The 288358-nt window shown below is 42.2% G+C and overlaps 12 protein-coding genes across 14 annotated transcripts in view; 6 read left to right on the forward strand and 6 right to left on the reverse strand.

The window, feature by feature from the left end:
* Positions 1-10322: 10322 nt before the first annotated feature.
* Positions 10323-13110, reverse strand: LOC106656067 (cytochrome b-c1 complex subunit Rieske, mitochondrial). 2 transcript variants are annotated; one of them, XM_014376711.1, is made up of 4 exons: positions 12809-13110; positions 11296-11451; positions 11036-11213; positions 10323-10916 (listed from the first exon to the last, which is right to left on the reverse strand). In XM_014376711.1, the coding sequence occupies exons 1-4, from the start codon at positions 13008-13010 to the stop codon at positions 10631-10633; spliced, it is 822 nt and encodes a 273-aa protein (XP_014232197.1). In that variant the 5' UTR covers positions 13011-13110; the 3' UTR covers positions 10323-10630. The 2 variants fall into 2 exon arrangements, with proteins under 2 accessions (XP_014232197.1, XP_014232198.1); XM_014376712.2 differs by lacking the exon at positions 12809-13110 and adding an exon at positions 11678-11866.
* Positions 13023-15721, reverse strand: LOC106656066. 2 transcript variants are annotated; one of them, XM_023460188.1, is made up of 7 exons: positions 15654-15721; positions 15149-15274; positions 14839-15077; positions 14403-14774; positions 13951-14347; positions 13719-13884; positions 13023-13290 (listed from the first exon to the last, which is right to left on the reverse strand). In XM_023460188.1, exons 1-7 carry the CDS (start codon positions 15657-15659, stop codon positions 13037-13039), a joined length of 1560 nt encoding a protein of 519 aa, XP_023315956.1. In that variant the 5' UTR covers positions 15660-15721; the 3' UTR covers positions 13023-13036. The 2 variants fall into 2 exon arrangements, with proteins under 2 accessions (XP_023315956.1, XP_014232196.1); XM_014376710.1 differs by lacking the exon at positions 15654-15721 and adding an exon at positions 15350-15502.
* A 2889-nt stretch (positions 15722-18610) lies between these two features.
* On the forward strand, positions 18611-35484 carry LOC106656283 (profilin). Its single transcript, XM_014377153.2, has 3 exons — positions 18611-18970; positions 26049-26318; positions 31382-35484. Exons 1-2 carry the CDS (start codon positions 18860-18862, stop codon positions 26316-26318), a joined length of 381 nt encoding a protein of 126 aa, XP_014232639.1. The 5' UTR covers positions 18611-18859; the 3' UTR covers positions 31382-35484.
* Positions 35485-35910: 426 nt separating this feature from the next.
* On the reverse strand, positions 35911-192844 carry LOC106656257. Its single transcript, XM_014377095.2, has 14 exons — positions 191698-192844; positions 167349-167410; positions 131204-131269; positions 72194-72471; positions 67559-67739; positions 65035-65203; positions 62915-63468; positions 61918-62840; positions 60640-61847; positions 60240-60563; positions 58212-58561; positions 57818-58131; positions 45982-46044; positions 35911-39513 (listed from the first exon to the last, which is right to left on the reverse strand). Exons 3-14 carry the CDS (start codon positions 131248-131250, stop codon positions 39425-39427), a joined length of 4500 nt encoding a protein of 1499 aa, XP_014232581.1. The 5' UTR covers positions 131251-131269; positions 167349-167410; positions 191698-192844; the 3' UTR covers positions 35911-39424.
* On the forward strand, positions 41891-43650 carry LOC106656258 (DNA-(apurinic or apyrimidinic site) lyase-like). The gene is made up of 7 exons (XM_014377096.2): positions 41891-42066; positions 42144-42566; positions 42636-42762; positions 42826-42969; positions 43028-43171; positions 43238-43418; positions 43497-43650. Exons 1-7 carry the CDS (start codon positions 42034-42036, stop codon positions 43615-43617), a joined length of 1173 nt encoding a protein of 390 aa, XP_014232582.1. The 5' UTR covers positions 41891-42033; the 3' UTR covers positions 43618-43650.
* Positions 192845-209498: 16654 nt separating the features above from the next.
* On the reverse strand, positions 209499-211124 carry LOC106656131 (speckle-type POZ protein B-like). Its single transcript, XM_014376816.2, has 2 exons — positions 211044-211124; positions 209499-210976 (listed from the first exon to the last, which is right to left on the reverse strand). The coding sequence occupies exon 2, from the start codon at positions 210953-210955 to the stop codon at positions 209921-209923; it is 1035 nt and encodes a 344-aa protein (XP_014232302.1). The 5' UTR covers positions 210956-210976; positions 211044-211124; the 3' UTR covers positions 209499-209920.
* A 25629-nt stretch (positions 211125-236753) lies between these two features.
* Positions 236754-238191, forward strand: LOC106655935 (chymotrypsin-2-like). The gene is made up of 6 exons (XM_014376544.2): positions 236754-236838; positions 236971-237133; positions 237230-237353; positions 237437-237592; positions 237695-237853; positions 237939-238191. The coding sequence occupies exons 1-6, from the start codon at positions 236784-236786 to the stop codon at positions 238164-238166; spliced, it is 885 nt and encodes a 294-aa protein (XP_014232030.2). The 5' UTR covers positions 236754-236783; the 3' UTR covers positions 238167-238191.
* Positions 238192-245360: 7169 nt separating this feature from the next.
* On the forward strand, positions 245361-246625 carry LOC106655936. The gene is made up of 4 exons (XM_014376545.2): positions 245361-245567; positions 245662-245740; positions 245817-245920; positions 246309-246625. Exons 1-4 carry the CDS (start codon positions 245508-245510, stop codon positions 246423-246425), a joined length of 360 nt encoding a protein of 119 aa, XP_014232031.2. The 5' UTR covers positions 245361-245507; the 3' UTR covers positions 246426-246625.
* An 8074-nt stretch (positions 246626-254699) lies between these two features.
* Positions 254700-255528, reverse strand: LOC111693932 (GDNF-inducible zinc finger protein 1-like). The gene is made up of 3 exons (XM_023460157.1): positions 255473-255528; positions 255303-255405; positions 254700-255221 (listed from the first exon to the last, which is right to left on the reverse strand). Exons 1-3 carry the CDS (start codon positions 255514-255516, stop codon positions 254700-254702), a joined length of 669 nt encoding a protein of 222 aa, XP_023315925.1. The 5' UTR covers positions 255517-255528.
* Positions 255529-260617: 5089 nt separating this feature from the next.
* On the reverse strand, positions 260618-264312 carry LOC106656347. Its single transcript, XM_014377293.1, has 3 exons — positions 264064-264312; positions 262436-262756; positions 260618-262347 (listed from the first exon to the last, which is right to left on the reverse strand). Exons 1-3 carry the CDS (start codon positions 264150-264152, stop codon positions 261678-261680), a joined length of 1080 nt encoding a protein of 359 aa, XP_014232779.1. The 5' UTR covers positions 264153-264312; the 3' UTR covers positions 260618-261677.
* Positions 264313-284559: 20247 nt separating this feature from the next.
* Positions 284560-286190, forward strand: LOC106655937. Its single transcript, XM_014376546.2, has one exon. It carries the CDS (start codon positions 284694-284696, stop codon positions 286188-286190), a length of 1497 nt encoding a protein of 498 aa, XP_014232032.1. The 5' UTR covers positions 284560-284693.
* A 410-nt stretch (positions 286191-286600) lies between these two features.
* The window catches only part of LOC106655939 (sodium/hydrogen exchanger 9B2-like), a 3111-nt gene continuing 1353 nt past the window's right edge, over positions 286601-288358 (forward strand). Inside the window, exons 1-5 of the mRNA XM_014376547.1 lie at positions 286601-286683; positions 286753-287109; positions 287201-287431; positions 287994-288169; positions 288254-288358. The exon at positions 288254-288358 is cut by the window's right edge and continues 14 nt beyond it. Coding sequence (XP_014232033.1) covers positions 286601-286683; positions 286753-287109; positions 287201-287431; positions 287994-288169; positions 288254-288358 — 952 coding nt within the window. The remainder of the gene's footprint in view (positions 286684-286752; positions 287110-287200; positions 287432-287993; positions 288170-288253) is intronic.

A 288358-nucleotide genomic window follows, 5' to 3' on the forward strand; every position in this document is an offset into this window, starting at 1 on the left:
CCGGCAGCCGCCGCGTCATCCCTCTCTGCTGCCGCTGCTTACCACCACCCTCACTTTCGCTAAAAAGTACTTTCTCTTTCCGCCCGCTCTCTCTCGTACATACACACACATACATACACATGGGATAGAGGGACTGACGCGCTTGTACATGCGCTGCTCGTAGCGCTGGCGCTTCTATGCATATACGTATATACAAATGTGGGAGTATATCTATGTGTGTGTGTGTACACCGGCTCGGCGGTGAGTCGTGTGGGGTGCGCTCAGGAGTTTTGCACGCCGCTGCTACCGTCGTTGATGCTCTTATACTGCGCTGCTGCTGCTGCTGTCACTGCTACCGATGTCCACCCCTCGATAGCCGCGCGCACTGTACTCTATCTCTCTCTGTACACACACACATCGACGCAACCCCGCGCATGTATGTGAAACTGCGCACTGTGTTACGTATACGTGTATAAAGAGAGAGAAAGAAAGCTTTTCGCGCAAGGTTGCCAGGGACGGCTGGGCCGAGCTTTTTTCCCTTTTTTTTTTTATACTTTTACTCCTTCTTTTTTTCTTTTGCCTTCTCTTTCTGCGTGTATCACTCGATGTGTTCGCTGCGTGTATAAATACGTTTGCGTGTGTGCAGACTCGTGTGCCTAGGCCTTCAGCCCGAACATTCACTTATATATAGCACGGTACTGATGGACACTCATTGTTTTTTTTTTGTCGATCAACGATGACTGCGACATCTCTCTCTCTCTATATATACGTGAATACAGTATACCCTTTTTCTTTTGTTGCTTCTCGTCCTCCCGCAGTACACTGCTTTAAAAATTTCTGATTTACCATACTCGAGATTTCTACTTGAGAGTGCATTACTATAATGTTTTTTTTTTATGATTTCAAAGTAAAAAAATAAAGCGGCTCCGACTGACGCTGCGTATACCATCCGTTAATGATTCTCGCATCGCGCGTAGTTGTATAAAAATAATCCTTCGAAACGACAAAAAAAGCTCCCGTAAATATATGAAGTAGACGCATGGATGCATGCGCGTATATTACGTACCCAAAGCGAGAGGAAAATTTGTACGCATACATGGCCAAGTGCGCACACATAGGCATCTCTATCGTCGCATATATAAAATATAGAGCGAAGAAAAATTCAACGTCAACACGAGCTTTCCGCAGCAGCGCAATTCTACATGTATGTATATATAGGAGGACGTCGACGACGCGCGACGAAAACTGAGCAAGTTAAATAATGATTATACATTATATACGTATACGAGCTCGAGCGAGCGAAAGACTGCTGCTGCTGCCGGGAAAATATGAAGGTTTCAGCGCGCGGAAAAAAGTCAGCCAGTCTCTCTCTCTCTCTGTCTCGCTCGTCGGGATGAGAAAGAGAGTAAAGGATGAGCGCAAAACTGGCAGACTACCACTGTGTATGTGTGGGTGTGCGTGCGCAAACGAGAAAGTATTAGTAGTGGTAGTAGGCGACTGATGAGGACGGGGCATTATAAAAGCTTCGAGTTCCGGACGGCGGAGTGCGATGAATGCGCGGATACCGTACGTACACCACGATACATGTATGTGTGAGTAACCGTATATACATACATTGCACCGAGTGCACGGACTTGGCAGAGAGAGAAAGAGAGCCTAGCTCCAAGCTGGGCTGTATAACAGTGGCGCTATCTCGCATACATACATATACGTTGCGTTCGCAGCTCCTCTCGTCCACTCTCGGCTACACGTATAGAGCTTCCAATGCATTTGTTCGAGTGGCTTATTATTCTCTCTCTTTCTATCCCGTCCCGTATATACTGTGTACCTCCCTGGCCACCCCCTCCACACACACACGCGCAGACTCGCTTCTTTTTATCTATCTCGGCAGAGGCTTAAAAATTGTTTTCCTGAAATTTCGTACTCTAGCTATGTGTGTGCGTGAATAAATGGCTACGTGCCCCAACTTTTACATACATCTAAATACGAACGGTACGCGTATATACATGTATATATAGCTCGCGCGACGCAACGAGAAAAGAATACAAGTAGTATATGAGCAAGCCTTTCAATTTTTTTCCTTCCTTTTTCTCGCTCTCCATATATATTTGTATATTTTTATTCGCGACACAGAGAGAGCTGACTTATTCTAATAGTCAAGCTTTTAAACTCACGAGCTGCAATTCCATAATTGTCGTTCCTCGATCGCGTATGTGGCTGGAGTAGCACAGCACGTCGTATACGCTATATAACTCGAGTCGACTGGAAATTTCTTCCTCTTCTCTTTTATTTTTTTTTATTGTTTTGTTTTTTTCTTGTCGTTCGCTTGTTTTTTTATCAAGGATTCGTACTCGCGACTACTTATACTTTTGTCTCGAGGCTCATTGTGCTTCGCGCGCGAGCGCGCGTGTATTGCAGATGAGTCGCGAAAGACTCGATTCGAGACAATGTCGGATGTTCCACGTGTTTTGTGTAATTGTGCGCTGTACATTTGAGTGCAGTTATTATTTGCCTTGCACATTGCGAAAGTACGTATACCTCTCGGAAATGTATCCTTACGAAAATGCAAACATTTCGGAAGCCCCAACACTTTCATCTCTTTTATCTGCATTTTGAATTTTTCAATTTACGAAGTATCGGTTGAAATTTTCTAGAAAATAATTTTAAATGACCTAAAAGTCGGGATTCATCTGTTTCAAAAAATTCTGATAAATATTCAATCGCTTTAAATACGATATTACCAATTTGCGCCTCTACCGCTAGATGGCGAGTACCTTCAAATCTGCAAAACCGCAAGTGGCAAAGTTAAAATATCTGTATAAGTCAATCTGTATAGATGTTTTTCATAGCAAAAATTCTTCAATGTTCAGTCAGTCAGTCGAATAGAGTGCGCCCGGCAATTTGCATCGAAACTGCCCTATACCTAGATGCGTAGCGTATATATTATATATAAATAAAAAGCGACCCGCGTTGCGCAAAGAGTAGACCAGAGGTCTGCTGCTGCTGCTGCTACTACGAGGGCCAATTTCATCGATACATCTGAAAACTGAGTGCGTGTACGTGTGTGTGCGTACGAAAAGCCTACACGTACACACAGATATTAGGTATAAGCGCACGGCTGCTGCGGCGGTGGGTGGTGGTGGTGGTGGATGGTGGCGGGCAGGAATGCGAGCAAGGGGAGGCCGACGCAACAACCTTGCAAGCCTGCCGTATATGCCTGCCCGAGGAAAATTTCGTAGAGGTCGCCGTCGCACACGGTATACCTATGTACAGTACCTATCGTATAGCCAACGCGCAGCGCAGCAAAGAGAGAGACAGAAGGATCGAGTTGGAGCTGCTGCTGCTCTCAGGCTCTATAGTATATACGCGAATGAGAGGGAAAGCAAGAGAAGAGAGAGAGACGAGGGACGACGGCGCAGCGCAGCTCGAGTTCGTATTATAGTCTCTCTCTCTATGTGCAGCACCACGCGCGCAGGGAAAAGCTCGCTCGGAGAGTTTGCCGCTGCTTCTGGCGCTTGCGAGGGAAGGAACGACGTATACAACGGCGAGGGGTGGGACTCGTTTCTCTCTCTCTCTCTCCTCGAGTGGGAGTGGATGTAAATATATCTCCGTCTGCGTGTGCAGCAGCAGTAGAAGCAGCAGCGCACGGGGACTCGTATATATGTGTAAGGACTGTAACTTCAACGCAGATTATACACTCCTCCTGAGCCTCGAAAACTTGAAGATTTCGCGTCGTCGTTATATACCTATATGTATATATGCTTGCGCTTACTCTCCTAATCATTAACCTCCTTCTGCTGCTGCTCCTTACGTGTTGTTGCTGTGTGTGTGCCCTTAGTAGTAGTACCTCGTGACTTGCGCAAAAAGCAGCGCAACCTTCGCTTTTCGACGCGAATCGCGCGCGGCACTGGTAGTGGTGACTGCTGGCGGCGCGTCGGCAAAAGCTGCAAGAGGCAGCTATCTCTGTATATTATGCGCCAAGCTCCGTGAGCTTTTACTCTTACTTTCTTGGAGGCGATAGCGCGCGCGCGCACACACACACACACACACATACCTTCGTGCGTATATCGTGTTTTCTTATCGCAACCGTTCGCTGTACGTGGAGGTGAAGGTAAGATGCAACGTGTATACAAGTACTGAGAGCTTTCGTACGCGCAAATTTTGAATTTTAAAAAGCTTTTTCTCTCCATCTTCTTTTTTTAGTAAGTCGTAGGTTTCGAAAAAAGCTCATTAATTTTCGTATACCCTTTTATTTTTTCGCGCGCATTCTTGCGCAAAATTCAAAACTGGAGATTATTTATAGCTGTATGCAAAAAGGCATGAGAGAGATACTTTTATACCGCGAGCAAACAGTACGAAAATGACGCTTTTCTCGTGCGTGTGCGCTGGGGAAAACTAATATCGAGGAGCCACGCACGTATCATATACGTTATACGTATGCGCGAGCTCGAGCCTCGCAAACCAGAGAGAGAGAACGAGGAAAAAAGGATAATATTTGCTGGCTCGTACGAAAATCAAACACACATAGCAGGCGTGGAGTAGCGAGAAAAGTGAAACACACAGCGAGAGCCAAAGCTGCGCTGGGCGGCGAGCGCTCACAGAGAGAGAGACCCTTCGGCAAGAGGCCGTAGAGAATTTTACACGCACATACATTATGTATATCTATATCGAGCTGCGAGCGCAAAGGAAAAGGGTCTCGGGAAAAACGCTTGCGTCCAAAAAATCAGTAGCGGCGACCCCCAAAGCAGCAGTACACAGCGGAGCGAACGCCGCGCGTCCGAAACTTTCGTTCGCGTGTATATACGTATACACCCTCTTTTGCGCGCGCGACTCCGACGTATACAGAGTTCGGCCTCACTTTGACTCTCTCTCTCTCTCTCTGCGCGTTGCAGGCTTTGCGGGGGAAAAAAAACCCGCAGCACGAATCCGCTGCGATCCGTGCGCCTACGTGTATATGATATATGTAATGGAACAACAGTAGTGGACGAGTGCGGGTGCCCCTAGACCAGGAAGACTCGCACGTTATAAGATACACGAGCGCGATGAATGCAGTTTATGAAAACCTATTTCTATATACGTACATTTTCACGATATTTATTCACTGACAGAATAAAATAAAGTCTGTACATTATCCAGCTCGCTCGTGAGACTGTACAGTTAATTTTTCGCCGATGTACACACGATGTGCATCGCAAAATGCACGCGGCGATGAAAAAAATAATTTATCGCAGCGTTGCGACGAGCAATTTGCACGCTGCGCGTAAAAAGCCGATTGGCGTTTCGCGCGAGGGGCTCGACTACATAAGGGCGCATTATCGTGGATGCAGCCGCAGTAACAAAAAAATCCGATAGCGCGTCGAGAGTAAAAGCTTGAAAAAGGGAGCTGCTACGAACATCCTCGATATAGATAGCGCATCGTAGTACACGCACGCACATAGAGCCGCGTGCACGCGCCTGCTCAAATGGCAGCATCGTACCTACATATATACATAGATACGTAGAGCTGTGGCAAAATAATAATAGCCCACTGTACTCGTGTGTGCGTGTGTAGGATACATAGACGAACGAAGCGCACCGAACACGACGGTATACACGCGAGAGGGGTAGAAGCAATACGTACAAGTAGTGGTAGTAGATGCGAGCCGAGATGCAACGCGCCGCATATCTATTGATTCTCCGGTCTACGTTGCCAGGGCTCTTGGCATGCCTCGGCGAACTCCGCTCTCCGCTGCTGTTGCTGTTGTAGCTGCTGCTGCTGCGTTGCGCTGCGCTCCATTGCCGAAAAGCGTGTCTACGCACCTTGCCTATGTGTATTATAGTACGCTCAAGCTAGTATAGAGAGTCTCCTGCATACAAACGCACACACGTATTTGTGTGTATACGGGTTTGCAGGCTTAGAACTTCATTTGTGCATGCGTAGATGTGTGTGTGTGTACGTCATGCGAAGGCGAAAGAGAGAGAAAGAGAGAGAGAGAGCCGATACACACACATACATATGGTAGGCCGGCGCACACATATATATTTGGCAGTGCTGCGGAGAGCTCGAGCTAGGCGCATTCACGTGCACAAGGGGATGTGAAAAAGCCTCTAGCCTGCATGCTGCGCACCGCTAGCAGCAGCATCAGCAGCATCAGCACACTGTATGTATATATGCTGCTGCAGGAGCAAAAGAGAGAATGAGAGCGCCGACGAAGGAGGGAGATTTTTAGATGTGTATATAGCAATAGCAGCAGCAGCGCGTCGCATCTATGCATATTACACACACGCGTGTATAGCATATAGGAGCCTGGGAAGCCGAAAGGAAAAACTGGATTCTGCAGCTCTCTCGAGTGTAGCCGAATTCTCTCCCCCTCTTTCTCCTCTTTTTCTCTTCTCCGCGTAGAATGGCACATACCTACCTACGTATATATGTGCATTATACGTATGTGCGATTTTGCTGCTGTATGTATACGTGTGTATGTGTGCAAGTCTCGAGGATTCGCCGTCTTAGTCGTCTATATGCGACACTATATGTGTATAATGCGTGTGTTAGGCTACATTCGTGAGCCGGCATGTGTGCATAACTGCATCTGTGTTATATGCGCCCTAGACGAATCTATATATCATTATTATTATTATTACATATGTGCGAATCTATTCGGCAACAGCATTTGTGCCGCTGCACACCCCAACTTAACCGAACTGCAGCCTGCAACCGTGTAGTAGTACACGAATCCTACGCACACATTTTATTTTAATTAATTTTTTCTTCTCTCTCTATGCACGACTCGCTCCGTTGTATTTTAAATGAATTTTTTTTTCTACTCTTGCACCCCCTCGAGCGATGCACCCCATTTCGGCACTACAGCGTATACTACAGCCTGCAGTATAGTTGCATTATAACTTTTGTGCCCGTCCTCCACACTCCCCCTCTCTGGAGCCCTTTGACTTTGACTTTTTCCGGCGTTGTAATGTATGTATACGGTTTCGATGCGCCGAGTTGAGTTAGGATATACGTATATATATATAATAGGAAGAAAGAAGAAGAAGAAGAGAGGCCGAAGGTTAAAACGTTTCGGACAAGTGAGAGAGAGAGAGGGGCCGTCCGTATAGTAAACTCGCGAAAAAAAAATATATACATCGTATCAAAGAGCCAAGTTGCGCCAAGTTGTGTTTGCTGCTGCTGCTCGTGCACAGCATTACGTATTATATTCTAGTTGATTGTCACTGGTCAGTACACAGACGCACTCGCACTCACGCAGCAGTAGTAGCGCAGCACCATATGACCCACGATCCGCACACGTCCTTCTCTATTATTGGACTCCGAATCGCAAATTAACTTTAATTCACTTGACGACTCTCGATGTCTATACGTACGTGTACGTTCGTACGTGTGTGTGTATAGGATAAAACTGAACCCACATCCACATGTATGTACGATATTATGCACTCGGGCTCGGCGGCGTGCACTCGCACTCGGCACATCTATGCACTGATCACCGATTTGTAAAAAATAAAGAGAGAAAATGACCGGAAGAATCGACCGAACGATCGATGCTCCGTTGTCAGTGGCTCGTATGCAAAACGCAATGTTATTATCGAATTATGTCAGCGCTTTCGAGTGAATAATTTACCAAAAATGCTGCAATAACATCGTGGACACACGAGCACGATTGTATTCACAATTTTCACAATATCTCATTTCGTTGATCATTGATTAATTTCTAAAGGGTCGTATATGCATGCAGAGAGGAGGAAAAAAATAGAGGAGCTACATGAGGGGGGTGGGTGGTGTCACGTAAGGCACACGTAAATAACGACTCACCTTCTTCCCTCGTCGTCTGGAATTCCGCGAGGCCCCTCGGCTCGATGCAAATCATAACAAAAATTTATCTGCCAGAACTTGGTAATTTTTTCCTTCCTTCTCCGAATTTTGTCGTGATAAAACGGCCAAAACGTTCATTAGGGGGATCCGTTTCTTTTTTTTTTGTTTTGTTTTTAATCGTAAATGTCCGTCATTTACGTGAAAAATCTAATTTTGTCAGCTCCATAGTCTCACGATTCATTAACCAAAAAACTTTTCTTCCTTTTTTCATGTACAGAGTGATGAGAGGGGTATAAAGTTGAGTTATATAACTTGAAAAAAAACTTGTTGCTTATTTTATTTCATTTCATTCCGTTTGTTGTATCACTATTGCCTCGATCGTTAAAACTTAAAATCTTGTTGCGAGTTGTTTATTATTTTCTTGTTGATTAATTGCTGTTGCTGTTGTTATTACTTATTTATTGTTGTTAAAGCGCGTTTGAATTCTTGATGGTTTGGGTTAATAACGAAAAACGAAAGTATCGTCGAGGCTTTTCGATTCGATGATGGTGTCCTTCTTTTCCCTTTGGATTGTAGAAAATTTAGATTTATTCCTTGTTTTGACAGTGCGACGATTTTGCTCTCCTCCTTTTTTTTCCAGTTTCCAAATCACAACGATTGCGACGTATCATACGATATACACAAATACATAATTTCTTTTCTTTTCTTGTCACACAACAAAGCCGAAAGTTTGCGTTTTTCCGAAAAAAACGAGAAAAAATTTCTCTCTTCCTGCGTCTTCTTATTCGGACGCGGGAGTAGTGTCGTGGGCTGGAAGAGGAGAGGGATTATGATTTTTTTTTCCGTTTCTTGGACACTGGGTGGTAGCGGGCGGTGGTAGGTGGATGGGGGAGGTTTTTCGAATTTTCCAAAAATTTAGCCACCTCGTCGCACCCCCGGTTGATTATACATGTGTATCATGTGTTTGTAGTGTAATGTGTGTGTGTGTGAGTGTGTGTGAGTCGTAACTTTTTTGTCGAAAAAACTCGCGTTTCTTTTTTTATTAATTTTGTTTTTTTTTTTGCTTAAATTTTGATGATGTGGTGTGTTTTAATGTTTTTTGCAACGCGCGCGCGCTGCCGGCAGCGATGAAGACCGACAACTGACGCACGGCGCGCAAATAAAATCCCTCTTAGGGCTCTCTCTCTCTCTCTTCTCTACATAGGATATAGTATGTGTATGGTGGTAAATGCGCCTGTAGCCGCCGCCGCTGATGCTCTCTCTCTCTCTCTCTTTCAACCCCCCTCTTTCTATGCGCCGCTGCTGCGCCCTTGTCTTTACGCACTCTCACGCACATATATATACACATGCAGCCGCGGCGGAGAGCATTTTTGGACGCAGGACTATACTATTGCTGTGTGTGTGTGTATAGCAACACACACGTATACACCAAAATTTCGCTCTCTCTCTCTCCTACTGCATTCTCCTCTCTCCTCGCGCGCTCCAATGCGTGTACGTACGTGTGTGCAGGAGCGCCGTCTTGCGGTGCTTGCAGCCATTTCTATTCATCGGCGCACTACTACTACTACGGCTCGCAGTCCCTTTTTCATCATATTGTATATTTTCCTTATATATATGTGTGTGTGTGTGTGTGGCAGTCCTACGCAGTTCCGAGGCAATTCGATCTGCCGATATGCTGCCGCTCGCCTAGGCCAAACCTACCCTTTTTGTAATGCGCGCGCGCGCGCGCCTGCATGGGAGCCCTTTTACGCCCGATGCGCTGCAGTGGCTTGACCCCCTCTCACGTCGTCCTCGTCGTAGTCGTCACTGCACACACATACACACGACGCGTCAAATGCATATTTTCCCTCCCTTCTCTCGCCGGCGCACACACAACCCATACACATGTACTCGCTCAAAGCTTCTAGGTCTAGGTCTATTCTCTTTCTCTCCTGCAACTGTGCGCTGTGTATAGAGAATCTATTGTTCGCTGGCTGCACGGCGCTCTTATATATTCTACTATGTGATACGTACAAGGAGTTGATTCACCCCTCGACTCTGTGTGTCGCGCGCGTTTCGTTATGACGCTTTATATGCGCCTATTATAATGCACTTCTTCGCTTCATTGTGTACGGTGTACGAAAAAATGTATTATACGCGACGCACGCGCGCACTTTTTGTTACACACGTGAAATGTCTTTTTCGACTCGATTGAACCTCGCTCTTTTCGAGAAAAAAAAACTCTTTTCTCAGAGCGTATTCGCTGACTCTTTTTGAAAAGTCACACTCGTCACTAGGAATACAAACGAGAAATATTCAAAAATATTTCTGTAAATTTTCAAATATTTTTGATAATACATTACAGATATATTTTATATAATATTTCTATACATTTTTTGAAACGATATTGAACATTCTGAGCGTTGAAATTCTTTCGTGAGCGATACAATTCGAGTTTTGCGTTTAATTTCAAAGATAATCGTGTAAAACAATGACAATGATCTACGAACACATATTTAAGTTATTTGTAAATTTATTTAATACAATTAACAAAATAAAATAAAGTGACAATAATCTTTTTTTTTTATTCTTTTTGAAAATCTTCAAATATTTATTCTATAGACTGTACAGCGTTATATGTAACTTTATGTTGACAGTCGATAACATTCGCTTTTCGATCGACGAGAATGCGTTGTTGTACATGATTCTTTACTAACTGTTAAAATTTGTTGTTGTTGTTTTTTTTTTCATTTTTCGTAATCGTAAATGTTTCAAACAAAAACTTGTCTTCACAAAAAAGATTTTTGTAAAAAAAATGTATATTGCCAATCATAAATTTTTCTAAGACTCGAGAAGCAAGTAAAACGTTTAGCCTACTACGACCAAGTCATCTTGGAACTCGTACTGGGGTACCTCCAAGTTGAGAGGAGCCGGTCCTTTCCTGATTCTGCCACTGGCGTCGTAATGGGAACCGTGGCACGGGCAATAGTAACCGCCGAACTCGCCGGCATTAGCGATTGGTACGCAGCCCAAATGTGTGCAGACACCGATAACGATCAACCATTCTGGGTTCTTTACTCTGACAGAGTCAGCTTCTGGGTCTCTGAGAGATCCAACGTCAACTGCGGCTTCTCTCTCGATTTCGGTAGCCGTTCTATAATATTTAAAAATTACAATCATCAGCCATGAAAGAAGTTTATGGTAAATAAATCTAATAGAACTTAGAAGCATTATTTTAGGATATTTCAAAATACATAAATTCCTGATAAATACCTGTGACGAATGAAAAGTGGCTTTCCTCTCCATTTGAAAACTGCGCTCTTTCCCTCTGGGATAGAATCAAGCTTAACTTCAATTTTAGCCATAGCCAATACATCAGCGGATGCAGACATCGTTGAAAGTAAGTCAGTTACGAAAGCCTTTGCGGTGTATAGACCAACAACACTAGTACCTAAATTAATATTCAAAGTATTTATTAGCTACGATTCAACAATTCTGTTAATGTGCCAATGTTAAAAAATTTATAATAATACCTAATGCAGTTATATATGATACTGACTGACGGCCAGGTGCTGATTCCTTGCTTTTGGCATATGGACTTTTGACAGATGGCCTGCGGTAATCATCAAAATCTGGGATGCGAATGTCTGTATGTGCTAGCCTGATTTGCTGCGACACTTTGGAGTTCACTGTCAAAAAAAAATGTATCTTAGTTATAGAAATATACATAAAAAAAGGTTTTAGTGAATTAAATTTCAAAATTCATATTAAAAATATCACATAAAAATTCAGTAGCACCAAAACAATTATTCAAAAAAAAAAAAAAAAACTATTTTTAGTCTCCAAATTTTTATTAATTAAAAATTTCATCCTATTGGATTAATTTAATGTTTTGATTATGAAATATTAGTTAACCTCCAGACGTCAAATATTTTGATATCCTAAAGCCAAACATGATGACTTCTTAAACTGACAACTAATGAAAATAAATATATCACTAATTAAAAAATGTTTTTTAAAACTTTCGTCTCGGTGCGAACAACACAAATTAACAATTTTACGCAATATTTCAATGCGTAACAAAAATTTCACGTCTGCACGTAATCATCTGTTCTGCGCAAGGTTGGTATTCTGAACATTACCAGCGCCATCGGACGATTATTGAGCGACAAGCACAGAGTCGAAAAGGAAGATTTCTTGTTTTTGTCAAGTCCAAAAATTAATAAAAATGTTTGAAACATGTTAAATGTGGTTTATTATTCAAAAATTAAAGCTCTAACATTTTAAACAAATAAGACGAATGTGGATTTTTGTTATTAACTTGCAACAACTAGCCATAAAAGTGTTCAATGATAATAACATATTTATCCAAGAGTAGAAAAATTGAAAAATAATGGTAAGAAATGTTTACTTCAAAATAGGAATTGTCTCTATTAAATTCAAATTCATTACATTAAAATGTAAAGAAGAGAAGATATTTCACCATCAATTAGAATAAAGCTCATGGTGCAAAATGACAAAATTTGCAAAGTGTCAATGTACGACTCTAACTAAATTTTTTTCCAATTTTATACATAAGCTAAGCTGAAAGTCAATAAACATAAACTTGCTTTTCTGTAATTATAATGAAAATGTCTCAACTGAAACCCATAGTAAAAGTACAATAATAAAAGAAGTAGAAATATGTTTATCGTTGACGTCAAAACTAGAAACCAATAAAATCTTGTCATGTGATCTTGAATTTATTGACATAATAGATTCTTAATGTGATTTTCATTAACAAATGAAATGACTGTCTAACTTTAAATCAAGTTTCTGTTCAATTCAATTTTCAAAACAATATTTGAAAATCTACAATGAAAACGTCATCTTCAAGCAGACTTAGAGACATCTATACCAGCTAGCATCTCAAAGCACTACATTGTGGTTGTGATAGACTGTTCTCAGAGACCGTTACATAATTAAAACCTCGAAAATATAAACATTGGAACACATGTGGAAATGGGAAAATGCGCGGGCATGCCGCGTCTCGAGCCACGGACTCACCTCCGATTGTCGAACTTATGGCCACGGGACCATTGAGCAAATCCTTGGCCAGACTGCATCCCAGAGTACGCCTCACTGGGCTGGCGACGATGATCTTCTTGCGATGGAGCTTGCCACCTTGATGATTGACCTCCTTGGCGCCGACATTGATCACGTTGAGGGTGGCCTTGAAGAAAGGCGACGACTTGGCGACGACGTTCATCCTGACTAATTAATTGGCTATTATTGTTAACGCCGTCGACAGGGTGACCTGACTCTGCGTGGACACTGCACACCAGACGACAGACTGCGCAAAGACGGACGACGACACGCCAGCAGGCCTGACAATCGCTTCTGCTGACATCGCGCGAAAAGTCCTAGAGACTCGTTCGGCCGGTCATGCGCGCTTCGCGTTTCGATTGATCTAGTGTGAAGTGTCGCTATTCTAGGGTAATTTGCATATGTTGAGTTGCTAGATGCATGTAGAGCGCCGAATTGAAATTCTGAAATTGATACATGACGGAGGAATTTAATTTGTTGAGCTAAGGCATTTTTATTTCTCTTATAATGTGCTTCAATAAAGAAATGATTACATTCAAAAAATAAAGAATAGGCTAAACTATTAACAAATGAAGTATGTCTAATGTCTAAAAAATGTAAATAACAAGTTATCATCGCTGAATAAATTTTGTCAGTTCTTATTTATATAAAATATATATCACAAAGGTAATCGTACATGTAACAACAATTTTTTATGCTTATATAATCACAATTACATTTACACAAATTAAAGATATAAAATCAAAATAAATCTTACTTATTCATTGACAAGAAATCACACATCTTATATTTTATATGGGAAAATATTGACATTGTCCAAGAGTAAGACTCGCAATACTCAGAAGTGTTAGGAATAAACATAGGTATCTACCTGTTATAGGAACTCTGAAAAGTCTGGCACATATTTTCAGTGATGAAGTATACATAAGTAAAGTATCCAAGTCTTCTCTTGGTGTGCTTTGATGAACAAATGGTCGCACTCGAACTTCATGTCCAGTATTTTGAATCATAGAACATGCTGTTGTCAAACGAGCTGCCTAAAATTATTATGTATTTATTGAATGCAAATTAATACTTATTATTTTTATCATCAAGTTTCATACTTGTATAAATGGTACTACAGATATCCATGCCCATAGAATCACATTTATTATGTTAATACATGTGATTGGATTCATTTTGGCATTTTCACTGTCATACTTCAAAAGCCAAGCTGTACCAGTTAATGTCCATGATATATTTACAACTGTATAAATACAAACAGGGGGTCCAAATTCATCATTGAAATACTTGAGCAATTTTTTAAATTCGCTCACTTCTTTCATCCATTCCAGTCCAGGCATAGTATGTTGAATTAACTTAAGTCTTAGAAAGTGTAAATGTGATATTAAAAGTTGACCTTGTAAGCAATAACTAGTTATGATAGTACCTTGCACCATATCATGCCATAAAGTACATAAAATTAAACAAACTTTGAGAATAGTTTCTAAATCCTGTGAACTGAATCATAATTCATGTACTTAATGATAACTATTATAGTACTATTCACTCTTACCTATTTTTCAACCACTGGAATGTTACTATTTCATTCGCTGTCATCAAGCTGATTGTTATTGAAGCACATATTATCCATATTACTCCAAGAATAATAAAAAGCCATAAAATTCTGACCAAATGTTTTTGGCCTCCTCTGTGAGCTGGATGTGAAGATAATAAAAATGCTCTTTCCATTAGATTTTGAAGTTGCTCATTTTCTTTTACGCGGAATAAATAAATTGCATAAATGTAAGCAATTAAATGTAAAGCATTTGGAAGGAAGTAAGCAAATATTGCATTTCCATGACAAGTTCTCTCATAGGTCCGAGGTTTATTTGGAATCGATATTTCACTCAAAACTGTTGAAATATAACAAAATCCTCTGTCTCTTCTGAAAATTAATATGCTTTAAGATGTAATTTCATTCAATAATTCAAAATACATAAAATATTTACCTGTAACAAGCCATATATTGTAGCACATATCCCATGCACATAAACAAAACAACTTGACAAGTATGAAAATTGGCCAAAATACTATATAAAGAACAGCGTTCCAATTGTTCACTGTTTGGTCGCAATCCCATAACTGCTAAAAGTCCCAAATAAGGTTTCAAAATTTTGTTTTTACAATAGTGCAGTACTGCAGAAGTACTCAAATTTTCATAATCTGGCATTTCTGAAATTTCTCCTATCTATAAAACAAAATTGAGCAAATTGTACAAAAAATCAAAGTATTAAATTATGTAGTTTTAAATTTATTCACTTCTGTACTGCGTAGATGAAAATCAGAAAGATATGATGGCGTAGAAGAATTATTTGCTTCATCTTGGCTAGGATGGGATGATGAGCATTCTTTGTTTGGTATAGTCCCATTTTCATTGGCAGTATCCTAAAACAAAATAATTTTATATATATCAATCACTCAATTAATTAAAAAAATTTAAATCACTAAAATTTGATTTACAATGAGATGCCAATAATCCTCTGGAATACCTGTATTTGAATCAACCACTTTGTCAAAAGAATCATAATAATTTTGTGTCATTTTTATAACTTTTCAATATGATTTTAAGTTACGTATTAATAATTATTGAGACTGACTGAGAGATAAGTTACTTTTATAGCATGAGTGATGATCATCTAATGATGACCATCTAATGCATGGTCAATTAACATAGCAAAATCTCAGATAAGAAATGATGCAAAAAAAAGTAAGTATGTTATGCTGATTATGAAGTTTGAAGGAAAGTGTAGATATTTCAACTTACTCTCATTCTAATGTAAATCTTATAATTTGACCTTTGCTGAGTTTCGTAAACGAATTTGAGAAACACTGTTTATTCATATTCTCGGTGTTATTGTATGCATTTCAAAAATTGAATGTGGTTTCTGTTGTTTCGAGAATGCAATTGTTCATGTATATCATTGACTGTCTGTTGCATGCTGCATTATCAATAATGCTCTGACTGATGACATTTCACCTTTCAACAGATTATCTCTGCTGGTCCGTAAATAATATTATTTGTAGAAAATTTCACGAAATCCAATCAATTTATTTAAATTTACCAAAGCAAACGAAATTTTCAATTTTAAAAGTAACGTGTAAATAGAAATTATAGTCCTATGATAGGGAATGCTACATTTAGATCGCAATGTAGCGGAGATTTTTCGCAAACTAAAACTTATGCTATCGTATAAATTTATAACTTCATTTAATATAAGTAGCCGACGCGTTGAAGATAGTAAAATAATTAATTGTTCGTTGTAAAATTTTTACTTGAATTTCCATTTCAGTGAGTTATCAATAGTAAAAAAAAATGTTTTTACGGTCTGTTTTTAGTGCAGATTTATCGAGTCAAATGTTCATGATATCAATGATCGGCTTGCTCTTTGCTGTCAACTACATTGAAAAAGAGGTTCCTCTTAAAAAAATTAATCAATCCTATTACTACGCGTAATAGTTGAAAAATGTCATTATGTATATTTTGAGTAAGGATTTCTATTCTTTGCCTAGCGTAGGCCCTGTCCGAGTTGAAAAATCGCAAATATTAAAAATGTGACGATTCAAAACGATTTTATAAACAATTACATTTTTGATCTTGAAAAGGAACAAATGTACCGAAAAAATGCAAGGTGCTTGAGACGTCTCAATGTGAAAATACTCGAAGCGGGTACTCAATCGAGTCAAGTATTCGAATTTTCGAGTATCAAAATTCTGCTGAGTAGTTGAGTTTCATCAAGTCAACTTCAATTACACGTTGAATTTGCTTTGTTTTGATTATCGTTCGTTCAAGTTTTGGTGTAAAAAAGTAATATTTGCAGATTCGTTAGTTCCACTTCAGACGTAAGAATAACAAGAGCAACTTTAACATCCTAAAAAGTTTAAATAATTGCGTATTAGGAAATGTATCCACTTAACGATCAGCCAGACTGGCTCGAGGATAATTATCCACCTCATTCAGTCAGATTTTATGTCGAAAGCGCAGTTCAGGTGGAACCTGCAATCGACGATAGAGACAACGCTATTTTATGTCAACGGATTAGCCTACTAATCGCAATGCACGGCAATATAGTATCGAGCTCGGGATGGCTCGATTTTGGTTCATGTCTTGGTTGGGAGACCAGCTCACCAAGGTTCCTTTTCAAAATTATGGCTTTAATTTCTACAGAATTGCCCTTGGCGTGGATCAATCCAGTTTGGTTAACGATCAAAACACTTCAATTGAACTTAACGTCAATTAAATTACATCAAAGCCCAAGAATATGTATGAAGGATTGAAATTGGAATTTTTTCAAGAATTTTTATTGTAGAAAACGTTTTACCACAATTTTAAGATTAAGAAAATTCATTATGCAAATTGCGTAAAATAAATGAAAACAGAGCTTTGATGAATACATTGTTAAGAATTATTTCAAATTATATTTTATCCTATTTTACCAAGAACAAGGGTCACATTCTTTGAATTAATATTCAATGAAGTAATGAATCATTCGTTTTATCGTAAATAAATTCAGCCCAAATTTAGAAAAGTAATTGCTGTAAATTTTAAAATACACGTTTCTAAATGTCCACTCTATTTATCTAAAGTAGTGTCACTTAAACGTGCAGTCAGTCGATCGTTAATTATATCCTTGCGACGTTTTCTCAACGAATACATTGGCAAAAGGTATAAAATACGCGCGCATAGTCGCAGTTGCAATTTACCGAATGGTTGGTACAAAAACTTCTAAATTGCCGACAGCCAAATGAGGACATCCAACAAATATAAATTCGTGATTCTTAGATTACTGGTTTTATTTCAATATTTTTTTATTAATCTAACTTCAAATGGCAAAACATTGTTAAATAATTTTAATTCTTTGGTCAACCTCTTCTATTTCGATGTATCTGTCGGTGTGGTCAAGAAACGAGGAAAAGACCCTGCAGATGTCGCGTCATGCTCGATTTCTATGGACAAAAGTAAGGTATCATCATTTTAAACTGGGAAAATTTCTGGACTAAATCAGGATAAATATTATACAATATCTTCCTATGACAATAAAACAGTCTTTCCGCTACTTTGAAGTAAAATTTTCTGGGCCTGAAAAAATGCGTTACAACAGTACAAGTACACAAGCGGCATCATCATCATCATCATCATGAGGCAGCAGCAGCGCGGGGGCCGCCGCGAGCGCAGCGCAGATGCAGCGCAGAGTCGAAGCGCGCGAGGGGCAATCGCTGCGAGAGAGATACACATACGGCACGGAAAAAGGAGTGGAGGGGAGGGGGGTGGCTCTCCGGTACCGCGCAGCACAGCAGTGTCGTCGAGTGTTCTCCTCTTCTGCTTCTCTCTGTCTTTTTCTCTCTTACATATACCTATATATATCGGCTAGTGCTGCTGGTCGTGGAAGCGAGCTTGAATCGCCCGAGTGTCGAGGCCAGCTCTCGAAAAAACGTCAGGCTCATATCCCCGAGTGCAGAAGCATCAGCAGCGGTTTTTAAAAGATAATAAAGAAACAGAGCAGCGACACCAGAGCACACCGAGCTCTCCTCTCTTTCTCTCCTGTCCGACGGTCGAGGAGTTTTTCTCTCTGTCTTGCTCACTCGATATCATAACAGTCGAAGAAAAGAAGCCGAGTGGGACAACCGCGCGCAGCAGCCGTCCGTTCCGTCGTCGTCGTCGTCTCGAGTCTCGCGCAGCGCCGCCGAGCGCACCGCACCGCCGGAGCCGCCGCCGTCTCTCTCCCTCCCTCTCTCTGCAGTATTATAGCCATACGGTGCTGTCTCTCGCAGTTGTTGTTTGTCTCTTGGGCGAGACACATCGAGAGAGTGCTGTGCCGTGCTTATTAACAAATATATTATTATAACACGAGGCCTTAACGACTCAAGTCCTCGAGTTAATAACCAAGTAAAAGATTTATTAAATTGTAAATTTAATAAATAGTTCTTTGAGTGTCGAACAAATTAGTAAAAAAAAAAAATAACAGTGCAAACATGAGCTGGCAAGATTACGTCGACAAGCAGCTGCTCGCCTCGCGTTGTGTTACCAAAGCGGCTATCGCCGGTCACGACGGCAACCTCTGGGCCAAGTCCGAAGGTTTCGATGTAAGTATTTTCCTCCCCGTCTAAATTGTACTCGTTACACTCGAGTCTTCTTCGTACTTTCTCAACGCTCACACAGACATACACACGAACGTTATATACTCGAATCTTGCGAACGTGCACACACGCGCAATTACCTACCTCACCTGGCGCTGCCCGAGCGGACATGGTCGTCGCCTCGACGACGACGACAACTCGATTCTCTCTTTTCGGCGTGTCATCTCGATCGACCGAACGAACCTTTTCAGTTTTTTTGCATTCGCGATTCGTACGCGGCTTACACTTTCTCGTTACACTGTATATCGGAGCATAAGCATACACACGCTCACACGCACACACGTACCGCGGGAGAGAGTCGCTGCTGCTGCTGCTCTTGGACGAGCCAACACAACTGCACACAAGGGGGGAAGGGCTGCGCTTTCTGTATAAGTGTACCTTGTCTGCGTGTGTGTGTGTGTAAGTGTACTCACACACGTAGACAGGCCAAAAGAACGAGAGAGATAGAGGCAACGAAACGTGTATCACGGGTGAACAAAAGAAAGAAAGGAGCTGTTATACACTGCCTCGAGAAGGTGCGCGGATGGATTTTTGCTCCGGCGAGTGTACAATACTTGATATGCATTCCGGAGTTCTCTGTCTCTTTCTCATCTCGACGCATCCGTATTACAAGTACACGCGTTTAAACTTGTGTGCAGCATAAAATCGTGTTTCGGAAGCGACGTTATGCCGAATCAGAGGTGGCCTGCAGTATAGTGACAACGACGACGACTGCGAAACGATGATGTTGCTTCTCTCTTTCTCGTCCGGGGGGCAAGGACGAGGAGACCGCATAACCTCACTTTCGCGCGCGCATTCTTTTTTTACGCCGACTCGTCGTCGTCGTCGTCGAAAGCCGAGCCTGTTTCTCACACACACATATACACACAGAGCAGCATATACTTACGCACACAGACATACGAGCAGCGCGGAATATATATACATGTACACCCGTGCCACGTCGCGCTAATCGCGCAGCGGCAGCGACGAAACGACGTCGTACACACATATCTATATATTTTTAGGCGCTCGTCGATTCGCGCAAAAGATTCGCAAAAGATCTTGGAGAGACTCGTTTTTGGTCGTGCTCTGCAGTTCGACCGTAATAATATGCCGCCGCGTACATAGAGTAGCGGGTACTACGTGCACAACGAGCCCTGCACCACGGTTATCGATCCGTCAACGGGGCGGCGAGAGAGAGAGAGAGAGAGAGCGCGGGGCACGTCTCGTAGCCGGCGTCTGCCCCGTCTTTCTCTCCATCTTTCTCTCTCGCTCTCTATATCGTGCTTATGTGTGCGCGTTATATACATGTGCGTGCGTACTGCTCCATTCTGTACATAGCATTCGCAATCTCCGCTCGAAACGCGCGAGGCGTCGTCGTCGTCGTCTTGCGTTTAGACCGAGGCGATGTCCTTTTACGACCTGCCGTTTCCGAGAGAGCTCTCTGCATGTACCTATATTGACTATGTATATAATACGGCCGTTGCACGGCACAACGTCGGCTGCTGCTGCCCTGTTTTTTCAGGGTGTGGCGCCCCAATCTCGGCTCTCGTGCTTCTCTCTTGCTCGCCAACACTCGCACGCACACGGACGCATTTGCGCATACACCGATTCGATTCATACACTATTCATGCATGATATATCGAGAGTGTGTATAAGCCCTTGACTCGTCGTCCCTCCGATTTGACTCTTGTCGCGACTTTCAGCTCGACGACCATACCATCGCGCGAGCGAAAGAAAGTTGATGAATACGTACGATGAAAACGTTCGTCATGCACGCGCATAGCTTTTGGCCGAGTAACAGCAGCAAAAGCATCAGCCGAGAAAGACGTGTGCATACATATACAGCGTATATAATACGTGGCGTGCGAAGAAACAGCCGAAAATAGTATCCGTACGGCCCTGCCGCCGCTACTGCTGCTGCTGCTGGTTTTTGACGCTGTTGCTGCGCAATGTTATAGTGTGCTATTATATATCTGCCGCTGCTTGTCTCTTTCTCGCACGCGCGCGCGGGCGTATACCGTTTCATATTCATATATACATATTAACGCGGAAAGTAGAGAAGACAGAATGAAGAAAGAAATAGAAAAACAATGATGGACCGTGTGTCTTGTCGGAGACAAAAAATAAAACAGACGGATATATCGTGTACGCGAAATTCGCTTTATACAAATACTCTATACCAGTCGGCAAATAAATATGTGTTTCTGTGAAGCTTTTTATCATTCTCGACTTTGGCAGAGAAAGTTTCGTCATGCTCATGTGCTCGGATCGATGCCTATATGCCTGTGTGTGTGTATAACGAAACGTTGTCTGCTGCTGCTGTCTGTCTGACTGTCTATCTGTGCGTGTGTTGTATTATATATAGGAATAGCACCGCAGCGGCGAAATCCCAGTGCTGTATCAACGCGTGAAATATTATTTATCTCGAGCATATCTTCTGCTGGTTGCAAATTGCACCGTATATGCAGCTCTCGGCACTCTCGTTCTCTTTTCTCTATATCTCCACCTCTCGTAATTTTACGTGCAATTTACCGAGGCCTAGCGCGCGCACGTTGTTGGGAATTTATCCGGCCGAAAGAGCAGCAGCAGCAGCAGCAGCTACTGCTACATTATTATAACACGTATAAATAATACGTATATTATGATATGGAGCTCTCGCGATGGTATATAAGAAAGTAAAAGTTCGTATGTATCTGCGGCTAATGACTAATGAGTACGTGTGTGCTATATCTTTCTTCACTCGTGTATTATCTACTATGTAACAATACAGATATATAGAGGAGCTGCTCAGGCGCGTTTCTTTTGCTTTTATACTCTGCTGCTGCTGGCATATTGCACCTGACCCGCTGACACATGCTCTCCTCTCTCGGACGCGCAATTCACACGTTTACGTACCTTGTGTATATACGCGAACGCAATATGTAAGCAGAGTCGTAAAGCTAAGAGTAATTTGACTGTTAAGAAAAAGAACGAAAGAAGTATATGTAGTGTGAGAAGGAGAGAAGGAGTTTCGGAGTCGGCCAGCTGCCGTTGCTGCTGTTAGTTGTACGCACGTATATAGTTGTATGTATATTGAAACGCGCTGTTGGTACTGCTGCTGCTGCACGGGGGTTGCATTTCGAATTATTACGCGTAGTATACATCGTGTATGCAAGTTTGAACACGCATAGGCGCATATTATACGCATAAACACTACTACACGCGCGAGGGGGGAGAACTACTGCTGCTGCTGCTGCTGCTGCTGCTGCTGCTGCTGTGACGAGGACGGACATACGGAGTTTGCACGACTGTGTTTTTCGTCTCTCTTTCGCCTACCGAGGCAGCAGCAGCAGTAGCAGTCACAGTAAGAGCGCATGGCTGCCAAAATGGCGGCTTCGGCTAGCAGCCAGCAACAGCCGGCCGGTATACACACACACACATGCAGTGCAACCCTATGAAGCCGCAGCCGCAGCAGCAGCAGACACGTTCGCGCGCGTGCAGTTCCGTATTATACACACCGAGATATACGTACAGTATGTATCAGAAAAAAAGAGAAACACACTGCACCCCGTGTATAATATCGACACGCACGTGTCCGCTCGAATTATGGACTTGTCACGTAGCACACAAAGTATATGAAATATCGACTGCTCGCGTCGGAATCGACACAGTTAATTCGCAAAAAAATTGAATTTTGATCATTAAACAACAAAAAAAAAACATAACGTTACGATTTGTTTCACTCTCGTATACGTTCACGTTGATACACATAATAATCGCGAAAGTAAAGTGCGCTAAACGCAAATCCGATTGCGTTATGAATCTTATTAGCGTAGCGCGAGGAGGAGATGATGGCCGGCCAGCAACAGCAGCTAGCAGCAGTACCGGCAACGAGATGAAATCGCATTGCCTGTTTTTTAATCGCTCCGCGCCCGAGAGAGAGAGAGAGAGAGAGAGAGATAAACGAGTACGAAGAGAGTCGGAGTAATATAGGAGATCTGTGTCTGTGTATGTTTGTGTGCATCTCGTCATCCGCGTATAAACCAACTCGAGTATACGTACTTTCAAACTCGGTTATATACGTTTTAAGTGTGTATATAATAATTGCTGCAACGCGCCGGGAGAGAAAATAACAATAATAATAATCATGATGATAATCATCATCATCCAGTGATTCGAATAATTGCCAACTGAGAAAGTTCGCGCCGGAGCGAGATGCCGAAAGGCAAAGAGAATATGTTTACAGTATAGTTTGTTAGCGCGCGCGCGCGAGCGCAATTAGTAAACGCGAGCAACAACAACAGCAGCAGTAGCAGCAACAAATGAAATAAGTGCTATCGAGAAAGCGCGAGCATCGATTTGCTTTTCTGCCGTACCGCACACACACGCACACGCTCTCGATACACAAATGTATTATTCTTTTTTGTCGCGCGCACACTTTTGGTACATTACATCCGTACTCGTTCGCGTCTCTTTACGCTGTCAAATGTTCAGCGCTGTTCTCTCGTCGACGGACGCCACTGCTGTCGGAGCTGCTTCTGCTGCTGCTGCATTCGTAGCGATTTTGTTGTTGTTCGGTACTCGCTCGAGCGAGCAAGTGTACTCGTTTCGATACGCGCAAGAGTAGTAGCCCCCGCAACAAAAGCAGCAGCAGCAACTCGGGCAATCGGAGCTTAAAAAGTTTACGACGCGTAACGACATTCGTGTTTTCAAAATATAACCGATATACACACATACACTCCTCTCTCTTTACTGCAAGTTTGACTCGCGGTACACACGCGGCATTAATATTATTTATGAAATACGCATCGTGCACGCGCTCGACTTGTTTGTATCAACAAAATAATCTCTCGCGCGACGAGACTCGCTGTCCGTCCGAGCACGAGGCTATGCAACGGACATAATGTGTATTTATTAATGAGAAAAAATATACACTCGTTGTCCGCGCATGGCCGAGAAATAAACAACTTTTCAATTATAACGCGCGCGAGATGAACGAGAAAGAAAACTTAAGAGACGCTTAGTAGCAGCGTGAATAAGGCTCGAGTCAACTTCTAATTTTGAGAAATTCCCAAGATTACTGCAATTTTAAAAATAGAAATAGTCTATAATGTTGTAGCGCGCGTGCGTGCCCGAGCGAGCGAGCGAGCTGAGCGCGTTGTCGGCAAATGCCAAGGCTTCCGCGTTTTATGCGTAAATAATGTGTGCGACAAGACTCCCGTCCGCAGCAGCAACAACTGCGGCAGATAATATGTCGTAATCGGCCGCGAGTGACGATAACACACAAGACTGCGATAATATATCCCGTCTCGATGACCATTTAATAACGTCGATGGCAAATAATGTAGACGCGGGAGGGATCGCCGCGCCCTTTCCTCGCTAAAGAGAGATCGTTCATAAATTATCGTCTCGGTCCGGGCGTCCGTCTTGAAAAAAAAAAAAAAAATGTCGACGTTCGTACGATTCGTCCCGTATATAGCCGAGAGCGCCTTAAACCCCGACTAATTATTACGCCAGTGCTAATTTATTAATTGTAAGTGAGTCGAAGCGCGCAAGTAGGAAGAGGTGCAGGCGGCGATGTGCAGCAGCAAAGGCGTCGATATCTCTCGACGCTTCGTAAACACGTGCGTTAGGCAAGGCGTCGTCGTGTATGTCTGTGTGCAATAACACACTCACACATCGGCACAGAGGAGTGGAAGGTCACTTATTTAATAAGCGAGATCTAAATGCCTCGATATTATATTATTCGAGCGTAGCCACGGTCAATTTGCTGCCGCGTGTATTATCGTCGGGGATTCTAATCGAATTTCATTCGCGTATCGCGTCGACGACGATGTTCACAATTTTTGTGTTATATACGTGACCCAAGTGTCTTCATTTATTTTTTTTTTGTTTTTTTTTCGTTCTAAATCGCAACGCCTCGATAAAATGAACCGAGCATTCCGCTGCTTCATACTGTTCTCCGTCTCGCTCAGACGTAATCTCGAACGAATCGTCGTCGCGTGGAAAGCTCTCGCAGTTTTAAAAATATCGGCAGTTTATAAATATGACGTATAATTTGCCGAATTTTGCATCATATTGCGTGTCGAAAAAAAAAGACGTGCACGATACGTAAAAGCACGTTCGTAAGCCGTTAGATTCGGTCGTAACACGGGTGGGTGCGTATATTCACATAGGACGATCGATTCGACTTACCCGCACCCGCGCGTTATTATGCCAAGGCCACGATATCGTGTGTGCACGCACACCCCGATCAGATCCATCTATGCATAATATCGTGCTGTATTGACCGTGGAGCTTGCGATTTATAATGCCTCTCAAATTGCTCGTCGTCGCCGTCTTCGTCTCCGCCGCTGACCTTTATACACACACACACACATAGTTCGGTTTTTTCCCTCCCGCAGATTCTTCTCTTCTCTATACTCGCACCTCTTTATAGTCGAAAAGATCAGCGCCGCCGAGTCATCGTTTTTTTTTTTTCATCTTCTTACCTTGACACGGCCAATATAATGTAGCAAAAATATGTATCACGCCATTGGGAGACTTTATTGGCGATCGTATCGACAGCTTACAATAAAGCATAATACACGTACGTACGTGCGATCATTTGAAATTCTTGAAATGCTGGGTAATCTCGAGACAAAACGTAACGCACGCACGATCGGCGCTGGTGGGATCGCTCAACAACACCTTATCGCGAGGCAGGCAGAAATTATTATTACGTGTATTTATAGAAAATGTGTTTATTCGTACAATTTTCCTCCCCCCTTTCGCTGCTGCTGCTGCTACGTCTGGCCGAAAAGTGACCTGATCTCGATGTATTATCGAATCGCGCGAAGCCTCCAATTAGTAGATAATTAAAAAAGAAAGAAAGAAATAAAGAAAGAAATGATGAAAAAAAACTCGTATTACGGTTACTCGAGCTTGAAAGAGCCGCTCTCTCGAACAAACACACACACACACACACACACTTCACATTGACACACTATATAATAATCTCTTCTAAATACTTTCGTAGAAGCAATGGAACGTCTTTAATGACCCTTTTTTTTCTCTTCCGCAGGTGAGCAAAGAGGAGCTGGCCAAGCTCGTCCAGGGCTTCGAGGACCAGGGCGTGCTAACGTCCTCGGGCGTCACCCTGGCGGGCAGCAGGTATATCTACCTGTCCGGCACAGACCGCGTCATAAGGGCGAAGCTGGGCAAGGTCGGCGTGCACTGCATGAAGACGTCACAGGCCGTGGTGGTGTCGCTCTACGAGGATCCCATCCAGCCACAGCAGGCGGCCTCCGTCGTCGAAAAATTGGGCGACTACCTCCTGTCCTGCGGCTATTAGGTCAGTGTTGTTCTTGTATAGAGCAAAGAAACGGGGGAGAGAGCGCACAACAACAACAACACCAACACCACGACCATCTCCTTTAAACATGTCCCGCTCCTCCGCTTCTCGTCGTCGTTTTCGTCGCCCGTCGTCGTGTGATCGTCGCCTGTCTACGTCGTCTACTACGTCGTCGTCGTCCGTCGCCCGTCGTCCTTATCGTCCGTTGCTCTCTTGCGTATGGCACGCACGCAGCGGCAACATCGGCAGCAAATAAATACTCTCCGGTCATCCTCTTTCATCGAACCAAAGCCTATACGAGAGAGAGAGAGAAAGAGTAAACCGCTACGGTCTATAAAAAAAAAGTCGCGAGCCAGTATTTCTCGTTTTTCTCTTTCTCCGCAAAAGACTTTGCGGACAAGAGAAAAGAGAGGTGTATTAAAGGCCTCCGAGATGTGTGCCGCGCGCAAAGAGACTGGAGTGAAGAAGACACAATACACCTTGTGTACACCTCTCTCTCTCTCTCTCTCTCGTCAACACGCCTCAAAAAGTTTCTTTCTTATATTGAATTTTATATACACATCATGAGCGAGAGAACGAATGTCGCGATACATCGTGTGCGATTTTGGGCTTTGGTTCCTCTCTCTCGCGGCGGATATTTTTTGCTGTCGTTTTGTTGATTGGTTGTTTGCTTCGTTGGGCGTGCTATATTATGAATAATATATCATTATTATGTCGACGGCGAAATGAGAGATGACTTGCTCGATTTTACGAATGAATAAAAAAAAAAAAAAAAAAGGAACAACGAGCGCGCGACACTTTTTAGGTTTACAGATACATAAGTTTTTTAACATTTTAAACATATTATATTGTAAATATACACGAACGTCTTTGTTGACTTGGATAATCATTTTTTTTGTTTGAGCCTAAGATTGAGCAATTTTTGTAAAACATTCACCACCCGAAACAACATTGATCCAATGATTAATTTATTAAAGAATCAATAAATGTTCTGATTGACACATACACACACGAATCATAGCTCAAATTGCGAATCTGAATTTCAATTGTAATAAAAAAAAAAGAAGAAGAAAACATGAATCTAAAATAAAAAATTTTTACTCAATTCAAAATCTCTTGTGTTTATGACGTGTTATTTTTTTTTTTTTTTCATTCACTTGTGCAAAACATTAATCAACCAATGAGAAATAATATGGATGTCGAGCGAAGAGTAAAGAAAAACCATAATATCCACTCTACTCTCTTTGCTTTTGCGGTGTACAGTACTGCTGCCTGCCTGACGTCTCTTGACGTTTGTCATTTAGCGCTTGGCAATGCGAAAAATGGGCTTGAAAAAAAAGCGTGTCGCGCGAGGTGCTGCATACACACTCGTAACATATATAATATACAGTGTATATAAAAGGCAAGCTCAGCAAATCTGCTCATTATTATACACCATATATACACGCGCACAAATCATCGTTTCACGTGTGCTGCTGCTCATGCTCGATCGGGAAAGAAAGAGAGAACGAACGGGGTCTCTCGCGTCGTCGAGGCTCGTTGCGCGTTGCTACTTGAATACGAGATGCATATATATGAAGTCTCCTCTCGACGAGGACTGCTCACCTTCGCGCGTACTCTTCATTTTTCATTTTTCTTTTTTTTTTTTTACTTTACTTTCAACGCGAGCGATGATGCACACGATTCCGCAGGCGCTAATATAGGCACTCGACGAGTACATAACATGCATAGAGCTTATATTATATATATACTGAAAATATGTGTAATATGCCTCACATATGATGAAGTTATTAACCGCACGTAATACGTACTTGGGCGAAAAATCGATAAGTCGCGCGCCGAGCCGAGCTCGCACACATTATCGGTTCATTGCTCATCGGTCGACGAGCTTATATAGCTGACGGAAGGTCGCGTACTCGTCACTTGTTTTTTTTTCTTTTTTCATTTTTGTTTTTTTTTTTTTCATTTGATAAAAAAAATAGCAGACATTTTTGGACGAGTAATCAGCATTTTTTTTCGCTCTTTCGTGCTTGGCCAACTCGATGTGAATTTCGGTCGATACTTGACTGAATCTCTAAAATTTCGTTACGATTGTTGGTCGAATCAATTAATGGCAAGTCGCTAGGTTTAATAGTTTGTACGAGCTTTTGGAGCACGTACGAGATGCATTTACAGATTGCATAAGCTCGAAAGGTTATAACAAAATCGCGTTTTATTCTGTTCAAATCCAAAAATAAAAAAAAGCGACACTTTTACACACGATCGTTTGAACCGTATATGAGAAACGAGTGAGGAATGTCGAAACGTCGCCGCGATCGACTCGAAAGCTCCGCTGTATAATGGCTTACTTACGACGCGCACACTCACCACTCATTAATGCGTTTATAATTTTCGATAAGACACAATTAGTAGGACAATCGATCTTGGCATACTTACGTTTGTTTTTAGTACAACGAAAAATTGATACACGAAAAATGAATCGAAGAAAGTATATCGACGATCCGTGACTCGATCCGAGCTTCGATCCGAAAAGTAAAAAAAAAATGCTCCACTGCGCACGGTTATTATTGTTATTATTATTGCTATTGGTAAAAGTGTAGCAGCGCGTGGAAATATTATATGCCCGCACATCTGCGCGCGGACAAGTACTCGTCCGAGATAACGGAGTTTGCTTTTCTTCTCCGCGTGTGTACAGTTGCGTGTGCGCGTGCACAGCGATCGGACTCGGGAGTGCTCTCGCGGCGGTTTAGCGACACCACCGCAAGGCAAAAAAGCTCTCGTCGCAGTTAAAAAAAAAACCAAGAGAAAAGGAACTTTTCTACTCGCTCGTATAGTCGTGCTCGTCGTCGTCCGATTTCAGCAGACAAGGCGACGCATACCCCGAATCTAATATTAGCTCGCGTGAAAAACGTGTGCATTTCGACCAAAAAGAAATAAAAGAGAGAGAGAAGAAAAGAAGCGGGATTCCGCAGCGATCTTGAATTGAGAGTGAGTGCGAGCGAGTGCTCGGCCGCTTCCGATTCAAGGTTTCGTAACCGATATTTCGCGTCGTTGCTTTTTCGGAACGCTTACCCTTTTAGAAATGTAGGTCGTCTTCGCAGCAGCGGTACAGTAACATTCCAGCAGCTACTACTCTCGAGTCTCGAACGATATACATCGGTCGCTATAAATGACCCCGTGCACGCGTCTTTGTATACGCACGATATATATTACAAGAGAGTTGATGCAGTATAGATACGCGAGCAAGATCGGTCACGGGCCGAAGGATGCTATGTACAAGCCTATAGATGTGTATGAAATGCGCGCGAAGCTTCCCTGCGATTAGTGAAAGTGTATCTCGCTTACAACTTACATACTATACACTCTCTCTTTCTTTTTCTTCTTAGGCTCCGATGGACGCGTATTAATATTATACGCCTATTTCGTATCGACGCAGCGCGTGAAATTGCATCTATATACGTACCCACCGCCGCAGAACACACACACGCGTACGTACACATACTTACCGGAGGGCAAATGATCTGTCGCGCGTAACATTATGTGTCTATATAAAATACATATATAACGCCAAGTTTTGCAGGAAGCTCGTTTTCTCTCTCTCTCTCTTTTCTCGCTTGGTCTATATACTTCGCCATATAGATGCGAACACATATTACGTGTATAATGCCTACTATGCGCTTGCACGTGTGCGTGTGTGAGTGAGCTATAAGCAATATCACTGGCATGAGGCGCGATGAGTCACGGGCATAATATACACCACACACTCATGATACGCGTATAATAGAGTTCTATATCGTAGAGTATATTAGCAGTAGCAGCGGTTTAGGTTGTTTACGTCGACGTTATTATTTTTTTTTACTTCGACTTTATTATAATACAACTTTTATGATCACGATAATGATTTGGGCGAAAGCTTCTTTAGTGACCATTATGTAGGATATTTTGCTGTGTCCGGAGTAACGTCATTAGCGACCGAGATTTTTACGAATTTGTCCGTGTATACCGAACTTTGTGGCCTATCGCTTCTTGTCTTTCTCTCGAAAATAGATCGCTCCACTCGTCGTTTGGTACACATTTGTTTAAAAATAATTTTCATTCGCTTAAAATTCAATGCATCGATCGCGTCGAAGTATATTTTCATACGTGCGTGTTTGCGCCATGAGCGTATGTATAAATATTTATAAAAGTATTTATTATATACGCGAGCTTCGTACAAAATTCACGAACCACTTGGACGCCGGCGTGAATTTCAAGCAGTGTTTCGATAATTCACGCTTATTATATGTCGCTCGAGATCGGCCAAGGAATGACTAGAATAAAAAAAAAACCAAAGCGTTTCGTTAGAGCGAACATTTCACTCGCGATGAATATTATGGGATCTCCGAGAGATACCGCGCGCTCTCGAGTAAAGAGTAAAGCGCCAAAGACAGCTTTGTAATCGCGAAGAGAGAAAAAATTTTTCGTAAAATGATCGTGCGCGTCTTTTTAAATAATATTTTTTTTCACTCCAGTCCAATTCGCGTTAATATACAATTATGTAGCAAAGGCGTCCACTTGGCCTCGCGCGAGCTTATACTGCGGATTATTTCGAGGCTCTTCGTAGACCGTCGTTTTTTAAAATCTCATCTCGCTTCTTCGTTTTTTTAAAAAATGTCGCGCAATCGCGGACTGATTCCATCATTTTCGCATGCCAAACTAAAAAGATCGAGATTTGTGTGTGTGTGCGCGTGCGTCGTATACATAATATAATATTTTTTTCAGAAATCCGTGTCGTGACATTAAAATATTACGATTTTTATCGTTCCTCCGACACTTTCTCAATTATTTACTTGCTCGTTGTCTCGGCTCGCTCTGGTACAATGTATAATTGGAATCGTTTACTTCATATCTCTCAGCTGAAAATTACAAAATTACAGACAAAGTCGCGCTACGCCTTTTTCGCGCGTAATTTTCCAATCACTGCTCCTATGCCTCATCCTTTCGATAACCACACCAAGATTGTGCGTGAACACTTTTTAATTTATGAATAATCTAACGAAAAATTTTTTGTTTCTCTGTTGCAGTGATCTTTTTTGGGGACCCATCATACAAATATTTTTAATTATTAATTAAAAAGAAAGAAACAGACAAAAAAAGCTAAACAATCGATGCAGTCAAAGATGATTTCATAAATGATCGAAGTTACAAAAAAAACAAACAAATGAAGTTGATGATTTAAACGAATAGTTAAAGAAAAACGAACGATGTTTTTTTATATATTATGTAAAAGGAGAAGATTTTGAAGGAAACAGCAAGAGGGATTAATGTGCGCCGGCGCCACGCACGGCAGCGGCGCAGGCCCGCTGCTCACTATTTAATACAAAAAAACACAAATACACATCAATTACGCACATTAAAATTAAAAAAAAAAATACTCATATACACACACTTAACACATGTCTTGTCTCTACAAGAAATCCTCAGTCATACAACGCAAACACGTACATATCTTAACACACTTACACTCTTACATGCTTATCCTGCGAAGAAGAAGTTCTTGCGTTCTTGCGATCCTGTGAAAAAAAACAACAACATCATTGAAACCTGCTTGTTTTCAAAGAAAAGCTCGATCATCCCTTCCGATGAGCTTTTGAAGCGATGTCAGTGAGACGAAAAAAAGGCGGACTGTTACACGGTCAAAAAGTGTCGGGCCAATTGACACTGCAGTGATAACCTTGGCCGTGCTCGACAACCGAGGGAGACGGAATCACCGAACGGAGGGACGACTTTTTTGGAGGAACAACGTCACACTCGAGAAATAAAAAAAAACAATAGTGATAAAAACAAAATAATAATAATAAACAAGAAAAACTGAACAAAAATTCAATTGAACTATTTCTAATATTGGCATAATAAGATGAAAACATACAAAAAAAAGAAAAAATAATGTAACACACAAAATACATTAAGGTTTACATTTTACGAAAAAAAAAACTTATTGTCGAGATGTAATTTTGTACTATCTCCCGCTCCACCACGCCAATCCTCTACATCCATTGTGGAAATTGTCTCGCATTTTCCCTCGCCAGCTGAATCTGCTCTCCAATTCTATTTAATTACTTCAGCAACTTTGTTTCTCTCTACATTTTTTTTCGTCGTCGACCTATTAAAGTTGTTTGCTTTGATTTTGTTTTGTACACTGAAACTTTTCTCTTTTCGTTTATTTATTCGCTTCTCCCCACGCAATTTTTCAACGAATGCACGTATATGAATGCCTCTATCCTCCTCTCGTTCTTGATTTTATTTGCAGCATACACAGTAAAGACGCACCGCCTACTTTTTTGTTGCCACCACTCTCTACCCTTATCACAATAGGTGTAGGCAACCTAATATAGATAGGGATTATTAGAAATTAAACGGATGAAAACTATTTCTTATTCTATAGATGGAGTATTAAACGTGCTAAAAAAAACAAACTTTTCTACAAATTGAAATAAACTAGTGATCAAATTTTCTACTTTGTATGTGTAATTGTTAGTTTACAGACTTTTTATAACAGGATTTTGATACATTTCTATGCGTGTTTAATGTAAAAAAAAAGAACTGACTGGTCGAGTTTAACACATTTTATCCGAAGTACTTCAATCATATTAATTGCAATCAAAACGAACTTTTTGAAACTTTTACAAGACGAAATAATAATTAACTTTATAAAGCAGCATTGAAAAGAGTACACAGATCGTGAAGGTGTGATAAGGATCGAAATAAAAATCGAAAGGTCAGTTTTTGTCGAGAGCGTATAATAAATACATGACACGCAGGTGAACAACATGAGATATGTTGAAATTGAAAGGCAGAGAAGAAATGTTGAAAATAAAAATGACCTGTACGCACAAGGATGAGTCACACTATACGTAGAATTAATTGATCTCGAAAGGAAGTTTTTTTTTTAAAGAGACGATCGACGAAGGACTCGAGTTGGCTCTCGATCCTATTTAATACATGGCTGCCGTAGCCGCTCGCACAAATGCGTGATAATTAGCTATGTACTATCTTATTATTGCTATATATATGAATATATTTGAATACTAAAACAGATAAAAAAAATAAATAAAATAATAATTGTGAGGAAAGACGAAAGTAAACTGAAAAAAAGGAAGAATCTCCTCATAGCACGAGGACGATTTAGACTGTATTAAAAAAAAAGAGAGAAGAAGAAGAATAGAATCGTGATAATACATAAATTATTATAACGAAGATTGGAGTGCGTGTCATATTGCTGAAATTTTTATTAGAAAAATGTGAAGAGCCGAGGCGAGTTTAAATAATGTTTTAATAAAATGAATAAATAAGTAACAATGTTGAAAACTATCGTACGCATATTGTAAGAAAATTCATTATTTCCACTCATACACATACACACACGCAAACACGTAAGTACATCCACGCGAAGAAACAAAGCTTCATCACACACGACCACAACAATAAAAGCCCCGCACAACAATCGGTCATTGAATCATAATTTTACATACGGATTACTCATTGCCGCGGCGCACGCGAGGTTTAGCGCGTGTGTGGTGCGCTGCTGCTCATGAAAATAAATGCATTATTGTAAGTCTCTTAGTATGTATTGTACTCGAGGAAAACACGAATGACTCGCGCGCGCACGATACTGCTCACGCGGGCGATTTTTCGTCTCGACGCCACTCTATAAATATTCAGCTTAACTAACCCTTTTTTTTGTTGATTGGAAAAACAATATTTCCCGAGCAAACAAGAGCATGAACGTACACAGCGAGCTCGAGATCGCGGAGCTTTTTTGAGTATTTTTTTGGTTTGTTTTCGCGCGCGGTCGAATTTCCATACTTCGTTAATTAATCACCGGCGCCCAAGTTTTTCGGGCGGAAAGTTTCCTCGAGGCTGACTCTCGGAGGGGCTAATTATCATTGAGTTGTCGGGGTGACGGGGGAAAAAACGACAAATAAAAAAGAAACGAACGATACATTCGTGTGTTTCGGAACAACTGACCCGAAGTTTCACAAAGTTCCTCGTCTGGAATTGAAAAACAAAAAAAATGTGACGAAGCCGCAGCGATTTACGCATATATATGCCAGTGAAAAAGCTCGAACGAGTTAATTTTCAGCATAATAATAATGATAATGACGCGAAAAGCACTCGTCACTCATGCGCATTCATCTTACCGTAAACAAGCCCCGGGGCACACTCGAATAATACACGTACACACTCAAATACACATGGTCACACCAACAAAAGTAAACTATGTGCGTGATAAGGATTACCTATAAATTAACTCTACTGTAATTAATACTGCTACCATTGCCGTAATTCGTAATAACTGTTTGCTTGTCGAGATATTTTTCGTGCGCCAGAGCACGACGAGAGCACGTCGAAATATTTCTCTGGGCTCAACGGAACAAATTAATAACGAAAATTATCAAAGTTGAATTAATTAATTTCACATTGAGAATCATTACTATTGTTTTCAACAATTTTTCAAGTATTACAAAGAATAGAGATTCGAAAAGTGGATATCAAAAATAACGTCTACTTTTTATTACGTACATTACGTCACTTGTAAAAACGAGGAGCTTTGAAACTACCTTCGTTTCCTCTTTTCGGAATTTTGTTTTCCTATGGCAAATAGCCCAAAAAATTGTTACTTCCGCTGTTGCCACTTGTTTCCGCAGAGCTAAATTGTGAACGATACACACGACTATAACTATAATCTATAGCCGAACTTGTGTGCATTGAGTTTCTCTCTCTCGCGCGTGACTCTTCATTACGTAGGAGCTACTTTTTGTGATACGTTATCATTTACGATGTACGATTTTTAATTTTAATGAAAAAAAAAGGATAAAATTTTTGAAAAAGGAGCATCTCTTTTTTGCATGTCGTTGTGTTCTCCACTTTGAAATGCGTCGACAGGATAATTTCATCGCACCGGAGAAGATCATTTGTATTGGATAACTCGATTAAAGTTTAAATGCACGTGACTCTCCGCAAGTTGGCGGTGAGATGTCTATCTGCCGATGCATTTCGAACGGTTCTTTACTCAAATAATTAATGTTAAATAAAGAGAATTAAATGTGTAAAAAGACTTTGTAAAGATTTAAATTTCTTCCAGTAATAAGAAAAAAAATGAAAAAAATAAACTCTTTCGACAGAATTTCTCTTCGATCTTTCTCACTTTTTCTTACCTTTCTCATCTTTCTCTTTGTATGCTAATTGTGTGCATGAGCTCTTCGTATACCAGCAGATAATTAAAATAATCAGCCAACTCGTAGTTAATGTAGAGATCATATAAATCATATGCGAGCTTGGCGAAGGGAAGCTCGTTGAAATGGCACAAAACACCGTATAATGGAAAATCTTCGCTGCTCGGCGAAGTTCATTTTCATCGGGGGTCTTTCTGGGTCACTTGGCATTGCTGAGTCGACGCTGGCTAAAATACCTTGGAACGTTGAATCAACGCAAAAAGCGCAAGCGGAAAAGGACTTGGTAATGAAAAAGCAAAATTCGTGCATTTTAGTTTCTATGATTAATTTATTTGATAATTTAAAAATTATATTAAATATAATAATCTTATTACCGGTGATCTTTTATCTTTTTTGTCATTGTAATAATTAATATATTATCAGCTAGAATCTCGTTAATTGTGTTTTTCTCCATTCATAATTGTCATTCGTAATAATAATAATAATGATAATAATAATATAAATAATATGTAATAATATAATTGTTTTGTTATTATTACCGTTATCGTTATCTTAATCGCAGTGGTTTAAATCAAATATTACATTATTAGCAACATTACAACATGTTAATGATTTTCTATATGAACTTGCGACTGTATCTAATAATATTGTGTCATTAACATTGTTGGTTTTCATTTACGTTGTTATTATTATTATTTAATTAATTTATTTTTTTCTTGTAATTAATTTGTTATTTCAATTTATTCATCGCGCTCTCACTGTCATTATCATTATCATCATCACCCCCATCGGTACATTTGATGTACTCATTCTTTCTCTTCTCTTTCTCGCCGTCGTGTTTCAGCCCTTCTGTTCACGCTTTCTCACTTATTATAACGCTTATTCGCTCTCATTTGTGCACTTCCCCATTCTTCGCTCGTACACACATACGCGCGCGGACTTTTGCTTTATGGTGTGTGCATGATGATACACACGCGTATTATAGAAGGTTTTATTTCTCTCGCTCACTCACTCACTCTCACACACAAGCACGCATACACACAGCATCTCTCGTACTCGATCTCTTTCGCTCATTGACACACGTATTTTTATTTTTCTCTGTCTCACTATATATTTGCTTAAATTAAATTGTATGTGTGTGTGAGTGTGTGGGTGGGTGTTTGCGTGTATACATATCGTAGTACAGAAATACTTTTTGATCCACTCGGATGCGTTACGCTGATCATTTTGACGTATTAAAAGTCTTTTTCTCATACGATTACTCTCATAAATGTATAATGCTTGTCCCAACGAAGACATCAAGCATTTTCTTTTAATTTTTTTTTTAACATCTTCACTTAATTTTTTTCTCTTATATTATCTTATACGAAAAACAAAGTAAAAGTACATAAAGAAACAAAGGCTCAACAAAAACCATTTCTCTGACGTTGAATTTAAAAATGATGATGTTATTATCATCAATGACCTTAATAAACTAAAAAAAGTATCTAAGAAAATTCATTTTTCATCACATTGCATTCATTTTACATGATCCGTGTAAACGTTAACACATATAATTTATAATGTTTTCCGCGGCCAGACACTATCCAACATCACGGCAACAAAGTTTCTTATTTATCATTATCTGTTTACTTCCTTTTTTTTATTAAAATTTTTCGCTTTCTTTATCTAAAAAAACAAGAGCAGCTGTTATTTTTTACCAAAAGTACAAAAACAATTCATACTACATTTTATAAACAATGAAGTAGGTCTACAGTCTCATGGAAAACTTATTTTATGAAAAAGTTTGTTTTAGGATTATACAATACAAAATTCGTATGCTCATATTATTTTATTGCGCGAAATATTATCGTTTGCTTGAATAATTACGTTAAAAAGATTCGTACAAATGTTGTTAATGCTTATTTTGAAAAAAAAAATAGTGTATAATTTTTAAGAAAGAATTAGGTATTTTTTGTACTGATTACGCGTTTGGTGACACCGATGTTAAAAATAAAAGTCCCTCAAATTGGGTTATGCTTTTTTTTTGTTAAATATTAAAAAAGTTTCGATGGACACTAATACCATCATCAAAGTTGTAACTCAGTACAAAATTTTTGTACAGCATATAGATATTGCAAAAAGTTTTTTTCCATATCTCTTGTTTTTGTTTGTTTTTTCTCTTTACTTTATTTCATAAAAACAAATGTCGCTTCGATTGCGATGGGGCTGGACATTCGGGCCGATTGTACATTCTCCTCTCAAGTTTCTCTCTCAAGTCTATACACACGTTTACTTACTTATTATGATATATACGTTAAATATTAAAAATTATCTGATATTATAGAGATATAGACAAATTGGCGTTCAGCCCGGAAACGGTAAGGTTTCGCGTGGAACGCACTTAGAAAAAATTCTTAAATCACTTTTTGACATTTCTGGTTAATAAGGAACAGATAGTCGTAAAAAATTCATTACCACGTGAAAATTTTTTCATTATAATTTAATTGTAAACGAAAAATAAATAAATTCATTTCTCTACGTACGATGCACGTACGTAGGATGTCTTTTTTCTGCGTAGAGTAATTTTACCAAAATTCACATTTGAAATAAAAACTAACTCGTGACTCAATAATACATATACAGATCTAATAATTTGAAACCGAATTCAATGTCAAAAATCATTACGTTATAAATTGATTTCTCTATAGTCGACGAAACAAAAATATTCTCACTTTATACATTTAAATATATAATTATCATGGATAAAAAAGTGAAATATAAATTAATTGGCACCAGCCCTATATTTCACAAATCCTTCTTAACCCCCAAGACGACGGTCAATGTTATAATATTCTCAACATCGGAGAGCCCATCAATCTCCACGTGGTTTTCTCATATTAGCTTTTGTAAAAACTTTGTTTACAAAATTGAAAAAACGCTCAAGTAATCATCCACTTCTTTTCGCTAAACACGTCAGGGTAGACAATCCATCGGCGAATGCCCAGCTTTAATAATTTGGGAGAAAATCTCAAGTCAACTCTTTTTTTCCTCTCCCAGCCCCCCAAAAATGATCTAATCTCGTTCTCCTAATTTATATTTTTGGACTCGATTATAAATTGCTACTCATCTGTCTGCTTCCTCATATACTTTATTTTTCCCCCGAAAGCAAAAAAATGAAGAGAAGCCGCATTTCGCAACAACCGTTTCAATTGAAATCAGAACCGATATTACATATATCCCAGGACGCAGCTTCGCTCGAATGTGCTTTTGAGTTGAAAGTGTATTGCAATTGGCCAAGCTTTTGGAAGCAATAATCCTCTCAGCTCTTTTGCGCGCAGTTTTCTAGGAATGAATTCAAAGTAACCAAAAACGTCGGTTGATTTTATTCTCGTAAGCGCTGCGCTTTGAAAAAGAAATTCACGTTTCAGCTGTCCGGGGATATTACCTATGTATATAGCAAAAAGAAAAGCCACAAGTGTCAGTGCAGTCTCGCTTTATAGTGTGTTCAAGAGTTCAATCATGTGAGTGTGTGCATGGCTACGTTACGCGTAGTACTCTTGCGTACGCGTTTTTCTTTACTTCATTTTTTTTTCAAATTTTTTTTTCTTGTCGGTGTACAAAAAATCGAGTTTTGAAAAATCAAGGAGAATACGTTGAAAGAGCTTCCCTCGTAATAATCCACGTTAGTACACGAGGCGCTGTTGTTTCTCGTCGAAGCTCTTATTCCTGTAGATAGAGGGTTTTTTTTTATTAAATTCACTGGACGATGCAGCAGCAGGGATGGCTCGACAGCACGAGCTGCTGTTGGTCCTGCTGCTGATTGCTGTTGCCGCCACCACTCAGACGACGCTGGCTCGAGCGCTGCTGCTGCTGGCTTCGCTGGCGATTGGCTACCCTGGCGCACCTGGGCTATTGGTTTTCCAGGGAGTAGTGGCGCGATCTCTTCCAGAAGTTCTTGAAGAAGCCCTTCTTCTTGGGCGCATCGTTCGTCTCGACGCCTGAAACAACAAAAAAAGCAGACAAATTGCATCAATTTCCATGTTTTGTAATATATCGTATGCAGGCAGGTATATATACGAGCTTGGATCTTAGCGAGTCTTGCGGTACACAATAGAACGTAAAAATGTACATCGGGAGCTTCGTGCGCGTAGCGAACATGTGCTGCAGGAGAGACGGGCGCGTGTTAAAACGTCGCCTGAATTCAAAAACAGTCTCGTCTTCCGGCCGAACGACGACGAGAGCCCCGACACACACTCGACTCACGAGTCCCCGATAGGAAGTTTCCACGATAATGCCGCGCGAAAAAAGAAGCGCACGAGACGCTTACAGAAAAAATATAAAGTATAAATTCAGAAATAAACTCTTTAATTCGAATTGTTGGATCCACTCGGATCTTACAATTTTACGGCGATATTTATACAAGAAAAATCTCGAGCGAAAAAGTCGAAAAATGTGCGCGTGTGTGTGTAGGGAATTGCTGCCGTTAATCTCGTGGGCCTATATGTACAAAATTAACAGAGACAACACGATGTCGGGGAAAGCTTGTAATAATATTATACGAAAGGGCGAGCTGGTATCAAAGTGAAAAAGACATGGAAAATGTAAATATACTCGATGGTCGCAGCTGTTTCTCTAAGCAAGCGCGCAAGGACCCGACGACGACACGCTGTTATACATATAGTAAATACGATACATTAGCTCACGTACACACAGACACAGTGTATCGTATACAACGCTTATACATCCATGCCGTATATAGTGTGGCATTGTATACGAGAGAGGAGTCCAAAGGCCAATGAACGGATGTTTCATTCTATCTATCTCCCTCTCGGCAAAGGAGGAAGACACCGAGAGAGCAGCAGCTCGCGGTGGTGGAGGAGAAGGGGCTTATAGAAAGCTAATGTACGTGTGCACGTGCGTGTGCACGTATATATATATCATGTGCGGTGTAGCCACCGGTAACTCATGTACATGTATGCGTTTTTTGCGTTCGCAGCAGCAGCAGCACCTACACAGAGAGACGTATAAACGCATGCGATGTATCCAGGCAGGCAGTCTGTGCAGCGCACTGCATCGCACGCACCATGACACGAGCCAAGGCGCGATCAATATATACCAATATAGTAGGGACTTTCCGCGCAACGGCGCCCAGCAGCAGCAGCTCTGCCCGTGCACGATGCGAAAGCTTGGCGCATCGCGCGAGCGCGCGCCCACCTCGCCCCGACCCGAACACCATACCGTACCGTGGTGCTCTCATACCTATATTCGTTTGACTTTATCGGGTGTGTCCGATGTATTATAATAATACGACATATCCTTTTCGTTTGAAAAGTTAGCGCGAGGTTAAGTGTCGCGTATCCATATATATGTGAACGTAGTACTCCGTTTAAAGCCGTGCAAAAATCATTATATTATTCTGATCCGTGGCGTGATTTTGACGAGAGGCGATAAAACGTAAATTACGCGGGACAGTTACCGGCTGACTTTTGGATCAATAATCACGATCGTTTCTCGGAAGAAACGTTTTTTTAACGTAAAATTAGCAGATTCATTTTCCTACATGGATCGACTTCTCTGATCAATTTTTGTAATTATTTTTGTATTATCATCTGTGGATGCTTTTCAGGCTCGGGTTTGGGCGTTGGAGAATCTGTAAATGACCGTACATTTTCAGTGACCTCGATTTTTGGGGTAATTGACATTTCACTCAATTTCGACGTCAAATCCATTGTTGATCAATAGACGTTGACTGTCGATTTATTGATGAATTGAAGATGCTCGAGCAATAAGTATGAATTGTTTTATTCCAATCTACAGGCAACGTTTTTAATAAAGAGACCACGTCGTCAGTGAATATCAATATATGATGATAACAATTAATACACTCGGATAAGATACCAGATAGGATTAGAGAGTAGAGACTCTTCAAAATATTTCTACTTTTGGGATCTATCCAAGACAACTGGCGGCGAGATCCGAAACTTGTATTACGGAAGATTCACAATTATCTCTACTTGACCGACAAATAATCTCTTTTTTCTTAAAATGTAAGGAAACGCCTTAAAGGGAGTTTTTCTCTGAAGTTATTTAATTATAAATTTGGATCAGATTCAAAATTTTTGGTATGATTTGGGATATATTTTAGGATCAAAAGCCGTAGTTGAAGATTCCAAAACGATAACATACTCCGAAAATTCATGTGAACTTGTGTTTTATATTGGTTTCGAGTCTGAGCATAAACAATAATGGCTCAAGTATAGTATGAAAGATTTCTGAAAAAATTATTGAAATTTTAAATACAATTCAGAAAGATCGTTATATTGGTGCGTGCGCAAGCCTCTAGCAATACTAGCAATTTTAGGGGGGTACTTTTGCCGCGAACTGGCCGACACTCATTAGCACAACGTAGCAGAAGTGTAACGGTTTCTCCTTTTGCTAAGAATCTCGGAAATTTAATTATTACTTTTCACCCGAACTTTTTAAGAAAATCGTATCATCGAAAAGAGCTTTTAGAAAACATGCCACCAAAAAGAAGAGGACGTCCTCCCAAGGTTGTATTTACATCGTATTTCGCTGATATAGAAGCAATTTACACGACTTTTCAATTGATTTATTTGTGTTTCTTTAGGCAAAGCCAGCAGAAACAAATGAAGGAAAAGAGACACCTAAGAAAAAGCGAGTAAAAGAACCAAGTGACAAAGTGGAAGTTGACGAACCCGTTAGAAAAAGGACAAGAATTCCTAAATCAAAGAACCAAAGTTATGATGAAACTGAAGATTATTCAAACAGTGAAATTGAACAAAAGGAAAAGGCTGGGAAAAAAAAGGGAGCTAAGAAAGATACGAAAGCTAAGAAAGATACGAAAGTCAAGCCCAAAATCTCAGACGAAAATACTGAGCCAATTCATGAAAAGTATTTAAGAATAACAAATAAAACAGAAACTAATCTTAATGAGATTGATTTCGACTGTCATAAAGAAAATGCTGATGGTGAGAAGGCAGATTTGAAAATTTGTTCATGGAATGTTGCTGGCATTCGAGCGTTGGTAAAGGTAAGTTTTTCACTCGTTTAAAATATTTAAAAATTTTTTCATTATAATAAAAAAAAATGATCATTTCAGAAAAAAGGGATGGAATACTTATTGAAAGAAGATGCAGACATAATTGCTTTGCAAGAAACAACTTGCGGAGCGTCAGAAATGCCGCAAGAAGTTAATCTCGATGGCTACTATAGTTATTATACTGACAGTAAGCATGAAGAACTGTAGTTTTTTTCTTAAATATTATATAAAAAATTTAATTTTTTTTAAGGTGTCAAAAATGATTATTGCGGGGTGGCTTTATTATCTAAAGTTCAACCTATTGGAGTTACGGTTGGTTTACAGGATGAAGAATTGGACACCGAAGCAAGAGTAATGACTGCTGAATTTGATACATTTTATTTAGTCAATGTTTGTAAGTTCTTTTCTTAACTTTCATAATATAAATATACAAAGAATATTTTTTATTGTAGATGTACCAACTGCTGGTCAAAATTTAGTAACACTACCAAAACGTTTAAAGTTTAATCAAGCTTTTAAATGGTATGTTCAAGGACTTGACAAAAAGAAACCTGTCATCATTTGTGGAGATATGAACGTTGCCCATCTTGAGATTGGTACGAAAATTTATTATCATTATTTTTAAAATGATTAATTTATTAATTGCAATTGAAAAATTACAGATTTAAAAGATTCTAAAAATAACAGAAGAAACGCAGGTTATACTACAGAAGAACGTAAAGATATGACTGAACTTTTAGAATCTGGATTTGTTGACAGTTTTAGATTTTTGTATCCTGATAAAACTGATGCTTACACATACTGGCATTATTTTTATAATTCTAGAGGAAAAAATATTGGATGGTAAATATTCGACCACGTTCTTTATTTTATTTTGTAAAATTACTCGTATCAATTCATACTATTGATATTTGCTTTTAGGAGACTGGATTACTTCTTGGTTTCAGAAAGAATAAAAAATAAAATATGCGATATAGTCAATAGAGACAAAGTTTATGGTAGTGACCATTGTCCTGTTATTTTTTATGGTAAATTGTCATAAGAGAATAAAACAAATTAAATAAATTAAATAAATTTTGTAAATTAAGTAAATTAAATAAATTATGTAAATTAAATAAATTAAATGAGATTTTTTTTTTTAAATGTGAAATTCAATAGAAAATTACTCTTTTTATTATGGTTTATCTTACACCATGTTTATAATTAAACATCTAACTAATTAACAGTTCCTAAAAATAGTTATGACAATTAGGTCTAATCTTCACCAGCTAGTATAGCATCTTTCAATCGTTTGATAAATTTAACTCTTATAGTTCAGTGGCACTATTATTTTTTAACCGATCTCACAGAAACCAAGCGGCAATCTCCATTTGTACCATTTCGCTAGCACCCCTCAATACTCCTAGTAGGAGGTTATAATATTTCAAGTTCAAGCAATGATCTGGAAATTCCACAAATTCACATACTGAACTCATCACCAGCCACAACCCAATTGGTTATGCTTGGAGTGATTCCTAAAAATATTTTGAATCCACTTTGGATTTTTTCTGCAGTGTCCTTAAAATTATAGCCCAGATCCGGTACGTGCCAAAAAATTTTTTATCAATAGAAATGTCCCGGAAAAAGCGAAAAAAAATGAATTATATAATTCCGAATATTGTATCGCGCGACGTCGCGGGGAAAATCGATCCTAAAAATATATATCTAGTGACGGCTAACGATACACCCAATGCTGCTAACAATCTGTATCTATAGCAGTTCGAATGCTCGAGCTGTATTTTTCCCCTCACTAGCGAAAACAGCAGCAACGAAGAAGAGAGCGAGATAAAGAGTAATGTGTGCGAGAAAGAAAGAGAGAGAACGAGGACGATGATAAGACTCTCGTGTTATAGGAGGTTTTCTAAATGAGCTGGTCGACTACCACGAGGCTCGCACGCACACAAAAATAACCACGCATAATATTAATAGGACCGGCGTCTTTCTAAGAGCCGCTGCTGCTGCTCTATGCCTCGTAGGCTACTACTATATAAGCATATGGGGAGGGCCACGCATACATGTATCCACACACCGCGCGGAGACATACACACATACGCACAAGATATTTTGGACCTTTCCGTGGCAGTTTGCTCTCTCACACGCATACGTATAGATGTACACATTCTTCTGTGTTGTCCGCGCCGCGTACATATACATATAACGCGAGTTCTCTTACACTTTATATTATACTAAATTCAGCCTCGCGAAGAGCCGAGGAGAAGAGTCAGAAAAACCTCATAATACGGCCTACATACTTTGGCGCGCGAGCAACAGCGCAGCAAACGAGCCTTTCGAAGGGCCGCCGCCGCCGCCGCGACCACACTCGTGCACTGCGGTGCAGTTATGTGCCGATGCATATCGTCGCGTCGATACGCGTATATAGACAACAGAAGAGACCTATATATATATACACCGCCCGATGCGCTCAACAAGTCGTTTTTCCAATATCTTATAGGTGTGTGCACACACACACACACACACACACACACGTGCGTGCACGAGTGCGAGCTACGTTAATGAAAGACACCTGATATACATATAGCGAGAACCACGTGCGGACTCGATATCATCGACCTTTGCTATATAGCCTAGTGTGTCTCGTCGTGAGTGCTCCATGCCTCGTGTTTTTCGCTATTTATGACGTTACGCACTCGAGATGCGAGAGGGAGTTTCCGAACATAACGATGCGTTTCGAAACGTCATTCTCATATTTGCCGCGAAAATATCTCCCCCGCGTGGGCCCGCACCAAGAATTCGTTAATGACATTGTTTACGCTACCCACATGTGCGTTATGAACATTATGAGCTTCATTCAAAACTATACACGCGTGATATATAGTGCAAGTAATATCGTTAGATATGTATATGCCTACGAGGAAACGATGCGCCACGCCGCAGACACAAGGTTCGAATTATTTTCGTTTTCGGGGTTATTCGGCAAATGTATAAATAATATATATCGCACGTGTTGCTGCTGTCGCGCCGCTTGTTTTTGCATTTTTCGTTTCCGAGCTGCTGCTGTGCTTGGCAACTTCGGATGCGTATTATGAATATATTTATGTAAGTTTAATTATAAAGTGCTCATGGAAGCAGCGGCGTATCGATAAAGAGGTTATTAAAATAACGAATCGACCTCGTTCCCGAATGGACATGCGATTTCGAGCGGAAATGCGCGATTTTGGAGTTATAAAAGTCGCGAAAAAATGAGAAGTGTTATTCCCGAAAATTGCCCAGATTATTCTAATCGATCTCGAACGGAGGAGAGTTGATTTTTTTCTGCTTCGAACTGGAAAATGTTTCGGATCCTAAACGACAACGAGCCAGAGGCGCCGGTAATATTCTAAATATAAAAATTAAAATTTATACTCACTGGCATAAGGTCCGGATGGCGAGAGACTATCTTTGCCGTTCTTGCCTTCTTTGCTTCCTCCTCCTGAAACAAAGTAACGTAATAGTTTTGCATCAGTAATCGTTTTTCTATGCCGTTAATCGCACTTTTGAATTATGCAGTATAAGTAAATTAATTTAATGGTGATTAATTAAAAATTTTGTAAAATACAATAAAAACATTACACACGTTCACGCAATGAGAGTAAAAAGATATATAGACATCGATCTAACTGTAATGATCTATTGACAAAACAGTATACTCAATATTCGCATAAACATCGATTGCTTTGATTTAATAACAAAATGTATACATCCAAGGCTGACACTGAACATCTCGTCAAATAATAAAAAGGCACGCACGCTGCCCGCGCCAAAAAGTTAAATTATACACGGCGATATTCAACGCCCATGAGAATAATTAATTTTCGCGTTTTGCATTTTGCTCAGCCAGACAGTGTTCGTAGCAGCAGCAGCAGCAGCCACCGCACGCTCGTTGTTGCCTTGCATTAGCACGAACACCGCCGCGCAGGATGCATGCCAAAGCGCCCGATGATAGTGAAGTATCGCGTGATCAGTTTCCTGGAAAGAACTTCGCGATGTGCCGAGTTCGTACTCGTGATATTTCAACTTTTGCGAGTTGAATTTTTACTCTCTGCGACGACGACGGCGCAACGTATATTATAAAATTCGAATCGAACTTTCGGCGTTGAAAATTTCAACGATAAAGAATATTATTTACGAGCTTTCGCGTCGAATTTTAACGCTCGAATTTTTATGAATGTGGTCGGAGCTCTAAAAGGTGGTGAAAAAGGTGATTCCATAAATTGGCTATTTCATCTAAGCTCTAGTATATAGCAAAAGCAGAGGGAAACAGAGAGAGAGACATATAAATGATCTAAAATAAGTCTAGCGTGCGACACTAAAAATTTGTGAGATCATAATTTTTAACGCATACACACATCGTCGATTATTAATATCTTCTAGTTTGAAGAAAATAATTATTGTAATTTATTCGGGCTCGACTCGACATTGAATCTAAACGCTGCCCGAGCGACGATCTTAATTCGAGCTTCTGGCCGCAATATAATAAGATGAGATTTTAATCGTCGACTAATTTAATAACTAATGAGCACTTTTTCCATCATAATTACTGGTATTTTTCTCTCTCAGCTGATTGGAACAACCATTATCGATTGTTACACAAGACGAATTATTTCCCGATGATAATTGAGCGATGATCTTGGCCGATATATAATTTAACGTGTTTTTTTTGCGAGACGAACTAGGTATTACCAAACACGAGTACATTGGTAATAATTCATGATTCACGAAATCGATCATCGTCTCGGAGTACTCGAACGATCGATTTAAAAAAAAACTAGAATTCAACAAAGTATATACGACGTACAAAATATATACAAGTGTATAGGCTAGGCATTAACGGAGGTCATCTAAGCAGGTACGCATCAGGACGATCCAAAGACAACGACGACGACGACGAATGACATGTGCGTCTACGATGAAAAAATTTCCTGCCAACTCGTGTGCGCTATATAATACGCCGATGCACTGCGCGATGGCGTTTTTTGATATCGCAAATGCCTTCGAGACTTAATAGGCATTAAAACGAGCGAGAAGAAAAAGAAGACTCGTCTTGGCGTGTGCTGTTGAACTCGCACACGACTGTACTTAATTCACGGAACACAACGTACACAACGTGTGCAGCGTGTGGCGCGAAGGGGAAAAAAAACTTCGGGTGAGATAACGGTACGGATCTCTCTCTCTCTCTTTCTCTCGTCCCTGCGCCGATTCAATCCTTTCTGCTTATACACTATATACGTACGATGTATTATATACGTGGTATATAAGAAGTGCGCGACGATTCAACGGTGCATTACACTGCAGAATGTATGTGCGCATGAGTCTCAAGTTTATAATCCGCGCTTATGCTACGAAGAATCTGTTTCGATGGGTTGAAAGTGAAAAAAGCTCGCCCGATCCAAAAGGTGACCCATAGGCTTTTGATGAACAGAGCACGAGATATCGCGTTTTTTCCAGAATATATAATTGCAGATGATATAGTATCCGACGACAACGACTTTATATCGCGATGCTCGCGGACCGATTAGATTTCGAGGACTGTTATATAAGTCAATTGTTAAGCGAGCACTGATCGCGGAGAGGGCCCTGGACGATAAAAGCCATATGTACGGTATCACGATGCATGCGATCCGCACGTGTATGTGTGTGTGTGCATTGGCCTATCGAATCTCGAGAGCCCATTGTATACTCGAATCTGGATCGATTATATCGCGCGCGACTTTGAGTTATTTAACACGTGTGAGCGCGCGATCGTCGATCTTTATCCAAGATATCCCGATTTTAATGCACCCACAGATTGTACGCTGCTCGTGTACTGCTTTCTATATGTCAATTACATTTTGTTTCATTATCTCTCGTATTTTATGCATATTATACACGAGAAAAGAAAGGTATATATAGACGGAGAAGCTGACATTTCTATAGGATATTTTTATCGCAAGCCATTATTTACACGTCGAATTGTAAACCACATAAAAAGTCAAACGATTTAAAATGTTTTCTCCTCTTTATTTTTTTATTATAATTGTAATCTATTTAAACGTCGGGCACGGTTCGGTGCGCGTGCTTCGCTCGCTCGCTCGCTTGCGCGCGCGTCGAGTGTGTCACAAAACAAGGTTCCAAACGATCCATCAGAGTCAGAAGCAGAAAAACCCATCACAAGAGCGAGAGAAGAAGAGACTAGGAGAGAGAGAGAGAGAGAGAAATTGATCAAGCAACTGGGATGCTGCTGCTGCTGATGCTACTTGCTCTGTATTATAGTATACCTCCCAGACGTCTAGACTCCTGCAAGGTATTGAATCAATATCATGGCTGCAGATACATACACACACAGAGCGGCAAGTTGCGTGAAAGAGCGCACACGACACTGCGAGACTGGCTATATGCTCCTATATAATAATACATCACTCGGAAAAGCACCCGACGACGACGATAGTCGCGCGCCCATCGTGCATTATAGCTTCGTCTTATAATGGTAACTGTTGCTCTCGCGAAGCTTTGAACTTTATATATTATACGTTAAATTACGATCGGCTCGTACAAATTGATTTTTCGAAATACATCGTGTTCTCCTTTGTAGCCAAGAGCTATTGCAACGAAGTCGTCTTCGCGCTTGTCATTCGCACTGGGCAGCTGTGAAGCAGCAGCAGCTAGTATACCATGATGACCGTTCGATATTGCTATACACAGATCGTCGTTGCGGAATAGACCTGGCAATTTTATGGTAATATACGGTATATTAATTAAAACGAAACCAATAGCAGCTGAATCTCGCGCGTTGCAATTGCGAATCGATGTACATCATACGTTTTTCGGCGATCGGTATCGGGCCGACGTTTTTCCCCAGCGACGACGACGACGAACTTGCGCGCAGATATTATATTATACGTAAGCGATAGACCGCGGAAATAACTCGAACTCGATGAGCTCGATTCTCGAGTATCATTTTTTATTATGAGATCGGCGTGACGGATTACCTACTTTGCGTTTTATCAATTCGTTCGCGTAACCGAAATACTCGGCTGAGGTGTGCGAAGTTAACGCGAACTACAAAAAAAAATACACGCGAGCGTTGCATTTGTTTAATTAATCCTTGAGCTTTGCATACGCAAAAAAAGCCAGGCGCGTGCAAGCGCGGACATTGTATTATTTCGGATCCATGTACGAGGCAGCGACGAATTATTACGAGGAAACGAATGTGGGCGTGTACTTGTGCTATATGGCCAACGCGCCGAGACTCGAGGTATATAATAATAATAAATCTGCCGCTCGCGCGACATATCACTCGCGCGAGCTGATAACGTTAATGTAGTTGCATTCGAAGATATAGACTCCTCTAATTAACGAGCGCCGATCTGTATTTAATGAAAATTAAATAGCACTTCGTTTCCTAAATTATACCTGGTAATATTTACATTTATATAAACACGCTTCTTATTCGTGTGCTCGCGTGACAGGGGCTCTTTGTTTGTGTATAGAAAAATATACAATACGACGACATTATTATTAGCCCGTGTTGCTGTTTGGATTTGGAAACGCGACGAGAAATTAATTCACGGCATATATTGATCAAACTCGAGCTACGACAATGAGTTCGTTAAGCGCAAAATGCGTTAGCTTTTTTCGTTCCTCAACGCGAAAACGATTATCTGATTCTTCGAGTATATCCAGCCCTCATAATGGCCATTGTTTTTCCAATAATTTTTTTATTATTTTGAATTACGAAAACTTAGAGCAGCGCATCTGCAACAGCAGCAAAAGCAGCAGCTTCGAGTTTTATAGCGATGAGTCAGAGCTCCATGCACGCACACACACGCGTCTTCGCACTCTGCGACGCATTCGTGCGTTGCCGAAAAACGAAAGCATAGAAAATTATATTATTTACGGTTCAAGTGAGCGCCACACGTGCGTGCGCGATTCGCACCGTAGCATCTATTGTACATTGTAAAGAAACTATAATAATAATAGTTATTTCCAACGTGAGAGAGGTACAATTTTAATTAAAATTGTTGCAGTAGCGCGTTTTTGAGGCAAGATGTTTTCTAAGTAAGTAGAAATACCATCAACGAGTATCCGTAATTTTCTTCTGATTTTTTTTTCATAATCTTCATCCGCAGCATCGTGTTTACTGCAGAAAATAATTTCTTGATGTAAGGTTTTTGAAAAGTTGAAGCTCGCAAAAAGAATTTGCAAATTATGCTCGAGGATATGAAATATGTCCGCAACATCAGTAGCCTCGTAACGCGAAATACGCGAAGAAAACAAAAAAAGAAGCAATTGAAAAGCTTTGAGCGAGGTGAGCTTTGTCCGCGGGCTACATAAACAGTCGTCCGGTTGAAGCTCGCCATTATTGACTATATAGTGGGCAGACGTATAAGTATAAAACAAAGCAGCGCTGCCGATCAATGAGGATATTCGCCGGAATGGTTGTGCTTTGGAGTTTAAGCTTTTGCGACTGACGTTGAAAATTCGACGTCTGAAGAAGATCGTTCACTCATATATACCCAGTGGAAGAGCTCAAAAACAATGGATATCCCAACTAAACGAGAGAGCGAGCTAGGCATGAAAGAGAGAGATTTGAGATACACGAGAGTTGGTAATCCTTGTCCCTGGGTTTTCAAGCTCTCTCTTTCGCTTTCCGCACGCGCGGCGGTGGCGACGATGGTGGTGGATGTTGCACTTGTGTCAAATGCTTGTCGCGCGCAGCACACACACTTCGTATAAAGAGATCCTTAACGCTGGCGCGCGCACAGGAAAAGCTCGTTGTAATTAGTGAAAGAAAAGGGCGACGATGATGGGAGCGCGATTAAAAAGCTTCACGCTCGAATGACTCGACTCGAATATCGAGCTAATGTGGTCGATTAATTGAATTTTCATCGACGAAGCTTTGAATCACTTTGCTAATCCCTTGCTTGACTCGAGTATATTGTATAGGATCGATAATTTCCGAGGAGAAACGAGATTCGGATTACGTTTTCTTATATACAGGCGTGAAAAAAAAGCTCACGATCGTATGAAAGATGTCGCAAGCTCGTGACCAGAACTCGATCCAGAAACACGGTTACGAGCTTTATTGTCCGCGTTTCGGAAAATCCATAAAGGCTAAAGAGATGTGTGATATAAATAACCGCAAAGGTTATTTACAAATACGATTGAGTTATTACCTTACTTAATGTCACACGCAGACTAAAAAAAATAATCGAATATGATTTGGTTTCGAGTTTCCAACCGAAACGTACGCGTGCACGAATTAACTCTCGAGAGCTTTTTGCAGCCGCGCTGCACCACACACCCGTTTTGGTCGAAATGTATTGTATACATAGCCCAGAGGGCAGTATTGTAGTGGCACAGCAAACGCCTACGTATAGGTATATACCAATGCACGAAGCTTGCGAACACAATACACGGGGGTTGGTTGCGCTCGTGCACCCCGTCGGTTCTGGTACATATAGGTGTCGGCTATAATATTAAGCCGCAGCATACGTGCGTGGATTGCGCAACGAAACGTCGAGCATATCTTTTAAGTAAAAAATATCGGAAAGCTATATCTGTGCCATTTGTCAGCTCATTTTCAGCCGTTTCTCGACCCATATACATCGTGCTTTACAAAATTAACTGCAAGAACGTTGCAATTTATTCTTCCGAAACAGAGCGAGAAACAAACGAGAAGAAACGGTGTGCAGCGGCAAGGGCGTGGGACTTTACGATACACGCATGCGGACTCAAGAAAAATCTGTCGGAATAGATACCAACACACACGCGCGCACGAAGTTTATACATACAAAATGTATACCACACGTCAAGAGACGGCAACGGCGGAAGTACAACAGTCGCGCGCAGCGAAGAACGAAGTTGCACGAGCGCAGCTACACAAAAAAAAAAACAACCTGCAGATAGTGCGCTGCACCCTCCGGCTGTTACATATGCATAATATACACAAGACCGAAAACGTTATACGTAAGCCAGAAAATTTTCCAAGCCACGTACGTGAGCACGCGGTTTTATTATCCCGGCCGCACGTCGAGCGCTGGATTCGAGCTGCAACAGCAGCAGCTTCGCTACTGTAATGGTGCATAATACATAAACTCCCGCGAAGGGTACTTTTCAATTTTATGTGTTTATAATAATAAAGACGCGCGGGCGCTAAGCTTCTTCTACTCGTGCATCCGTGAGAACACGCGGTACGTCTTGTGGTACTACCCGTGTGTGTGGGTGAGTTATTTTCTTCACGCTCGCGCACGTACGTACTTCGTGTGGGTTACTCCGCGCGAGATATTTTATTTTAATACGTACGAAGTAGCGTATCCCGAGGAAATCGATCGCATTTATAAATTCGGGAGCAGCTACAGGGTACAATGAACTCTACACGGGCCCGCGCTCGAGCTTTTTGTCGCGATCGCTGCGGACGAAATTGAAAACGAAGTTTCGAAGAAACGCTGTAGCGCTAGCGCCTGCACTTAGCGAGCCAGCGGTTTATAACATTGATACGGCCAGCAAAGTATCTCTTCTAACGCGATGAAATTAGCTTCGGGCAACGCGATAATGCACAGTCGAGTTAAACTCGTGCTTGTATCGGCGCTGCTTTGTACGCATGGCTCTAGTTGACTTATTATGTACCTCGAGAGCAGAGAACATAAGCCGAAGAGCTCGATCAAAGCCGCTGGTACAATGTATATGTACTGCAATTTTCAGTATACGCTCTTCAATATATATGTCAACGCGAGCGACTTTGTGCCGCTGGCTCGTTTACGGACGTACGATCAAAAGCACAAACTTCGCGCGGAGAGTAACGTTTACACATGTACGTCTGTCTATGTCTATTATGTGTGTGGTGTATTATTATACATTTCTTAAATTTCAAGGCCTCTTCAATGACTTCGGAATTTGCGATTTTGTTTGTTTCACTTATGACAGCGGCGAATAACAAAATTTTATTTATAGATTATATGTGCGCGTTTAAAACAAAGAACTTGACGGTGCGGCGCTGTGCAGTCGCGGCTTCGGTACATCCCACACGCCGTATTTAAGTGTAACGTATATATGTCGCAAGCTCGCGAACACCAATAATTCGCTGCTGCTCTCTTTTCGTCGATTGCGATGTATGATATTTTCGATTCGTTATTTTTTAATTTCATTATATTTAGGTGCAGCTCTCTCGAATGAGCTGTCCATTAGCAACGCGAGCCCGTAAAATTTTCATTTTTATTCGAGCGAACAAAAGAAAATTATCACAAAAATGTACGACAGCTGCGTTTCTCGAATTCACTCGTGAAATTTTGTACCAAACGTGTTTTTTTTTCTCGTTCAATAATCCCCGGGATAATGTACAGGCTCTCAGTCGATATGTATACGCACGTCCCCGAGTGCACTGCATCCAGTTTATGGAGATTCAATGGCCAGTGACTCGTGATAATATTATTTTTTTGCGTCAGAGAATCAAACATTTCCATAGGCACGAATAAACTTGTCAACGCGCATCTGACAACAGCAGCAGCAGCGACATCGATTTTGCAGAGATGATCGCTTCTGTTTTACTCGGTATATTCGTCGAGCGTACATCAGCGGCGGAAATTAGCTCTCTCTCTCTCTCTCTCTCTCTCTCCATTTTTAAATAATTCGTTAGAGGAAAAAAAAGGAAAAGTTCGTATTGATTTGGCTCCCTTTGTAATCTATGCTCTATACCACAGACGATACGCGCACCGAATTGTGATTTTTATCAGTTAGGATGAGCAACCGATAGATATGTATTTCGATGTACATTTCTGCGTACGTTTATCTATATACGAGCGTACGCGATATCAGCTTCAAGACGAGTAGCTGATAAATATAGCGGGTTAATTTGTGATTCAGAAGCTTCATAGTTCAGGGAATGCCGGCTGAGTAAAGCAGTAGCAGTATAGCAGTAGCAACTCTAGGCGGAAAAAGAAACACCCGGCCACCGAAATCCCGTGAGTCAATACACAGAGTGGAGAAACGGAGAGCGTTTTCAGGATGTTATTAAGTACTTCGAGTCAGAAGTATATACGGAAGAGAGAAGTTCGAGCTGGCTGAAAATGATAGATAGATAGGAGGCACACGTATCGAAGTCGTGTGCAGCTTAGAGCGACTCGAGCTACATACATAGACAACGAACGACGTCTTAGAGAGAAAGAAAGAGAGACGCGCTAATCGATAGCCGGAAATAGAGAAAGAGAGAGAGAGACGCCTCGGCAGGAATTTCTGAATAATAAAGCGCCTTGCGAATGCATAACTGCACACTGCACCGCGCGTAGGAGTCGTGTGTCGCGCGCGTCGCATTACGTGTGTGTTCGTCCATGTGTGTGCGAGTGTGTGCTGTACATGCGGCATTATCCGCCGGTATAAACTCTGCGACGACCGGTATACACTGCCTCTTTCTCTCTCTCTCTCTCATTTGAAGCTCTACTAGCTGCGCCGGAACATCCAATAATATGTGTATTATATATATACCTGCTCTGCCGTGGTATCTATTATCTTTCGACGAGGAAGAGGATACGTATATTGTATATCGCATGTATAGTGCTCTCTTTCTCTCTTTATTCAGCACCAGACGCGAATGGATCGATTAATATATATAGGGCCGAGCAACGAGAAAAAAAATTCGTATTACTACTCGCTGCAATTGATCGAGAATTCAAAGATTCAATTTGACGCTTCCAAGCTTGAGAACTTTTTTTATACGAGCGCGCGAGGCGACATTATGTGCTTCATCGGCTTACAATATAATAATAATTATAATAAACGAATCGAGCAGCTGTACGACGCACGCGTGTACATAAGTTAACTGCAGCGACTATGACTCGAACTGCTGCTGCCGCTGCTTTCGAATCTCGCGATAAAAGTATAAATAAGCTATAAATTGACTAAGTGTAGTGAGTCACCGACACACGCATCGATTATAATATGCTATATACCTGCGCTGCCGCTGCCGATTCGTATATCATACATCGCGTCATCGAAAATCATCTCTCGCAAACGCGATTACGATTGTCCATCGCGGAAAATCAATTTTATTCGGCAGCAGCGATATTATTTTTTCTAGTAAAATCTAGGAAGATGGAAAATTACAACTGCCCCATATGCGAGAGGTGTACAGCTGTGAGTGCGTGTATATAAGGGACTCACGTCGCGGCGGTGTGACTCATGCGAGCAGAGCTAGCCCATCGATTTCGTATAAAAGCACACACGCACACATACATGCGCACAAGCACACACAACTTTCGGACTGGCAGTAACACGCGCGAACCCGACTTCCCCTGCTGTTGGCCGAAAGCCGGTGAAGTCATATGTAATGTACGCGTTTCGCGATTACTTAATCGCCTCTATCTCTCTCTCTTTCCATCTCGACTCAGCATGCGGTGGCGAACGAGGAAGAGTCTGGAGCAGCCGCAGCAGAGAATAACCTATTGCCCGAGCGCCCGTTAAATAGTGCGAATTTTACACGTGTTTGCACGAGGCTTTCTGGGACTTTCTATAATAATATAATAATACGCGCACGGTCCAAAAAACCGATGACTCAGTACAGTTGGGATCTCGAGGAAAGAAAAAAAAACGAACGTACAGCGCTCTGCTCGTGAGTTTGTGTGCGTTCGCGTAGATACATGTATACGAAAAACGACACACTCTCTCTCTCTCTCTCTCTCTCTCTTTCTCGAGCCGAAACGGAGTTCTCGCGAATGCGGAGAATCGAAAAGCGCTGCACGCGCGGAGGACGCCACCGACTGCCACGCCGTGTGCAGCAGTGTGTGTGTGTCTGCGTGTGTTTAGCACACTGAGTTGCTCTGCCCGCAGCAGCAGCCGCCGACACCGCAAAAGAGAGGAAAGATACAAGTGTTGGCAAATGTTAATAATACTAGACGGCATAGTTGATCATATTCTCTCTGATTCATTTGCTCCGAAGCGCCCTTACGGCTTACTCTATGCGACATTGTATGTACAGAGCCGTCAAGGCCTGTAGCTGGCGATGTTATAACATACTTTTCAAGTAACGTTCTTGGACTTCTCTCCGCGATGCTTTCCGCTCTTTCAAGGTCGTCGTCGTCGTCGTCGCGGAGAACTCTATATATCTATATAGAGTTCTACCGATCCGATCTACTTCGTTCGGGCTTCTTCTAGCTATTTCTTTTTTTGTTTTCTCTATACGAGCGCACACATGCAAAAATGTTTGTGTGTATGATCTTGGTCGGTTCTTCCGGCGAGTTGAATGGTTTTACGCACAGATAGCGCCACGATGCCGAGCCGATCGTTGCAAGCGCAAAAAGTGCTGCCACCACGCAGCGCAGAGACGATCGAGCTCTAACTTATCTTGCGAGGATATTCGCGCTTGCGGCGTACCCGATGAGCTTTCGTCCGAATCAAGACAAGATAAAATAGTTAACATTTTTTGTCGATTGAATTTCGATTGTTTATTATTTAAATATTTTTATACAGAGAAAATAATGACACATGCGGTGCTTCTAAGGGTGAAACAGCACACTAGCTCATGAATGATCTATATGAATGAATTTTGATTCGGAATGACGATGATTTACCTAGGAGACATAGAGGAAAAAATGTGTGTACGTACCCGAGTCGATCGTCGTTACTTAATGTTATGAATTTTGTCTGACTTTAATAAGATAATAAAAAATGATGTGATGATGATTCTATGTGTGTGAAGCACATGGAGAGCTTTTCTAGTTTTTAAAGTGATGAATGAAAATTTGTATAAAAAGTACATAATGTCAAAATGCATGCCGATAACATAGCTACCTAGAGGTAGTTATTTATCCCACAACGAGGTTTCCCAGATGTTCGATTTTCAAAACACAAGTCTTTTGATTAATGGTTTTCATTGAATTATCTATAATGAGTATATTACAATGGAGAAACACGAATCGTTTTGGATTATGAAAACTCGACTGATGATTTTGAATTGAATTATTTACATTCTACAGGCTAATTAGGTACAAAAAGTTCATGAAACATTACGATAGGACTTTATACATTTTTGATGTTGTACATTAGGCTTTTTGTGAAAAGTGCGAAGTCAGGAGTGTATGATTCATTTGTGAATCCGAGAGACAAAGTCTCGTTAGACATCGAGTTTTGCGTTTTTAATTTTCAATGGAATATGAATCAAAGGATAACTGTCGATTTCTTCAGGAGTACGCGAAGCTCATTTTGTTCGTATCCGCACCCTATACCCCGACACTTACCTTTCTTGATGAGCAAGCTAGTGACCCTCCTGAGAGCTTCGCGAGTCGTCGAGGTCGACGTGTTGTGCTTACTTTGGCCGAAGTACTTGTTGGGCGTGATGTTGGTCGGCAGGGTGAGCGGCTTGCGCGGCTCCGTGCCCGCCGACATGCGCGAGTCGTACGTCGCGTTGAGCCGCTCCAGGTGCTCGATCGAGGCGGGCCGCGGCTGATTCGATTTGCGCGTCGGGTACCAACCGCGTCCCGGTCCGCCGGCGAGTCGCAGCAGCTCCGTGCCGATGATGGCCTGCTCCAGGCCTGGATTGTTGCGTCGATAACTGATATGAAAAATAAAATATCAAAGTCAGTAATTGTCTAAAATGTTTAAATGAAGATTTCAGATGATCGAGGAGCGTACCCAGTGCCGGTTCCAGTAGTGGGCGCGTACCATCCGGGCGCCGCTCTGCGCGGCTGCGTCGTCGGCGCGCCTATATTGTTGGCGTGCTGCGGCGTCCGGGGAATGTCACTACCGCGCGCGAACACCGGCGTCTCGGGCAACGAACAGCTGGTCTGCATACCGCCCCCGCCTCCATTCGCCGAGCTCGTAGTGCCGACCACACTGCCGGACTGGACGACGCTGCCGCTGCCGCTGCCCCCGGGTGTGCAGGCCTCCGTCGAGGGCGACAGGCGTTTGGTGAACGGCCTGTGACGACGCGAAGACGGCCCGGGTAGATCTGTGGGGAGTGTCCTTCGTTCCACCGGCACCTGCTGTTTTGTGGAATGAAAAAGAGAATAAAATCAATCGTTCGTGGCGAATCTATCGATGGGTGTCTTTTAAATAATGCTTTATCCCGAGATTTTAATCCAAACGTTACAAATGAAGATCTACAAAGGTCAATTTACTTAATCTAAGAGTCAACGATATTTTATGAAACGCCGAGAAATAAGAAGAAGAGAAAGAAAAATAACGGTGAAGAAGAGAGAGAGAGAAAGAGAGAGATAAGCCCTCGCGCGTATCTTGAGAAATGGGTCTGCGGTCGAAAACCCAAGGGTGGCTATATTTTATATGAGCCGCCGCAAGTCGCGCGCACAAAACGTTAAGCAAGGCGAAAAATACAAATTTTTTTTCTCGCACGTAGCCTCATTCATCACGAGATCATTATAATATATATTATTGTTGGCATGAAGTTTGTTGTGCCATAACTACTGCGCAACAATCGCAAATGATGAAATTTTTATTTTTTCGGAAATTTTATTCACGACTTTCATATTATTTTGTTTCAACGGGGATTCGAATAAAAAAAATGTGAAGTATGTTTTTAAAATTTTGCACTTCTTGGCGCAATACAAAAAGCTGAATGTGTAAGAAACGGAAATAAATTGAAGTTATGCGCTGGTTGAGAAACGTTCTCGTCATAATTTTTTTTCCTTTCAATAAAAATAAGCATAAAAGAACTACACACTCGAAATCGTAATTTCAACTTTGTACCTCTTCCTCCCCCCTGCTTTTTATATTTCTCTTTTTTATTGTGCATAAGTTCGTGCGAATGCAAACTTCGTCATACCGTGGCGCATATTTTTTAAGATGAACAAGATTCCATTCTTTTCTTTAGAAGAATTCGATAAGAGTAAAAATGAATAATGGAATTCTTTTATCAAAAAACTTATGAAGTATTACGATATTTTCGAATTTTCTGGTAAATACCCGCTTACGTTTTTACGATCAGCAAGATATCTCAACCTCGAGCGAACCCGAGTCCGCGCGCGCTAATACGTGCGCGAGGAGGAGCATAAAAAGTCACCGCGCGCACTTCTCAATTTTACTACGAAAAATTCAGCCGGTGCCACCACCAAGATTTGATACTTTTTTCTTTATTCATCATTGTTTCAAACAGAAGCTCGAAAAGTTTCAAAAAATGTTGTCCCTCTGACAGAAGAGGGTTACCATCTTTCTCTTTACTCTCTCTTTCCCGTTTCTTTTCTCGTTCGTAACAGTTTGCAATGATGCCCTCTTTCTCTACTTTCGAACAAAACTACAGACGCGTCTTCGAGAGCTTTTCTCTCACACTTCGTCGTTGTCTGCTTTGGTTCTTTTCTCGTTTTTTTCCTGTTTCTACTCTGTTCTTGATTAAAGCTTCTCGGTAAACGTTTGCACGACAACAATAAAATACCAACGTTTTTTTCTCTCAGTCAAGTTACCGTGATTACATGGAATAAATTACGCTCTGGCGATCTCTACATGTATGCTTGAAACAAAAGCCACAATTGCTTCGGTTACTTTTTTGGTTGTCTGCGACAACCGAACTACATGTTTCTGACACGAAGAAGTTACATCCAGTATAAATAACGCTGAGTGCATTTGTACGTTAAAGAATGACAGAAAATTTCGAATGCCAAGCTCACATTAGCCTCAAATTACAAATCGGGCAATGGTTGTTATACCAACCTCTCGTCGAGCATTGGCAATGCTCGCGGCTGTTCGACGGCCGCGCGCGTAACCGGCGTCCATGGACCTCGTGTTGAGCGAGGTCGTGTGATGCTCCTTGGACGAGTCGAGGCTAATGCCTCGATGCGGCGGTACGCGCGGTCTGTACTCCATCGTGCGATTCGCGTGTGGCGGCACCTTCGGCACTTTCGGCGTCGTGTCCCGGGTCGCGGACGACGACGTGCCGTTGCAGCCACCGGAACCACCGACGTCCGAGCTCTCCTCGTCGGCCTCCTCGACGGGCGACGGCGGAAGAGGCGGGAATTCCAGCACTTCGACGCTCACCTACGAAAGATAATTAGGAGTTAGACTGCGAAGTGAAATTTGAGAAACAGTAAAGTACGAAAAAGCAAAGCTTTACCTGAAAATCGGGCTTCTTAGAATCCTCGAGTATCGCGTCGATTACATTTTCAATTTGTTTCGTGTCGTTCTTGTGCAGATCGAGCTCTCGGGTTCTACCATTGAGGCGTCTCCGCTCGACCGAGGCTCTTTCGATGCTGGCCGATTTTCCGGCACCACCAGCACTCACAGCATCGGTAACGTCGATCGCGTGAGGAGGCGGCGGTGGCGGTTGTTGGAGCTGTCTTCTGCGACTCGAGTCGTAATCGGCTCGTCTTCTCTCGCAGCTACTGATGCCATTGGCGCTGACACCCTCGCCGTCGAAGCTGTTGCGCTTCGAGCCATTGGAGCGCCAGTGACGTCTACTGCCGGAATTGGTCGCCGCGGCGGCCGCGACTGCAGCCACGGCCTCGGACTCGGCGCTGTCCAGCTCCTTCAAGGCCTCGTTCATCAGGTCGATCTGGCGCCGGTTCTCGCTTATAGCCTCCTTGGCGCTCTTCTCGTCGAGCTGCTTCGGCTCGTAGAGCGAGTGCCGCGCATTAGTCGTTTGCGGCAAATCGTCCAGCGCCTTCGGCGGCTCGAGGTTCATGATCGTGATGCCGTTGCACTCGCTCGGCCGCTCGGCGAAGCTCGTTATTTTCACCTGATCCGCCGCTCCTCCTCTGTCGCTCGCCACTTCTTCCAGCGTCTTCTTCTCGACTTTGGCTTCTATCGCTGCCACGACTGCGGCAGCTGCTTCTTCCATGGGCGCCGACGGCTCCACGTGTATGACCGATCTGCGCTTGTCGTCCGCCGGATCGTCCAGCACCATGTGCAACAGGTCCGGCTGCGAGGACGTCTGATTGGCGAACTCGCTCGGCGGCGAGCACGTGACGTCGAAGTGATTCGACGACTCCTTCAGCAAGCTCTTGAGATTGTCGAAGGTATTGGAGTAGCGCCTGACCTCCGCGATGCCGTGAGTGCCGTTCTGTCGCTCGTCGTCGTAGTCGTCGTCGTCGATGCTCTTGCTCGGCGACTTGTTGCTGCTGGGCGGCGGGAGCTGCTTGCGCTCCCGCTTGCGACCCTTGCGGATCACGTAAGTACCGTGCTTGCTCAAGTCCTGAGGGCGTATCTGGTCGAGGTCGTTGCACGACGAGTCCGAGTACGGCGAGATCAGGTCGTCGTCCGTCGTCGAGACTCGCGGGTCCTGCCAATCGTCGAAGTCCCGCAGCTTCGATGCCGAGCCCACGCCTGAAATGAACGAATCGTTAGTTACGAAATTCGACACTGATAAATGGAAGAATTCAAATGGATATCTTACTCGACACGTCGCTGCTCTTTCTTCTGCGTCTACCGACGACTTTGGTACTGCCAGGAATGTAGACCGGCTCGTCGTCCAGCGTCAATTCCCAAGCGATGCTGTGTCTCTTGCTCACGGCCGGTGGCGGCGGCAGCAGCTCCTCCAGCGAGTCGTCGGAGAAGTGCTCCTCCTCGGACTGCGTTCTGAAGTCGGTGGAGTTGCGCGTCGAGAACTCGGAGCAGCGCGTGGAGAAGACCTCGGAGCAGCGGCCCTCGGAGTACCTGTCGGAGGCCGCGAGGCCCGAGAAGCAGCGCTCGCTCGACTCCGACCTACCCAGGCTGAACGGCACAAAGTCGAGATTGCGCATGGAGAAGGGCTCGGAGGTCGGCACGCTCACTCGATCGTTGGAGCTGGCCACGCTGGCCCGGGCCAGCGAGAAGTCCGAGTGGAATCGCTCGTTGGACATGCTGTTGGCCCGGGAGAAGTCGCTCGAGTCGCAGTTGGCGCGCATGCTGAAGCGCTCGACGCTCGCCGAGGTGGAGCGCGGCATCGACGAGCGACTCTCGGACTCGCTGTTGGCGCGCGAGTAGCAGGAGCGACCGACGACGCCGATACTGCCACCGCCGACGCCGCGGCCGCTGACACCGCCGTCGGACGAGTCCGAGTTGTTGCGGCAGCGACTGCGAGCCGAGTGGTGCGCCGAGGCCGTCGACGAGGCCGAGCGATGCGTCGACGACGCGTGATGATGGTGCTGCTGCTGGTGATTGTGATTGTGATGATGTGGTTGCTGTTGCGACTGATGCTGCGGTTGATGATGGTGATAGCGCTGCTGGTAGTGGTGCTCCGAGCGCGAGCTCGAACCGTTGTTCGTGCAGCCGTTATTGCTGCCGGCGTCGCTGACGCGAGATTCCAAATGATTGTTCATCAGTAGATGGTCCTCCACGCTGCAGGGAAAAAATAGAACGTTATAGTTACGTTTACAAAAAAACGCTAATTGGATTTGTAAAAATATGATTACCTATTCGATTTGATGATCTCGTTCTGTCGGGGAGGCCTCCGAGAGATGTGATGATGATGGTGATGGTGATGATGTAGGTGATGATTGTTGTGAACCGACGACGCTCGCTCCTTTTCGGGGCTAGGTCGATTCGACTCGTCCTCGTCCTCCACATCGTCGTCGTCATCGTCGTCCTCTCTCTCGTCCTCGGCCTCCTCGTCGTCGTCGTTGTTCTCCTCGTCCTCCTCGTCCAGTCCGTCCTCGGACGACTGTCGCAGATCCTCGAGGCCGTCCTCGGACGAGTCTCTGCGACGCTTATTGCTACTACTGTCCGTCGTACTGTTCTGATGCTCTTGAGGCGTCGACAAGGACGAGTTATTCTGCTGCTGCTGCCTGGCCGGCGCCCAATTGAAGCTCAGCTTGCCGTCGAGGGGCAGACTGGCGAACTTGCTCGGCGGACTCGGCGGCTCGGCCAGGTGGAACGGCTCGGCGTTGCCACCGTTGTTGGGCCCGTTGGGACCCGTGTAACCCACGCCGTTCTCCCATCCGTACGGCCTCTGATGCCTCGTTTTCGGCTGCAATGAAAGAGAAAAATTTGTCATAACGCACGTTATACTTTACGGGTGAGGTGTATTGGAATTTTTTCTATATTCTTCAAAACGAGACAAATCTCCCTTTATTTTTTTTCATTACGGAAATCATTCGAGCGAAGATACATCGAAGTACTTCTTTAAAAGATTTCTCGAAGACTGCGTGCGGCAATATATACGTCGAGCTGCATTCGCAGCGTATATAAGAAAAACCTTTCTCTATTCAAACCTATTGTGTGTGTGTGTGCGTCGCGACGCGGCCCATGGTGAACAATATGCGAGACACAAGGCGTGCGTAAAGAGTATATAAGAGGAAAAAAAAAGAACCGAGAGGACAAGAGCTAGAGGAAAAGAGATCACTTTGTTGGTCCTAAACGTGTACTACCTCCCTTCTTTTTTTTTTCATCCAGACGAGGAAAAGCTTTCAAGAAAAAACGTCGTATATGCACGACCGCATCGATATAAGGAACCGATGTACGACGGTCTATAGGTATGCATATGCGGGTGGGTGAGCTTGCGGCTTTCCATAATGCGCGTGGCGTATCACGGACATTTGTTTCGTGTGTACAGGTATACGCATGCGACGCGTGTACACGGCTCAACGCGGCCGCCCAATAATAAAGTCTCGTATTCGATGACGGCAGGAAAATGTGTGTTTGCGTGTGCAGCTCGCGCCAGGCTAAAAGCAACCGCACACGAGCGAGACACGCATAATAAATTAAGGCGCGCGCACACCCGTCGAGCTTGCATATACGGAATTTACGCATTATGCGGTGTATGTGTGTAGTCGGTGTGTACGTGGGATACGCTAAGGGTTATACATATTGACATATTTCGTGCCTTATTTATCATTATTTCGACGTCGAGTTTGCTGAAAAAATTATAAATCTCGCTTCGAACCGTAAGTTATTCGAAAGTAACGAACGTTGATTAAAAAATGAATGCAAAAGCTCCATGTTTGGCTTTCAATTAACTACGTAGCCTTGATAAAGCGCTCGATTAGCAATAATAATTATGACAATATAATAATGTTCATTTTTAATCGAGCGTAAGGAGTCAATTATTCGCTCGATGTGATTTAATTAATAGCACATTTTTTTCGTTCGTTTCATTACCGTGTAATTATATAAAAGCTACATCGCACGACTTTAAATTTTGAGTACGAATGAAAACATGCATCTCTTGGAGTAGTATATAATTACTTTCATGGATTCGGAATGCCTAATTAATAAAATCACTTGAAATAAATTGTTCCTGAAAATTCTATGTTATCAAATTACAAAATTCATCGAACGCCGTGGAAAGTTATAATTTCTCAATAATTTTAATTTCACCGAGAAAAGGAAATCTTCCTGATACATATTGTATCACCCCCTTGGTATTTCCCTAGAGATTGATTTCCTTACAAAAAATAAAAAATTTTCCCAAGAAGATTCTCCCTGAAACTTGAAATCATCAATCACGAGGGAAAACTGTTTAAATGCGTCGAGAGAGATCGCGCCCGGGAGTCTCGGATTGATAATTTCGGGACGAGGAGCCGCTGCAACTTACAAGGGTGGTTTGCGTGGTGACAGCTTGTCCCGAGCGTTTTGGATCGTCTAAGCCGTGAGCTATCCATTGCTTCTGGCTACCAGCTCCGCCGTTCTGACGTTGCTGCTGCTGCTGCTGTCTCTGTTGCTGCTTCTGATCGCTTCTCTTCGTCGAGTTTCCCGGAGAAACCCTGTAAACAAGTTTCAGAAATGTTAGAAGTGCGCCGCTGTTGTACGCGAGAGTTAATAATAATATATATATACGCGCGCGTGAAACGCGTGCTTGCTTTTCCGACTTTGACTTATCGTTGCACGTATACGTGTATAGTAGGTACGTATAAGCAGTGAAGGACTGAGAAACCAACAAATTTATTCATTTTCTAATTTAGTTTTGCCTTAACAACGCGTGTAACAACACACGAAGGATTAAATATCATGTTTTACATTTATAGCTTTTTGGTACTTTATTGATTCGACTTCCGTACAAAGTCTGATAAAATCGAAGTAACTACTTACGGAGCAAATGTTTAACTTGGTAATATATAGATGTTTCCGATTTATAGTTTCTGTCGATTCAAAATATATAGCACGCTATAATATAATTATATGAAAGCAACTCTTAAAAACACCCTTAAAATGCGAGACTGAAATTGAGGTTTAAAAGTTTGTCACTTGACGCGTTAAATCGACGTTGATAATTGTTCTAATTACGTTTATTCTAGTTGATAGTTTAAAATGTACCAAAAATAGAGAGCGTTTGGGATAATTTTGGTAATGTCAAACCTGGATATTTACGGGAAAACCCCAGTTTTTGACCTATGGAACACAAAAATAGAACGGCAGATTGCCTATCAAGTTCATTACACGCGTCGAGTGAAAAATTTCAACCGCGATTTGGGCCTCGTATTTCAATAATTTTTTCTTAGAATTGTTCATGTACATGCATCTCGTGCACAAGTCTCTCTGGCGTCCGTACGTAGCGAGCTTCTGCGAGCTCTTCATCGTAGCCGGTATACGTCTACGTCGTCATGTCCGCCCGGGAGAAGCCGATTTATGAATTTCCCAGCGGAGCTACGCACAGCATCCGCTTCCGACCGACTGAATGCGATTGGATTGGTAATTATGATGCGGACAAAGGATGCAAGGGATTGGGCGATCGCTACATGTATACCATCGCGTAAGCATCCGAAGTCAAAGCCTGGCCGACGTCGCCACCGCGATGACTCGCAGACGACGGGCATTTTTTTTTTTTCATAAAAATGTGCTCGCAATTTGTCGTCCGAATGCCATTACTAGATTTCTTACGTATACAGCAAGCTAGGCAGCATCGGATAGCGGCAGAAGAAATGATTTATATCGGTGCGGGATTTTCTTCTTCTTCTCTTTTTTTGTTATTAAAATGAGTATAGCGAGCCGAATACTTCGTAACGTCACGGAAGACGCATCGAATCGTACAGGCGGTTGAAAAAGGTTCACGTAAATTTTTTCTTGGCAGCCGCGAATATACGTTCAATTACGGGAGGCGAGAAAGCGAATGATTTAATAGATATTTTTTCTTGTGGCGCAATACGTGGCTTCAACCGCCCACTCGCAAACTGTTTAAAAATCATTTTTCATACGGCATTATCTTGAAAATTTATAATTAAAATTCGGTGGCGATAAAAAAATTCTAAGCATTCGAGCGAAAGAACAATCAAAAGCTCCGTTCAAGAGAGTACGCGTTATACACAACGATCGTATACGCAACGCTCTATAAATACACGCCCGCCGTGAATCAATCTTAAAAGCCTTATCGGCACCCGTCCAGACGATTGATTTACTTTCCGAGACAGCGGCGAGGGCGAGCCTCGACGACGCCCCGGTAGTAGCTAGTCTGGAGTATACCGCGAGGTAAAGCGAGGGATCCTCTTCTTCTTCTTCTTCTTTCGCTCCTTTGCGCTTTGTGCTTCAGTTTGAATCAAAGTGCGCACGCATAATGCAGAGCTGACGCGTGCCGAGCTTTCGTTCCTATATTTTATACTATGTAACAAGTTTACGCGTGCGTGTGTGTGCGTATACAATAGAGGCAGACGATTCACGCATCTATATAGCGCACAGAAAGAGGCAAACTTTGATTGTTCGCAATCAAGCAATCTATACGTATATACAGGCACACGCACCACACCATACCGATTGTCCGGAGGCCTCGCGCAGAGAGAATTGGTTACGCTCTTACTTCGAGAGCTTTTGGCTTTTTGCGCAAATTACTTTAGAGCAGCTCGCGTATATACCTGCTTAGACCTGGCTTTCTACTGCTCTGCCTCGCAAGATAAGAGCATTTCCATAAAATGAACTCGCGATGCGCGAAACTTTTAATTCGATTCGCGCACTGCGAGCGCGCCGCCCTCGGTATTAATTGAAAGTATTCTTATTGTCATTATTGGGGTTGGCGAGGGCTAGGCGCAGTGAGTAGAGGAAAAATCGTACGATCGCGTACAAAGTTGACTATTACGATGAAACTTTATTTTATTTCAAGGCCCACAACTAAGAGCCATCGTCATACTTACATCGGTAAGAGAGTGGAGATTATTCGTTCAGCTTCTTCTGGTGGTGGAGGAAATTCCTGCGCGGGAGTGCCGTTCTGATCCTGAGATTCGGGGCAATCCGGTACCGGACGTAATGCTACCAACGCCATTTTCGCTTTTCTACCATTCATGCTCATGTATCCGTCGTCCTCAGATTGATGCCCTGAAATTGCGAATTCACATATATAGTACAAAAAAAGCTCGCCTATACACATTCGTATATAGTTTTAAAAACAAGGATTATAAAGCGAGGGAGAAGAAGGATTAAGAGGATTAAGTGCAGATATATACCCCGACGGCGAAAAAAAAAGTTTTCCGCGCTTCGCGGTCGCGCGACGTCGTCTCTTTTCTTTGTTGAAATTTAATAAAGTTATTATATAACGAAACAAAATAAAAGCCGAGAGCGAAATTCCGTTAAACAAAGCACGAAAAACAAGGGGGGAAACGAAAAAAGTTCGAGGAATATAAGCGCGGAATGTAAAATAGCAAAAATTCATAATAAATGAGGACTTAACTCGCGTTTAAGTCAGTGACACTGACGTGGTAAAAAATAACGGCGCTATATACACCGATCTGTGTATGGGGGTTTTGTAGAAAGCAACAAAAAAAACTGCACCCAAGATCGCTCAACGCAAAGTGGTATTCCGAGCTCGCGCGATAAGAAAAACCAGCGCTCGTCGGTTGGATATCTCTGTCTCTCTTTTTCTTGCTTCCTTTTTCGCGAGCAATTCGAGGAGCGTTGGCGCACGTACATCGAGAAAAGTCCAAAAAAGAGATTTTTAAGCAACGTTTCTTTTTGTCATCTCTCTCTCTCTCTCTCGGTCTCACTCGGTGCAGCTGCGTGCGCGCGTGGCTGCTACTGCTTTTCTGTATCTATATAGAACCGGCGAGTATAACCGGTGACGACAACGAACGCCGGGCGCCGGCTGTATAATCTTTTATTCATTCGAGAGAGTAGCTGCTGCTGGGAGCGCCACGCACGCTTAAAATATATATCTCTATAATATGGAAAAGCTCCGCGCGTCGTCGTCGTCGTCGTCTTCTCGGTATTCAAAATCTTCCCTTTTTTTTCAAAGATATTCGTCGGGAAAATTCAAGCGTGTCCAAAAGTAAAAAAAAAAGTGGAATCGATTCATCGACGCCGATCAGCGAGGGGCTAGCTGCCAAATCGATGTTCGCGCTACTTCTGCACGCGCGCGTGGCTTTGAATTTATAGCGGAGAGACTCGAATTCGTCGCGCGATGCACGCCCGCGACGTTATATCGCTCCTTTTTCCGGGAATGTGTACCTGCAATCTGCAAAAACGTGCATGGCACTCGAAGAAGCTATGCGCGCCAGTATAGTGTCTTTATTGCTGTTGCTTCAGCTTCCATTGTCCTTCGTTTTTACTGAGGGTGTACGAGAGCCCGATTTTTTGAGTTTGAGTCAGGGAAATTCGAGTGAACTCGAATATTTTCGCATAATCGCGCTTTGTCCGAATGTTTCAACTTTTTCAAATGCAAAATGGGATATCATTTATAAGTAAATATTTATAAATTTTATTTTCGTATGTGTCACAGAAATAAAACGGTAATAAAGGCGGTGCCAATGTCAATATTATTAAAAAAGTATGTGGTGAATGGAAGTTGAGTCCTGAAGAGGTCGACAAAGAGGTCGGTGAAACGTCAGCGAGGTAATGGAAGTGTGTAATTGTTCACTTCTGTTCACCACACACTTTTTTAACGAAATTGACATTGGCACCGCCTTTTCGTAAGTGTTACTTTATTCTCGATTAGGTGCCATGGTAATAAAGATAAAATTTAAGATATTTTCCTACAAAAATATTTTTATTTATCAATAGAAAAATTCAAATTCATTTTACGATTTTTATCTGTTCGAATGAAATGGAAAACCTACAATATTAAAGGTGACGCCGAAGCCCGGATTTTGACCAACAGAGCATTAAAAAATTTTTATTTGCATAACTTTTTTTCCAAGTCGAATTTTTAAAATCGGCTTTGTAGAGTCTTCAGTATTGATGCTGTGAACAACTCTACCACATTTTATCCTATTTCAATCAATAATTTCTTCGGAAAACGGGATCGAAATTTTTTATTTAGGTTTTCAAGTTTAAAAATTTCGATCCCGTTTTCAAGAAAAACTATTGAATGAAATGGGATGAAATTTGGCATAGTTTATCCCAGCATCAATACAGAGGGCTTCGCAGAGCCGTTTTTCGAAAATCGGTCTAATAAAAAAGTTATTTAAATTTTCATTTCCAAAGTTCGGTCGGTAAAAAACGAGGCTTCGGCCTCACCTTACAACACAAGATCCAAGCGCAATTCTGTGTTTCCCTTCTTGTCCCTCATACAAAGTTTACGGGACAAGTTGGGATACACCCAACTGAATTTGGCCAATGTAAGGTCTTTTTGATTGGTTGTTGCTGCCGATTCGAGGAGTTTTTTAATGACACGACACAAGATCCAAGCGCACTCTTGCGTTACCCAACTTTTCCCTCTTCCACATTTTTCAGAACGAGACGGGTAACGCTTAATTGAATTTAACCAATTGAAGGTCGTTTTGACTGGTTCTTCTTCTTTTTCTAGTACTTTTATTAGACCTGGAGTCTAGTATTTATTGGATTCACGAACTGTCACAGTGCAAGCTTGTTTTATTTGTTTTATAATTTTGTTCCTGTATTTGTGATGCGTTAACGCACCTCAACTGACCCTACACTTTATAGTGTAATTCCGAACCACTTCAGACCCGAGTTCCAATTCCGCAAGATGAAAAATCACTGAAATGATTGCCCCTGGCCGGATTTGAACCCGAGCCCTTCGGCACCTCGTTGTATTTAGCAGGCAAGAGCCTTACCCACTCAGCCAACGATGATCTCTGTTTTGACTGGTTATTGCTACCTATTTGAGGGGTGATTGAACAACAAAACACAGATCCAAGCGCAATCTTGTGTTACCCAACCTGTCCTGTTTTTTAATTTTTCAGGACAAGTTGGGTAACACAAAACTGAATTCGGCCAATGCAAGGTCTTTTTGACTGGCTGTTGCTGCTGATCAAGGGTTATTTTAATGACACAACATAAGATCCAAGCGCAATCTTGTGTTACCCAACCTGTCCCTCTTTCAAATTTTACAGGGACAAGTTGGGTAACACAAAACTGCATTTGGCCAATGTAAAGTTCCTTTTGACTAGTTAATGCTGCCGGATCGAAGGATGTACAAAAGTATTCAATGCGTAGAGTTTTTCAGTTCTTGATTTTCTTAAAACGTTCGAGCGAGTCGTTGAGCGATGATCGATCAATGCGAATAGGCTACTGATCGAAAAAATTTTTCTCACTCTTTTATATTCTACGTGAACTATTGTAGGTACGATAAGAAAGCCAAATTTTATCGCTATTTAGAGAAAGTGCGGTGAATCATTAGCACGTTAGAATTTTAATTCATTTGCTACAGCCTAAACTAACTCAAGGAGTTCCAATAAGCAATTCATTTTATTATTTTCAACGAACCGTATAATATTATGAAGTGAGAGAAGCATGTGGCCACGAGTGAGTACAAGCAAAGACCCCGATAAACACGTGTTCTCTCTTTGATAACGTTTCAGAGAGGGGAACGATTTTGAAAACGAAAATTAAACACTGTCACGCGAAAGTAGGCTTCAGTAATCTTAATTCATCGATTTAGTCATTCTCATACTGATTATGAAAACTGATAGTGAACATGGTTTCGAAAATTTGGGTCTCTAATCATATAGTAACAGCACTTTGGTAAAATTTGTTCTTTCGAAACAGGCTTGTACACAAAAGGCCTCTATACATAGCTGCGTGCATGAAAGCATACATCATTGCTCGAGTTTGTGTAGAGAGCAGCTCGGAGGCAGCTCGAATTTCCGAACAGGTAAAGACTAAGTGGACCAGCAGCTCCTTCCCGTATTCATATGTATACATTTGTTATTTTAAGCCTAATTTTCAATTTGTCTAAGATTGCGGAAAAAATAGCTCTATCATCAATACAAGGATCAATTAAATTCGGAATCAGAAGCTATGCACCTATATATAATCAGAAATTGTTTGCCACTTGTGGATTTACGATGCTCCATCTGTTGGTGGAATCAGAAATCTCAAAATCAAATATGATACCGTTCATTGCAATAAGTAATATTGCAATAATTATTCTTTTTTTTCTACAAAAATATAACTGTTTTGGAACCTAATAATCAAGTACATAGCCGTAAGAAGAGAAATTTCAACTAAATTTCACAAGAACCGGATATAATTTTTTGAAAAACTCGTGTTGTAAAGTACACTTCAAGTACACATTAATATGCGTTAACATACATGATTCTCTAAATTTTTAATCGAACTATTAACCCCTTTTCGATTTCCACTTTTAAACTAATTATTGAGTTTCGTAAATCATTTTAACTCCTTAACACCCGATGACGATGGAGGCAAGCAAAGAGTAACAGAGATACAAGACCCTATCATAGACGAGCAGTTCTTGCCCCTCGCTCGGTTTTTCACGGGTTAACTATACGGATATCCACGCGTCCCAAAAAGATTCAACAAATGATTCTTCCTATCAAGCGAGGATATGTTATATCATTGCGCGTAATGTATACCTAAGGACGGGCTCTCATCATCCGGCGTGAGGCCAATGCTCGGCTCGGTGCTGCTGCTGTTGCTGTTGCTGTCGGCTGCTGACGTCGTCGTCTGGGCCGTCGACGTGCAGGTGGCTGCCGTGACTCCGACGCCGCCGCTGCTGATGACGACAACTGAGCTGCCGCCGACGCCTCCGCCTCCGCCCTCGATACCTCCTCCGCTCTCGATCGACTCGTGCTCGTCGTATTCGGAGAGCACCTTGTCCAACAGCTCGATCGATCGCTGTACATCGTCACCTCTGGGAACATAAATCATAAAATGCCATTACCTATAGCGATTCGTCTTTTTTTTCTTTTCTTTTCTGTTTTTCTTTGTATCGAAGTATTCGACGTATTATTCAAACTCGCAACATTCATTCATCATCATACCGGGGGAGGGTTTTATTGCGCTCGTGGATAATAAAAAGCAGCGTGAATAACACTTTTATCGTTCGCAATTAGAGAAAAAAGAAAAAAAAAAAGAGTCAGCGCTCGAGTCGGCAAAACGCGTAGGTATATGCAATGCTACCATCGCAAGATGAAAGATCCTCGTAAAGTTTTTAAGATCGCACCAAGCGCGCGCAAGACACAAGTTAATTGAAGGCGGACGGGCGCAATTGCGACGAAACTACTTTGTCATATCGTATAGGCGCGCTGCACTGCGTCTAGGTATATATATGGGGCAGAGCTGTACGTGCTGCGCGGCTCGCAGCTTCCGAGTATAGCAACGACGAAAAAAGTGCCACTACTGCAGTGACGATTGACCTGCCCGCGTCGTCGGCTCGTTAAAAGAAACTCGAGCCCAGAGAGTATCAAGCGTCGGAGAGCTATGCGCTCGAAATTGCGCAAGCCGTAGAAAATTGCTTTATACGCTTCTGTGCTCGACGATGTACAGAGGCCTCTTATACTCGGACGGGATGCAGTACTATGCGGTACAGTGTAGCGCTTCACGCACGCACCTTGCGATGTAGATAGGATCCTTGACTCCTTGACTTTTTTTTCGCTTTTGAAGTTATATATTCCGAAATCAAGCGCACAATTTTCTGTGTCGTGAAGAACTGCGTCAAATTACTGTACCTAGCACGCAGCGAGTTTTTGGCAATTATATAAGTGACTTGATTACCCGAGTCAAACAAAAAGGCCGAGTGTGTTAGATGCAAGCAGGGATTGATCAGGAATGTTTTAGAAATGAATCAGAACGTCGAAAAAACTTGAGGTAGTAATGGAACAAAGATGCAGAAAATGATATTCATTTTTAGTTAAACCCAAGTAACCTATCAATCTACCCCCACTATAAAGCAGTCGGGTCTGATAAATGTCATACAGTTTCTTATACCCACGTAGGCTCGTTTCCAGCTTTCTCAGTGCATATTTGCGGCACATACGCATAATACACGAGTCGCGGAGCGAATCGAAAACAGTCGAGCGGAATAATTGAGACAGCTCCCTGTGGCATCAGGAGCTTCGCTGTACACCCCTATGTATACGTGTATACACTGCACACACGAGCTTCGATTCCGCATCATACACATAGAAGGCGGTGCTGCTATAAAATCTAGAGTAACGGCGGTAGCTGCAGGCGCCGCAGCATCTTCAGAAAATCGTGTACGCGCGCAGCTTGCAGCACACTACGCTTGATGAAGTCGTAATTGCTCAGCTCGCGCCGCGCACAGATGCAAAACACGGCTCGTACTGATGTACAGGAGAGCTTCAGCCGAGCGAACGTACGTATCCGTGTGCTCGTATTTATATACGCCGACAACACATCATCGTTAATTTGTATATGTAGCAATTGCCGCCAGCTGGATCTGCGCGACGAATGTGTGCGTGCCAAGCCTCTCGCTGCCGGCTTTTCTCCAAGAATTTATTATGCACGTTATAATGATATGTGTATGTAACGAGGAGAAAAAAAAGTCGCGCACTGAAAAAGAGCGAGCGAGAGACAGGAGAGGATACGTGCTTTTTTCGAGCTTAATGGCTCGCGACGACGGGCCTGCGCCGAGCGCTGTGCTGTGCTGCAGCGCCAACGACCTACTTTTGTTACGCGCGCTTCTCGCGACATCGCGCATGTATGGATACATGTATCGTACATGTACGCGTTTGTGCGACCATAATACACGCACAGACACATTTTACGCCACGTACACTGGATTTTGCGCTTACAGCAGCAGCAACGATGATGCTGCTCTCGCCTTACACAAAGCGACGACGAGTTGGCCTATATACGTTGTATTACGCACATCGTGTGTGCTCGCGTTGCAGTACCACGTATACGCAGGGTTGACCCGGGATCTCGCTCGTGCGCACATGTGTGAGCGCGTGGGAGCTTTGACACACGCGCGCACATGCAGGCTCGTTGCACATGCCACACTATACGTCGCGGGATTTTTGCCGGGTGAGAGAGAGAGAGAGAGAAAATACATCCTTGCGCGCGGGCGCTTCGTGTAATTGAGCGTGGGAACTTTTTTCCACGCGAAAGTTTGATTGATGAAAGCTCCCTTTGTGCAAGCTGCAGCCAGTATATGTGTATGTAACGAGCGAGATCGCGCGTGCATTTGCCAACGCGCGCGCCAATATGAAGTGCCACCGCTCTGTCTGTGTATATAAGCGAGCCAGTTTTTTTTTTACTCTACTTTTATATAAATCGAGCTACTTTTTTATCAACCTCTTCTCCAGCTTTTGCGTTTGTTGTGCGCTTGTTTGTACATTGAAGTTTTGTGTACAAAAAAAAAACATAATAATAATAAAAGTACGGAGTCATTGAACAATTCTCTCGAGCTTTTTTCTGCCTTTCTTTTGTTCAAAAAAATTAATCTCTAATTTAAGCGCTAATTAACGAATTCGCACGTGCACACGTATATACATACATACAAACGCTCTGGTTAGAAGCTGCTCAACAAACCGAGTTCGAGTTGCAATTGCGATTTGGCAAAAATCTCGGCCTTTATTTTTTTTAACAAGCGCCGCAGTATACACGAGGTTTAATTAGCGAGGCGAATAATGTTCCACCGAGCGACTGCACCTCGCGTACCCCGCGCGCGCACATATAGATCCTCCAGCTCCCTCGAGTGTGCTGCTCAAGAGGGTCGATAATCTCGTTTTATGGGTACAACGCAGAATAAATAAACAAGCGAGAGAGAGAGGGATTTACCTTTTTTTTATGCGAAAAAAGTTAACAATGTTTTCTTAACGCAGAATACGCGGAATATCGAAGAAAACTTGATTAACATCTGTCTTCGATCAAAAGCTCGGCGACGATTACTTTTATCACCTCACGCTCGTGATCGCGGCGCCGCGCGAACTTAAATAGGCAGTTATTTGTACATCGCACCTCGAAGGAAGTTTTATCGACCGACATAAAAAACCTTGCAATTAACATTCTGCACTTCCACGACTTCTGCTGCTGCACGTACATAAGGTAGAATTGCACGAACCGATGAGCCTCAACAATTGCTCGTCGTTGGCTACTGTTATATTCGTGACCTGTGTCGGTATGTACTTTTGTATTCAGCCCGTCTTGACGCGCGCGCGCATTCCAAAAGTTATTTTTAGTTATATAACACGAGCGCGCGCGCGCGTGAATGAAAACTTCCGAAACACGAAAACCTCTTGGTACGCGGCGAGAATCGCGGATTTATTTTCACGCTCGAGCTTCATTATATGTAGGCGCGCTGCATCCAGCAATTTTTGTTTGCTAAAAGCGCACAGAGACGGATTCGCGCATATATTTTGGACGCGCGAAAAAATAAACTTCCATCCGCGCAACGATTTGATTCAATTTTTTTCTTTATACTATGTTCGTAAGTTTTTTTCAAAGATTGTCAATGAAAGCTCTGTGTAAGCCAAGTTTGAATCTACTCGTATTTTTTTCTTTCCTTTTTTTGGATTTCCAGCTCACTCAACCGCTGCCAACTTCGAAATTGAAGTCAAAAACGAAGCAGCACGAAGCGCGCGTTCCCTTTGAGGCCGAGCCGCAGTAGCAGTAAGCTAGCATATTGCAGCTGTGTGTGTGAGTGTGTGCACGCGACTTTTCCGCGTTTCAGGGCGTCGTAATCAAGCACTTTTCGACAAAAGGCAGCTGGCAGCAGCTGCAGCCGAGAAACCGAAGGAAAACAAGATCACTTTGAAGATTTTACTCTCGGGCGCCTTTGACGGTGTAATACTTGTAAAAATTTGTCACCACATCACAGAGAGAGAGAGAGAGAGAGAGAGAGAGTGAGAAAGAGCCAAATAATAAAGGTGCAAATGGATACGGCGACGGTATATATCCACCCGCAGAGCAGGAGCAGAAGATATTATCGTCAAAAGCTCGAGTGCAACCAGGTGCGCTCTCTTGCTTAATTCGATCTACTTTGGGACACCTACAGATATACATTAGGCTGGGAGAGAGAATCGTATATAAGGTCTTGCGGTGTTATAGCGGCGTGAGCGCCAAGCCAGGCATTTAATTAGGTCATCGAATGTATCCGCAACGCTGAAAAGGGGATGGAGTATCGCAATATACCATAAGGCCGATACCCGAGAGAAAGCTTTAGACGTGCAGATGACTCGGCTACTGCTCGATGATTATATGGGCGACAAAGCGCTCATCGTCGTTATCGTCGTGCATATATTATGATCAGAGAAAATATACGGGTTTGTACAAGATGAAAGACGATGTGCGCATACGCGCAATTTGTCCTCGTTCGCTTGTGAAGTACAACAGATTCGAAGAGGAGATATTATAACGCAATATAGTAGCTGTCACTGTCGCGCATGGACACATCCAGAGAGAGAAAAAATAAATGAGAGAAAGAAGAAAAGTTACCTCGATGTAACTGAAAACGCGCTCGAGCCCAAAAGAGCCTGCTGGAGAAAGCACTTTGTTATAAGAGGCCAGCTCTTTGCCGAAGCTTAGAAAGCTTCGCGTTTTACACAACGGACGCGCGCAATTTATTTCCGCAGTCGCGCGCGCAGGGGACAGGTCAAACGTAACTGGGACGCTGTAAAACTTTTCCAGCTGCAACTGTGTAATACGGCAGTGCGAATCACTGCTCCTATACCCAGCTCGAAACGAAATGAATTTAAAATCTTGCCGCAGTGCTGCTGCTGGGCGCTTTTCTAACTAATAGCTCGTCTGAATTAGCTCTGTAGCATAACTACTACGTCTACTCTGCGAGCTAATAAAAGTGAATTTCCATCGCCATACGGGTTTTGTCTCCGTTAAATTGCTCTTTTATATTCTTCCCCCGCGTGAGCCTCGTAAAAGTAATGCATTTCGCCCGTAGTAGTAGACGATCAACGAGGAGGACGACGACGATGACTTCATTTATGTGGCGCGAGACGCTCGAGCACATGTGTGTAAGATACGTTTCAGAGTCTCGGGGCACAGAAGTAGATGCACCGATCCCTCTGCGCGCATGCATTGTACTTGCATCGAGTTCAATGAATTATTTGTATATAAAGCTGCGCCGGTAATTAGCGCATACGCCCAGCAGAGAGAGCGGCAGCTTCGTTGGATGATTCATTAGCGATTCTTTTATAAGGAGACTGCATGAAGGAGGGAGAGAGAGAGAGAGAGGAAAAGTAAACGTCTGGAGGGGCCACCGTTTGAAGAAGAAAAAAAATTATGCGCTTACAGCCATGCGCGCAGTATACGCATTAGCTGTAACAGTAAGCTCGTGAAGTTGCATCGATTATAAATTCTTTGGGGATTATCATAAAAGCGTATCCTATATTCGTTTTTGTATGTAATTCGTGCTTTGAACAGCTACCAGCTAGCTGTACTCTGTCAATTTTATTTTTTTTACTCTTATATTTTTGCACTGGACTTGGTATTACTGATTCCTCTCACATTGCTTTTGATTTGTTCAACTTTTGCGGGGGGGAGAAACTGTGTCGCTAGTTTAGTTCTAGTCTCGTGTAGGTAACTAAGAAAATGATGATCCATTAAGTTGGGGTTTGTAATAAGTGGTAATCATCATTATCATTATTATTATTACTTTTTTTTGTTATACCAGAGTGTTGGGTTCATGTTTCACACTGAACGGAATAATCATAATTAAAGGCATCTGGTGTTACAAGTAGTTGAAATTTAGCTACAAATTTGCCGATAATGTAATACGTATACATGACATAGTATACATCATTAACCAAAACAAAAGAAACAATTGAGTAACGAATAATTCTGACGTAAAAGTAAGCCTTGTGTACATTTTCTACATTATCGGCTAATTTATAGCTATATTTCTACAATTTATAATGCCAGATAGCGATGCGAAAACCTGTACCAAAATTAGGCGAGTGTTTGCTATATACCACGCCCGAGTATGCCTTCAATTCAGTGTATTGGGTATCAATTCTTACACTTGTAGCGTGTAATTTTCATCCAATACACTTAAATAACAAAACAAAAAAATTGTACCATTCGCCGCTATGTTAATCAGTGACAAGTTGATGGATCATGATCATTATTTAAAATTTTCTATGAAGGGCTATGATTAATTTTTTTTCTTAGATATTTTTTTGCTGAATATCGAGCTTTTAAAAATCATCGATGAACGCATTAATACATAGTTACTTCAACTTTTTTCTTTTGATGTTGTTGCAAACTCATTATATGAGATGAGATTTGAATCGAGGATAAAAAGCTCAGAGGAGCGAGTGTATATGCGGCAAACCAGCGGAAATAAAATCCTAAAATAAATCGAGCATAATGTTCATGGGTAATACCGGCAAGTTTCAAATTTACCCCAAGCCTAACGTTAAAATACGCTTTTTCTCTTTCTTACTCTCTTTCTTTTACTCGAAGGTACTTATATATATACGGTGTACTATTGACTTTCAGTTGTAGCATACAGCAGCAGTAGTCTCCATCGTGAAAATAGCCATTGAAGCCCGCTTATTTTACACGGGGCGCAGCTGAAAAGTCCGTAGCAGAGTATATAGTAAACGCTAACTCGAATCCTCCGAAGAGCTCGAGGGTCAAAGTTTGCTCTCTCTTTCGCTGGTACAGAAAACACCGATAGCAAGAGATTGAGGGGCTTGCAGAGCGGGCGAAAGTTAGAGACCACATCCAAAGAACAGAGCTCGACAGAGAGAGAGAAGAGTAAAAATTGAGAGGAAAGTTTAGAGTTGACGCTCGCGCGCATACAACAGTACCCGTCGAGCAAAACTTGGCAGTTTCTACTACCAGATAGCAGCAGCAACTTATACACGCGGAGCTTTGCAAATGCGAATCGCTTGCGTCTGCAGGCCGCACCGCGTGTGGTGTCAAGAGAGAGAGCGAAACTTTGAGTTTTCTCGCAAGAACGCGGCGGCGCGGCTAAGTGCAGTTGCTCGGTGCGCACTCCGCAGAGGATCTTCATATAATACGCGCGCACGCATACATATATAGAACACAGCATCGCAGCAGCTTAAAGCTTGCGCGTGTCGTTTCGCGAAATATATAAGACGCGCGGGTACTTTCACGAAATGCTTTTGATCGTTATTCCATGGGACTTGCCTTTTAATTTATTTTTATGAATTGCTTTTGCTGCTGCTGCTGCATCAATGGGACGATTTCGAGAGCTTTATAAATATTCTCTCGAGCGACGAAGTGCAGGTAGTTTATATTATACGAATATAGCTTCAATAAAAAGAGCAAGAGAAAAAAGACGTATACAGTCACGAAGAAAAACATCGCTTGAAAAGTATCTTTTTTTCCTTTATCTGCAGCGATGGCGCGATTTTCTTCCGGACAGCAGGAATTCCATTAACACTGGTACATAGCTCAAACATACGCTCGTCCATCCCATACGTTCTTGGAGTGAAAATTCGCTTTATGTCATTCCGTGGGCGGACGAGCGAGATGGACAATTTGCCGGACTTTTCACGTAGCTACACGAGATCAAAGGGTAGTAGAGAGAAAATCCCGCTCCCTGGCACGCGCGTGCGGATGATACGTCGCGTCGCGCGCAGTGCGTCCGCGTCCACGAGAGAAAGAATAAACGGCCGTGCACGCAGAGAGAAAGAAGAAAATTAAAAAATCCATTTTAATTTTAGGCTTGTGTGTTGTTCGAGGAGAGAGCCTTTTTGGAAACGCGCGCGAGTACTTAACAAAACTGTAAGAGCGAGCTGATCTCTTTCTCTTTTCTCTCTCTTTTCTCTCTTTGTGCTCTATATAAACGAGTTAACATCAAAAGCTCATATGTAAACCTGCACGAAGGTTTCCGTTTACACACACACACGCGCACGAACTGCACTCGCACGACCGCTCGAGCTGGATTTTATTGCTGCCAAGCATGCGATTTTATTTCTCGTACTGATATAACGCGTTTTATCTTGCAGCGGGGCAGCTACACGGATAGGAAGATCGACTTAATCGGTCTTCCCCCTTTATTTTTCATCGATAAAGAAACTTCAATGAAATTGTAATAATAGCGAAAAAAATTGTTATCGCTTCTGCGTCGTGTATAGAGAATCGCGAACAGCGCGCGGCATCGATCGAGGATCTTGCGTTTATCGAGTCAGTGCACACGGGGCCTCGAGAGTGCAGCCGAAGAGTCGTCGGCGGCAAGGCTGCGCGCGGTTCGGAGCTTGTATTACCATGTACACAAAATACACGGCAGTATAGATGTTCGCTCGCGCGCTAGGCTACTGCCACACTACGGAGAAGCACTTCATAGGTCGTCGCGCTATCGATTGTTTTGCAGCGTGACCCTGTTACATTGTAGCACCGAGCTCCGCTGCAGGCAGGCAGGGAACAAGGACCTACATACATATACGTCGTGGTACGTGAGCTTCCTGTCTGCGTCTACATTCAATGTCCTATTCTAGCTGTTTGCAGATTTCGCGACACCGAACACTTTGCTCTGAATGCACAACTTACGCGAGCGCAGGCCGCCACTACTGCTGACACACATGCTTGAGTGCACGTTACAATTTCGATCGCTGCCTAAATTAGTTAGGTCACGTACGTTTTTCGATGAATCTGATGTAAAGCGATTGAACTATTATCAATAGAGTTTAATAAGGTGGAGAAAAGATCACGGCAGTAAGCGTAACGCACAAAAATATTATACCTAACTACGCCACTGTTGCTTTCCATCACTTATTTGATCAAGTGTATTCACTGTAAGTTTTCACGATATGCAATGAGAAAATATTTTAGGTTATACGCCTCGAGTACTGAAAATATTATTTGTAAACACTTGCGTACTGCAGGAATTTATTTCTTCGTCAACAACGAACTCAATATCAGTTAATCTACATAAGCGAGGTGATCTCACGACTGCGATAGCTCTTTGGCCATACTTCCCCCTCTACCATCGAATAGTCATACGGAGTAATTTACTGCGATTTATTTAGGCATTCGCATTTCATTATATCTAACCCGAAATCCTCTCTTACAATCCCAATTATTCTGCCATACAATTTGCTTGCATAAATATGTGATGTTTCTAAAATCCCACATGGTCAGTATGAATAAAAAACACAGTTATTGGGGACAGTCTCTCGACTTATCTAGCCAAATTTATTAAAATAATCAGTATGTTAATAATGTGAAAACAATGCAAAGTTTTATATAATAATTGTGTCGTTTAATCATAATAATTTTCCAGTTCAGTCCAGCTTTTTTACCGGGTACTGATCAATTTTTCAGAAAATATATATTGGCCGTTGTTGTTTTTTTTTTCATTCTTGAATTCGGCTCGATGATGAAAGATCGAACGTGTTTATAATTGATAATACAAACTGTACGGGGGTGCACGTATCTCGGCGTGGGATAACGATCCAAAATGCAATACATCGCGCGGAATGCAATATGTCCGAGATAAATTGCATTTCTTCCCGTGTACACATCGGGAAAGATCGGCCAGTTCAAATTAAAAATTCTGACCTCAATTGGAAATCAATGCAATCTTTATAACGCATCTATATCGAGCGCATGTGTGCTCGTTCGGACACACTCTAGCGATTGCTTCTGTGTATGTGTTTATTTGCTTATGAATTAAAAATTCGAGTCGAAAGTGCTGCAAGCGCCACTATTACAGGCTCTCCGCACTCGGTAAATGTGAAAAGGCCATATATACACGTGTGGTTTCCATTACGATGTTATAACAAACATACACACACACATACACGCGAGCAATATTTTTTTTCGTCCGGTCCGGCACGCAGGTACGTAGGGTACACACTTTCAATATCTATCCGGTCGTAAAAAAGCTCCGCAGCTCTCGCGAGGCAAATATGTCAACATTTTTACGAAGCACCGACAAAAAAAAGCAGCAGCGAGTCGAGTCGAGTCGAGTCGAGTCGGAGAGAAGGAAAAAAGCCAGCAGAGACACGTCAAAACTAAGTGCGCAGCAGGCACGTAACGAGAATTTACGATATATAGATTTTCCAATAAACTTTTTTCCCGTCGCCGATACGTATACAGCGCATAGGTGTATAGGTGTGTTGAGTGTGTGCATGTGCGCCCAGGCGGTGCACAGCAACGTCGGACATTGCGCGAGCTTTTCTATACAGCGGCAACGTTTCGCACGCTCTTTTTTTGTATTGTGCACATTCACGCACACACATACACTGGTGTACATGCGACGACGATATTTCGTCTCGCGCGACACACGTTTGCTACTACTGCTGCTGCTGCTGTTGCTTTGGCACAACACTAACCGAATCCTCGCTAGTGAAGGTAAATTCTCAGGAGAGCATTATCTCGAGAGGCTTTTCGAGGTTCGGTGGCAGTATAGCGGTGGTGGCGGCGACAATGCAGGAGAGTTGGGTTATTCCCTCGCCTCGTCGCAGCAGCAGCAGCATCTCCCTGCAACTGGATATTATGTCTGTGTGTGTGTGCGTGCGCTTTCCTGCAGGAAAAATACCACTAGCTATTGCCATTCTTCCAATTTATATACGTATGTGTGTATATGTACAGAGCGACACTCAGGCAACACAACGACGCTAGGGTGGAGGTGCAGAAAAAAAAGAAGCCAAAAGACTCGATGATTTAACAGACGTCGCGTGCATAAAACATGTCGTCTCGACGTCTCGAGACGGTATAAAATCGTTTAGCCATCTCACGTGGTCCTCATCTGGCGCGAAGAATAGAGAGAGAGTGAGATCTCCAAGCTGCCAGAGAGCGAATACTCGATCGTGATTCGCCTCGAAATATATCATTACCCCCCGTCGAGTGGGCCGCGAGGGGGTCGAATCGATGGATAATTTTTTTCTTCTTCTTTTCCGATATGGTTATATTCAAATTGAGTCAAGTTTCAACCGCCCCCTCCTCCTGCTTCCCGAACTTTCTCAAGCTCGTCGTCTTTAGATAGGCGATTGATTACAAGCTTTCTTGGACGATCATCGGCATCAAATCTTATATGCGGCGCGTCCTCGTAAGAAAAACACCCATTATGATCGTATAAGAAAAAGCTTCTCCTCGAAAGTTTCGTAATATCGATTAAGCGACCCGTTCAATAAAGCTTCGGCTTAGACACGCGGATAGACTCCGGCAAAAAAAAAGGAGAGAGGAGGAAGCAATAGCGCTGCACCAGACGCCCGCTCCAAGTGGCGCATAATAAATTAGCCAGACAGGTGCGATACGTATATAGCGCTCTGCTTCGCGGGTGTTTCGCATTAAAATTCCAGTACTGCTGTAAAATCGAGCCGCCGCCGCCGCCGCCGTATGCAAGAGCCAGCCAGCGAAATAGAGAGAAGGCAAAAAGTAATGAGATGCAAGAGGGAGGTATTCGAATTTTCCATTTGACACATCGTTTATGGAGGTGCAGCTGCAGCACGCACACACAGCTGTGCCGAGAGAAGTTAAAGCGCATACGGCGAGCCGAGCAAAAAAGAAATTCGCGTCTGCGCATGGGTGCAGTATCGAATGATTTTATGTACGCATATACCACACACCGGTAGCCTCATACCCATATAACAGCAGCGGCGGCGGCTTAAAACCCATACCTATAGCCTATATGTATATAAGGGCTCTTTCGACGCGACGCTAGTAATGACCCTCAGCAGCTTTCGCGCGCCGTATTGGCCCGATTCTCATTACGAGCACGTATGGGTATGCGCTTTGGGTACTACTAGCTGCAGACTGCCAATCTGTAGCAAAAAAGCTCCCCGCGCCATCGAGAGAAGGACGGAGAGCGAGAGAGACGATAACAATGCAGCAGCAGACCCCGTGCCCTGCACTGCAGCGCCGCGACTTCATCGATATGCATCCTTGCGAATTCAATCAATTTTCGCGCCATACATATATTCGGGTACGGTAGATAGTTTTGTAATTGCAATTCGATCGCTATGGCCTTGTGCTTTTTTTTAGCAGCTACGCGTCGCGCCCTCTTTTTATTTACTTTTTTTGTAGTAACTGCAGCAGCAGCAGCAGCGAGACCGGTTGGATGTGTGCGTGATTTGTAAAAGCGTAAAATGAAGTTAAAAAAGTATCACGTCAACGCGAACGACATAAAAAAAAGGTAACGTATGAAAGTCTTCAAATAAATGGACCAAATATATATATAATATAATACAGGAGCGATCCGTACACTGCAGCCGCACTCGATGTAACGCAAACGCATTTGGAGCTTCCATTGAAAGAAATAGCCCAAGGGTCGAGCGCGCGACACAAATAAACCGAATCAATTGGTCCCGGGCGCGCGCGTTTCTATGTCTCGAATCGCATCCACCGTGTGTGATTGCTTTTCTCTCTATTTCTCCTTGTCCCACAAATACCTACCACGTATGAACTTGCCGGGTCAAAAGCTTTTTATTTATATACGAGTATGTTATACTACATTTCTAGTAGTCACGAGCTGTAAAAGAGCAGATTCACAATTCTGTCGCTGCGTACGTGTACTTTCGTGTGTTACACAACGACGATCGAGTTACATTCATCGTGCAGCGCGGCGTGGGCGAATAAGGCCGAGCTTGCAGTACTGCTCGTTGAGAAATATATTTGATTATGTATAAAAAAACTAGCTTTTTCTCTCTGAAGTAACGAAGTGTAGCAGACTACTCCGCGCTCTCGACGCGTATATATGATGTAAACCCACGGAATGTATATTTCGCAGCTTTTTTCCCCGCAGAGCTGTTGCATACGTACACAGCAGTGTGTGTGAGTGTATTTCTACATTTCTACACTACAAAAATATAAATATAAAAATATATTCGCGTGCGTGTGTATTCGTGTATATGTAGGCGCGCTCGAGTGGAAAGAACATTTTTTTCCTCGATGAATCCGACACGTGCGCAGAATTTGGATGAAAGCTTCGATTCGTGCGTGTACGCGCATTGATTACCAGACTTTTGTAGCGCAGTTTTCCCCCTTTTTTTTTATATTGTTGTAAATTCGCGAGCTCGAGCAGGAAAATAATACGGATGATGAAAACGAGTGTTTCGTACGTCGTGTAAAAAGAAAAAGGAGTCTCAAAGTTGCTCGAGAAAAGTAAAGGGTAATACGCAGGCGAATAGCCCTTACCGCGTTCTCTCTCTAAGAATTTTACGCTTGTATACAATCTGAAACTCAATTCACTGTTTATTTCAACCTCTCTCCCCCATACGTGAGAAACCCTTTGAAAGTATTCATAGAAGAAAAAAAACGCCTTATCGACAATGGTCGTCCAGTAATGAACGTGCATTCTCTCCGAGAGAAAAAAATAAAAAGAAGCATACGACTGCGTGAGAACCAGAAAATGAGCTGCTGAGTTGAAAAGCTCGGCACTGCAGCGTGCTATGTATAAAATAATAAGTCACGGCGCAGCAGTAGTAGAGAGTAGCGAGCATGTGTGTAGCGGCGTAATCAGTCGCATCGCAAGTCACGTCGCTATTTAAGCTCCAAGCCAAGTTGATCTCGGCAAGCTTTTGAGAGCCTTTATGTATACGTAAGCTGCGTGCGAATACGTGTCTGTGTGTTTGTGCAACGGCAAAATAGTTCCATCGAGGGAAAGGTCCGGCACATTACCATAGATTTTGACAAAAGTACAAACTTTTAGCATAAAATCTGCTACTTTTTTTCTCCCTCTCTCTCGTTGCATACGAAACTTTTACACTTTTTATTCCATCAACGTAAATTTTTAAAAATTGTCCCACATTTTCTCGAAGTTCGGTGTGTGGCAGTGCAGCGTCGGCTCCGAAACATACATTCGAAGCGCTGCGTGGCATACAAGTATGAACTTCCATAACGGGGGGTTGGTGCGCTTCTTTTGTATTTTAGTTTTCTGCAAAACCGATCCGCTTTTGTTTCTTTCTTTTCAGAGAAACGACGCGAGCGCGAACCTGTGCGCCTCGTTGGACCAAACTCGAAAAGACTTTTTTTGCACTTTTTGACTCGGTATCATATAATGGCAGTTTCGAGCTGCCGCGAAACATCTCACGTAAGTAAATTGACACTCTAATTGGGGCGGGCTATTCTTTCAGAGAGTCAACTTTTGTATCAACTGTCCTGTACAAAACTGTAGAAAAAAAGTCTTACGTGACCGTGGGACAAAAAAAAACACTTGACAACGTAACGACTTGTGCTGCAGTCGAACACGATTGTTATTAGCGATGTAGCCAACGAGAAACACAGTTTTTTTCTTGATAAATATCTTGTAATTGGAAATCCTAAAGATAATATTGATGAAAGCATCCTATTGCGGAGCTTGTCGACGTCTCGTTCTGAACTAACTAAATCCAAACTTTGCGCGCGTTGGTCACAAATTTCGTCGGACTTCGACAACTTCGTTGGTTTGGAGGTTGTGAAACCGCAAGAGACATCGAGAGAGAGAGAGAGAGAGAGAGAGAGCCCGCGTCAAGAAAGTTGGAGTGCGAAAACCATCGACACTCGAGTGCGGAAAGCTCTACCAGCTGAAATATCTTTAATTGAGAGAAAAATTTATGAACGCGTTGCTGGTTCCGTTTTAAATTCGGTCGTCATGGTAACCTACTTCAGATTTCTCTTTGCAGTAACTATGCTTCAAATTTTCACCATTTGTCATTTCCTTTTGAAGTATTTCCGATATAATGCTGTTATTATTCTTTCATCAAACGTATCTTTATGAATCAATTAACTGCAGAAGAACGAAACCAAATGCCATTACAATAGGATGCTATCATGAAACTAATTTTCCTTTACAACTTTTTTAATTTTATTCTCGTCAATCCGTCGAGTAGCGTAACTCACGTCTCGATCGAAATTTTCATTTGCCATCATAAAAACGTTACCCCTTTTATAATATGCAGCTCGCGCGCAACGCCCACGAGGAAATAAAGAGGCTCATATTTTAGATAATGGGCGAGTTCCACCTGAGATTGGATGCAGGAAGAAGCGAGAGAAAAAAATTTTCGATTTTCCCATGGAGCGAGCGTCGGTAGCAGCGTCGGTGGCCCCGATCATTGGAGCGGGTCAGGCAAAAAAAAAATCGAATACGCGATGGTTGGCTGGAGCTAGGCTTCGGCGTGTGCAGGATACTCAAAAGAGACTTGCAGCAGCCAAAGGTAACTTCGTGAATTACCGTCGTTCCATTCGATTTCTCTCTCTTCTACTCTTTTTTTTCATTCGATTTTTCCTATCTTTTTTGTAGCCTTAAAAGCTCTAGGCTTTACTGTTTTCAGTCGAGCTGGTATCCATCCGCTGCTGCTGGGTACGTGTGTCTGTGTATGGCGAGAAAGTACACGTATATAACTGCACACAAACACAGCCATACAAAAGCCCAGAGAGAGAGAGAGAGGAAGCTCCACTGCATTATTGAAAAATGTTCTCTATCCGCGCCGTTAAGAGATGAATTTATCAGCCGGTGGTGCGCCGAGCCGGAGATACTATACTACTACGTCTAGGGAGCTTCTCTGCGCGCGCGCGCGCCTGCGATTATTCCACGAGATGCTCTTGGGGGAAGGAATGTATACCGCCGATGACCGAGATAATTGAAAGAATTCAATATAATAAAGTAGTGGAGTAATCTATACGCTATAAGGGCTCCTGTCAGGGGATAACCTACTTCGAGAAAACTGTTCGCTAGCTTCCATCAGTTTATCTCAACCATCGACTAATTTATTCCATCACTGTTTTTTTTTCAGGCACCCTCGAACTTTTTTAATTAACAATTGTTTCGAGAATAACTTTCGCTCGAAATAAAAATATATCCAGCCAATTTGTTGCCGAGGATGCAATTATACAGCTGGCGCGTTAAGTTCGAAGTTCGATTTTTAACGCGGACTCGTTTTGTTTTCAACTGCGTAAGCATCTGATCCCATTGACAAAAGCAGTGACACATATACGATATGATAAAAGTGCATTAAGATTACATAATGTAACTCTACCGAGTGTACGTCATTGTGACGATCCATCGTGGAAACTCGGTCGCGCAGGAATTCGGGTTAAAGCGGACTTTTTTAGGCAACGCAGCGAGTTCAGCGATCCACGCGCGTACACATGGTCTTCTTTTGACTCAAAGGCGCGCGCTCCCGCCCCCCGCGTAGGGGTGCACACTAAGTCGACTACTTTTTTGATACACTTTGAACGATGTGCGCGCAGCAGCAACGACTCTTTATTCTCGCGATGAGCTTTGGTCTTTTTTTCTTCTCATATACGACGACGATTCTTTGCCGCGCGCGCACTCGTGAATTTTTCCGCACGCATGCGGATCTCGCCCGCCCACCCGCGACCCGAGCGTGACTCGAGCTTGCTCAGCAAAGCTCCAACCTCGGTATAAATGTTAAGAGATCAAAAGCGTGGTATTATATCGCCGAAAATTACAAAGGAATAAGAGGTTAGCTATTGTCAAAAAAAGATATTCTTCTCGTTTATTATTTTCTTAATTTTCATATTAATGATCTAATTGCGAAAAAATCATTATTTCAAATATTTAAAATTTTTTTAAAGTTACCATAGTTAAATTTGTTTTTGTCGATTATTCTGTTAGAATTATGTCATAAATAATAAGCGAGTTTTAATTTATCTGAAAATGATTATTGATTTTTTTTTTAATAAATTTAAAGTAATTTTTCTCCACTCTAAAACTATAATGTTTTTATTCTCTACCACTAGATGGCGAGTGTCTTTGTTTGAGTAAATCTATAAATGGTAAAGTAAAAATAATTGGATAAATTAGCTCATTATTTCAATACTACTTTAACAGAGTCTTCGTATTTATATAGTAATAATCGTAATTATATAGTAATAATTCGATTCTGAACTTGACGTGATAGGTAAATGTATGACCGATAAGTGAGTTCTCCTTACTTCATGTCTTTACTCGTACAGTTTTAATAGCCGAACGCGCGATGTTAGTATAATTGATTGCAAGCTGCGCGTTTCTAGCGCACTATAACTCGGCGTTTACGCTGATGTTCTTCCAAATTTATGCATAATTAACGATTTTACGCTGTCGTATTTAGTGCAAGGTACACTTTTCCGCTGAATTAAAAATGCACCCATTTGACTCGGTGCGGCTAGCAAATTTACATTACTCCTCCTTTCAGATCGTTTTTGCAATATATACCATAAATATAAATTTTAAAAGGTGCAATTAGCTCGACGTCTAAGAGAAAATTATGTAAATTTAAGAGACGCATTTACCAAAATCGTCCTCGTCATTATGTGGAATAACTGATTTCATAGGCACTTAAAATTAATCGGCCCAACTAGAGTTGTAGCAGTTTCTCGTTCACATATAAAAGTTGATATTATTCATAGCACCATCACATCCAAAACGTCTCTGCGACTTCGTTACAAACCCATATAATAACGAGCACAGCACTTGAGTTGCCATCGTAGCGTATTTTACAAAACAAACTCCGTGATCTATATGTTGCCTCGCGCCGCGGCACATCGATATAACATCATAATACACACGCACAGCGGCGCACACAGGAGGAGGTGAATATCGAATTTGTAAAATCAGGTCAGCGGTTATTTCCTTTTGTGCTTGCGCTGCAGCTGCGCGACAAATCTCTCTCGCTGCGCCGTGTATACGATACCGAAGCTGTTGTTGCGTGTCTCTGTGTGCGCGCCTGCTCTTTGTTGGGAGTTCGTCTCTTTGTCCTTGCGCATCTACGACTATCTCGCTCTCTCTCTCTTCATCTCCTCGCGCATCAGCTCTTATCGCGCACGGACGAGCGCGCCCCATTGTGTGCGCCCCGCGCGTTATAGCTATACGCATCCCACCCTACTCGAGCTTTCTTAATCAGCTACTATCTTTCTCTCCTTCTCTCTCTCACTTGCGCTCCCGGTGCACGCTTCGCTTGATATACGGCAGGGAGGCTCCATATTCTATTTAGGCGATGCCGCCGACTCGAGTCCATTCACGACTTACATACATCAGTAGCAGAAGCAAGAAGAGCGAGTATCGTCTTTCCAATTCTTACTTGTGCTGTCGACGCGCACGACTATACCGAGTTTTCGCGCTCGAAATGAGCAGAGAGAGAGAGAAAGAGAGGCGCGCGAGCTTTCACGGATTTTCGCGCTCGCGAGATCTATATTTCCATCTCTTTGTAGTAGGTGAAACACAAATTGAGTAGCGGATGATAAATGTCTTTTAAACCTTTCGTAATAGCAAACTCGGCAAAAGTCTGGAGTTTTCAATGTTTGTCGGTATCTAGCCCGTCTACCTATTAGTGTTTATAGGCGTTAATGTAACAATCGACGACCTCGTTTAGACGCGCGGCAGACAGAAGGTTTTATGCATCATATCGTTTGCTTTGATGTGAATTACAAGCGATTAACGCAATGTTAAAGCCGTGAAAATCAAAGTGAACGAGCGGCAGTAGTTCGCAAAATAACACTTAGCCAGAAAAGATCGCGCGGCGCGTCTTTGCTGCCATGTTATGCACGTATGCAGCGTAGATACATAAAGACATTAAATTGAATCAGCCGTTATTTCCAAAGGCAAAATCTTTTGAACAAGCACGAAAACACGAGCACCCTCGACACGGGGAAGCAGACGTGTGCGGCACAGCTACGCCGGGAGTAAATGAGAATTGGCATCGTTTCGACGAGCTAGTGTACACGCACAGTCGAGGGCTAAAACACCATTATATAGATAGCTGCAAAAATTATGCCTGAATCTTTTCCGAGCTCGCCTGTTTTTATTGCCACATCTATTTTTATTGGATCGTTACGCTGCACATCTTTTTCTTCTGCCTCTTTTTTCAATGAATCCGATCTCGCTCCGAAGACGTTTGCTAGGCTCTCCGACTTATACGTTTATACAGCAAGTATAAAGCAATCAAAGCCTCGATAACCATCAAATTCATAGTGCAGAGACGACGGTATACATATAATTAAGAAGATAAATGCAACGCGTCCGTATATCTTTCGTTCGCATTGAAAAATTGAGCTCGAAAACACAGGGTCGCGAGCGCATTTCAAGCTTCATTGGATGGAAAATTTTTGCCTCTCGCGCGCGAAACGCGACGGCGACAGATGCGAAAAGAGGGCGGGGATGGGTGGACGGAACAAAACACCATCCACCAAGTAAAGGATCCCGTATTTACGAACAAAGAGAGAATATTGCAAATGCAAAATGGGAGAAAAGTTCGCTTAGTTTCTACTATCTTTTATCGCAGTTGCGAGCATCAAGAGAAGGAACTTCCGTGAAAGGCTATTAGAATCGGATCACGTCTTGAGATGCTATACTGTGTAGTTTGGCAGAAAAAAAATTACGCCACGATGTCGACTGCAATTGTTTCTCCTTTTTATTGTTGCTTTTATAGATATAAATTTTATTAATTATCCGTTCAAGTACGTATTATCTTCGCTGTGTTCAACGATAATTACTTTTTCTTCTTCTTCTTTTGTTTTATATCCAGAAACGGCTGTCATCTTTTTTGAATTTCTTGACAGTGAAGGAAATAGAATTGCTTTCTTATCCAAATGGGAATAAAAAGAAAGAGAAATAAAACGTTTGTGAAAATGTCATCGTCGCAAAATGCAACGATAAATTTATCAACGTGGATTATTATTTTTTTTTTCAACGACTTCAAAATAATGAAGTAAAAAAATTATAACCAATAGAATTATTATGCGAAAAAATGTGGGTCAAAAAGTTTTAGTTAAACAATAGACCGGCATCGCATCATAGTCGCAGCGGTAAAAATAATACGAAATTAAGGTTTATTGTTGGCGCTCTCTCTCTCTCTTTTGGAACCGTCACGAGCTCTTTCGGTTAAAAAAGCTTTTTTATTCTCTCGAGCAAGCCTGCAAAACTATTGTCTCGCTTTTTTTCGTCCCCTCGTCGAAAATGAGATTTTCTCTAATGAATTTATTTAAGCGAGCCTTATACTTTCGAGTACTAAAAAAAAGACGAGAAAAAACTTGCTACAGGACAAAGAGATTAAAGCGTCAGTGGGAAAATCGAATAAAGATCTAAATGCATCCACTTCAAATAACGAGTAGTCCAAGGCTTGTGTATCTCCACAAATTTTGAACGCAACAAACGAGACATCTGAATGAGACAAATATGCGATACCGCCGTACTCTTGCAAACGCACACGTACGTATATGCGTCGCGTGCGCGGCGAAACGAAAGCAACAATCGTGCACGTTATAGTCGCTTTCCTGCACTGCAAAAGAAGGAGGAAGAGCGACAGTAATCCGACGAGCTGTCTATCTTTTCTCTCATTGTTTCTCCTCTCGCTTTTATTTTTCTCCGTGTATATGTGTATGTATAGGCTCGATACTCGAGCTCGTAATTCTTTGGATACTGTGCTGTGTGTGCTCACGTGTGTGCGCGTGTTGGCTGTAGAGTCGAACGCGGGGAGACGTGACTGACACAGGCGTTCAATCACTGGCTCGTCTGGCCACACAACTTTCTATTCTACTGATCCGCATCGCTGTGTATAGCTGTTGCACAGAGCAAAATTTAATGAAGCATTAAAACAATCAGGAGGTTCAAATTGAATTATTTTTTTATTATTTCAATCACATAAATAAATTTTCAGGCTTTTTGGTAAAGCTCAACTACTGATATTTTTAATTTTTTTCACGCGAAACTTCCAATGGGATTATTCAAAAAAAATTACTGTGAAATTTTTCTTACGTAAGTATTTTCAAGTCATGTGAACAGTGATCTACTCAAAATGGTATAATAAAACTTTAAAATGTAATATAAAATCCTTCGCTTTATGCGTAACTGGAAATTTCAAATGTAGATGGCGTGTTTCAATCCATTAACAAATATCTCAAGTTTATACGTTATGCCAATCAAAATTGGCCTTTAGGTCGATAATTTTCATCTCTCAAATAGAACTTCAGTCTTTTTAAATATCAAGCAATTGTTTGAACGTCTTTTTAACCCCGCGCTTTGGTCGCAAGGTCTTCTGTTCTGAATCGCTACTTGTTCTCTTACCTGTCACGTTCTTTCTGAATAAATATTTTTAAAAAATGTCAGAAAAAAGTTCGATCGTTCCATCGCAAAGATCTAAATAATATATGACGCTCAAAATTATGTTTAAAATATATAAGCAAGGCCCCATATACACATTTCTTTACGTTTTAACGATATCTGTGGCTATTCCGATGCTCGTGCTGTATGGCTATTTCGTGGTTATATTCATACAAAGATGGATTTACCGTGCCCAAACAATGGCGCAAACTGAAACGTTGATAGGTTACGGTTATATATGTACGGCGCTTCTGAGCCACGGGACTTTCGCCATCGTATTTTTCGGATATATAGCTTACATAGAACGTTTCGATGCAATTCGCATTGAGTGCTGAAAACGCAATATGTACGCGGGTCTGTAAAGAGATATTTTTTTATTAAGCTCGGCTATTCAACGTAGTTTGGGGTTTTACCGATTTCGAACGGTTCACGCGTGGTTACAGCTTATTCAAAACGTTTGCTGAAATATGTTGCACAAGGCTCTGGCTGCATGAAAATTATTGAAAGTATAACGATATTAGATGTTTTTTCAAAGCTCTTAAGAGCTTTGCCGATGAAAAATATTCTTCATGAAAAGAGCGGTCGAGTAAAAAGTAATTGGATGCTCTCCAAAAGCTTTAAAAATATACAAAATATAATAATCTGAAAATTCTAATCTCGCGTAAAAAATGTAGCATACGCATGAAGCTTTACACATCGTAATAATTCTTCAGGGAGCGCGGAGGTATATTGGATTTTTTCATTTCAGTTTTTATTGCAATGTGTTACTCACGAGAGAAACGAGTTGTAATTTACAAAGCTCGTTTGATCATATGATAAAACGTAGTTCACTTTTAATGTTTCTCATTGAGTTTTTCGAGCGTCAAAATAAAATTTTTCAAAAAGATAAGATCGTTTTGAGCCTCAGTCCTCTAAAAAGACAAAAATTTTATCAAAATGATTCATACGAAACTTGATTGAAACCGAGATCTCCAAAGTGCTCTCTTAGTCTGATAACACTCGTATAAAAGGATTATCAGAGTTTCCAAGTTATATATTCATTTGAGGCTGATTTTCGGCGGCGGTATCAGCGCATATAATCGACTGTATAATCTGCCGCGTGCAAATACGGAAGAGGCCTGGCGCTCTGGTATTCATGGACGATATCTCAGCGAAACTTTTGGACTTGAAAAGCGCTAACCCATGCGCATATATGTATTATACACACATAAAAGTTGATGCATTATCGTTCAGATAAGATTAGCATTATAATCCAGCAGCGGAAAGACTCCGGCACTTTGTGTGTATATATTTAGTCCAGTGCTTTTTACCTTATATATTATATATTATATACCGCGCAGCCGAGTTTCGCAGTTGGTTTCGCTTTTACTCTTACGCGCGTAGTAAAATATTCACCTTTTAAAGTAGATTTATACCACACGGAAGTGCTTTTTAGGACAACACGCGCGGCTACGTGCACATACGCGTGTTATACGGCAAATGCATACGGCACTCACGCATACACACACACGCGGAGAGGTTCATGGACACGTAAAAATATGAGCGCTACCTTCCCTTTATTTACCACGAACGCGTATACTACCGCTGCTACTACTACTACTACTACTACTACTACACGGACGCGTGGCAGACAAATAGCTTGAAAACCGCACGAAACTGCCGCAGATCGTGGCACTTATATAACTTTTTTCGCGCGCGGCGGGGCCATTTTTCCAGAGATGAGAAATATAAGAAAAAGCGAGAGCAAAACGAATTCGGGGGGCGTCTACTCCTGCCTCGTTGTTGCGAATTGGAATTAACAAGCATGTAACCGCGAAAGTTAAAAAGTAAATTCTCCTACTACACTTTTCTATTTACAGAAAACGGATTCTTTTTTTTGCTTCCTCAGAGAAAACTTAGCTAAGCTAGAATTTTGATCTGGTTCAAATCCATAAAAGCAATACATAAACAGATACATTTTTGACTTGACTGTAAACAATACGATCATCTGAACATATTTCTAACCAAACAAATTAGTACCAGTGTTGTCTTTAATGACGATACGAGACATAATACTAGAAAGCAAATTTTACTTATTATAATATTCGTGTCATCGAATAGAAGGATCCATTGTTCAACTTAGGCACCAAAATGAATAAAAATGAGAAAAAATTCGAGAAAGATTTCTTGAATAATATTCGTCAGGAGACGTTTACGATAAAATCAAGCCTGATAGAACACGAAAAGACAAAGCACGGAGGTCGCAAAGATTTCGTTTGCAACAAGTGCCAAGAGAAATTTGAGTTTCGAAGTCATTTGAGTAGGCACCAATTAACAGTACACAAAGACCGCAAAGATTTTGCATGCGACCAATGTGAGCAAACATTTGGACACGAATCGAATTTGTTATCCCACCAAAAGACAGTCCACGACGGTCGCAAAGACTTTGCTTGCGACAAGTCCGAAAAGAAATTTTCAAAACAATCAAATTTGCTAATACACAAAAAGACAATCCACGAAGGTCACAGAGATTACGCATGCAACAGGTGTCAAAAGAAATTTGGTTTAAAATCCAATTTGATTAGGCACCAGATTACGGTCCATGAAGGTCGCAAAGATTACGCATGCGACAAATGTGAAAATCAGTTTGGGCTTAAACAGCATCTGCTTTCCCACCAAAGGTTAATCCATGAAGGTTGCAAAGATTACGCATGCGACAAGTGCGAGAAGAAATTTGGACAAAAAAATCGTTTACTCTCCCACCAACAGACAGTCCATGAAGGTCGCAAAGATTTCTTATGTGACAGCTGTGGTAAGAAATTTGGGTATAAACAGCATTTGGTCCAACACCAAACAGTCCACGAAGGTCACAAAGACTTTGCTTGCGACAAGTGTAAGAGGGCATTTAGAACAAAATTCAGCTTACTTAGACACGAAAAGACAATCCACACAGATTGCAAAGATTACTTATGTGATAATTGCGGGAAGAAATTTGTACAAAAATCGAATTTGCTTTTGCACCAAAAGGCAGTACACGAAGGTTACAAAAATTACGCTTGCGAAAAGTGCGAAAAGGTATTTGGACAAAAAGGGAACTTGCTGAGGCACCAAAATGCAGTCCATGGTGGTATTAAAATTACTTATATGACATGTGCGGAGGAAAATTTGAATACAAATTGAGTTTAATTTTGCATAAAAAGACAATACGTGATGGTCACAAAGTTGACCTACGTCATGCAATGATACACGCGACAAGGGTGAGAAGAAATTTAGGATTGAAAACAATTTGATCAGATGCAAAGATTACTTTCTGTAGATCGTCAAAATTCGCAAAAATTGCATTTTTGTGCCACCCCAACCTAAAGTAACATTTTACTCCCGCTGCGCAAAACCAAAATGTTACTTTAGGCTGGGGGATTCACAAAAAATTGTATTTGCACCTATGTAGCGAAAAATGAAAGTCTCAGAGCACGTGATTATCAACCTCGGCTTCGCCTCGGATGATAAATTACACGTGCTCTGAGACTTTCCAGTTTTTCACTCCCTAGGTGCAAAATATACTATTTCTTTCTTAAACTATGTAAATTATGATACTGCATGAAGTTTTTCTCTAAAATTCAAATAAACAGGGGGCCAATATGATTGTCATACATAAATATTGTGCTACCGACAAACACTACATCTTTATTTATTTTTTTCGTCAATAATTTTTAATATTAAAGCAAAATATTAAAGCAATAATAAAATCACGAGAGTATAATAGTTAAGTACAGCGTATTATGTAGCATATATAATTGAGTGAAACTTCAATACTGAACGTTTGCCAAAAATCTTACATGACAAAACAAAACCGAGTCCTTGGGATCTCGGTACAACTATACACGCGAACATGTACTCATCATTTTCATCCTTTTTATTTTTCTTCGTCTGTCCAACCGGCTTATGCGCGCGCGCGTAGTCGTCTTCGTGCTTTTCTATAAAGTCGAATTGAGTTTTTTTCCCCCCGACATTCGACTGTACACTTTTTTCTGCTAAATCAGCGAAAATCTTCAATCCCATCTTAAAACTGAAAGAAAAAGGAAAGGAGCGAAGAGAAAATCCGAGTTGCATTTAGTCCATATACGCGAAAAGCAACGTCTGGTCTTGGCGATACGATTTTGCGCGCGTGTACTCTGCGCACCGGTCGTTGAATGACCGCGCGGGATTCAAGAAGGTCATTTTTACGCCATCTAAAAGCCAGAGGAAAATTTTTTTCCCGCTACGCTTTGAAGTTGGAAACAAACTATAAATATCGTTCGAACGGTTCATATCGACAGCTTGAATCTGGAGTTTATTATAAACTGCACTTTATCCGAGGTCTACATGAAAAAGATTTCGAATAACCTTTGCGAGAATTTAATAAACAGGAAACAGACTGGTTTGTTGAGGCGCGCTTGGATTAAAAGTTACCAGGGTGGGGAGAGAGGCGAAATGTTAATTTAATTCGCGCGCATCAGCGCAAATATAGCTGCGCATTACAGCGAATAAGCGCGAAACAAACAAGGGCCAAAGCGCGTAATTTTAATTACAACTCTCCTAGCTGAGAAAGTGAGAGAGAGAGAGAGAGCAAAATCCGACTCGCGCGCCCGATCAAAAGTTCTAATACCTCGGTGTTCCTAGAAGTCTGCACCCGTTGAAAATTAATTTCTGCGCAGTCTTGCGCGCGCGTAAAACCGAGGCTTGAGCACCTTGTACTCTATAGCCTCTGCCTCGCGGAGCATTTGTTAATTAAACGAGTTTTATAGTACGTAGATTATGAGATAGGCGAGAGAAGGCAGAGAGGATCGGTTAAAGACTTTCGTCCTGCTGCAGCTGCAGCTAGCTGCATTATCAAGATATATACTTTTGTGTGGATCCATCGCAGTAATACGACGAGCGGGCACGATATATTTTGCGTGAATTTGCAGTAAAAGGATAAGAAAAGAGCGTACGAGATTAAAAGCCGCAGCTGATACGAGCCGGTGAATTTGCTCCGCCGCCTCGAGGCTCGTCTCTCTGCGCCAAATCAATTGTAAACACGAGCACTGCATGCTCTAATGTATGTACTACGTACATGAGAGTCGATCTTTGCGCGTGGATGAATTTTGCCTTGCCCTTACAGCAGTACGCTGACACGCGTTCGCCGAAAGAGAGAGAGAGAGATTTGGCTCTGAGCTAAATACACATACCCACGTAGCGGGCCAAGTGACGCGTGTGTATCGTGTCGAGCGATTAGTCCGCACCGCATGCACTATAGGCACAGTACGTAGATATTCAGTTCTCTCTTTCGTAATCGATGATGCGTTAAAGCCACGATAGGCGGCGCAAGTCACGTGACGCGCGCGCCGGAGCTTCTTCTTTAACTTGGCCATGCATTCATGCGTGGGTGGCTGTGGGTTGGAACGTACACCGGTCGCCGAACCCTAAAAGCCGTTGTCTTCTTCTTCGTACTCCACGAAAATTGACGCGTGTCCCGGACTATCTCAGTCGATCGCTTCTTTTTTTCCCTGTGGTCATGCAATAATCTTGACGCTGATAAGCGCGCGTAGCTCGTAGTAGTTGGAGCCGCGTGCACGCGTGTGCGAAAAGTTAAGACGCGGTGTGTAATCGAGCGCACGCACGCTGCGCTTTATTTTGATTGAGATAAGTATCGTACGCGCATATAGGGGCGCCGCCAACACCAAAAACGCCACCGCACACGCGTCTTACGAGCGAGAGATTTCCACCGCTTCGAGAGACTTTTCCGAGTAAATAAACGCGCGATCACCAAGGGTTCGTGCGTAGATGGCAAACGAAGGGTACGATCCAAGTCTCGAACGTTTATACGAATTAAAGATAATCTCTCTCTCTTTCGGTCGCACGTGTCGGAACGAATGAAAAGAAAAGAATTTCGAGTCAAGTCCAAACGCCAACGCCACCGAGTCAATGCACGCAATAAGTACAACATAATGTACACGAGCAGCACCGAGACGCGAGTTAGTTGGCAACAAACCGCCACTAATCCTTCGCGATCGTTAAAATTAACGAAGTAAATCGCCATGTAAATCCGGCTCGGGGCAATTCGTCCTTGCGGCTAGACGACCTACGGCTCTGTTGCGCGCGCGCCCTATGATATAACATTGTTGTTCGCGTGCACATCCTATACACGTTTGGAATAGGCCAAAAGTTATCAGCCCGAGATATATTCGCATCGATACGGGAGCAAAACTCCATCAAACTCGGCGTATATTTAAGCTCTCTCTCTCTCGCCCATGTACGATGATATTTACAGCACACGCAGCTATGCTACGTGCATATATGGGGCGCGCGATGACGCAGTGGTCCCGAGAGAAAGTGTTAGAGGATGAGGAGGAGGAGCAGTAGCTACAGAGAGGAACAGCTCTAGAGCGCGCAGACGAGCTTTCGCACACATATACATATACACACATCCGCGAATGGGGTGTGGCACATCGCACCCGGAAGATCCGGCGGCGACAACGCTCTGCTGCTGCTACTGCTGCTGCTACTGCCTCACGTGGCTCCGCAGCTATATTACTATGTTATACCATATATATTCTGCGTATACGCCGCTGCACGCGCCTTCGGCTGGCAAAATTACATTACTCGTTGATATTGGCTTTAACTTGCTGATTACATTCCGCTAGCCAGGACGAAGATATGCTATGTAGGTACATGTATATTATAACGTGGGACATTTACCATTGAGCGCCTCGAGGGCGGGCATAAGGAAGCTATTGATTTGTCATGTTTCAGCGAAAAGCTCGACGCGATCGCGCGAGGAATGTGAAAATTGAGCTAAAATTATTTTTCATGCGTTACACGTACCATAATATTAATGATAATAATCGCGATATTACGGAGAAATATTATTTGCGAAAGGAAAATGAATATTTACGATTAAATCTATCATTCCGCTTTAATTTGTTAATCAAACCTTTATACGCGCATATATTTTCTTCTCTTTTATTACACGTCGATTGATCCGCGCGCGCGAGAAACAGCTCGAACATTAACCTCGGCGCGCGCGTTTATATATTCCATCGTAAAAGCTCCTGGGCTAGGTGGGATTTATTACACGCCTCACTAGCTATTTATAACTTCGTGAATAGGTATGTATGGAAATACATAGGTATATTGCACCACCAGCGGCGGCGGCGGCGAACGTAAAAATAAATCCACCAAAAGCTCCAAGGATGCACATCCAATTTCGCCGCGCGGGATCATGCGCGAGTATAAGCAATTTGAAAAATTTCCGAACTCTTGCAAGCCCTTGTGATTCGGAAATGTAAACGATTAATTATGCGCCGTGCAAGTATTTGCTTGTTTTCGTATTATATACACAGCGTGGAAATGCACGAAATGCAATATCGTCTTGTGTTCTGTATCAAAATATTCCGGTAATCCGAGTAAACGTAAAATTGAATACGTTGAATTTATCAATTTGATGCTTTGTATAAATCTTTTAATTAAAATATAAAACAAAAAAAAATCGTAAAACGCAGTAAAAAGGGAAAAGCGCTGACGCGCGTCAGCGTGCGTATATAGAGCGACAGCGTCGACGCAGCGGCAGGCGCATGTAATCCATCGCGGCGCCGGCACAGTAGCTGAAATTGAACTAAGGTATAAAAAAGTATCGGCTCGCTCTTTCTCTTTACGAGACCACCTCGACAAAAATGAAGTCTGGCGCACAAAAAAAAAAAGAGAAAAAATACGCGGCGAAAAGGTTCACTAGCGGTAGCAGCAGCGAGTTACTGCATAAATTTATATACGGGATAGACTTTTATTAAAGCTCCGCAAGAAATATCGCAGCTTCTTTTTATCATACTCTTTGCACGCAGCTGTACTGATTGATCGTTCGTGCGTACGAGAAAAAGAACGCATAGATATTTTTCTGCGTACCTTAATGGATTAATTTGGGCATTATAATTGGGCAAGAGTTGAGAAAAGAGCGGGCGATATCTGAAATTATTCCCGTGGAGAGGAGGAGGAAGACGAAGAAGAAATCGAGCGTCGAGCTGATTCGCCTTTTTACTTTATTATACGTGATATATAGCCGACGTCTCCTCTTTCTTTCTTCGCCAACTTCTCCAACGGATTAGAGGATACTCCGCAGATGAGACGAAGGTGATTGATCATAATTACAAAGGTTATATTTTAATCCTTGAGAGAGCGAGAGAGGGGCTTCGCGAAATGAGATTCGTAAAGATCTTGCGAGGATCATAAACCCGTGCAATTATGATCAATCAAATTACTCTCGAGCCTTTACTTGTGCTGAATGCGCTTTTACTGCATCATACAAACTTTGAAAGATTCTAATTATAACGAGAGCATTATGTTTTTCAAAACGAGTATCGAGTGTATTTTGGTCTTGGAAAATAAAATCTCATAGAAGAGGGATTAGAGAAAAAAAAGCTCAAAAAGAGCAGCTTGAGTTACGGCTAGTAGGTCAAAAAATATGAGGAAAAAAAATCGAGCCTGGAAAGAAGCTCTTCGACTTTGCTTTGTACAGTATGTTGGTTCGCCATCGGCAGGATCATCGTTCGCGCGCTCAAACACGCTCGAGAAGTACACGTACGTATATACACACACACATTCAAAGAGAAAGGAAAATCTCTTTTCCAGCCTCGAAGCATAGGTATAAGAAAAAAATATAATAATATAAAAAAGGCGCACACGACGGCTCTTTGGCGGAAGCTCGAGCTACAGCTCGAGGCTTGGCAGCTTTTCTCGCAAGAAAAGCTCTTGGGCGAATAATAAATTCGTTATATGCAAGCTGCAGCAGCGAAGCCGCGTGCAGAGCACAGCAGTTCCGATGCTTCGAGAAAGAGAGAGAGAGAGAGTCAAGGAACAGAGAACAGCTTCCGGCGGTGTAAGCTCTTCCTATAATAGATAGATATATATAGAGCGAGAGAGAAATCGAACGTGACGTAGTAGTCGTCATTGCAGCTCGAGTGCAGTAACGGCGCTTTCCCAATAAGGCAAAATATCGACGCATCTCTGGCCTCAATTTTCCAATATATGCAAGTATACACGTATGTGTGTGTGTATGTATGCACGCATATAAGCACCCCGAGGGATACGTAAAATCGAAGGAATATGCAGCGCAGAAGCAGCAGACTCATCTCTCGAGCTATACCGTATACACACATAGGAAGAGATGGTAAAATTTATCGCGCGAGGAAATTGAAGAGCTCACACGCGGAGCTTTCAAGCTGCAGCAGCAGCGGCAGTTGCAAAAGCTGCGATTTCACATATTGCCTGCTTTCCTTCTCTCTCTCTCTCTCCCTTCGAGTGGAATAACTTCGACTTCGAGATGAGAGTGTTTTGTGTGACAGTAATCGAAGATATTCCGCCTGATGATGGTTCCCAGTCGATGCACCGCGTACCCGATGCATTTCTGTTATAAACTTTATTATTATGTTTTTTTTTCGCCAAAGTTGCGGAAGACGAAGGCCCCTTATTCCTTAATTCTATTTACGAGTTGCTTGATAGTGCCCTTTTACGACTTGGATGCATTAGTCAGATGGCTTACTCGCGCGCGTGCGTGAATATATTTATCTGCCAAAAAGTTCTTAAGGGAAAAAGCTGTTTTTTTTTCTTTTTTAGTAATAATGAAAAGTTGATAATGAAGATTGGCAATCTTTGTCGAGCTGATGAAATTATTTTAACCTTGTCTTGTTGCTTAGTTTTAAGGAATTTTTTGTGGAACAAATAAGAATCATTTCCGGTTCTTACTTTTTGACAATTGCAATAATTATACGACTCACTCATACATGACGGGTTGAAATTCTCTTTGATCAACTTACCTAGAACAAACAAAAATACAATCATAAGTTTGATATTCATAAAAAATCTAAAATTTGTTTAAAATTTACGGGAAAAATTGTTATGATATATTTCAAATGTCGCTTTTTGTCGTATAATGTCCAATTCTATAATACTTGAAACAAATATGCTTCATTTCGCTAAAGTAGTCATCTTATATCATCGTATAAATTTAGATTAATTACTCTACTACTCGATTTAGCCATAAGTGCCGTTATTATTGCACTCAAGATCAAGAAGATCGCGTATCCAGAAGTTCAATGCTAATCGAGCGCCTTGATGTGCGTCGCACGTATACGCAGGTCCCATTGTTCGCTCGGGGGCTGATCGCTTATGTGCGTACCAGAGCTCCATATGGGTATGCTACACCTCAGATGCACTCCTGCACTAATAGTCAAACGCTGTTTTCCCCGACCCTCTCAATATTCACGAGTCTGCGAGGCCGATGAAATTTCGAGAGAGATGATCGAAGAGGTCAGAATTACCAATTCTGAGAGATGAAGCTTGCAAGAATATATATGCCCCGCAATGATTTTACATATAGCTAGCAATGATCATTAATATTTACGAGTTATAATGAAGAATCAATCTTCAAAATTCGAACGAGCATCTGTGATAATGAACGTTTATTCATAATACATATGAGGCATTTTTAGAGAATTTTTTGTTTTCTAAATCATCAATCAAGTATCAGGAAACTCCCTAAATGCACTTTGATAAAATATGTGACGTATATTTTCCATAAAATCTCTTATGCCAACATAAAAAATATGCGTAATTTAGCCATACGATTTCACAGAAAACGAGCCATATATATTGCCTTGGCACAGGTCATCGGAGAGGGCGGCAAATATAGCCGAGCCGAGTGCAATTAATTAACCCGAAATGGGTTAAATAAGGCATAACAATATGCGCGCGAGGTTAAATAATTCGCGACTGTGCACTCACGGAAACGTACAGTATTAATACGCGCGGGCAGGGCATTGAAAGCGTGATCTCGCAAAATCGCGGTGAATAAACAAAGCAGCGCTCAAAGTCTGGATCGAGGGCAAAATACAATCCTGATTTTCTAGGATAAATACGCACGCTCAAACTCGCCGATTTATACCACAAGTGAATCTGATGTGAAATAGCAATGAGCATAAATCATACTTTACATAAAATTAACAGAAGTAATGAAATTAAAACAGGCGTACGTTACACGCGTAGAGTATAATTTTTCAAGAGATTTTTTAAACTGAGCAGTTATATCCTTGACGGTAAATTAACTCCATTTACATCAAATTATGGAGGGAGAGAGAGACAATTCGTCATTTACACATTGCCAGACCTAATGTGCTAAATGGAGAAGAGTAAATATTCGGGTTCGCGGTTGACATTGACGGTGTCACCGTGTGTCCAAGACGAGATATGTGGTAGAACACCTCCTCATCAGAGCTGTCGCGAGGGAGCGAGCCGTGCTCTAGGAGCGGTGTTTTTTCTGCATCAACTGCACGATTTGTGTAAACTTTTGGCAGCTGTTCAAAAAAATTCGAGAAGTAGTCTTCATGAGTTATTTCGAGTTTTAAAGATTCTTTTCGAATGTCCATTATCACAATATACTATAAGCATTAGTAATAATTCAAAACAATCATTTTCATGTGCAGTTATAATATTAATGAAAATTGTTCTTTTCGCATAAATGACGATTCAAAGGCAATGGAAATCATAATTAAACAAATTTAAGAAGGAAAACAAGTTCAAAGCATGCAAATCGCCTTTTATATGCAAGTATCTCTCCTTTCCCACTTGTGGGAGCAAAGCCCAGAGTCGATGCCACGTAGCGGTGTTGAACTCAAGCATTTGTAATGCAACAAGTTATATCATAATCTAAGGTTTTTGATTCCATCAACACATTGAGTATGATCAATTCACGAAAGTGACAGAAAAAATGTCCAATTGGTATATGAACCATTTATTGGAATATAGCAGAGTCACAAGAAAAAAACGTGGCTTAATGGAGGTTCAGCCGGCGAGGCAGGTCCATTTTTTCCGGCGAAGAAATTAATGCGAAGCGGGCACCGAAACGTTACCGAATTATGAGCGCACGCAAGAGTGCAGCGGAAGCAGTAACAGCGGTGCTAAGTGAAAAGGATTGCTCCTCGCGCGCGACTATTTGGGCGAAAACGCCCCGCGCGCGCTGCACTTTGCATATTATATATTCCACTGCGACTACTTATACACGAGCCGCGGGTATCATCATCGTATATAAATGTAACGCGCGTGCGAGTATTTGTTCGCACCGAGTTGGCTGCAGCTCCACATATTATACAGTATAAGCGGCTCGAGTCGTCGAGTTCGTCGACCCTAATTGTATATACGTATGTCCGCGTGGCGATTGGTTAAAAGGGCGTATGATGGATGGACGTCCGTGTGTACAGATATACAGTAATACCATGTATAGGCGAGCTTCAATATCTTTCTCGCTCTTTAGCGCGCACACGAGTGCATTATGTATAATACATACGTCCTCACAGCAGGGATATGAATGCCTATACTGCGTTTATAACGCGTGCATGTATATAGGAACACGGGCGCGCCGTTATTGCGTGTAGTATGAGTAGTGGTAGTAGTAGTAGTACTAGTATCAGCGATATAGGTGCGATCGGACACTGGCGTACATCGACCTTGACGCCCGGGTCAAATGCATGCGCGAGTGTGTACGCGACGCCGATGATCGTGCAGCAGCGCACGAGATGATGCAGAACCAAAACGCACATTATGTTTATAAATAAACACGTGTGTGTGTGTGCACTAGACTGCACAAATCGACTTTTAGCAGTACTTCGGCATCAGCTGTGTATAACGCTATTATCGACTAAACAACTAGCAGTGCTGTGCGCGGATTCGATTTGCCATGCCACGCATCTATTCGCAGTCGTAGTTTATGCGATTATTTTGTACATATCGCGACTCTCTCTATATATGTATCGAAACCCGTTACATTCTGTAACGACTCGCGTGTTATTCTAATCAATCACGCCTTTTCAGTGTACATATGTATCGATCATGTGCTCGTATGTGCGTGCCGTGCATGTGTACATCAGCTCTATCGTTGGATACATACGTATATGAATGCGCGTGCACATGCGAAAACATTCGTTTAGCTGACGCGTGTATAGCAGTACTGTGTGCAATCAACGAGGCAGACGCGCGCTCGAACGAGGCCAAGGAGTAGAAAAATATTAGTACACAGAGTTTTACTAATGGACGATCTAGACCGAGGCTCGAGTTCGGACATATATACGTACACGCGTCTGCGTGATCGTTAATGCGATATATCTAATATTACATGCAGAATAAAAGTATTCATTTTCCGATTTGAGTAACTCGTAAAAAAAGTCAAGCGAGAAGAACGTTATGCGCTCGCACAAAAGGCAGAAATTGATTCGTCGAGATAACGCGTATGTAACATTCAGAGACTGCGAGCCGTAATCTAAGGCAACAGCATCTCCTGCAACTGCAGAGATAATAACGCGCGCCGTACGTACGATATATGTAGCAATGTGCATCGCCGAGCTCGTCGCAAATAATGTATATCCCATCTATAGCGCTATAATATGAAGCGATATCGCTTGCGTACGGCGTGAGCGCACTCCTACGCGCGTGTATATACTTTGAAATATCACACGTACACACATAAACGCGCGAGCAACGAGGCACGTGAGCGTAGCTGCAGCGGCGGCGGCGGCGCCACATCGAATCGGTGTGTAATAACCATTGGCCCTCGCCCTCCGCTGCTGCATATGCTGCCATCGTCGTCGTCGTCGTCATCATCATCATCCACGCATCAACGCTCGGAGCAGCAGCTCTCGTGTATAGCAGTGTATAGATATGCGCGCACGTACGCCACTGCACTCGGAGAAATTTGCGAGCCATTTCGACCTTGAAATGAGATTGAGCTCTGCCTGTCTGCCTGCCTCGACTGCATGTATATCGTCTGTCTATGTGTATTATAAGCGAGCGGGAGGAGCGTTAAGCGAGGAAATTGCACCACAGGGCGCGCGCGGAGAACGACGGACCTGAAAGCTTTTCTATACATATCTGTACACGCCGGAGCGTAATGAGATACGTACCCTAGCTTCGATATGTAATATACAAAAGCGTATGAAGATTTAGATACGTTTCTGTTTGGAGCGCGTTGCGTGCTCCTCGACATGTACATTTCAAGTGAACATTTCATGTATTTTCAATTTTTTTTCAGGTTCTTAGAAGTTCGTGAGTTACCGCTAGGTGGCGTGTAGACAAATTCTTGAAAACACACAGGAAAAAAAGGAAAGTTTTCGTATTAAGTAAAGCCGATTTTTGTACATACAACAGCAAGAGCATCTAAAAGGGTGACTGTATCGGCGCTCGACCCTCGATGTACGTTGTACGAGAGATACGGAGCGATAATACGCAGCCCCGATGACCTTCGCACGTATTATAATATACGTACTATACGTCTACCGATTACGAGGCGTGCGTGCCGCTTTGTGGACGGCGGCGCGGACTTGTAATAATGAAAATTTCAATCTCGAGTGGGAAAAGAGAATATTGATATTATATGCGCGATCTGCATTTTCTTTCGAGTTCTCTTTGTGCACCTCGATCGCACGCCAATTTTCATCGCGCTCGAGCCTTTCGGAACGGAAGCTCTTGCGATACTTTGAAGAGAGCTTATTCATATCGAGTACTTCGACGAATAATTATCAATGTTTTGTTTCGTTTGAGGGCTTATATTAAAATAAGCAGCTACGAAGCAGCGTTTCTTAGCTCGCCAAATTTTAAATGTGTACAACATTGACGCGTAAAATCTATAGTTCGAGGATTCACTTGCATTCACTTGAACAACTTTTAATTTACTTTAAATTTATCAGAAATTCAATTCAACGATTTTTCGTAATGGGATCGTGCCGAAACTATCGCTAAGTACATCAAATTTTGATTTCGCACAAATAATTCATATAATACAGTCGAAATCGCCGCAGTCAATTACGAAGAACAATTTAAATGCGCTATAATACCCCAGTTATTAAGCCTATAAATACGGAAAACGTCGCTGCTAAAATAGTGAAATGCACTGACTCCCGAACCCATAGCTGTCACAGAGAGACTTGTGGGTAAAGAGAGAGAAAGGCCCGTCGCGAGCGCGGCGCAACTCTCTATACGCTCGCTTATTATCTACGACGTGTTCCGGCAAGTAGTGCCAAATCGTACCCACACATACACTCGCTTACGTGTACTATACGGCGCGAAAGTAAACGAGCCCCGACAACTTTAATCCTGCACTCTCGAGCTCGCGCATACGTGTACAGTGTACACACATACGACTAAGATGTATAATACCGTAGGACCTAGTAGTAGAGTCGATCTTTAAGCTCGCGCGCTCCGATGCTCACCTTGTGGCTTTTTGCGCTGCAGTGTGGGAAGGGTACGACGACGACGAGGACGACGAAGACTCTGGGCGATAAACTCGTTTAGCGCGCGCTGACGCAACATTAAGCGTCGGTATATATACCTACTACAACTACTACTACTGCTGCGGAGAGCCGTCTGTATAGATACAACAACCGCGAAAGGCCGGATAAAACAAGAGGACGTGAGAAGAAAAGCCGGTGCACTTCCATCTCTCGCTTACTCTATCCAGCTGTCCGTCTGTCTCTATCGCTCTCGGCTGCAGCACCGACCGAAAGTTTATTTTTTATTTTACTTTTTTTTATTTTTTTTAATTGCTGCCGTTATACACTCGTGGGATATAAATGGCGAGGACCACCGCTCGCATCAAATGTCATAAAGAGAGTTCCTGCCCAGAAGTTAAAGCTTCTCGATAAAGCCTTTTTCCTGTTCGTCGCACTTATATACTATACTAAACGAGTGCGCAAACGCAAAACTTTTGCTCTTGGGTTTAAATTTACGCAGCCGATAGATGTGCGCGTGATTCTCCCGTGAGTCATTTAACGCGTTTTAATACCAGTAGAACGTCGTGTAATACGTACGCGCGTAATATATATATATCTACGATAATCCACCGTCGAACTACGTTCGTTTCGACGTGTGTGTTTTAAAGCTCTCCGACACACGCTGCCGACCAATCTTGTATATAGCCGCACGGCCCGCACACACACAAGGCTGACGTTATTTTTCACGCACGCGAGCCTAGTAATACAAACTTGCGCGACGCGACGATCGTAAAAATCAACTGCTCCGCGTTCGTTAAATTTTCATTTGCTGCTCGATTGGCGCTCGGCGCGGCGAGCAGCAGCAGCAGCACAAGTAAATCGCGTATATAAATTAAGATTTTACAGCGAGAATCGAGCTCGTTTGATAAAACGAATTAAAAAAGCTCCGCGGCAGCGGCGGAGAGCTTAATACATCTCCGCGCCGGCGGAAATGACCAATCAATTAATGCGCCGAGGCTCGAAATTGCTCCGCGCGCATACGTGCAGCGGTAAATACATTCGACGCGCGTCGATATAATATATATGGAGTATATGAGCAACGCAGCAACAACATAAACGTTGCTGTATACGGGGCTCGAGGGTGACGGCGCGCAACATCACCGAGATCACGCTGCAAAGTGCAAACTCTGTACATATACACGTATATATACCATACGGGAAGGGCAAATATCATGTGCTGCTGCTGCTGCCGTTGCCGCTGCGCGCGCGTATTGACCCGGCTGGATCGGCTGGCTGGTTGCTGCTGCTGCTGCCTCTCGGCTAGGGTCGCGGTGGTGGCGGCGGCGAGCAAACGCGGAATGTACCATCGCCGGTGCGCTGCACGCTGCAAAAGGGCGAGTCGATTCTCTGCTCTCTTGTATGTATGTAGCTCGGTTAAGCGCGCATATAACAATATATATTTTGGCTCTTACGGCGCATGGGGCGCGTAGTACGCCCGAGTTGATGTCTCGAGCTTAATCTATATGTAAGCGTGTATACGTGAGGCGCACATTCGGCCATCGTGATCCTCTCTCTGCCCGCCGACTTTATGCCGTAACTTATGTGAGTGCAACTTTGCCCCGTCGTCTTAACGTCGTGAGCCTGTATACACGTGTATACGCACACACATACACATTATATAGCTCAAGCTTGGAAGTTGCGCGCGCGATACACGTCGAGCTGCAGCTGCACCGTTAACTCTTATACGAGAGCTGCTGCGGAGCTGCCAAACTACGGAGCTTTTGGTCATACCCTAGAATTTCCCGCGACTCCGCTTGTATTATACATCTCGCTCGTATTACTGTACAGCGTATACCTTGGCTTTATCGCTCGGAGGAATTTTGCTTCGCCCAGCGGAAGCAGCAGATCGTGCGGACGCGAACTGTAAACTTTGCTGCAATTGTGCATCTCTTCTAATTGTTGGCTTTGACTTGTCTGGAAGAAGCGGGGCTGCAAAACTCTACTCCGCTAGCCGTATTTTATCGTCGAGAGTAATATTTCTTAATTAGACTTTTCGGGGGTTTAAATGCAAAATAAAACACGGAGTGGTAGGTAGTACGCGCGCGCGGCTGCAGTTTTTTTCTTCTTTCTCCTCTACCCAGGAACCATCGAATCAGTTTTGAGGGAGAGAAAAACACGCGCGTTTGGAGAGTGAAGCAATTTTCGAGCGCGATAATCCAGCAAACGGAAACTAAAAGTTCAGGGCGAATGCGCTCGCTACTAGTTTTCTCTCTTTCTCTCTACTCCGGCTTCGGCCGTTCGCGAGGCGAAAAATCGATAACGATTCCGCGTGCTCCACTACTACCGCTGGCAAACTCGCCCTTTCGTTGTACGCTATTTCTTCGGAACTGCGAGTTTATGTACTGCTTTCTACATATATAGAATTACATATCGATTGTGCTTTTTTTGTATTTTCGACACGCGGCGAAATGTTTTGTATAAAATCGAAAATGGGAACATTTCAAAAGCCTAGTGTTGCCGCTGCGGGCCAAAATGAAATATGCGACGAGATGATTGCAAGCGAGTGTAGAGTTTATGCGAACTTGAACCAAGGTCAATCAAACCGTAGACGCACTTTCGTAATAATCACAACTTCTTTATTATTTAAATAATTAACAAAGGGCAATTCTCTGGTAAGCTTACAGACTCAAAAAAAGCTCCGTGCTGGAGTGAGAAAAGAGATGGTGAGGGCCAGATGCGATGCTTTTAAAAGCTAACGGCTAACTGGGCAACTTCAACAGCTACGACCGACTCACGACTAGACAATATTTGGCGCTCTTTCGCTCTCCATCCCTTCTCTCCATCCAGCAACCCTGTCTTGAAGCTACACAACCGAACATACCGCCCGCGTTGACGCTACACAGTGTCAAAAAAAATAAGTAAAAAACACTTAACAATTAAACACAATAATAGCTCGCGGGTACGTTAAATATTAATCAAATAACAACAGATTTACATAAATTAATCACTATCAGTAGTACAACTAACATAAAAAATTCAACTAATAAACGAAAATAAAAACATTAAAAGAACACAAAGCCAAATCAATTTCTTCTTCGCTTTTGTTCGACGTAATACTCCTCAGCATCTGAGTCTGTTGGAAGCCTCGTTAACTTTACGACTGGGCGAGTGAACGTAGATTGAGCCGTTCGAATGGTAGCGACACGCACCAATCCATCTGCACCAGGGTGAGTCTTCACAACGCGACCGAGAGGCCACTCGGAGGGTGGAGAGAGGTCATCTCTTATCAGCACCATATCTCCTTCTTGTAAATTGGGCCTTGGATCGAGCCACTTGTAGCGCTGTTGAAATTGATTCAGTACCTCTCTGCGCCAACGAGTCCAAAACATGTCACGCATGCTGCGCAGCAGTCTCCAGCGACTCGTGAGATGCCGGCGCTTCTCCTCAGGGTCATATGGTTCAGGGTAACCCAGAAGCGAAGTTCCCGTCAAGAAGTGCGCAGGCGTGAGAGCTGCAAGCTCATCGGGGTCACTTGACATCGGGCAGAGAGGCCGAGAATTTAGACACGCCTCGATACGCGCCGCCAAAGTCGAAAGCTCCTCGAACGTCAAGCGAGAACTTCCGATCACTCTTCGCAGATGATGCTTAAAGCTGCGGACTGCAGCTTCCCACAGTCCTCCGAAATGCGGCGCTCGAGGCGGTATAAATGTCCACCGCACGCCTCTCCTTGCTAAAGTCTTCTCGATTCTGACGCGAAAGGCCGAACTCTGCCTGAACAGCGACGCAAGCTCCTTGGATGCACTCTTGAACGTTGTTGCATTGTCCGAATACATCACCGACGGCGGACCACGACGAGAGACAAAACGATCGTACGCTGCGAGAAAGGCCGAAGTAGTCAGGTCAGATACAATCTCCACGTGAACAGCACGGACCACCATGCACACGAAAATGGCGATGTAGCCCTTGGTTGCTCTTGCTCCTTTTCCCTTGGAAAACAAAACCGGCAATGGTCCCGCGTAATCCACGCCAGTGATAGAGAAGGGTCGTCCAGGCTTGACTCTATCAGCGGGAAGCGGAGCCATTTGCTGACTAATGGCCGCCGCTTTATATCTTGTACACCTGACGCAACGCTGGCAAATACCTCTGATCACGCGCACGCCGCGAGTGATCCACACCGTGCGTGAGAGGTGCGAACGCATCAGTTGAGGCCCACCGTGCAACAAATCCTCGTGAGTCGCCTCGATCATCCTACGCACAAGTGGGCAGCTTCCCGGCAATATAATTGGATGTCTCTCGTCGAATGGCAGCTGGGCATTGTGAAGTCGACCGCCGACACGCAGGATGTCATTGCTGTCGATAAACGGTGTCAGTCTCACAAGTAAACTCCGCTTGTGCAGAGCTTTTCCAGCCTTCAAAGCTCGTATCTCGTCCGCAAAATGATGAGCCTGAATCAACTTAAAACATAAAAGTCGAGCTTTCATCCACTCGCTACTGCTATCCTCTCGCGGTTGCACAGAGCGAGTGCGCCACCTGCGACACAGCGAGATAATTCTTATAATTTTGTTAAAACTTGAGAACTTGCTAAAATCTGGTAAGCATTCCGTCACTGCATCAGTCGCCACTCGCACGTCGATCTCCGCAGCCGACACAGACGCTGCAATTTCATTTGCTGTTGTTAGCCTCGTCCATGACGCCTCCTCTTCAATAAGCCACCCGGGTCCGGACCACCAGAGGGAAAACTCCGACAGCTCCAGGGGTGTAAGGCCTCTTGTAGCGCAGTCTGCCGAATTATCCATAGTGCGGACGTGATTCCAATGGGCATCTGGAAGCTTCGACTGGACCTCGCTTACCCGATTGGCGACGAAAGTCGGCCAACGCGATGGATGACAGGCGATCCAGTCCAACACTACTTTTGAATCCGACCAACAATAAACTTTTGCAGGTGCAAATCTCAAATCGTCGATCAAGTGCCTCGCGAGTCGAACCAGCAGAACCGCAGCACAAAGCTCCAGTCTGGGTACTGTCTGGACTTNCCGGACACTGAAGTTCCTTCAATGAACGAACTGCTTCCTCCGAGTGGTCGATGAGATCGCTGAGCTCCTGCGCATTTCGCGCTTTTACCATAGGTAGCTGGATCAGATGTTCCAGTGTGTTGGTAAGCCGGATACGCTTATTATCGTATCGACGCATCAATTTGTCCCACGCGACATCGAAGTTGGCCTCTGTGATTTCCATTCCTCGTAAGCGCAATGCAGCTGGGCCTTGGACTGCGTTCAAAAGGTGCTGCAGTTTGGCCACTTTTGGGATTGATTCCTTGTCTCGGACTAGTGAGGAGAACCGTTGCTTAAAGCTCTCCCACTCCTCTTGCTTGCCAGAGAATTTCGGGAGAGCGAGGCTAGGCAGTGCCGAAAACTGTTCGATTCTGAGCTCAGATCGATTCGTCGGGGCCGCTTCCGTGACTTGTGAAATCGGAGCAGGAGGGGGCGGACGTCTGAGGGCGAGCAGGTCTCTGATGCGTGACTTCGCGCGGATGTACTCCAGCTCGACGAAGCCATAGCCGTCTTCAGGGAAATATTGCTGTTCTGCCAATTCCTTTTCATAACATACCAGCTGATCATGATTGTTAGTGAACTTCTGCCAATAAGACTCCAAGAGCTCCAATCTTGCCACAAAATGCGACTCCGTTTGGTTTTCTACTCCTACTTTATCCGTTGAATTCGTATAAAAATTCGCTATGTTTCCCGCCAATTTTAACTGCTTCGTCAGTAGAGCTTCCATGGCTTATTTACTTTTGGTTTGAAACGGCGACGGTTGGTGACAGACTATACTGTGAGGTGGGTTGGTTCGCGCCGAGCCTTCTCATGTAAATAAACACTGGCGAGTCGATTGTTGCGATGATTTTATGTTTGCTTGATAACTATCTTTTTTTTTTTCTCTTATTCTTTTCCGTGATCTGATAACTTGCGCTCTGCTACCAAAATGTTGCCGCTGCGGGCCAAAATGAAATATGCGACGAGATGATTGCAAGCGAGTGTAGAGTTTATGCGAACTTGAACCAAGGTCAATCAAACCGTAGACGCACTTTCGTAATAATCACAACTTCTTTATTATTTAAATAATTAACAAAGGGCAATTCTCTGGTAAGCTTACAGACTCAAAAAAAGCTCCGTGCTGGAGTGAGAAAAGAGATGGTGAGGGCCAGATGCGATGCTTTTAAAAGCTAACGGCTAACTGGGCAACTTCAACAGCTACGACCGACTCACGACTAGACAATATTTGGCGCTCTTTCGCTCTCCATCCCTTCTCTCCATCCAGCAACCCTGTCTTGAAGCTACACAACCGAACACCTAGCTTTGTGTTATATGTACACTTTTACATCGGTTTATCGAGAGACGATTGAAGTTTTTGATCGAAATACTGCCATTGAAATTATACGCCCTTTCAACGGATTCGAAAAGTCGCTGCATATATTCATTAGTAAGAATTTCAACCCGCGATATAATTAAACGGTTAATGAAATATATTTATACATTCATGGTAATATTCGTTTGAAAAAAAAAAATAAAAAATTTAGCAAAAAGTTGACAAGGGAATATAGATACGGACGTGTTTCTCTTGGACACTGCTGCTGCTACTACAGCTGCAGATAAACTTGATACATCGAGAGAAACAGGCACGAAATGCACATTAATATATATGCATATAAATTGCGATAATACTACAAATGTTTCGACGTGAAAATGTATAATTACGGAGTGCGCTCGCGGCACGTCGAATAATTATCGCATCGCGTGCAAACATTATTCAATGCAGATCTGTACGGAGTGCGCGTGTCTAATTGTGCACGTTGTGGCTTGAATATCATAAATTTTACTATCCTAAATTCGTAATGTCTTCCAAGTAAAATTCATAAAAGTATCAATATTTTCTTGAGGCGAACGTGCCTTGAAATAATAATAGAAACATTCGGGATCAATATTGGTTCGACTGTTTGGTACTCGTGCGAAATATTTTATTCTGAAAAATAAAATAAAATTAGCTAGCAGATGCTCATTTACGATGCAGATATGCACTAGATACCTGAGATGCAAATTTATGTAGGTGTGACGTGCAATTTTACTATAACTATGCAAAACCAAATAAAATTATATGGAAACTGAAAAGCTCGTAAGAAAAATAGCGATATGCCCAGCTCGTATGAAGGAATATCGTATGCACATCGGCGAGCGAATAACGCGTGGGCGTTCCAGTTGTCGCGTATTATGCACAAGTCCCGCGATCGCAGCTTTACTTTTCTCGCGTCACACGATCTACTACTACATACATTTTACGGTAGAGAAACGTCGAGAGCCGCCTTTAATGCGACTCGAGTGCTACGATAATATACGAGATGTATACGAATGCGCAGCGCGAGCCTCGCGGCCAAGAAAAGAGACGACCATTTTCGAAATTGTTATCTTTGCGAAATATTCGACGCGCGCTTAAGTATGTACGTCCGCATTATACATATATGAAATGCGAGACAAAAATGTTATCCGCTGACGGGTATTATATACGTAAACCGCACACGACAAATATGCGATACTTCATGGCTTTAAAGAGGAAAAAAAAGCGCGCACATACAATGATATTTTCGTAATATATCTCGGCAGCTTACGTACGACGTGACACGTACGGCTCGCACACGATCTGTATAATATTTTGACTAATGCACAACTAAAGAGACAATATAAAACTAACCGTATGAAATATATCCTTGGCGTGGATCACCCACAGCCTCAGCACATATACGTGTCCGTGTGTGTACATAATGTAAGTCGCAGAGCTTACCGCGAGTTTTATGGGGCAGCAGCATCCGAAGCGGTAGCAACATCTGCGCGCACGATCCGCAGCTCCTGCATCGGACAACACAACAACAGAGCAATGGTACATGCAGCCGCGCTCGGCATGTATATGCCCGGTAGCATCCTCGCGCATTGAATCTCGCCAAGGTGAATATAAAATGAGATTTACGGCGCTTTATAGGTACGCAGTATATACTATACGCGAAATGTACGTCTAGCTGTGTGTCTCTACCTATAGCAACCTACGTGCACTGCTGCAATGTGTGCTGCCGTGTATATATGTCTAGAGGTCTATACACATTGAGGCAAACTGCACTAACTGCGCACGCCATCAACTGTGCTGCTGCTTGGCACTGCACAGCGAGGAAGAGGCGGAGGAATATACATAATAACGATCCTACGGTTCGCTTACAAACACAAACTGACGAAGATATACGCTCGGATCAAATGAATTAGAGAGAGAGATGGACGGTATATATATACACGAAGCTGGAGTATTTTGCGGTTTTTACGATAACGAGACGAGAATGTAAGAGCTAAACTTTACGATGCGTGGCTACGAGTAGAGAGAGAGAGAGCTGAGCATCGCAGCGCTAAGCCAGCGGGAATTCGCCTTGCAGTGCGAGAGACCGGCTAGATAGGCTATATATGCAGGAACCGCTGGAACGCAGCTGAGCGACACACATACACACACACAGACACACCATCGTTTATCCTCCACTATGTACTACGAGCCCGTTTCAACTACTAGAGTGTAATGTTGAATTTAATTTCAGGACCTCGCGCGCGCGGTGCAGCCGACATTTGCGCGCTGCTGCTGCTGCTGCAAGTATAGGCTGCATGTGTATATAACATGGTACAGGCGCGTCGACGTGCGGTCGCGTATAATGTATTATGCTCGACACACTGTGGAGATCATTGCTCTTGACTTGGTTTCAACTTGTGTTTTTGTTTTCCGTTGTGGCGGCGGCGGCGGCGGCGGCTGCTGCTGCCTTCCGTTTTCGATAAAATAGGCTGTTTCGGGGAACGATACGAGTCCGATTTGTTGGGAAATTATATGAACTAAAAGTATATTGTCGATGTCTGTGAAATCGGATGCCAAGAAAAAGTTCATGTTTTTATGCCATTTTCCTTTTTTTTTGGTTTTTTTCAATATATTTCAGTTTTCAATACTCTTGGATTTTTCCTGGTGGATAGACTTGAAGACACCTAAAAAATTTATTGACATTGCAGCGAGGCTAGAAAAATGCTAATAGAAAACTCTTCAAGTGCTTAATGAATATAAAATATTATATTCCCGTTGATTGAGTTATTTTTGGTGATTTTTCTGATACAATTATGTTAAAAATATTATGCGAAATTTAAATAATTTAAAAATGACAATGTGACTGTTTGAAAAAATTAAAACCAGTTTACAATCACTTTGAATGAGATATTACCACTTTGAGCCTTCACCACTAGATGGCGAGGGCCATTACCAGTAAATCAACAAGTGATAAAGAGACAATAATTGTATACAAGTCAAAGCACTTTTGTGTCCAAAAGACTATCTCACACTCGAAGATTTCACAAATCTGTGCAAACTTTTGCAATGCCCACTATCGAAACCTTGTGGCGGCTGGGCCAAAAGTTTTTTTCTCTTTCTATTGAGTAGATTCTCGTGATATACAGTTTCTCTGATACACGTACATGTAGCATAGAAATACATTGGGCTATATGTGCTTGCGATCTTTCTGCGCGTAACTATACATCAAACACACAGACACGTATACGATCGGCGATATACAGAATCGGTCGAGTTCACGCGCGGCATTGCTCTTATATAAAAATCGACGTCACTAAAAATTGGATAGTTCGTCGAGTGACAAGTTCCAATGCACAGAGCTGTACACAGCAGAGAGACAGAGTATAGAGGGCGCGGACTCAATTGCAGCTTCTGCGTATCGGACTCTCGAGCACGGAGAATTGCACTCACAGAGAGGAGGAGAATAAATGTACAGGTATATATATATTCGCTCGGTGTCCGGCTAACTCGGGCCTGCACATACTCGGGCGCGGTTACATATACGGCACGTCTTCACGGTCAGTTGAGCCGAGCATTTGCTAAGCTCGTAAATTCAACGACTGCAGCAGGCCGCAAGTTGCGTACGCATTGCACGTGTATATGACGCGTATGAATGTCACGGCAATACACATAGCGACGCACAAAGAGATAACACTACTACGCTACAGGAGTAGCCGGTGCGCGAGTATAAGCATCATCGCTGTACGTATTATTTTCGAGCTTTCGCTTGTACACATACATAGGCGAGAGAGATAAGCTCTCCGTATCGATTCCGTTTTGAGTAATAAACGCGCGTGGATGAGCGGCAGAGAGCTTGATCGTCGTAACAACGGCAGTGACACTCGATACCGCGCTGGATAATATAACCTGCGGCTGGAAACTCCATCCCAAGTAGAAAAAGTATACGTATAATATGATGTAAAATTCGTAAAGAGTCTGTGAAATTCATATACAAAAATCAACGGATGAAAAAATAACAAACCGAAGGGTAACCACGAGAGACTAAATTAATAAATTTAAGTACTTTTTCGGAACGTAACTTGTATAATACTCATCGGCGCATCAAATATTCAGAATCCTCGAGTAAGTGAGAGATTCTCAACAAATCAATTATCAAAATTAATTCTTTACTTCAGTAATACATTTTTGTCACGAAAACAAACCAGCCAAAATTGGAACTTAATCTTTGAGGCGTAATCGCGGGCATAAGGTGTTTTAAAAACTTTTCCTCCGACGTTTTAAACTTGGAAATTAGATATTCATATCGGAACTCGAGAAGACAGCGGTCCGCAAAAGAAAGGTACGGTATATATGCACGTGCGCGCGGTGTGCGCGACTTTTGCCGCGTGCGCAGCAGGCCTAGCGGCCATAAAAACGTAAAGAAATTTCACGAAATAAAGAGAGACGAGCGGAGCGAGGAAAGAAAAAGTTGCTCGCCAGCTATGGCTAGCTGGCTATCCGCTGCGACACGGTAGATAGTAAAGCAGCTCGTGGCCGACAGAGATCGTAAAAGTTTCAGCACGCGCAGCCTACACAATTTTTTTCCTCTCTCACTATCTCTCGAGTCCTGCACTGCAGAACTGCACAGAGCGACTCAATCGCAACGGCGGCGGTGGCGGCGGCAGCCCTGGGCTAAAGTTATAATGTGCACAATGCGTGTGTCGTGTAATAGCAGCTCGTTGCTCGAGTTCCTCTACTATACTTCGCCGGCTAGGATGTGTGCGTCGGACTGCTACGTCCCGTATTCGAGCCGAGCTTTAAGTTTTGCTAACAAGTAGTGTGCTGCTGCTGCTGCACCGGCGCGCGAACTGTAATTTTTCTCTCTCCTGCTATATACGTATCGGTATAGTGTGTGTGCCGGGCCACCACACCGCCTCTGCAGACTCGTCGCGCAGAGATACCTGCTAGGTCTTTTCTTTCTCTCTACTTCGAGTTTCTTTTTCTTCTTCTTCTTCCTTTCTTTATATTAACGCGAACGCCGACTTGAATTTTAACTAATTTTCGAGAAAGAATGAGATGCCTCTTCTCTCTTTAACGCTATTATTATATCTCGTACGCGCGTATCTTCGCGATTACTCGTTGTACGCGATATAATATACGCACACAACGCAGAGCAACACGATGGAAGCGCAATTTTCTTCTCTCGCGCGCGCCGCGTGCACGCAGAAAGATTACCGTGGCGAACTTTAATAAGGCGCGCGCGCATCGGCCTTATTAAGCACGGCACAGATTGAAATTTGCTTACACACGAGCCGAGCAAAATACTACGCGAAAGCCGCTAGTAGTAGAGCTCTACACGAAGGCGGAGCTGCTGCTGCTGCGAGGGAGCTTTTATTCTTTCGCGCGCGCGCGCCGAATAATTAACCTACATTTTTACCTTGTGGCTCTTTCTGCGCGCTGCTATATTGCGGTAAAATATAATAAGCACGCCCCGCACGTGCTCTGCTCTCTGAGCTCGTGTATGTGTGCACATTTGAAAATTCGCATCATAACACGAGGAGGGCTTGGCACACTGCACTGCGGGCAGCTGCTGCGCGATGTACTTTTCTCGTTCTCGGAATTCAGAACAGTTTTGCGCTTGTGCGCCACGGCTCGCTCGCAGCTATACTATAACACTCGCTTCAGTGTGTTCGTACATAATATACGTATAGACATCACGCACTATATTGCGGAAAACCTAACTCTGGGTGTGTCTGTGCCCGTGTGTCAAAAGCCCGTGCGCGAAGAGCAAAATTATCGCTTTTATGTATGTGCGCAGCCTAGGCACGTCTAATTAAAAATGATTTAATTTTTCTTCGCTGCGAATATAGCAGCGTCGCTGCGCGCGCTTACGTACTTCTTTTCCTTCTCTCTCTTCATTCTCTCCACGATTTTCTTGCTCCGCTTGAAAAGAACTTAAAACGCTCTTTGTGTTTCTACGAAGGCTACAGCAGCAGCAGTTCACCTCTTCAAAGGGATTCTCTTCCCGGCGTACAACTTTTGACGCTCGCGAGCTCATATAATATATCACGCGATGTTATGTGTGTGTGTTTTATATATTACAAAGTTTTGCCACTTTTATTAACAAAACGCGCGCGCAGCTCGCTTGTTTCGCGCGTATTGCGTGCATATTACGTATAGAGGTACGTTCGCAGCGCGGCGCAATCAATCTTCCATACGCGGCGCGCGCGCGCGATGCACTTAAAAACTTGCACTGGCAGGCGTAATTTTTTCCACAAGTGCGTGTGTACGTGCGTATATCTTTTCACGTGAATACATTACGGTGTTACACATATTTTACCGAAAAATTCCACAGAGAAATTTTACTCGGCCATGGTACCAGAAGTTTAATTAAGTGCGTATTGAAAAGGCGAAGATCATGAAACGACGTTCAATCTTTCAATTTTTTTATTTCACAATCAATCCACTGTTGTTGGAGTCAGTGAAAATGACGGTTTAGTTACAAAGGCACGCTATATACCTTACATACATGGTATCTTATAGAAGAAACAAAAAGGTTTGTAATTTATGAAGATAATAATGTGTCGAACTGTATGTAAAAAACATTCCTCAAAGATAAGCTTACTTTTCAGTTGACGCGTATCATCGAATGCGTCAAAGAGCCAATCGTAATCTGTAAAATGTATACTTATTTTGAGTTGTTGCACCTTTTTGACAACAGGTGGCGTTTAAAAAAACTCCTTGCTTAACATCATATTCCTAGAGTTATTTCTATAATAATGTGATGAATAAGTGTGAAAAATCAGAATTCAAATTGTATTATATTGTTGTCTCATTGTATTCGCAATGCTGTACACATAGTACAATATGTCTATGATTCTAATGATTTTTAAACCTCGCAAATAAGACTTGTAAATAGACCATAGCTGTACTCGATGCGCGATATTTTACATTTTGCCTTTAGCGTACATAGTGTCACACTCTGCGGGCATTAAGAACTGTATTATAAGCGCGAGCGATTAGCGCGCGCAGCGCCAGCCCCATCGCGACCGAATGTTGGCTTTATTAAAATGCAAAGCTCTCGCGGGTGTGTTTCAGAGCCGCGTGCACTCCGCGCAGGGCCAAGCCATTCGGTCGCTGAACTACTCTATACTGCAGCAGTTATACCGTACTGCAGTTGCACTCATATACTCGCGCGCTGCCGCCGGTGTATTATTATAAGCGAGCCGCGAACTTTGGCGGGGGCCATTTCGCTATATTAAAATATTTGTTTATGCGAGCTGTGCACTCGTTGAGTATATATCGCTCTTCGCTGGTGTTGTTGTTTTTTTTTGTTTTTTAAATGGAATTCGCTCGCTTGCCCTGCGATGCGCAGATACACCCGACGCGCAAGTGGTGTTATAGTCTAGTTAAGCTCCCTCACGACCCCTCCGTGTATATTTCATGCCGCTGCGCTGGAAATTGGACTGATACTAATACACGTTGTGCTCTGTGCGTGAGCTCTCCCGCACATACGAGAAAATTTTTATTTTTATTCTTTTTTTGTCGTTGAAAAATGCATCTGCTCTGGCGCTCTCCTGTGTTGTGCAGCAGCAGTAACAGTACTGGTGCAGCTTTCATGAATTTTTATAAATCTTTATGACTCGGCAGAGCGTTGACTTTAAAAGTCATATACCCGCTCAGGCGCTTATACATAGTAAATAAAAAAATTATACATCATTTATTATTTCGTTTAAATTTTTTAGGAAAACTTAATACAACTTGTACAGGGATTATTATGCACCATTCATTCTTACCGCGGGCATGAATTTTCAATGAGAATGTTTAGTTACGAAGTGAAAGAGTAATGTGCTTTAAAGAAGTTTTTTTATTAAACTTCTTTATATACTGCCGCGTTAAGAACATTTTAATAGACACAAAAGACATTTGAGATGACTCTGGCGATATACTGAGCTTTAATTTGGTTTTTTTTTACAACGGCAAGTATAATTTTATGGGAATCATTGTTTATACCACTCGTAACTCCACGGTATGTAATATAACAAATTTTCGCGCAAACAAAGCCGTTAAATTATCAAATATTACTGCAAGTCTTTTATCAGCCAAATTACTACGAGTACATTCGAACAGCTCACGCACAGCTCAAAGATTAAAACTTTCATCGTCAGTCGCCGAAGGCATTTTTTAATTTGCCAAGCGTACCGAGCTCGATATAATTAGCGCGTAAACTTTTTCCCCGCTCGACTTTTTTTTCTTCACGTGCACGACACAGTGCGCGATCATCCCCGCCGGATCATTTCTCATCCGAAGCGCAAGTAGCATTTTTATGCTGGCCTTTTGGCAAAGCTCTCTATTTCCGGCGCCAATTCTATTCGGACATCGGCGCGTCGTTTGCCCGGCGCACCTCGACGTAGCACGAATGATCATCGTCTGCGAGAAGGTATACGCTCTCTTCCCTACCATATACGTTATTTTGCAGGGTTGCTCTCGAGCTAAGCTCAGATTCTAAGATTGCGACTTTAATTAACGGATTATGTCGGGTTAAGCGTCTCTCTCGCTTCAGCCACGACGTTTGCTCGTCGAGCAGTGCACATGCCAGACGAGCACGACGATGACGACGACGATGCCGATTTCCCTCAGGCCAATTTTCACTTCAGGAAAGCGACTCTGTCTGTCTCCTCTCCTATCTCTCGTGTCTTTTCCAACCCTTATCGACGAATATAGTGGCACATATATACCGCAGCTTAGGCACGTCATATTACGCAGTCAAATGCATTCGTCATATAATTGGACGCGCAGCACCGTTAACGAAGGGAAATTTGCCCCGAGTACACCGTGCGCCGTAGAGCGAATTTACATCGATTTTCCACGATCTCGCTCTTCAATAATATTTATGTTCTGGAATTCAATTTTTGTAACTTGTTTAAGTTCGAGACTGAAGGATGCCAATATCAATCTGTATTTTCAATTTTTTAATCAAATGACAACGATTTCCTGGTTAATGGTAGGTTTTATGGTTGTCAGTGGGAAAATGTTGAATCTATTTTTTTCATTAAAATAAACAACGTTGTCATCTCTAAAAAAAGCGCGGGATTCCACCCTTCAAAGTATAACTGAAACGCCGAAAAAAAATATAAGGATTATGTAAATGAAATTTCTCATATTATCTTTTGCGAATGAAGACGCGTATCTTGAAGTCTGTAACTTTTGTCGCTGTCAGCAGCAGCAGCTAAGCAGCATAGAGTTGCCCAGAGAAAAATATTTTCCTCTGTCGAAAAATGCCAGTGACTTCTATGGCCTTTCCAATAACTGAGCAATGCCGCCGCCGCCTAGGAAACCCCGCAGACAATTTGATTTTCGAGTATAATTTCCTCTTCTTCCCTTCTCTCTCTCTCTGTCTACTCTTCTCTTCTTCCTGTTTCTCTCTGTGTCTTTCCTTTTGGTTGTGGTTCCCTAGCCCTCCCTTGAACGTTGTGTAATGTACAAAATATGGCGTATGTTATGGTACGTTCGTGTACAAGTGCACGCGTGTAATTTACTATGTAGCGAACCTATGAAATAAAATTTCTGCACGAACATTTGTCGTTATCTGCACGGACGCGGCCAAAAACGCGTGTGAATAATGAGAAAACTTTTTCTGAAGGTTATATACAAGTTTCAGTTCAGGTCAACGATGAACGAGTCTCTCCTCGTTTAATTGGGAAACGAGAAATGAATTACGACTCTATCCTATGTTTAAACGCTCAAATTCATACCACTCGATAAATATAATTCGAACGATCGAGGCTTGAACTTTTCTCATGCGAAATTTTAATTTCATTTTTCTCTTCTGCACTTCAGCGTCTCTTTTTCTCTCTCTCTCCGCCGCGCGATGATTGAACGGTAAACAAGATGAAGTACAGGCGCGCCGCTCGTCGAAATCAAACTCGAGCTAAAATATAGGTCGTCGTCTACGCGCGATTTTCATCTCTTCCCGGACTGTATAAGTGCAACAGCAGTGCCGGCAGCCGGCAATCGTTAAAGTAAACTCGCGTATGGATTAATGGAGCTCTCTTCCACGGGGAATATCTGGAGTTCATTCGTTATATACACACACGGCCGTCGACGATGGTTTTCTCTCTCCTTCTCGGTATACGCGAGTACGCCGAGTACTATATGGAAAATTCGAACCTCGTCTACCGTACATTGGAAGTTGCAAAATATGCGCTTTCGTACCTTACCAATACACACACACACACGCGAGCACACACATAAAGCAGTTACATTCGATAATTTCGATTAGCGAGCTTTCGTCGAAGATCGCGCGAATGTCGCCAAGTGTCGCAGACGGTTCGAGTCTAGAGAACCGTACACAGAAATGTGCTGAATGTGCGCGTTCGCTGTGAGACAACCACGCGTTACGTACTTATATAAGCATTGGTATTCGAGCAATTAGTCTAATTAGGAATTAGTCGAGTTCCATGTGCCTGGCAATGTAAATGCTAAAATTTACTTTATGCGATAGGAAAAAAAAATTGAAAATCAACCGCTTTCATATTGATTATATGATGCGTCTGGTCAGAATTGATATAAATTCGTACGAATATCTCGATATATTTCGGTTGCGGGCGTGCTCACACAGAGAAAGAGAGGCGAGCTAGGAAAAAGCTGTCGAGCGCAGATGTTAAGAATCTCTTTCGCTGTGACAAGCATCGTTAAGCCCACACTCTCTGCTATATAATAGACAGACGCGGGAGAGGACTTTTTCTATCGGCCGCAACACAGCACAGATCGCAAAAGTTCGTGCGGTCACGTTGTGTGCGAGAGAGAAAGAGAGAGAGAGAGTTGCCCCTCGGGTTGGGTTTATATAGCATAAGGGGGAGGTGCGGCTCCTCACTCGACCGACGACGACGACGATCACTATGATCGCATTAGCGTCACGCGCGCGGGACAACGACGACGACGACGACGACGACGTCGCAAATCGAGAGGGATGATGGCGGAGACGAGTGTGCGCGGGGATGACGGCGGCGGCACGTGTCTCACTCTCTCGCTCGCTTATCGTCCTCGACTACTGCCACGCTCGTGACAATTGTCCACACGAGTCTATATCACGTTCGAGAGGCCCCAAAGAAGTAGTGGTATCTTTTTCCGGCGAATATACTATATACTATATATATGTAGGGGAAAAAGAGAGAGAGAGAGAGAAGCTCGATCTACTTGCGATCGCTCGACGCGCAAATAATGATTAAATGTGCGCGTGGCAGCAGCTCAGCCGCCCAAAGCTTTTATGTACACGCGCGCAGCCCTTATACAGTGTACGTACTGGCCCGTGCGTGCTCGACTATACAGAGGCTCTTTATCGCGGTTTTGCGTGCGTGTGTCTCTCTGCGTTTGATACTCGATGCGTGACGAGTTCGTCCGCCCGAAAGAGGGGGAATATAATGTGCGCTGCGTGCGGGCCTGTCGAATGAATAGGTCCTGCTGCGGAGTGCAATATGACATTTGTACAATGTAAATATATTTGACTAGGTTTAAATCGATACATTTTCATCTTGATAACGCATCATTTGTTCTTTGCTATCTTTAAAGTCGAGGTAACGCGGTGAACATAAAACTATCATTCTTACAAAAAAAGCTCATAAAACGATAATCCCCTCGTTACGAGTAATTTCTGCATTCGCAATTGTCAGCGCTCGTGGATGGTGATTAGTATGCGCGCGAGTTACGTAATGTGCGAGTTCTATAATACGATGGCGCGTGCCTTTCTCGCGCTCGTATTATTGATTAGATCTCGCAATTCTGCGAGCTGCACACGCGATCGCACGCACACAAGAGTCACGAAAATGAGAAAAGTAATTAACACTCGGTGGTTTTTTCTTTGTACGCTTTGTTTATGATTGCCAGGAAAAAATCTGTTTTTATACATAAACATCTCACGAATATATCAGCATTACAATGTTATAATTCATTAGTTTTTGTATTAATTGTATCAACAATGTATGACAATTGAATCACAATTGGAACCAGCTTCTGCCACTAGATGGCGAGTAATTTTGCCAATAAATCTGCAAGTAGTAAAGTAATAATAGTTGTAAAAATCACGTATAAAATCATCGTGTTTACAGTGTTCTCATATGTCGCAATCAAAATACAAAAGTTGCAAACTTATTTTTCGTAAAATACTCAGAGTCACTCTGGTCGATAAGGTTCATTTACCCCGATGAAAATTTTACCACCCGAACTTCACTCAGCTTTTTTACAATACTAATTTCACGCACGCAAAATATCCATTCCTAATGCGCGCTCGACTCTCGTTCTCTCGGGTTTTAAGTGCTCGTGCACGTGCGCCTCGCGCGCACACGTCCTTATCCATCGAGTCGACTTAACCAGACACACGTACGTAACACCGCAAGCCCGGAACGAAGCGTACAAAAGATTAAATATAGTATTCTTGGTGTGTGTGTGTGTTTGTGTGCGTTTCGTCGCGTCGTAAGCTACCATTCATTATTCCTACCGACGCGACTCTCCCTCTCTCTGTACACGAGCACGTAATGGATTTAACCAATCCTCTCTAATGACCATTCCCATATACATAAGAATGCGCGTGCTTGCCTCGCGTTTTCGCGATTAATATTGCTTTCGCGCGCTCGGACGGCTGCGTGAAGTGGCACTGTACAAAGCAGCTCGATCGCGCCTCGATTGATGGATATAAATACACGGTACTCACGCGAATCGCCGGTGGTATAGAGAATAAAAGGCCGCGAAACTGCGCGAGGAAAAAGGACGTACTCGCGATGGAGCTTGCGCGCAAGCTCCATCGATGTGTATAAAAGAAACTGCAGTGTATAGCACGTACGTATGTGCACGGCACAGCCAGCGTATAGTACTTTTACTTCATTTATGAATTCTAGGAAGTCAAAGGGCTCGCGCTGCACTGCGCAGTGTATTACAGTGTGAAGCAGCAGCACATTCGCGTGTTACATATCGCATGGCTCGCGTACGTTTGCGGATTTTCTCTCTTTCGCTCGAGCCATGCAGGCGCAGGGCTAGGCTATATAAACTATATTACCCTTATGGCCGAGAGCTCGTATACGTCGTCGCGCGCCGCACGCAGATATCTTATACATTACGGCGAAGCTCACACGCCATATTATCAAAGCCGCCCCGAGGGTGAAACGTTGGTCTGCAATTACGTGTAGCAGCAGCAGCAGCAACAGCAACGGTGCAGACTCTCGACACCGACCAAGCGTACACCTATATTACAGACATACAGAGACTCGTTGGTGTATGTAATGGTCGGCGTTTCCTTATAATACAGAGAAATGTGTGTACGTGTCGAAAGTTGTTTTTTAGGTAATTCCAAGCGACGCCAGTGCTATACGCGCATGTATACGGCTTTGTCACCCCATGGAGATCGTCATAATTCCCGTTATATCGGCTTGACTTTGTCGTCGGTTTAACGAGTATAGTATACACACACATAGGCGTGCGTGTCTCCGGTTTGGTGATACGTCGTTCTACATCGTGGTACACACACGAGCTTATCGACGAGTGTTTACCAAAGTCCGTGAAATATAAGGATAAGCAGGGTACGCGCGTTAGCAATCTCGTTTTCTCTCGCCTTGCACGCGATTTACTATTTTTCGTAGCTCTTATCGTACTGTCACACAAATATTTGATTCCGCGGTGATCTTTAGAAAGTTCGTTTCACCTTGCTGAACATCACTGGTTATCATCGCGGCACATGGTGCGTAATTCATGGTTCGAAACCAAACGTGAAAAATATTCGGTTACAATTGAGGCTTATGCGCACAGAGATGAACATTGGGCTGTGCACTAAAACACGGCGACCGAGAGGAAAAATGTTGACGTTACGTCTGAGGCCTTGAAACGCAGCTTGAAGTATCGTAAGGCTGTTGCTTCATACATACATACACGATACGAGCTCAGCTGCACGTGTATAACTATACACATCGCCTCCGGCTGGCTGGCTGACTGGCTGGCAGCTCTGCTTCGTCGGTGGTGGTCTTTAAAACCCTTTTAGCATGCGAGTCTTGCAGCAGTCTTTGATCAAATACACGTATGCATTATATATATACACAAGCCTACATAGAGACAGAGAAAGAGAGAAAGGGAGATAAAGGGGAAATATTGATGGTTGTTTTGTCTGGCCGTTTAATAGCCCGACATTTCCTAGTGATTACCCAAAACCTTGACAAGTTTTTTCCCCTCGCGCATAATTATAATAACTAGTTTTTAACCGTAGTAAAAGAACGTCTCTTAGTTGTAATAATTATGCAAGTTGGTCGATTAATTATTACATCGCAACTCTCGCAACGCGATTAAAGATGTATTCGATGCATTAATTCGCGACTTGGGCTTTATATAATAAAACATACATTAAGGCACGCGAGTGAAATTAATTCTATAACCCGCAGGCTTTTCCAGCGCCGGCTAATTATATCCCCGAACTATGCGCGTGTAGCATTCATATTTATGCTCGTGCGCTTATATGATGATACATACAACATAGCACACTGCGCGTAAGCGAGTCGCGGGGGCCCGATATACATATCCACTCCGCAATTGGAAAATTAAATTAAACACGAGCAAAGAGAGAAGAAAGAGACTCGCAGCAGCAGAATCCAGAGAGCTATTGTGTTAATAATGACTTTGGCATTATTCTTGCAGTACAAACGTATGAATATTGTATGTAATATGTGTGCGGCGCACAAAGAAAGCTGCAGCAGAGAGAGAGAGAGGTGTTTCTCCGATATACCGCACATCGCGCATACATATAGACGAAGCACTAAAAGCTCGGCGTACTTGTGAAATTTTAAATAATTCATTAGTCTCGGTGGGCGCAAGTTGAGCAGCAGCTACTAGTCGAGTGATATAGTGAAGATGAGTGCGCGGGTCAAAGCAAGGAGCCGCTGCTGCAGGACGGAATATAAAGCTATGCTTTGATCGTCGACGTCGCGCCCCGTGTCACCGTTATATATCGATGCGTCTTTTGAACGACGTTAATCCTGCTCGGCCTTGTCGTATGGTTCTATATATCATATATATCTCTACACAGCAACCCCGAGTATACGTACACCCCAGAAAGCAGACGCCGCCGACACCGCCGTATCTCCGAAGCATTTGAACTACGTACATGTACGATGCTGCTGCTGCTGCTGCTGCTGCTGCACGACCTCACAGAGGGAGACAGAGAGCAGCGGCGGACGTAAAGCCGCAGACGTGCACACGCGAGCTTGCAGCTGCCTCGGCTCCTCCGAATTTTGCGACTCGAGTGTATAGACATACATATATATCTAATGCTCTGCAGACAGAGAGATCCCGGCATCTTCCTCTCCTCTTTCTCTTTCTAGCTCGACTAGTTCGGATCTCTCTCTTTCGTACTTTTTCTCTTGCTCTCTCTCTCTGTTTCTCGCGTGTGCACGAGCGAATTCTTTGAGAGCGAGTGTAGTGCGCCGCGCGCTAGGCGAGATTTTGCAAGCCCGAAAGACCTGCCGTGTATAGAGAGAATAAGATGAAATGCATTGCGAAAGAGAGAGAGAGAGAGAAAAGGTAAAGAAAATGAACGTGCGCGCGCGAGTCAAGTGAATCTATATCTCTGGAGGGATGCGCTTTCGCGCGGCAGGCGCTGCACAGAGTGCAGCCGACACATATATATCTATAGTCTCTCTCTTCTTCGCCTCTTTTCACGCGCTCTGTATATTCCGCTTATAATACGGACGAGAAAAGCAGATATCTGTCTCGAGATTCTCGCGCGTGCTCATTTTTGCGTGTCGATAAAACCTTGTATATATATGCCTTTCTTCGTGCGAAATTTCCACTTGGAGCTTTAGTCGTGGTTTCGAGAGTAAAAAAAAATTGTATTCGAACCGAGTTGCGGTGAGAGCGAGTACAGCTTTTTGAGCATGAACACACTGGACGATAAGATTTTAGCGCTGAAATTTCGTATTTCATTTTATACAAAGAGCTAGAGATTTAAGATATTGTTCGAAAAGATCTACGCTGAATTTCAAGTGTTGTGCGTAATTGATTTTTAAATCGATTCAAGATGTGTGTATTTTATTAAATTAGACACTTACTCTGGAGCAGGATTCCTCCAGCGCTGTCCAGTGCCAGCTCGCGCCATCAGGCATCGACAGCCTGACCTGTAAACAAAATGCAACGAATTATTTTATTTGTTAAACTTCATTTGATTTTTACATGATAATATTGCGACAAAAAAAATCTCAAAAAAAAAGTAAGTAAAAGTAAGTTGTGGTATAAAATGCACAACATGTTAATAAATACTACATACAATATGTTAATACACACAGTCTTAATAAATACTATACGTTACTTGTAACTTATACAAATATTTTCAGTTTGCCACTTGCAGATTTTGAGATAAAGGTATTCGCCATCTAGCGGTGGAGATTCAAAGTAGTGTACAATCGTATTTGCAGAGGTTAAAAACCGGTCTAAATTTTTAGAAACATTTCAAATAGTCATTTTTTAGTCATTAGGCTATTATTAATGTTGAGCATTTCTACCAGAGAACCCTTTGTTTCACTGTAGAGTTTTATTATTTTACGAATTAAATTTGAAAAATGAGCCACCAACTAATTGTTGCTCGTCAAGTTTTTTAATTAAAGTCTCCAAAAAGGCTCAATCAGAGCAACGCAACTACATATATGTAAAGCGTACACGTGAAAAAAGCCAAGATCTCATACGAGAATGTTTTTCTGTTTCATCATACGAGCCTTAGCGAAAAAGTTTCATTTCATTCGAGCTTTGTTTTATGTGTGGGCATGTTTTAATTATGTCCAGTATGTATCTTTGACGCGCATGTGTGCCTGTCCGCTTGTGTAACTATGGCATGAGCAAAGCAGTGTAAAGCCGCGTGAACGTATACCTATATCGTGAGTCTCGGTCGCTATGTGCAGCCTCGTTAGGAAGACAACTCGTATACACACACAATGGAAGGGTAAAGGAGAAAGAGAAAGAGAGAGACGAGAAGAGTCGAGAACACACACAACGACTTCATCAGTTAAGGGACGCGGCAGCAGCAGCCATCATCATCCCCTCTCGACGTTTAAATTATGTAAGTAGCCGGCCAAGCTTCTCTCTCCTTGTATTTTATATATCTATGTATTCTGCCCTTTCTCAATCCGCAAGTCTCGTTGTATAGGCTCTCTCTTATACGTATATTACAGACATGCGGCTCCTCGCCGCACGCGCGCGTTTCATCTACTTTCATTAGAGCAATGACATTTTTATGACGCGTTTCATTCTTTCCCTTTTTTCATTATCATTTCCTCCTCCTTGAGCCCCGCGCGCATTTAAATTAATCAATGCCGCTCTTATCTCCGGGGCTATTTTATATTTTTGCAAGCACAAAGCTCCGCGCGATTATGTACGAAAAGTAAAATGTAAAAAGCTCATTTTGGCGCGACGCATCGAGCTTTTGTCGTGCAAACAAAACATTAGGTAGAGAGAGAGACAGAACCTCGAGCTTGCAGCGGAAACTGCGCATCGTTCATGCCAAAAACCGATAACGCAAACTTTTTTACATGTAAATCAGAGCGCCGCACGGATGAAAGTCTCTATACAAATGTACGCCGCCGCCGTGCGAGCTTTAGAAGAAGGAAAAAAATCGGCTCGCGATATACAGCGTAACTAATTCCGTAATTTATGAATTTTAACGAAAGATCGTCTGGCGGCCGCATTATACACAAGCGGGAGGGATTGAAAAATTAATGCTCGAGTCGCTCTCTCGGGTTACAAGCTTTTCTTCGTGTATAATGTAGGGTGTTATATGGAGCGCGCCACCACCACCACCACCAGCACGAGGTAGGATCGCTGCTCTATATATAAATATGTATACCCGGCGGCAGGACCGCGAGAGTTGATCCATACTCAATAATTCAACGACTCATCGGCAATGAGCTTCATGGGGCTGTAGCGCGTGCAGTAACAACGTCGGCAGATTCGATTACTCGCGGGTTCGTGCTATTTTTTTATTTATTTTTTTTGCGTTCAGTTGCCATAACGTACATTAAGGATCCACGGTTTATTAACCAATGCTCGACCTGTCCGTCTGCACGAAATAATGTGCATGTGTACGCGATGATGCATGCATGCAATTATAGTGGATAGTGAATTTGTGTTGTTTATTAGTTCGATATTTCGTTAGAGAACCGCATAAATATCATTACCACAACGATTCATATGATCTTTTCGATCGAAACATTTCGACGAATCATCATGCCGGTCGCACGCAGTACTCGTGGAAAAATCAGAGGACGAATAAAAACGACTTGACGTGATTTTTTTAAGAGAGGGCACAACGCGCACATACAATACACGTATAGTGCGAGAGAGCTGACAAGTTTAAAACGCACCGCCTGTGTATAAGAGCAGCAGAGATAGAGAAAGACAGTATGCGAGAGAGTTGGGCCTGCTTAATTGGCGCCATTATTCCGCGGGCAAATTCACGACCGCGCGCGTACCACGTGCGGTGCCACGCAGTCGAAAGAGAGCCATTACGCAGATTTACGATCGTTAATCAGCGCTTCTTGGCCGGCGCAGAAGCGAACGGGAGAAAAAAAAGGGGAACACAAACGCTTCATTTAGTCTCCGGCCGCATCCGATAATATATCGGTAATATACGCGCGCAGGGGAAGAGAGAAAGAGTGAAAGTTTACGTAGTTACAGCGAGCGCGCGCGCGAGAGAGCCGTGTGTGCATGCGAACAGCAGCCGCAGCTTGTAACTAACTAAGCGAGGTAAGTTATCTTTCACGATTTGGCTGTGTGTGCTGCCTATTACTACTGGCTTCGCGAGAGAATAATTATCCGTTGCGAAGAGAAGAGTCGTTGCGCTTGAATGGCAATTAGCAGCGAGTGGGAGCTTCGTTCTTTATACCGAAGGCCGGAATAATAAAAGCTGAAGTAACTCTTGCATCAAATGAAGAATGTAATAGCTGCAAGATATTAACCATTCATGTGATTTTTGCACTTGGGTTGGAAAAGGTAATATTAAGCGTTGCAAAATTTTAACGAAAAAAATGCATATCGCTCGACCGGTCAAACGGAACAACAGATCAATTATTACAGACAAGTTACAAATGAAAATAAAAAAGATTGATGAACCAGCATGTAACTCTGTATTTATTTCCTCGAGGGGTAAAGGGGGCCAGTATAAACAGCCAAAATTAGAGTCATCCGTACGATGTCGAGCTTAAAGCTTCGCTTTTGATACGAGTACGCAAAATTATCTACAGAGTTCGCAATCTCTCTTGTACGTGGGTCGGCTTTCTTTTTTTTTCTCACTATGAGCTCAAATGTCGAGAAACGTCGACCAAACCGTCGATTCGTTCTCGTGTGTGTGTGCGTACCAAACGCGCTCGTCCATAGCTATAGAATTAACGTATACGTATACAGTATACAAGTCTATATCCGACAATGAACCAAAGTCGAGTGCGCAATCGGTCACATAGCGTTCATGTCGCCGCGAGTCGTTTGTATGTCGAGCTCAATGTATACAACGCGATGTATAAAAGGCACCATGACACTGAAACTCGCGCAGAAACAGTAACGGCAGCAGCTTTGCGATAAATTACGCGTATAAAACATAAACAGTTTGACCGGGTCATTTCTCAATAGAGCAGCGTATACTTCTTTCAGTGTGCACCATACATTTCACTCTCTATAGAAATGGCCTGGTATACATATACTAATATAATATATAAAGACCAATATGCATAAGGCAGCACAAAACTTCGACCGAGACTACACACTGAGACACTGAGATCTCCGTGTTCTGCTGCACAAATGGTGCATACATTTTAATGGAATTCATGAAATTCATGAAAAATTTTTCATGAAGATCAAATCGGAGTCAACAAAATGTTTAAGCTTGTGAAAAGAATGTTGTGTTTTTGGGCCAATATATAGCTCGATAAAGCCAGCTCCCAACAGTTTATAATTTCCATCGCGCAACGCAGAGAGAATAGCTTGCATCTTTTGCATGGCAAACGCGATTCTTTCTGATTATGCTTTAACGGAAAATCCACTTTCAAGAACTCAAGCAGTCGTTTATGGCGAGCTATACTGGCTCATTTTCTTCCTGTAGGTCAAGTTCCTAATAATTAGTACCGTTTCTAATTTTAACCTTGATTGCGTTTTTGTCCACATGAGCATTTAAAAAATTAGAATCTGTTTTTGCCTCTACGCGTGGGAAAGCCCACGTCATGACAACAACTTTGAGTAAAGTATGTTCTGCGAGCTGGAGCGACGAAGTGCTAGAAAAATTTTTCTATCGCGCTTAGTTCCAACGCAACTCACTTTCCAACCTATCACGAAGCTTCCTCTGAGAGGAAGCAAATAACATTTAGTAAACTGCCTCATGACGATCGAGCACAGTTGTTATAGAGGTGGTGGTGGTAGTGACTTTATGACCGATGAAAAAAAAAAAAGAGAGAGGGAATTTCTTGATTGTCGTATAACAGTAGGGTATATAGAGAAGAGGCAGTCGAGAAATTTGAACGTCGCCACTACTGCGCTAATTAAGGTACCCGGCGCAAGCTCCGAGGACTCGTAACGAACTTGGCACTTTTCTACGTCTGTCTGGAGACCAGATGTTATATGTAGTAGCGCTGTGTGTGTGTGTGTATACGGGCGGCGCGACGCGACTGCTGCACTCTTGCTACCCTACCTTCTACTCCCCCCGCCCCACCTCAACAGAATCCCTCTTTCGCCATTATTCTCGAGCGTAGCTCCTAGCTGTTCTTCCAATTTCTCAGCTCGATCCCTCTCTCTCTCTCTCTTTCCCTCTGTTTTTTCTCGATTGCCCGGCGCGCGTATAAGCTTTTTTTTGCCTCTTTCTCCCGGCGACTTTCTTCTATCCTCGCCGCGTTGAAGGGGCAGCAGCGCGACGCCGTAGTACGAGTGCCGCGTCACAGTCATCTGCAAGAAGGCTCTTATGTAGTCTTTCTTGAATTTTGCGACGACCGACCGACTCATCTGTTAACCCAAAGGTATATATGTATAGAGGGGACAGAGGCCTCGGCGTCCAAAGGAACTCATCATCAATGCTATTGTCAAGCCTTTGTGAGCGTTTTGCTCTCTGTTTACATAATGCTCGCGTGCGCCGGGGCCTTTGTGAGCCCGAGCTTTCACGGTCGTCGTGGCGCGAAGAAGGGATCCTCGGCCTTGTGTATACGTATTCAGATGCAGCGCGTCTCTCGGAGTGTGAAAACTGTTTTGATAAGATAGACGGTGGGGAAAGGCAGAAAGGTCACTTTCCAAGGAGCACCAAGCAGCAAAGTCGATGATTCAACATAAAACGGAGTGTGTATATACTTCACAAAATTGTATTATTTCGAACTAAACTACCTGAGCTTTCAATATTTTGTCAGTTTGAAAAGTAGAACTGAATTTTATTGCGTCGTATAATAAGTGAGATTTCAGCAAAAAGAAAGGAAAGAAAAAAAGCTGGCGCTCGAAATTTTACGAGAGTCAAGAAATGTCCGTAAAATTCGAGTCACGCGACTATTTTTTCGGCATACATGTGTGCGCTCTAATTCATTTTTGCTGCGCGTGCAATATAATGTCGCAGCGCAGTGATATTGCACGTGCGGCAGGTTCCGCAGCAAAAATAGCTCATATAGTCGTGCTGCCATGCGGCGCTGTGTGAGCTTTTTGCACTAATTCAGAAGTAAAAACGTTCCACTGTACTTTTCCATTTTCTGGAAATCACTAGCTTCAGATTGGTTATTTTTTACTCTGAATGATCTATGCTAAGCGTTACACGATGAATTTTAGATATTTTGGGAGCTCGCTTTGACTAATTATTTCGAACGTTAAATTTCACGCTACTTTAAAACTTTCAGTAATGTGGGATACATTTTTAAATAAAATATTAAATCTTTGCTTGCTGTCCTCGCAGACATTCCTTTTTATTTGTGTGTGTATCACAAACACCTGCAACTTTGATTTTGGCCTTTGGCTGTGTGGCTAAATACAAGAGTGGGGGCACACCACACCGCTGTGTGTGTTATGCGTATCCCTTCCTATGCTCGCGTGGTACTGCCGTTCGATTGCCTCTCTGTGCTCGCCTACACGCTCTATCTATTTGTAATCTACCTAATAAATTACTATTTGTTCATTTACCCTGAGTAATATAATTTTATTAATTCCCAATATTTTACTGCTAGTTTTAGATAGACGAAAAAGTATATCGATCAAAAAATAAAAATCACAAGAATCACAATATTTGAAGCCACACTTTGGACTTATATAAATGTTTTACTTCCCCACTTGCAGATTTACAGATAAAAGTATTCGCCATCTTGTGGTGGAAGCTCAAAGTGGTAATATAGAATTTAAAGGTCTGGTTAAAAACTTCAAAATAATTAAATTTTTATTTTTACGTAATTTTAAATGCACTCAATATTTACATAATTGTGAAGAAAAAATCGCACTAAACAATCTAATTAATGATCACGTATTTTGAAATATTTTAAACGATAATTTTTCCTCATTAGACGGAAATGTTATACAACATCAAACGAGGTTTCTTCATAAACAATGAAAAAATGCAATAAAAATGCATAGCTTCATCACGAGAATATATTTTTTTTAAATATTCGATGTGTATTATCACCTGGAATTTTAAAGTAGATGAGTGCAAGAGTAACAAGAGGAATCTAGAATCTAACAGTGAGGGATGTGATGCACAGAGTTTAAATCTATATATATTATATATGTATATAGACAACCCCGTGCATTTCAGTCTTGGTTGAATTGCCAACTATATACTCTCAGTCTGCTGCTGCTGCTGCTGCCACTATCAGCGGGTTCCCTAGGGTTCCAGCAGCAACAAAGTTCACCCTCGCCCTCAGTAACTGTATAGTGCATTATTCGTCGCGTTTTTCTTTCTCTCTTTTTTTTTCTTTTTTTTAATCAACGCATTTCTTTGACAGACGCAGTAGCAGCAGTAGTAGCAAGAGCAGCCGCAACAGTAGCATTGTGCCTGTAAATATATACGCGGGGAATTCACTTTCTCCCGTGCGCGATACATATAATACTCAGCCCGTCACTCGATCTCTTTTTCGATTTCTGATGGCGGATGCCGCGATTCTCTCTATTCTCCTCCATACACTCTACTACTGCGTTTATCTTGATGCGACGACTCTCAACATTGGATTTGAATCCATATATATATCGCACGAATTGTCTCTATATTATGTAACTCGCGCCTGATTTGCGGTCTTATCGGGGTGGTTTATATACAGAAGGTACAAAACTATATATATAACAGATCTGACGCACGATGCATTCGTTTGATTTTCTCAATCTTTTTTCGCGAGGACTTTTTTCCCCGTCGTTTCTTTTTGCCGCGTGTACTGCGCTGTGCCGCGCTGCTCAGCACTTCTGAAAGCTCGACCCCAGAGGGATTTTATTCTTTCTCGATTTTTTGTTTCAGCGCGATGTCTGTGTCCTTCTCTTTAGCATATAGAGGGTGTACCGTTCGTTCTTTCTTTGAATGTACGAGAAAAAAAGAAGAAAAAGAAGATAAAAAAAACGAAAGCTCCCTCTAACAACCTACAAGCACGCATACCATCTATCTTGTCGATTTATCTATTTTTCCCGCTCCTTTCCCCCCTCACACCTTTACGATTTACGCGAAATCCGTATATATTCTCTTTGCAGCGGCGCGGCTCGCTCGTGAATTTATGTTTTTCAATTGCTTCCGAGACCTCGAAATTACCTTTTGCTCTTTCTCTCCTTACAGGCGCAACTGGACCTGCTTCTGCTGCCTCGATCTTCTGCCAGTTCTCTTTCTCTCTCTGTCTAACATACTTTTGCGCGTCGTCGTACGGCGGTTTGTACAGTTTTCTCGTTTGGCGGCGAGGGGTGGCTTCATTCAGAGCTTTTGATTGCCGCTTGCATATTTGATGCCAGTATATACGCAGCCCCCCGAGCTCTCGTCCAAGCCCATCCATTTTTCACGTGTTATACTACTGACTGCTCGGGACACGATGATGGATTTAACATACACACACGCACAGATATATATGTATTACGACGAACGCCCAAGAAGACGAATGACCAAGGCTCCTCTGCGGCGGAACGTGGAAATTGGGATCGAATAAAAAATGCAATAGATATTCGCTCGTTATGTAAGGCGCGATGACAAGCTCGATTAGATGGCGAAATGGAACGAAGTAAATTCCAGTGCAAACACGAGGTACTAATCCCTATGTTGTCCATTGTTTGTGTAATGTGCCAAGTAACTATAGCGTTTGGTGATACCAAAGAATTGTATTTCCATCAAAAATATTGATACTTATAAATTCTGAGGTGAAATTTTCGATGATATTGATCGTTTTCATTTTTTAGTAGAATGTGTCAATTTCAGCCAAATAACAATGTAGATCTGAAAATCACACTTTTTTGTGTATGGTCACTTATATTGTTTTTAAGCGCATCCCGATTGCTCAATATGAATAATGCCTATAACGTTAAAAATAGTAAAATCATTTTAAATGACCTGAAAATTAGAAGTCTCCGCCACTAGATGGCGAGCACCATTATCAGTAAATCTGCAAGTGGCACAATAAAAATAATTGTATAAGTGAAATTAATTTTGATTGTTTTGATTGATCGATATCTTACATTTAAGTATGTTATTAGTTGGGATCATTTTTAGGAACATATCGAATGTTATCATGCACACTTCGACAGCTAGCTAAGCAGATGCAACGTGCAAAGCTCCCGTGCGATGTATGCAGCGTTTCATTATTTTAACAAACGTTACACAGTCAGTCAGATGAAGGAATAGAGAGAGAGAGAGAGAAAGAGAGAGAGAGAGAGAGAGAGAGAGAGAGAGAGAAGCCGCGTCGACGGCATCAAGATATAACCAGAGCCACAGAGGAATATAGATGCAGCACAGTGGAATCAGCAGCAGCAGCAGCAGATGAGCTCTGATTAACATGCAAATCCAGCATCACGGAGTGGAAAATACAGATATACTGCATACCCGAATAGGCCACCACGCGTCATCGCAATTCAAACTGGCAGCTGACTGTTGTACACGGATAAAGCCCAAGATATAGAGCCTGTATTATGCTACACCATACCGCCACTGCTACTGTCTATATACGCTGCGCGCCTCGTAGCCGTCGCCGCTTCTACTGCCTATGCAAAGTAGCAATAAAGTCTCGTTTTAGCAACGGGACAATTTATATCAAAATGGTACATCCGTCGCGCGCGAACTGATTTCTTCTTGCCTCTTCCTTCTTTCTAATCCCTCTCCCCCCACCTCGTATATCGTGAAATTCAAGCGACGCGCCAGCGTATTTATCTCTATGAACGTCCGTTCGATTTTGCGGGCTATCGTAAATTCGACGATGATACTTTGATATAATATATACAGACACGACGGGCTTAACTTTCCGTTAAAAAAAAACACAAATCGCCAGGGCATCGCACTCACGAGCTTAACCTAAAACACATAACTGTCCTGCAGCAAAGCTCAATTAAATATGAGGTCGTGAACGTACAGTAGCGACGAAAAAGTCTGCGGATAAGTATACAACTGTATATACGTAAAGAACAAGTGGACAGAGATTAGCGTTGAGCGTGTTTGTACGTAAACGTGCACGAATTTAAGAGACTCCTTACCTAGACGAGGCATTTAAAGAAAAATAAAAAAAGGCTCAAAGCTCGGGGCTAAAATCGAGCGAGCTATATACGCTGTGCCCTGTATAGCCACGCCACCGCACGCACGCTCGTACGGGGCGGACAGGGTGCGAGATGATCATGTCGGAATTAGTTTGTACAATGCTCGCGGGAGACTCTCTCTCTCTCTCTAGTCGTTACCGTCGGTGGTTTTTACTTTTATTTGCTCACACACGATCCGCTGCTGCTATATTATATGTGTCTGTAAACGTATATATGCGGCGCGCGAGACGGCGCGCGGTGGCCCCGAAGGGAATTTCGCCGATTACATTACCTGGGCCGGATTAAATCCGCATTAAATGAGGAAACGGGCGCGCGTAATTCGGGAACCGAGGAGTCGCCACCGCCCCATACAGTCGAGTGTATATTTGCGTAGTGCGCATATATTTTTTCTTTCGAGTTTGCTATCACTTTTTTTTCTCTTTGCAATATACGAAGGAATGAAAAAAAAATATGTCTGCTCCCGGAAGCGGCTTTGAAAATGCTTTAGGAGCTGTCTTAATTGCACACCAGTATTACGATACCGTCGATCGTATTTTGAGTGAAAATATGTATCTCACTTTCACAACTCGATCGCGCTCGCTGCGCGACGATCGAGCTGTCTGATATTCTACGATCAAATGTACAGCACGCGACGTGCGAAATTAGAATTACACATATATTATTTTACAAATCTCGTTCTTCCACTAACGATAGCTGCTGCAGCCAAAGTAATATTTTTTTTCTTCATTTTTTTCCTCTCGTAATCACGTAGACGCGTGGCGGCGGCTGTACGCGCTGCTGCGACTCCTGTTTTCTTCTCTCCGTATCCACGATACGCGTAGACGCGCGCGCGTAACGCGTGCACGTACATAATATCAGCTTACCGCGCGTAAAAACTTTCGCCCAAGATACAGTTTCTGCCTATTTCTTTTTTTCTTGTGGGCGTGTTGCGTTACTCAATATATACGTACACATGCAAAATCTGTGCGGCATACGAGAGCGATCGCATTGTGTTGTTCTGCTTTCCGCGTCTAGCGTCTGTCGCGATCTTCGGAGGTGTGCGTATTACGATAATTATAAGGCAACCTCGTTCATATTATGTTTGTATACACACAGAGACACGAGGCGTTGCAAAAGCATATGGGAGCGTCGAGTCGATGATCGCGACTATTATCCGTGCATACGACGACGAATATATCCGAGAGAGGAGTAGCTTTGCAAGAGGTATGTCGTCAACAACCGGATAGGATAAATGTTCCTGCGTTCACATCGCGATTGGCATAATATGCGTCGAGATGCGATCGCGCGGCACGTAATGTACCCGCGAAGCTAGTCGATAGAACGATGTCGTACGCTTCTTCGCGCGCGTATAATCTGCGTTTTTTATACTCTGCCATTAAAATGTAACTGTCTTTGGGGGCGTCGATCATTGCAGGTGACAAACGCATGCCAGCACGCATCTTTTATTAAACATTTTTTTACTCACTTTGTGCAGTGAAATTGGCTTCTGAAGAATTGAATTGAAGACATTCTCGTTAATTTATGCATGCAATTAATCATTTCATTATAATTAACCTCCAGGAAGGCAAGATTTTTGATTTACTAAATTCATACTTTTTACGGAATTTTCATTTTTTAGTTTGAAAAAGATCAAATGGTTCGTGATTAATTTCTACTGACCCCGAAAGGCTTCACTTCGACCACCTGGAGGCAAATACTTCTTTTTAAATTTAATTAGAGCCAACCAGCGAAAACGATCCGATGGCTCAAAATTCATAAAAATAAACTAAAATAAAATTTCGACAGATTTTTACCTCAGCTTTTGGCTGATTTTTTTGTTACAATGTTCGTTATAAATATCAAGTGTAATTTAAATGAAAATTCTGTTTTCAAAAAATTTAGACCAATTTTAAATCCAATTGTATCACTTCAATCCTTCACCGCTAGATGGCAAGTATCTGTATCCGTAAACATGCTAGTGGCAAAGTAATAAAATTGTATAAGTTAAAACTTGAGTTCTTTATCAGAAACCACGTTCTGCTATCATGTTGACAACTCATTCTCAATAAAAAAATTTAGTACATTGAGTTGAAGAAACTTTGTCTATTGTAGTGAATTTGGATTGGGGAAGTTAGTCAAAAAGAAGTCACATACAATTAAACTTCACTGACTTTATCAAATAATTCTAACTATTAATAAACTATCAACAATAATTAGTTTTTCGTATGTCGCGAACGTGAAAAATTGTGTCGCACACAAATCAGCGAGGAATTCGCCCAAAATCGTAATCAGCATTGATAGTCATGTACCTCGAGACGCTCAACTGCACGTGTACACGTATGTGTGTACGCTGTCTACGCTCTTGACGTTCATCGTACTTATCTGCATATAATAATATGAACCTGCTCTCGCGCTCGGCGCGTTAGTCACGCTTGTTTTGCGCGCGACGTGCTCGCGCCAATTCCGTCTTCGGTTGACTTTTTCTCCTTAATCGGCGTCTGATTTTCCGCTCCGAAAAATACCACACCACCCATCGTTCAATTCGGGAAAAATATTCTCATCGATATTTTATCGAGAATATCATACGTATACTTTTATAACTTAGTTTTCGTTCGAATAAGGGCGCCCGAATTCCAAAAAAAACCCATGGCCGTACGACGCCAGAACTTGGGTATATATATCCGCGTACTCATCACAACTTTTCCGCAAAGAGCCGCGCACCGATGCTTAGTAACTTTTGATTATTTTTTCTCGTTTTCTCTCGAATACGATTGTTGGATAAAAGTAGTCACGTAGCAATGGCTGAGGGATTGGAACGAGCCAATTTCGAAGCTGCAGCTTGCAGCGACGCCGTGGCGAATGAGATATATCTCGAGCTAGATCGCTGCGACGAAGCTGTGCACACGATCGTTTTGCATCATATGAATTTGCGGCGATCTTATCGAATGTTTTATTTTCATGCGAAAATGCCGTTTCGTCGTACCAAGTGGCGGGATACTTTTTTCTTCAAAACTTTTTACCTATTTAATCTTCGTAGCAGCCAATTCAAGTATGCTTTTTAGACCGGAAACAATATCATAAGAATATAACTAGATTTACACACGTGGTATCGAGCCATTTTAAAAATAAACAATAATTACTATAATGAGCAAGCATCATTTTCGAAACTACGAAAATGATCATGTTTCCCGAATGACTCATCGTAGGTATAGTAATGAATTCCCTCATTACTATTCGCAGGCGCGTTGGCGAATTAGGAATGTGTACGCCTGTGTGTAATGCACGTATTTTACGCAACGCGTATATTACGCTACTATAACCGCCACTCATACATAAATTTTAGCATACAATGTCATTTTTGAGCAATCGGTATAAAATATCGTTGACGATATATTTCGTGCATGATATATTTCGCGACAGAATATTATTCTTTTTATTTGGAGAGAGAGAAGAAACAGCTTCGGTAAGAAAATATCGACATTTCGTAACTGCAATTATTTGTCGTTCATCTTGATATCTCATTTCTAAATGTGCAGAAAACAGGACTGCGCGGAAAATTAAAATGAAAATTGTTTTCTCTCCGTGCATTCCATCAAAACAAACATGTAACGGAATACGCAGCTCGCAATGATTTTAGCCGACGGCCCTTTGCCACAACGCGAGATGCTAACGAGCTGCGGCCATGCAATTTCATTTATCGATTGATAATTAAATTGGTTCGCTAGCTGGAGCTTTTGAAATTGTTTTAGATCGTTCATTTCTCGCGCGATATCCGCGCGCAAAAGTCTTGGACGGCGCAGCAACGTCTGTCTATAAAATATATGTGCGTGGCGTTATCAACAAGCTATGGTCAAAGACCTCTCTTCCTTTCTCTCCTTTTCTCTCAGTTTTGATAAGGAAGAAACGGGAAAATTTAATTGCGATTCTCGAGATTCAAGTTGGCGATACGGCGCTTCTCTCTTCTCGAATGCGTACGTACGCACACAAACACGCGCGCGCGTACTCGATAGGAATATCGAAATTTTCTTCGCCGCTCGCGCATAAAAGACCTATCGGCATGGTATCGTAATAACAATAATATTTTATTATATGTAGCCGCACGTCGTCACGAAGTGGTGCATGCATCCGAGCGCGGAGTCGATGTCCGGGAAATTAATGCGACGTAATCAATTTTCAAAATCGTTCGCATCGACGACATTGACATGGAGTGCCTCTTGTCCGCGATGCCGCAGCAGCAGCACACTCGACTCGACTGTGTTATACGTGCGAGGGTGTTTGCAGTGCATCGCACGCCAAGAAGTATGCGCCGCCGCACATACGTACTTTACACACAAGGTCGATCGTCACGCACACAGCTTTTTGAGGATCGCCGCGCGTATTTTATACGACCGCGCGTGGCGCAAGAAGTCGCACAAGTGCGTTGCATACAAATTTCCTGCAGCGATCGTGTCCCTATCTCTGTCTCTCTCTCCTCTTTGCACTTTCTGTGTGTGTGCGATACGTGACGTAAGCAAAAAAGCGGAAGAGGAGTACTGCGCACACAAGTTTATATATTGTATGCGGGGATGGAAGTGAGAGCCTTTTCTGACCGAAATTGGCATTTTGCGAGCTTTACGTGTGTTGTTCGACCGAGAGAGAGAGAGAGAGAGACAGAGAGATCGTCCTGTGTTACGGAATGGAATCGATCGTGTTGCACGCTCAAGAGTTTCTATACACACATACAACGTTCGGAAACATTTATTGAGAGCGAGCAAGAAAAAAGAGTTGCAGCCAGTCGATATACGAGGGTATAGTGGCGAAAAACGCATGCTGCAGCTTGTTTACCAGCCACTATCACACAAAGCTCCTTTTTCCACTCTCTCTCTCTCTCTTCCCTGCAAGCTCTCTGTCGATGTGCTTGGCTTCGGAGCGTATTTGCTTCTTTTTTTTTCAACAATCGCAATCCACGTTGGAAGCCTTTTTTCCACGGTGCACTATATAAGTGCAGCAGCAGCAGCGCGCAGTGAGAAGAGCTACACATTTTGCGAGGAAAGAATTTCCCGAATTGTATGAAATTTCGAGAGCGTTAAAAGAGCGGAGCGTGATATAAACCGTGTAGCACTTGATGGAAAAAAGCTCTCGTCGATTTCCGAGAAATTTTTCATCGCTATTTAATACAGCTATATATGGCTATGCATTAATGAATATTTGCACGTTCGAAATTAAGAAATTGCAGCGCCAGATCGTGCCGCGCGCAAACTTCTTCCGTAGGCGCGCGTATCGCGCAGCCGAGAAGAAGTCGAGCGCGCGCAACTGATTGCAAAAAGGAATCTATCCTCGTGCGGATATATATAGCAGCTCTTTCTCTTCTCTACTCTTCCTCTTCTTCTTCTGGCTCGTTGGCTCAACTAGGATCGAAAATTACAGAGCCCTCCCGCGATCGAACTGCGCCGCTACTGCTGCTGCTACGACTCAAAGGTACCGAGGTATAAGAAAGATACAGAGATGAGAGCTTTACGACTGCGGCAAACTTCTTCTCGAGCCAGGCAAATGGAAAGAGGAGTTAGAGGAGCGTCGTAACAGTTTGGTTGTAAGTATAAAGTAACGAGAAGAGCAGAAGCCACAAAAGCCAGCAGCAGCAGAAACAGCAGCGGCGTATAGAGCAGCAGAAGAAGCTACGACGATGTGACGACGACGAAGGGGTTTGACGATCGGGAGTTTGATGAGAGTAAAAGAGAAAGCTGTGTGCGCACCATCAGGTCGTCGTCGTCGTCGTCGTCGTTGCGGAGGAGCACTGTTGGTGGCAGACAGCCAATAATAATCGCAGCGAACGCCGAACCCACTTTTTTTATGTGCCGCGCGCAGCACAGCTCTTTAAAAAATACGCGCGCTCGGTAATCCGATAGTTGGCAAGGAGGCGATAACAAGAGAGGTATTATATATGTGTGTGTGCGCGCTTTATTGAAAGAACCTCAAGATTGCTTCTCGCGGTATGATGAGTACTGTAGTCGTTTCTCGATATTGTAAATTACCATTGAATCTCTCGTTTTCTCTCCTTCGCTCGCGGTACTTCAGCGGCGGCTGCATCAGCTGCAGTTTGCCGGTTAGACCGAGGAAGAAAAAAAAACCCCCACCGTCCCGCGCAAGTCGTGAATACGCGATGAATACACGAGAACGCGCGTGTGTGCGTGCGTCGTTGCATTGTGCGAGCGAAAATATGGGTGTCTGGCATACACGCTATATATACCCGGGTGATGAAATTATGGCCTCGCGCCTGCCTGCATTGAAATGAAGTCCGCGCTCAGAGCGACAGCCTGGCTATTATGTCGAGTGCAATTTATTTAGCAACAAACTGTGAATTATCGGCTTCGATCGCGCATATGCATATGCTTACGTAAATATATATACGTTGCTGTGTGTGTATTTATATTCGTGCGTGCAGCGAGATGACGGCTCGTAGTATAATGCTCGGGCGATAAATATAATAAAGTCAATATTTGCATTAAACAAGCCGGAGCCGCACGAGAGGGTTGGAGAAAGGCTTATTGAACTATAACCGCAGAATCAATATTGAAGGTCGATCGAGGAAAAAAAAGTAAACCTCCTTACCGGAGATTACCACATCGAAAGCTCCTTGTCAACGCGAACGTGAGGTGTACGGGCGTCTTCTTGATAATAGATCGTTAGCTAGATTGTTTAAATAAATTTTTCTTTCAATAGAATATGTTGTCATTCTTACGGATTTAATGGGAATGACACCGCTTTTAAAAGCTTAATGTTTAAAAACAAAAGTTATTGATGCAAACGAATCAAGTTTAAATTTGACTAGAAATTCGAATAAGTCATACAGAAAAAAGACAAGGCAAGCTGTTGATTTTTTTAATAGCAGGTTCTTACATAGAAAAATCTTAGGTTAACCGCTTGTGAGTTTCAATAAATTTAAGTATGCGCTACCTGTTGAAAATACAAGGATGAACTTTTTAGTACTCAAATAACAAATTTACAAAAAAAAAATCAGTTCCATATTTCAAAGTGTCCGTCAAACCAAAAATTAACGTTTTAACACAAATCAACTTATACAAAACATCAAAACTTTTTTCTATCACTTAATCTCCATAATGCCTTTATCTATAAGTATATCAATCATCTTTCTTAATCCTCGTTATGGGTTATCCATCCCCCTAACCGAGTTATAAGAAACTAGATCGTCATCCAGAAGATTGCAGAAGTTTCTCAATTTAGTTCTTTTCTTATCTGGTTTTTTTCCATTCAAGAAAAGGTCGAATTTTTGGCAAGTGATTCAACGGAGATCGAGTACATTATACAGACTATATTTTTGTTTATTCTGCGAGAAAACTCTGAATGATGTTTGTACATCGAGACAAACGAATAAACAAAAATAACAATCGATAGCACTTTCTTACATAATGGCTTTCGTGTCTAGCTCAAGAAATACATTTTACTGCAGAAATGCCTTGGTAATTCAAATCGCCGCATTAGATGCTCAACTACTTCGAGCGAGCGAAAATGGCTCAGACGCTACTCGCTCTCGTATATTTTCTTTCCACTACTATCCCTTCAACCGGCTCTCTTTTCTCAAGGACCAAAGCTCCAATACGCACACACACAGACCCTCGGTTGCTCCGCTGCTATACAAGCTACTCTGACAGAACCCGAATAAAAGTCTTATCGTCGCGAACGGGGCGAGCACATCCTTCTAAGTGTGAGCGTGTGTCTGTGTGTGTGCACATTTCTGCTAACACTGCCGCAGCCGCAGCAGCCGCAGTCTGGAGCCAAAACTTTTTTTCCTTCTTTTCTTTTTTTTTTGTTGGCTCCGATGCACAAGCTTCTTATTTGCTTCCGAGCGTCACCGATTTATAGAAATTTAATGCATTCCGATGCCAAATCAATTCACGACGCTCTCGTCCCCTCCCTACAAAGCCTGGGTATCGCCCAAGTTTCATGAAACTTTCAATCATAAAGCGACGGGGTACAGTTGCAAAAACACACTTTTTGGGCTTTTCCATTGCACATAATCTTGCAATATTTTTTCGTCACGTGAGTCGATAAGACACTTCGCATCGAAACTCTCTCAACTATTCACTTTAATTATTCATCCTTATAAAAGGCATATCGCGCTCGAACAACGACGACAAAAGAAATCACCACTTACTTATTCGAAGCTTTTGGTAAATTGGTATCAACGCGTAAAAATAAAAAATGAAAAAAAAACTTTTATCACTCGGATAGCCTATCAAAAGTGCATATCCTGTACGTGCGTGTATATATTTAGCGCCACTTGTGCATCACGCGCGCGCACATATATACGATACATAAAAATAATTCATAAACAGGTATAGAGGATCGTAAATAAAAGTTGACGACAACATTCGCGAGTTTGTTTTTTTATAGCGACGTCGTATAATATACGCAACAACGAGAGAAAATAGCAGCTAGCACATATTTCACCAGCGCAGTTGATATAAGTTATAGGCGAGCTTGCTCTCGCGCTCTAGACTTCGGAGAAGTAAAGAGAGAGAGAAAAAAAACAGCCCGATAAATATAATTTTTCAAGCCCCATCCGTCATTTTCGCTCTCGCTTTTACATTATATAAATTATATGCGCTGCTAATAATCCGCGCGCGCGTTTAATATAGAAATGAATGGGGCTTTATGAGCATCCGCGAGAGAAGACACATGTATACGAGCGTGAATAGTACACTAGTGCGATGCACGATGAACGAGAGATTGGAGCAGTTGGAGTGGTACAACACTTGCTTTATTACATAGAGAATCAGGCTCGTGCGAAATGCTGCGTATCGCGTACGCGTTGTAGTATTATAATGTACGCCTTCGGGGCAACGTCGGCTCAAGAGTTTGATATGGAGAGAGAGAGAGAGAAGCGTCGGTGAACATTCGACTGCCATAATACACACATAAGCTGCAGTTACATATATCTATCGCGTACGTACGGTTAATACACAGAAGCTCGCGCGCGCGCGATATCGAAAATAAACGACGAAAGATTATATTGCTCTCTCTTACTCTCTCTGTGCGCCCGTGGTTTTCATATACTGCATCGTAGTACCGATCGAACGCGGCTTTGATGTTAACGCTGCTCTCGCTATTATTAGAGACGCGCGCAAGCCTCGGTGCTCTCGCATCGCGCGTCTAATGGTAATTAGTGCGCGGCGCAAGCAGTAGCAGCGGTGCTTTCCAAGTTTCGTTCTTTGTCGTACTTAACTTTGATGTTAACATTATGCGAGCTCGGGCTAACGATCCCTCAGCCGTACATAATATGACGTACGCGGCAGTCATACGTGATTCGCCATTACCAGCTCTCGGCCCGTATTATATGCGTCTCTGTGATAAATACGTGTGTATGTGCGTGTGCACCTTCGTTCGAGTATATTGAATTCTACATCGCGCAAGACTACGGCTAATTAACAGATTAAAATCAGCTTTTTTTTCTCCTTCAAGGTAGACTGAGCAGTCCTTTCAACTTTCTGTGTGTACGTACATTAGCTCGGAAGTACCGAAGTGCTTGAGTATACATCCAATGGATGTATGCCTTGCATCGAACTATTCGGACAAACACACCCTTGGGTAATCAATGCCGAAGTTTATCCCGAAAGAATGTACTTGGATGCTAGTTCACGAAGATCGCATAGGCATGTGTTTATAAACAAGCTGTATACAGAGCTTAAAAAAAGTGAAAAAATAAAAGAGTAAAGAGAATGGACGAAAGAGAGAGAAACAGAGAGCAAAGAGAGGAAGAGAGAGAGGGAGAAGTAGCAGCACTTTATACTTTGGAGAAGAAAGCGATGACCCCTGCGAAACGAGCGATAAGGCTTTAAAACATAAAGGCCGCGTCGATGTTGACCCTTGTTTGAACTTTGCCGATACGCCAGCGTGTGCAGGCCTAGGGTGTATTGACTTACGATATACACTCAAGAGGCAGAGAGTGTTACTTTTTGATGCTCCACTCTTACTTTTAGAAAGTTCAATATATGCGCCGAAGCTTTAGAGAGAGAGAGATGTGTCTCTTAACTTAGCCTTGTAGCTTATAGTTAAGCTTGTTTTTTTTCGTGCTTTATATACGGGCGTACAGAGGAAAACACTCTTTTCTCTCTTTTATATATACAACAACAATCATTTCACGCGTGATAAATAAAATCATCATCCGCTCGATTTCGAGAGAGAGAGAGTCCGAAGGAAGCAACAGCGAGAGAGGAAAAAAATGAAGCTCTTATCGTTTTTGTCCACGCACGCGACTATCCCATATAAAACGTTATTTTCTCTCTCGCTTTCGGGAGATGACGTCTCAGCTCGTGCAACGAATAAAGATCCACGCGCGCGCGCGCCGGTAAATTCAATCAGAAAAGTTGTCATTGATATTTGTTGGCTCGGCAACTGCGATCCCTCGTCCCCGACCATTCCCCCGGCAATATTATAGACGACGACTGCGATGCTTTCTTCTTTTCTTAAAAAAAAATAATAATATGAATTCCTCTTTCAGGATTAGATTCGTCTCTTATTCTTAACGCATAGCGAAGATAGTGAAGGAAAATGAGAAAGAGAGAAAAGTATGTTCTCTCGCTCTCGAAAAAACGCGTCTGCGCCAGGTTTGTTTTGTCGTTACACGTTTCGGCGAAGAGGAGGAATGAGGCTGCTGCACGCACACACGTTCACCCCGCGTGTATACACTCTGCGACATATAGCTCTGCTTTCGACTCGCCAGGGTGTCTGCCGCTATGCATGGCTATGAGTGCGGAGGAGATGAAAGAACCACCGGAGAGGAAAAAGGACGCGCGCGTCTGTGTGTCTGTTCTCGCAGGCAGAGCAGAGCATCTTACCATCTACGCGGATGGGATCGTTAAATTGGGGCGGCTTCGAGAAGGACTCGGGGAAATAGACTAGAGCCAATAGACATATATACAGTAGCCATGAGAGGAAAGGGGAAAAGAAAGAAAGAGAGAGTGAGTGAGCGAACATGGAGGGTCTCCGTCAGAGATTCTCCTAGTGTATACGATAATTCCGTTCTCCAAGTCGTCGTCGTCGTCGCAGCTTCTCGTGCAAGCGAACCCTAGAATTTTTTACGATAAAGAATGTGTGTATGTATATGTGTGTGTATTCGTACATGAGCCAGCAGTAAAAGCTGTGCACGAGGAGAATATTTACATTTTTTCGGCCCGACATCGTTCGCAGGGGTGGAAAGTTTAATACATCTTTTCCTTTGTGTGTGTGAGAGTACGTCCCGAGCGTATACAAGCCACGCACCCACACTTACGTATATGTGCGGCAGCTATACCCGAAAACCGGAATGTAAAAAGTTTGCTTTCGATTACGCGCGTGTAAACTTTGCGAGCTCGCGTGTTATTATTATATACATATACGACGCGACGGGGGTTAAGACACACTCGAGTTTCACGAACAAAATGCAATTAAATTTTTTTTTCGATCCACCCTGGCTACACGCGGTAGCTCATTAAATTCCACCGAATGTCGGAAATTAAAAAGTAAAATTTTAAGATTCAATGTAATTTCGCGAAGTTGTGAGCCACGTGATAAAAATTATACGTGTTAAAACTCCTTATTAGGAATGAAGACGCTCGAATTCGACAATGCGATGAAGACACAGTCGAGCATAGAGGGTGCTCCACGGCAGGGAAAATGCGTGAAAAGTTTCGATAGAGACGCGGTGGATCGCTCGTGGAATATCTAAATCTTTCGGCTCGAAGCGCCACATAAATGCGCCATGCAACGTGGCGTGTGGATAGAAAAAGCGTGTTTCGACTATAAAATTGTGTGCGCTCTTTTGTCTTTCGTTCGCTTTGCCATGGCTACATTTACTTGTTTACATTTATCTTATTATATGTAAGAGATGAGTACGATATGTAAGACAGAGCGTAGTTTTATACTTGTTTAAGCAACAGAAACCAGAAGGATGATGAACCAATCGTTGGAAGAGTAAGTCATCAACTCTCAGCTAGTGATACATTTTAGGACGGTCATGTTAAAAAGTCTGCAAGACCGACGGACGTCCGGTTGGCTAAAAACGCAGCTCACACAGCTAGAAAATTTGTGGAAAGATTTCTTCCAAAGTCATAAGAAGCTTATGCGTGACCAAAGTCTCGCGGTATCGGAGTACTTCAAGGCTGACATATCATGTCTGAGATAAGACGAACCACATGTACAGCATCTACGCGGTATGCGCTATATACAATTTTTTTCACTTTGTCACTTGTAGATTTACAGTTAAGCGTACTCGCTATCTAATGGTGGAGACTGGTATTAATAATGATTGAATTTTCATAATATTTTCCACAATGAATGCAATTAAAAAATCGGTATTGATTATTAAAACATAGATTTTCAATCAAAATTTTTTAGATATAATCGATCAGTGAAAAATTCAGAAGAAAAAAAAATTGAATTGAACGAAATGTTACCCACGCGTAATTCACCGGCCCATTGAAACGTTGAGAAAACTTTTACGACAAAAACACTCCGGGTAATGACCATTGAATTTCGTAAAATCATTGAAATATCCCAGCACCACTAAGCTCGCGCTTTCTCTCTCTATCGTGTTCGACACAAAGAATTTTTTTTATTTCTAACCACCGAGCTTTCATCGAGAGAACGAGCGAGAGAATGAGAGAAAAAAAAAGAAGACGAGCATTGAACATTTCACGTGTAAAATTCATCCTTAGCCATATCTGAAAGCTCGAACAAAGAACAGCAGTTGCGGAGCAGCTATATATAACACCGTGTGGTGTGTGGTACGTATATAAAGCCAGTAAATTTCGATGGGTGGTCCTGGGCTATATAGCAGCCGATTAAATGATTCGCAAAAGAGGAAGAGAGAGAGAGAGAGAAAAAAAGGAGAGAAAAGTCGAGCGTATTGAAAATCAATAATCGCCCGTACGCGAGAGAGCAAGAGAGAGGATCCAGGGAAAAATTACTCTGAAAAGAGAGAAGAGCTGCCTCTTGCCGCGGTCTAAGCGAGTTAGCCGATGTAGTAGTACTGTATATAGTGCATCGACCACCGCACCTAACAACCTCGCACACGCTCGATGGAGCTGGAAAAGAGCCGGAGTTTGTTACAAACGCTACACACGGCTTATGTACACGTATACACACGTATGCATAATGTAACATCGATGCGTCGAGGCAGTGCAAACGAGTGTCGATGTGCGCGTGTGTGAGTGTAAAAGGCGTAATATTGAGGAAGGAAACGAATGTAATGAATTCCGCCAGAGGCCGGACGGCGACCGCCGAAAGGGAGAAGGGGGGAAGGGAGGACCAAGTCAGGCGTGAACATTCGATTTGCGCGTAATTAAACAATCATACACGGATCGTCCCCTCGCGCTTACTGTGACATACACCTGGAAATTGCTTTTTCTCCAATTCAAAATTTGAACCCGCCTGTGCGTGTGTGATTGCGTCGCGCGGCGTATTTCGAGGAACGCGCTTGAATACATTTTTATCTGATAAACACATATATCTTGAGATTAGGTATGTTTTCATGCGAAATTTTGTTATTCCTCGATGCTCTCTTTCTTTTTAATTATTTGAAATATGTTAAACCTTCATGGAAATGATATACACAATATGATATATCATACACAATATGATATATGTCAAGGAACGAGTACTTATATACAAATCTAAAGTCAAACGCTTGTGAGTTTCGATAAATTGATGTATGCGCTACGTGTTGGAAAAAGATGGAACTATAATCTCCAATAGAGGTACGGAAACTTATACATTTAAAATACAACACAATAGCTTGCAAGAAAACTTAAATCCATCCATGTTTTTTTAAGATATAAAAGCGATGACTACTTTACAGTAATAAAAAAAAAATTGAGTTGCTTATTGATAAGAAATGTCGAAAGAATTATAAAAATATTTAAGATTACCAGAAGCTTGTGGTAAGGCCACTTTTAACACAATTGTCTCTGTCATGCCGTCTAATTCGGGCTACTTCACCCGATTTGAGTTACGATGAGCTCATCAAATATTTAAACTTCTCAACTTTCATACCAATTTAGCGAAAAAAACAGACATGATTATTATTTTTATTATTATTATTTAGGATGGGGGTCGAGTACATACATTATAAAATTGACTTTTGCCACTGCTTATGCGGACGGTGCGAACTCTACGTGTACTCGGCAAAATAAACTTTCGGGAGGTGCGCGCAGCGACGCCTTTGCATTCGTTACGAGGGCGTTGCCGCGTCGCCGCCATGCGTACGTACGATAATTTTCCAACGACCGTCCACGAGAATTACACAACTGCAATTTCACGCGCTGGCCCCCGCGTAATTGCGCTCTTTATACATAATTCCGGAGCTCTCGAACCAGCGGCGTCTATTATATATTCGCTGTACTCGAGAAATTTCGCTCGATATATGGCGGATAAAAACGATTTTACGATAAACACACGTACGTATGCTGCGCGAGTGATTTGGTGGCACTTGTGTTACGCGGATTTCGTGCGTCGCTCCGAAGTTCGGATAATTTGCACAGCGAACCGATGCCCACATAGCTTAGTAGCCAGCTCTCGAATGATAAATACGTATAACACGTATATTATTTAATCAGAAACGATTTCGAGCTTTTCATTGTACAATAAACAACTCACTTGGCCGATCTCTCGAGCGTGACTCACTCTCCTCTGAACACATACGCTCGTAAAGAACGTAGAGTTTTACGACTCACCTGCAACAGAAAAAATTTATTCATCGTATCAATTGTGAATTTGAATAATTAGATAATAACGATTTGAATGTAAAAATATGTATGTAAAATATGCGTGCGATGTAATATCGATTGAATAACTTCTCTCGGCCTGCGTGGGATCAAGCTGTAAAATGTCCCCCTCCGTGACATAATTAACACCGCGGCAAAATCCGCAGCATATATACACTCATCAACGTGATTGATTAACAAATTGATTATTATGCAGAAATTCATTAGAAAGTCGAGAGTGTGCGTGTTACGTTGTGTCGACAGATGCGTGCAAAATTCATATACAACGCGGCGCGCGTCTAGTCGGCCTCCTCCTCCTCGACTTGGTTGGATTATACGTAAGACTTGACTGAGCAACAATGAACTAAGAGAACTTGGAGACTCGGCACAGTAGCGCGAACCCTCGCCCATGCAGCAGACAAAGGCGCGCACGCGTATTATAGTAGTGTTGCGAGTCATAAATAACATTCATAGCGTATAGTAGTATAGTAGTAACGCGTTACACGCGCTCCAATGAAGAAAACTCGAAGCCGGTGGTGTGTGCTCCATACGCTACGAGCGAGCACGAGAGCGACTTGACGAGGCGCAAGTGAGAGAGAGAGAGAGCGATATTGAAGAGCAGCAACGCGAAAGATCAGAATGTACATATTAAGCTCGACCGACGACGAATGGGGAACATATTATATCGCGCTGTACACTGCAGCAGCAGCAGCACACCGATGTTACCGAAATTAAGCTTTGGGGAGCCCCGAGCCTTGCGCACACGTATATTATATAGATATATTGCGATGCGCGCGAGGTTGGAAGTCTCGAAGCCGGCCGGCGACCTATACGGGTGGAGTTGCTGCGCGCAAAAGAGAGCAAAAGCAAAGAAGGAGAAAATTACATGCGCGCCAGTGTGGAATAAAATAGCTCGACGACGTCGACTACTACGACTACTATCCACTGCGTATAGCTTGCTTACGCGGGGCCCCCTTTTGCGCTCAGTTTTTTGCGAAAGCTGCGTGCAGCGCATATTATCTCCCGAGGTTCCGATCATTCCGACGAGAGCCCGCGGCGTGCGATGCGTGCGTAACGGTACTGCGCTGCTTTATACACGCTCGTAGTTTAGCGCGGCAACAGTCGTCAGTCAAATTAGTTTTGATTCTCGAAAATTCAAGGCCGATTAAAAGTGGCGCGAGGGGGAAAGAAGCTGAGCAGCAGCAGCGCAAGCCGATTAGTTCCTTTTGCGTTATGTTATATAGGGATAGATGGAAAATCGTCGGAGAGGGAATATCGTCTCGGGCTGTGCATGAGCCAGAGAGTCTGAGGATTATGGAGAGCGCGCGAGCATACAAATACAACGCGAGAATGAAGCTTGTGTATACACGCGTCGAACGTACGTTCGCTTAAATATACCGATCGTTTTAACGAAGATCAATTGAATTTGCGATTTTAGATAAGTAAACCCATGGATTATTAAAAAAAAAAGAAGAAGAAAGAACGAATAAAAAGATCAGCACGAAAGATCGAATTTCGTAGTCGTTGCGTGGCGCGTTTCGACATTGAGAGACAAACACACCGTTTCAGTCTCTCGAGTCAAACGTGCGATATCAACCCGAGATGTAATCGCATTAGTAATAATAATGAGCAAAAATCCGATTTTGCACGTCGTGCAGCTTGGCCGTATGGATTTTAATGCTGCTGCTGCTATAGCTCATCAGTGCGCAGGCACGCTCCTCTACTCTCCTGTATATGGGGCCTTCGAGCTAATTGAACCGGCACCTTTTTCCCTTACTTATTCAACAGCAGCAGCAGCAGCAGCAGCAGCAGCAGCAGGGAGATTTATCCATAGAGGCTAGCCCTTCTCTCTCTCTCTCTTGCCACGATAATTGGCTCGGTGCGTTTTGTGGCCCTTACACGTAACAGCAGCAGTCTGGCGTCGTCGTCGTCGCCACCTTCGGCGTCAACTGCGTTATACGTCCCAGGCCTGCAATACGTCTCTCCACGCGCGCCGCACAAAATCTGATTTACAGCATCGGCAGAACACTACGGCCGGTATACATGTACATGTGCCGTAATACCGATTGGCTTGAAAAGCGCCCGTGGTATATGTGTGCGTATGCGTGTGCATAGGCTGAGTGGTAATTTCACCTTATTGCTCGCGCCTCGAACGGCATTTATACATACGCCAATGCTTACGCCAGACAAAGGCATACGCGCGCGTATTTAATATATCTATATACAGCTGAGCGTTTTCATTATGATTTATTACGGGGGAGAAACGACTGCTGCTGCTGCTGCTGCTCGTCTCCTTTTTCCCTTTCCCATTTTCTCTCTTTTCGCTCTGGCACTTTCTCTCTCTCTTCTCCCCCATTGCGATATTCCAGCGAGCGCCGTTAATGGGGAATATTTGCAATTTAGGCAGAGCTAGAGCTCAGACTTCGAGTCCTGGCTAGGACGCCGCCGCCGCTCCACGATAATATACACGGATGCTGTGTATAACTATTATCAGATGGGGGATGGGGGAAGGGATCAATTTTTATAACGGCGTGAATTATTCCTTGCGTGTTATATATTATTATATATATAAACCGGGACGTTAAGTTAAACAAGAAAAAAAACGACGAGCGTTTATTCGGGGGGTTGGTCTCTACTTTTTCTTCTTTTTTTTTAGCTTCAACGCTGTTATAGCCTGGCAAGATGTTGGTGAAAATTTAATGAAAAAATAATTTACTCGACAATTTACAATTAAAAGCCCCTGCGTTCGAATGATGTATTATTATGACTGCAAATTTTTCGATCCCTCCGAATCTCAACGCGCAAAAATTTGGAATATATATTTTCCCTCGCCGCGCACTAAATTCTTCATTCTCGACATTCTTCTCTCTCTCGCAACAGCTAATAAAGTCAACTTAAAACGACAGATGAGAACACGAACGCGATACGCGTGTTGATGCTATACACGAGGCGATGATTTATCGACGCGCGCTAGGAGCTACTACCAACGTACCGGAATTCGCGTTGCGTTTATGTGTATATTATGTACGCGTTTTCGTCACACGTCAATGCCTTAGAACAGGAGGCTTCATCACGTGCCGCTGCTGCCCGCGCGCCCTCGCTAAAAGCTATATAATATTACTGTATATGATATACGCGCGTGTATCGCAACGCAGCGGCGTTCGGCGCGTTGCGCTATTGTGGCTATAATATACAAAGTTTTGAATGGCTGCAGTCACTTCAACTTACGACGCGTCAGTGTATGTGTGTGTACGTTATAACGAGGCAACTATAACCCAAACAATGCCAGTGAAATTAACTCATTACAGGCTTCCTTACTACAATATATGACGTATTATGCGTTTATATATCATGCGCGAAGAGCTGTTGGCAATGGGATTATGTAACAATAGGAATTTCGAGAAATATGCGTTGTCTACGAGCGCGTAATATGCTCGACTGTAGTTCGTTGCGATACGGGGGGGCACTGCCTCCTTACACGCGTGCACGCTCGATATTACATTTATATACAGTGATCGATAATTATTGAGATCGCGCGTAATATGCAGTGAGCTGTGTATGCCTATCGTGAGATTTCGGGTCAAGATTTCATTCACGATGGGTTCGTGTGTGGTATTTACCTTAGGAATGTAATTATACTTATACTCGCAGCTTTGCAGCATTATGGTTCGAGTTCACTGTTGCTGCTGCTACAAGTTCACGAGGTTATTATACGTTGGTAGCAACTGTATTATTATATGTCGGGTGTATAGCCTCAGCGAGACCCTTACTTACTTATTTGTTTCGAATGTGGTTTATTTCGTCATTGGTTAAATTGTTGATTAAATATTTCGTATATGTAGTCTATTTGATGACTATATTTTGCAACGAAAAAAATTATTTAATTATCCGAGTCTAAGACAATATTTTAATTTCGGTTCGATCGATTGCAAAAGCGAAAAGCTTGAAATTGTACGAGCGTAATTTTGGTTTAATGTAAACTGCACGATCTCGGCGCAGCATATTGAAAATGATAATTCAGTCCTGCGGTATTGATTTTACGTAGATAAATTCGTAATATAAAAACATATTATTCTAGAGCACAAAAAATGTAATAATATACCAAATAAAGAATGGGCATGAGCCTGCGAGAGAATGAAAGAGAGGGAAATCTTGTTGAGCGAAGCAAAAAAGTTATGCAATCAGCGAAGCTACGTTGAAAGTTACTCTATAAAAAAAAAAAACTTTAAATTAAAGTTTTTAATTTACCATGATCCCAAAGTCAATTTTGTGTGTATTTTTTTCCCCGCGAAACTTTTGTCTCGTAACTTTTAGACCGTATCGACGATGTAGCATATACGAATGCAGCTCGAATAATTGCAAAATTGCATAACACACGCGGGGAGGAAAAAAAGAACGAAGGAAGACTGCGATTCACGAGAAATTGAGCTATGAAAATTTCATCACGTGGAACAAAGGAAAAAAATAAAAAATAAAACAAATCCAGGAACAACATTATACATTATATGGACTGATCGCGTGTACTTTTTCATAAGTCACCGAGCATAGCCTACGTACACATCTCTCTCGTGACTACATGTATACGGCGGTGAAGCCCGTATCGCACACGAATATTATTATGGGGTCACGCGACCGTAGAGAGAGAAAGAAGCCGAGTGGTATACATGTACGCTCGTTTCCCTTTTCAGCTCGCTACGATTCTCTCTCTTAACGCCATAACGCGCGAGTGCATGTATTATAGAAAAAACGGTGAGTGTTTCGATGATATTTATATTTTTTACCAATTTACGACTCTCGACGCTCTTCGTTTTCTTACCCCTCTGTACGTAAGTAGGTGCTGCACATATTTTCCACTGTGCACGCAGTCATTTTTTTCGTTTTCGTGCACGCCGAGCATATTTACAAGTCTTTTATTAACATTCGTATTTTGGCGGGTGATATTTTTATGATTCCGTGCTGTGCTCGCGCTTGGTCTGCTGCGCCTGCGAAAAGAATATAATGCTTTTCTGCTGACGCGAGAAATCTGCAATTGCCAACGAGGAGGATAAGCATTCGGTTGACCCGCAAAAAAAATCCCGCTTTGTCTACGTTTTTAGGCTATTGTTCCATATATTAAATGAATGATACGGCGGTATTCCCGCTACATTTCCGAGGCACGCGTTTAACCTAGTTTAACAAAGACGGGGTTTTCACCCTATGAATTAACATAGATAGTTATAATTTCCAGTTATCAACTTTCCAGAAATTTACTCAAAGAACCAATTCATTGTTCGGTATAATAATTCAACTCAGCTTTCCTATAAATTACCTACACAGAGAAGATTTTTCGAGAGTTGAGACAATTCTCTCAAATTATTTACTCGTAAATAGCAAAAATCTCACGATGAAGACTCACACGACACTCGTGCATACGCCAATAAAGATGTACACGCGGCTATTAGTCATTCGCCCGAGCTGGAGACGAGAACGTCTACACAAAACGGACGTGCGCCTAGATATACATCCACTTAAACGATTGGAGCGACTAGTAAATCCTCCACCATTATTATTCATTCGTTCAATGGCCGAGGCTAATTGCTGAGAAATTTCATAACGTAAATGAAGCATCGTTAATTGCGTTAGCCATGCTCCAGCGAAGTCGTCGTCGTCGCTTGTCTAGTAGCAGTGCTTGCGAGGATTCGAACTTTAGCATTGTAAGTGCAGTGATATATCGAGCTGGAATGAGGGAGTCGGTGCAGACCTTTTGTATACCGAAAGCTTCGTCAATAATTGGTTAGAATCGGTGGAAAAAAGCGCTGTCATAGATAGTAGAAATAATATTTCTATTTGATTGACTTTTGATTTTTGATGTTGTATACCGCAAGTGGATATCAATATTCTTATTTATTATAATGCTGGAATTTTTCTTAGATAAATAAATCGCCAGTAGATAGCGAACGAAATTTTTTTGCAAAACTCACAACTGGCAAGATATGCATTCTACAAATATAAGTAAGTGAAGTTTCTCTATGATATAAATTGTATTATTCTATTACTCAAATTCGAAAAGAAACTTGACTCGATTGAGTCGAGTTTTTTCGTGTACTCGTCTGTACACCGAGTGCGCGTTGAAAATCCGAAGGCGCAACACCGTGATTATAAAATAATAATATAACATATGAAGTGCTTGTACAGACAGCGAGTTAAAGTTCACGACAAGTGCACCTCGAGAAGTTTCGAATTCGCACGTGAGAAGTGAGCAACGTGTGATACAGCACATGGAGTATTATAATGCAGGAGGATAGAGATGATCGCGCAGCTCGCGAGTTTTAGAAATTAAAGCCATTCATTAATTATGAAAATTTTCGCCAAGAAGCACGCAGAGAACGAGCGAGAGAGAGAGAGATCATAATGTGTTATTACGGCTCTTATATACCAGCAGCAGCAGCAGCGGGGGTTGCTTGCTGCACGCGGAGGATATAGTCGACGAGTCGTCGTCGTCGCATGTCGAGAGGAGAATAGGGGACACGTCGTTCCCACATCCTCCCGGTCTCGGAGGCAGCAGCAGCTCATGCTCTCTTCTCTGTGTACAATGCTCGGGCTCGGGATATGTATATGACAAGGAAGAATACACGTCTCGCTTAAAGTCGCGCAGCACTCTCTCTTTCTCCTGCGGCCACCAGCACACACATACACATTTTCCTCTCGTTGCCCGCTGTATACGATATTCTCCAGCTCGAGCTGTCGTTCGTATTATATATTTTTTTTGCATGATTTTTTTACGATCTGCTCGCCGCCAGCACTTACGTGTACATCGACGCTAAAAAAAAGTGTAGTAAAAGTATAATGTACTGCCGCAGCTCGTGTCTTTCATCTCGATGAAAGTAATTATTAACGGTACGGCAATGGTCTTTAAAAGCCAAACGAGCGATCGTTGACGAGGGCGCACAAGCTCTAGCTCGGAAAATATATAAAACTAAAACTCGAAGCGGTCGCAAAACGTTTCCAGCTAACGTGGCTGTGGGTGTGTGTGCGTGTGGTTTTTATACAGGCTGATGCGAGTACGTATGCGCGAGCTAGAGCGTATAAAAGTGTACAATATGCACAAGCCATGCACATCGAGAATCGGACGTCGTTATACAATATACAACACCGTCGTTAACGACCTGCAAAATTGTAACAGTACAAAAGTCGACTATGTGCTATACCTAAACGTGGGCGCTCTCGACACAAGGTTGTATCGCAGTTCCAGAAACGTGTGTATATTATACACATATATCGACGCAAAAACATATACACCCCCGCTCAAGGTAGAGACGCGTATAATAAAGCGGCGAGCTGCGACTCTATAGACTGCACGTACCGTGTCTAGTCGCCACACAGCAGAGACATGGGGATATGTGCGCAAAAAAAAGAGAGTACAGGTTTATTTTTAGATGTATAATACTCGAGAGCCGCACTCTCGGTTATCGCGCGCCCGTCGATGTCAAAGTCAAGAGCTTCGTTGGCGTTATAGATACAACGCGCGTGAATGGTGAAAAAAAAGCTTATACTCTCTCGACGCGCTCGTACAATTGGTTCGATGTCTCTGACACTTGCCGTATCCCGGAAATACGATGGAGCTTAATAATCGTTACGACGAAAGCAATTGTCAAGAATGTTTAATCCTAAGTCCGTTTTCGCAGATGAAGGAAGACAGTATAAAGAAACGGCAATCATCGGCTCGATCGACGATCTATAAGATACAGAAAGTTCGCAGTATTGCGTGTCTGTACGACTATTGCGTGCACAAATGCGATAGGTAATAACAAAACGCGAAAATCGCGCTGAAAGCTTTCAATTCACCGGCTGATAAGCGTAGAGATCAGGCCGATATCTTGACTCGCAGGGAGTGCGCAAAGGATAACTCGAGTAATTTAGATTAGATATTCGATGGTCGACGATGTCAGACGTAATGTTATTTAGAACCGTGTGAACATATTCGAATGTACATAAACATGGCGAAGTAAATGAATATTAGCAAAACGGTAAAAGATTTGATGCAAATAAGAAAAGAAATAATAATTTATCGCTCCGATGAATGGCGCAACGATCGAGGGCAAACGAAAAGTTCATTGCGACTCATTTTTTTTCCAAGCATAATAAACAACGACACGCTGCGCAATAGGGCGAACTTTCTCTCGGTCGATGTTCGAACCCACCACTCTCTTTTCTTCCCCGTGTACGTGTACGTATGTGTGTGAATTGAATACATGAATCACGAATTGAAACTAGCTCACAAAACACGCGTCGAAACTTTATCGATCGTTAAGCGATTACGATATGCACAACTGCAGCAGCAGCAGCAGCAGCTGCGGCGGCATAACATCATGCAGCTATATACAACATCGCTGCCGCTGATACTCGCTGCGCGCGCGCCATTTTCATTAGTATCAACTATATGTGTACAACGTAACATCGAAAGAAAGTGCGCTCTACGCTGCACACGGGCATGCAGATCGGAGCTGGCAATCGCGTATAATGCGCATTTGTAAATACGAGTGCTCGTACACGATATATGCATGTATGAGCGAGCGCCATCGTCGCAGACGGAAACGAGGCGCTCGGATATACGTGTATAAAATAATGTGTATACACGAATGCGTGTGCATGCAAAAACGTGACTGAAGCGTATATATGTACGGCCGGTCGGCAAGCGAGAATGAAAAAGAAAGAGACGAGCGAAAAGGGAGCCGTTGTATCTCGCTGCGGTTTAACATTAAATCTGACGCGCGCCAACTATTCGCACTGTAATATATACGTGTAAGTACGCGTATTTATCGAAGCTCGCTCGTTCGTTTCTTTTTTATTCCACTTTCACACTTGTCATTGCATAAGAAAATGAAAATTATCAACTTCTACAATTTTTTGCGCATTTTCCTTTCATCATTATTAAAAGTCCGATTGATCCGCAAGCTTTGGCTAGTATAAATCGAAAGGTGAATAATGTAAACGGTTATGATTTTACCATTTTTAGTCTATTCGGTGTTGCATAATTATGTACTTCCGAGATTCAATTAAATGAGTATATCAATCAACGATTAAATATTAGCCTAAAGGGTAGCATGCTTTAATTCCGATTATATCCAAAATATCAAATGAGAATAAATTAAGCCGATCGATTTTCGTATATTATTAATGAAGCATCTACTTTGAAGTGTTCTCCCAGTGTCTCTTTCGGTATAACCACGATGCATATTAATATAATGTTTAACTTTGCGCGCACGCGGCGAGATGTATTTGAGCGGTGACACGGTATACGCGTTGCAGGAAGAAAAACACGATCCGCGCGTGGGCGAATTACATATTAACCGGTACAGTTGCTTATTGCTCCGCGCCGCGCGCATATATGAGTGCGGCAAAAAGAGCTTCGCCGTCGACATACGAGCCGCGCATGTATACGGTCGCGTGTTTGACACACGATACTTTCGATAGATAGATGCATATGCACGTATTGTATGTATGTGTGTACTTCGATCGACATTTCACATAGTCGCGAGCGTTTTAAAATGTACAATACCGCTGCGTACTTCATATTATACATATTGTATGCGTTGCAAGCGTGGCGAGGATCGATTACTCATCGTGTGTATAAGGCCTATTTACACGTGTGTGGAATGCACTCGATGGGCCGTAAACATTTATCTCTTTTTATTTTCTTTGCGAATCCGAAGGAGATAATCCATTTAATGACCCGTTTGTGAAGCTGTGTAGTGGTGCACATGCCGTCAGCTGCTACTGCTGCTCTGCTCGACACTATTGATTCTAGTTCGAGAGGAGTTGTGAAGCCGTTTTTTGTTTTTTGTTTTATTTAACAGTGCCATCGATATGATTTATGAAAGTCGTAGGTGTATTATCGCAGCTGCCCAGGCAACGTCCGAGAGATCGAGCTTGTCGATAAGGGAATTGGAAACAATATTTATGATTTTTTTGCAATTCGCGATCCATACGAAATATGTATAACCCTATTCTTTGGAAAACAGAGTATGTTTCGTTTCTTTGGTAAATTTCGAGTTGAACAACACTCAGGCAAAATCATCCGCATTACGTGTTCGAAACTGTATCGATGTAAGGATATACGCTCGAGACGGTAATTTGAAGCTCGTTTTTGCGAGTGCAGCCATGTGACCGTGTGTTATGTATTATATACGTTATGAATTATATTCAATTTTTGATGGTGATTTTGACTGATAATTAAAATTATATTATTAATTTATAACTATTAATTTATAACTATCGTGTAATTTCTATTGCTTAGATACCTTTTGATCATCTTGAAAACTTAATTTGTTTTTACATGATCAAATGTAAATTACAATTTAAATTTGGTTCAAAATCGATAAAAGGCGCCAATTAGTCAACTATAAATATATTCTCTCCAGTCTGCAACGTAGACGTGTTTATTTAAAAGCTAATTGGATTGCGACTCGTTGAAAATTCTCACCGAGCGAAAAATCAAGCCAAATTAAAATTTTTCCACTTATTTTAATGACCCGCTCGAACTTTCAGAACTAAACCGAAACCCGCGCTCTGGGTCAAGTTTTAACTTTCAAATGATATTACCTAAATTACGATATACACACCGGGACAATTTAATGCCACGCGCTCGGTGGCACCGATCGGGTTGCGGCTTTGTGCGTCGTCTCTTCTTCCTTTCTCGCTATCTCTCGCTCCCAGACGTATCGTACAAATACACACACTATTACCTGCGGCCCCGGCGCACACAATTCATTGTCTTGGCAAATTCGCGACACAGCACGGAGCTGTGCTCGTACCCGAGGTTTAATGTAACCGAGAGAGAGAGCCCGCTAGTTTCGCACGCTACTCTTGCGGCTCAACTTCACTGGGTTACCCGGCCACCAGACGGACGCGTAAGTACGCGTGTGTACGCCGCCTTTCTTTAATTGACTTCTTTCGTTGCAGCGCTCGCGACTGAAGCTCACAAGAGTGCACGAGCTATAGGGCACGTTATGTGGAGCTTGAGAAAAGAAAAAATGTAGCAACGCGAGAGATTTTGATTTAATTTATATTTATTTTTTTCGCAGAATTTTCACTGTACATAATTGAAAGGAAGACATGCAACACGCGTCGCGTTTCAGAACTTTCTCGCGCTGCGCAGTTGATCGATTTCAATCCTGCCGTGCTGCTGCTAATGCTGCAGTGCATCTTCGCAGATCCCCATTATTTATGAAAACGTTAATTCGAGCGCGATCCAATCAGTCACGCGTTGGGAAAAGTTCCTCGAATTGTATTTATACGCAGCTTTAAATTAATAATTGTATTTTCAAATTGAATTTACGTGCCGCGCGAAAAGTTTTGTGTGTGCTTTGTTCGAGCGGCAGCAACAACAACAACCTTATGTATATAATAATATATATCTAGAGCAGCCCACGCGAAGTAGTTCTCAATGTTGTCTTGTATATACTACTTCCTCATTGCTTAGTTTTGTATGGATTAAACGTAAACGTTCAAGCAGTTTATACGTTTGGAAAACTTGAAATTGCTTGTAAGACTTTTACGACGAGAGCCTTCACTTCGGTTACTTGAATTAAATATGAAAAGTTTTTCTTTTATTTCTTTCTCTCTTGTTTTATTCAACTATCCGAAGAGCTAACTTTCTACTGAGGGCACGTTCGATGTTTCCCAAGAAACTAATTACTTCGAACTTGTCACCACATAGTGCTGGGCGTTAAAGTCTGAGGTGTTATATGTATGAAGTTGATATTGCAGAATATTAAGCGCCGGTGTGTGCGCGGCTCCTTACCTTAACTATGCTGCTCTGTCGTTGGATGAAGTCCCATGACTGTTGTTGTAGTCCGATCCACTCTGAAAACAGAAATTATTCATTGTGTGACGCTTACTATTGAAATTTTGACAGGCATGAGATTGAGCTATAGAAGAAAATTCAAGGGCCTCGCCATGGTGTAAAATCGTGTTCGGTAGTAAGTATCAATGGCACGCGCGTCGATGGGTTATTTCATCTTCGTAGCGAATGCGTATATTTTAACATGACCGTGAAGTCATGTGGTGAGAAAAAAAATACAGTTCGAGTAGTAGAAGAAAGATTGAAGTGGGTAGTTATATCGGCTGATACAGTTCCAAAACATCAAAGTTTGACCAGAGAGAAGAGTACTTGAAAAAGAAAATATACGGAACAAAGTGAAGTTGAAAATTTTCGTTATAATGCCGATGATTTCGGCTATTTTTTTGTCAGAGCATTTAAACTGTAAACCCTATCCGACGAATAATGTATTGAAAAATCCTTCGGAAAGTTTTTTTTTACTCCTGTCAAAACCGTCAACATGTTTTCTGAAATATTTTTTAATATATTTATATAAACGAGCTTATGCAGCGAAATTCGAACTCGCTACGGAGCTGCACGGAAGTTCAGACGAGCGAGTTTTTTAAATTTCAAAGTATCGCGGCAGCAGCAGCAGCAGCGAGGAACGATTATAAAGCGCTCCGCGCGTTAAGCGTTCGCTCGAAAACACACGCGTGAGTGTACATGTGGGGTGGCGCGCACACGCTAATGAACACGTTTTCCGGGGAGTTAATTTTATATAAAAATCGAATCAAGCTAGTTTAGCGAATAAATTGAAACTTTGTGTAGAAGTTATCGAATAATTTCATTCTTAAATAATAAACTGGCACGGAGTTAAATTATGTATTCAATCGCTTTACGTTGCTGTACGCCGACGCAGCGGCGAGAGAGAGGTATTAAATGCCGAGTGCGCTAATTTATTAAACAAGTCACAAAGTAGCTAGTTGTCATGATCCTCTATATACATACGTATATGTATAAAACGTGCACTGCACGATGCAGCAGCAGAAACAGCCGAAACAGCAGCAGCTCGCGCAATTTTAAAGACTAAAATATGCTAATTTTCTCCTTTCTTCGCATGCGCGACACCGTATCACGTATACATGCATTATACGTGGAGAGAGAGAGAGAGTAACTCTCCGGGAAAAAGGGACCCGAGATACACACTCACACACTCACGTACGAAATTCATTTGGATACTTTTACGGAACGAACGAACGAAGCTAAGCTTCCCAAACCCCCCCTTCGAAGCTAGAAGCTTCGTGCACATTAGGCGCTACATGTTCACCGTACGGAGTACGCAATATACTATGCGACGAGCTGGTGCTGCTACTGCTACTACTACTAATGCTGGGCGCGAAGGCAACGCAGCGTAACAAACGTATAATACATAATGGTGTGCGGTAAAGACATAAGAATAATCCAAGTACGAAATTACACGTGGCGTTGATTACGCGCAGTCGTACGTATACGTTATACACGTACGTGCATGTGCATCAAGGTATGGAGAGAGAGAGAGAGAGAAAGAGATATAGCCTCTGGATTTACAAGCCGTGTGTAAGGGACACGCTTGGAAAAATAGAAAGACTCGAAGCGCGTAAGAGAGAGAGATATGATACCTCAAAAACGCGCTAATTCTTTTTTTCGTGTTTAACGAGCGAATTAATTTTATATACACACTTTTATACTCAAGTACTTGCATTGATCCACCGCAATCGTACAGTTGATAACGATTTTTGGAAGTAGTTATTTCGACGCAAGGCAGAGAGCTTTTGGGCTTCTAAACGAGCCGCCGCGGAGGGGTGCAATAACGTCATTGTCTCACGGACGACGACGGCGGCGGCGGCAATTTCGAGACAAAAAGACGTTAAGGCCCCGGTGCACTTTCTAAAGAAGTCGCCACGTATTTAGATTTATCCGTGAGATTACTCCCCTTTTATAGCGCCGCACTCGCACATTTTTGGCTTTCGTGGTGTGGTTCGCGAAGAAAAAGAGACGAAGCTCGACCGTGCGCGCACGCGGGCCTTTGTGCCTTTTTATATTTACGACGCCTTTAACCCAAACAGCTTTCGCCTCCCATATACACGCGACAATCTATTTCGCGTGCGTATTTATGTACGTTGGGTTTTTTTTTTCGTATACCGAAGTGCGCGAAAGCATAACGCGCGTTTTAAACCGCCCGTGTATGCGTGTGCGTGCGCGTGTATTGTACGCCGCGCGAACTCGATAACAGGAAGCTATACGTGGTATATATATGTTTGCTGCGGTGCAAACGTGTGAGCAACGAGCTGGCCTGCATCGAGGCAACACACGAGTATATATGTGCATTGCAGCGCGTACGGCATTACGCAAAAAGAAAAATGATTGTTTATCTCATTTTCGTACGTCAGTATAGAAAAAGAGGGAGAGAAAGAGTACTTATAATACTCACACAATCGTTTTTCGTACATAGCAACGACGCAAGGCTGTTGACCTGATTCGATTTTGAGCTCTATTATGTACTGTTATTATTATTTACGTCCGTAAACTTACGCACTCGCGTATAACTTTTAACGAGATTTTGCTCTTTTTATTGCGACTTCGCGAAGACCGTGGGGGCGATCGAGTTTAAAATTATTACGGGCCATCGATCGGCCAAGTACGTACTGCTGCACATTCGACGTTGCGGTGCGACGAGCAAACAACTTTGGCCACCCTCGCCACCGCCCGAGCTTGCGATTCAGCTCCGTCCTCGTTCCAGTTTTGAACGCACGACTCGATGCTCGTTGTTTTTGTACACACACACACACACAGCGTACACATCAAAACGCGCCCCGAAAAACGTGACATTTGATTTTATAAACAAACGAATCTATACGCGCGCCTCGTTGACTTTCGCGACAGAGCTCGAATACGTCAATTGCGTCATCGAGCGATAACGGAACGTGCGCGTATGTCGTCTAGCGCGGAATGAATTTTTAGACGCGCGGTGGTACGATATCGAAAGAAATATCATTTATTCTTTGTTTCGCGCGAAATAGAGCACGCGCGCGCGACCAGCGGCAGCCAATATCGCGTCCGTGTGTACGCGAATGCAATTTATTTATCCCCGAGAACGAGAGAAGAAAGTGGAGTGTAGGATAACAAAAAAATGTAAATCGACTTCTGTCCGGACGCTAGCTTGTGTGTGTTATAGACCTTCGCCCGAACGTATAATATAAAAAATTCCTTCGGCCATATAACCCAGTTCTGTTCTCTCCGATAAAATAAAAAAAAAAGAGCAATAGGCGCCAGCAGCAACACCACCAGCACCGTCACCGCTCGTATATATGCAAGTGAGTGCACACAAGGTCGCTCTCAAAGCAGCTCTGAAAACGTTGATTTCCATATGCTATGTATGAGCTGACTACACAGCGATACCTGCTGGAGAAAACTCCGAAATTAAGTCTTTGCATCACTGGCCGTCAATCGTTTTCAATTGATTGTTTTTTTTTTCATTTAGTATGCCTCTCCACTCGCTGCGGAGCATACAAGCGAGGTCGACGCAATGAATTTGGCTGCAATTTTTAAAACGACAATCGATGCCAATTAGCATTTCTCAAATTCCGCAAGCTGCTTTACAAGCTCCGACTCGACACGCACGCCCGTTGCACGTAAAACGTATATATAGTACACACACACCCGTATATGTATACGCGCGAGCGAGCGCAATCGATCGTCGTCGTCGTCGTCGGGAGGGCTTTGTGTTTTGAGGAAAGTTGCCGGTTGCACAGCCCGACTTGCGACGACGACGACGACGACGTTGCGCTGCCGACGTTGTTGCCGTTACCGCCGCCGCCGTCGCCGCTGCCTCCTCCTCCGCACCGTCGATGAAGTTGGCGGCACGCAGACATGCACACACGTACGTACGCGCACACAAGCTGCTACAGTCGTACTTACACAGACAATAACTATCGATCGTTACTAGTAGCTGCTACTACTGTAGCAGCAGCAGCAGTGGCACAGCGGCAAAGTCGCGAGCAGCACTCGCTCGACTATGTATTCGCATCGAAAGTTTCGGGATATACCATGTATGTATGCGAGAGGAGAGAGACGGAGAGAAAAGGATAGAGCCTTGTCTGCCTTCCTATCTGTTCTATAGCTACGTGCAATGGGCATACGGATCAGGCACGAGTGCTGCGTGGATGTCTTCACGCGCACCTACACATATACCTATACGGATATGGAAGAAACGTTTTGCACGTATATAGAGCTGGTCGACGTACTTCTGCTGCTGTTTCTATACTGCTCTCGATCTAAGTGTAGCTGTAGGGCTTACAGCACTACTACTACTACTACACTACTACTATTCGCGACAGACAGGCGGAGAAAGAGAGAGACGACAAAGTCACGGAAACTAATCAAATGCGAGAACTCGTGAAAATTCGCGAAGACTCGAGAACCACGAGGCGCACGAACATTTCCACTGTACTGCTGCGTCATAATTATAGTACTCCGTAACGAGTAGCAAAATATGTGCAATCTGCCGAAGGACGACAGAATTGAAAAATGTAATTTCGCACTTTCATCGCGTATAGAAATATTTTCGCTGTAAATGACGATTACAATCAAAAATAAGTTGTTTTCCATTTTTTTTTCTTCTTCATTTTTATTCGACTCGAAACGTAAGTTTGTATTTGTATAGTAAAGTTTGTAATTTACAACTTTTTTACAGGGGGAAAAAAATTTTAGATAAGCGGGTACAATTTTTTTACAAGGAATTTTTACATTTTTTCATTTCATTTTTTTTTTTTTTTTTTTTACTTATTGAGCTCGAAAGAAAAAAGTTTTTTTGCCGAGCGATATTCAACTGTAGCAACGCGCGTTCCATGCCGCGTGGACATTTACATTATAAATGGAGTAAACTTTCATTTCTCATTGTCATGCATAAAAATAATCATAAGCGAGCGAAAAAAACAACAGTCAAAAATAAAAGTAGAGAGAGAGAGAGAGAGCCTAACTTTCTATTAATAATAAACATATAGCGCGAACTTGCACGCTATTATTAATAATAGTCATTATGTGCTTCGAAAAGAAAACTGTCGTGCTGTCGTCGCGCGCACTCGTCGTCGCTCCTTTGTCAGCGCGGCAAAACGTGTACAGCCAGCGGCGGCGGCTGCGGCTATGGTGCACTATTTTAGAAAACTGATAAATGTTTTTCGCGACAGCTTCTCTCTCTCACTGCCTCCTACGGGATGACGCGCGTGACGCGAATAAAACAAATCGGCTGTGTGCTGCACACGCGAGGATCGCGGATATTCGAAAATAGGCATGCATGTATGTGTGTGTGTGCGCAAGTCGAACAAAGGCTGGAAATGCAGCCGCGCCTCATTATAATTCATGATCTCGCCGTGACATCGAAATTACCCTGTCACCGTAATAATATGCCCGCGCCGAACGACGAACTCTCGCGTACGTATGCGATATCGCGCACGACGCGAACACCATTGAGCCATTCAAAAAAATTAATGGTGATTATTGTTGATATTGGACCAAACGAGGCCATGAACGTAAACAATCAATTCATTAAGAGCAACGTTCATTCATCGAGTGCGATTAAAAAAGTTTTGATTTGATTTCGAGTTCCAATTGATACCGCCATAATAAAGCCCGCCGCGCAAATCTTTATGTACGCACGAAAAGAAGAAAAGTTTTGAGAAACGAATTATTCCCTGATCACCATTACAAAAGCAAAAAGAAGGGAAGAAACAAAAAGATAATCATCGTAGCTTCAAATATGTAAAAAGAATATACACAAATGCGTCATGTACAAGCTCGAAAGAGAAAGAGAGAGAGAGAGAGAGAGATGAGATTCGCTCTGTAGCAGTAAACTTTTGTTTCCACTTTTCTTTTGTGATTTTATGTACGCATTTCTGTCTCTCTTTGCTTCTCGGCGTTTTTCTTTTTTTCTTCCATTTTTCTTTTTTTTCTTTTCGTTTTTCATCATTATTTTTGTCTGCCGAGCTTTTCATCAAATATAAATTTTTATCGTTCAATCTTTAGCTATCGTGGATATATATAAAAAGCAACGTATAATGCGCTTATACCAATTATATTTTTATCAATAACAATGGAAAAAATTGTTGCTTTATTTATCCATTATTGTAAAGGGGAAAGGGCGAAAAAACCGCATGATATTTCTTCACATTTTTTTTATCCGTGGGCAAATAATTCGTAAGCGGATGTGCAAACGATCGCGCTATGAGCCATTGTACCGAGGCTATCGGTCGAATAAACGCATACATTCCATACGGGTGCCCATATGTCATACATATCGTGCATTTTAATCTGTGGCATATTCCGTTTAAAAAAGTTCACGTAATGGAGTGATTGCTCGTCATCGTCATTGGATGCCTTCGTCCGCTTGAAGAGTTTTGTACTCGAGCGAAATCCGATAGATGAATTCCGTAAACAAACTCGTTAAACGCGTAAATCAGCAGTAAAAAAGCTGACGTACAGATTTCGAGAGATACAACGGACAGGATATTATTGAATAAGTGTAGACGGCGCCGAAAGTATCAATAAACGAAGAAAAGCAGTTTAGAGAGAAAATATGTTAATTTCTGTTTGCAGACTAATATCCGCAAAGAGGATCCTTGTATGATTACTTATAGAGGTGCTGCGAGTGTCCGATTTTTCGAGTTTGACTCGACAGGTCAGGCACCCGACAAGACGAGTTTGAGTCGAGTGAGGAACATTCAAGTATCCTAATGTTTTCAGCTACTCGAGCTATTTTTTCGAGTAAACTGATAATATTGGTTTTGACAAGTTATCGCCGTAATGAATAAAGATTAAATGTTGACCACAAGTTGAAATCTTTTGCTTCAAATTATGGTATGATTATCAATAGAAAAATCAAAAAAAAATTTTTTTCAAATGTTTTTATTTTAATTAAATGAAAAATAGGTAGAATTGAATATCACGCCAGATATTGAAAGAGACTACGATTGACCATCAGCCGCCAAACAAATACGCCACAAGTCCTCGTTAGTCAAAGTCTCGATGATCATGTCACAGCAGAGAATCGGCAGACGGTAGTGTATCAACTCCATGAAAGAACCCACGGCGTAGCGATGAAAAAATCGTCTCGACATTATCTCACTTAGATGCATGGAACAAGCGGCCTTGAACCTCATGGGGATCTGCGTCAAATGTTTTGAGCGCCACAACTCCATGTAATCCGTATTCCGCGTGAATAGTTTCGCCGCCTCTCCGGCTTGTAACTGGATCAAGTCGTGGAGCGACAGGCTCGGAGTCATCGTTATTGTTTTCACTTTGCTCGCGAACTTCTCGTCGTCGTACCAATGTTCGTCGCGATCCGCCGACGTCACCGACAATCCTCCGAAATTGGCGAAAAATTTCATGATCGTCAGGGCGTCGCTTCGGCTCAATTCGTATCCTCCTTCCTCGAGACGTCGAACGACGGCCATGGTGTCAGAAGCTAGTCTCAATGCGAACCTAATTCGATCCTGTTCGAGTCGCGCGTTGAAGTAACTCTCGGGGGGAAAAACGAAGTTAGACAGATCAGCGCCTCGATTCAAGAGTATATTCACCACATCTGGCAGTAAATTTGCCACAGCCAGTAGCAGCGGTGTCTGTCCCAATTTGTCCTGGACGTCGACCCGCACCGTCTTCCGGATGTCGTCATTGGTCTCGAAGAAGATCTTCACCAGGTCATCGTCGCATATTCTCTGGCAAATCACGTGCAGAGGTGTCGATCCTTGCGCATTCGTCGAATTCGGATCGGCATTTTTTCTCAGTAAAAATTCAGCCACTTTCTTGCGGCTGTGTCCAAGAGCCAAGTGCAAGGGTGCGTTGCCCAACTTGTCCCGGGCATCGATCTGCAGATTTTCATAGTTACCGAGCTCGAATAACATCTTTGCAAATTCATCGTTCATGTGCTCCTTGCTTATAATATGCAAAGCCGTAAGTCCTTCTGCATTGGTTAGAGTCGCATCGGCGCCTCTTCTCAACAACAATTCGGTCATCTTTTTTTGGCGCAAGCCCACAGCCAAGTGCAGTGGTGTGTTGCCCAACTGGTCACGAGCGTCGAGCAGCACCGTCAGCTGGTTACTATCGATTATCTGAAAGAACATATCCGTTAATTCATCGCCGCGAAAAGTCTTACAAATGGTGTGCAGAGATGTCCATCCGTTCACGTCGGCCAGATTCAGATCGGCGCCTTCTTTCAGCAGCAACGCGATCAAATTTCTGTTTTTGAAGCGCAGAGCCGAGTGCAATGGCGCGTGACCTAACTTGTCCCGGGAGTTCAGCTGCACCGTTTGATTGACTTCACGGCTAATCTGAAACAATAGCTCTAGCATTGGACCATCATCGTCGAATTTCTGGCAAATAATATGCAGAGGCGCTAATCCCTTCTTGTTGACCGCATTCAGATCGGCACTGTTTTTCAGTAGCAATTCGACCATCTTCTTCTTAGAGCTCCTTTCGAGAGCAATGTGCAATGGTGCATTGCCAGACTTGTCCCAGATCTCGAAATCAACCGGCTTATATTCATATTTGCTGTGACGTGCAAGATTTACCTTGTTTTGCTCAATTAACGTCTTCAACGTGTCGACATCGTCGTATCCAGTATAGAATATATCATGCAGAGGAGTCACTCCATCCTCGTTGGCCACATTTGGATCGGCGCCTAATCTCAGCAGCAATCTGGCCATTTCCTTGTCGTTTTGTTTGATAGCAAGGTGCAGCGGTGTCTCACCACCCCACTTGTCCTTCGCGTTGACCTGCACCGGCCAATATTCTTCATTGCTGTGATCGAATAACATCTTCACCAAGTTGGAATGGCCCCAGTCACCCGTGAAAATAGCGTGCAAAGGTGTATATCCGTCTTTGTTGACTAAATTTACATCGGCGCCTCTGCTCAGCAACAATTCGGCCACCTTTTTTTGCTTGTACTCCAGAGCCAAGTGCAGCGGCGAATCGCCTGTGTCTTGCCAGATCAAATTGGGATCCACCTGGCCGAGCTCGAGGAATTTCTCGACGACTTCCTTACAGCCAGACGTGCAGGCCGCGTGAAAATGACTGTGACCGGACTCGTCGGTGTAATTCACATCAAACCTGTCAAATATTTCAAAAAGACCACTCATAACGAGGTACAGGTCGCAGTTGCCGTCCTGGAGTTTAGCCGTACGATGCACAGGTGTTGTGCGACGCGTCAACGGCCTACCGTCGTGATCTATATCGATCTCGTCTTTGTAGCCGGTCCTAATCACGAACTCGATGAATTTTCGAGGATCGATATTTTGATTAAACTTGAAAATTCTGTCGATTATGCACTCACTAAGAAACCATTCGATTTGCTCTGTTTGAAAAATATCTCGTAGGTTTGGAAGTAATTCGCTTTTCCAATTTGCGATCAAGGTGTAAAGTTGATTGAACAGTTCGCGTCGCTCCTCTTTGTCCTCCCAATTGAAGCTCTTTAATGTATTTAATTCGTTTTGCGACATTCTGCTCACTCACACACAAACGCAATTTCACATAAATCTTTTGTTTTCCACACACAACGCTATACGATCTGAGCGATATATCTACGTTCTTTGCACTGCGGCGTCGTGACTATTACTGACTACACATACTCGACGATCCTTGGCTAGATTGAAAAAAAAACATGTGGTCGAATCTGTAAGAGATATAAGCAGCGCCAGCCACATGTACAGCAACGCTTAACCATAACTTACGGTTAATGATATGCATCTTCTTCATTTCGATGAACTTGCACTTTCTAATCGTTACAGAATTCTACGACTCCAATCGTACGCGTCGTTCAATACACATATAGAAAGCTGCTTGGACACGTACATACGCACACGCGAGAAAGAGAAGAGATGCAGAGACATACGAAGCTACAAAGCAGAGACGTGTTGTAATTAAGCTGCATCTACAAAATTTAGATCGAGTACGACTACTACCACGAATGCGACCGTCAGTTTGTATCGACTGCATCAACTCTGAATCGACCTTGCCTTTTTTAGCGCATAAGTATGCGTTTAATTCGCATTTCTCGTGAAAAAATCTATTAGTTCCGCAATATAGATCCCTGAAAATCGTTAGACCCGCGGTTTTTCGTTTTTTAATTAACTTATTATTAATGGAGATGTGGGTTTTAAAACAAGCGCGATGTCGCAATCGTATAGTAAAAATAACAGGAGGAGTACTACGACTGTGACAACGCGCTCGTTGTTTTAAAAACCATATCTCCATTAATAATTGGTTAATTGAAAAACGAAAAAAAGTGCCTAATAGATTTTTCGACAATAAATGTAAATTGTGCAAGTTTTCGGTCTATATAATCACGATAGTATATTTCGAGGACCTACCAAGCGATAAACTGAAAAGTCTCGATCAGCTAGTTTCGAAAAAACTCTAGTACTTGTATAAAAATGAAGAAAAACCGAGTACCCAAAAATTCGAGCACTCGGATCGAATTTGAAAACCCGCTATCGCGCAGCTCTGATGGCGTCTTGTGCGTCTTGTCGTTTGCGTAGCGACACGACTGCATAATAGGACAAGTAGGAGCAGGCCGCATCAAAAGCTCAGAGACGCGCGCGTTTCGCTTGTCTCATCTCTTCTATGCGTACATGCATACGCATTCGCGACTGTTGAGTGAAGATTCCCTGCTGCTGCTGCTTCTTTCAATTGCCTCGCTCGCGCATCTCTTTCTTTTGCTCACGCACACGCTTGATGTGTATAGCCGTATACGATCATTATTTCTTGAACATATGCACGCATATACGCTTCACCGATAGCACAGCTTATTTATACACATGGTAAAAGAAAGGTTCCGTATAAGGTCAGTGACTGTTTGTCGAGTTGCGCAGTGTGTGTGCGATACACCCAACGTGCGACTGATACAAAAGGGCTCGCAGCTATAAAAGGACGCATTCCGGTATACGCGTTTACGGGAACTCTCACATTGTGAATTTACTGAGCTTTAAATCAATGCATATCGGCGATTCGACGAGATTTCGGTAGCCGCATGAAAAGTGTATACCTTAAAGATAAAGCAAAAAAAAACCGGAACGCAGAAGGGGAAGGAGCTCGAGAGAAAATAGCGTCTCGATCGTTGTGTATAACAGCGCAACCACACACGGGCAAAGAGCTAGCAGAGGAGGCCTGAGCTTGCAGAATGGTAATTGCCGAAGAAAGTCTGCTGTACACGCAGCTACGGCCTTTTACAAAACACATGCTCCGCTACACGGCAAATATAAATAATTCCAAGTACCGCGCGCGAATGAAATATTCATCGTGTACAAACGCGCGAGGATCTTCGCACAGTGTACACGATGTGCAAGGCATTGCTCAGCTTCGGCGAGCTGCGCGTGAAAAGCTCATTCTCAACTCTGCGTGTGTATGTGTGCAATATCGTCGCGCGAGAATACATAATACACGCATAAGCTAGCGAAGTGCGACAATCATTATTCGCGTCGTATATGTCACGCATTCTGGCGTCTCTCTCTCTCTCTCTCTCTCTCTCTGTCTCTGTGCGTGTGTTTTTGTGCGTCGCTTGTGAGCGCTAATGTCAATGCACATAATATATACAAGCACAGCGAGCGAAGTTCTAGGCGCGTCGACGCGTCGTGCTGCGCCGTTCTTTGATTTAAACGCCGTATGCACTACTACACTGCGTAGCTCGAGCTATTTCGCGCGGCTGCTGCAGCAGCAGACATGTTTTCATCTAATAACCCACGCGCTATGTGCATAAGCGCGCCAAGGCTTTTTATCCACGCACACACGTATACGCTCGAACTTCAAAATCCTTTAGCTTCGAGTTCGCTGCGCTGCGCACGCCGCGCGTTTTGTGTTTTTCGCCGTAGCGGTGGTAGTGGTAGTACGCGGAGCAACAAATCATGCGTGTGCAGAAGCAGCGCAGCATCAGCAGCAGCAGCAGCAAGTATTTATAAGTGTGTGTGTATGTGTGTAAGCGTATACACACACTGGTTTGCAGCCGTGTGTGTCTGGCGAGTTGAAAAGCGTTTCGCAGACACACGGAGTGAAGCGAAACGCTCGCGCGCGAGGGAGGATGAGAGGAAAAACGAAATATGCAAAAGCCATGGCGAGAGAGAGAGAGAGAGAGAAACAGAAAGAACTGTCAGAGTGAAAAGGTTCGGAGAGAGAGAGAGAGAGATACGCTAAGAGAGGGTAAGCACATGGAAAAGCTCTATGAATAAATTTCATTGTGTGCGCAGGTTTGCAGCGAGCAGAATTCAATTTTCAACCGTCGGAAAATAGCTTAAAATAACCAATGTTTTTCCTCTTTCTCTCTCTAGTTCCTTCTTTTCTATTATTTATTTTTGGGCAATATTTGATTGCTCGGTGGAAAAATGCACGTCCTTGCCGGAGGCTTTAACTTCATTTGAACGAAACAACAACAAGATATTTTCCTACTCGAGTTTCTATGTGTAACATATATATTCACGGTTGAAAAAACCTTTAAATTTATGCAGACTTAATGTAAAATCGGAAGCTAAAATTATTGAGAATGATACTAAATTTCATTTAAGTTACTTTTACATGAGATCTACGTTGAAAAAGTATGAATCGACACAGCGTTAACAGTACAAAAAATATATAACAATTCAACTATGATTAAAGCCTGTTTCTACCACTAGATGGCGAGAACACTAATCTGCATGAGTCTGAAGGAATCTTTAAATTTTAATTAATTTTATTAAAAATATTTTCAACGGTACATTTCATATAATCGATAACAAATCGTGAACAAGAAGTACAATGAATTAATCCCGGAACCCGACCTAAAATTGGAAAACTCGTAATTAGTTTTTGAAATATGCATTGCTCGGTGAAACGAGAAATTTTGAGGCACCCCTTTCAAAACCTGTGCATGCGTACGAACAACGTGTGTGTGTGTGTGTATGCTGTACAGTTGTCAAACACTGACACGCGGTCATGTTTTATTTAAATTTTTTTCCGAATAAACTCGCGCATCACCGAACTGTGCACGGCAATTTTTCTACGCGCGTTCGTGTTTATTTATATTTTAACGTATACGCGGGTATTTATGCATGGCAGAATTTTTAGGATTACTTTTATATAATGGAGTTTTTGCCGAAACGCGCAGACGACATTTTTCGTACTATCTAATGGGGAGCGCAGAGATGAAATTTATTTCAATCGAAACAAAAACAGAACTCTGCGCGACCGTTCACTTATTGCTGCAGTGGATAATGTATAACATTAGCTTAATTATGCGATATAGTGTACAGGTAGCAAACTTGCAGACTAGCACTCATTCCCCTTCCCAAAAAAAAGGAAAAAAAGCCCCGTACGTTCTAATCTACTCGGCTTAAATAAACATAATCTTTATTAAGTGCATGCGTTTTATAGTTAGCTTCGGAGGATATATAATGGCTTTCCGAGCCTGGAATCTGATTTAATCTTGCTAATCTGGACTTAATCTGAAGTCATGTACAGAGCGAGTGGCTCTCTTTACCCTCCTCCATCCTCGACTTCGAAGCAGCAGCTGTTGTGTGTATGTGTGTGTGTGTGTGTGTGTGCAGCGCACGCGATCCTTTTAATTAATAAATATTAGCGAACTAATCGAGCAGCTCCCCCGACCGAGGCGCAGATACATTAGCTTCTCGCATATAGAGAGTTAGGTCTATCCGCTTTGAAGGGATGGTAGACAACAAGTGAAAAATTCCGCATCCCATCCCATACGAATCCATCCCTTGTATACATCGCGTAAATGCGTAAATGCGCGATGTATACAAGAGCTTGTAATTGAATGAATCCAATATTTATTCAAGTTGAGTTCACTTTCGTTTTGTAGAGTCGTGTCAGAAATGTGATAAATCAAGAGGGATGCCGACAAGAGGTGGAGTGCGCCGTCTTTGTACACGTATACGACGACGTATCGAATGAGTTATAATAATAATAAAGCTCAGGCGGCAGCATCAGCAGAAAAGAAAGAAAAATTGCACGATGGTAAAAAACGCGTGGGTGTATGTATCTGTGTGTGTATGTGTGTATATTATGGTCGAACAAAACACGACAGTACGTACACATAACGCAAGAACGCAGAGTCAAAGAAAAATAAGGCGCAGGAGAAACATATATAATAACGGAAGCGTCGAAAGTAGAAGGCACGAAATAAAACGAAAAACAAAGCCCACACGTGCGCGCACTAGGCGTCATTCGGTGGAAGGAGGTACAGCACTAGCAGAGTCATCTCCGCAGAGCAGGTGATCTGGCGTTTATGTAGCTCCTAGTGTGTGTCCTCGCCTACACACACATGCGAAGCATCATCCTCGCGCAGCAACAGCAACGGCAACAACAACAACAGCAGTGGCTCATCCGCGGAAGAATCAGAGAAAGAGAGGGAGAGAAACAGCAACAGCAGCAGCAGCAGTAGCTTTTCTGCCTAGACTCGCGTGTACGGAGTTGTTTGTTTACAGGCCTTACTTGTGCGCGCCTGTATATAGCTCCGGGTATAGTGTAGTAGGGATATATACGTACGTGTGTACACTGTACAGAGGCATCGCTTGTGTAGTGTTGTAGTACCTATATATGTGGAGTGCAGCAGTACTGCAGTTTCATCGAGGAGAGAGAGAGAGAGAGAGTGCTAAAGGTGAACGAACTCGAGTGCGCAAGTAAGAGTGAGATAGAGAGAGAGAGGGAGAGCTGTAATATATGTATATATCGCATATATACTTTATATTAAAGAGTTCAGTCGCTCTCGCTGTCTCTCTATATATCTCTCGGCTGCTGCTGTTGAGAGCGAGCGACTCTTTTTTCGTTTGTTGCGCGCGCGAGCCTATAACGAAAGGTGCGCAGTACCATACTCGGATGATGATGATGATGATGATAATGATGACGACGACGACGACGATGATGATAACGACGACGATGCGTCGACCCATCAGATAAGTGCATCGATGAATAGATGAGATTGAGATATACGCATGAATAAGCGAGCCCGTATCTATATCTGTGCGAGGTAAAAAATTGAGCAAAGCGGGGGTGCGGGTACGTGCGATAGTCAGCTCTTTTTTCTTTCAACAAGCATGAGGTCGAGTCGCGCTACTACTTTGTATCGTGTGCTGCAAGCGCGTCTGGCGCGTGGTGGTGGTTAATTTTAATGAGAGAAAGAGAAGCCCGCGCGCCTCGTGCCTCGCTAGCGTGTAATGTATTGATTTTTCAACTCAACTAGCCTTTTCTTCTTTCCCGAGAGGGGGAGAGAGAGAGAGAGAGAGTCGATTCACAGCTTAGTTAGCCTTTGCGTTCTCGCGTGGACAAAAAAAAACATACATCCCACAAACAAATCGAGTACGCGCACGAGTGAAAATTTACCGGCGCGCAAAAGCATCGGGCATGTAAAAACGGCCTGTATCAATTAGTTTCGCCGACGCATCTAATGAGCCTGTTACTTTGCCTATACGATACACTTACACAGTACGCACACGGACGTGTAGCGATAAGACATCTTTGAGCCATAAATTAATTCGCCGCTGTTATAGCTGCTGTTCCGCTAGCTTTGGCCTATTCGCTGCATGTAGGCCGCCGCCGTCCCCGCGTGTTATAGTAATACACTAACAACAACAAGCAGCAGACGTGTCTATATAATATCGCATATCTGATTCGAGACGCCGAGCGAACGAGAACGTCTCTGCGTTGCGTCGTCGTTGTTGTTGTGGCGTGCGCGAGCGCCTAATATATAGTTCAGAAAATCACCCAATTAATTACCGATCGTATTATTATAACGTATTGGCCGACTGATATTACATAGTTATTATTATCTCGCGAATAAATCCATCGTGCGAGCTAGCTTTGGCTATTATAATCGATAGAGCTTGCGCGTTATGACTCCTCTATGTAACGCGTCCGTGTTTCGGTGCTGTGCACGCGCGCGCGCGTCTGGTTTTGCTTATACGCGATACGATTACAAAGTGGCAGCCACTCTTACTGATTTATCTGCATACACATTTTCTCGCGAATCGTGCGCGTATATATTTTATATGAAACGCTCGCGAGCTGCTTTTCTGCGTATATCATAACGTATATCTCTCTCTCTCTCTCTCTCTTTCTGTTTCGATGTGCATAAAAGCTCACTTGCACGACTCGATGTTGCGATCGCACGAACGTCGCTAGTCAGCCTTCGCACGCACGCGTCTGTGTACGTGGGTGTTTTTGTGCGCGCAACGCACGCCTCGCTTTTTCCTTTTCTCTGCGCGTTTCTAATCAAAAGTTTTTTAACTACTATCGCGCGTTTACATGGCGAATCTCTTTGAGATATCTCGCGCGCGTTTTTTCGACTGCTTTTGATACTGTTGCATGATTTATGACGTATGATGTGTACGCGCTTTATCCAGAGTGCGCGCATGAAAACAGATGAAAATAAATACAAACACACAAAAGCTCGAACGCGCGCGGGCGTTCTCTGTGTATTATACCGGAGAAACAAAAAATCTGAAAACTCGTATACAAAGGTGCGCGCATCGAAGGTAGCTTCGTTTGAGGATCGTGTTCGCGCGCGCAAAAAAAACTGCGTGCCAACGTATAAACTGCATCGAGACCCAACGCATTAATTCGAGAAGCAAGGTATTATATCGATACGAGCGATTCCTCGCGAGTTTGGCCGTGTCAGTCAAGCGACGTGGGTGGCATTCAATTGGGGTGTGCGAACATTCGAGTTTTCGAGTTTCACTTGAAACAATCGGCGATCAGTCGGGAAAATTCGAGTACCCTAATGTCTTTGGGTATTTTTCTTGAGTATTTGAACTTGCCATCATCGAGAAATAGAAAAAGTCGGCATTCTCCGTTTCGCCTCTGCCGCCAATCACACTAGATGCCCTGTGACTTTCTTCGATCGAGTCGAATTTTTTCGGACCTTTGCACACGTAACACGGCTAAAAGTTGAAAAAGAGTTCCCGAATTTTGCGACGACGTCGTGGTACACGTGACTGAACCACTATAAATAAAATATGATATATTATGTAAAAGCCACATCGCGACGCGCAGTCGTTGAAAAACTCGTTCTCCCAAGAGAGAGAGCACAGTAGTGCGCGCTCGAGAACTCATAAGCGTTTATAAAACAACGTTCAAGGTATTCGAGGTGCTGCTGCTGATGCTGCCAGCACGAGGAACGAGGAAACGAGAGTAAACCCGAGCACGCCTCGAAGATACAGCTACTACCTACCAACTACCCATAGCACGCGCGGCGGCAGCCAATTATGTCAGCGATACGATGGCTGCTGCTGTGCGCGGACCGCGGCGGTATATGGCTATAATACAGCTGGAGAGAGAGCGGCACACGAAAAGTAGATTAAAAGTCGCAGTCGTCGTCTACCGCACGTGCGCTGCTGCAGTTTCTTGATTAAAAAGTTATTTCGACTCTCGAAACAATGAGACGAAATTTAGCTGTATATAATGGGGAACCCACGAGGAATTGCGAGCGCGCACACGAGACGACGACGACGACGAGATTTCAGAGATTCATATAATAAATATAGTCTCGCGATTCCGAATAACGAGACGCTAACTAGAGAAGTATCATTATTCAATGTATATACGAATAGCTCGCTGCATCGGATTCGTATATCGCGTCCGCCGAGCATTGTCACGAAGTGCCGCAACTCGAGGCGATAAATTGTCGCGCGCGTAAATTATATATTTATTATACACCGGTGTTCGCCGTCGAACTCTTTCTTTCCTTTTTTTTTTATTTATTCGACGTTCGAATTTAAGCGGAGCGATCGACGAAACATAAATTCGATACGGTTAAAGCGTGTGTACGACGAGAGTATATGAAGCTGCTCCCTTCCGCGTCCAAGTGAGCTATATAAACTGCGCTGCAGTGCAGAGCGAACGCGGACACCACGAGTGCATGACATAACGCGCGCCGAGTAGCGAGCCGCACCTCCGCCTATATAGCGTGTACACAGCTGCTGCTGCTGCTGCTGTTGTTGCGCTTGTTGCGAACCATGAGAGGCAAAAAAAAAAATAAAACTACGAGACAATAAAAAATCTTCTCTACATAGGAGCGCGCGCATGAGTCACGCATAGATGCAGAGAGCTCGCGCTGCAGTAGTCCCGGCGTATTATATATAGAATATTATATGTAAGAAAACGTGAAAACGTCGCGGTGCACGTAATATCTTAACTCGCTCCGTGCGCGGCAGTGATGGGAGATTTATCACGCAGCTCCGACAAAAAAACTGCGCCTCGAGTCTCGCTGCTCGCGAAATAAGCTAAAAAAGATACATAGTACGTACAAATGGCCTCGTCGCAATGGATTTTTCGCTCGACCATTTCCTCCTTTCATTCTTGTTTTTGGCGTTTTCTGTACGAGGAAGCTCTCTGTGATGGGCCTGACTGCGTAGAACAATTTGGTTTACATATTCCAAATAAAATTAAAATACGAAAGATTAAATTTTAAGCCAATTAATGAACTGGATTATTCTCAAATTTATTTGTTAGATTGATGCAAAAAAACCTCTAAAACTTAATGATGCCTGTAATTAAAAAGGACTCCAAATATGCTTATTGCCATGATGGCTTTGTTTTTTTGGCTTTGGTTAAATTTTTTTTCAGGGTTGAGAAAAAATCAATTTCAAATCAACACAAACACGAGTGGAAAAAAATGGAATAAAAACTCCTGGGCTGAATTATAATTTTCAATTTTTTTTGCTACCGTGGCGCTTACAAGGTAATAACGTAATCATAAAAATGACAAATGTTCTCGTCGTTCAATACGTAATCGACGCGACTTTGAACGTCTTCTTCCCATGTACATGCAGTCTAATCGCGCGAGGCAGCAGTCGTCTCTCTCTCCCTCTTTCGTAGATCGCATTTGTGCGCAGCTGCAACCCACGACAATGGCCTCTTCGTGGCTATAGGATATACACGCGAACCACGAGTCTCTCTCTCCATTCTTATGATATTATACCTGGCGTTTATATATAGATATCCTAGCTATTGAGCGTCGCGCTTAGCGCCCGCTAACTACAAATGTGCAAGTATAGATATAGTTATACAGATCTGTGCGGCGAGTAACGGTAAATAGGTTTTGTGCTCGGGTCAAGCGCGCTCACGTGCACAAGTCTCCGAACGCTATGCTGCAGCACATATACCCACACATACATACACATTAACTATTCGGCAGCATAATAAACGCTGGTGGAAACGTTTTTATGTTTCTATTTTTTTACGACACATTCGCGCTTTTAACGGTGAAAATGATGACGCGCCCTTTTACGCGATGCGGCAATCAAACGAATAAAACATCGACGGCTCCACACACACACACACATACACTACACGAACGACGTAGTCGATCGTCGCACTCGAAGTCACGGTATATTATACACAAGGGAGGCAACGTTTTCTTTTTTTATTTAAGGACTCGCTCTCCTCCGCGCTCTTCTCGATCGATCCGGCGAATTAACTCAGAATGAAGGAGCTGAGCGAGGGGAAAGGACGATATTTGACTTTCAGGATTTCGCGCAAAACGGAGTACGATACTCGCTCGCGAGAAGGAGGAGGAATCCGCGTGTGCGAGCCTCTGCTGCCGGCGTAAGCATCGCGCTCGAGCGAGACACAACTCCTCACTACCTCGCGATGTTCTTTCGCGTCTAGAATCAATATTTGATTCCCCGAACGCACACAGACAGTCTGATCGGTAAATATACCGGCGTTTTTAAATATATATACACATACAGTAACATACAATCGAGAGATAGACACATAAGTAGCCGAGACGTCAAGTTCCACACTTTATGTATGATATACGTAAGACAGATGGGTCGATTGTGTTGATTCCCGCACACACAGCGTATAAGCGCACTGGCGTCTCGCGCGCGCTCGGTGTAAGAACAGGTCGTATAATTCCGAATCACAGTCGTAAAGTTGAAAGATGTGTACTAGCATGATATACGAGGCGGCGGCAGCAGCTACACACACATATACACACACATATCGTAATCATTCGAGTAATGCTCGAGCGAGCGAGCATAAAACTCCATATTCCATTGCGCTCTGGTGTCTGCGTCTGTGCCACTGCACTGCAGCATTCGTAGCGCCGCTGCACACTTGCAGTTAGCCGCATCAACGGCCTATAAACACAAACACAGACCGCGCATAGTACAGGGCCATAGACGCACGCGGACAAACAGAGCAGGTATTTATGCCCTTTGTGAGGGCTAACGCGTTGTACATGTATTGTGTACGGTGTGCCGAGTGCTGCTGCTGCTCATGTAGCTGGTCAGCGCACACTCGTGGATAATAATAAGCAACAGCAACAGACGCACTCGAATACATGATCATGCAAATGACTATAGAGTCATTTCCAAATCGGTATATCGTATGTTATTACGCATGTATACACGCACACGAACGAGCTCTTCGCGGAGAGGATCAGTGGCAACAACACATCGGGTTCTTCGCGGCCTCGAGAGCCATACAGCTCGGCTCTTCCCAATAAGGCTCTTTTCTTCTTCTTCTTACACTCGGAGCTACTCTCATGGCTATATACTACCACATCGCCATCGCGATTCCTTACTTCTTCATTTTTTCTCTCTCTCTCGGTCATTTTTACCTGGCCGTGCGTGAGTAAGTTCGAGTACGCGTATGCGTCACTTTCTGCACGCGGTAGTACACCACTGTGCAACACACAATGCAGAGTTCTTAATTTCTTCTTCTGCCCTCGACACCGCGTGATATCGCGTGCGTACACGACGAAGAGAGTGCGTGGGTGAAAGCGAAAATTCGACGTGGCTGGATCGGCTCGGGTCGGGCGTGTGGCTATATTTACAACTCGACGCAATGACAGTGGTATACACGCACGCGTGCACGCAATCTTATTCGCGTCTCTCTTCGTGCGCGTGTATGTATATCTCCTTAATTAGAGCCACCATATGTGTGTCGCCGAGGTGAGCTAGCTGACCGTGCGATTCGCGGGATGCTAAATGCGCGTCGTACAATCAAGAATACACGCAGTGTATACGCATTCGGCCGTGAACGAGCCCAATTCCGATCGAATGAAATTACTCATCGTTAAAGTAAATGTATTTATTCATAAAATAATACGAACTGCTCCCGCGCGCAGCTGCCGAGTAGACTGCGTGTGTCAGGTAAAAATCAGTATCGAATAGAGCAATATCCTTCCTGCGTCATTTCACGTGTGTGAGTATTTTTTTTCCTTTTACATTCGTCATTGAGAGGAGAAAAAAAATATTGCTAAATAATCGAGTACATGGCTGAGAGATAGACGTCGCTCGATTCGAGCCTGCAAGACTCGTCACCATCATCATGCCTGCACAGTAGAATGGCTCCACGAGGAACGATTTATGGATGTCGATTATCTTGAAAATCGATTCGCCTCCAACCTATATATGTGCGCGCGTATCTCTTTTTGCCAAATTTGCATTTGCTGCTGCTGCGTGGCACGCGGTATATATAACGCAACGAACTGCTGCTGCTCGACTGCGAAGCGCGATTGACATTTTTTTTTTTGGTAAACCTCTTCTTTTTTTTCAATTTCAATCTGTTTGCATTGATGCAGTCGCGAAAGCCTGCAGTCAGCTGCGAACTGTTATAAAATTTAATTATTGACGGATCCACAGTTGCGTCGTACCGTACAAAAATTGGTACGATTTTGAAATTTGTCAGCATGCAATAGTGCGCCTGTGGGTATCTTATTCAACCTGCGGCGTGCACACACACAAACACACACATTCATTTATACGTGGAGTAATCGATTCGCGTAAGCCATGATTACAAACACAAGACCAGCAGATATTGTTGCTCGACGAGAAGATATTTCGTCGAATCCAAAAATGCCCAATGTATGTGTACTTATGTACGCAGATGCACATGTATTTACGGCAGAAAAATAAGAGAAAACGTCGGTGCAATGTGTATATACGGCATTACGTACGTACGTTAACGTACTTTACTCTTCCTTGTATGGGACGAGGCCACCGTGTGCATTATGCAGCAGCAGCCGCCAATCGAGGCGTATGCGCGAGAAAGGAGAAATACTTATGGGAGTAATTTTGCAAATGATTTCGTATACACGCGGCAATCGAAGGAGACAATCGCCGATGTGTTTTTGCTGGGGCAGGTATATTATACAGTCGAACGCGTGAATATATCGAAGCAGCGGTATTGTAATAGACGAAATTGACTCGGGGAATAAAAAAAGAATAAGCTCGAGATGAGCTTTTTTAGTCGAAGACAATGCTCGGGCTGTACGTTACAAAAACGGCAGAGGACTAATATAGACTATTGCGGTATTGTATATTACAAAGTGCGCTTTTGCACTCATCGACGCGGCTTATATTAACGGCGCGACGTATATTATTCCGTGTAACAGCGCAAAAACTCGAGTGTAGCAACACTAGCGCAGCAGCTGCCAATGTTTTTGCTTCAAAATATATATTTTACAATATATATAATATATAGCATCAACGGTGTAACGTACGCCAACGGAAAATATCATATCGTACGCTACGACGGCCAGGACGACGACGACGACGATAACAAGGCATATCGCAAATATACGAGGGCATGTAGAAAATTTAGACGATGCAATGGCCTGTAACACACACACATGCACTCACACAGAGTTATAACTTATTGGAGAAGAAGAACTTGGTCGTGGTCCAGAGCAGCTGCATCGAGCGATATAATACAGAGGAGTCACCGGAATCGTTTTCTCTCTCACTCACAGACTCTCTCTCTCTCTTGCTTGGGCTGCAGCTTATACACAAAGACATCCGCGCGCAGAATACGAGAGCTAACTATACGTAACCAGGCGGATACGTGTGTACATGGACATTAACGATATATCTATATAGGTGTAACAACAAAATATAGCCGCGACCTCCGGAAGCATACCTATAGCTCTATATACGTGCACTCGGCATATAGTGTAATATAAACGTGTGTGTGCACGAGTGAATGTATGCAGTTGTATGTGTACTTGCACTCGCGACGACGTTTCCCGAGGAAACTCGCCCGATATTACACTACACGTTTACGCGGTGCCCATTGTAATACGAGTACCTCTACGTACGCACTCATCGCCGCGACTTTTCCTCGGTGTTTACTCGCGATATTACAGTATTATGAAAATAAATGTTAATGCATGTACATGCGGCGCTGCACGACGATGAGTGATAAGCCATTTTCTTTCTCTTTCTCACTTGACTTTTTTTTCCACTTTTTTTTCAGTTTCTTTACATACGGCTCGAGAACATACATCGACAAGAGACAATTCGATACGTATCTCAGGTTCTTATCGGACTCGCGATAACCGCGGCAATAGCCTGTGACGTTTTTTTTCTTTGGAAAAGTTGCGGCTCGATGTATATGGTCCTTGAAGCGAACGAGTGTCTTTTACATTGTTTCATTAGGTATCAAAGAAAGGTATGTTATGAGCTAACCGAGATTATTAATCGTGTTACTCTCGAGAATACATTCATTTCGAGCTTTTCGAAACAAAAAAACAAAAACAAGAGGAAATCTCGCGATCCGTAAGTATCGCAATGGACCCTCCTACCGCAGGCAGCGGCACTAGCGGCGGCGGCAACGGTTACGCCGAGTCTATTCGACGACTGTAAAACATCGAGGAAAAATCTTTCGCCCAGACTGAATAGAAACAGTTGCTATATACATGGCAAGAAATGAACGACAACTGCTTCCGGCTAAAGGTGTGTGTGTGTGTGTGTGTGTGTGTGTGTGTGTGTAATGTGTATGTGTACGCCGCGAGAGGACAATGCGATGTGAAATAGCAAGCCGATACTCGGTGAGAGGATCGAACGACACCGAACATAATAACACATCGTTATAGGTGATGGACGTTATGATGTAACCGTATTCGAATTTCGAACGCGAATTCAAACTTGGAACGTTACTCACGAAAAACAGATGAAAATCAATAATAATACTTAATATAAAACATCGTTGTAGATGACGGACGTGAGGATGTAACGCATTCGAATTTCGAACGAGAATTCACACTTCGAACGTTACATATGAAAAACAGATGAAGGCCAATAAAATCGATTTAAGGCAGCATCCGTGCAATGTTAGCAATAATATACACGTTATAGATGACGGAGACTCTATGCAAGATGTAACGCATTCGAATTTCGAACGCGAATTCAAACTTCGAACGTTGTACGAAAAACAGATGAAAATCGATAAAACCGATGGATGATACAGCATCCGTGCACGATCCGTTCGTGAAAAGTTATAAAATGTTATCAACACGAAATTCGTTCACACTAACCTCGTTGACGAAGTTGCGGCGGAGTCGTAGACGACGACGGGTGACGACGATGAGCCGGCTACACACTGCTGCGACACGGGCGGCGTAGTAGCTGCTGCTGCAGTACCGAGTATAATATTTAAATAACACAAGAGGTCGATGGACTCTCTTCCTTATTTTTTCTCTCTCTCACTTTACACTGCCGAGCCTGAACCACTATTTTTTATATATCAGTGGCTGTATTTTATATCAATACCACCACGACTCGTGCACACAAACACACAAAATTGCAGAAGAAGAAGAAGAAGAAGAAGCAGCAGCACAGACACAGAGAGAAGCACTGTTTGGGCCCTCGCACTTGTCAAAACAAACGACGCGCGGCGAAAAAAAAGGCCGAACGACACAGCTTCGAACTGTATAGGACACTGGTGGCACTCGCGGCGGCGCGTGCTATGCGACGACGAGCCAAGGGTTAGGCTGGTCCATTCACACTAGCAGCAACGGCAGCTTCCACTAGCTGCACAACGACGGGAGCCGCTGAGGCTCCCTCGCCGAACACTGGGGCAACAGCCCCCTTTTTTCTGTATTTCGCTTTTTTAGCTGTTGATGCTGCGACGATAACGACTATGGTGACGACGATGCGAGAGCCAATTTAGGCTCTGGCCCTCTGTTACTCCGGGCGAGCGCACCGCTCGCGGCACACAGAGATAGAGAGAAGCGGCTGCTCTCCGTCAGAGCGAGCACAAACAAAAACAACAACAACAACGACAACACTTATTTTTCTCCTCCTTGGCTTTTTTTTGTGCAACACTCGCGCACGCAAAAACACACGGGACAAAGACACGGACTCACGTGGGGGGTATACGACTGGGACCTTGCAACGGGAGAGCGAGAGTGGACACTTTTCGCGGGGGAGTAACAATACGTAAAATGTACACCACAACCGAGTACTACGATTGTACGTATCGGGCGCGCGTGCTGCGTTGCACAAACGTCGATTGACCGGCACTTGCACACACACACACACTCAACAAACAACTACACTCACGGAGGGCACGCACAACACTCGCGAGTAAATATCTATATAGTTATGAATATAGAAATATGTATATTCGCGTATGGGTAAGGTATAAAGCGACGAAAGCGCCGCCCCGACAGGCTCTCGACTCGCGGGCGTACTCGGACGACTGAATCTGCTCTCCGCTCTGGCGTTTGGCACAGGCCAAAAGTCTGCGCCTCCGTGTGTGTGTGTGTGTGCGCAAAAGGGGAAGAGGGAGGGGAAGCGTCTGCGCGCAAGAGAGCCAGAGAGACTCGGCTCGGCTCTCCCGTGGCTATAGCAGTTGTCGGCGGTGGCGGCGGCCGATGGCAGCGCTACGCTCGCGAACTGCACTAGTAGCAGCAGCAGCAGTGTGCAGGCGAAAATACTACTTATGCTGTGTTAGGGTGGGGAGGACTCGTCGCGTATATATATATGAACACACGCCGTCGGCGTCGTCGTCGAGTCAGTGTCTCTCAGCCGGCGGAGCCGATTTTTGCACAACACGCACACACACACACATCACGACATTGGTATGGTATATATAGTGGCTGTGTTGCTCTTCGCTCGGCTCATGGTATATATCCCAGTGCAAGTGTACTTTGCCCAATAGGTACTGGTGCTGCGCCATGGCGAAGGGAGAGTCAGAGCGACACTGGCGCGCATACATATAGCAGGCTATATAGCATAAAGCCAGAGCGAGAGAGAGAACGTGTGCTGCGGGGGAGGAACGGGCGCGCGTGTCTGCAGACTTCGATTTTTTAGCACCGCGCTACCTACTACTACCACTACTACTACTCTCTGCCCGAGCGCTGCGTATTATAGTGCGCACGGAGAGTAAAGAGCGAGAAGCTGCGCCGTATATAACGCCGCGCTCTGTGTAGTCCCTCTGTAGTGGTGATGCTGCGCTCTTTATTGCACACACACACATGACTCCTTTCTCGTACATGTGTGCGTTTCTCGCCATGCATTCATTTGCTTATATATGTATGCGCGCGAGTGCAAGGGAGAGAAAGAGAGACCGTATCGATGCGCCAACTTGAAACTTCTTCTTGAAAAGCTGCTGCGTGCAGTGCACAGCACACTTCTGCTCGGTGCTCTGCATGCGACGACGACCAAGACCCTTTGCTCATAATATACAATCGTCTGTGCCGCTGAGTGTCGAGCTCCTTATTCGCCGCGTGCACAGCTTCGGATGCTGCTCCGAAACAGCAGCAGCAGCAGCACAGAACAGTGGCGGCATAGCGGCCTTGACTCGTGACGCTTCTTTGCTCCCTATTATATATACACATAACACATCGGGCACGAGGCACGACGAGCTGCTTTCTGCGCTCGATTCTTTGTTTATACGGGGGCTGTTGCCGCTGCTGTATTGGAGCACAGTCGTGTTTCGATTTCTAACGCGCGTTATGTATAAAATATACCTACGGAGACATGTATTAGGCACCAAGACGCAGCCAGAGAGAAACGTACATTTTATCTATGTGTGTGTGTGTACGTATCTGTAAACTTTACGCAAAATTTGTGCTCCCCGTTGCCATAATACTAATACATCTATAGGATGTATGAAGCTGCTTGTGTGCAGCTACAGCGAAGCAGGATCGATGCTCTCGCCACAACCACCGCTGCTGCTGCTGCTGCTGGCGAAAACTCGTCGTTATACTTACTCGACGTAGTACAGTTGTATCCATTTGTGCGAATATGTCCGATTGTAACTTTATTATAAACTCGTTCAACCGAGTATTAGTGACTGTAAATAGCGCGTATTGGGTTTTTCTTTTCTCTCTCTCTCTCTCTCTTCCAAACTCATACACTCATTACTTTGATCAAAAATAGATTTCGCGTAAGTTGCGACATTGCACCGTGGCGTTGATGACTTTCAACGAGATACAACGAGATTCCGATGATTGAATTGCCTCACATTTCGATGTTATTTTTGGTCATCCTCGTGTGTTTATGTGTGTACTTATAGGAACGCGATGACGATTCGTCGTCGACGATAATCAGTAATACGATCTCGTAAATCGATCCTATCATCCCGAATGATTATCTCGAGCTTTTAATCGTCCCGGAGTCCAGTTCCGGACCCATGGCTGTCACGCCCCGCATTTTACTATCTCAATTGTATTTATACGTGTATATCCGCAGTTGTTCGAAATGATCGTGATCGCACTTATATACAAGCTCGTATGAGTACTATGGGCTAATCGTTCAGCGTAATCGATGTAATTTTAACTTGTTTTTCTTTTCACGTCGATTGCGTGTATACCGATGTAATAAGTATGTAAATGGGAAAACGGGTGTGTACGATATATATTATTATCAAAAAGCGATATATTTCTTAAATGTTGCGTCAATGTCAATGGGCGACGATTCGATTTCGATCCGTTTTGACGACGAGATAAAAGGTGTAAAAGTGAACTCGATCGACCCGTGGCCTTTTTTCCATTCAAATAGATATATCTCGAATCTGCATCGCGTGTTCAGCGGAGAATATAATTGTATACTCTAAAGAGAAAACGCCGACAAGTAAAAAAAAATAGCGAGTCGACCTAATTGAATATCAAATTTGATCATCTAAAAATTCAATAATATCGACCGGGAGAGGTGTACACAGCTCTCTCGAACTAACTCACACCCACGCAGACACATGTCCGCGGGGGCAATATTGCGAAAATTAATAATCCACAGCGCGACGGATCACGAGCGTGACATCGTATTATATGTTATGACATTACGTAGCCAGGCGAGGCCTTCGGATTCGCGTCCGCGCCACGATGCTTCGGATTGAAAAAAGTCATGATAATACGCCGAACGAGCTGTATGCACAGCATAATATCTGTACACCAGCTCGATGTATTTAATACGAAAAATGGAAAACGCGTTAGTCTCGCTTCTTTTTTTGAGGGGAGAATATGTAACGTTATGAATTATTGACGCTCGAGCGAGGACGATACGCGACGAGGGGCGCAGCGCAATTTTAGCCGTAACCGTATGCAATAGTTGTATACGTATAATGCGAGGCAAGGTCAGAACATCCCAGGCGCGACGATGCTTATTTTATCATCAATAATAATTGCAATTGGATCGTCGCGTCTTGCCCGAGTCGATATATACGTATATTAACGAGTTACATCGCTCCAGTCTCTATTTTACAGCTTCTCTCTCTCTTCTCGTTTACTACATCTAGACAGAGTGCAGAGAGAGAGAGAGAGAGAGACTACCGAGTCAACTCACCTCGTTCTATTATGCGCTCGGTCGCTTACACGTATACGCTACATTACATATACAGTACTAGGCTATTATACACGCGGGCCCGCCAGAGCTGCAAGCTGGGTCAAATTTTGCTTCCATGCATGTATATCGGCGTGCATGTGTAAAGTTGCCACACGTACACAACACACATATGCACAACTTATTTAGTTCACAACGTTGCGCCTCGTCTTTGTGTGTAGCGCGAGCGCGAAAACGAAGCTCATTCTGACCCGGCTACGCTGCCGATGTTGTACAGCATAACAACACGACGATATAACGTCGGGGGAGGGCAGCTGTATCAGACTCGACCTCGTGGTCCATTATATACGCGAGTGTGTGCCTGAACGCTTTCTTTTCCTCCTCGTTTATAAACATATACAGTGCGCAGTTACCAGCGTCGCTTTTTTTTTGCAAGTCGGGCACGAAGCGAGATATCTCGCACTTGCCGGCTCTGCACTTTTAATTTTGTTCTCTCTCTCTTCCTCTCTCTTGGTTGCGGCTCCGTTTTTCGCAGCTCCCCCGGAGCTCTCTCCGCCGTATAACAGCGAGCCGACGATGTGCATTTCTTGCTGCGTTATATTACGGCGCACGGTAATGATACACACGAGCGCTCCGAGCCGCCACCACCGCTGCTGCTTCTTCTTCTTCTGCCTCATTAGGAGAATTTAACGCGTATACAGATATATCTATACTGCACTCGCTTATAGCCGAGCTAAGAGATATCGCTTCGTCGAGTGCCTGCATCTATTAGAGCAATGATAATATACCTATGTTTGGACGAGGATAACTGTGCGCCGTCCGAGCTCGTGCACGAGTCCGACGAAATAATATAATTTGCTTCTTGTGTTTTTTTGTTCTTGTCGTTTTGTACAGCCGTGGTCGAGTCTAATAGGATTTAATGTGCGCTATATAGGCTCGACGTAGTTATACTCCAACTCAAGACGCGACTGCACTGCATAGCTTATTATGTTATGGTAATAAGCTAGGCAATCGGACATAATAGACGAACGATGAAGGGCTGCGAGCAATGTGTGAAAATGCATACGTGTGAATCGATGCGTCGATGACGTGCGGTCGTCGTCGTGCTTATACAGAGACGAGTTTTCGAATAATTTGGCCGGTAAAAGGAGACGAGCGATCGAGACACGTTGAATGGATTATCGAGGCAAACCGTAGTAAAATATACTAAATTTTGTCACAAAATATTAGGTGCAGCCGCGAATTCTCGGCAGCATTTGATTTTTCAATCGATTTCCCAACGACATGGCTCTTGTACGAGTCATCGCTTGCGTCAGTCTATATAGATAGATAATGTACAGCCTTATTTATGTGGTAAATAAGTAAACGATACATGTAATAATAAGCGCGACACATTTAGTGTGACTTTTAAATTTTGTCGGTGGATACCGATGGATACGGGTCAAGCGAACATCGAGCCTACATGCCGCGTCTGTGTGCGATGATTTAAACAGGGTCCCTGCGGAGAAACGCGACCCCGACGAAAAATTCACTCCTCTGCGGACCGCGAGCACGGAGAAAAATGTCAAATCACGACGATCCGTTTTTTGTGTACGTTAATATACGATACGAGCCGATCGCTCGCTACTCTCGCCCTGCGAACGATCCAATTTTTTCACCTCTCTCTCCTCTCGTCCCGTCCCTCTACATCTTTGTACGTACGTCGAACTCGGCGCATGGACTTTCACCCACGTTATAAATGCATACGTTGTACAAGAGTCGGCGGTGGACCTCTGGCCGCGCCGAGCGGTAGTACCACATATACAATACACAACGTGTAGCCGAAGCTTTCGCCCACGCGCGCTATCGATAGGAAACGATCTCGTCGAGTTGGAGCGCGACGGCGGCATTATGTACTTATAAACAGCGGCAACACATCTGTATAGGAACAACGTAGAGAAGTCGACTCTCGATCCGTATATAGGTCGCGCGCGCACAATGAGTATATAGTATGGCGATGGCCGCGTGCGCTCAGCTGCAGCTTTTATATATGTGTTAGTGTGTACGCATATGTATATTTGTCGGTGCGAAGCTATTTTCGTACATTCGTATCTATCGTAACGCGCACAGAGCGAGCGAGTGTTTATACGCGTCGAGGCGCGAGCATACGTGCATATATATCTACGAATTGCATCCGAGTTTAATAGGTATATAGAGTCGAGCAGTCGCAGTTGCACGGCTATAGAGAAATCGTATACCAACGCACATGCAGCATCTGGCCTGCTCCAACCATAGCCGCGAGTAGTGTATAATGGTATTATATAGATACTGCGCGCGGAGGCCGCTCGCGCCGACGTTCGTTCGTCGCTTGTGTTTGATGTACGCGTTATATTCTCGCAAGGCTGCGTCGTGCGTGCGTAACATTGAATTTAGCCGATCCGTATGGTTAAACTAAAGTAAGGTTGACTTTGCGTTTACGCGATTTTTGACGCAGCTTTCATGCAGAGGTCCTTAGTATAGCTCTGCTGGAGAAATGCACGCGTTTTTTTCGATAGTGTAAAACTGTGTCACGTACTATGGCGCTATGTAATACTTATCGAAGCATCTCTCGTGTGAGTGTGACACGAAATAATGATAATATTTATAAACTCGTTGGAGCAGATCGTCGAGTCGCCGCGACTGTCCGCTATATAACACGGGGCACGCGCTCTCGCCTCGTCAGCAGCAGCAGCGGTAAAACAGGCGTTAAATACCCGCTGATTAGTCGATGATGTTTATAAATACGTTAATTCGAGACCTTTAAATCAATCGACATCTGACATGTTTACATGTAGCAGGCCGCTTAGCTACCGCCTGCGTGATTCGACGTTATTAAATCGTGGCAGCGTCGACGTGCGTGTAACCTTGAAAAAACACCGGAGCTTTCTCTCACGCTCGTGGTATACGCGACATGTGTACGTTTCTATGTAATATAATGTAATACTTGAGAGACTCTGTTCATAGCCGATTCGCGATCGAAGAAGCGACTATGAAGTTTTCTATGAATTTGACAGTAAATATCGCTCTTTACGAGACTCTAACTCTTTGAAAATCTTTTTAAAACTCTCCCCGCGTACTTGTGTTTATTATTCGTACACCGGACGATATCGGCAAAGTTACGCTTCGAGACCCGCAAACGTATTACAAAATGACGCGAGCTCGAACAATGGCTCTATATACACTTCTATTACTCGAGTGTGTGTGTGTGTGTGTGTGTGTGTGTGCAATGCGTTACAAGCGAGCTATTACAGTCTACTCGAGATGCTCGAGTCTATGTATGTGCTCGCGCTTATATACACGACGCGGGGTCGTCGACATTCGCCGCGGAGATGAATCGTTCGGCGTCGCATTAGCTGCTACGGCGCATCTGCTGACTAATGATTATCGAATCCTTAGCGAGGCAAGCCTTCGAGCTGGCTATTTTCAGCAGCGGACAAACGTCGTCGTGTTATCTCTCTCCTTCTCTGTTTCTCGCTTTTCTCTCTTGATCGAGCTCCGACTCGAGACTGACGTTGTAGATTAAGCTTACAATATAAACGATCCGTACGAGAGTTTCGGCGAGATCGAGTGCGAGATCGTTTATTTGAATGAAAATCGCCGGCTTTAACCTACAACTTATTTTAAAGGCGAAAAATTCCTTGGACACCTAGGAGGCAGGTACCTTTCGCGCCATAGTGCGGGGTGGCAAATTTTTTAATAAATATCAAAATTTTCATTATACATACAAAGATCTATTTTGGTGGATTTGATGTTGCATGTTGGGAGTTGTTTTTTTTTAACTATTTAGTTTTAGAAGACTAAAAATATTCCTCGAAAAAGTCGTCGACAAGGTAGAATTTGAAAAAAGTTTTATACTGTATACTGAATAGTTCTAAAGAGACACATAAATGTAATTTATAATACAAAAAGTGGACGTCGATATCGACACACGTAGGTCCTCGCCATTGCACATTGCCACTCGGTACAGTACAAGTTCACATCAGAGCTCGTATATAAGAGCCATCAAAGCCAACAGGCAGCTTGATCAAAAAGCATCGACTCTCGTACATAGTTCATTTATATTAATGCACGTTGACTCGGTTAATTTGCCGTCGGCTCAATCAATTATACCCTCGACGGTCATTTTGACATGAGCATGAATGAGGGTCTCGAAAATTTGACAGAATCGCTCGATTGGCTCTTTTATTTTCCTACGTTAGTATACAGCACGAATCTGCTCTTCATCGGAAGCAAAAACAAACGCGTTGTGGCTTACGATACATATACGCACATATTTCTCATGATTATTACGGTCCTCCGAACGAGTTTTACGTACCATCGATGGCAAAATTAATAAACTCGCGTTATGGTAAACGAATCGCTTATTAGAGGGAATTAGAGTTTGAGGTTTTTCAATTTTCTCGAATGTTCATTACGTATTGTACGTATGAGTATATAGAAGCGAGCAAGGTCTCGATTGGGGTGCCCGAATAAATATACGTAAGCGAGCTAGATAGCGTAAACCCGCAGATGCGCACGATGTTAAGCTAAAGCCTGGGTATGGACTGCTTTTACGCAGATACACGCAAACGACAACGCGATCGCAAAGAGTTGCAGAGAGAAACAAACAGAGAAGCTGAACCCGCACGCATAGGCCAAATTTACTATACGCATGTAAATCCGAGAGAGAGAATGAGACGGAGAGAGTCGGAAAGCTTATCTAGTGAACTTGCAGGGGACTCCGTTATAGTTATCATCACAAAGCTTCCCTCGTTTCGCACATATGTGTAAGTGCGCGTGTGAGTGTGCTCAGAGAATGAAGGGCAGAGAGGGGGTGCGTGGCACGAAAGAGGGACCATATATACAGACGTATATCTCGCCGTTGAAAAACAATGACCTCCATAAATTAAGAGATATGCACGTACACTCGCGAAACGAGGGGGTCGAGAGAGGGTCTGTTGTGCTATACTGTACATGTACATAGTGCTCGCGTACGCGCAGAAAGGGTTGAACTATTCCCGTCCCGGTGTGTGCGAGCATATAGCTCGGCAGCAGGGCCATTTTCCGCTCTCGTGCATCGTCGCGCGAATTTGTCCACCCGCGCGCGCGGGACCAGATGACGGATGCCCTCAGGGGTACACCGGTGTAATAGCTTCTTCTTCTTTGCGCCTTACTTGCGTTCGCAAACCTTGAGATGTTTCTCTGCGAACGATATCCTCTCTAAACGCGTTGGCATGTAAAAGCGGCGACGACGACATAGAGCTAAGACGCTGAGTACGCATGCATGTATAGTTACGCGTATTTGCTGTTTGCCCAGTAACCATTAGGCGTAATTCTGCTTTAGCTGCTTGAGTAAATGTGCGAAAGAAGTTGCAAGGAGAGATCATGCGCTCGTCGAGCTACCGCATAATTGATCCATATTCATTATAGAACACGCCTATCACCCCGTGGGGCAAAATTGTTTAGTTTCTAATTTGGTGTTTTGTTTTAAAACCAAACATGAAAATTGAAAAAAATAAAAAAAAAATCAGCTGCTAATTAAAAAAACTAGAAATCTGAAATCACAAAGTAAAAGTCGAAACAAGAAAAAAAATCTAGAAAAAGAAAAGTCAGAAAATCTCAACACAAGCATCGATGTTTTACATCTGTTGCATAATCGATGAGTGCTTACTCTTAAAATCGTTCCCTCTCATTGAGTTTAGTAATCATTTTGAAGTATTTAAATTTAGAAGGCCAACAACTTCCTCGAAGTAATCGTCGCCAAGTTAGAATTTTAAATTATTTCAAATATTGTAAGGATAAACATGTAAATCGGTATCTTCATTGAAAACAATATGATTCTTATAATGATTTTGACATATTCTCCCGACACACCGATCATGTTTATAGTAAAAACAAATTAGTTTGAATTTTGTCTTTCCCTGTGAAACAAGTCATAATATCGAACAGATAGATTTTACTCATTTAATTTCGGTGCCAATAAATAGAAAGATCTATCGTTTAAAATGGATAAAAGTGAAGAGAAAATTGAAGAAATTGTCTCAAACGATAATTTAAGTGAACATGACATTGTTGTCTCGGACGACAAACAAAAATTTGATGATATCTGTCAGAAGGCACTAACGCTAGAATCGAGCACAATAACACACGGAGATAAAATTCACAATGATCAGAAAAATTTTGCATGCGATAAGTGCGAAAAGAAATTTGAGTTTCGAAGTCATATGAATAGACATCAAATATCGGTACACAAAAACCAAAAAGATTTTGCATGTGACAGTTGCGAGAAAAAATTTGTGAAAAAATCGAGTTTGCTTACGCACCAAAAATTAGCACACAAAGATCGCGAAGATTACTCATGCAATAAGTGCGAGAGAAAATTTGAAAATAAATTAACTTTACTCAAGCACAAAAAAATATTCCACGAAGTTTTCAAAAATTATTTATGTGAAAAGTGCGCCAAGAGATTTGGAAATAAACAAAGTTTGCTCGTACACGTAAAGACAGTGCACGATAAGTGCGACAAGAAATGCGAACAAAATTCGATAACGATAAGACATAAAAAAACAGTACATGACGGTCGTAAAAGTTTCGTCTGTGATGAGTGCGAGGAAAAATTTGGACAAAAATCGGATTTGATCAGGCATCGAAAGACAGTTCGCGAAGGTCGCAAAGATTACGCATGCGAAAAATGCGAGAAAAAATATGGGCAAAAAACACATTTGCTTTGCCACATTGCAACAGTCCATGAAGGTCGAAAAGATTTCGCATGCAACCAGTGCGAGAAAAAGTTTGGACAAAAACCTCATTTGCTTCTCCACCAAAAGACAATCCACAAAAATGGGAAAGATTACGTATGTGACAAATGCGAAAAGAAATTTACGCAAAAAGGAAATTTGCTAAGCCATCTGAAGACAATACATGAAAGTCGCAAAGATTATGCATGCGGCTACTGCGAAAAAAAATTTGGACGTAAATATAATTTACTCTTTCACATAAATGCAGTCCATGAGTCTCACAAAGATTTCATGTGTGACAAGTGCGAGAAGAAGTTTGGACATAAACTGCACTTTCTCAATCATCTAATGACAGTCCATGAAGGTCGCCAAGATTTTGCATGCAATCAGTGCGAGAAGAAATTTGGGGTTAAAAACAATTTGACAAGACACAAAAAGACAATACACGAAGGTCAGAAAAATTTTGCGTGCGACTATTGCGAGAAGAAATTCGGACAGAAAGGACATTTGCTTTTTCACCAAAAGACGGTACATGAACGTCGCAAAGATTACGGATGTGAAAAATGCGAAAAAAAATTTGGACATAAATCAGATTTGACGAAGCACCATAGAGAAGTACACGAAGGACGCAAAGATTTTGCATGCAACCAGTGCGAAAAAAAATTTGGACGTAAAGGCAGTATGGTGATTCACCAAAAAATAGTTCATGAAGGTCGAAAAGATTTTGCATGCGATCAGTGCGAAAAAAAATTTGGACAAAAAGTCCGTTTGCTTAAACACAAATTGACAGTGCACGAAAGTCGCAAAGATTAAGAATGCTTTGAGTTGCGAGAAGAAATGATGATAACGATATGCTCTTAAAAATTTAATAAAACCATCGTTCCTTTATACATTTCTTCAAAAATTTGTTCAAGTCCCCATAATTGTTTTAAAATTGTGTGTGCGGCAAAAGAAAGTCGGGTATTTTTTTAATTCATCACTATGCATATACGGCTTGGGTGTAAGAATCGTTTGCATATTATGTACTCATCATACAAGCCAACGCATCTCGAAGATTGAATCGTTCGCCTATATATTAAAGCGCAAAGCCGGAGGGGTTGGTTTGGTACTGGCATAGATCTGATTCGTACCCATAGTATTTTACACATGCCGCTGGGACGACGATCTTCTCTTGCGTTATACATCTTGCTTCCCGAATAATCGACTCAACGCGGATCAGCTATATAAATGTGTGTTGAATGCCTGACGATCTGTCTGTGCGCGTCCACATCACTGCTAGCGAATACTGCGTCAGAAACCGCACAGCTAAAGTCTGTCTCGCTTCGATCTCGAGAGTGTAGGTATATACAACCCGTGCCGAGGGAAGTTTGAGCGCGGGATGGAGCCGGCCAATGATAAATGCAAATCGGCCCGTGTAGGCTCTCACGCCACGGGAATCCATCAATGCGCGCAAGCCTATTTGTTGGTTTATGGTAGACGCGTTTATGTATGTGCATAATTGTGGATGATTCTCTGACGAGTCGAGTGGGCTAAAAAATTTCTTCCCTGAGATACGAAGTGTACGAATTTAATCTGAACATGAGCTAAAACTTGATTGCAAAGTCAGCGAGTATCAACAAGGTTAATTGAATTTAATAAACTGGTCTCAAATTTATTTATTTTAATTTAAAATTAATGTGTTAATACTGATTTATTTTTTGCGTTTATCGCTCAAAAAATGTGTGGAAATTCAATTACATTCAAAGCCAGCCATCACCACAAGATGGCGAGTACCTATATCTGTAAATCTGCAAGTGACAAAGTGAATATAATCGTATGAGATAAAGCATATAAACCTTTGTAATTTGATAGGTATTTTATTAATGTCTCGATATAGGTCGCTTGTGAATCGAAGCAATGGAGAGCAGGTGGGTTTGAACTGCGGAATTGAACAAATGCGCAAAGACTCCGAGATAGATCTTTCGTTTTGTGTGCTTGTTAGGCACTTATTGTATTGGCGGATTGTCGGAGTATAAGACATCTTGATGACATTAATGGTAGCACTCCCAATATTCTCTATTACATGCATGATTTAATTTTTTAAATTATTCGTCAACATTCCCGCGAACGATTTATGAAAATAGAACATGAAGTCTTGAGCCCAAGGTAGTTCAATATTGCAATAACATATTTTCGTCATGAAATTCAGATCATTATAGAGTGAACTCCGTCGAGTTGAGTGGGCTAAAAAAGGCTATCAAATGGCACGATCTACATAATTTGGTCGCCCTGGAAGCAGAAAAATATCGCAATAAACTCAGAGGTAAAAACGTATTATAGTCCAGTGTTAATAAGCTGGAATTAAGATATGTTTTTACGCCTGAGTTTGTTTACCTTTTTGCGCTGGGATGACGACTGGTTCTCGCTCGAAAAATGAGTCGAAACTTTATTGAAGAGTTAGGACTCTCAACGCTGGCAATGAAATAATATCCCCCGATCGAGTTGAAATTGTTCAAATTGATGAGCTAATGATAATAAATTATTCAAACAGTAAGTTTTTGTTTCAATTATCAAGCCACGAATGGATTAATCGAAGCATCGTCAGCTGCATGAAACGTATACACGACCATGTTGTATCTGTTTAATATGGCCAAAATTTTATTGCCGTTGTGCACTCGAAACGCATGGCTGCTGCCGCCACGGCTAGTGGTCGCGAGGGTGAATATTTAACGAGCTTATCGCGAGCGAAAATCGATTCGACTTGTATCCAGCACTGCAGCTCGATCACGCCACTCCGCCGCCACCGCCACCCAAGCTCGTATTATATACGCGAGGTATGAAAATCATTAATCGAGTCCTTTCCTCGCCTCGACAAAAAGACAACAACACACGAGGCACGTTGTATGTAAGTAATGCCGAGCTTTGGCGTAGGAAAAAGTCATTGTCGACCGCCTCCCCCGAATGCCTCGGCGCGCGGACGTGTAACGTCGTGATCGGCGCCTGCACACGAGCAACGCACATGTACACGCGTGTCTTGTTATACTCCAAGTCCTATATGTGAGCCAGCTAGAGTATGGAAGCTGCTGAGAGATCGAGAGTCGCGCAAAGCAGCATCATCAATCTTTTCTCGAGCTTTCGCTAATACTCGCGCGTATGCTTCTGTGGGTGTGTACGTGCATCGTTCGGGGTGAAGAAAAATGACGCCAATAATGGGAAGCGAGAAGTACAAGACGACGTACACGAGAGTGGGCAGTGGCTCCACACATTTATATGGCCGACTCGACTGAAAAATATTCTTACTACTGACATGAAAATCTTGTCTGTTTTCAATGTCACAGACGTCCCCAAATTTCGGTAGAAGACCTGACCCTGCCTACCTTAAAATTCGTACCTCCGTTGGTAATTATTTGATTGAAAGACAATAAAAATGACAATGACTTACAATTAAATCGAATTTGTATATTTTTTTCAAAATCTTTATATTATAAAATGCAATCACTGCCTGCAGTGGCAAATTAGAAGCAGTACCGTCCCCACGCATACTTTCATTTACCGCTCACACAATTCGAAAACAATTATAAAAGCTTTTACTCATTTTGAAGAAATTAAAAAAAAATTTTTGATTGAAATTAAATTATTAAATGGTTTGCACGTTGATTTTTTAGAAATCAAACACATCAGATAGAATACATTGTGATTACCGATAGAGCCACTCGTAGGAGAAATAATCAGTCCGTCAGCAAATTTGTCATAATCTTTCACTTGTGCGAGTTTGATCAAGTCAGGGTCGCGTATGATCAAGAGCTCATCGAAAGCTACAGGAACCAAGTAGACTAAAAATGGTGAGGAGATTATAAGTAATTAATAGTACATAAAATATAAAAACGCCACAATGTCATTATACAAAGATGTAATGGTAGTTGAACATCTGAGGTTCAGGTAATAAGCAATTATTTCAGCACAATTTTTATTAAAATTTTAGAAACACATTATACATGCATGAGTATTTATAAATATTTACAATTGTCAATCATCATTTTTTCTCGTAACTGCGGCGTTCTTAATATTTGCGGTCTTTATGCACTGCCAATTGGTGTTTGAGCAAATGTGCCTTTTGTCCAAATTTCTTCTCGCATTCATCGCATGCGAAATCTTTATAGCCTTCGTGTACTGTCCTTTGGTGTTTCAGCAAATTCGACTTTTCTCCAAATTTCTTTCCACATGTGTAGCAGACAAAATCTTTGCGACTCTCGTGGACTGTTCTTATGTGGGAGAGCAAATAATATTTACTTCCGAATTTCTTCTCGCACTTATCACATGCAAAATCTTTGCGACCTTCGTGTACGGTCCATTGGTGCTTCAACATATCCGCCTTTCTTCCAAAATTCTTATCGCAGCTATTGCACGCGAAATCTTTTCGACCTTCGTGGACTGTCTTTTGGTGGACAAGCCAATGTGTCTTTTGTCCAAATTTCTTATCACATTTGCCACAAGCATAATCTTTACGACCTTCGTGTACTGTCTTTTGGTGCTGTAACAAAGCCGACTTTTGTCCAAATTTCATCTCGCAATTGTTGCATACGAAGTCTGTGCGACCCTCGTGGACAAATCTTATATGCAAGAGCAAATTTTTTTTATGTCTGTATTTTTTTTCACACTTGTTGCATGCGTTATCTTGGTGATCTTCATGAACTGTCTTTTGGCTGTTTTTTAACATCTCGTTCTCTTCGATCACGATCTCCTGGCGGGGTATCTGGTCCGCTGCTTCCGCCGCGAGTCTGTGCGAACTCGGATTGAGCAAATGTTTGGATTCCATCACGTTTAGAGCTCTCCGTGGTTCGTACATGAATTGGCTCCGGTGGAATAAAATGACCACGCACATCAGTGGTTATACAGGTATTAACTCTGCAGGTAGAAGAGAAGGCATAGGGTAGCCTTGGCATCATCTCGTGCACATCTTTTGGAGAACGTGGTCTCCCACCATCTAAGACGGCACCACGAAATAAAGCCGCGTCCGAGCACTTCCATCGCTCGGGCAGATAGAGTTTTAGTGGGTATTCCCTCACCGACGCAAATCGGTTGAGGGCGAGTCCCACACACGGGGAGGTTCGGGGTTGACTTCAACTCCAACCTCCTTACGGTGCGTAACGCATTTCTCTATCTATAAAAAAAAAAAAAAAAAAAAAAAAAAAAAAAAAAAATGCTGCAGAAGATCTGATTTACTTCCAAATTTTTTTTCACCACCTGAGTAATCTTTGTGACCCTCATGAACTGTTCTTCTGTGCCAAACCCAATTTGATTTATTTCCAAATTTCTTTCCGCAATCTTCATTAGAGTCATTTTTAAAGGTTTTCAAAGCAAAATTTTTCCGACCATCGTGTACTGCCTTTACATGTCTGAGCAAACTTCGTTTATTTCCAAATCTCTTCGCACACTTTTCGCATAAGTAATCTTTGAAAACTTCATGGAATATTTTTTGGTGCTTGAGTAAAGTCAATTTATTTTCAAATTTTTTATCACACTTTTTGCATGAGAAACCGTTCGGATCTTTGTGTGATAATTTCTGATGCATAAACAAACTCGATTTTTTCACAAATTTTTTTTCGCACCTGTCACATACAAACGCGTTTTGGCCTTTGTGTACTGATATTTGGTGTCTACTCAAGTGACTTCGAAACTCAAATTTTTTCTCGCACTTGTCGCAAGCAAAATCTTTTCGTTCATTGTGAATTACGTCTCGGTGGGCTATGAAGCTCGATTTTAATGTAAATGCCTCCTGAAAAATATCATCAATGTTTTGTTTCTTATCCAAAACAACAATGTAGTGTTCACTTGAATTATCTTCCGAGACAACTGCTTCGGATTTCTTCTCACTTTTATCCATTTTTGTTCTTAAAATAAACGATGGATCAGTCTATTTAATGCCACGAAAATTGTACGAGTAAATTTCATCTTTTGTTATTATGACTTGAAAGGCAACAGTCAAACTAATTTGTTTTCCGCGATTGGCTGCTAGGTGGGATTATATTTGATTGATGTTGACCGCTATCAAAATCAGCTGATGACCACGTGGTCCACTATCTAATAATCAAGTCATTTGGACAGCTGACCGATCAGCTGAAAACGTTCAACTAGCTTGTAAAAACTACCGTTACAATGATATACTTTCTTGTGTGAGGAACTAAAAACCCGAAGTTATATATTAATCATAATTATCAGGAGTATTATACATATGTCTTAAAGCGGCAACAATAGATGTCGCTCTCAAAATCGATAAAATAAGCTGCAAAATTTTATGCTAGAAAACTATACACTCAACATTCAACGGCTGACAACAACTACTCTGTGACGCATCAGCTTATTTTGTTTTTTTTATAACAAGCGACCAGTTCATAGTATATTTTGTAACAAGTGCGCGAAGCAGTTGACTCATCCAGGAGTTGTTTTCACCCGAGCGTAGCGAGGGTGCAAAGACTCCTGGATGAGTCAACTTCCTCGCGGACTAGTTGCAAACGATATTTTTTAACTCTGTTTGCGAGAAACTAGGGTTTTCTGACGCTTTAAGGTTAGAAAACCCGTGTTTCGCGCACGCAGTGTTAAAAAATAACTAAGATAACGACACTTTTGTTGGCAAATAAATGTAATGTGCAGACCAAACTTAACTCGCAGAGCGCAGACGAGCGCAGATAATTGCGCGAAGAATTTAATTGTTGCTGAATAAATCTCAAGTATCGTGTCCCTTCATCTTTGGATTCTCTCTTGAGATTTCTTTCTTATTATATTGATTAAAAAAAAAAAAATAAAAATAAATAATTCACCGGAAAAATAAATTTTCAAAGTCATTTAAAAAAATATATTTATATATATTATTTACCTAGCATTTTTACAGAGTGCGTTGAAAATTATATTATATGCTTAATAATGCTATTTCAACAAATAATTCCTTAGGAAATACTTTTTATGCAATAATTTGATATTCAATCATAAAATGCAAACAAACAGTGATAATCAAGTTGCAAAGTTATACCTGCATCTTTATAATACTTTTAGTTTAATTTTGACAATAAAATTCACAAAGAATAAAATTTTGATTACAACCATTTAAAAATTTACTCTATAAAATGCATATGGTGCAAAAATACTAGAACTGAATCACAATTTAACATGATCCGATGTATAACACCTAAGAAAGATAAAGTTACAGTATCCCTAATCAACGAATCAAACTCAACTAAAAACTACTTTTAAACATAATAACGAGTTAAGATACATTTTTGTGCGATTTTACTATTGATTGCATCAATTCCAACAATATATTAGGATCATCTATTTCCTTCATTTTTTCAGAATCGTAAATCAATTGTATGTGAGTTGTGACAAATTTTATTACTTCATCTTCCAAATGCTTCACTTTGTATTTATGAGTAGCTACTAAAATATCAATTGCATTTTCAGTGGACAACTCAGCACATAAGATTTCTCCGCACTTGGTTTTCAAAGTGTCAATCTGATACTTGTCAGCCACTGCTAAAAGTTCAAGAATCTTATCTGTTTCGATAGCTTCGATCTCGCCAGTGTAGATGTATCGCAGCATTTCAGTTAGAATATTCACAGTAGTGTCGTTTATGTTCACGGAATTTTCTTTGTTTTCCAACATATCGTGTGTAAACATGGCCCTAAATACCGGGCTGGCTGCTGAGAGCATAATTTTGTGCGCTGGGATTTTAGTTTCTTCAACTATTAATATAATATCACTGAGCTCTTCGCTGAGAAATAAAAAATCGAATTTTATTCTATCGATAGTGTCATTTTTACTGCAGACGATTTCTGAATCCAATGAAGATTTACATTTCTTGAAAATTTCCAATTCACATTGAATAGTTACACTATTTTCAGAAGAAATTAGTTTGTCAGTATAATCATGTGACAAAAATTTTGACCAACCCCAGTCGGGAGTACTCGCGAAATCGTGATACAATGTAACTTTTACAACAACTGTTTTATCATTGATAGCTGATAATTTGTTTCTACACATCAGCGTATCCGGTTTGTTGTTTGAATCCATCAAGGGTCTAAGAAATAAAGAAATGTATCCTTCACTTTCTTTGCAATTACCTTCAGGGTACAACTCTAACTTGAAGTATTTCTTATCGTCACTTCCAACGCTGAATTTCGGGGAACTTATTGGCTTTCCATTTTTCACTTTTATTAAACGGTAATTCTCGATCGTCCAGGTAAAGATGCACTGATCCGAAATAACTTTAGTTGTACCTTCTATTCTTTTATTTGATGACATTTTGACTCAATTATCTGAAAGCTTTTAAAAACTTATTTTTAGATCTAGTGCCACCTTGATCAATGAAAATTAAATAAAAAACACTAACGAGATGAATATTTTGAACAGTAGTTCTCACAACAATGGCTCTGTGACGTATCGGTTAATTTTGTTTCTGCTCGTGAGAAGCGACTTGTTCAAATGGCGAAAGTAGCGACAATACAGGATTCAGGATATACGCAGAGTCAAATCGACTCGCCAAGCGCCGATAATTGCGCGAAAAATTAAAATGTTATCGAATGAACCTTAATTTAATTGTCGTCCTTTTCTTTCAGAAATCAAATAGCGAATGAAGCGATGCACACACGCACACAGTAAACAAGTCTCTTTGACCAAAATTTGGTTAGAATTGACTGCGATCTGGTATACTCTTTTTCAGAGAGCTGAAGTAAGCATTTTCTTAAAATTGTTGATTTTTGAAAATATTTAATAAATTCCTATAGCTCGGCATAGAGTGATCTTTTAGGAGAAAAAGTAAGAGATTTTATTGCTGAAACTTGTCCTAATTTTCAGAAAAGAAATATACCAAATAAATTGATCAATTTTGGTGGTAATAGTTGATATTTTTGAGGAAGCTTTATGAATATTTTGGAGTTTTTTTATCTCGAACTCGAAAGGGCCGCTGCACTCATGATCCGGACTGGGTGCCGACGACGAGGTGCCGTTGATCGATAATCTGGGCTGCGAGTGGCGCGTTTGCGAGCTGCTCGCCTCGTCCTGGCTGTAGAGCTTCTAGCCAAGGGCCGACGATCTCCGTTGTGTCAGGAGTAATGGGTACAGCGGATAATTAATCATGTTCACATCGCGCCCATCCCGAGCCGATTCATTATCTCTCACATTGCGTCATTATACCCCCATCAGGATTAATGGGTGGGGGTCCTATTTACATGTACCTTTACCTCCTCGTGAGGCAATTTTTTGGTGTTACTCGCGCACCCCCCTTAAACCAAAAATAAATCGGTTCTTATTAGCTTCTATCTTAAACTTCGCTTTTACTACTTATACAATTATATTTACTTTGCCACTTGCAGATTTACAGTTCAAGGTATTTCGCCATCTAGTGGCGGAGTCTAAAGTGAATTACGATTGAATTCTTTTACATTTTATTGATCGATTTCAATCAAAATGTTCAAGGAATACAGAAGTCAGTTCAAAAATGAAAATTTTAATTCGACTATCATTTTTATGTTCCAAAGGTCTCCGTAGAGCTTTTGAGAGAAATAGTCAATAGAAATTTCAGAGAACGGGACCCGAATTATGCAATTGGGGTTTTATTTCAGCTATTTCATGTGCGGTTAGAATAAAAAATATATCAGACATTACGAGTTACCTTAATTACATGTTGATTCTTCTTCCTTCAAGGAACTCTACCCCGAGCTAAACATTTTTGAAAAAAATAATTTTAGAAAAATGCCATCCTCAGGCCTCTAAAATGGGGTTAGTACAGGATATCGCTAAAAATTCTAGAAAAATTGGCAGATATCTACAATATTGGAAACTACAAATTTTTCATTTTAATATGGAAAGCATTGTATCGGCCATCCGATTTCACAGCAAAGTAGGTAATATATCTCAATATAAATAAAAGTACAAAACGCTATGTACATTGCCGCGCGTCCAAGTACATACGGCATGTGTGTATTTTCGAAGAGGTGCAAAAGTCAACAGCTCTGCGTCAGTAGTCGCGTTAAAGCAAGATCCCAGATGTCTTCTTCTTCCCGCGCTTGTGCATAATATTTTTTCTCGTCGTCTGTGCGCAGCACCGCGTTCGAAACCATGCCGAGCTCAGGTCCATGTGTCGTATCGATGCATGAGCATAAATAAGCAACACCCGAGCCGCACGCATGGGTACACGCACCTTCGATACAAAGCCGGCGTGGCTGGCTGCTCTGACTCTCGCGTCGACCCACGGCGCTACATTATATACATAAGGGCGTTAAAGGGGATCCTGCCCTGCGGTGAGGGTGAAATCGTCGACGGCAGAAGGGGCGGAAGGGGGTGTCGAGCAAATTATACGGCCCCCACAGCAGCAGCAGTGGCTCGTTGGCTAGCGATTCCGATTATATATAAGCTCGTAATGTACAACGTATATACACAATAATGAAAAAGTTGCTGGATTATATTCTCGCGTCGCTCAGTACGTCCATATAATTTTTCGCGCCGATGTACGCGTTCGATTTCTTTTATGCACGAATCGAAGAATCGCACAATCGTTGAAATCGAACACGCGCACTGGAATGAAATAATCGCCGCACGCGCTCCTGCAGTCCCACGCACTGTGTGTACGCCACGTTCCATACCTAGTGGGGTGCAACGCGATGTGATTTATGCTTTTCTCCGAGCACGTCGACGTTATATCTACACACACACACACACACACACGTCGCCGTCGTGGTCGCGCCCATTGGAAGTCATCGTTACATACTGCACACACACATGCACAAACAGACAGCTCGCCGAGAGTGAAAGAGTACACATACATCGCGAGCGTATTGTATATAGATGCACACCGACAAGAAGGAAGATGAGGAGGGAGGGATTAATTGAATTCCCTCGGTAAAGTACGATCGCAACGAGGATAGATTTATCGAGGGTGCCCCACTACTACTACTACTACTACTACCATAACAGCGGTGTATACGCAGCACAAAGTGTAGGTGTATTTGTGTATGCGGCCGACAACTAAGTGTCCGCTTGTGCATATATTATATATATATCTGTGTACACGCGAACGCTAATATATATCGGGAGCGATTAACACTGGCATGTGCGCGCGTGGTATTCGTTGATAATGCCCGAAAGGAGTTTGTAATTCTCTCCCTATAGTCAGCTGGATCTCCCCCTTTCTCTGTGAGCGCCGATCGCTGCGTCTCGCTATTTTGCAAAAAGGGCGGTAATATATATATCTCGATGATCACCCGAGGCCGATCCGGCGCGCGGATTGAGTTGTGTTTTTTTCTCTCATTCTACTTCTTTTTTTTTTTTTTTTCGTTCCGAGAGAGAGGGCCGATCGCAACTCGAGCCTGTGGAGTGGGCGCCCCGGCACACACATTGAATCGAATAATGCATGTCGTTTTATTTAGGCAGACTTCAAACTTCGAGAGGATGATTCAATTTTCATTGCTGATTCTTCGCGTGGTTTATTTTCTTCTGTCGTGTTCTCAGTTTTGTACGATTAAGAAGTGGCAGTAATTTGTATATGAAAACTGTAATTTTTTCAAAAATTTATGACTGATTCGAAATTTCGAAACATTCAATATTTGTTGATCCTAATAATACTCTATACAAAAAATGATTTACTCGTATCATTCAAGTCTCATGGAGAAGTTTAATGTAAGGATGGTACTCGTAAGGACGGTACTAAAGTAGGTACTCATTGTAATAAAAATAAATCAAATAACATCAGCTTTAATAAAGATGTTACTAATTGTTCGCATTAAATAAGATTATTCGGAATCATTTGGACAATATTTATCAGAAAAAGGTTTTCATATACTAGGTTCAAAGAATTATTCTCGATGAAAAAAATTCGAGAATCGTTTATCATGAGTATGAAATCATATAATAGACTCCCTGATGGAACATCTCTACATTAAAAATGGCCTAGTGACCAAAAAAAAATTATTGAAAATGTTTTAAATAAATTACCATTGAATGGCGATTTTTCTGTAATAATTATGTCAGAAAATTTAGACCAGTCTTCAACCGCTTCAAGTACGGTAATACCACTTTAAACTTTTACCACCAGATGGCGAATATCTGTATCTGCAAATTCGCAAGTGGTAAAGTAAAAATAATCGTATAAGTCCAATTACGATTTCATTATCGATATCAGATGTTTATCGTCCAACATTTTCATCTTTGCGTTCATAATAAAGTTACAGGAATACCGTTTTAAACCCAACACACACGTGTACGGAATATTTCATTGTAATTATTAAAAAAATCAGTCTCGTGTTTATCATACACCAGATACAAAGAAACGCATTCTGCAGATCCTGCACATGAGCGTGAAAAAGTTACGTTCACAGTGTGTATGCGGGGCGTACCGTCGATCGGCTTTGTGCGAGTTTTTAGGGCGATTTGGATTAATTTATTACGAGTCCGGAATATAAACGTCACAAAAGTATATAATAATATACAAAGCAAGGGGAGCTCACAGTCTCGGGGCTTTTGGTCGCAATTATAAGCCGCTCATTGTTATCGACGCGGCAAAAAAAAGAAAGATCCGACTCGAATATACATTTCATCCATGTATCCCACGAAGCGTCTGATCAAAGGTGAAAAGCTGTATATAGAATGCAGAGGGGGTGGTGAGTTTCGCGCGAAAACGAACAAAGACTAATTAAAACAAAAGGGAGGGGTGGTTGTCGCTGCTGGTGTCGCAGCCACTTGCCCCATGCTTGACTGACTCTCGTTCTCTCTGCCATCGCACAGGAGGCCCACGTATATACAGACCTCGCGAGCACCGCTACAAGTTTTGCACGCGGCCATTCACGTTTACCCTTATGTACATTTAAAAAAAGGGTACTTACAACCATACACATCACCCAGTTGGTCGCGTACACGATTCGCGTGGGTGGACTCGCGCTTGCATCGTTTATTGTTTTCTGCATGGTGGAAGATTTTTCAACCTTTATATGGTATGTAACACCGTGCACGTGTAATATTGTCTCTTGCGTTATGAACTCGGGCTGATGCAACCGAAAATCGAAAATTTTTGCGTTTCCATGGCAAGTATATTTACATTATTGATATATTGCAGGATCAGCCGAAGCGTTTGAAAATCCATCAATAAGCTCGTGACGGAAAATTCATGCGGACGCACGCACCCGTAACGCGCTCGACTCTCTCGCACTCACCCTATACCGATAAATGTGTGTGGCGCTTATGAAATCGCGCGAAAATGCAAAATACACAACAAAAAGGACATGCAACCTGTCGCATTGTCACGCAGGGCTATCAATGCCCGTATATATAATACGCAGCGGCGCGACCTAGTTTTTATAATTTATGTATGCATAATACGCGGATTGGTGCGGACGAGGCAGTGTATCGATGTATATAGACGCGCGCAATATATGGATGCCAGCAGAGCTCCAAAGGAATTGTTATTGAATTGTTAAAAGGGAAAATGTGCAGCTGGGCCACGCCGCCAGCGTCGAGCTTTAAAATGCATTATATCTGCATGTATAATAACGGCACGCGAGAGCTACGAGCGCTGCAGTATCCATACACGTATATTGTATTTATTCACTCGATCTGTTCAAAGAAAGCTCGAGTGCCTAGAAATTGCTTCTTCGCTGTATAAGTGTATGTGCTGCGTACACATACACACAGACACACAGGAGCGAGCAAATTAATGCAAGCTCCGTGATAGCCGTTGAATTTTCATTAGCCACGTGACTTCAAAGCGTTCGCCGCGTTAAGCCTTGCAATTTATATGTATCGTATATATACAATAGATGGGCGATGTAAAAAAGCTCCATTGCAAAAAGTCGATCGGCGAAAAATCGGGTCACAAGCCTCTTTCGAAAGTGGTGAATCAATTGCACTCATTGCTGAATGAGATAAGGACGAAGCTGGGAAATGTTATTTCGAGATCGATGTCAAAAAATCAATTTTTTGATATCGGTTATTCATCAATGCGAAATTTCTTATGAATCGTTGCAGCGGAAGTGTGAAATTGTGGACACGGCACTTACGTACGAAATTTACCATCGATAAAATGAGTAATTCATTTTTTAAAATTAAATTTGTAAAATTAAATTTCAGCGCGATTTCGTGAATGTACAGACATCGATGTATGATATGCCAATGATGACTAATAGATGTCGTATGGCTTCGCGTAAACAATATAATCGACCTGATGTAATATAAAGTTCAAGATTTCAATGTGTAAATAACAACTACCGAAGCTTTCTAAGCCCTGCTATCCTCATCATGCTTTAGGTTAAGATCTGGTGGTGGGTTTTAGTTTAAGTTTCTGAAAATATCAACCAAACATGCACCACCATTCATGTGAACCCGACATGAATGGTGCAATTTTTAGAAGTCGCGCAAGCGACATAATCAAAATCAAAAATAAATTTATACGAGTCTGAGCAGACAACGACAGAAACAAAAAAGTTTTTTAGTTTTTTTGTGCTTTTTTTGTTTTTTCGGGGTAGAAATAGTTTTTAAAATTATGTGCACAGTGATGCGGTGAAAGAAAAAGAGTTAACATGATGAAATAACTTAATTTTTTTTATAGGTTTTGATGTTGTATAAGGACAATGAAGTATATGCTAAATGTTTCATTGAGCTATGTTGTGTTTATTCTATTAAAAAACTTCGTTACTATTGGTTTATAAATTGACGTTGCAGCGCGTCATGTAAAATATACCGACTCTATACATCTAGAATTAAATCTGTTTATATGATATAGAAATTCTGAAAAATGTAATTACACCAGATCTATAAAAAAAAAAACTGAAAATATGTATATCGCCATTACTAGCTTTGCTTCGCGTTGTTGACTATTAACCGTCCAGAAAGCATACCATAAATCATTGAATTTTTCGCTCTTTTCATTAATTTACACGATATGAGCCTATCGCTGAACCTTAGAAACCGAGTATCATTGCAACGACACGCATAAATGCTCTACACTCGGTGCGATAATCAATTGGTGCACGAGCAAGTTGTATAATTCGATGAGATTTACGTAGATCAACGCAATACATTCTCAGTGCAAAAACGTCAATGATCGGTCGTGTACTGTAAATTTGATGCCTGGCTCATATACAATCATCCCGCAGTCGATGAGAAATTAGACAATAGCTCGAGAGAGCCCAGAGTCGAGTCTCTCCATTCACAAGCTCTGCCAGCTGTGTATGCATAACGAATAGAGTCCGCAGAGGCCCAAGGTGCGGCTGGTTTGCGGTCGTTTTCCTTCGACTCGAACACCTCCTCTCACGGGGGGGTTGTCCGGCGCTGCACAACCTCGCGCCAACTTTTAAGTGGTAAAACGGGACGGGTGTAGCGCGCAGTTCTGTAGCAGTAGTTCGCACGCGCTATTTCCGGGCCTAGAGCCGCGCGTTCTCTGTCCAATTTGCCAACTTGAGTTTGTCTAATATTCTCGATTCTCTTGGCCCCGCGAGCTGAGCGAGAGACGTCGTTGCTTTTGGTTTATGTATGTATAACGCGGCACCGAGCTGGGCTTGACGAAGGCAAGCGACGAGCCCATACACACACACACGCCTTCAGCTGGAGTTTCGAGTACGAAAGTTCAGGGTGAATCGTTAACTTATGGCGTTTTCTCAGGAGATCGAGCACGGCCGACGCACTTTGCTCGAAACGTCTTGCAAGTGTCAAGATACAAGAATGAAAGACAGAGATAGAGGGAAATATAAAGAATGTATAATTTGTAGTTATAAACTTGCTCATTGAAGCTTTTGACTCACGAGAATACACTGACCAAGCTTCATAATTACATTCCTCATTCTTCTTTTACTTAACTCTTTTGTGTGGAAAAAGATCGTTAATTTTCCAAGATAAAGCTTCTCATTTTCGGTAAGCTAACCCAAGAGAGTGGAAAAAATGACTATATGAACATTTTCGCCAGCTGGGCTTTTCCATTTATTTGACTTTGCCATTTGTGGATTTATGGATAATCGCCATCTAGTGGTGAAAGCTTCAAAGTAGTGTTATCCTGGTTAAAACTGGTCTAAATTTTACAAAACAAGCTTATTAATAGTAATGTGATTAATTTAAATGGTCATTTTTTGGTCACTAGGACATTTTTAATGATGAGAATTTCACAGATTACGTAAGCGACAATTGCAAGAAGAAATGATTATATCAACAATTGTAAATATGTATTGGTACTCATACATTTCTTTTTCCAAAAAGAAAATAAAAATTTTGCTGAAATAATTGTGTACTGCCTGAATTTCACACATTTAACTATCATTACACTTTTGCCCACTGACGTTGTGGAGTTTTCTGATTTTGAGTACTATTAATCACTGCTCTATTTTCACATTTTTGCTCTTATATTTATTAATAAGTTACGAATAAAATTGGCTACTGGATTTTCAATAAACCTTACGAAATACACGACCAAGCATGCGTTAGTGAACGATTTAGATAAAATGAAGAATCAATAAAAATGAAGAGTTTTCCTTTTGATTTTCTTAGGTAAAATCAAGATGTACAACTTATTCTTGAAATACATTTTGAAAGACTCGTTCCACGTGGGTATGTTCAAGTTTTTAATCTGATTTATGATTATAATTATTTGTACACGATTTGAGTGCAGGCAATTCAATTAGTTGAGAGTCCAGCTTAAGTCATTATACTGAAGATAGGAAAGATTATTTTACCTTGCAGAAAAAATATCAAAGCCCTGAGCATTTCAAAAGATTCAATCTACCATTTGAAGTGCTGGTAGTAGTATTAATTACTTCAAATGACGCGATCTATCGGGATGACACAAAATTTCGTGAAAAATTTCGGCAAGGAGTCGAATCAGCCAGATTGAGAAATTCAGCTGTATAGTAATTGAAGAAATTCGAGGATAAGAATCTATTAAGTCCACGTCGTCGCGCGTCTCGGCAATAACCACAATATACTCAACGCTTAGATGTACAAGAGCACGAGCGACACACGCGCGAAACATGCTCGACGCCCGCGTCGTCTCTTACTCTGCGGCAGCGGCGACGACGCGAGAAACGTGGATCGCCGCACACACGAATACCTGTACTGCACATTGCTGTTGCTGCTGCTGCTTCCGCCGTGCATGCATCGATCATGAATAATGCAGGCGCACGCGCGCCCTCGGAATATATAATATTCGTCGCGCTGATTCAGGGGATTTTCATCGCGCGCAGCCCGTAGAGTGCGGCGCATGGCAGCTAGCTCGAGAGATCGCTCGCGATGCTCCGATTCCGTGCGCAAGATTTTATTATCCAATGTTAAAGTACTTACTGCGTCTCGCGCGTCTACTTTGTTCCAAGCAGTCGCATATAAATCGACGCTTTCTTGCTTTTCAAGTGCTGCGTAGACATTTTGACGTTCGTTTACCTTTGCTGCTTCGTTGATGATAATGATCGATTCGTTCACTCGATTAATTAATATATTATGATAATCAAATCGATTATACTTACGTGTGAAAAAATGAGAGAATTAAAAGGAAGAACAAAAACCTACGGGACTACTTGGTAAAAAAGAGGGATATCTGTCAAAGAGTCAAAATATCTCATTCAGAGACTCGGGCTGAAAACTTTATTCCTCTTACGCCGTGTCATCACGTACGCACATTTTACTTTACCAAAAGTTTCGCCCTCGCTGCAGAGAATGCGACTCGTACAAGTCTGCATGCGGCTACTCGAATCAAACGAAGACGTAGCTGCGCACACACCCCGTGGCTCGTAATAATAGCCCGCGCGCACCATATAGAGAAGAAGTAGTCGAAGAATAAAGAGACGAAGCCGAGAAAAAGGCAAAGTCGGCAGGAAACTCGCTCGCTGCTAGCGATAAATCGAATCTCTCTCTCTCTCTTGCCTCTTCTCTTTGGTCAGTGTAGCGCATGTGCACTACTATAGTACCATTACTACGAGGTAAAATGTAAAACGAGGAGCTGCCCCTCGTGGTGCGTCGCAATTGTCGCCGCTGTCGTCGTAGCCGATTGCGCGAGATAATTGCGGCTCTCAAACGTATACGTATACGATATTAGACACGTAGAGAGCCGCTCTCGGTGCGCTCGACGGGCGTGAAACTACCTGTTAAGCCGCTGCATGACTCGGCCGCTGCTTTTTTGCCGCGCCATTCCCTCGCTCGCGATTATCCGGCAAACTCTCATCTGCGTCGCGTACGATCCCGTATCGTCGTTATTATGTATTATTACGCATCCTTATTTAATCGAGGCTGCTGGCGATCGTGTCGTTGTTGATGAACGCAACGACGCGGGAAAACTTTTCTCTATATCTCTGAAGAACGTATCCGAGTAACTTGTGTACGACTCGTTCGGGCATGTACAGCGTCTAGTTTTGCTCGAACGTGTCTTATTAGATCGAGTAATTTTTCGATTTCAAACATAATTCGCAAAAAATATGCTATTAAAATATCTTCATTGGATTCTCTTTGAGAATTATATTGTTGAATATTTAGAGTTTTAGTATCTGTGAATAATATAGCGTAATCATTATTATTGAGATCATTGCGTTCAATACATAACAGACGAGACGAGCGAGCACAGACACACACACATTCTTACTCTTTCGACTATCGTTTGAAATCTACGATTCCTTATACGACACGCTCGAATGTAAACAATTATTGCTCGCTGCCATCGAGCACGAGAGAGAAAATCTTCGTCAATCTGCCTTGATTTGTCAAACGCGACGGGTCTAAAAATCCAAAACCAGTTTTCGTACGCTCATTTTCGATTTTTTTCTCGCAACTTCGATTTGTTTATTTTTTTGCCGTTGCTTTTGTCGGTCTCCAGTAGCAGCTCTCGCACGCCATGGCTTCAGAAAAAAAAGCAAACACATTCAGCGAACAGATGAAGAAACAAGCCGAGAGAGAAGAGGCGCGCAAACAGCATTTCCGGCTGATATCCAACGGCTTGGACCATTTACACGAGGCGCTCGACAACATCGAGAGCACCGACGACGCCTACTGGCTCCTGACGCACGCCATCAAGGAGGGCAATCTGGAGATCGTCAAGGCCCTGATGGTGTTCAAGAACCTGCAGGTCGTGCCGATGAGGCCCACGGGCCACACGCCCGTCCACGTGGCCTTCTTCCACGAGCAGTGGAAAATCCTCAATTATCTGCTGACGCTCGTGACCAAGACCAATTACGCCGACGAGAACGGCCTGACGGTGCTGCACATCGCCTGCTCCATCGGCGACGCCGACGCCTGCTGGAAAATCCTCGACACGGGCGTCGATCCCAACTGCGTGCATCGCTCCAACAGAATCCCCGACAAGAAGCCGCTGACCATCGCCCAGAGGGGCAGGCGCACAAAGATCGTCGAAATGCTCGAGGCCCTGAAAGCGACCGGCGACGACGGCGCCGTCTCCACCGCCCCCGTCGACGAGGAGCCCACCGAGGTCGAGATGCTCGACGACGACTTCGACGAAGATCAGTTCGAAATTTACTCGGAGAGCGACAGCAACAGCAGCACCGAGTAACGAAGCCTCGTTCATCCGACACCCAGAGACGCGTATTTCGGGGAGGATTTTCGTGCGACGCGGTATGACTCATATCACACATAATTGCTTCGAAGGTTTACCGCGCGATGCCGCGAGATCGTAAAATCCTTTTCCCCGATAAATCCGCGCGAGAAATTGCCTCTCTGGCTTCGAATTGTATAGTTTTTTTTGACTCGAGTTGAAATCAAATAAGAAGTATGAGAATATTACAAGTCCGTTTAGAATACGAAATAGAGTATTGTAAAATTTAGATTACTTTTATAGCTATAATCATGTATATATTAACTTGTTTTCAGCCTGTGTTGGATAACAAAACCGTTAAATTTGAAAATTGTAAATATCTATACTTTGAATCGTTGGCAGTTTATTTATAATTTAAAAATTGATGTACTTTTGTAATAAGTTGATATATTTTCACCAAATAATAGAAAATTTTGAAAATCCAATCTGGATTCTAAGCTTTATTATTTCACGATGTTACACGTCGTTATTGCATGCTTGAATTAAAAAAAAACTTATCAAAATTTAAAGCTCGAATGGACCTGGAGGACCGATATTTATCTCCACTTACAAAGGTCGAGTATCTCGAAGAAACAAAAAAAAAATTTGCCATCCTCAAAAATGTTATTTTTCACCATTGTCGAGCAGGTATAATTTTTTCATCGAGTTCAACAAAAGGGAGGCGTCCCTCCCCCCGTTCGCGTGCTGCAATCAAGCCATTTATTCGTATGGTAATTGCTCTCGCGAGGCCTATTGTTTTGCAGCTCCGATCGCCGGATGAGCCGACTTCAAGATGATGCATCGACACGGAGATAAGAGATCGGCCGTGCGTTCGGTCGATTGACTTTTGTCTCGCGCTTGTAATTTATTATCCGCTGCGTCGTTTGTCTTCTGGCTACCCCTCGTGATTGCCGCTTTTTTTAATCGAGTACACCCATCGCTGTTCATAGCTTCGATGATCTTCATCGAACTGCATTGTTGTTCACAAAAGCCGAATATTATAATTTTACATTGGGAAACATAAAAAATAAATCCGTCAACGTCTCGTCGAATGAGCTCGAGTATTAGGTGAGTATACAAGCAAGGAGATGATTATACATGTAGATCTTGTGTGTGTACACGGGTAAGACAATGAGACAGCTCGTACGTATAATAATACGAGAAATCCAAGACGCGGTGACGCGACAGTAAACAATGTATACCGCTGCTCGTTAGTCTACGACTATGGAGATTATTTATGTCGGTCAACAGAAAAATACGATTCTCGCGTTTGATTGTTTCGTGTTTCGGTAAACGAGCCTAAATAAAGTCAATTTGTAAAATGATAAAAATTGAAATATTGATTATGGATCGTTATGAACTAATACAATCAACCTAATAAACTTTTTTATAAACTCAACTCACTCATCTTGCGATAATTACGAAGGCAGTGATTACTTTCTAGCGAAAACTGCCTATTTCACGATGTATTACGTTCATACATCCTCGAGTAAAGCTCGAGCATTTTATTCTTATTTTCCGTTCGAAATGCTGCGCTCGCACTTGGTACACGAGCAAAAGTAGGTTATAGAGAGAGAGGCGCTGAGTGGGAGAGAGCGAAATACGAGTTCGTCGCGAAAATTACATATCTGCTAAGGGACGAATGAAATCTTTATTTACTTTCTCGTCGCTTTTATACGTATATGTGCGCGTCCTGTGAATGAGAAAATCCTAGTAGATGATGGAGGCGTGAGATAGGTCCTCCAATCGGGCGCTGTAATTGATTCGAAGTGTACGAGATTTTCCTTTCAATTTGGTCACGTCTCCAATTTTCGATATAATTATAGGATATTTTGTTTATTCATACGGTCTAGAAGTTCAATAGAAAGTAGTCTGTCTATGATAATAATCCAGGTTATAGACTTAGAGTCAAATCAATTTACTACAAGCATTTTTCAATGGATGTATTTTTTTTTCAATTTACATTCAACTAATATAATTGAATATACATAAATGTGAACTCGTTACTTTTTATCGAAAAGACACTGCAGCCACGCTAGAACGATTTTTTAAGATTTTCACAGAATAGTAATTTGTTTCGTTAGTCGTTCAGTTTTAAAGAAATACTCGAGGCAGGTAGGCTAGAATAAACAACAAAATAAATACAAAAGAAAATTTTTATCTCATTAATCGTAGACCTAATGAATCATTTATTAATTATTTTATTTTTTTAGTAACCACTGAAAATAAAAAGATTTTTCGAGAAAATGAGAATTTTCATGATAATACAGAATATTATTCCAAAAACATATCGACCACATGCAATTAAATCAAAGCATTTAAATGCAGTATAGATCGAGTATCACCCCTATCATTGAAATGTAAGTCGAGTACATCTCCAATCATTCACTATACAGAGCACACAATCGATCGCTCGTCAAATTCGATGGCAATTGTATGTATACGATCCATTCTATCCATCAACGATTCCATACGTGTATTTATCGATAACTCCAGCACGTCCTGTAGCCCGACGAGCCGGGCACGAGTTGTTTTCCCGTATACCTGCGCTATATAACCGCAGTCCAAATGGCCGAGCGATGACTTTTATGGCGTGCGCGCGCAAAAATGACTGTGCTTTTCACGGCGCGTCGAGTTTTGTGCAGCGATGATAGCTTTCGCGGTGATGCTGCTGCTCGCGCGATATGCGATTCTCTTCTTCGATTCTCCCTCTCTCTCTCTCTCTCTCGTACGCACACACACAAGTTGGCGCTCGCGTGTACGCGAATGTATACGACGGGTGTGTAGAAATAGAGCGAGCGTTGAGCTTTCGTGCAGTTCTGCGGTCGAGGCTGTAAAATGTGAGCTTTTATTGTATATCGGCCACGTTGTACTTTGTAGCCGGACGCACTCGCACACGTACATAAGTTTGGTGGCTTGATGATAAATCGAATGTATGGATCGGCCAAACTCGATATTTTGTTTGTCTTTTTTTTTTTACTGCAACTCGTAAATAGCCACGGTATTTTTATCGCCCCTTCATTTAAGCTGTGAGCTCAACATTTTGCTCGCGCGTATAATACGATGAGTCAAATGTCAGAAATTTAAAGTTTATGATTAGGGATTTTACAAACGTCGCATGCGTAATCTTTTCGACCTTCATGAACTATGCTTTGGTGGACAAGTAATTGCTGTTTATGCCCAAACTTCTTTTCGCACTTTTCACGTGTGTAATCTTTCTGACCTTCGTAGACTGTTTTTTGGTGAATCAGCATACTGCCTTTACGTCCAAATTTTTTTCGCACTGGTCGCATGCAAAATCTTTGCGACCTTCGTGTACTTTTCTATGGTACTTCGACAAGTCTGATTTATGTCCAAATTTTTTTTCGCATTTTTCACATCCGTAATCTTTGCGACGTTCACGTACCGTCTTTTGGTGAAAAAGCAAATGTACTTTCTGTCCGAATTTCTTCTCGCAATAGTCACACGCAAAATTTTTCTGTCCTTTGGTGCTTTAACAAATCTGATTTATATCCAAACTTCTTCTCGCATTTTTCGCATGGATAATCTTTACGACCTTCGTGGGCTGTATTTTGGTGATGTTGTCTTCTGACGGATGAGCTAGTATGCTTTTGGTCCTAATTTTTTATCGTACTTGTCGCATGCAAAATGTTTGCGGCCTTCGTGTACTGTTTTTCGATGGATGAGCAAAATCGATTTTATTCCAAATATTTTCTCACATTTATCACATGCGTAACCTTTGCAACCTTCATGGACTATCTTTTGGTGTATAAGCATATGTGATTTTCGTCGAAATTTATTTTCAAACTTGTCGCATGCGTATCCTCTGCGTCCCTCATGGATTGTTGTTATGTGGAAGAGCAAACTTGGTTTAGTTCCAAATTTCTTTGTCTATATCGAGTAATTTAAAAAAAAAAAATTGTAATGTTTATTCTAAAATTTGCCATCTCCAGGCCATGGCGTGTTTGGTGTGCTCCATAACTCGACACTGGCTATATTTCAATTTTAAAGTTTAAATACAAGCAATATCAAACGCTTTCTCGGTGGCTTTGAGAAATTTAAGTAAGAAAAAAAGAGTGATTACGCTTCGTAGATATTAAAAAATGCACACCATAGTGCTGTAAAAAAAAATAAAGGAGAAAAAAGAACAGAAGGGAAGAAGCTCCGAGTAGCTGTCAGTCACGCACGAACACTTGTATACGTCTCTCAGGCTGCTATATACCAGCAGTCGCTGTCTCGGTATTTAAAAATCCCCGTACTCTCATTGGGGTCTCGTGCAGCAGCAGCAGGGCAGGTGTAGAGTAGTCCTGTGTACTACGGTGCGAAACGATATACTCAAACTCACGCGTATATCAAAATCAGAGTCACGTTTGAACCCTCGACGCTATGACAAGGTCGACGGCGGCGGCGGCGGCGAACGAGAAGAACAAAAAATCATTCTTGCCTGGCGCCTGGGAGTAGATTTAAATGCGATTTCCAACGTGAAAATTTACTTGGCACATAGCTATCAGGTAGTAGCATCGTCGCGTTTCGTCAGCAATTTCGATAAATTCACTGTGTACAGATCCGTTGTTCCCCGAAGTATCGAAAATTTCACTGATTTTCGACTTGACTAAACAATTTTCATGATTTTCTTTGTTTGAATTTCAAATCTTTACCAAAGAAAGATTATGTATCGAGCCACAACATTACCTCAAAGCAAGCCCTTCTATTTATATGCGCACATGCCACTCCGTGTACTCGACGGGCGCATTCAAATTCTAAAGATGCAAACGTTGTTCTTGTCTAATGGTGCACCGACTGTATTATACGTATACGGTGTAGACAAGCTCAGCAGTATATATAATGCGCAGCTACTCCGAGTACATTGAACCGAGAAACTCGATCAGGAGAACTGGCGCAGTTGAATTTTCAAAAGCCTTCCCGCATATCAAAGGTAAGTGATACAATTCGCTTTAATACTTGTATCTTTTACTCATTTATCAGTATGTTATTTTTTTCGTAGATTTGATTCCTGCTCTATTTGCGTATTTTCGATAACGTGTAAACGTATTTACGTAAAATCTTTTGAGGAATTTTTCACATAAACTTAACAAGAAGAAAAAAATACAATTACATACAATATTTTTAATAACTTTAAATAAACAAAAAGTATTCAATTCTGTGTTAAAATTTAAATGTTATGTTTTAGTAATTTACGATACAAGTGCCATAAGTAACACTTTTTGACTGCGGTCGGACCCTAAACTACGCCGTGCCAAAAAGTGTCCCCATGGCACGAGTATCGTACAACATTTTATAGCTCACTGTGCTAAGTTCACATTTATGACCCCTTTTCCGAGCCATGAGTCGCACTTTCTGGTTACGCGAAGTGAGGTTAACGCACGAGCGTATGCGAGTGTGATGCGAACGCAGCGGTGCTAGAATGTGCGACTTATGTCACAAAAAAGGGTTCCATAGATGTGAACTTATGCCACGCCGTGCTATAAAAAATTAATGTTTTAATACTGATATGTTTTTCAGTTAACTGCTCAATAATTTGCAAAAAGTTAATCATACAATTAAAGCCAGCCTCTACCACAAGATGGCGAGTACCATCATTCGAAAATCTATAAGTGACGAAGTAAAATTAATAGCATATATAACGCATCAATTGTACGGATTTAAGTACTTGAAAGTTTTATAATCATTACTATCTATTTTAATTGTCCGTCATTAAAAAAATGAAATAGTAGATTACGTAACGGGGGTGGGAGGGTTGCATTGACACGATTGCAAGATTGACAACCGCCCCAGTTGCGTACTCTAATTTTCATCACAACGTGCGGAAAGTCGATTTTAAGATCGCCAGCCGTGCGCGAAAGTAGCACTTTCCGTACGCAGTGATGAAAAACAGCATTTTATTATTATGTCAATAAATTCTGATAATAAGTCTAGCACTAGATATCTACCACAGCACGGCTTTTAAAACCTCCGTTATTACATGAAAGTTATGATGTGTATTTGAATTTATTTAAGGGAAAGAAAAAACCTTCTCCAATTTTATATTAATTTTGAAGTAAACTTTTTTAATTTTGTAGATTACGAGTGAAATATCGACTGCGTAGCTTATTCCTCCAATGAAAAAGACTCTGATAGATACAAGTTGCTGGCGAATCATTAATACGTTTTATCAAAATTCAAGAAAAATATTGTACGCCAGTAGATGTCTAAAACGTACCTGTATAGAGAAAGATAATCGATTTTTTTACAAGTTTGAGTTATAGGTGTTTACATTCCTTATATTTATAATTTATAATTCATATTTATAATTTTTTCATGTGTAGTTAATACATATTACTTTTCAATGTTATTACAGTATGATGAAAGAAACATACAGTTAATGCGCAACTACTTATTTGATCTTTGCATCTTGTAAAGAAAAAAAAAGAGTTATTCTCAGAGTCTCGTTCATGAGCGCTCTTTTCTGTCTGATCAAGCGCGCCAACACAAGCCATGAGAGCACCATAGACGAGCGAGAGACGTCATACTATCTCCGAGGCAAACGCGTATATGTGACGTGTATACGTACACAAACGGCACGAGGACGGCGAGCCTCGGTCCTCTTTCATCTCGACGCGGGTCGAGTTTTCAGCATCATTAATGGCCCCGACAGACCGAGTCAGGAAGAAAAGTAAGAAGCAGCCGGCAGAGAGCGGGATATCTCGCTTTCACTGTGAAACTTGCGAGCGCGGGTGTGTATGTGTACACGTCTCGACACGAGCGCGCAAAAGGCGGAGGCCACTACCACCCCCGTGTGCATTAGACAATAACTCTTTTGTCAGAGGCCTAGGCAGGCAGGCAGGGAGGAAAATTACTCCGCATCACGACCAAGGCCACGGCGTGGCGCGACCACGAGCTTAGGCCAGCGGCTCAGACTGCTGCATGGGCAATTGTTATATAGTCGTCCGACTGTCCGACCATATCGTGGATTTGACTACTGAAACCTTTGATGCTGTCGCTACTACTGCTGTGGCGCCGCCACTCGCACGGCATAACGCGCACTCGGCTTGAAAGCCGTCCATACGTAACTAAGCGTTGGCGTGCGTATACGCACACTTTCTTTACTTTTCTTTTCAGCAGTGGCCGCAAAAAAATGAAATAAAAGACAAAAAATGAAGAAGCTAGTACGTGCCGTTTGATTAGTCTAACCGAGAGGACTGCGCGAATATAAGTGCGCCGCACCTACACATACAAACGCAAACGCGATGAATGGAATATAAAGAAGTGTTTTTGTCGCGTACATAGTCGCTGCCGCTGTTTCTGCCGAGAGGACCCATCCTAAATAAGAAGCTCGAGCGCGAGAAAGAGAGAGAGAGAGAGAGAGAGAGAGAGCCCGAGAAACTGGATATACGCGTTGCAGCTCTCCGACTCGCTTGCGCAAAAAACCCTTCTAATGTGAAATTTGTCAAAAAACATTGGAATACAAAAGTAGGCTCAAAAGTCATGTTACGTCAGTACATAATGGGAGAAAACTTTAAGGGCATTTGATTTTTTCATTTTGACGTACTAAAGACATTTGCAATCACATGAGTATACTACTATATGTCAGGAAATCTTTCACACAACTATTATTTATTTTGTTATAACTGTGAAAATTGGTTTACTCATTTTTCAAATGTGTGATTTGATACATATTATTTGGGCATGAAATTACTTTTAAAAGGCACATCAATTTAATGTATGCTCGCAGAGAATCTTAAATCTTTGGTAAATTTGGAACCCTTTGTCAGTTTTATTATATAAGTCTGAAAAGTTTCATCCTGTGTATTTAAACTTACATAATAAATAACACATTTTCAATAAACAATTATAACGTTTATTGCATTCGTAAAGTTAAAACATTTTCAATCGGAATTTTAGACTCGAATTTCAAGAATTTTTCGTGGAATTCCTTGTTCAGGTGTAAACCATTGACGGATCCACGAGGGCACGACAGTCGCACGGGCCGTGACGCACAATCGTAAACGTTCACGTAGTCGCGTACCTACCGAGCTCGGGACAGATAGGCTCAACTAGAGCGCGTCACCAAAACGATCCGCGCGAAACAAACTCTCGCAGCGTGCTCGTGGTGCATCGTACAATGCCCCACACTTGCATATTGTATACCATACGCGTTACCTCGGGCTCTATGTATAAGAGAAAATAAAGCTCGTGTAGCCAGCTCGGCCGGCCTACAGAGAGCATCGTCATCAACAACGACTACGACGACACTGGGCCGAGGCTACACAGTACCTACCGCATAATATACGGCTGGGTGTGTGTATCGTTGCGCGCGGCTCTCGATGCTGACGCGTTGCATAGAGAGGCTGAGTTGTATTATACACACACGTGCATGGAAAGAGAGAGAGAAAGAGGTAAGCGAGCTTTGATTCTGGCCGAATATCCACAGCAGCGTTGAGAGGCGAAGATGGATCGCTATGGAAACGACCCACATTTTGCGTTTACTTTAATGAATACGTCGCGCGTGTGCATACACTGCGACAGCTATATGTCAACGACGACGACTATGTCGGATCCCGTCAAACATCCTCCGGCGGTGTGTGTGTGTGTGGATGAAGAGACGAGGCGCTCTTTTTTTTATTATACTCCCGTGTAGCGCCGGCTTCGTCGTATAGTCGTTCATCGTGTGCCGCTGCCCGAAGACGCTTCTTCTTCATAGTCTTCTTCTTCGCTCGACTCTCAGCTAGATCTCGATTCGTTTGCGCGAGCTTTTGCACTCACAAAACCGTGAGGTCTCTCGCTTTCCTACAGATAGGCTTCACTTTTCTCTCTCTCGCTCTTCTCCTCTTTGTCTCTGTGTGCTGTCCAGCTTTGAGAGCGGCTACGTACGTCTTGAAACGCGACGATGGCGACGACGTTAATGGTGCAATCAGTGAACTTTTTCAAAAGAAGAGATTCTCGTGGATCTTTGTCAAAAAGCTTCGAGCTCAATGCCCTCGCGCGCCTCGTATTATATACCTGCCTCTACATAGTACAAATACGTATACATCTTCGTTAAGAGTCATAAATGCCTTTAATGGCACCGATGACACTCTTGTAATACTTGATTCGAGAATTGAGAACGCGTTTGACCCACGTGTGTAATTTTACGTTTTACGCGTTGCTTTGTAATTTGAAAACCTGCCCTATCATCATTGATTTAACATCGGTATCGATTTGTGCTGGCAAAGCGAATTCGCTAAAATTATTTCTAATCGTGTTTCGGTGCAACCATATGCACCTGTGTAAATTGATCCGAGCGCGATGATATGGCCTCGGAGTCTCTGGTTATTGTCCGTGAAAAATAATACCTGCGCTCGTGCGTAACCGATTTACACATCACGCGTATTATGATTCCATTGTAAATCTACACAAAGGAATGGAAAAAATTTGAAAAAGTTTTTCAATTACGTTAAACAAAAAGAATTTCTATAAGATAATCTAGCGTTGACGGGCAAATTGCAACCAATTAGCCATTAACGATTGAGAAAATTCTACAACTATAGGCTGTTTCCTTGGCACGTGCATAGTGTTCATTTTTAACTGGTAAAATCATGTCAAAATATTGGCCGATTATTTTGCAACGAAAAATTGAAGATAGCGAAATCAAACATTTATCAGAAGAAGATATATCAAATCTTGAAAAATGTATCAGGAAAATATATCCATTGTGGGTGCCTTTCATGAAGATGTCGCTTACGTGGCCTTTCTGGAGTGGTAAAAAGAAGTATGCATCACGGTTATCATTTGTTTATTACGTTCTATATGTCATATCTACGGTAATATTTTATAAAACATTTTTCCAATTTTATACTTTACTTATAATTAACAGTCAAGTTAGAATGTATATAGATTGCTTGCCATTTGCAGTTGTTTTATGTGGTACGAGTAACAATAAATCATGAATTGAACATGAATTTAGCAACGGAATTAATCGTTCAAATTCTTCTACAAATTTTTATTATGTTAGCCATGTACTCTACAATTTTGGACAAACAAAGTACCTGGACGGTAAAAATAAGCACTTACAATTTTTATTACATAGAGAGATATGAAACAAGCATCATTAATTAACTAGACTTTTTTAATTTTATCCAACTCATTTTGAAAGATACGAAAGTTAATGGTTATTATGATAAGGAATTTGTTCGAATGTAGTTCCGAGGAGAAAAAATGTCTACAAAACTACATCGATGTATCTAATTTAACTTCTTACATAATCGCAGGTCTGCGCTTCATAAATCAAATTGAATGAATTTCATTGAACAAAGAGTTAAATTATTTTCTAGGTCTTGCATGTGGCACCTATACCATGTATTTCATCGTAATTCCAATATTATGGCCTATCACAGCAACTTTAATTTTATCAGGAAATCATACATTTCAAACAAAATTCTCTATTCACTTGGAATTATTCGTAGACGAAAACACCCACTTTTACTATTATTTCATCATTATAATAATACTATGTTATATAGCACAAGTCGTTGCTTCAACTTTAGCACTTTCTTACCTATCGGGAGTTGGTTACATAGTAGGAAAATTTAGATTTATGGGGTATTTAAAAATCAATTTTCATCATTCATTTATTGTTAATCAAAATAAATACAGTGGTTTTTTAAATTAGATTCAAATTGAAACAGATTTCGATTTTGTCTCAAACAAAGGACTCTTTGGGAAAAGACGAAGAAATTTTCAAACGTATCACTGAGCTAGTTAAACTTCATCAATATTGTATCTAGTTAAGTAATTACATTTAGTATTTCATTTCCTAACCTTGGTTTATAATTTTTTTTAATTTAAATTTAACATAATTCAATAATTAATTGAACAATTACGAATTATTTCAATAATTAGTATTTTTATTTTCTGATTAGTTTCTTTGATTCACTAAATACAGTTACTACTCCTGTATTATTTTTTGGAATGGTGATTGTGATTGTCGGTCTTAGCATTTCCGGATGTTTGGTACGATTCTTAAGTTGACAATAAAACAGGACATTTTATAATATCTTATAAAATTTTTCTCGTAGATAGTAGTTGAATATAAAGAGGATGTGCACTTTGCTCTGAAAATGGGTTTTGTTTACATGCTGTGCGGGGAGTTTTTATTCTTTTCATGTTATCCCTCGCAGAAAATCTACGATGCTAGCAGTGAAATTTTTGACAACTGGTAAGTGCTTCGATTCTCGTGTATCATCGAATTTTTATTTTTAATTCTTTTTTTTGGTCGTTGGTGCCCGAAATAGTTATACCACTGATTGGCATAAATTCTCGGTAAAAACTAGGAAAATGATACAATTAATAATGGTGAGATCCAGCAGACCATGCAGTGTTAAAATTGGGCCAAGCAAACTTTTGATTTATCAAACAAGTCGACAGGTAACTTTGAATAATACTATTAAGACGTATTTCAGCAAAAATCTTTATATCAAATTACTTTCTATTTTAGATTATACAATTATCTTTGTCCTACATTATTTCATTGATGTCTATCTATGATCATTAAGTCGTACCTCATATGTGAAGCATAAAAAAAAATTCTCATCGTTTTATTTATCGTTGAACTAAAGCCTTGTAATTATTAATAAAGTTTAAGTAATTTTTTATTCCCATTTTAAAATCTTCAAATACAGTATATTACTTACCAAGTGCAAGAAGCAGATAACTTACCCAAGAATCGTTTGCACCCGGAACAAGTCTGCTCAAAAACCAAATCATAAAGGATTACCAAATACTCAGGCTGTAGTAAATCATTCAAAATACGGTAAATATTACTTTTTTGTTTAAAATGTATCTAGGCTGACCTTATTTCAGGTAATAAATTAGTCTCTATGTAATGTGGACGGGTCCTGAAGAACAGACATTCATAAGCGGTAGCATTATTATAAGAACTTATCGTCAATTATGCCACGATGACCAAAAAATTACGATTTTAAAGATTTGAAAACATATTGTTATTAGTTGGCTCGTTTTGGCATTTTTTTGTTACAATCATGTTAGAAATTATTAGTGCGTTATATATGGCATAAAAATGATTTTATTGTTTCGAAGAATTAAACGAGTTTTCAATAACTTTAAAACTGCTACGCCAGGTGGCGAGTGCCATTATCAGCAAATCTGTAAGTGGTAAAGTCAAAGTAATTATATAAATAAGTAAAACATGATTCTCAAGAGAGAACAGGGGGTCTATTGACGTGATTTGCCTTGTATACCAGAACTTGATTGCCTTTGTGCTAAATCACTGGAGACTGAGGTAAAACTTCATTAGCGCCTTTCCAGTCGTTCCAATTCCATCCGATTTTTTTTCGCTCCTTTTGACTGGATTTTTTTTGTAATCATTACACACAGCTGATCATTTTTCGGCAAACAATGCCGAGGCTGGTTCTTGATGAACACTTGATGCATAGGAGCACACGGCACTCGCACGTCGCGATGACAAACATGACGAACGCGTCGAGGCATCGGCGAGAAACGACGGCGACGACGACGCCAATGCTCTCGTTGGTAAACGTTAATTAGACTTCATTACACTCGAATTCTCTCTCTCTCTCTCTCTCTCTCTCTCTTACGGATCTCTAACACGCTGCGACGGTATCACTCGAGTCTAGTCGATCCACGATGGGTGCACACATAGACGACATACATAAAATACGTCCTGACCCAATTTGCCTCTCATTAGTGCGTGCTCTATAATCCGTAACCAAGCTCGTCTATATATACCTTTGCAGATGGCAAAACTGTAATGGAGGGTATCCGTAACAATTAGTTATTAGGCTCGCGCGCGTCCATGGATTGCATTCACCCTTTGACGCGCGAGTCTTTCTCTGATTTGTGCCTCTCGTGTGGATTACTAGAAATTGAAATCTCGCTCCGCTCGAGCTTTCGTTCGTTATATTTTTTTTCTCTCGTTTTAATTAAAATAATAATACGATCTCTCCCTAATGAATCTGGAAGCTTCATTTGGAAGTAAGCCATAACAATGCCAAGTATTAAATTATGAAAAAGCAACTTACTTATAATTACATCGCGTTTATTGCTCGAAATTAAATTACACATAATGTAAAGCACGGTACAAAGCTCGCGTGCATCGTTGTCAAATTGAGACTTGAACAATTTTGATGAGTCTGGCGCACGCATGAAACTTGAAAATTCGGAAAGTGTGACAGTAATCGTACTGCGCGCGAGATTAAAGCGCAATCACGAAAAGTCTAGTTACAGTCGTCTCTCGTCGTCGTCATCAACTGGCTCGCGTCGAAAGATGAGGACAAATAACGTGGCGCGATCCAGAGTGCGAACGAGGAAAATAGATTTATCAAAATTTATATTCGCGCGAGCGCGGATTAATCGCGCGCCTAAGATAGCACGTCAGTTTTCATTGTTATATACCCTCGTATACACTGCATTCGGCAGTTGAGCCGCTGCTGCTGCTGCTGCTGCTGCGGCAAAGCCTCTCAAACGCACCCATCGCAACGATAAATCTTATTTAACCGTATTGCCTTGTCCCCTCGAGTCTCTCGCGCGCGCGACTTTCATCCCTCTCGCCCGCAGAGGCACATCGTGTGTATAAGCGCGTCGTTTGCGTAATAGTCTTAAAAAAAAAAGACGAAAAAAATCCTGGCAAGCTCGGGTCCGACCTTGGACTTGCGAAACTTGTATTGTACACGGCTTGGCATGAAAGTCACTCGTCACGACTATATATGCTCGCGTACTTGTATCCTTCGCTTTCAGACGATCCGGCGAAAATAAATTGTATACAGCAGCGCGCGTAAGGCTGTTGAGGCGGTTGTGTGTGGGAGTGCGAGAAAAAATATAGACGCACGTACAGAGAGAGAAAGAAAACTACCCTACACACGCGTGGATGACTTCTTCTTCCTTCCGTCCTTTCTTTTTTATTTTTATTTTTAATACCGCTCCCGGGGGAGAAAACAGCTATGCTCGTCGTGCCAGATGAAATAATTCATTGTACGCACTTTTCTGCGTACATCTGGGATAATAGAATGTATCTTGCCCCGCGTCTCGTTCTCTGTGTTTTGTTTTTCTTCGGCGATTTTTCAAGTTCTTCAGACCGGGTGAGAGCGAAGCGTTAGCTAAAGAAAACACACAAAGTTTTGTGCGCTCATTTACTGACGCTAAGTGGGTCTATCGATCAAGTCCCTCTCCGTACCCTCCTCCCCGCCTGTGCACTGCATGAAACATTAGGTGTTTATTAGACTAACTAAGGATAATCTTCCTCGGCTTGCTCCGACGAATATATTAGATTATAGAGCGTATTATAAGGAGTGACGATTTTTTTTCTTCTTTCTGCTTTCGTGAATCTAATGGAGCTAGCCTGCAAGTAATTATACCGTTCGAAACTACATTTAACGATCAACTCGTGCGCGCGCCAACATACACACACATATAATAATATAATGCGAGCTGCACGAAAATAATAATTACGTTTAAACGCAAAATTACGAGACACGCGTTGCGCCGAAGCACGCGTGGAATTTCATGAGTAGCGACTTTAATTCTACACATCGTTTTTGGCGGAGCGAGAGAGTGAACTCGAGCCCTCCTGGAACGATGAAGAATTTTCTAATTTTAGTTATTACAGTGGCAATTTTTTGTCTTGGCAATGGTACGTGGCTCTTTACTCCCTCCCTTTTTTTTACATACCTCGTTCAACTTTACTGCTTTGTAAATAATACGCGAGTGCGTGAAGGAAAGTACCAAGCCCTGCAAATTATTTTTCGATCTTGTGTATATATAGCTAGTCGCCTGCGGATGCTGGGAGGGTCCGAAGCCCCGGAGGATCGCTTTCAGTACCAAGCCTACTTGAAGAACATCCTCAAAGTCAAGTACGACGGATTCTATTGCGGAGCCTCGATCATCGACAAACGTTTTGTTCTCACTGCGGCGCATTGTCTTGACGGGTACGTACAAATATCTATATACTATACATAATGAACAGAGTTCGAGGACGATTAAAGAATGACTAAATCATTTTTTTTTTTTTTTGCATGAACAAGAGAGGAACCCGCGACGACCCACGTAGCAGTGGGTACTCACGAGCTCGGCAGCCCCGACAAAGTCGAGTACCAAGCCGAGGCTTTCTTCGTTCATCAGTGTCATTTGGGCGGAGATGATTTCAACGTAAGGCGAGATGAATGAAAAGCGAGGAGCGTCGAGGAGGAGAAAAAAAGAAAGTAATCACGATATCGCGTTGCCTTTTGCAGATTAAAGAGAAGGGATTGAACGACATAGCCCTGATACGTTTGAAAGAAGATATAGAATTTAACGAGAAGGTCAAACCGATTGGATTACCGCCCGCTGCTGATTATCAGAGTCCGGAGGGCACGACAGCGATACTCACCGGATGGGGCAGAATTAAAGTTTGTATCATCGTCTTTTTACTTATTTTTTTATATTATTTTCTGTTTGCGAGTCGTTTTCATCGTACACGAATGAATTTTGATTAAAAAAAAACAAATAAGGAAAAAGGCCGGATACCGACGAAAATGGAAATGCTGACCGTCCTCGTCGAGGACACGGAGAAATGCAAGAAGCTTTACGAGCACGCCAACGAGACCATAACGCACATCGACTCGGGTATGCTCTGCGCGAAAATGCAAAAGAATCAGGGATTCTGTAACGTGAGTGCCGAACACGAGTATACCGCATAGACGCGATATCCATCTATTCCAATGGCGTTAATCCGAAATGACACACACGTAACAGGGAGATTCCGGTGGACCTCTGGTCGACGCTCGGGGCTATCAGATCGGCGTCGTCAGCACCGTGAAACACTGCGGCAACGGCGTGCCCGACATCTACTCCAAAGTCTCGCACTACGCCAAGTGGATCAACGGCATAATCAAGGGCCGGGCCTGGTATACGAAATGGTACAAGGGCTTCGTGAACTTTTTCAACAACATGCTGCCCATCGTGAACACGTGCAATTTGTAGATTGGACAATGGATTAAAAATTAAAACGCTGGCTCAAATTCGAATCGAGATAAAATTCTTCCTCTTTTTCGCTATTTCTCTCTCGTCCAACGTAGGCATACATTTTAAGAGCGAAGTTTGTGCGCGTGAAGCAATTTGAATTTTACATTTTTGGTGTACCCCTTCGCTCGTCATTTAAATTCGCTCAACAACTTGCAGCGGCACGAGTTCCGCTTGGCCGGGGCTGTGCGCTGCCGCGGCCGATGCTCGGCTTCGAGCTCAGCTCAGCTCTCCGCGCATTGTGCGTCGACACGGTCGAAAAGGTTAATTTCGTGGATCGTGGTATGCCATTTGCCAGCCTTTCTCTCTCTCCCTCTCTCGCTATCTCCATAACCTTGAAAATAATAACCGTCGCGCAGACGGGGTAAACTACCCTTCGCACAATTCTCGGTACGTAATTCCAAGGCCAAGGGACGTCGTTTGCACGAGACGCCCACTGCTACTGCTGCAACTTGCCATTACCAACTCTTACCCAAGCTTTAGCATCGTATAACCTTGGCTGTCTACATATAACTACGGACCGAGCTTGGCTCGGAGGGTTAGCTGCTGCTGCTCTCTCTCCCTCTCTATATCTCTGAATTGTCGTTATACTCGTTCGACGTTGCGACGTTGGCTGCAGCAGCCTCGGCAGTTCCCTCTGCTCTTCGTTAGGCAATTGCGCCGCGCAGACACACTCGTGCGCACAAAGGAGAGAGAGAGAGAGAGAGAGCTGAGCTTCGACACTGTGCTGCCGGTGGAGTCCTCGACTCCTTGTGCGCGATTCCTTACAGGCGGAAGTAAGTATTATACTAGGCGAAATCAAAGCAGCTCCTCTCGATTGCCGCAGCAGCCAACTCTAAGCCGACGAGACTAAAGAGGCCAGTCTTTGGACGCGTATTGCGTCGAGTAATTTATCGCTTTTCCATCGCGCTCGAATTCCATCGGCAAAATTCAGCTTGCTGTAGCTTGAGAAAAGGGCTAGAAAGGAAAGAGAAAAAAGCAAAAAAAATGTATACACGATCGGAGGAAAGGAGTGGAGAAAAGAAGCTTGCGAGCGTGCACTCTACTCTCTGTTTCTTTTCGTGCTTGTTGCGGAGAAAAATTCTGTAGCGGTCGATTTTATCGGTGGTCTAACGTAGTGCCTGGAATCAGTCGATTCTAAGTTATACAGTAAAATAATTAGTAGAAAGCCTTTTAATTCAAGTTGCATAAAAATGTGTATTTTATCGAAAACATGTCATGCGACGGATATAATATATGGAGCTTCTTGGGTGAATAATTAAATAAAACTATGAATATTAAAAAATCAAAGAGAGCTTATAAATATTATTTGTAATAACCTGTAAAGGTTGCAGCTAGCTGTAAAATGACAACGTGTGATATCGATCAGAGATGCGGACGACGAACAGAATCCAGCCTCATTCTTCTACCCTCGACCTTTGCTTTCTCATGCACACCAGCTTACTTCTTATTCTGAAAAAATAAAATACTTTGCTCGAAAAATATGATTTCAAAATAAAAATAAAATATGATCTTTATAGTTTTAAACTTATGTAACTCGAAGCGTATGCGTGCACGTTTAGCAAGATCAGTATAATTTCATAGTAGATAATCGCTTCTCGATGTCGCATCGTTGACCCTCAAACTGTTGGATCTACTTCGGTTGATACATAATTTCTCATGTACTAACCAACCAAGTGTAAGATTTTTTTTTAACAATTTGTTTTGCAGTTGTTAGTTGGACCGTAATCAGAACACCTGACAAGAACTCGAAAGTATCGAATACCAATTGATGGGACACATTTATTGGTTGAATTTGGAAGCTATTTTCGAAGATCCACCTCGATGTACAATCATTTAAGACCCTATATTGAAACTGATTTTTTTTCCTCCATTTTATAGGGAAAATTACACCCATCTCTTTGACCAATTAAATTTAGTTGGGTCTTTACGAAGAAAAAGATCTAAACTTACTTTGATTAAAGCTTAACAACTGAAGATGAAAATAGTATTGAATTTATTACAATTTTTAGATGAGCATTCATGAAGTAACATAAACTAAAGGAAACGTTAAGTAAATTGAAATGCCTGATGTAGAAATTTTTTAAAATACAATATCATTAGTTGGTTTTCTTATGCCGATTTTTATGTCATGATCGTGTTACAAATATTAGGTGCATTATTTAATGACTTTAAATAGATAATTTAATTGTATGATAAAATTTAGAATAGTTTTCGATCACTTTGTAATACGATTTTATTTCCATCTAATTTACGAATCCACCACAAGATGGCTAGCATACCTTTATCTTTGAAATTGCAAGTGGCAAAGTCAAAATAATTGTATAATTTGTATAAGTTAATCGGTTTCGAAAAGATTTACATTACTAAAACTTATGTTTTTCAAGTTATTTTCAATAAACTTTGCCAAATTGTCAAGAAACGAGTGAGAACCGAGTTGATCTTTTCAAGATTTTTAAAATAGAGCACTCAACGTCTTGTACAAGTCGAGACTTTATAATGTGATTTTATCACCCTGAAAGGCAACTGAGATGTCTCGTCTCTGATCATAATAAACATTTTCGCAAAGAGTTTATGTACACGTGCTACTTGAGGGGCTCGAGCCAGGAACGACGAATCTATTAAGCCGCGTGTCTGGCCCTGCGAAAATGTCGAAAAAGCTCGACGGGCTTTAAAAAAAGGAAAGTCGGCGAGGCAGACACTTTCGATGCGCCCAAACGATAGCACCGTACATCTCTCCTCTCTCGCTCGACCATCCGAAATGTAGTTGTGTTTTTTTTTCTACTCTGTTGCTTTTCGTGTACCTATGCACGAACGCAAACAGCGAGCTTACAATGGCAGAGGAGACAGAAAATGTGCGTCCGTATACGCGTAACGGCCAGTACAGTGTGTATAGGTAGAGAGAGAGAGAGGAAAACGGCCATTTTCCGGCCGATGCTCGCTCGAGCTTGCAAACGCGTTCGCGTTTCAGATTATTATTATATATAGTATGGCCCGCTCCGCGCGCGTGCGGATTTTCCAGATTACGCCGTAGGCTAATTAATGAACGTTGCGCGCCATCGAGAGACGAGCGAGCGAGCCAAAGTGAGAGCGAATCAGCCGCCTACAGACACGGCAGCAGCCCCTGCGGCTCAGCCCGCCTCAACGTTTCGCGCCAATGCCTCTATATTATATTATAGCAGTTATATACGCTGACTGCCGCCGCTGCCGCGGCTGCTGTGCCTGCCCAAGTATACCTGCCTGCGCCGTCGTATAGTTCGGCGACAGAGTTAGCTGGAATTTTTTAATTTTTTTAATATAGATTTGCTGGGGTGGTGGTGGAAATGCTGTACGATGGCTTTGGACGTAGATAATATATTATATAGACATTCCACCAGAATGATATCTTGTGATTTATTTGATGTGTTTATTCATTGCTAATCCCATATTGTCGCGGTATCTATATGCATCAATTGGTCCTAGCATATTCGTTATTGTATGAATGCTCGCAAGATTAGACCAGAACGATTTTTGTTTAACAGCGAATGAGCAACAAAATATATAACACCATAGATCGCTTGAAACTTTGTCAAATTCATGTTCTGACTTATACATTTATTATCACTTTGCCACTTGCAGGTTTATATATTAAGGTGCTTCGGCATCTACTGGTCAAGGCTCAAAGAACTAGTATTATCGTATTTTCAGCGGTTAAAAATTGGCTTCAAAATTCGTAATGACACGTGATCATTATTATTGTTCATCATTTCTTCCAGTTTTTTAACGACCTTTTTTAAAAATTTTTATGTACTTGTAAGTAAGTCGCATTAAGTGCCTCGAATAGCCAAAGCAAGTTAAAAAATGTAACTTCAACAAAATTAAATAAAATTTGTTCATTAACAGTATAAACCATGCGTACATGTATAACAAATTTAGTATCGCCATTCGACAACATTTCATAGAAGTCAAACACACCCTTTCTCTCCCTCTTTGGTCTCGGAGGAAATTTTAAACTGTAATTATCGATTGCGTCGCGCTCGCGCAGCTCCGTCTGTTTCTCGGCACACGAGAATGCAGATAACGACGAGAAAAGGAGAGAGTGAGGCAAAGGCTGCTATACAGTGGCGCGCCCTTCAACACCCATAAATCCGTGGTAACCGGCGCAGAAGAAGAAGAAGACGACGACGAAGAAACCGCTGGTACACTTACGTCGATTTTTCATATCTTCTGTACGGCGAGTACCACTGTAGCAGCATAGTTTCTTCAAAATTTTAGCCCCCCTCTCGACCATCTGCCGTGTGCAGGGATAATCTTTACTTATAGCGAGCTTTTGTCTCCATTTGCCGCGAGATCGAAGCTTTTTCATCTCGTATTTGCGCTTTAACGCGGCTTAATAGAAATATTTTAATAAAATTCAATCATCGAGATATATCGCGAAATATGCGTATGCGCGGGGGGGCTTACGTAGTTATCAGCGATTTGCCTTATACAGGTACACGCACACGGCAGTAGTCTGAATCCTGTCACAGACTCTTTTTCTCTCTCTCTCTCTCTCTCACGTTCATCCTTTAATCCTTCGACTTTGGCGCAAGAGCTTCGCTCGTTGTAGCGCTTATTTATATTCCCGCGCTGCCTTTGCAAGTGCTACACTACACACACAGAAAGCGTAGTCCGCCGTGGCAGAGCAGCAGACTTGTTTTGTGCTCGCGCTCTTAAGTATGTCTGTCGTGTGGACTTATCTTTTTCTCTTGATGTACGACTGTTAGCTTCTCTCGTTCTCTCTTTCTCCGACACCGGCGTCGGAGTCGGCGGCGAAAACTGTACACGGTACCTACATTTATATATAAAGATACACGCGCGGGTAGAATCTCAGCTTTATCGAAAGCTCGATCTTGAATTCGCAATAAAACATTTCTCTTTCTCTTCGCGCGCGAAGCATCCAAAAGCAACGAAGGAAAAAATACGTGTACACGGATACAAGTACACGCGCTTTCGTAATCTAAAATTTTTGCTTGGAATTAATTTTTTTTGTTTTTGTTTCGTACGCGTAGGGAAAATTTGAAGGAAGCGCAGGGAGAGGAAAAAATTGCCGTAATTTGCGTAGAAATTGCGAGAAAGAGCTTGCGCGAGAGGCTAACGCTGCAAAATCAGCAAATTTCTCGCTCGAGCGTATTACATGCAACGGAAACAGTACTGCAGCTGCACTGCCGAGCGACTCGACTATGTACAGGGCGGCCCTGACTGCTGCGCGTCGCTTTCGTCCATCCGACATAGTCGTGTATACCCATCGTGTAACGAACGACTCGGGGAGAAAGTAGCGAGAGAGCTCGAGTTAAGGAGAGACAGGGAGAGACAGAGAGGTAAAGAGTGGCGCACTTTACACGGGGGCAGGCTGAGTAGTGGTAGCAGCAGATGTTCCCTCGTGGCGCGCGAGCCCTCCGTACTAAGCTTCCCGAGGGGGGAGATCTATATACTTTGCAACAGCCTCGTACATATATACGCGCAGTCGAATCCTCTCGCACACGGCCGGTTACGTGTGCAAGCTCGGCAAGGCGTGCGCATACGCACACGTATATTCCTTGCACGGAACGTGCACGGCGAGCGCGAGCCAAGAAAACGATCGCTGTGCAGCTGTGCCTCTCGCCCTGCGATACGCCTGGAGATGTATATGCAGAAGGAATCGCCATTGGCAAGAAGTATCGTGAAAAATCAGATATCTGTAACTTTTATTTCTCGTACGTGCGACCGTAGTGTCCCCTGCATCATGGCTGATCCGTACGATGCAACGCTGCACTGCTTAATCACAGCTGATAGACTTATGCGCGCGAGACTGCCGGAGGTTAATGGAATGCTCGTCACGGACGACGACGTCTCCATCCTGCAGCGCCGTGTGTCCCGATTTTCTTCCTACCTTTTTCTCCTTTCATGTTTATCTATACAATTTTTTTTCTGCTGGTGCTGCTGCCTGCTGCCGTTGCCTCTTAACGCGCGGCCACGCCGTGGAAACTCACCCGTGGGATTCCACGTAAATGGGCCGTTAAGGTGTTTCTCTCTCTCTCTCTCATTCTTGGCAAGTTGGAGCTTGAAAGCACAGTGAGTCAACTTACCTCCGGAGACATAGACAAGCATGAGAAACGTCGACGTCGGTGATAGTTGCCGTTTAGCCGAGTGACAAGCGCGTATATATCACGCCTGCGAAACTTGGACAAGCTCTCGCTCTCTCTCCTGTGCAACGTCGCAGGCAATTTTACGCGGGACGCAAAGTAGAATGAGAAAATTAACGCGAAAAATCATCAATTTTATTTATTTATATTTTACTCATATTTAATTCTCAAGTTTTTAATAAAAAGAATACATTATTCTGCTTTTGTGCTGGTCGTGCTATCCACGCTTCTATATATGGCTCCCGATCTTTGTTACTTTGTATGGAGCTTTGTTGGAAACTGAGATGTGGCCATCTGGAGGTCGGACGCGGTACTTTGCTTCCGCATTATTTTTTTAATCTCGTTAATGATCAGCATAAAAATAAAATTGTTGATCAAACTTAGCTCGTTAAACTCGAGTACTCCTTAGATCTCTCTCACATAAACCAAACAATTTCTCGTATACTTTACATAAACGTGCTCTATCGTATGAAAAAATGTAACTGTATAATTGATATTTATGTGGACATTTACAAGAAACTTTAAGCTTAGAATATATTCATATATTATCAATCATAAACTTAAAATATTCATGCGATAGAACTGATTTACAGTACACAAAATTAAATAAATTTAACCAAACATTTATTTGATAACAAATGCATCCCTCAGGAGTGTACAGTTAATAAAATAAAAATGGTTACATAGGCTTTCCATTCGATTGGCAGCGTGCAGATTATTTATCGCGTGTTTAATATACATAAACGCGTGTTAATTAAAAAAAAATCAGCTGTGCCATTCTTAAATTAAGAAAAAAATTACATTATACGCGCGTTGAATAAATTACTCAAAGTTCTCAATGACATCGTGTAATACATCATTCATAGTTTTGTTCCATCATCGCACGCAAACATTATCTAATTTGTAAACGTTTCTTTTCTGACTTTCGAATGAATATAAGATTTTCTTAACAAATCATAACACATGACGCTTCAGTGATATCGTGCATCAGACGATGAGTGCCCGGCGAGCTTTCGCAATTCACGATAATAGTTGCGTCTGCTCGCAGCGTACGAGATACAGAACGTGCGATTGACGTTTAGTCTTGCTGAACGATTCTTTTTACCGAGTAGTTTATGCAAACTACGCTTCGAAATTTGTCAAATTTTGTGAAAAAAAAATGAAACTAGCGCTAACATTTACGACGCTCTTGTGTTTCGTTAGTGCCTACCAGTTTCCAGTAAGTTTTTCCCTATATCTACCAACATATCACAATGAAATACCACGAAAGGAAAAAGCTAAGTTCGATTGGTCGTAATTACTTGAAATTGTAGGGGATTCTGCAGAAGAATATCGAGCAAGTATTAATGGAATACATGGGACCATGTTTGAGCGAGACTGGAATTCACGAGGGTATAACAGCGAGGCAATTATTAACGTTTGTATGGATTGGATTGCACATGACAATAATCTGCTGTTTTTGTAAAAGATTCGTTACAGGCCTTAAATATATTGATAGCTAATCCGGTGTTCCCAACGATCGAAGACTTAAACTCATACATAGCCTGCTTGTACAGAAAAATTGGCTTGAAGGTACATTTGTTCGATACTTTTATTACTAATTTTAATTAAAATAAGTAAGTAGGTAATTTCCCCGGTGGAAATACTTCAGATTAATAATGAACTAAAGCATGATTAATAATTGGCTTGTTTTTAACCTGAAAAGGCACTGTGCTGTTTGAAAAAAATTTGGACCAGTTATCAATCACTTTAGATAAAAATATTTTAGGCCTTCACCACTAGATGGCGAGTACCTTTATGTTTGTAAATCTGCAAAGTCAAAATAATTGTATAACTTGGAGTACGGTTTTTAATCACTTTTTAAAACATTCCTATGAGTCTTCTGTTTTTACTTTGAACAAAACAAAACGCACACGTGAAGAGCTGTGAATGTAGTACATTTATCTAATTTTTTCAATAGTTACATGAGGATGGGCGAATAACCAAAATTACTGGTCCACACTTACCGATACCAGAGTCGAAGGACACAGTGTACGACGACTTGAGCATAGATACAGACTTGGATAACGAACTATGAAAAACTGTACTCGTAGTAAAAGCACTGCTTTCTAATAAAAAATATATAAATGCAATAAAAAAAAGAATTAAAAAAGTATCAAATATAAGTAGTCAAATGAATATGGATGAGATTAGAAGAAAACAGTATTTCTATGAAAATAAGCACTGTCAATAAACTGATGAGCTAAAGTAAATAAAATTGCTGCATTTGGAATAAAATTAGTAAGTTGTTTTATTTTAATTCCACGATTCGCATATCAAAAAATATATTATTACCCATTTTCAGCCGCAAACGCTATTTCAGTGTTTTTATTTTGATAATTGGATGTCACCGAGTCACGCGCGTAGGCGAGCGCCCAGAATACGTTGAAATGTAAAAGCATCGCCCTCGGAGATGTTTGTTCGAAAATTTTTTGTCGTATATGAAAAAATATGCAGTGTACACCCATCGACGCTCGGGCACGGTTGAATTTTCCACGAGAGCAGTCGAGCAGAGAGTCGAGAAACATCTGTGCCCGAGCGAAGGTTGAGACGCAATTGCATTACGAGGCGCTGTAACGCGCGTTACATGTATAGCGCAGTTGACTGGCTGCAATCGCGTTTTTATACATATAAAAAGAAGCGCAGTGTCACAGCGCAGTATTCTTAATTCCGGAACGCGATATTGGCCACTCCTTCCACTGCATTTTCTTTCTTCATCTTTACTTTTTTCATAATTTTCACCGCTTTTCCGACAATAATTTTTATAGTTCACTCGAGAGTAAGATCGAGAGCTCTCATTTCATTATGTGCTTTACTTTTTTTTTTAAGATGCTCGACGTGAGGGCGCGAGAGTGCGCAAGCCCGATCGTCGAAGAGAAAAGCCGTTAATTGTGTTATATGGCGTCTTAATTGGAAAAAGAATCAGCACCTCTCTCTTTCTCTCGGGGCAATCCGATTTGGCGTGTAATTAAATTTTCGATAATCAGAGTTTCATTTACGCGTCTGCTCGAAGGGCTTATCGCGCGTCGACATATTTCGATATTTTTTTTATAGGTGTATATAATATAAATCGTTTCGAGTAGTTATCGGAAGCGATCGAGCATGAACAAGCAAAAAAAAAAGGTTTAATTTTTAATTGAGAGTATTGAGTGTTCGTTGGAATTCAACTTGTTACTTGATATACCGCGTTATGGGAAGGGACGAATTGCCTTACTTTCCGAAACTAGTAAGTAATTATATTTTAGTAAAATCCACACTTTTTAAGTCACAGCAAGTAGAATAACTATAAGAACGTAAATCAGAGACATGTATAATAATACACTGAATAAATATAAATGATTAAAATTTGATCCTACTCTATTTGAAGTTTAAGAAGTTTCACGCAGTTTCTTGCATTAATACGTTCATTAAGCTCGAGTACAACTGACCCGGCTATTTGCCGTAATATTTCCGCGCTCGAGGGAAATGCGTCTATACGTTATACCGGCTTGCGAGATAAAGGTGAACGGACGGCCTCGACCCATAGGAGAGGTCACACGTCTTCGATCGTCTTCTTTCCGCTTTTACCCACTTCATAGTTTCATACGTCTTCTTGGCAAAGACGGACACACAGACAGACTTGCACATCTCTAGGCTTGCGGATCGTCTCTCTCAGTCACCCGTAAGACGTCATCATCGCGGCGCAACCACTCGAATTGCCGGGCGCTCTATATATCTATACCGAGTCTAAACGTCGGCTTTGACGATCGAGCAATGTGGTTAGCCCTTTGGATTAACCTCCTTCTCGTCTCAAAGGTTTCTCTATATAGCGTGCTCCTCGTTTATTTGATGGTTTACGTGTGTAAGTGTGTATGAGAGAGAGAGAGATTTCGGCCACTTCGTCAATGGGCGTGTGCAGCAGCGGCTCAAAGAAATTCTTTCGCGCAGCACACTTGCGTGCACACAAATACACAGCTTCCTTATCTCACACGTATACATGTATACAGAGTATTAGCGCTGCGCCGAGTGCTGCTGCTACTGCTCTTGACTTGGTAGGATGTTATTAGACAACGAGAGACGGCCTCGTACACTTACTTCGTTCGCAGACTTTATCGCGAGCTTTTTTGCTTCTCTGTACGCGCACCTCCTCTTATATATTATACGTACGACTCTTGTACTTGCGCGCGCGCGCGCGTGCGAAAATTAATCCGTTCAGAGTATATATTCGACGCGCAGACGAAAAAGCTCTCTCTCTCTCTCTCTCTTTCTCTCTCTCTTTCTCCGGGCGAGTAACAAAGAAGCTTATATACGTACAAGACTACGTACAGTTTGCTGTAAATACACATTTTCATTTTTTTGCTGCTGCTGCTGCTGCTGCTGCTGCTGCTGCTACCTCTCTTTTTCCTAAGTTGCTGAGAAAATTGAGCTTCTGCGTCAGTTTGTATATTATACCGAGTGTATACACTGCACCCGAAAGGACAAAAGTCCGTACTGGAATATTTTTACGATGGCAGGTTCAATGGGAATGTACTGTATTTCGAGGAGCTCGCAAGCTCTTTTCTAATCAAGGAGCTATTGCGTATTATATCCTGAGACTCTCGATTATTACTCAAAATATAGGTCTCGTAATTATCTGCTCCTGGCCCGATCGAGATAAGAAAGCTGCTGTCAATACATTGGGCAAAGATGGCTTCATTTTTATTAATTAATCATGGTAAAATAAGAAATTTTTCCATTATAAAACCTTCAAAATAATGTACATCTTTACACCTGTTGAGCCATACATTTTAAGTCTATTGTCATCAGTAAATTTTTCGATAAATCACTTCAGCACTGTCAAAGAACCTAAAATTGCGAACACATCCAAGAAAAAAACTATTTTCATTTTCAGCATGTTATTTTCAAAATACTCAACAAATCTCTTCGTTTACGGGTTTTTCGAGCTTCATTCTCAATGTTATTAGATATAATAAATACTTCGATCCTTATGCTCTGCAGACATGCTATACGACGCCCAGTTCAAAAACTCGTTTTCGAGCTTATCTTAGAGCTTCCTCGTGCCCAGGAAACATTGTACTCTTATACAAACTTTTTTCCTCACCCATGTGCTCATCCGACGCAATTTCCAATTGCGCGTGCCAGTTATTTTGCGAGCAGCAGCAGCAGCAGCATCAGTGGAAATAGCAGTAGCAACAGCGAGGATCGTAATAAATGACTCGCGCGGACCTCTCGAGCTTAATTTTCTCACGAGTTAATTCGGAAGTCGGAGCAAACGCGCAATATATCTTCGCAGCTACTCGGCATTCGAACACGAGCTCACGCGCATTTTCGACCGTTTCCCTTAGATAACTGCATAGCAGCGGCGAAGGCCTTGCAGGCATCGAGAAAGAGAGAGAGGGCAAGCCGCGCGCATTTACCAAGCTCCGGGAATATATAAATACGCAGCAGGTATATACAAGCCAAGTCGAATGGAATTGTATACCTGCGCGTATGTTTACCAACATATACTCTGCCGAATATATGTGTATATAGACGATACGCGCGGAGTCTGGAACTTGCTCTTTAATGACTTTCGGGCAAATATTTACTGCCTACTGACTGGTGCTCGACACGAGTCTTCTTGCGAATATTTAAAAGATGTATAGGTATATACATCGCATATTCCGTGCAGCATGGCAGATTGTGTCTGCGCGGGCTAAAGCCGGGTTTCAAAGCGTACACACGCTCATACTCGCGTATTCGTCATAAAAGAGAGAACCATGATGGGAGCAAGTGCGATACATACGCCGTCACACGCACATACTATACACAGGCTGACAGTGGCGGATTAGAAAAAGTGCCGCCCCCATATACACAAACTTTGATTTAACGCTCAGGTAATTCAAAAGTAACTGTAAGAGCTTTTACCATGTAATCGGTCTGTAAGCAAATTTATGTAAATCTTTCACTAACGCGTGTTTGGTCGCGTAATTCGTAAGTTTTATTAGAAATCTAGTAGCCAGCTGAATGCTTGACTCATTTATAGTTCCAAACAAGACCAGAAAAAAACTCTCGATTCATCGTTGTACATAATATATTATAAGAGCTGCAGAAACCAATTACCAAAAAAATAAAAAGAGAGCAGTAATTAGTGTAGTAGAAATATGAAAATACCACAACATCGGTGTGCAAAAGTGTAATGGTAGTTCAACATCTGTGGTTCAGGTAATATACAATTATTTCAGCACAATTTTTATTGTAATTTTAGAAAAACATTATAGATGCACGAGTATTTATAACAATTTACAATTGTAAATTATCATTTCTTCTCGCAACTGTGACGTGCATAATCTTTACAACCTTCACGAGCTTTCTTTTGGTGCAAGAGCAATTACAAAATCTTTACAACCCTCATGGACGGTTTTTTGATGTTTCTCAAATTACCTAGTTTTCCAAATTCCTTGTCGCACTTGACACATACGTAATCTTTATCTTCGTGGCCTGTCTTCTGATGGATGAGCAAATGCTCTTTTAGTCCAAAATTTTTTTCACTTGTCACAAGCGTAATCTTTGCGACCTTCGTGTGATGTCTTTTTGTGGCAAAGCAAGTTTGGTTTTTGTCCAAATTTCTTCTCGCAATTGTCGCAGGCAAAATCTTTCCGACCTTCGTGGACTATCTTTTGGTGCTGAATCAAAATCCATTTTCGTCCAAACTTTTTCTCGCACTTATCATATGCGAAATCTTTGTTACCTTCATGAACTGTCTTTTGATGGGAAAGCAAATATGATTTTTGACTAAATTTCTTTTCAAAATTATCACAATCGTAATCTTTGTGACCTTCGTGGACTGTTTTTATGTGTCAGAGTAAATAACTTTTACGTCCGAATTTCTTCTCACACCTGTCACATGCATAATCTTTTCGATCTTCATGAACTATTCTTTGGTGGACAAGTAATTGCTGTTTATGCCCAAACTTCTTTTCGCTCTTTTTACATGTGTAATCTTTCTGACCTCCGTGGACTGTTTTTAGGTGTATGAGCAAATGACTTTTACGTCCGAATTTTTTCTCTCACTTGTCACATGCATAATCTTTTCGACCCTCATGGATTATCTATTGGTGCAAAAACAAAAGCCATTTGTGTCCAAATTTCTTTTCGCAATTGACACATACATAATCTTTCTGACCTTCGTGTACTATCTTTTGGTGTTTTAACAAATTCGCCATTTGTCCAAATTTCATCTCACAATTTTTGCATGCGTAGTCTTTGCGACTCTCGTGGACTGTTCTTATGTGCAAGAGCATATAATATTTACGTCCGAATTTTTTCTCGCACTGGTTGCAAGCATAATTTTTGCGACAATCGTGAACTGTCTTTCGATGCCTGATCAAATCCGATTTTTGCCCAAATTTCTCCTGGCACTTATCACAGGTGAAATCCCTGAGACCCTCGTGTACTGTCTTTTGATGCTTGATCAAATTCAATTTTTTTCCAAATTTTTCCTCGCACTCATCACAGACGAGATCCTTATGATCGTCGCGCACTGTCTTTTGATTGGCGTGCTCCACAGTCCACCACTGCGTATATGTGAGACAAAGTATGTGCTCCTAAAGGAGAATCGAACTGTTCTTATACTATCACAGACAAAGTCTTGAGCTTGTAACTATAAAAGTTTGAAAATACAAGACACGGTAATCGTTGCTGCTCATTGAGATTTGTCGACGACCAGCTTATTATGTACACGGTTTTTATCTGTCACAATTAGGATCTATGATATATTACACAATAAAATATATGTCACAGATTCGAACTTATTTCATTCTTGAAAACTGATTTTTATACTGTTTGGAGAAAGCTTCAAAACCCTCGTGGATCGATATCGGTTAGGTACGGATTCGAATGTTAGCTACGAAGCATATAGAAGAATTCGCGTAGATTCTACATCGGTATAATAGTAGTCGAACGTCGACGTACGGGTAATAAAATAGATCGTGTATATCTATGTATGTGCATTGGCTATCTGTATAGTTTCTATGGCTTCGACTATAGACTTGCAAAACGCGAATCGCGCCTGTTACTCGCTCTGGATACCTCTTTTTTCTTTTTCTTTTTCTTTCTCTCTCACAGCTCGTGCGCAGTATGTTATATTTATTGACAACCCCCCTGTGAAGACACTGTACCTATTATTTTATACTAGAGCAACCATCGAGCAACTGACGAATAGAGAATTATAGCCAATCTGATTGGCAAGTCACATCTGAATCGAGATCGAAGTTATCTATGTAATTATAAGCCATTATCCAAAAACATTTGGGAACAAGAGCGTTCCTGACTCGTTGACTTTGAGTCAAGTAAAACTCAAAAAATCGGGTACTGACTAAAGTTCGGAACTATATATACAAATATATATACGTACCATTGCAATTTTTAACTATCTAATACAATTTAAATCGAACGTTAGACAATTTATAAGCGATGTGGATTACTTTGGGCTCGTAGCCGATCGTAAAAGCTCGAGCGGTCGCTCATATCATGGTCGGAGATTAACGGCCTGACTTCACACGCGACTTATACACGAACCCGCTGCACTGCATCTAACGTCTGACATCGGTTGCTCTTTTTTCTTTTGCTTCTTCTTCCTTTTCTTCTTTTCCGATTCGATTGTAGTAAACGTTTCCTTGTGAATAATTCAAATCGCCTCGCGATCTCACCGCGCGCGGTGTTATAGTTTAGAACCGCGCAAACTTTATGTATATGCTTTGAAGTATAGCAGCAATTTGCATACGTCAGGCGGTAGTTTTTCACCTCTGGTCGCCGCCGTCGTCGCCGCCGTTACAGAACGAGTCCCGCGGAATTAATTTCACGGGCGTATATTATAATATACATATAAAGTCTCTGGGCAAACGAGTGAATGAAGCGCAGACTTATGGCGTGCGCGTGTGTGTGTGCTCAGAGACAACCATTAAACACTCGGTGTGTGAGTGTATACCCTACACAAGCGCGCGAAAGTTTCGTGATTGAGGAATATTTAATAAAGCAACACTTTCGGGCCGAAACGAGGCGCGCCGCGTACTCATACCTTACATACATACACGCGTGTGTACAGAGCTGCATGTTTTCTCCGTGTACATCGTCGAGAGCCTGTAAAGCTGCTTGCGGCTCGTCGAGCATTTTTAATGCAACAACTATAGCGCGCGCAAGCGCATACCATTGCCGCATGTATGTTTATACGTAGTAAATTTTCGTATTATATTTCCGCAGAAGAGGCTAAAGCAGCGACTCGCCCTTGAGGTTCGAGCTTTTCCCAGAGATCCACACACGTTATTCGCGCATTGCCGTGTACGCGAGGGGGTATTTTTACCTGTAACCCCTTCCTCCGAGCAGATGTACGTTCGCAAGGCGCGTCGAGCTTTCGAGAGGGTCTGGAAAGTTGCACGGCGGAGTAGTATAGTCGCTCCACGACACACACGATGGGCAGCTGCAGCACACGCGCCTGGCTTATACAAACTCGTGCCGATTCTCCGTACTATACTGGTTGGCTCGGCGATAGATGTATATGTATGGTCAGACAGACGCACCGTGCGTGCGTTTTAAATTCCTCTTACTTTCTCTTCGGTATATATCTCGTGCCGAGCGAGCTTGCGAGCACCACCACGACTGGCGTCGTTTACTCGAAATCCGAGAGATTGTATGTTAATGTTTTTTCTTTTTTTTTCTTTTTTTTACTTCTCATTTTTATGTAAGTGAAACTTCTTGTGGTATGAGGAATCAGACCTGAAATGAGGCACGTCCGATTTGCGCTCAGAAGCTCGAGGCATAATAACAACTTGTAAAGAAGTAATGAGGATATAAAATGAATGAATCAAGCGGTTTGATGGTATTCGAATTTCTTTGGATGAAGGGTTTAGTTCTGATACTGAAATTACTTACGATGAACGCAAGTGATAAGTTCAAAATTTGTTATGTTCTTTTTGAATTTATTGACTTTTTTTAAAAATCGTTATTAATATTTTTACGTATTGAAAAAACGCAACATCAAAAACATTGATAATATCGTAATGAATGAATATCATTAAATTAGTCTCGAACAATCACAATAGATCGTTCATGGTCCTTTCAAATACAATTAAACATACATTTTATCAATTCACTTGGTCATAATGCGTGATTGGTGTGCAAAATCGATATAGGCCCTGAGATTTCTTTTTTGCCCAATTTCTTTCCGCGTGTCTCACACTCAAAGGTTTTAACATTATGTAACGATTTGAAATTTTTTTTCACAGAAATTACAAGTATGAGTGACACCATTGTGACCCGAATCGATGTGTTTCTTGTGATCACTCTTATGTGAGTATTACTTTCCGCAAACATTACCAGCATGTCTGACACCATTGTGTGCTACATCGATGTGTTTCTTGAGAGTACACTTGTCTGAGAATTTCTTCCCACAAATAACACATTTATGAATGATTTTGTCATGTACCGATTTGATATAACGTTTGAGAACATCCAGTCGTGTAAATGTCTTACCACATGTATTACAGCTATGGGTGGTACCGTTACGTAACTTTTTGGAGTGTATTTTGAGGCTGTCTTTTAACTTTTCCGTGTCGTTCCTTTTTTCATTTTCCTCGTCGAGTTCACAATCAAAATTCAAATTCACTTCTTTTTTCACTTCGTCTGCGGTTTCTTTTTTAATTTTATTTTGAATCTGATAATCATTGCTACATTTCGTAATTTGCAAATAATTTCGAGAATAATCGTCGGATTTTTTATTTATTAATAGATCTACGGTGAGCTTGACGTCTACACACTCGAATTCCATTTCGATTTCATCAAGTTCAGTTTTTTGATTATCGTTGCGTTTTTGAAGCATCTAAAATAAAATGTCAAGTTATGTAAAAATTTTATAAAAAAATGTGTACTTTGCGAATCGTATATAATTGCTTATCCTTACTGAATTTTCTCCCAAAAATTGAATATTCTTAACATCAGGCTTAATGTCAATCATTTTATAATAATATTCATCTAGCAACTCATCGTAGGGTTCTTGTTTGACTCTGAAAAAATCCAGCGATTGATCATAATGCTATATTTTAATACTTTTATTTGCATATTGGAAATTACCTGACATTGTGGTTGAATAAATCAGTGGAGCCCATCTTTTCCATTCAGAATTTTGCTTAATCTTTCTCGAATAATGTCAAACCAAATAAGTTCAATCTTATTCAATAATATTTACATATCATGCTACGAAAATCTGAGCAAGCCGGTGTATAAACAAAATAAGGCTAAGTCTTATGATATTGGAAAATTACATTATTAATATACCAAATGAACAATAATTATTATTCTGTGCACGATATTTTAATGAAAATTTATAAGTAAGGAAATATTAATAATGATGAGAGAATAAACGTGAATTGAAAAAAAATAGTTTTCGTAGTTTCAATGGTCTAATATAAACCCAAAAGAAAAGTTTTGCTTCGAATAAGAGAATATTTGAAACCCTTTTGTGGTACTAGAATTTATAATTTTGAAAAAAGATAATGTCTTCATTTACCACTATCATCTAATCATTAAGAAAAGAAATAATCACATTTTCCAGTTTGCCAATGATTTTATATCATAGGCTGTCAAATCTTTAGAAAATAAAGAAGAAATTAAGAATTGTAGAAAATTCACAAGTTTGATTTATTTTTCATTTTCTGTCACATTGCATTGTTTCGCCAAAATAGTACTTATAATTTTCTATGAAATCGCCCGCGACATTTTCATGGATAACGAAAAAAGATCGGTCAGCTGTTTTTCTGCCGTACCACGATATACACCACGTTGCAAAAAATCATACGACTTTTTGTCGCTCTTTTATGCAAATCGACTGAAGCACACGTCGAGAATTAAATTAACCACCTATACCCGATGGGTTACTGCGCATGGCTTTGAGAGCTGTCGGGTTACGGGTAGCGTTACAGAAATATACCCGACTATTATTATTCTAATGCACGACGACGACATCGTGCGCGCGACGAGAATCGGAAAATCCATCGAAGAGCTTGGTCCATGATAATGCATTATTCGTACACATATATAATCGGAATTCAAGAGGATTTTCAGCTCCGCAGAGCGCCGGATATAGCAGAGGATAAAAATAAGGTATACACATACATAAGAACGAATGGATTTTACGATGTATACTCGCAGAACGAGCGAATTTATTAAATATCCTTTTATCGAACATATCTTCTTCATACAATTTGTTTTGTTACAATGAATTCAATAAGTCGAAGTTCGCGTACATAGACATATCAATTCAGACGGAAATCGCATATACATTGATTTTCTCCTCGACGCGCGGAACACAATAATCGCTTATATATTTACGTTTATAATCCAAGTACACATTGGAACACATCGTGTATTAACAAATAATTTCGTCGACTAATTTACTTTACCTTTACTGTTGTCTTTTATAAGGCGAATTGGTAAATTACAACTTATAGTCGCGATGAGAACGATCAATCACGATACAACTATTCGTTATAATATAATTAAACCTAAATCAAATTAAGATGTATGTACTTCAAGGAAGAAAAAGAGAGAAGTGTTATAATTGTGTGTATAAAATTGTATTTAAGTTTTAAAGTTCGACTGAGGGTGTAAGACTCGGAGCAGGTCGATCGGGTCGGGAGTGCCGTTCGGTTTAAGCTCAAGTCAATATCAGTGGTAGATTCGCCAACGTCCAAGTGTGTGAAATAGTCAAGTATGTAAGTGAGTGGAGTGACGGTCAAGCGATCTTGACCACCAAAGTGTGAGTGTGTAAAAAGAAAAATGACAGTCGAGCAGAGTGCGCATGTGCGAACGCCAACCATCCATTGTCAACCATATTGTAAAACAACAACAAAAACAGTAAAATAAATAAAACTCTTGTTACATAATCTATGCAACTGATTCACAGGCACACGCAATCGGGGCATGTACAGCGGAATCAGTAAGAATCGCGCGCACGGGCAATCGAAATTAGCACGAGGCACCCGAAAACAAGTGTCGCGCTACCGCGACAAAACATCTACACGGGTGATGTTTTTGGCGGTTCGTCGCTTCTTTACGATAATGATCACCGCGACTCTTAAGCCGTCGTCGCACGGCCGCGAGCACGCTCACGCATGTTATCAAAATTCGAGGTAACCCGGAGTTACGCATAAGCCGCGCTTTGATGCACGATGACCGCGCGTAACCCGCTGAAGAGGGCCATAAATTCCGTAGGGCATCGGGGAAAAACAAATGACGTGACGGCACCCGCGGTGTTGCACGAGAACAACAAAGTCTTCAAGTGATACAGATACGGCGGGGTATATAAGCGCGGAGCAATTCAGCCTCCGGAGCATTCTTTGAGTCTTGGTCTTTCGTCTTTCTCGTCTCTTTCGTCTTTCGTCTACAGTCGACGTACTCGAGATAGCCTCCGTCGATAGCCAGTCATAACGCGGATAGCCCTCGGCCAGTTCAACCAGTCACCACCAAGTGTCAGCCCAGCGGAACATCCAGAGTGTGTATTGCGTGAAAGAGAGAGAGTGCGAATATAAGTAGTGCAGTGTGTGCATCTCGTCCTTCGTCAACCAGTGTACCCGCATAATCAAAAAGTAAGAAATAAATGTTATACCCTGTAAGTCCAATATCAACTCATTCAACCTTCCACCAGCAGTATCGGCAAGTAGACTAATACTTATAAAACACATAAGGGCGTGTGTATAACGTTCAGTAGTAGAGCCGTAACAACTGCATCACCGTGCTAAAAATTGTGTGAAGAGTTGAGTGTAAAAAGTAATAAGTTTCGAGTCGTACAACCGGTCAGTGTCGAGATCACCAACGGTCAAGAGTGTAGGGAGTGGACAATACAGTGCAGAGTGAGAGAATTGTGTGAGAATACCTAATCGTCGGCCCTTCAAATTGTAAACACAGCGTCAGCCAAGTAGTAAGATTAATAAATATATATTAAATTGTAACCATTGTCTATCTTTCTTTTCCCATTCAGCCGTATCAGAAGGTAATAAATTAGATAACACAATACGGTACGTTCGGCCCTGTATTGGGGACGTGACAACTGTAAGTCTATTTTATCATATTTCATTATTTCCCATTCCAGTCTATCCCCTCACAGCAGCACGGATAGTAAAAGATAGTTCATAGGAAACATATCATATTTATATTCTATTTGTTATTGACCCTGTATTGGGAATGTAACATTACCAAAGACCCCCATTTCAACCACAGTGATTACTTATGGGCGAAAAATAAGAAATTTCAATCATAACGATTATCTATGGGCAAAAACTCCAAATGAGAGAACAGGAATACCCAGTTATACTGGAGATAAATTAATTTGGAATTACAAATTTAGACAATTCAATATGAATAACGATATCCCTACTGTAACGTCACCTCAAAATGATAAAAGTGACGTCACGTAACTGATAAGTAAGACATGATAAGAGCACCCGAATGGTAACAGCCGGGCCACGCGCGACTTTCAAACGCGGAAATAACATGTTATTGCAACTTGGCGGAATTTCTCCGAGTAGCAATAAGGAAAATCCGGAAACTGCATTTAGCGAGTATATAAATGCAGTTGAGGAAGGATAATTCAGGCAGTCAGTCAGTCATCAACGTAAATCGAACACTGTATCACCAGGCTAAGTAATTTGTGCGAAAAGTTGTGCGTGAAAGAAAGTAATAAGTTTCGAGTCAACCCGGTATAGTCGTTGAAGTGTCGTCAATAGAATCAGTTCCGCAAGTCGAGTCAGTACAGGGAATAAGTAATCGTGAACGGTCAAGTGTATAATTGTAGAGTGAGAGTCGAGCAATTGCGACTACCTGTGTGTGCGTGTGAGAATACGTAATCGTCGGCGTATTGTATACGCAGCGTCAGCCAAACACCTACCCATTGTATAAGCAGTGTCAACCAAATAGTAAGCCTAATAAAAACCTATTAAAATTGTAACCACTGTGTATCTATTCTCTTTCCATTCAAATGTATCCGACGGTCATAAATAATTAGACAACATAATACGGTACGTTCAGCCCTGTATTGGGGATGTAACAAATTGTACACGTCACTTATCCCTTCCATAACCATTCACATTGTAACGTCACCAGTGACGTCACGATAACTGATATGATAAGAGATGATAAGATCAAAAGTGACGATCGAACTGATAAGAGATAACGGTTTATGACTCTGTGACGTACTCGCGAGATATCGGAAACTCCCGATCGCAACAAGTAACTGCACATGGCCCGCTAACACGCGCTAAAATGAATTCGGTTTATAACGTAAAAAACATGTTTTGGCAAAATTTGTAAAAAATAAGGAAAGTCAGATCGGTCACCGAGACGACGTTCTATCACGCGCTGGTAACATATGTAAGAAATCGGTTTATGACACCCGGATGGTAACAGCTGGGCCACGCGCGACTTTCAAACGAGGAAAAAAATATGTTATTGCGACTTGGCGGAATTTCTCCGGGTAACAATAAGGAAAATCCGGAAACGGATCCGGAACTGAGCGAGTATATTAAGGCAGTTGAGGAAGGGTCAATCATTCAGTTCGGGAAATTAATTAAATCAGTTCGGGAAAGTAATTCATTCAATTAAGTTAAGTCAAAGCAGTTAGTTCAATCCGTCAGTACAGTAAATCGTGTAATTGTCGAGTAAGAGTCGAATAATTTGTGCGAATAGTTGTGTGTGAGAATAGATAAGCAGCGACATCAGAACTGTGTGTGAGAATAGATAAGCAGCGACATCCGAACACCTACCATTGTATAAGTAAGCTAAATAAAATCTTTAAAACAAAATTGTAAACATTGTATATTTAATTCTTTCCATTCAGAGGTATCCGACGGACGTTAAAAACTAAACAAAATAATACGGTACGTTCAGCCCTGTATTGGGGATGTAACAACATGTATCGGGAAGATATTAATTAAATATAAAATAATAAGGTACGTGCGGCCCTGTTTTAAGGGACGTGACACATGCAACACGAGTTGAGTCAACGAAAAGGTTTTATATTTTCTTCCAGTATTCAGCATAATAATTTCTGTCAATATGTGAGAGCTTAAACCAGAAGAACAAAGTGTGACAAACAAATATTTCAACGAATTAATTAATTCTTCAGTAGTAGAGTAGTCAGAATCTCGGCCGGTGCATATTTTCATTAATTTTATAAATTTAAGTATTTTTAGAAAATTTTTAATAAAAAAATTTCGAAGGTAATCACAGTCGTTTAGAGTTTATTTCTTTTATCGTTCTTGCGTACGACAAACGTACATAAGATATACAAAGTTCGCCGCGAGGCAAGAAAAGTGAAAAAGCTACTAAACGCAGAAAAAGAATTTCATAGCCGAAATTTTTCTGTAAAACCATGCGCCAAATCTGCAATGCATCGACTCACGAAATATCGGCGTGTGAAGCATTACTTGCTTCGAAAAAAAAGATTTTTGTAAAGCATTAGTTGAGGCACGAGTAAATAACGCGTATTACACATACTGCGCATGAAAAACAGATGCGAACACTGCGATAGTAGAAATCATTCACTGAATAATTTTACTTAATAATTAATTCTTAAAAAAAAAAATTAACAATAAATAATAGAGAATCGTAGATGTTACAATGAGTAAAATCGAAGAACAGAGTTTTTGCAGTTTTTGTAATAGATCGATTGTTACAAATCGCAAAGTTATAACAATTTATATGATAAAATTGTCGGTCATAAAACAACTTCTATTAATATACAATTAATTCTTCAGTTAAGAGTATGCAGTAATCAGAATCAATCGATCGGTTGAAACAATCGAAATGAAGCCGAAAATCGGCCGAAGTAGCGACTGCGGCGTTGGCAGTTGTTCGCCTTTACAAGCTTTTAATAAAAAAAAATAGAGAGATATGCAGAATTGTCGTAACCAAGAGACACGTTGTGGTCAAAGTTCGAGCTAAATTACGATGTCGTAGTACAAGAGCAATTTAGCCAGGAAAGCCTAATTGCTTGCATATCCCTCGTATCGTAGCTCTTAATAATGCACACGAATTACTGCCATTCAGTGTACCCTAAAATATGTTATGTATAACATCATCAAAGTCTTATTAGCGATGTCAACTTTATACATACAAAACTCCATGGCATATTTGTCTACCTCGTCCGCGGGGAGATAGATCGTTCGCCTCGCCTCGCATTCATTCGTATCTAACAATGTATAACATTAATCGCGTTCGGATCATTTTCAAGACTTTCGGGACTGTGACGGATTTCGAGCCGCCAAGAGACGCGGGACCGGTTCTAACGCTGATGACGATAAGTGCAGACCGACTCGTGCGCGTTTCTGGCGAAGTACTTGCTCTTCACTCGGCAGCCCTGAGGCGCGTAGCGACAGTCGACCCACTCCTCGTGACGCGGCTGTTGGACAACGACGGCATTATGAGCTTGATGAGGATACACAACCTGTTGACGATTGTCCGCGTACTGGCAGGTGGCCTCGTGGCGGGCCAAGCTGTGCAGCGGCGACTTGATGCGGCAGCCACGAGCGGCGTAGCGACAGTCCCGCAGTTCGATGGCGACGTCTACAGGCAGCTGCTGCTGATGATGAGGATGATGGCCGGCTACGGTGTTGTAGTTGCACTTGTCCTCGTGGGCAGCTCGATTCCAGCGCGGCACCCGCATCATGCAGCCCTGCGACCTGTGGCGACACTCGACCAGCTCGTTGGGGTCACCGGCTGGGCCCTGGGGGCAGATCTGCAGGTTCACCGGCGGCGCTGGTCTGGCGGCGATGTTGCACGAGCCGCGCAGTCTGTCCTCCAGACCCTCGGCCAGACGATCCTTGTAGATGCAGAGCAGCTCGTGCTCCTGTAGGCGACTCGGCGTCGTTCTGACGTTGCAGCCGACCGTCTGGTAACGGCAGGCCACTCGCGGCTCGCCGTCCGAATTGGGGCTGTGATGACGGTATTGGCATCTGCGTAATTAACACCAGGGATCGAGATAAAAAACCGTCACCTCATGACGATGACATGACAAATAAATCACGAGGGTCGTTGACTCACCTGGACACGTGGGTCTCGCGTATACTCGGCGCGCACTTGACCGAGCAGCCTAGATGCGAGTACGGACAGCTGACTAGGCTCTGCATATGCTCGGCCGGGTCCTGGAAGGCTTGGATCGGCGGTGCGCTGGCCGGATAAGTCGGATAAGGACAGCTCGCGGGTGGCGCTACGGCGGCAGGTTGACCCATCGCCGGTGGATAAGGGACTGTGGCGGGCTGCGCCACCGCGGCCATCTCCTGCAGCGGCAGCAGACATTGCGGACAGGCGTGGTAATAAGGCTTGCATCGGTTGCAGACTATGTGCCTGTTGGAGCAGATAAATCTGAAAGAAATAAGAATTTTCATTAATCCGATCGAAATTTTCATATCTTTGCTTGAGATTTTTATTGTGTTTTAATTTACGTATATTATGTAGATTGTGATTTCGAACAAAATTTTTAATATTAAGATGTTGGTACGAGTAACGAGTGTCATCATAAAGAAGCACCGATACCGTGATGTTATTCGTGATAACGTTGTTTCGGGTAATTACACTAATGTTTTTGTAACAATCATGACTCATTGAGCAAATGCAGAAAGATAATCACTAAAAATAAAAGACACTCATTCCGGGAAAAAAATTTGATTGAAACGGCACTTGGTTTTCATATTTTCGTATCAAAAATATATCATTGCTTCATAGATAACACCATAAAAAAAAGGAATGAATTTAAGCAACATAAAGTTTTATTAATAGCAGTACGCACATTTTTTTTCAGTCAACTGGTGAATGAGACTCATTTATTTTTTCATTTCACTAGGCACATTACTGATAGCAGGTAATGCAGACTCACGACAATGTCGTAAAAGAATATATATTTCGTTATTTTTCACATTGAATTCATATCTCATACACTTTAACAAATACTATTCGAGTACGGACAAAGTAAATTTTAAAAAACCGCTGCCGATGTATTGGCAAGTAGCTTCCTCATACTTTTTTTTTAACTTAAAAATAATTTGAAAATATTAATATCATTCGGCAACTTTGATGGCTTTGATTTTTGGGGTTTGAACGGCAATTTTGATGTAAAGATTTATCTAAAAAGAAAAATTTTTTTTTAATTTTTGAAAATCAAAAAAAACAATTTTTTTTCTTCATTTATCGCTTAATCAAGTTTTCAGGCTTCATCCTTACATCATAACGAACAAAATAAGTCCTCCCGCGTCACGATACGTTCTATCCTTATCGAGAAATCACTATCTACACAAAAATTTTTTTTTTTAATTTTTTAAAAATCGAAAAAAAAATTCTTTTTCTTCGTTTATCGCTAAATCAAGTTTTCTGGCTTCATCCTTACATCACAACGAACAAAATAAGCCCTCCCCCATTACCATACGTGCTACCGTTATCGAGGAATCACTCTGCACAGACATACAGCCGCACGCACACACACACACATACATACCAACATGTGTCAGAAATTCGATCTAGTATATAGAAATATCATTGAATATACCCTACGAGGATTATATACGAAAGTCAAAATGGGGCCCATCACAAAGCTTCCTCTATGAGGAAGCAAAATTTTAATTCAATTTACGTCCAGCAATGTATTCACGATACTGTAATATTATTGATCAAATTACCTTGGCATGTACGCCATTTCCAATAGACAGACTGGACACACTCCTTCATTTTGGTATTTTTCGTGCAAACTCGGGTAAAGATGATTCATTTTGAATGTATATTTTTTTTTTTATAAAACTAAATCTATTAAATGGTACACGTTGAACCGTCAAACTTGAATAAGTTTGAAACACTTTTTTTACTTGAGAACACCGATACACGTCTTGTTCACTTAATATGTGTTTCTCTTGTCCACGATACACTCACGACTGTCGAGCTATACACTCGTATAGGCACCTTTTTTTCTCGCTCTTCGCTTATCTTTGCTATATAACGAGTGCGTGGGTTCGAGCGATATACGCGATAAGATCGACTCTCCAGTAGATAAGTGTATATACAGCGCGTAAATAGGCGTTCGTATGACAAACTTGGCTTAAAATAAGTGTGAGTGTGGGTATTTATCATCTTTATAATAGCGATTCGATTATTTTCTTGAAATTCCTGTATTGTTACTTGCGTAATGCAGCGGTATAGCGTTGACGCAAGCGATGTATCATCGGGTATAATTTGGAAGGTGAAGCTCGCCGTATCGAAAACACGTGAGTTTTTTGTCGATTTCAAAACGATCGGAATAAAATTAATCTACGATAAAGCTATCGAATGGTTCACCGGCTTAGCTTTAGTAAATGAATAGTATATGACTTGAGAAATAAAATAATAACAATAATAATAATGCCAAGTCGATAAAACGTTGACTATGTCGTCGTGTATACAGCAGCTGAACTGCTACAACGTGTGTGACAACACAAATAACAATAACTTTAGCTTTGTCAATGGAATAAGCATCCCAAAAGGTTGGTAAAAAAAGGGAAAGCAAGCAAGTAATAGCTCGACGTCGAGATAAGGATAAAGGAGCACTCGTAGAAACTGTCATTGTTGTCCTAAGAAGACGTTATATTCTCTCTCTTTATCTCTTTGGGAAAGCGTGTGTAATCGCAATACAAAGCGCTGCTGCTGCTGCTGCTGCTGCCGCTGCAGTGCGCGCAGTTTAATGGTCCAACGGATCAGGAACGAATTTTCATGTAAAGACCTGGCGTAGTCTCTGTGTTGCACACTGTATGTGAGCACACGGCAGCGTAGGTATATATATGCGCTGCGGCGAGAGTCACCATGACAACCCGTGCTCCGAGAGAGAGAGAAAGCTCGTCCGCAAGTTTATATTATATCTAGCACGTTTTACAAACCTAAAGGCCTCAAGATTTTCTTTCGTTTTAGTCTTTAAAAAATCTTCCTCCTCATCCTCCTTGCGCTGCCGCCAGACTATATACCTATGCGTGCGCATGAAACCATGTACTCTGTAAAATATACATATATACATTTTTTGCGTTAGGCCAACTCGCGCGCGCCCTTTAAGCTCTCTCTCTTCCTCTTCGTATATACCGAGCGAGAAAAGATTTTTTTCGTCACCCCGGCCGCGTCCGCGCGCCAGTTTATACCTGTTATAAGTACTTTCTTTCCCATTGTCTGTGTGCCGGGCCACGCTATCGTCGCGTATATATATAATATATAGATGCGTTTCTACGCCCGTTTCTTTTAAGATTAAATTGAATTTACGGCTCGTTCGCGAGTTTTTTTGAAGAGAGAGAGAAAAGAAGATCTCCGCACGCGTGTTTGCGAAAAAAAGAAGCCATTTATCTTGATTGGTACAAAAGGATGGAAAGCGAATATTTAATGTACAATTTTTAAAATCCAATTCGAGAGGAAGGACGAATTTCTGTTTCTTTTCACCGTCGTTCGAAAAAAAAGAATTTAAGTTTCACAATGGATTTAAAATTTTGCGAGACAAGAAAGCGCTAGCGACGAATCGAGTTTCGAGCGCGGTAGCATTCAATCCTTGACATTTTTCACGCTACTCGAGCGCGAAATGGTTTTTGATATGCAAAATATCTCGCGCGCGCGACAATTGCAATTCGATACACACGTATATAGATATATTTACCGATCGATTTTTCCAGGGTGACATTTTTCATTTTTCATTTTTTTTTTTTTTTTTCGAAATGGTATTTTTCGCTTTCATCAAAAGCGGATCGGGCCAATGTATTTTCCATACGTGGCTTCATACACCCTTTCAGGCTTTTTTTTCTTCTCGTCACGCCTTCGTACGATGAATGCAGAGTATTTTTCTTTTTTTTGGTCGTCAATTATATATAGCGTCGCAATAAAGCAAGCTTTTAGAAATCCAAAGTATTGTTTCGTCAAGTTCGTCTAAATGTAAATTTTGTCATCGGGCGAGGGAATAGGAAGAGGGAGTATATGTTTCGAATGTCGCGCACGCCTATGTACGCGTATTTTGGATTACACCTGTATAGCATAGGCCACTTAAAAAAGTTAAAAGTTTTCCGCCGGTTATAACCGCCGCTTGGGATAAAACTCAGACGAGAAGATACGGTCTAGTATATAAAACCGAGCCCAATACGCGAATACTTGCATTATAAAGTATGTGTGCGCAGCTTCCTTCGGCCACGGCATGTTCCGTGTTGTAGTAATACCATGCGAGAACGAGGGATCGTGATCTCGTCGTCGCATACGTGTCCGCACGAGGAGAGCTGCGCCGTTCCATCCGGGCGAGCGTCGCGTCGGTATGAGTATGACATCACGTGTGTACACACACACTTCGTAATTTGTTTTACCGCACGGTATCATCAAATTTTATCGCTCGGATTAGAATTCACGTTGTTATACGAAAGCAGCCCAGTATTCGCCCGCTGATAAAATTTTTTCAAGTAAAATACTGCAATGATTAACGATTCTATTAGTAAATTTTGAATTTTTGAACTACCCGTCGAAAAATATTCATAAAATCAATACAGTTTAGAGCAATAAAGCCATCTTAGGACATTTTTAAACTAGATTTTTTTGGCTGAAAGAGTCTGGTAATATCTTAAAAATTGACGGAAAAATTTTCGTCAGATGAGAAAGGCACTGATAACAAAACCTTAAATTTAATGCTGATTTAATGTAAATTCAGAATTCATGTTTAAAGTTTATTGAAGGTGTTTTTACAGAAAACAATCGTTATTGGAAATACATGTATCAGTAATGAAGTATTTTTTGCTTTAATTCTTTGAAAAAATGTATTAAATTTCAATCATATTTAAAATTTCCACCGCTAGATGGCGATTGCCTTTATTGGTAAACCTACAAATGGCAAAGTGAAAATTATTTTATAAGTTAAACCAAAGTTTTAACTCCTTACGACGAGGGTCTTGAATGGTCCTTCTCCGGGAAAAAAATAATTTCGAGAGAAAAATTGACCAAGAGATCATCGCTCGTATCGCTGTGTCGAGAACTCGAAGCTCGTGAGTATACTCTTTTTAGAAATTCATTCTTCTTGGTCAAATACATATTTACTCTTATGTTACCATGATACAATTCAATGTTTCTCGTAAGGGAAGGTGTTCGGTGCGATAAGACTCAGGGCGACCGCCCAATGGTGGCCCTCGAGTCATCCGATCTTCATCGTAATGTAAATACAATTAAAATGCGAACCCTGATTTAATTACATCCAATAACATGACTACATTTTTGAATTTTTTCAGAATGCTCACGTGCGATTTATTTACAAGAGTTGCCTGAAGAGGCATTTAGCATGCTGGTACTTCTCTAAAATTCATATAAGCAAAAGCTTACGATTAGCCAGAAGCTACTCGCAGCTCGCATCTCGCCATAGAATTTGGTGGCACTCGCAGCTGGATAAACGTCGCTGATTAAACAGGTCTGTTTCGCAGATGTTAGCTGACGACCGTCGAGAACATCTAACATCTCTGCATAGTATAGAGAGATAACTGAGAGTATGGTAGTCGACATTTAAAAAATTTCGGATAACGAGCCGAGTAGGACGTAAATTATTTTGGCATGACATGTGCCGAAAGCTCGATTTGCATAGATAACGCCAAGACAGGAACGCAAAATTATCGGGCATAAAAATTCGGGCGTATCGAGGTACGTTAGACTTTAGATGCCCGAACTTTGTACGAGACGCATCGCGATTCATCGTGCTCGCGACTCAGAGTGATTGTAATATTCGTCGTTGTAATTTAAATAATTGAGAAAAAATTTCAATTTATCTCATTCGCGAGGAGTGTTTGTAAATGTGCAAATCGAGTGGTATTTACGAGCAAACTTTCAGAGCTTTTTTATTCTTCGGACGCATACGGCACAATTTATTGTAATGTCTAACTATTATTTATTTACCTGTACGCAACACGGGTCGAGTCAACGACAAGGTTTTATATGTTCCTCCTGTATTCGGGATGTAACAATGCGGGTTACTGACGTTGCTGCACTCAATAAACCCAGGATAATTTCCGTAATCTCCGTAAATGAGCCCACTGAGGGGTATACTGGAGCAAAACACGTTATCAAAAAGTAAGTAATTATATACAACAACTATAACATTGTAATTGTGTAATATTTGTAATCGTAATTACAGTGACAAGGGTAAAGTTCTGTATCGGATCATGACACCACCTAATCCTAAGTGCGCTTGTCAGGTTAAACAAAAGCTATTGGGAGTAATTCAAAGCCTGAAAACGTCTACGGAAAAAGTATTCGAATGCGCTTGCGGCGCAAACAAGAAACAAATCGAGAGTATGATTAATTTTAAGTACGATTCCAACAAGGCCACGAAGAAAAAGCATAAGACAACAGCGAATTCAAAGGCATTTATCCAAAAAAAGAAACGTCAGTTTGATAATAAATTATACCCGTATTACTTGCATTATGCAAGTTGCATAAGCTACACCTGAACTGTGCGTCCGATAGTCCACGTATTCATACCGTTGGATGTGAATCCAAGGCTGTTATGAGGTCGCTACCGCCTTCGAAGCACTAAAGATAGAGACGTATCAGAGAAAATCAAAGCCGTCATTTTGCTTTTAACAGACAATATAAATATTGAAAAATATTGTTTAATTGTAGCATAATAGCCGTAACTATACGTAAATTTTTAATTTTTAATTTAATTTTTAAACAACTTTTTAATGTTCAATATCTAGTATATTTTTTTTAATAACCAATCCCAAAATTTATTTGCCTATCAAACTAAGCTTTTACTGATAACGAGTCCACAAATTAGTGTAATTAATGAACGAATTGTATCAAGAAGATTAAAAAGTAACAGTAGAGAATAAAGTAGAAAGTATCGACGGAACAATACTTTAGAGAAGCAACGACAACATTTTGGGTAATGTCTCGATAATTTTTCATGTAATCAATGAAACATAGGACTAGCCAAGAGACAGAATAGTTGGCGTAAGTTTTTTTATTCTGACGATTGAAGCAAAATTAAATTTTCAAGAAGATAATTATTAATTCCTGATGCTCGTATTTGATGCGAAAACTTTGCCTTTTCTCTTTGGATTTTCAAGATCTCAGTCATTAGCCATCTAGTGCCAACTTATGAAAAAAGTTAAATTATATGGAATTTTTAACACGCTTGCTTTAATTCACAACAACTCGAAAAAAAAGTTTTGTAGTTTTGAAGCATAATGCGATACTTTTAATTCGAGTATTGCAATTTAATTTCATAAAATTAACCGCAGTATTTTCAAGTGTAATAATTTTAATTTTAATATTAGTACCACTTCGATAAATATTGGTTTTTAAGAATACTATGAGTAATTTTAAAGTAAATACAATGTCCATTAAAAGTACTTGACATTTACGAATAATTTTTACACTGCCCGCTGCGATGTAATTTTTTTTTTTATTATATCAAAAATATTTCTGCGGCTGTGGTACGAAAGAATAATATAATCCCACGGAGAAACGAATCCAACGATTAATTGCTTTTATCGGATAAAACGTCGACTCTCGTCGTTTGAGCTCGAGCTGTGCGATCTTCGCTTGTACGAGCGCGTGCGCCATTATAAAAATATACGCAGACGAGAAGTCGATCGAGAATCGTCGCAGCGTCGTCGTGACTTTTGCGGGTTCGCACGAGTATAGACGTAAAAGTAAAACAACGATGTGCATACACGATTCGAGCGATCGAAAGCCAATTTCAGAAAATTAAAAAAAAGAGAGGGAGAGTCACCTCGAGCGCGATCAGGAAATCATCTTACGGGCGCGAACGCGCGGATTAATTTCAAAAAGGCGGGGAGGAAACAGCATCTCTCTGGTTTGTTATGACGTTTCCGTTACACAACGGCTGGCTCTAGCTCTCACCCCTCGTCGTCGTCGTCGTCGTAGTTGTCGTCTCGACTGACGCCTCGCATATTTATTGCAAAGTGCACGCACCATCGAGTCCCGCAATGTAGTACATAGATGGACGCGAATTTCAGATCATCTGCGACACGTTCGCGCCATCCGTCGCAACTTTATGTACAGCAGGCGTACGCGTACGCGTGTATGGCGTGCAATTTATGGTATTATGCGATCGTATAATGGGTACATATGCACTTGCAAACGTTATGGTTTGGCTGCGGACAGGAGTTTGTCTCTGCGTACGATCAGACGCGTGGGTAATGGTCACAGCCCGTTAGACATGCCAGGGCGTGGTGGCTGCAAATTTTGAAATGGATATCAACATTTTTTATTTCACATGTATATAAGGATCTATTTACCAGAAGATGATTGTCGAATGTCACAGAGGCTATGTTTGTGATAAGTGTGAGAAAAAAAATTGGAAATCAAAGTAATTTGATTTGACACAAAAAAGCAGTCCATAAAGGTCGGAAAGATTATGCATGCGACAATCGCGAGAAAAAATTTAGAATTAAATCAGATTTACGCAGGCATCAAAAGACAGCCCACGGAGGTCGCAAAGACTATATTATTCATGAAACAATTGCGAGAAAGAATTTGGGTGAAAATCATATTTGCTTTGAAATTGATCAAACATGCGCTATAGTGAAAGATTTTGATGAATTTTTCCGACAGAAGCTAATTATTTCTGCTACGAGAGACGCGATCGTAATGACACCAGACTAGACTTCGATAATGCTACGCACTTATAATTTTTCCATTATTTTTATATCAACATAAGTGTGTATAACTGCATTGAAACTTTATTATATTGAAATCGCTTTCATTATTACAATTACTTATCAAAATAATGAAAGTATCGAAGATAATAATTACCGAAAATGGGAGTCCGATCCCTGCGTACGCAACACGTGCCAGATTTCTGATTATTGTTCCTTTAAGGCTCGCGTGTCACACGGCTGCTGACCTATGCATCCGTACGTGCGGCGCGCCTGGGCGTATTCATTTATGAAACACGCGGCACAGATTGCCAATAATCACATTATCGATGTACACGCGTGCATCGGCTCTGTAATGACCAAATCCTTGCGCACTGCCTGGCAATATTCGCCAGGTACACGCACGTACGTCGGATATACACAATTTTACGAGTTTCGCGCGAGTAGTTTCAATTATTTTTCCGAAGCGCACACCTCGAATTTTCAATTTCACGCGGTATTACCCCCCCCCCCCCCCNNCCCCCCCCCCCCCCTGCCTAGCGCGAGTTTTATATAATATTGTATAACGTGCTTCATATACACAGTCATACGTTGGGTATAATGCCGAGCGCGAGCAAGCGCTCTAACTCCTGCAAGCTAGAGCGTAATTCAATTTTTCTTAGCGCCCAATTTCGCGTTTTCGAGCGCGGTAGAATCATTTTTTCAAACAGGTTTAATTTCTCAGCGATATAGTAACATTCATAGAAAAATTATTGTTCGTGAGACAGATCAATTGTATTATTTGTTAAATAATACACGACGGCTTTGTTTTGCTCCGTCAACGTTGCTTCCTTCATATTCTGGTATCTCTGATTTGTAATCATTACTAAATGAAGTAGGTTGAAGGATAATTGATCGTTAGCAAAACTCTAGACAAAACTTGGCCTTCGCAGGATATCAAACATAATCCTAATTATAATTTATCACCTGTCATGCTGTCAGCAGTACATGATCACTTTCTCACCACGGCACCGACGACCATTCAGGCATTTGCGAATAAAACACGACTCTGCACTTTTTTCAAGCAGGCGGGCAGGTATGGACATACATAAAAATGCGCATCGGTGTTACCAAACGACTGCGTCGGCGATATTATTGACCAACGAGCTCTCTAGCCCGCTCTGTAGTCATTTCAAATCGAGCGCATACATAATTCGTTCGTAATAATCTCGAGTGGACAATATCCTGCGGTATTGATTTTGCGAGCTTTTATTCTTTTTTCTTTTTCGCCGCAAGTGTTGCAAGCTCGAAACACGTACAGCAACTTACACTATACACGCGTGTGTGAGTAATTTACGATGGTTTGCACCGACGTACACGGAACCCGAGCAAGCGATGCGAAAGAAATTCGAAGCACACGTAGATCCATGTGCTGCTTTGACCACCCCCTACATATATCTGTGGAAGCAGTTCCAAAATCAAAATGGCCCTAGCGCAGCCACACAAATCAGCGCGCGATTGAACACATACGCACAAATACAGCAGATATATATATATATAAATAATTCCACTCGGATAATCGCTCGAGCGCATAACGCACTTCGTGTAATGGTACAGTTCGGCCATGCAGCCAGTTCGGCTTCCAGTGGTATATGTACGTGGCAGCTTCGCGAGGGTTCGCACGCACAGCTGATAGCGCCTTTGTGTCTGGAGGAGGCTTTTTCTTCGGCTCTCTTCTTTTTTTTTGCCCCTCTTACTCGAACTTTCCAGCTACGTACAACTATACCATATGGGCTACACATGTACACGCGTGCATACGCGAAAGGCATTCACCGAAAAGGGGAGGAAGCTTTCGAGCGGAAACGTTTCGTGGATTATACTCCAGACTCGCCGCGAAGCTCGACAACGTCTTGTGTGCAGCGCGAGAGAGAGAGAACTGCTGCTGCTGTTGCTGCATGCGCCGAGGGTTCGCTAGCTCGTTGTCGCCCTGCATATATGTGTGCGTACACGCACCGAATTCGCTGCGTATTATAGATTCAAGCTCACAGTCGTAGCGCAGTCTATATAATACGCGTGAGCGTAAGCTCCAGCGCAGAGTACTTGAATGCGCCGTCGAATTTACGACGAATACGTGCTACTATAGATGTGTACGCGTACGCTCGGCGTCGAGCTGCTGCCGATAGGCCTGATATTCGACTGCCTGCGCGATAATGCGTGGCGATACGTATACTTTATTGTTTATCGAGAGACGACCGTAAATAAAGGGCTCGCGCGAAACGACCCGATATTTTTTGGATCAATTTCGCTGCCACCCGGCCGCCGCCGCAGCGCGATAATACTTAAGCTCATCGACGGTTTTTTTTTGTCTGTATGTAGGGGGATACAAACACTCACAAATAGTGACTTTCTAAGGTTTATTTTCTATATTAATTGGCTCCAACGTTAAAACATTTATTAGGCTCTTTCATCAGTGAAGCAACCTTAATGTTTTTGAATTTTTGAAATTTAAAAAGAGACTTTTGACTTTTGAGACATTTTGCATTTCTTAAGCATATGACAGAGTAGAGCTTTTTGGTCATTACAGTTTATGATACATCTTGTTGGTTTTATTAGGCATTAGGTTTTATTTAACCATAGCCTTATGTAATTACTGCAGAAAAATTGGTCGTGGTTCACTTGACGTCCCGTTTCTACGAAATTTTTATTTTTGTTTGAACTAGCCACCGCTAGGTGGCATCGACGAGGATCATCGCTCGAGCATCAGCATAAGACTAGTTCTGGTGCATAATGCACATTATGTAGGCGTTTCTGTGGTCGATGTATTTTTCTTCTTAATCGCGAGAAAAACTTCACACTTAGCCAATATTTCGCGGCTTGTCGTGTTTCGGAACACTCATGCTCTCCTCGCTGCCGCGTTCTTGCTGCGTAACTCTTTCTCGACTCTTTATATTTTTTCAATTCTTTTTTAATTAGTAACAACTTTTACTTGAGTTTATTATGGATCAGGTAAATCTTGTTTACTGCCATCCACCAGTGCCAAAACGGTCTTGTTTTCAAACTCTTGAGGATACCTAGAGGTGTAGCCGACCAGGGAAACCTTCGATTCTTATAATCTCGGGCACATATCGAGTGATTGAGGCGATTTTATTATTATTGATTTTAAAATGTTTAGCATTTAATAAGGAAACCGATATCAACTATGTTCAACAATATTTTTAATCTCGACGTGCTTTAACTTATACTTTCATTCGTACTTTACCACTTGCAGATTTACTTATAGAGGTACGTCGCCATCTAGTGGTGGAGGCTGAAAGATAGCATTATCGTTTTTTTAAAATGGTCGAAAATTAAGATACGTTTTTTTAACGATAACTTTGTCATTCTCTATTTATTTAAAATGCGTTTAATATTTATAACTAATTTCTGAAGAAAGATCGGCAACACCAAGCCAATTAATGTTAAACAATTATAAATGTTCAGTTTTAGGCTATTATTAATATTAAGCAGTTGTATCGAATGTAATTTACATAATAATTAAATATTTTAATTCGACGTTTGTTCATAAAGCCTATGGGCTTACATTTACATAATTCTTAAATGACATAATCTATTTTTAAAAATAAAATTGAAGAATAACTCTCGTTGAAATATAAATTTTCGATACGACGGTTTATACTCTACCCTGTAAGATTTAGCATGGAATAGATGTGGTGCTCTCACTCGTGCACTCGATCCATACACGCTTGTCACACTTTCGCTACTCCTCTTAGCTGAGATCTGCTCGGCACTTATATTACATCTATAACAAAGCTTCCGAGCTTTTGTATCACTCACGAAAAAAAAGCAAGAATAAAAAGCTCGGGCGATATCTCGTCAGTTACCGCAAGTTCGCACAACACCGTTTATGCCAAGTAGCAAACAGTAGCACACCAAAAGCTACTACGTATATATAAATAATACGGCCCACCCAGCTTACATCCCATATAAGTGTCACGAGCGTATCAATCCGTATATATATAAGTCCCTTTACGTAACGCAGCAGCTACGATCCGCTCGTGCTCGTGAGCAAACACGCGTGCCAGCTGCGCATACGTTAATGTACGCGCGCAAATAATACGTGACGCGATCGTAGACGCGCATTCATAGAAAGAAAGAGACGTGAAAGCTGCCAAGGATCTGCGACGCTTTTATGCATTACCGGGGAGTACCCGACGCGCGCGAGGCACTCGAGTGCAAAACCGAAAGCTCGCCTTATAATATACGCGATATCTTTTCCCCTACTTTTTTCGAGACTATCTATTACGTACTTACGAACTGCTATGACACGCGGTGATGTGTTTATGTCTGTACGAAGCGATTGAATGATAAGCTGTGAGAGAAAGAGAATCGAATACACCCGAGCTTGCAGCCTAGAATAGTGTCGTCGCTCGAAGCTTGCACGCCCATCATAAAATATGAGCGAAGGGATTCGAGGTTTTAACTGAGCTCAACATTCTATCTTATGGATATCATTTGCACGTACATATGTTTCTGTTATAATCGCCGATAGATATAAGCATTTGGGTTATCGAAAAGTCTGACCTTTCATCACTCTCGTTTGTTCTCTAGCTCACCTGAACATATATTTTTTCCGTTATTATCCAATGTGTTTTTAAATTTTGCACTCTTTGACGGCTATCTATTTTCTCAACGAATATTTTTTGTCCTCTCACATTTATACGCTCGCTGCTAGCGTGAAATTTTTGTTTACGAATCGCAACGCAACGGCAAATATTGTTCGCAAAAGAGCGTCAACGCGTGCGTATGCACATAAGCATGCAGCCTTAACAACACGCAGGGTGTGCGCAAGCTCGTCGCAAGCTCAAAACTTTTTCTATCGGAAACGCGAGGCGTGCAAACAATGAATTCGTGATGAAATCGTACACAGTTGCGAGCCGTACATCAACAACAACGGTATGTATATGAAAACTACTGCGCGCAGAAACGGAACCGATACGTATACGCGCGTCGCACTACATAATAATCCCAACGAGCTTCGCGGTTGCATATCCGACTGCGGTCAAACTAATTAACGGCGCGCATGTACAATAATATACTATAGACTGTGAGGGAGAGGAAGAGGAGGAGGAGGGGTGGTTAAAAGGCCCACGTCTCTTCTCATCGGCTCGCAGAGCCCTTGGACCGCAATCCACGTAATGTACGTCGAAATTATTACGCCTACTCGTGTGCATCATGCGGAGTGAATGAATATTCGCGAGTAATATTGCGTGTACTTTAGGATATTGGCATCTGTACATTCGTGGGGTGAGGGGAAGGACATGGCAACTGTAATATTTACAATTAACTGAACTAAAATTAAGCAGCTCTTCAGCGTTGGTGAGAGAACAGGAGGTACAATTTCTCGTACACTTAGCAGCCAAGTAATTGAAAAAAGTCTTGTCTTGTTTTGTGTTAAAGAAGAATGAACGTGATATTACGTTTTCGAATGAATACGACTATTTATTCCCAGGGGCGGATTAGAAAAAGTGTCGCTCGCGAGCAAACTTTCATTTGTTGCTCAGATAATTGAAATAATTATGTGAGCTTTTACTCATTTTGAAGAAATTTGAAAAACAATTTAATTCAAATTAAATTATTGAATGATTATTTCCCACATTGGTTTTTTCAGATAGAACACATTGTTATTACCAAGCACGTCTCTCGTAGCATAAATAATCCATCAGTCAGCAAATTTACAAAATATTTAACTATGGCTTGTTTGATAGATCCAGACTCACGTATCTTTACGCGAGGTTTATCAAATATCTTTATATTCAGAGCTACAGTAATTAAGTAGCCAAATAATGGACCAAGGGTAGTTATAAATAGTGTACAATATCTGAAAACTCCACATCGTCAGTGTGCTAAAGTGTAATGATAGTTTAACATCCGAGGTTCAGCAAACACACGAAGAGGTCATACATGGGATGTACGACGTAAACAATAGAACGAGCACATCTCTGTACCTTCGCTAGTCTTTCCGTGTTGGATTTATCAGCGAATCAACCAACGCTATGTCATTTTTTCGATCTCAGTGGATTTTTCTTCAAATATTCGATGCGCCCCAAAGTCAAATATGAAATTAGTAGCCATATTTACAGAAAAGAACAATTTTTTTGTCTTCTAGCTTATACAAAAATTACTATAGACAAACTACCTATCAAAATTTCTTACGTACGTTCTCCCATGTATATTCCTGAAATACAAAAATAAGAGACCTAATGATCATGTAGACATACGTCAAGTGACAAAAGTTTCATTCGCGACGTAAGCCTCGACTTTTTAAAAATCTTTCATAGAGTTGCTTTAATAAGCGGGCCATTATGAACGAAGCAGCTGTACTGGCTCATCATTCAGCTAGTTTGCGTATATAATATGGACGTAAATTTACAAGACTTTAACGCGTGCGCTACATGACAGTATATGGCTTTATAGAGGCTTACGAATTTTCACATCATACACAATCAACGCTACAACAATACACGTTTCCATACGTATACTGCGTCGGAGTCAGGTTAACAATTTTCTAAGAGAAGCTGCGGCACTCGTCGACGAAAAAAAAACAGAAAGGGAGAAACAAAAAAGAAACGAGACTCGCGCGTGTTTTTCTATCTACGTATCATAATGCTCGGGCGCTCTTTTAAAAAAGCTATAGAGCGAGAAACGGAGCGTAACAAATGGTTAGGCTCGCCCGCGCTCGCCTACACCGAGAAATTGCAAATTTAGGACACGCCGCTCTCCGCGAGAGGAGCTTTTTTTCCACCCATCCCGCAGCAGATCTGCGCGCGTTATTATGATGCACGTGTAATATATTCAACAACATGATGCACCTCGTGCACAGTCGGGTTTGGCGTGCCGCGTGCTGGATTCTTGTACGTGCCACGCGATGATGCTGTTTATTTATTTCTATATTTTTTTCGCAACAGTGTAAGCGACTCGCTTGACTCTTCGCTCAAAATTTATGCTCGCGAAGACTTTTTTCCCTTCCGACTATCTAAAGTATATATAGTGCCGAGCTGCGAGCGCAACGCCGGTACCGCTCAATGACGTTGCTTTGAAAACTATGCCGAAACGCCCGCACCGGAATGTTGTATAATATACGCGATACTCGTACGTGCTTGCTCTACATAAGCAAACGAGTGGAGTGAAATGATTATTATTATTATTATTTTTCTTTTTTCATGACGGAAGCAGCTTCGAATGTAATGACTTGATTTTTTACGCTTGGAAAATCAAAGAAAATGTTAACCTAATTTTTTCTTGCAATCGTTTGTACACCGAGAAAAATACCTTGGAAAAAATTTCCAATCTTATAGTTAATGAGGAACATGATCGAAAATTTTTTAAAAAATGTCAATATTACAGCCGTGGTAGGATTGCTCAATTTTCGTAATGGCTTGAATAGCAAAAAATGAACATTTAGAATTAATTTGTTTGTTTGATGCGATATCTATGATACAGATATTAAGCTCATTTTAAATGACCTAAAATTAACAATTCAATTGTTTCAAAAAATTTAGTCCAGTTTTCAACCACTTTAAGATAATGCTACTTCAAGTCTTCACCGCTAGATGGCGAGTACCTTTATCTGTAAAACTGCAGCGACAAAGTTAAAATATTTGTATGAGTTAAAGCACAGTTATAAAATTTTTCTTTATAAAATCGTTGCCTGGAAAGTAGCAATGAAATGTTAAGCGTACTTTCTACAAGAGAAAAGAGTGTAATAACGACGTAAAAAAGTAATTTTTATCTTGTACGAAATTTTCCTAATTATAATGATATTTTCGAAAAGCAAATCAGTTATTTCGACTGATTACATGCCCTTTTCCGACTATTTCTCGTCGATTCGCTTCCTCGCAGAAACATTTATATCATATAACTCGTTTTTGGTGCATCGATCGGTCACACTTCGATAGATCTAAGCAAGCGGCTTACCCACCAAATATCACCCATGACCCCTAACTCTTTAACGACCGTGCAAAAGTGGTACCAAAATGTTTGTTACAACATTCTACACAAGATGTAATAAAAATTTTTTGGATTCGAGTGGGGGAACATATAAAAAAACGATGAAAGCGACGAAATTTTGAGTTTTCGAATTTAATAAAATTTTGACTTCAACTCCCAATGTCTAAGCTCGGTTTTAATATTTTGACCTGAAATTTTTACACAATATACTACAAGTTATCTAGCAAAAAATGACGCCACCCCGATTTCTTAATATTAATAACAAAAAAAATGTTGGTGTATCTCGCTAAATAAGGCACTTTTCGAGGGTAAGCCGCTCGCCTAATCTATTTACGTAATATTCGCATATAAATACGGGACGAAAGATAGCAAAGTCAAATATCGCTCAAGAGCTTCGTCAAGACAAGCGTATTTACATGGCGTTAAGTCCTCGACGTATATAGTCTCCTTCCGCGTGCTCTATGTTTTTGGAAAAGCTCCAAAACCGCAATATATACCTGATAAAAAAAATTTGCCTCCCGCGTCGCGATTCGAGAATTTTTTATTTCGCCTTATCCCGCAAATATGCGCGCTCCAGAGCACTCGCAGCCACTGCGATGTTTTCTCGCAGTTAGCAGCGAAAATCGATTAATTACATCGCACCGCGCGCACTGCACACGACTATTCGCCCGCACACACATACACACGACGGCAGAAATCCATTCGCGCATATTATATACAAAACTCGAGCAGCTGTATATACAGAAAAGCTCGAGAGTATGAACGTATAGTTCCGTATAAGTATGTGGCAAATGCTCGAAAACGTATAAAGAGAGTGTGTGTAGCGTGTAACGTGTAACGCGGCGCGAAATATGGCGTGTATGCGCATTCATAATGTACATGGAAGTAGGCCGCGTGGCGCGCGCGGTATCCGCAAGCGTATACAAGTATACACATACTACGCGATAAATGAAAATTATGCCCACGTTATCGAATTATAATGTGTTCGCGTTCGCATTTTGCCTTTTTTTCTTCCTTTTTTCTTTTTTGCTGCGCTGCCCATTAAGTCGTAACCGTGTCGGTGGCTCGATCACATATTTCGATACGTGCGCATACGTGTAATAATATAATGCGCGCGTATCGTCGTTATTTCACGCCGCTATGCAAATTTTGATGAAGCGTACACAACAATTTTGTATTACGTACAATTTTCGAAGTGAAAATTTTGCCGTTCTGCGTAGTAACGTCGAACGAATGGCCTTATTATTATCGACCGTAATCGACGCAATCATCGACGACGCAACTCTGTCAAAAATATGCTCGGAAAATAATATCTTCGTGCGCGATCGGTAAATCGACTATGGCAACCAACGTCTTTTCTTTAAAAGCCGTAAAAAGGTCTAGAGCTTTCGGATATTAGATTTACTCTTTTGCAAGCTCGGAAATATGCAAACGTCGCGCGCCAACAATGAAGACGTTTTTCAGCAAAGTTTAATCGATGAGTTTTATAAAATAGAGAGAGAAAGAGGAAGGAAAAAAGGGTGAAAAGTGGGCACACCGAACGCCGAAACTAAAATGCACGAGAACACCCCTTTTAAAATTACACGACGAATTTTCTCAACAACTCGGGGGCTAAAAGCTTCATTGGATTTAGTTCCGTGCCCTGTCCGATACGCTTCTCCGCTTCGAGTTTCTTTTTTTTTTCATTCGTCGCTCTGCTAAAGAGAAGAAAAAAAAACAGAGAGCGAATTCCATTAAAAATATTTTTACCCCCCATGCTCGCGTTGTTTACGGTATATATTTGTACATTTTCATGCATTGCAGTATATTACTCGTTTCTCTCGCAAGTGTATGAACGGGATCGTAATAAAAATGTATTTTGTTAATTGTCAGTCTCTGATTGACAAGCGGTCGGTTGATTTTTATTGCGGCCGCCCACCTGAACGTCCTTTTTACGATGCACAGAGAGCGAGATCATAAATTGTTTCACGACCGTGTGATTTGCAGCACGAAACCAAAATAGCCCAGCGCGCAAAAGTTCATCGAACTTGGGCGTCCATGGAGAGGTCCGGCTGTTGCACGCCACCTCCTTCCCCTTTTCATTGGAGATGCATTATTCCTCGGTGCCAATTTTCATTATACAGGCTTTACTCGACGGGGGCTGTATAATAAGTTTTGTTTCGAAAGTTTATTGAATTTAATATTTGTATCTTCGACGCGAGTACATCTGTCGTTCGCTCTCCAATAAAAATGAATGAACTAATGAAACGGATACGAATTTTATAATCGATACACAAGTTGGCGCTAGTTTTTCCACAAAGTTTATAATTTGATTTTTTTCATTACTCTAAGTTCGTCAATGTTTAATGTCTTTATCAAGCCGAGTAATATCGATCGAATGAAATGCCAGCCGTTGAAATCCTCGTAGAATTTACAAAAACAAAGTCGCAGTGAGTTTTTACAATACATGACTTATTTAAGATCGAAATCGGTTACTCGATATAGAGCTTGCGAAGGACTTTAAAAAAAAGAAATTGAACGGCAGTGGTTGATGTAATCGCGAGTAACAGTCATAATTTAATTGAAAGGTACGAAATGTCAGTCGAGAAAGAGTGCCGGGCAGCGGCGTGTCAGAGAATAAAATTAAAACTCGAACTGACGGCCAGCTTTTAAAGGCGTTTCGCGCGATACTGACATACATTATATATAGATCATAAGATATGTCTCTGTCAAGAGAGAAAGAAAAACGAGTTGAACTTTTTCTCGATGCAGACCCCCGCTGGCTGGCAGTCAATCAGATTTGCTCTAAAAACAGTCGATAGCACCTGATATATATATAATGTTATATACATGTATCTCGGAGCTTTTTTCCCGCGATAAAACAAGCTCTAAAAATACATATATATAACTCGTCAAGATTCTCGATGGCCCCGATCGCGCGAGAAACGTTAAAGTGGCTCTTCCTCGCGTTTATAGCCCAGCTAGATATATAGTACGAACCTACGAAGAAAACTTTTTGCGCGCGCTCGTTTTACCGCGAGGGAGCTGTCAAGCTCTCTTTTGGCTGCTCGAAATTTAACATCGCGCACACCACCTTCTTCTCTCTTTCTGGCACGAAACGATATAATCCACGAGGCTGTCAATCCGCGCGCGGGATCGAATGAATTCAATGTTGGGTCTGGAATCAAAAAAATATGTACAAAGACTTTCTCCCACGAGCACATAGCGAGCTTGCGATTTCGAACGAGAGCTTTGTTGCCGTGGCTTTGAAAATCTCGCACGATACGAAAAGCTTTTGACTCTCGATCTGCAACGCAGCGCGGCGCTCTTTGTTGTGTAAATTCAAAAAGTCAACCACACGCAGATGTTTAATGATAGTCGCACGAATGAATAAAATAAAATCAAACCTCGCGTAAAAGTTGAAAAACTTGCATAGAATACGAGCGCGATATCTCGAAATTCGATCGATTTCTACCTGGCGCGCTATAAAGCAGAAGCTGAAAGGTGCTCGAGCAAAAGCCCACGATTATACCTCAGAGCTGTAAAAACACCATAGACTGCAAATAAAGAGAGAGAGAGAGAGAGAGAAAAAGAAGAGATGATGATAGGAATAGGAAGATTGCCGCGCGATGGCGATAGGTAATGGCAATGCGCACGCTGGCTCAAGCCGCATAATAATGATAATAATGATCATGGGGTAACTCTCTCTGCAGCAGGTGAAATCGTTCGCTCGCCGCACGAGCGCAGCAGGCCGTTACCCTTCTGACCCTTTAAACAAGTTGATGTATATAAAGCGTATATATATGTACCGAGAGAGTTGAGTGACACGATCGCGAGCAGCACGAGAGAGACTTGTGTGAATTAATAATACGGCTTGGTAATAAAATCCCTCGAGAGAGAGAGAGAGAGAAAGATCCGAGAAGTAAGAGAGAAATAGAAACAGCAGCAACAGTCCGCTGGCAGATACATACGTCAAGCTGAGACTTTCGAGCTTTGTGCCAGTTGGCGTGTACAATATATATATGTGTAGGTATACGGGCAGGAAAAAGGTGTATCAAGCGCCCGAGAGAGAATATATAGCATTATATAGAGATCTGTGCAACTCGATGGAGTTCGATAACCTCGAGCATATACCTCTCTACCTTACGGAGAGCTTTGTACCTACCTCTCTCCGGCTCTCTCTCGCTCTGCGGGACTGAAAATAGATTTCATTGCTATCGTATAATGTAGGATGGTCGAAAATCGCTCGGTGGCGGCGGCGGCTCGCGATTGGAAGCGATCCTACCTGCCCGACTGCCTGGGCTATAATCGTAAAATGAGCTTTATACCGCGCCGTATATACCCCCTGCCGAGCTGTGCAGCTGTATGTGTATCATATGCAGAGAGCTTGAGCGACACTCGTCTTCGCTGCGGCCCTTTAATACATACATACGCGCGTTTATTAAGTTATATAATAATATAATATATATCGAGGAGAATTCGCGCGTCTCCGCTCCGTTAATAATCGAGTTGTACGCGAGAGTCCCGGTAATACGTATGAATTTATTCAGTGTAATATGCACAGCGCATGGAGAGCGAATTATTTACGTACGCCGTATAGAGGCAAATAATCGAGATTATTATAATACGTGTATAGGAATCGAGCGGCGAAAACGTAGTACACGTTACACAGCTCGAAGACGATAAACATTTTGATAAGCGCGAGGGAAGGCACATATTATATTATGTGCGAGCGCTTGAAATTGAATACACACATGTATACTTTGCGCGCAAATTAAGAGCGCGAAAGGCCGTTGTTACACGATGCGCGATTAATGCGCCCGCTAGGATTGACTGATTAATATCGCCATGTACGTTTATTGCACTAGTATGGTAGAGAGTGCAGCCGACGTTGGCTCATCATCGTTGCGCGCTCGACTATTTTATACATCGCATTGAGCGGCTATGCGCGTCCGTGATATTACGCGGTCAGTATGCAGCAGCGCCTGATTATTATTACTGTGTACGCGTTTATTTTCGTGGCGAATTTCATGCACGATATATGCCCTTACTGAGCTGCGCACATACCTTCTTATTATGTGTAATTTCATCGAATTTTCAGTCCCAAATTATTGTATTATTATGCGAGTGGACCAAGTCGGGTGTTTTTACATGACTTGAAAATAATAATTGTAAATTTTATGATTATTCGTGAAAAATATTCATTTAAGATCTCTGAAAGACGCGGAATATTGTTAGCTTTAGTGACATTGAAAAAAATTTTTAAATAAATTTACCCGTTAACTACCGAGTATTTATAGTTTGGTTTTTGACATATATCTGTATAACGATAATGGAAGAAACGACATTATTGATTTCCTGCATAATGAATGATAAATCTCTTTATCATCTGACCAGATAAAACTCTTTATCATTTAGCCAATTTTATTCTAAAACAACTGGCGATCGAACCAGTTCGAATCGATTTTAGTTATTTTAAACTGCAAGTAATATCGAAAGGACATCAATTAAAACCTAATTTCTGCTTTTTAATCCTTTCAATTATACAGTTTTAGTCTCGCCGGACACGTGCTCATAATCAGAAGCATTTGTTTACATTAGCAAGTCAGTACTGCCCGCTGTTCCATCGTAGTGGATCGCAGACCGCAGCGACGAAGCAAAATCGTCCGAGTCCCGCTGCCTCATTTTCGTACCGCAAGATGGATTTCGACTTTTTACCCAGGGAACTCGACGACATCATGAAGCAGGCGATCGCGAGTAGCAACGAGGAGACCTGCTACATAATCGACCAGCACGAGGTGAATCCGACGCTGGGTGAAAACAACGGCTTCATCGGCGACATCGGCAAGCTCATAATCGAGTTTCGCGACATGACGTGGGAGAGGCCGCAGCAAGAGTCGTTCGAGCTCGAGAGCTGCGAGTTCCTGGTGAAAGTCCAGCCGCCAGTGCGCGAGTACGAGAGCTCGCGCTACGTCACGGATCGCGGCGTCTTCTCGTACAGGCCCGAGCTCTACAACGAGCTGCTGCCCTTCGTGACCAAGTATCATCGGAAGAAGAACAGCGAGGACTTGGCGCCCAAGTGCTACCTGGCCAATCGTCGAGTGCTGGTCCAGGAGGACCTGCTGGCCCAGGGCTTCTACGCCTGTCCCAAGGGAAGCTGGCTCGGTCTCGAGGAGCTCCGAGCCGGTTTGAGGGCGTTGGCGCGATTCCACTCGGCGGGGATGCTCGCCGACTGGCGCAACTACTCGACGCTCCGGGACAAATTCCCGAGGCTGTTGGAGCGTCGCGAGAAGAAGGCGCGCTTCATCGAGGCTCGGGTCCGCAAGGGCGTCGGCTTCATCGAGAAGCTGCTCGAGCTGAGCCCGTTGGCGGCTGTGCGCGATTTCAGCGAGGCGCTGATGAAGGTGCTCGATCGCGCCTACAACTGGGACGACGAGGACAAGGAGGCCAAGGAGGTGCTGAGCCACGGCGCCGCCTGGCCCAGCAGTCTGCTGTTCAAGCGAAAAAATCCAAAAAATCCAAAAAATCCCCAAGACAGTTCCCAAGAGTCCACGGCAGAGAAGACCGACGAGCTCGAGGCCGTCCTCACGGACTACGACGCGGTGCATTACGCCCCGAGGACTCTGGACGTGGCCCAGTTCATCTACACGGGTGTGCATCCCCGCGATCGCAAACACCTAGAGGACAGTCTGCTCTCGTGCTATCAGCAGGAGATGTTCAGGTGTCTGGGCGAGCCGGGCCTGGGCTTCGTCGGCTACGAGGCGCTCAAGCAAGAGTACGAGGAGATGAGGATCGTCGCCATGTATCTGTCCACGCGCTACCTGCCCATCTGCTGGCTAGATCGGAAGATGCTGTCCGTGTGCTGGGCCGAGCATCTCGACGACTTCTACGATCGGTTCGTCCTGACGGACGACCACGAGGCCATCCTGGAGGTGTGCGCGTGGAACGACAAGTACGCCAAGAGGGTGTTCAGACTGGTGAAGCAGCTGCTGCGGGCGTTGCTCGAGCGCGACGACCAGTTCAGGGAGAAGAACTACGAGTTGGTGCGACGCTTCGGGCTCGTCAACTGGAAGAAGGTAGTTAATAAATCGGCAGAGGTCGAGGAGTGGATGTCTGCATCTACGGCTTCGTTGGGCGAGTCGATCGCGTCGTCGACGTCATTAGCTTCGATAGATACGGTTGACGCGTGGAAGTAAGCTGCAACGTAGCGTTTACGTCGGCTGCGACATCGATACAATAGAATAAATCTAGCATTGGTATACGAAAATAAATTAATCGAATGTATCGAATGTACATTACTTTCACCACTTGAGAAATAATTATAATTACGAATTAAATGAGATTCTTTTGAACAAAAGAAAATTTCCTGATTAATCATTTTTTTCCCTACCTGCCCCCATAAAAATAAAAATATAGATAACTTATATCGTTAAAAAAAACGATAGATTCTCGCCAATATCGTCTCGTGTTTGGTTATGACAATAATTTCAATGTGTAAACAATAACAATATGCCTTGCGATCAAGTGGCTAGATTTCTAACCTCGCGCGAGCTTTCAACGAGGAGCGCCTCGTGACGTTAGAAGAAAGATCCAACGATTCATGGACATGGGTTGGAGCTTCAGTCGCGTGTCGCCGGCGAGCAACAATGCCAACAACGATAACAACAACAGCAACAATTTACCACATTAGTAAGCATCCTTTCTGTATCTCTTGCTCATGAAGAAGCAAGCATAAAAAGCAAAATGCCTCATGCACAGCTCGGGCGACGAGCTCGCCGATCCCGAGTCGACCTGCTGCCACCGGGCCACCTGGTGCGTGCCCGGCTGGCGCAAGCTCAACGTCGACGAGAGCGTGGCCGGCTGCGGCTGCTGCGACTTGACCTACGCCACGGGCTTCTGGCTCGTCACCGTCCTGGCCATCCTCGGCCTGCTCTACGCCCTGCTCTATCTGTACGTGGGCGAGGCGATGCTGCCCGGCGGGCCCTACTTCGGCCTCTACTTGGTCGTCTGCAGCTCGTACTTCGCCGGCTGGGCGCTGGCCTACGTGCCCCGCGTCCAGCTGCCCCCGGTCTTCGGCATGATTCTGGCGGGCATCCTCGTGCGCAATCTGCACTGGTAAACCAAATTCTGGACGTTGTAAAACGACGAGAGAGAAACAGCGTATAATGTGCGTATAAGTGTGGTGGGTGTTGGTTGATGAGCACAGGTACAACATCGAGGAGGCCCTGAGCATGGCCACCACGGCCAAGATACGCATGTTCACGGCGACCTTCGTGATGCTGCGCGCCGGACTGCAGCTCAACACGACCACGCTGAGGGACCATCCGCGCTTCATCGTGCTGCTGGCTCTGGTGCCCTGCACCATGGAGATGTGCGCGGTGGCCGTCTGCGCCAGATCCTTGCTCGATCTGCCCTGGGGTTGGGCCTTTCTGCTCGGGTATTTTTATCTTAGAAATATCTTATCGAGGAGGCGATTTAATCAAGTATTTAACGTCGACTCGGCCTCGCGCGAATCTCTCTTATCACGAGTGCGAGTCGTGTCGCGCGCGCAAGAAGGTGGCCCCCGAGACGCTCGTAAAAAGGCTATATCACAGTGCAGCAGAGACTCTTTCTCGCGTATGGCGCACACAGAGAGAAGGATTTGCTCTCCTCTATGCAGCAGCAGCAGCAGGCAAAGTAGGCCCTGGTGCATAATTCAAGAGCTTTTTGCTGCACGCGGGACTGATTGCGCGCACGAGGCATCGAAAGAGCTTTATCGCTCGGCCGAGCTTACCTCCTATACTTTCCTTCCTTTTTTATATTTTATTCTACGCCATTTGTCGAGTGGCATTAACTTGCAAATAGAGAGAGAGAAAGCTCGCGGAGATGCAATTTGCTGCAGCTTCTTGCCCCCGCCGTTGACAACTGAAGTTTAAAATAAAAAAACGCGCGCATACTATATGTCCGAATGATATATTGTATAATTTATTATTCCGGAACTCGCTCGTATTGTCATGCAGGAGCATCACCGCCTGCCTGTCGCCCGTCATCCCGATCAACACGATGCTGGCCCTGGCCGAGGAGGGCTACGGCGAGGACAAGCACATGGCCTCGCTGCTGCTGACCGCCGCCTCCATCGACGACGTCCACATCGTCTCGGTCTACGCCATTTGCTTCTCCTTCGTCTTCAATCATGGTACATTTCATCTCGCGTTTACATCGACATTGATCTCATTTCGATAACGAGCTGATTTGAACTTTGGTTCGCGCACAGACGAAGATCAGGGCGGCTCCTACTGGTGGTCGATCTTCCCCAACGAGATCAAGGACCTGCTGCTGGGCATAACCTTCGGTACCGCGCTGGGCATTTTCTTCGTATTTTTTC

The sequence above is a fragment of the Trichogramma pretiosum genome, unplaced genomic scaffold (genome assembly GCF_000599845.2).
Source record: "Trichogramma pretiosum strain Unisexual culture from Peru unplaced genomic scaffold, Tpre_2.0 scaffold40, whole genome shotgun sequence".
Taxonomy (NCBI): domain Eukaryota; kingdom Metazoa; phylum Arthropoda; class Insecta; order Hymenoptera; family Trichogrammatidae; genus Trichogramma; species Trichogramma pretiosum.

Bases quoted from the DNA above. Each gene is read 5' to 3' on its own strand.
- LOC106656347 (XM_014377293.1), bottom strand. From the start codon at position 264,152: ATGAATCATCTTTACCCGAGTTTGCACGAAAAATACCAAAATGAAGGA. The intron at 262,757-264,063 runs GTAATTTGATCA...TATTTCTTTCAG, and splicing joins GAAATGGCGTACATGCCAAG to ATTTATCTGCTCCAACAGGC. The intron at 262,348-262,435 runs GTGAGTCAACGA...TTAATTACGCAG, and splicing joins CGCGAGACCCACGTGTCCAG to ATGCCAATACCGTCATCACA.
- LOC106656258 (XM_014377096.2), top strand. From the start codon at position 42,034: ATGCCACCAAAAAGAAGAGGACGTCCTCCCAAG. The intron at 42,067-42,143 runs GTTGTATTTACA...GTGTTTCTTTAG, and splicing joins GAAGAGGACGTCCTCCCAAG to GCAAAGCCAGCAGAAACAAA. The intron at 42,567-42,635 runs GTAAGTTTTTCA...TGATCATTTCAG, and splicing joins GCATTCGAGCGTTGGTAAAG to AAAAAAGGGATGGAATACTT.
- LOC106655935 (XM_014376544.2), top strand. From the start codon at position 236,784: ATGAAGAATTTTCTAATTTTAGTTATTACAGTGGCAATTTTTTGTCTT. The intron at 236,839-236,970 runs GTACGTGGCTCT...GTGTATATATAG, and splicing joins AATTTTTTGTCTTGGCAATG to CTAGTCGCCTGCGGATGCTG. The intron at 237,134-237,229 runs GTACGTACAAAT...TGCATGAACAAG, and splicing joins GCGGCGCATTGTCTTGACGG to AGAGGAACCCGCGACGACCC.
- LOC106656066 (XM_014376710.1), bottom strand. From the start codon at position 15,430: ATGACACAAAATTATTATGATTCTTTTGACAAAGTGGTTGATTCAAAT. The intron at 14,775-14,838 runs GTAAATATTTTA...ATTAATTTTCAG, and splicing joins CAATATATGGCTTGTTACAG to AAGAGACAGAGGATTTTGTT. The intron at 13,885-13,950 runs GTATGAAACTTG...TAATAATTTTAG, and splicing joins CTGTAGTACCATTTATACAA to GCAGCTCGTTTGACAACAGC.
- LOC111693932 (XM_023460157.1), bottom strand. From the start codon at position 255,516: ATGGAAAAGATGGGCTCCACTGATTTATTCAACCACAATGTCAG. The intron at 255,406-255,472 runs GTAATTTCCAAT...GGATTTTTTCAG, and splicing joins TTATTCAACCACAATGTCAG to AGTCAAACAAGAACCCTACG. The intron at 255,222-255,302 runs GTAAGGATAAGC...ATTTTATTTTAG, and splicing joins AATTTTTGGGAGAAAATTCA to ATGCTTCAAAAACGCAACGA.
- LOC106656283 (XM_014377153.2), top strand. From the start codon at position 18,860: ATGAGCTGGCAAGATTACGTCGACAAGCAGCTGCTCGCCTCGCGTTGT. The intron at 18,971-26,048 runs GTAAGTATTTTC...TCTCTTCCGCAG, and splicing joins CCAAGTCCGAAGGTTTCGAT to GTGAGCAAAGAGGAGCTGGC.
- LOC106656131 (XM_014376816.2), bottom strand. From the start codon at position 210,955: ATGTCATCAAATAAAAGAATAGAAGGTACAACTAAAGTTATTTCGGAT.
- LOC106655937 (XM_014376546.2), top strand. From the start codon at position 284,694: ATGGATTTCGACTTTTTACCCAGGGAACTCGACGACATCATGAAGCAG.
- LOC106656257 (XM_014377095.2), bottom strand. From the start codon at position 131,250: ATGGCGCGAGCTGGCACTGGACAGCGCTGGAGGAATCCTGCTCCAGA. The intron at 72,472-131,203 runs GTAAGTGTCTAA...TTATGTTCCCAG, and splicing joins TGGAGGAATCCTGCTCCAGA to AGGTGACGATGTACAGCGAT. The intron at 46,045-57,817 runs GTAAGTGTCGGG...ACTTTGTTTCAG, and splicing joins TAGCTTGCTCATCAAGAAAG to GAGGAGGAAGCAAAGAAGGC.
- LOC106656067 (XM_014376711.1), bottom strand. From the start codon at position 13,010: ATGAACGTCGTCGCCAAGTCGTCGCCTTTCTTCAAGGCCACCCTCAAC. The intron at 11,214-11,295 runs GTATTATTATAA...ATATTAATTTAG, and splicing joins ATCATATATAACTGCATTAG to GTACTAGTGTTGTTGGTCTA. The intron at 10,917-11,035 runs GTATTTATCAGG...TAAATATTATAG, and splicing joins CCACTTTTCATTCGTCACAG to AACGGCTACCGAAATCGAGA.
- LOC106655936 (XM_014376545.2), top strand. From the start codon at position 245,508: ATGAAACTAGCGCTAACATTTACGACGCTCTTGTGTTTCGTTAGTGCC. The intron at 245,568-245,661 runs GTAAGTTTTTCC...TTGAAATTGTAG, and splicing joins TTAGTGCCTACCAGTTTCCA to GGGATTCTGCAGAAGAATAT. The intron at 245,741-245,816 runs GTATAACAGCGA...TTTTTGTAAAAG, and splicing joins CGAGACTGGAATTCACGAGG to ATTCGTTACAGGCCTTAAAT.